Source organism: Podarcis pityusensis (genome assembly GCF_964106645.2).
Source record: "Podarcis pityusensis genome assembly, chromosome: 6".
NCBI lineage: Eukaryota > Metazoa > Chordata > Lepidosauria > Squamata > Lacertidae > Podarcis > Podarcis pityusensis.
This window is the reverse complement of record NC_138030.1, coordinates 31,397,784-31,657,658: the sequence shown is the minus strand read 5'-3', so window position 1 is coordinate 31,657,658 and position 259,875 is coordinate 31,397,784. Positions and strand designations below refer to the sequence as shown.

At 43.0% G+C, this 259,875-nt stretch overlaps 9 protein-coding genes and 1 long non-coding RNA gene across 22 annotated transcripts; 6 read left to right on the top strand and 4 right to left on the bottom strand.

The window, feature by feature from the left end:
• Window positions 1-20,742: 20,742 nt before the first annotated feature.
• On the top strand, window positions 20,743-26,618 carry MYOG (myogenin; the record flags this gene model as incomplete). 2 transcript variants are annotated; one of them, XM_081009638.1, is made up of 4 exons in its annotated part: window positions 20,743-21,297; window positions 22,526-22,645; window positions 24,521-24,602; window positions 25,707-26,618. In XM_081009638.1, 4 exons carry the CDS (start codon window positions 20,743-20,745, stop codon window positions 25,826-25,828), a joined length of 879 nt encoding a protein of 292 aa, XP_080865764.1. In that variant the 3' UTR covers window positions 25,829-26,618. The 2 variants fall into 2 exon arrangements, with proteins under 2 accessions (XP_080865764.1, XP_080865765.1); XM_081009639.1 differs by lacking the exon at window positions 22,526-22,645.
• A 1,405-nt stretch (window positions 26,619-28,023) lies between these two features.
• Window positions 28,024-144,057, bottom strand: PPFIA4 (PTPRF interacting protein alpha 4). Of its 8 annotated transcripts, XM_081010580.1 has the most exons (32): window positions 143,940-144,016; window positions 131,812-131,898; window positions 99,296-100,171; window positions 81,981-82,082; window positions 80,098-80,262; window positions 79,339-79,413; window positions 78,324-78,425; window positions 77,698-77,919; window positions 76,449-76,595; window positions 75,511-75,645; window positions 74,503-74,586; window positions 73,500-73,631; window positions 69,470-69,532; window positions 68,468-68,559; window positions 63,650-63,791; window positions 61,772-61,977; window positions 59,834-60,074; window positions 59,423-59,458; window positions 55,688-55,821; window positions 53,601-53,767; window positions 52,682-52,775; window positions 51,997-52,078; window positions 50,818-51,018; window positions 49,425-49,487; window positions 46,706-46,732; window positions 45,338-45,513; window positions 44,290-44,387; window positions 43,509-43,684; window positions 42,713-42,781; window positions 33,386-33,563; window positions 32,437-32,533; window positions 28,024-29,233 (listed from the first exon to the last, which is right to left on the bottom strand). In XM_081010580.1, the coding sequence occupies exons 3-31, from the start codon at window positions 99,530-99,532 to the stop codon at window positions 32,475-32,477; spliced, it is 3,705 nt and encodes a 1,234-aa protein (XP_080866706.1). In that variant the 5' UTR covers window positions 99,533-100,171; window positions 131,812-131,898; window positions 143,940-144,016; the 3' UTR covers window positions 28,024-29,233; window positions 32,437-32,474. The 8 variants fall into 8 exon arrangements, with proteins under 8 accessions (XP_080866706.1, XP_080866705.1, XP_080866707.1 ...); XM_081010579.1 differs by lacking the exon at window positions 131,812-131,898 and having other exon boundaries at window positions 143,940-144,057; XM_081010581.1 differs by lacking the exons at window positions 32,437-32,533; window positions 131,812-131,898 and having other exon boundaries at window positions 143,940-144,057.
• A 3,541-nt stretch (window positions 144,058-147,598) lies between these two features.
• TMEM183A (transmembrane protein 183A) lies at window positions 147,599-155,869 on the top strand. The gene is given in 9 exon segments (XM_081010605.1): window positions 147,599-147,751; window positions 147,754-147,820; window positions 147,923-148,012; window positions 149,569-149,721; window positions 150,521-150,680; window positions 152,207-152,387; window positions 154,924-154,998; window positions 155,203-155,358; window positions 155,579-155,869. Coding segments are annotated over 9 exon segments (1,101 nt in total). The 5' UTR covers window positions 147,599-147,715; the 3' UTR covers window positions 155,762-155,869.
• Window positions 155,870-158,336: 2,467 nt separating this feature from the next.
• On the top strand, window positions 158,337-161,181 carry LOC308479162 (putative G-protein coupled receptor 139). Its single transcript, XM_081009608.1, has 2 exons — window positions 158,337-158,505; window positions 159,886-161,181. The coding sequence occupies exons 1-2, from the start codon at window positions 158,433-158,435 to the stop codon at window positions 160,809-160,811; spliced, it is 999 nt and encodes a 332-aa protein (XP_080865734.1). The 5' UTR covers window positions 158,337-158,432; the 3' UTR covers window positions 160,812-161,181.
• A 7,201-nt stretch (window positions 161,182-168,382) lies between these two features.
• On the top strand, window positions 168,383-189,960 carry LOC308479755 (alpha-1,6-mannosyl-glycoprotein 4-beta-N-acetylglucosaminyltransferase-like). 5 transcript variants are annotated; one of them, XM_081010603.1, is made up of 6 exons: window positions 168,383-168,469; window positions 176,259-176,691; window positions 177,266-177,300; window positions 178,454-178,633; window positions 182,327-182,474; window positions 186,322-189,960. In XM_081010603.1, exons 4-6 carry the CDS (start codon window positions 178,532-178,534, stop codon window positions 187,464-187,466), a joined length of 1,395 nt encoding a protein of 464 aa, XP_080866729.1. In that variant the 5' UTR covers window positions 168,383-168,469; window positions 176,259-176,691; window positions 177,266-177,300; window positions 178,454-178,531; the 3' UTR covers window positions 187,467-189,960. The 5 variants fall into 5 exon arrangements, with proteins under 5 accessions (XP_080866729.1, XP_080866726.1, XP_080866728.1 ...); XM_081010600.1 differs by lacking the exon at window positions 177,266-177,300; XM_081010602.1 differs by lacking the exon at window positions 177,266-177,300 and having other exon boundaries at window positions 176,259-176,795.
• Window positions 179,553-180,514, bottom strand: LOC308479761. Its single transcript, XR_013987812.1, has 2 exons — window positions 179,736-180,514; window positions 179,553-179,705 (listed from the first exon to the last, which is right to left on the bottom strand). It is a non-coding gene; the product is annotated as an uncharacterized lncRNA (long non-coding RNA).
• Window positions 189,961-190,687: 727 nt separating the features above from the next.
• TIMM17A (translocase of inner mitochondrial membrane 17A) lies at window positions 190,688-199,050 on the bottom strand. The gene is made up of 6 exons (XM_081010611.1): window positions 198,929-199,050; window positions 196,646-196,745; window positions 196,163-196,226; window positions 194,524-194,652; window positions 193,962-194,072; window positions 190,688-191,861 (listed from the first exon to the last, which is right to left on the bottom strand). Exons 1-6 carry the CDS (start codon window positions 198,952-198,954, stop codon window positions 191,791-191,793), a joined length of 501 nt encoding a protein of 166 aa, XP_080866737.1. The 5' UTR covers window positions 198,955-199,050; the 3' UTR covers window positions 190,688-191,790.
• Window positions 199,051-202,719: 3,669 nt separating this feature from the next.
• LMOD1 (leiomodin 1) lies at window positions 202,720-228,643 on the top strand. Its single transcript, XM_081010589.1, has 3 exons — window positions 202,720-203,164; window positions 222,012-223,679; window positions 225,717-228,643. The coding sequence occupies exons 1-3, from the start codon at window positions 202,904-202,906 to the stop codon at window positions 225,741-225,743; spliced, it is 1,956 nt and encodes a 651-aa protein (XP_080866715.1). The 5' UTR covers window positions 202,720-202,903; the 3' UTR covers window positions 225,744-228,643.
• A 2,294-nt stretch (window positions 228,644-230,937) lies between these two features.
• Window positions 230,938-237,514, top strand: LOC308479758 (uncharacterized protein). The gene is made up of 2 exons (XM_081010607.1): window positions 230,938-233,698; window positions 236,780-237,514. Exons 1-2 carry the CDS (start codon window positions 233,251-233,253, stop codon window positions 237,316-237,318), a joined length of 987 nt encoding a protein of 328 aa, XP_080866733.1. The 5' UTR covers window positions 230,938-233,250; the 3' UTR covers window positions 237,319-237,514.
• A 1,496-nt stretch (window positions 237,515-239,010) lies between these two features.
• SHISA4 (shisa family member 4) lies at window positions 239,011-259,496 on the bottom strand. The gene is made up of 5 exons (XM_081010578.1): window positions 259,311-259,496; window positions 245,639-245,810; window positions 243,836-243,969; window positions 242,080-242,259; window positions 239,011-240,872 (listed from the first exon to the last, which is right to left on the bottom strand). Exons 1-5 carry the CDS (start codon window positions 259,366-259,368, stop codon window positions 240,826-240,828), a joined length of 591 nt encoding a protein of 196 aa, XP_080866704.1. The 5' UTR covers window positions 259,369-259,496; the 3' UTR covers window positions 239,011-240,825.
• Between the last annotated feature and the right edge of the window lie 379 nt (window positions 259,497-259,875).

The window sequence follows — 259,875 nt, the reverse complement described above, 5'->3', positions numbered from 1 at the left end:
CCCTGAAAAGCAGGATCTCACCCAGGAAGCAAAATGCACTCATCTTAAGGCAGAATGCAGAGCATCTTGAGATTTTGCCTTGATTTGTTGCCACCAACAAAACTGGCAAGCATTTTTTCTTCAGGCTTTGTCTTGAGAGTAACCCATTTCCAATGCCCCTGCCCTCATCAACCCCTCATTGAAAAGCAGAGATTAGCAGGAGGGCCGTCCGACCTTTTGCAAGGCTATCCTTCCTCGTGACAACCTGGCCCCAAGTACACTTGCTCAAAATAGTACAAGACCTTAGGAACGCAGCCTTAGCTCTTGTCATCTGAGTCAATCATTCCGATTAGATATATTGGAAAATAAGCAATGCAGCTGGGAGGTTTTGCCCTCCTAGAAAGATTAAGGGGGAAGAGGGCAGAAGGGAATGGAAACTTGCCTATTTTTGTCTAAATCCTTACCTTCCGTAGAAGTGGGAGGTCGAGTCAAATTCCCTGAAACAAACTGAGCACAAATTTCCAAATGCAGCCCTAAAATACCACCTTGAGAGTTGTTTCGCTTGCCAAAAATGTCTGTCTCCATCAGCAGTTTCTTCAATGAAACAATTAACCAAATGGATCAGAAGTGACCAGCTGTGTCTTGGGCACTGGGCAAAAGGACCCTGTGGATCATGCAGCCAGTAAACAGGGCCATGAGAAGTGCTGCTTCTAGAACTCCACCTGTGCGGGAGCAAACCTAGGAGTCAACAATCAGGACAGAATATCAACATGTTTCATTGGAATACTTGTCCGTCTCCAAAAGCAAGTAATATGTTAGGAGAGGGAGAGATGGGACTACAGGACCTTGACTCTCCTGTAGCTTGTGGCTCCTCCTCTACCTGAACCTTTTCCATTCCTGCTGGTCATTGCAAGAACTCTGTCATTTAAGAACTAGTGCATGAGTTTGATTCCTCCCCCCCCCCCCCGCACTCCCTCCCAATGCTTTAATGTCATGTCAATTAGATTGTAAACCTAAGGACAGGAATTGTAAGACACTCTTGGGAGCCTTTCTCCAGCTAAAGAACAGGGTAACGATATTTTAAACACACTGTATGTGGTACACCAGCATGGGTTCCTAGGTTGACTTCTTAGGTTAACTATCTTTTCAACTTTTGAAAGTCCAAAACAGGTATATTTGGTCACCTCCAGCTGATCCTGACATGCTCACTTTTTGTCCTGATCCTGAATACCTGAAGAATGCCGAGTGTCATAAGAAAATAAGAACAGCCTGATAGATCAGGTCAAAGGATTATCTAGTACAGCATCACGTTCTCATCCTGGAGGGATGCGGGTGTTGCTGTGATCTAAACCACTGAGCCTCTTGGGCTTGCCAATCAGAAGTTTGGCAGTTCGAATCCCCGTGACAGAGTGAGCTCCTGTTGCTCAGTCCCAGCTCCTGCCAACCTAGCAGTTGGAAAGCACACTAGTGCAAGTAGATAAATAGATAGCACTGCAGCGAGAAGGTAAACAGTGTTTCCATGCGCTCTAGTTTCTGTCATAGTGTTCCGTTGCACCAGAAGTGGTTTAGTCATGCTGGCCACATGACCTAGAAACACCGGCTCCTTCGGTCTGAAAGCAAGATGAGCGCCGCAACCCCATAGTTGCCTTTGATTGGACTTAACCATCCAGGGGTCCTTTACCTTTTACCTTCTCATCCTGGCCTAGCAAAGCCATATGGGAGGCCTGCAAGCTGGACCTGAGTGCACTTTTCCCACTTGCAAAGGTATATTAAAAGGCATACTACCCCCAACAGGGGAGGTAGAACATAGTCATTGATCGCCATCTCCCGCAGGAATTTGTCTAATCCTCTTTTAAAGCCATAGAAATCGGTGGACCATCAGTACAACCTCCACAGTTTAACTATGAACTGTGTGTATAACCAAGAATCTAAACTCAAGCATTCATGACAGTTGGCTATCCAACCTCTGCTTAAAAACCTCCATTGAGGCTGCCATATGTCCAGAATTTCCAAGAAATAGCTGGAACAGTGCAGTTGGAAACAGTGTCCAGGTGGAAATTGTCCGGGAAAATCTGGACATATGGATTTTGGCAAATTTCCTTAAAAATAGCTCTAAAACCTCACTTTACAAAAAGGAAAAAAGAAGAAGAAAACACCTCAACAACATTTGTATCCAGATTTTCACTTTTTGAAATATGACAACCCTAAATGAAGGAGAGTCCACATTTCTCAACGGAGTCTGTTCCACATAGAGGGATAAAAACTGTTCCATATCCACATAAACTTATATACCTCTCTACCATGTCCCCTCTTATTTACCATACCTTTTTTTCTAAATTAAAATGCTCTGAATGCAGTAACCCAGCTGGATGGGTGGGGTATAAATAATACATCATCATCATCGGGGAGATCTTCCAGTCCCTTGATCATTTGTCCAACTCCTCTTTCAGGAGTGGTGTACTCCATTTTCACCACCTGAGGTGAAGTGAAAATGTGCCGCTGTGCAATTGCAGCACTGACAGCTGCTTCTCTGGTGGCAGCAGGCTGGGTGGGAAACCCCCAGGAGCGCTGCCTCTTGCATTTCTGCCCCCCAAGGCAGCTGCCTCACTCATCTCAAGGGCGGGCCGGCTCTGCCATCTTTTGCATCACTTGCTTTTCTTTAATAGGGGATGACAGCGATTTAACCTAGGACTTTGGAGATGGAAATCCTGTCATCTTCCCCTGAACGGAGCTCCCTTCCCCAAGTGAGAATCCTTTCCCTTAAGTATACAAATACTGAATTCTCAGGTTCTGTCTGAACACGATGTGGCTATTGCATGTGACAAAGTGCTGGTGTGATTAGGCTCTGAATTTTTCACAAGAAGTGAATGTGGACAGAGACCGATGATTGCCCTCAATTAATTTCAATAGGCCACTGCTGCCCTCTTGTGAGGACACACAGAATTGTTGTTGTTTAGTCGTTTAGTCGTGTCCGACTCTTCGTGACCCCATGGACCAGAGCACGCCAGGCACTCCTGTCTTCCACAGCCTCCCGCAGTTTGGTCAGACTCATGCTGGTAGCTTCGAGAACACTGTCCCACCATCTCGTCCTCTGTCGTCCCCTTCTCCTTGTTTCCCAACATCAGGGTCTTTTCCAGGGAGTCTTCTCTTGATCAGCCTTCTTAATGGTCCAGCTCTCACTTCCATACATCACTACTGGGAAAACCATGGCTTTAACTATACGGACCTTTGTTGGCATTCACCGAGGTATCCACTGCAATTTTAAGGTCTCATCTTGCAGTAAAATAGGTTTCACGAGTGTGTCTAGTTCAGTGAAGCTATGCAGCACCACTAACTTCCCAAAGTAGCTTGGATCCAGCTTATTCAAGTCAGAACTATGCCTTAATTAAATCTAATTTGTTGCTTCACATCTGGGAGACTGTGTTCTTGTTAGGCCAGAGGTGTAAATACATTTTATAATAATCCTGCCGCTTTGGAAGTGAGAAGAACTATGACTGTTTCACAGTGAAAACGCTGATCGAGCGCCTTCCCAGTGTAGCAAAAGATGTTTATCTGGTAGCAAAGAAATCATAGCTTCCCTGAGTTTAATTTCAGGACCTCAGCCTTGAGAATGCGCACACCCTTCCCTTAATGGTCCATGGGGTCGCGAAGAATCGGACATGACTAAACGACTAAACAACAAAACCTCAGTGAAGATGTTGGACCAGTGGAAAAAATGCAAATTCCATGCTCATCAATGTATCAGATGTGATTGGCCAACCTTTTATTGCCAATTTAAATTGGCCCCTTTTGTAGCATGGGTAATAGACTACAGGCAGAAATCCTGAAGGACACATCAGAGAAATAATAATAATAATAATAATAATAATAATAATAATAATAATTTAGTATATGTACCCCACCCATCTGGCTGGGTTTCCCCAGCCACTCTGGGCGGCTTCCAACAAAGATTAAAAATACATCAGCACCCTTCTTTCTATGCTGGAACTTGTTTAATTTGGAAGTCACTGGTATGCTAATATAACTCATATTAATGTATTTAATATTCCCAAATTTAAATGTGGTCTTTCCCCCCAAGGGTCAGTGACAGTTTTTGTTTATTAGTTCACTCTATGCACAGTGCACAAAAAAATCAAATCACAGAAGCAGAATTCTGGAGGCTACTGCTATCTTAATGGCTACTGTTCTGGGTTACTCAGGCTGCTCAGAAAATAAAATCCGTTTTCCCCCCAGCAATTTGAGACATGTTCTCTTTTGTTTTGGGATACTACTTTAGGAAACTAAGGCAGTTTTAGATGGGCCAATCTTTATTTAAATAACATTTAAAAGTGTGCTATAGTTTAAATTCAATCATTATTGAAGGTAGGTGGACAATTTTGCTCCCAAATATCTCTGGAAATCCCAAATACCTGCTGTAAGCAATGAATAACTGTAATAATTAATAATCATAACTGTCTATTCATACATTTCAGACCCAATCAATTCTGAAGATGTGTTTATTCAGGAGTGTTGTATTCAAAGATATTACCTCAGGTTTTCTTTTATTCATTTTGGAGCTATAGATTTATCAATCAGTCAAAATTAGCTTAGGTATTTCAATCTTCTCCAACCTGGCGCCTTCCAGAAGATATTGGACTTCTGCTCCCATCATCCCTGATCACTGGCTGATTGTAGTCCAAGGACACCTGGAGGACACCAGGTTGAGAAGAAATGAGGAAGAGAAACAGAACAGTTTGGTTTGCAGGAAGTGTGATGTGACTTGTATCTGTAGTTATTATTGTTTGAATTAGGCCCTCTCAGAGCTCCAGAGATACCAAGTCTACTTCCAGCAGCTTTTGAGGTCCCTAGCCATATTTTTAAAAAAATAAAAATGATGATACATGAAAACAAAGCACCAGAACGTAGATAACTGGGATGACTCCTACATGTTGTTCACACTAGAGGGTGCTATGGATTATAAATTGACTGCTTATTTTCTCTACTTCTCTACATCACTGTGTCTGTTGGTACTCGGGTGTAGAATTAGTTCCAAGGGGTTTCTGAGAAAGGCAGAAAGGAAGGAACATCACCTTATACTGCCTACTTGTACCATCACAACTCCTCTGAATAAATGTATGCTAATTTAAAGTTGCTTTGCACTATAGCTATGCTAAAAACGGCATGTGTTAATTCATTCAAATGTCTGCAAATTGATAATTACCCTGCATCACAGGCTAAGCTAAAGAAAGACTCTCAGAGCAAAGAATAGTTTTTAGCAGACAGGGCTCGGACACTACTAGCAAATGACAATTACTATAGGTTCCCAGGCTGACTGTCCAAAATTTCTAAGAGCATCCTTGTGACTGTAGCTGTTTCTTTTTTATTATTTGTGTTTTCCTTCATTTGCAACATATATTAGTCATAAACAGTGATTCATACACACCTGGTTTTTTGTTTTGTTTTTACAATACACCCCCCCAACACACACACACAAGCACCAGATGTCTGTTAAATTACATTAAACTTTTAAGGAATTTCAGTTTTAAACTAATGTACCGTTCTGCAAATCGCCGTGTGTTCTCAGAGGCCTATAGCTGATTGTGGCTGTGTCATGATTTTAGGGAACTTTTTAAAGGTTTGTGATTATAAGCTTTTGATTAGATCAGGGGGAATTCATTTTCTTCCATTCTCTTACTGTTTTAAAGAGGCTTCTGTGACACCTGACATTTTAATTAATAAATAAACCAGCTGCTCTGAGCACAGAAAAGGTAGGGGAGGAGGCATTTAACCCTTACCCACTTTCTGCTTTAGAAAACCTCTCCTACACACAAGCTGTTTTTCTCCACTTAGCAGAAAGTATATATCTTTTCCACTTCAGGTGGCAAGAAACATGAAGGGGGTTTTGAGTTGTAGAAAAACAGTCAGAGGCAAAATTTAATGTTGTTGTTGTTTCACTGATCACGCCAGAAGAGTTCCAGCCTTTTCTAAAGACTGCAGTTCCCTTAAAGTCCTGAGGGGGCTTTGCCATTTTTTCATTGCAAACACACTAAAAAAATGTGCAAGAGAATTTGCAAAACCTCTGTGTTTGAGACGTTAAGCTGGGCACCTGTCATGCCCCCAAAGAGAGATCAAAGGCAAAGAAATGAGGGACAAAGAGAATACTGAAGAGTGACCCACACAGGTTGAAAATGGCACAACCCTTCAAGCTGGCAGGCCAATTATTTGAAAGAAATCTTGCCAAGCGGATAGTGCCCTGACCCTGTGGGATTACATGAGTGTGACCAGGGCCATAACATATGTTAGAATCCAGGTTGGTAGCCTTTTCCTTGGCACTGGCACCACATTCAGCAACCCAACAGCTGAGAATCCTGGCATGACTCAGTGTGTTTACAATGCACCGTGTTGTGTGGGACAGAACCCAACGCATGTCTCACATTCGGCAGCTTAGTTATCATTCCGAAGAGCTGGGCCTGTATGAGGGGAGGGTCAGGGATGCAGCTGCCTCATGAGAAGAAATTGGCTGAATGGGAAAGGAAAGGTAGTGGAGAAAGGAGAAAGACAAGGCTCCTCCTTTCTCCTTTTGGAATCAGCTGGGTTTCAGTGCTCATCTCTGAGGAGCACGCAAGAGACCAAAATGATCAAGGGGCTGAGGCAACTACAGCGGAACCTCAGTTTTCGAACGTAATCCATTCCAGAAGACCATTCGACTTCCGAAACATTCGAAAACAGAGGATCAATGGGCGGTCAGCAAAATCCATTGAAAAAATGGAAAAACACACAGCGGAAGCCATTCGACTTCCGAGGCACGTTCGGAAATGGAAGCAATTACTTGCGGGTTTTCGGCATTTAGGTTCCAAATCGTTCGGCTTTTGAGTCTCTCAAAAACTGAGGTTCCAACATTTGGGTTCCAGCATTTGGGACTTTCTAGGTAAGGGAAAAAGGCAATTAAGCGGTGGATATAATAGAAGTATATAAGATTATACACAGTATGGAGAAAATGAACAGAGAGAAGTTACTCTTCCTCTCTCATAATACTAGAATTCAATGAAGCTGAATGTTGCAAGAGACATTCGGCAGAGACAAAAGGAAACACTTCTTCATCCATCCACAGTAAAACTATGGAACTTGCTATCACAAAATGTAGTGGCAGAGGATTAGACAAAGTCTGCGCTAGGGACACTTCAAAAGACCTGGCCTAAAACACAGGCCTCACAGTATGGCTGCATGGCGTCGTAGGGTGCTGTGGGAAGTGGGGAGCAACTGTGAAGTGATGCGGTCAAATTAAACACGCAGGCACAGGTTTGTGGGCTAAGCACCACCTCTTTAGTGTGTGCAGTAAAGTAAGTGCTAAAAACATAAATTTTGAAGTGGCTTCTAAACTTGGCTTGTTTGATCCTTACAGGCCATTTTCAAGCCCTCCTTCTTTCCTTAGATCATCCCCATTCCTTAGATCATTTCAATGCTCAGACAGCTGTCATTCCTTTGGTTTCTGGTTGCTGCTGCCTATCGCTCAGAATCCGTCTCCTTCAGAGCTCTGCCCCAGAACAGCCACCTGTCTCATCACCCACTGCCTTCTCCAGATGAGAAAGAAATCTGTGTCATCACTGTTTTTCCACATATACAGAAAGAGCCAAACTGTTGGGGGAGGGGGTTTGCACCGGCACAGAAAGTGCAAAAGAATATGGAACCCAACTTAAATAATCATGTAGGCAACAGTTCTGTGAAACTGTTTAGCCTTTGGCCAGTTCCAGTGACAGCAAGCAAAGCAAGTCATTTTAAGAACATAAAATGTGGGCCTATCTGGAGCACATCCACACCATACATTTAAAGCACTATGATACCACTTTAAACAGTCATGGCTTCTCCTCAAAAATTCTGGCATCTGTAGTTTGTTAAGCATGCTGGGAACTGTTAAGGAGGCTCCCAGAGCTACAATTTCCAGAGTGATTGACCAATCAATTTCTCTTCACAGGGAATGCACATCTGATCGACATTTATTGGTTTCACTACATTTCTGGTGTGCCTTTCAGGGCACATTACAGAACTGTTTTCCTAAAACATCAAAACGCAACAATAAAATATAATTTTCATAAGTGAAAGTTTCCTTGTACACCCACAGAAGGCTGATCACATGTGATAAGCTGCAGAGGCTGTTCTTGTGTGCATTCTGGGAGGTGACTACAAGTTTTTACCCTGTCCCATGCTGTGTAACTCCATGTAGATTTTAAACGCTGTCATCTGGGACCAATGGCACCCAGGAAGAGGTAGCTGCTCCAACCGTATTTTGGCAGAGCATCTGTTCCCTTCACTTCAGGCTCCATTGAGGCTTCCCCTTGAACCAGCACAGTTAGAAATATTGTATGTCAGCACAGGGGAAGGGGCCTGTTCCACATTCCGCAAGAGGGGGGCTGAGGGTGGGTGGAGTCAGCCTAGCATCTTGGGGAAGGCTAAGAGCAGCTGCTCCAAAATATGTTACAACTTGTCATTGTCAAAGGAGCAATAATATATGCTAAGTGGGTGGAACGATGAGGGGACCTGGATCTTCAGAAGAAGAGAAGGGTGGTAAATGAAAGCCCAGGTGAGGAGAGGCTGAGTGATTCTTTGAAGACTGGGAGAAGTAGGAAGGGTACAGTCGGTGACCCATTTGATAGACTAAAAGCAATAGGCCTTTCAGTCAGGAAGACAGATGCAATTATTCCAGAGCAGTGGGGGCAATTTTGAAGGGATTTGAGTGGTAAATATACCTTTCAGGGGGGTTTTAACACAAGAAGAAGCTGGGTTTATGCTGCTGCTGCAGGATGTATTTTATTATTATTATTATTATTATTATTATTATTATTAGATTTTATATACCGCCCTATACCCAGGGGTCTCAGGGAGGTTCACAGAATAAAATCAAGATATAAAACCACAAAATACCTAATAAAAATAAAAATAACAACTCAATAGCCCCCCCCCCAACAAAACACATTTTAAAATGGGATAGGATGTAAATCGGATCAACCAAAGGCCTGGTTAAAAAGGAAAGTTTTTGCCTGGTGCTTAAAGGTGTATAATGAAGGCACCAGGCAAACTTTCCTGAGGAGAGCATTCCACAGATGGGGAGCCACTGCAGAGAAGGCCTGTTCTCATGTTGCCATCCTCCGGACCTCTCGAGGAGGAGGCACGTGAAGGAGGGCCTCAGAAGATGATGTAAATTGTCCCCTGCCATGTCCGGGTAGGTTCATATGGAAAGAGGTGGTCCTTGAGGTACTGCAGTCCTGAGCCGTTTTCACCTCATATTACCTCTGAGACTGGAGTCCTTGCCAAGAACAGCCTGTTGGATCAGGCCAACAGCCCATCTAATTCAGCACCCTCTTCTCACAGTGGCCAACCAGAGGCCTGTGGGAAACCGCACAAACACAGCTTTATTGTGGTCCATAGACCCAAAATGCACAGTACAACAATAGGATGTGGGAAACCTGAAAGCGGGACCTGAGCGCAAGAACGCTCTCTGCTCCTGCGGTTTTCAGCCTCTGGTATTCAGAAGCATGGCTGCCTCTGACCACGGAGGGAATGCATTGCCTCCATCATGACTAGTTAGATTTATCCTCCATGAATTTGTCAAACCCCTTTTTAAAAGCCATCCAAGCTAGTGGCCATCACTGCCTCCTGTGTGAGAGAGTCCCACACTGTGTGTTGCAGGAAATCTCAGTCCAGGCCAGGGTTAAAGGTTTGAGGTCCCAGTCTTCGTTTGTATCTGGTCTCATTATAAAGACTTCTGTCAATCCTGGCTCCAGAGGTTATTTAAGACATGACTCTGGCCACAGATGAAATTCACATGTAAATCATTTGGATTGTACTGTATTTAATTAGCAGGGACAGAAAGGAAGAGATTGATGAAAGGTTTGTGGGCCCATTGTATATACTTTTAAGTAGCAGATTGAATCACATTATGCTAGGTTTTGTTTTATGTCAACTTCAATAAGTTTCTGGGCTCAAAGTGCCAAGATTATTATTTGTTTATTTATTAAGGGGGGTGGGGATTACTCAGTTTCTGAGGCCGTCTTGCTGTCCCCTCCTCTGACCGAAGTTCAGCTGATAAAGATGTGGTACTCAGATTTTGAGAAAATCTACAGAGAGATGGTTGGCCTCTGGACACTGAAGACTATATTTGTCCAGGATGCATTTTTAAAGTTAATTCTCTTCCAATTGTTTGTTTGATTTTTGCTCTTCTGCTGTTTTTAGTGTTGCTTTATTTTATTGTCTGACTGAATCTTTGCTTACTTTGTTAGATTTTACGACATCTTAAACTATGCTGAGTCATAGCTGTCAATTTTTCCCTTTTCTTGCGAGGAATCCTATTCGGAATAAGGGAATTTCCCTTAAAAAAAAGGGAAACGTTGAGAGCTATGCCCTGAGTGGGCTGGCTGCAAATGGCTGCATTGCCTCTCTGGGGAATCCGCCCTCCTCCCCTTTCCCAATTAAATTCCATCTCCAGGGCTCAGGTTTCCGGTTTATTAGACTTTGTGTTTTTTATTTGAAGGACATGCTCCCAGTGACTGTTGTCGATGATTAATGAGTCATTATTGATGACATCACAGGGGTCCACCCTGCATCATCACTTGGGCCAACCTTAGATCTCAGGTTTGGTACCTGAAATCTCAGTGTCTGGGATACTCCAGACCTGACAACCCTAATGCTGCTTGTAACTATGATGGAGTGTTGTATGCTGCGGCAGCCAAGGAAATTTAGTGTGAAGTTAAATCTCCCACTGTAATTTAGTGTGAAGTTAAATCTCCCACTGTCTCCTGGTAAGGTGATAACTTGGCATAGAAAGACAGTGTTGCAAATGACGCTAAGGCTTTTGATTTACAGTAGGGAATGAGTGGAACGGAATGGTTCTGCTCTGGAATCGTCCTGAGCTTTCAGCGCCTGGTGGATTCCCAATTCAGTTGAAACCCATGCAGAAATCCAGCTTTCCTAATTTCAGGAAGATGGAACATATGCATTGTCCATTTTTGAAGGTTAGAAATTTAAACAGCAATGAAGCAACTGCACATCTGTGAAATATGATGCAGCAGGGGTAGATTGATAGTATGAAATCCAGTCGTCCCCCCACAAAAAAAACCCAGTTAGAAACAAACAACACAGCAACTGCAAACCCTAGAGCCGGGGGGGGGGGGAGTTCACAGTGGTGGAATGTTGTTACTCTATCACCTTGCAAAATCTCCCTATATATATATATATTTATATGGGAGTTGCCCATAGCAATATTGCACTACTGCGACATTTTGCAAAATGGGAGGGGGGGTTAAAGTGTGTGTTTAAAGTTTTAGCAACTCCAAAAACATTTCCCTCCTAGTTCTACCATAGTGGAAATGCAGAACTTGTCATGAACTGGCAGGGCAATGGGGGGGGGGCGGGGAGGAAGAGGATCCCAGTGAGGGGTGTAGCTGAGACTGGGGCAAACTGGAGATGGGGAAGGGGAGGTTGGGGTAAGAAGTACTCATGGGGTGATGGAGGGCAATGAGGGGATGGGGGTCAGTGCACAGGAACCAGAGCTGCAGGGCCAGAGCCAAAGTGGCTCCTGTCTCCATGAACACAGGCTCTGAGGCAGGCATAGGCAAACTCTGGCCATCCAGATGTTTGAGACTACAGTTCCCATCATCCCTGACCACTGGTCCATCTGGAGGGCAGGAGTTTGCCTAGGCCTGCTCTGAGGCATAGAGAGCAGTGGACAGGCTTCTCCAGGAGGCTGAGGCAGGCAAACGCCCCCAGCCCAGCTCATTAGCTGGCCAGGTGGGGTTCTCTGGGAGAAGGTGTGTGATTCCTCACCTGGAGTAGGCTTAGAACAGGGGAGGTCACATGCCTCATCAAGCCCAAATGCTGCAACCAGCAGGCAAAATATAAAAGGTCAACTACCTCTGTTGATGGACCTCAGCTTGGATGATCCAGAATCTCTGCAGGACTGTGCTTTGGACTTTGACCGTGTGGGTTCACTCTAGACTGGGGATTTAACATACTGACTTGCTGACAGGTAGGCCAGGGGTTCAGGACAGAACTTTTCTTCCTGTGGCATCCTCAAAAAGTTTTCCGGTGGGTTTTTGTTGTGTTTTTTTAAAGTCAGGGCTCATCTCTGCCCTGCAACTCCTTTTCCTCCTTGATTGTGAGCTGCCCCTGCTAAGGGCCTTCCCCCCCGCCCTCCTCCTTTTAACACAAAAATGTCAGCCCATGACGGATTGGAACACGTTCGCCTCTTGCACACACAGTGTTGCCTTTGTGCTGTTACCATCAGTGACCATCCATCATGGTCTAACCTGACAGCCGGCAGCAGAACCCTAATCCCTCAGGCCAGTTTGGAATTACGCGGCCACAGAAGCCACCTCCACACAGCAGCCTCCTCCCAGTGTTGAGGGAGAGCAGAAAGAGCACCAGACCCTGTGCAGCAGCTCAGGAGTTGCAGAGTCAGGAAGCTTTGCTAGTCCCCAGGTTGCACTCAGTGCATTTGCTTTCAGCCCTGCCAAGTGGACAAATGAAGGAGACTGCTACACATAAGGCAGTTCACTTGCACAGGTCTGCACAAGCGTTGGCAGGTTTGTGTGTTGCCATGTGCACATAGGAAGGCAGTTATGAGTGCTGAAGTATGGGATCATGTGACTGCTTGGCTTAAATTGTCTCGGTCACATTGTCCTCAAAGAACAAGAGATTGTTGGTGGCGCTGTGGTCTAAACCACTGAACCTCTTGGGCTTGCTGATCGGAAGGTCGGCAGTTCGAATCCCTGCGACAAGGTGAGCTCCTGTTGCTCTGTCCCACCTCCTGCCAACCTAGCAGTTCAAAAGCACACCAGTGCAAGTAGATAAATAGGTACCACTGCAGCAGGAGGGTAAATGGCATTTCCATGCGCCCTGGCTTCCGTCACAGTGTCCTGTTGTGCCAGAAGCGGTTTAGTCATGCTGGCCACATGACCTGGAAAGCCGTCTATGGACAAACACCGCCCCCCTCGGCCTAAAGTGAGATGAGCGCCACACCTCAGTCACCTTTGACTGGAATTAACCATCCAGGGGCCCTTTACTTTTACCTTTTTACTTGTCATTATCATCATTAATAATAATAATAATAATAATAATAATAATAATAATAATATTTCAGGAAATTTGTACACTGCTTGATTGTTAAAAAAAAATACGTGGTTTATAAAATATGGTTATCACAAAATAAAATTAACAATAATTAAAAACCTTTGAAATGTTAAAATGTCAATAAACAAAATTGTTTTTATCAGGTGCCAAAAAGAGTACCACCTGCCACATATCAATAGGCATGGAGTTCCAAAGTGTGGTGAGAAAGAAAAAATAATGTTCTGTAAAATTTGAAAGCTATCCCTGCTTCTCATTGAGAGAGGTAGGTAGGCAGGCACCATTGGTGGACTGCAAAGTTGCCAGGAGTTGTGCAAGTTCAGAAAGAGTATTTGTTGAAATGAGAGAATGGTGGATGTGTACAAAACCTGGTTTGTTTATTTATAAAGAGAGGAATGCTGTCATTGTGGAGTGCAGGACAAGGTCAATATGACAGAGCAATGGTGGAATAAGAAACAAAATGTGAGGTTTTAGTCACCCCAAGTGCAGGAAACATTGGAGGAAGATTAGCATCCATTTTAAGAAGTTCTGACTTTAAGGATAAGAAACTCAGAAGGCACATGCTGATCAGGACTGGCAACGAGGCGTAGACAGCATGAGCTACTTAGATTTTCTCAAGTACAAATAATTTGCAATTAGCCGTATCCCCAGGGAGGTGTGATGTTACATGACTGATTCAAGATGGTATAGGTAACACTGATTTGTGGCGTAGGGTAATGCAGTCGAGAGCCATGAATGGAAGGGGCAATGATCAAGAAAGGAAAGTTCTGCCTGGAAAATTCAGACAGGCTAATGGCAAGATGCCACGCTGGGACTGCCATCCTATACACACTTATTTAGGATTAAGTCCCATGGAACTCAGTTGAACTTCCTTCTGAATACATAGGATATTTGTCTATCACCCCACCCTTCAGGCCAGCTCAAAATGTGCAAAACTTAGATTTCACAAAAGTTATATAAAGCAATCAAGCAATGAGACAGGATGGTGAGGCAATTAATAGAAACATAGGAAGCTGCCTTATATGGAATCAGAGCTGTGGTCCCTCTAGCTCCATACTGTTTACACAAACTGGCAACAGAAGCTGCATTGCCTTACCCTGACTGGCAGCAATTTTCCCGGGTTTCAGAACAGCTCAATCTCAGGGTTGTGGGTTTGAGCCCCACCTTGGACAAAAAGGTTCCTGCATCGCAGGGTGTTGCACTAGATGACCCTCACGATGCCTTCTAACACTACAAACCTATGATTCTATTACCTGTTTCTCTTTTTTTTATATATAAGATATTTATTAAGATTTTCAAGATATTACAAAATAAAAGTAGAAAAAAGAAAAATACAAAATAAAAATAGTTAAAAACAACTCAATCTTTCCGTTACTTATTTTTCATTAGCTTGTTTCCCGGACCTCCTCACGCCTCCCTTTTTTGTATTCCAGTTCGGTTTGTTGGTTCAGCAAATCCTTCCCCTCTTTGTTTATCCTAATCTTTAATCTTAAAATATTGTAAAAATATGGAACGCTTCACGAATTTGCGTGTCATCCTTGCGCAGGGGCCATGCTAATCTTCTCTGTATCGTTCCAATTTTAGTATATGTGCTGCCGAAGCGAGCACTCTATTACCTGTTTCTCTCCCAGTCCTACCTTGAGATGCTGGGAGTTGATCTGGGACCTTTTACAGGCAAAGCAGATTCTCTGTCACTGAATTAAGGACCTACCAGGGATTATTGGGAATTAAATCCCATTGGACAGTTACCAGGATTAAACTCCACTGGATTTAGTGAGGCTTACTCTGTGTAAACAGTCACCTCACTGAAATTAATGAACATGATTAATTTAGCTCCACCAATGGGTCTACTCTGAGCAAAACTTAGCTGGCTACAAGCCAGTAAGACCCATTCAATGCAATGGGGCTTGTTTCCAAAGAAACATGTATAGGACTGAGCTACAAACTAGCCCTGGCTTCCGCGCTTTTACATATTTATTTATACGAACTATATTTATACCCTGCCATCTCACGCCAAAGCACTAAAAAAAGTGGTTTATGACTAAATAACAGGAGCAATGTTTTTAAAATGAGCTAAAACAATAAAATAGGCACAGGTGCAAAAACATTACTGGGGTGACACGTTGCCAAAAGAGGTCAGATTTGCATATGTATAGAGGCGAATTTAGAAATATCATAATTTAAATAGGAACACAATAAATCTCACCACAGTAGGGAAGAGTGGGGCTAGGGGACCTGTGTGCTTCCTCCATCTGCTGCCCAAGTGCTTGCTGTGGATGGGCAACTTCAAGGCCCTCTTGCACCCCCTTCTTGGGGGTCCTTTATTTATAGATGCTGTGCATGGTTCTAGACAAAAGCTAACGGTGCTGAGATTATGGAGAAAATGGTTGGGGAAGAGGTCCTTAAGGAAATTCACATACCTCACCTCCTGATCCCGTGCAGGTTTAGTCAGACCAAGCCGCACTGTAACCTTTCAAAAAGAAATGTGCATGCACACGAAAGCTCATACCAATAACAAACTTGGCCTCTAAGGTGCTACTGGAAGGATTTTTTTTTTAATTTTAAAATCAGTAGTTAAAGGGGCTGCCATGCAGGAAAAGCTCCTCCCTTGAAACACTGGAGCTGCAGTCAGTCTCAATTTTATATGGTTTTCTAGAGAGCAGATACTGATCCTAAATAACAAGAAAGAACAGGGTCTTAATAGGGAACCTATAGATAACCTTCCATTGGACCTTATGCACAATTTAACATATGCTGTCATACAACCCAATATTTTCATATTCAATTTTGAACCACAAAGTTTTAGCTTCGTTACTAAATTTTCTAAGCAGATTTATCACAATGCACCAAAGGTAAAAATTTCACATCTGTGAAGTAGTCCCACTGAGTATAGCAGAACTGCTTAAGAACGTTGAGTTGAGCGTTCTTCCTGCACAGACTGCGGTGTTTGAGCTGGCTTTTAAAATTTATATTGTCCTTCCAGTGGTTTTTGCATACCTTGTAAAACAGTCTGTCTTGAGATATCAGACAGTGCTGCTTTTTCAACAGACAGAGGATTTCAGTTTGAGGATTGGGTTACAAAGGCCCTAGACAAAAGGTTTGTTCCCGTTCCATGGCTAAACCCTAGTGATTCTTCTGTGTTCTTCAGCCCACTGGGATCCACAATCCACTAAAAGGATGAGAGATAGCAGGGGCAGAGTTTGGTAACTTGGCGCCCTGAGCAAGGACAAAATTGGGGAGGAGGCTAAATATTTCTTAATTTCATAATTCTTTTGGGTAAAGTTGCTTTTTATAGATCTTCTTAGTAGGTACCTATATAAGATAGTAGTATCTTGCACCCCCTTGGTTTGATGCCCACTGTGGGGGAACCACCTGCACCACTGTAAAGCTGGCACCTTGAATGTCAGGGTGGTAGCATAGCATGGTTTACATTGCAGCCATGCCAAAGTAAGAGATTTCTATGCACGCACATCTCCATCCTCAATCCAGGCAAGCAAGAAGCACCATCACAGTTCAAGGACACATTTCAGCCAGGCAAAAGTATTCTAGGAGGATGTGGGACAGAACTAGTGAAAGATGTAGCCTGGGAAGACTCCTGAGAGGCCTGGAGGACTATATTTGACCTACAGATCTGAGGTTCCTCCCCACTGGTTCAGATGACTGTCCAAACCCAGCCTGTGAATTGTGGCAGAAGAAGAGATGACTAGCCAAGATATTTTGCTGCCAAAGGCAAAGGACAAGATCAGGGCTGGATTTAGGTTTGATGAGGCCTTAAGCTACTGAAGGTAATGGGGCCCTTTATATGTCCAGCTGTCCTTTGTCAACAACAAATTGTCGCTTTTTTGTGTTGAATATATGCTACATGGTAATTTATGGACCTAATAGGTATCTAAAGCCATTTGCACATAACAAAATATGTACTTTATCAAAGTAATTGTTGAACTGAAATACAATTAAGAAGAAATATATTAATAGTGAAATTTGGGGGGGCAAGAGAGTGGGGCCCTAAGCTATAGCATGTTTAAAGGTAAAGGGTAAAGGGACCCCTGACCGTTAGGTCCAGTCGTGGATGACTCTGGGGTTGCAGTGCTCATCTCACTTTATTGGCCGAGGGAGCCGGCGTACAGCTTCTGGGTTACGTGGCCAGCATGACTGAGCTGCTTTTGGCGAACCAGAGCAGCGCACGGAAATGCCATTTACCTTCCCGCTAGAGCGGTACCTATTTATCTACTTGCACTTTGACGGGCTTTCAAACTGCTAGGTTGGCAGGAGCTGGGACTGAACAACGGGAACTCACCCCGTCGCAGGGATTCGAACCTCTAACCTTCTGATCGGCAAGCCCAAGGCTCTGTGGTTTAGACCACAGCGCCACCCGCATCCCTTTATACGTAAATCCGGCACTGGCCAAGATGCATCTCTCATAGCTACTTCATAGCTACTGGGACCGCTTCCCCCACCCTACCTCAGGGCAGCAGGCTAGTTTAGAGAGTGTTCAAAGCTCTGTCTGGGTGATATATGCAACTCTGCCCTCCAGTAGAGGTGAGCGGCTGTGTGTGTTCAGTGGAAGAACCATAGCTCAGTGGCGGGGCATCTGCTTTGTGTACAGAAGGTCCCAGGTTCAATCCCCAGCATCTCCAGGTAGGGCCAGAAAATATCTCAGCCTCAAATCCTGGAGGGTTGCTGCCAGTCAGTGTGGTCAGTGTCTTCAAACTCTGGCCTCCAGATGTTTTGGGACTACAATTCCCATCATCCCTGACCACTGGTCCAGCTAGCTAGGGATCATGGGAGTTGTAGGCCAAAAACATCTGGAGGACCGAATTGAGGAAGCCTGGTTAAAAGGTATGTTGCTTTGTTCCTATGAACAATATGAAGGGGGGACTGCTGCCACTCTTCCTCCAACCCTAGGCATCTGCCTCACTCTCCCTTACTACCCAGGCTGGCCCTGAGACGACAGCAAAGGCCAGTGAATTACACACACAAGATGATGATGACTTGTAGGGAAGGCCAAAGCTCCCATATTTGTATAGAAGAGAGAGTTTTGACAGGTTGCCACTATTGTCACCCTGCAGCGCGATGACATGAATAGGTTGCACTTGTTGAAATTCCTTGGTTGAATACAGCCAAAATTTCAAGCGAGGGAGAGGAACGCATTCTCAAACCAAGGATATTTGTGCTTTGTTTAAAATTAAACCTAAGATTCTGGTCTTGTTCGGCAGCTCAGCTATGAACTTCCAAAAGGGGCCCAGACTTATCAGATGAATCATAGGCTGGTTTGATGTCTAACTGTGAAGAGGCAAACTTGAAACATGCGAGCCATCTGCCCAAAGTCCCTCCCCATTGAGCTTGTGGGCTGAGAAATGTGAATAAAATAGAAAGTCCCTCCCTACTGGTAGGGGGATGTTGAAAGGGAAAATATTATCACATTTTTGGCTGACATTCTTTCCATTGACCAGTCCCTTGGCTGGTATTTGGCCTAAGGGAAGGCTGTACCCAGATGTATGAGCAGACAGGAGAGACTCTGACAGTTCACTCCAATGCATGTTGACTCAGACGTTAAGTCCCACAGAGTTCAATGGGACAGACTTCCTAGTAGGCATGCCTAAGCTTGCAGCCACAGACCTTGAAAGTGGCCAATGGAATTATGTGGGGAACAACTGAAAAATAAAAGCTTGCTTGGTATTGTAGTATAGCAGCTAGAATTCTGGGCTTTTGAAAGAGGGCGGAGACTTGGGTTCAAATTCCTGCAAGGCTGTGAAGGTCACTGAGTGGTTTTTGTGCAACCTGTTGCCTTGTAGGCTAAGGGTTATATCCAAAAGTTAAAGTCATTGACTAGTATACTTATTTGCACCAGCGGAACATTCTTGTGCAAGAGAATGCGTAAGCAGTTTGCTGGCAGCTTAATTGCGCAATGGATTGCACTATCATTGCACAACAAGTTTCTGCTAGTGCTAGTGTTGTGTTGGATTCCTCTGTTGTGCCACATAAAAACTCACCTGTTCACTAACCCTTGCACTAGTGCACAAAGATCCCTAATCTACCTCTCACAGGGTAAAATGAGAGAACCACACACATTCTTTCTGAAGCCCAGCTGGCACTGCCATTGACATTATTCCAGCACCAAGGTAATACCATGCTATTGACTTAAGCATTTGGGTGGCATTGACTTCCATTGTATTTGTTCTGCTTATGTTGATTCTTACTGCTGAGGACTGGGATTTAAATTTATAATCTAATCACCATCACAAATATGCAGTATGAATGTTTATGATGGTAAGGTTGTATGTTGTCATTTTATGCATTGTAACTCTCCCTAAGATCATTTCATATAAATAACAGCAATGTCTAGAGTCGTGGAGGCAAGGGAAGGGTCAAATGATGCTGAAACACATAACCCTGTTCCCAGCCACATGAGGCAACCACTTAAGGCCAGTGGCGTAGCGTGGGGGGTGCAGGGGGGGTCGGCCGCACCGGGCGCAACATCGGGGGGGGGCGCTCGCACTCGCAGCTCTCTGCCCCTACCTGGCTCACTCACTCTAGGGGGCGCAAATTACTTGCCTTGCCCCGGGTGCTGACAACCCACGCTACGCCACTGCTTAAGGCATCTCATAAAAACAACAGAAACCAATCACAATGTAGTCAAACAAATGCTAATATGAAATACAAGCTGGCACCAATATAAACCACCAGAATGAAGTATTAGTGCTTTTCCTGCAAACATCTTTACTGCCTACCATGAGGTGATACTGACTCAGGCATACTTCCCCACAGAGCCTATTCTGTCATCTAGCTGCCACTACTGAGGAGGGTCCTCTTCCATATATCTGTTCAGTGAAGCTGAAGTTTCTGGGCCACATCCATGGGCAGCCCCACAGAGAACACAGGACAGGATCCCAACCCTGGTAGTGACAAGGGCGTTAATGACTTCTTGCCTTGGGTTGCTGTTCATCACCTTTTTTCAGTGGACACAGGCACCTCAAGCTTTGACCCAGGTGCCATGATTAGGGTGGCCATCTCTAGAGGCAGAAATTCCATGCCCCTCACAGTTACCTGCGAGACAGAAAACCAACTTCTCCAGAAGTGTTAAGAAAGGGACTTCACCTGTTGACTTTCAGCCTCTCACACCGCTGTGTTAAGGACACATGGTTTCTATTCATAAACAGGTGGTGCAATGCTAATTATGCCACCTGAGCCAAGGCAGAAGCAGAAGTGTTTGGCAGGCAAATGGCTCTTCAGCTCAGGAACAGCTTTGGAGCTGCCTTTGTGCCTGTCCCTGCGTTGCTGCTGTTCAGGAGGGCCAAGAGGCCTTGGGACTGGCAGGGAGCAGTAATTGAAAGCAGCAGATGAGGCAGGAATGCTGTGCAGAGCTGCCAGCTCAGGGAGCCGACTGATCATCAAGATCATTGTAGGAGAGCAAGTGAAAATAAATCCAATGGGGCCGTTGTTTGAGAGGCGGCTGGGCTTCTCTGGAGCACATGCCAGCTCCCCCACCCCCCCACCCCCTTCAGCCACACAGCACTACCCCAACCAACAGACTAATCCCCACAGGGAGAGTACATGAAATCAGATGGACAAGTTTTGATGCGAAGCAGCAGCTTAGGGCAAGCTCAGGTTTCCTGGAGGTTTGCTATATTTATCTCCATGATTTAATGCCCGCACGGGGTTTAAATGCCACCAAGCAGTTGGTGCGAGGAGCCAGAGTTTCACTCCCTGACGCAGGCTCTGCCTTGCCAGACGCTCACCATGGAACTCCTCGAGACCAACCCTTACTTTTTTGCAGACCAGAGGTTTTACGACGGGGAAAACTACCTGAGCCCTCGCTTGCACGGCTACGAGCAGACGGCCTACCAAGAGCGAGCAGCCATGACCCTGTGCCCTGAAGTCAGGGCTGGCTTAGAGGAGAAGGCCTCATCCCTGCCGGACCACAGTCCCGGCCAGTGTCTGCCCTGGGCGTGCAAAGTGTGCAAGAGGAAAAGCGTCTCCATCGACAGGCGCCGGGCTGCCACCCTGAGGGAGAAGCGCCGGCTGAAAAAGGTCAACGAGGCCTTTGAAGCTCTGAAGCGGAGCACTTTATTGAACCCCAACCAGCGGCTTCCCAAGGTGGAGATCTTGCGCAGCGCCATCCAGTACATTGAGCGCTTGCAAGCTCTGCTCAGCACTCTCAATCAGCAGGAGAGGGACCAGCGAGAACTGCGCTACTGCAACTCCAGCACCCAAGCAGTGGTAAGTGCCAGGGGAAGGGTATGAGCGAGCTGTTGCCATCAAGCGTAAGAGCACCCACACCACCGTCCGACTGTAGGAGCCAAATGACTACTCTACTGGTCGCTCTTACCAAATGACTATTTTGGCCCATGGACATAGGAATATAGGAGTTCTACCAAGGCAGATAAATTATCCATTTAGCTCAGTATTGTCTACACTGACAGTCAGCATTTCATGCAGGGGGCATCTCCATCCCTACCGAGAAAACCTGGGGACCTTCTGCATGCAAAGCAGAACTGAACTATGGCCCTTCCACAACAGCACCCAGCAAGATGTTCCTAATTTCTAAGTTGGCAGTGAATGCCAGCTTTTCTAGTTTCAGTCATTGGCTCCTACACCATACCTATCTTGCATAGAATACATATATTTTGAGTTAGCTGTATCTTCGCAGGGAATAGCATGCATCATGTTTCCTAACGTGTTCTCACAAGGGGTTTTTCACCGGAATTCAGTTCCAGCACCTCTCAGCTGGGCACTATTGCCATTATAAAGAGAACAAAGGAGGTGTCCGTGGTGAATTCTGGAACCTTTTTTCCTAGAAAAATCACACTGGTTCTCACCATTTATGCAGCCTAAGGCAACTGTAAAGCCAGCCTGAGAATTGATGCAGAAAAGTCAGCATGGACTGGAGGATTCCCCCCCCCCCCAGTGAATTTATCACAGTGGGGCAAAGTTATTTTAGTATTATGTTGCCATATAACATTGGTTGAGTTATAGCCTTCATGTTCTCAGCATGCAGTGCTAGTGGATAACCTGCAGGAATAATAATAATAATAATAATAATAATAAATTTTATTTATATCCCGCCCTCCCCAGCCGAAGCTGGGCTCAGGGCAGCTAACAACAATCAAAATAATCCAACGTTCTAAAAACATTTCATTATAAAAATTAATTAAAATCAAATTGGTGGCAACCACTAAGCAAAATTCTGTGCAGATTGCCAGAAGAGGGGGTCAGGCTGCGCCCTGACCAAAGGCCTGGTGGAACAGCTCTGTCTTGCAGGCTGCTCTTCGTTGCGTTTCTCCAAAGTGCAGTTGTGGCTACTTTGCTACCTCCCACTTACAATTAAGTACCATTCAGCTATTTAAAAGGCTGCAATAGAACTGTGGTAGTCAAAGCTGGGTTGAATTAAAAAAAAAACAATTTTGAAATATACTTAAAGTGCATTAGATGCTTTTCATACCAACAGGATGTTCCCTTTATTGTCTACATAGAAGATGGGAATAAACAGCAGAACCATGACTGGCACACCCCTTGTAACCAAAGTGACCAGCATACAGGACTTTATTCAACAGATGACAATTCAGAAGCGAGTTCTAGCATATGTGCCAATGAGAAAGTATGGGGGGGGGGAGCTTTGATAGCTGGACACCTGTCAAGTTCAGATAGGTTACTGGGTCTCCGTTTAAAGATGCACAAGGGCATTTGGGTACAAACCTGGACCTACAGTCCAAAGGGGAAGAAGAGGTGCTTAAAAGGTGAACAAATGCTTTAGAAACATTACTGAGTTTCTCTTCTGAAGCTTCCCTGTAGCCGAGGGACTTGCTTAGCTCCACCTTTCAGGGCATCCTTTTCAGGATCTAGATCTTGTTACACATTTTGTTTCATGGTTTTCTTGACATTGACATGTAAACATCAATAATGATGGAATGCACAGGTGGAGAGTATTTTTATAGCTATATTATTTGTAAATGTGATCTTTGCATGAGTTAACACTATTATTCATTTGGAGCTGCACTGTACTTTCCAGGCTGTGACACTTTATGGTTTACATTTTTTATTTTTGCTATGTCTGCACTTAAAAAATAATAATACAGAAATCAGGAAGACAGCTGTTGATAAAAGAAAGAAATGTGTGAAAGCAATTGTTCTTCCTGTCTTCTGAAAGCTGTTTCACACTAGCTGCTGTCTGAAACCAAAACTGTAAACTTCAGGGCTTATACTGATCTTCCCCTTCCATTGTGTTGAGCAGCAACAAGTGTTTTGATGTCTGTTGATCAATTTCAAAAAGGGTTTGGGAGGAACAGCACTAGAGGATTTTTGAGGTATTTTGCAACATCTAACAGTTCTATTTAAAAAGCAGGGTGAAGTCTTCCTTTTTAAATAGGAAACTCCCATTTCCTCTACATTGTCTTTAAGAATAAGAAAACTAGTCTTTTGCATGGTCACTTTTTAGCCCAGGAAATTCCCAGCTGTTAATTAGTTGCAAACAGAGGATAGCTGCACTTCTGTTTACTAGCCCTGAAGGATTCCTTATGTTTCATACCTGGAAAATTTTCCACACATGCAAATGTATCCTCCTTACTGCAACACAAAGAATGTGGTGGCCAGGCATAACTTGATTGTTGTGGGGGATATTTTGTGAAAATCAACAGAACTCCCCCTTTCATATCTGCCTCACTTTGCAAAACTTGCCCTCTGGCTCTGCTGGACTAAATTAAACACTCATCCACGAGCAATAGTTTCCTTTATTTTTAAGGTCAAAGAGCAGCATGGTTACCCCATCTTCTTTCCAGCTACCTTATCATTTCAGGAATCTTTACTTTTTGTAGGCTGCATACTCCCATATAGCACAAAGCCGGCTCTGGAATGCTCATCCAGACTGATTTTTTTTTTAAAAGAGAGAATAATGAACAGCTGCATGCTACCCACCTGCCCCCCCCCCTCAAATCACATGCACACAGCATGGCTGTACACACATTGCCATTGAGTGAGGATAGGTTACTGTACTACTGGCTCAGAATTCAGCTTACAGGAATTCCCCCCCCCCCAACACACATTTATGGCACTTCTGTAATTATGCAGACATAAAGCAAAAAGAACAGTGGGAACATCAGTACCACATGCTATAAACTAAATCATCATCTCTCTCTCTCTCTCTCTCTCTCTCACACACACACACACACACACACACAAAAACAATAAGCTCATGCACAAACCCCAATCTAAATTCCAGGGGGATCCTGCATACAATGCCATTTCACTGCCTTTAGGACTTTGTCAGTATTTTCAATCAGACAGCTGAGAGACCATTCCTGACAAAATAACAAATAAATTCCATACAGGATGCTAAATGGACAAAAATAACTTTTGAGAGTTAGTGAAGGAACAAATGCAAGAGCACATTCCTAATGGAGATCCTTAAATGTAACCAATCCTAACAGCCTCCATCTTCCAATTTCAGGTGACTAGTGACCATGGATCCAGCAGCACCTCATGCAGCCCTGAATGGAGCACCCAGCTAGACTTTAGCACTCATCCTGGAGGTAAGCAGGAAGCCTTGTCCAATGACCAATTCCTCTTTGGAGGTTCCGCCCTGTCATCAGCCAGCACCATCACTCTCAAGAGCTCCTTCCAGGCTTTTCTGCTCTCTCCCCTCCACCTCTCTAGGCATGTTCCTGCTGCCTGCTTCCAAGGTCCTAGAGGCAGGAAAGCCATGCACAGTCATGAAGCTTCTGGGTTTCTAAGCACAGGCATCCCAAAATGTTGGTTGATCATTAAACCATTGTTTTTCCATAAGCAGTTGACATCCAATATAAAAATCCATTGGTCTATCAAGATGTCTCTTTCTCCCTCTGATCTGAATCAGCTTTGATTTTAAAAAATCAGAATTGAGAGACCATTTGATTAGGAAGAGACAAGCTGATGGGCTTGACTCCATTTGTCCCCTGATAGAGCACATATTTTTTTTTTTGAACCTGTCTGTTCCATATTAAAATATGCCATATCATTCTGACAAACTTTCAAAGGTGTCTACCAACAGTTTGATGGGATAAAAAGCTCTGCAAAAGTATCAATACAGTTGTACGGCATTGCTAAAGTGCAACAGGAAATTTAAAAACTAAAGCAATAGCCCAAACCAGAAGTCCCAGGATTCATTTTTGTAACCATGCAGTGGAATGTCATCAAGGGCAGAGGATCTTCCGCACCTTATATTAAAATTAAAAACATTTTAACTTAAAATGCAATTTTTTAATAACCATGTTTAATAACACTGCTTCTTAAATTCCTGCCATTGTACAAATGAAGAGAGTTTCCTCTGTAATTAGAAACCAGAGGAAATTCAAATGAACTGGAACAGAATCCTTTCTTGCAGGTGCAATGGATGCTGAGTTGTACAAAAAATGGGGTTGGTGTGCTTTAGCCTGCAATCGAGTATCATTAAATTTAGTATGAAGGTTGTGGGGTGGAGTAGGGGGGAGAGAACACATCCTTCAGACAGAGAGAGGCATACACAGCACTAAGCTACATTCCACAAATAGTCTGAGCCTTTATTTCCCCCCACCTAGGATTCCCTCTACCCTTGTTCAGCAGCAACCAAATTCTCAGAGAAAGCCACCTGCTTAAGGTCACTCTCTTGTTCTCCGCAGATCATTTGCTGAGTGATGATTCTTCTGAAGACCACAATCTTCACTCGCTGTCTTCGATTGTGGACAGTATTGCTGTGGAGGATGTGGCCGTTGCGTTCCAAGAGGAGAGGGCTCAGAACTGAGGATCCAGACAGTGATGTCCATCTCAGTCTTTCTTTATTCAAAAAAAACCCAAAGTCATTACCCGCAGATTGTAGGGTAGAAGAAACATGATACTAGGACTTTACAATTAAGGGAAGTTTCTCTGCTCTCCTCACTAACACTGGATGATGTTCCAAAGGGGGGAAAGTCCTCCTTCCCAACTAACACTGGATTTATTTTTTTTATTTCCCATGCCAAAGTCATAGACTTTAACCACTGAAGCCACTTATCCAATTCCATACACTTGAAAAGTGGTTCTTTTTTCTTCTGCTTTCCCCCAGTCAGAAGCAAGCTAATGAGAGAGGGGCCTAGTAATTTTCATAGTCTGCTTGCTTTCCAGAAAGGAAGGGTATCACGGCTTTACTGATAAGCTTATGGATCTCATTTCCTCTGGAAATTGGGCTGGAGTTGACTGATCAAAGCATTCTGATATATTACTGGGAACACTAAGTGTGTGAGAAATTACACTCCTGTGTAAAGGAAGGATTCCAGTGTGGCCTTTATTCTTTCTTCCGTTTTTGTAGAAGTTTTGTTTCTTTTGGGGGCCAATGGTCTTTTTTCTAAAGAAATGTGGGTGTGTGCAAGTGTGTATTTTTTTTATTTTACTTTAAAAATACTGTCTGACCAACTTCTTTTGGCAGTCTGCAATTTCCAGGCCCAGAAGCCATATAAAATGCTGCCTCTGAAGTCTTTTCTACTGTGTGAAGTTGCCATTTTTTTGTATTTTTGCTAACTTATTGTGGGATTTCTTTTTTTAAAAAAATAAAGGATTTTTTTGTTTGAATTTCTTTTGAGATTGTGTGGAAGAGTTTTGGTTTCCTATGGAAGTCTTGAATCAAACTAACTGAAATGTATTGGGCAATATAACTTTGTGGTCTTTGCCCCCTTCTTACTATAATTGATGCCTGCCCTCATTCATTCCATCAGAACAAAGCAAAATATGCTGTGTCGTACCAAAGGGGCAGTACACATATATCCCAAGTGTCAGACACCCAGCTAACACCAAGTATTAGCTACTGTCATGGACCCTGTGACAAACTGCTCAAGGTTTACTTTACCTGAACAGACAGCAGGAGGAGAACATAGCCATGGAAATTTCCCTTTTTCCAGCAACCATTCTGAATTTTGTTGTTCCTCTGCATTCATAAAATGGAACTCTCAAGAACTTCCAGGGACATAAAAGCTGATCCCTGCAAAAGGAGGGAAGTCCAGCCACAATTTCCAGTGCTACCTCTTGAAAGAGCATAAATGCTCAAGCATACCCTGGTTCAATGAGAGAAGGTAGTGATTGGATTTTGGGGTGGCTCTGTGCATTCGTCTACCAAAAAATCACCCTCTTTGATCCTATTTCATTTGATACTTTGCCATTCAACCTGTGTTGTAACTGATAATTATCTCATATCTCTGTACTGGATACGATTAGATCCATCAAAACCCAGTGTAAAAAAAAAAACAACAGCAAAATTGCCCACCCTCAAATAAGCCTGTCATTTGTTTCTCTGCATGAATTATAAATTAAAGAGCTATACTGCATCAGATCAAAGGCCCACCTAGTACAGCATTCTCTTTTCCACAGTAGCCAATCTGATGTGCATGGGAGCCCTGTAACTCATACACATTCCTCAAGTAAATCTTTTTTTGAGAGTATCCCTGTATTTAAATGTGCTTCAGCTATTGGATGTCTAGGGGTCAACTGCCCATGTCTGTTATGTGTACTGCTACGGGATCTACATATGTAAGATCAACACAAAGGGTGTGCGCCTTGTGAAATCCCAAAAAAGGAATCGGTGCATCCAAGGCCCCAAAATGTTCTGTGCACACAGGCCCTTGAAACACCCCAAAAGAATAGCATCATTGCATCTTCACTCCCTGGGCTGCCAAGGGACTCCTAGATGACTGGGTCTAAAAGCTTCTGACTGGCATGCCTTATTCAAGTAAGGAGACTACAGGGGAAAGGTGGGTGGCTTTGGGCTTTTCCTTACTTCTCATCCCACCCAGCCATAAGGATGTAAGATGGTACTAAAAGGCTCCATCAAGCCATAGGAAGTGTTCAGTCAACTAGTGGGCCAATTAAGCATCATCATGCCAGATATGGCTTACATGCCACCAGTTACCGCAAACATCGTGCCCAGAGAATCCGTATTAATGCAGAAGAGAATTATGAATCCACTGAGCCTTGCTTTAAAATCAGATTTATTGGAACACACATACACCCATTCCTGACTTTTTTTGCAGGGTTTGGAATCCATGCAGTACCAATAATATGACAAAAGAAAGAGGTTGTTGATATAAAGGGATCACTTACTCTTTAAATTAAAAAAATATTTAATACTGTATTAGGCAAGTCGTACACCAAAAAGACATTGCAACTGTACAGTCTCTTGGATATTGCACTTCCAAACAGCACGGTATGAGTATAGGGCATTCCAGCCACCAAGAAATACCACGTCAGTAATAAGAGGGCCACACTAGGCAAAAGGCAGCATGAGGAGACAAACGGATCCTACCCTAGAAGGAAGAAACAGCTAGGAACCTTTTTGGATCACAGGCTATCTGTAAATGCAAAGAGAAGAAAGGGGAGATTTTCTGTTTGTCTACAGGGAAAGATAAGAGCATTTACTGTTTACCCAACAGAGATCTGAGGACATCACTTGTACTCCCAGGGTCAGATTTCATTTCATACATGACAAAGGGACCTGGAAGACATACAAACTTGTTTGGTAGCTACTCTCTCCTTCCCACCAAGCACCTCCATGCCCTGCTTTCAGCCCTGGCCCTTTCACATCAGAGGAACAATACTGCCCATTGGCAGATGTTCCTTGTTGCCTGTGGCATGGTGGGCAGTCCCAGCAGAAATGCCTGCTGCTGCGTTTGTGGGAGAGTTCAGAGCTGGGTCTCCCATAGTCTCATCACTACCTTTGTCTCCTTAGCGATTGTCTTATGGGGTCCGAGCTGTACGTGGGAACCAGCAGCTACTGCTGCTCTCAGGCATATTGGCAAAATGAAACACAGGCAGATAATGGTGCAGGGACTGCTGCAGACCAGTATTAAGGTGCTTCCATGTCTTACCAGACCTACATCAAGATCACTGCATCACACACAGTGGGGAGAGAGATGTCTGTTCTCTTTCTCAGTGAGAGCATGTCTAAAGCCAAGGGAACGGGGGAGATAAATGGGAAGCCACAGATATAATTGGGGTTTAAGGACACCAAACAGGAGATCAGGGGTTGTGTACAAGCAGGAGGAAGAATCTTCTTTTGGCCATGTGGCCTGAAATGGTTGGCCTGTAGCTTCTGTTCTTTGGAGCCAAGGAGCAGGCACAGTCTGGTCTCTGGCCTAATCTCGGAAAGCAGCCAGTGTATAACCATACAAGTAGTGGGAATGTGCTGCAAAACAAAAGGGTACAAAGTCTACATAAAACATGAAGGATACGATGCTGTGGCAAATCTGCTCTGTGCCTGTGCTCCTCCTACGACTATTTGCTAGGGACCGGGTGAAAGATTAGGCATTCAACAAAGCCCCAACAGAAGCAACAAGGCCCAGTGCTCCAAGCACCTGTTTGCATGGAGCACCTAAGAGGGTCAGAGAAAGGTTGAGAGAATCCGCAGTTTGCACACCCCACCTCTGCCAGGTTAGGAGATCCCACTGAAGCTGCCTTGCTCAAGAATCCTCAGAATCCTGATGCTGGCAAACTGCTGTTCACCAGCCTTTAGCACAGATTTAGAGTCCACACGGATCAGCATAGAAATAGCAGAAGCTAGACACAAGCACAGTCATGGCTGATCCATGGATTTTGACTGTGAGACCCACAATGAACATGGCCAAGTCTGTTCTTGTCACTGGAAGCGTCAGTGCTGATGTTGCCTTGGGGAGAAAGGGATAAACTTTGCTATCTTTATCCAACAGCTGTCCCCTTCATTTCTATAGATGCCTCTCCAGCCCCTATTCAGCACATTCCTCCTTTCTCCTCCTCTTTGTTAGTATGATCCATTAAGATTTTGCCGACACTTCAGTCACCGGAATTTCTTGGTTATTGAGCTTACAGCATGCAACTAGACTAGAAAGTTTCCTACTAGGCAGGAAACAGCTTCTATAATAATCTGAAGGAGAAAGTATCCAAATGGCTCAACTGTAGCAATTTCTCTGCCAGTAAATGGGCCCTGCCTACAAACACCGTAACTATTAAACCAGTCTTGGAGGACAGCTTTATAAAAGGGGAGCAGTTTCATCAAAATGAAGCTTCTGTTGGAATAACAGCTTGATAGTCGGGCTGAATATATTGACCTAAAATTCATATGTAGGCAATTTGTGGCTCTGTAAATAGTGTTGGATTGTTGTTGTTGTTGTTTAGTCGTTTAGTCGTGTCTGACTCTTCGTGACCCCATGGACCAGAGCACGCCAACTCTCATTATCCCTGACCACTTGCCATGTTGGCTGGAGCTGATGGCAATTTGGGTTTAATACTGACAGAGCCACAGGTTGCTTGTCCCTGGTTAGGTAGGTAGGTAGGTGCATCTGCTAGGCAAGATCCAAGATGTTTTGTCATGTACTATCAGTTTCTACCAAATACCGTATTTTTCGCCCTATAGGACGCACCGGCCCATAGGACGCACCTAGATTCTGGGGGGGGGGGGGAATAAAGGGGGAAAAAATATTTTCCCCCCCCCCAGGCGCGGGGCTGGGGCGGGGGAAGCCCGAGCTTCCCCCTCCCCCAGCCCCCAGAACGGGACCCAGAGTGATGCCGAAGCTGCGTGCAGCTTTGGCATCGCTCTGGGAGCTTGCGGGGCTGGAGGAAGGGGAAGCCCTCCGCCAGCCTTCTAACCAAGTCGGGGGACAGCGGGAAAGGCGCGCTGCGCCTCTCCCACTGTCCCCCGAGTTTGCGGGGCTGGCGACGGGGAGGAGCAGGCTTCTGCCCCCCGCCAGCCTTCTAACCAAGTCGGGGGACAGTGGGAAAGGCGCGCTGCGCCTCCCCGCTGTCCCCCGAGCTTGTGGGGCTGGCGGTGGGGCTCTCCTGAAGCCTGGAGAGCGAGAGGGGTCGGTGCGCACCGACCCCTCTTGCTCTCCAGGCTTCAGCGAAAGCCTGCATTCACCCCATAGGACGCACACACATTTCCCCTTGATTTTTGGAGGGGATAAAGTGCGTCCTATAGGGCGAAAAATACGGTATTCATGTTATAATCCTATTCTTCCTTTCTTCCAAGAAACTCAGAATGACATTTTAACTTCACAGTAAACCTGTAAGGCAGATTAGCTTGAGGGAGAGTGACTTCCCCAAAGTCATTCAGAGAGCTTCAGAGCTGAGCACAGAATTACAGACAGGTTTTCCATATCGTAGCCCAACAATATATGGTTCTCTGCTGAATCAAACACATCTAAAAGAAATGTATGAACTCCATTAAAGTTTTAGAAACTGTGCACAATATTTTTTTCAGAAGCTATACCCTCTACCATCAGGAATATCAGCAGTTCTTCGTACAGAACCCGGGTGGCCAACAATTAAGCCAAGAGTGGACTGCACTCAATCAAGTATAATAAGAGAACAGCTACTATGCCAATTAAGTTCTTTCCTGCACTGTGCTATATAGAATTGGGTGATAACCAACTCTGGAAAACTGCTTGTCAATATGTTTTAGACGATTATTCTCTTCCTGAACTGAGCTCTGCACTGACCTTAAATAAGTATCAACTAAGGGACTGGCTCTTCTGGCAGAAAATGTTTGGTTTCTTTTGAGAGACAATAATAGCTTCATAACACACTGAGTGGCCCTCTATGTAATGACTGCTATATATATATATATATATATATACATATATATATATATATATATATATATATATATATTACAAATTGGGAAAAAGGAGTTAGATAAAGTTGCTATAAGTTGTTTTGGTGATTCAGAGGTTTAATCAGAAATCAAGCTAGATCTAAGCTTGTTGGTGTCTCTCTTCTCTTTCTTCATGGATGTTGGCTTATTTTATGGGCTCCATGGATTGTCCACTTGTCTTTGCTTTCTCTTATTTAAATGTTGGATTGCAATATCTCTGAAGAAAAATGTGCCTGTGCCTTATTGCCCTACAAAGAGAGGCCACTGAAGCAGTACTGGATGTTTGGTATGCATTGAGAAATCACCTATAACTCATGCTAGTTATTGCTGTGCTAACAACTGCTCCTGCAAACACCAAGACAGAGATAAAGTGTTGAAGCCCATGCTTGTTGTTGTTGAGACTAGGGTTGTTGAATGAATAAATCTGGCACCCATCAGATATATAACAACTGTGCTGGGTCCTCTGGTCTGACATGGACTAGAGGAAATGGTGAGGCCACTGGGGTGCTGCAGTTCAAACATGGGAATACAGCACAATCTCCTGCGCAACTTCTTTTGTCATGATACTGACTCTCACACATATAGCACAAAAAGCTGAACTGGTGATACAGGAAGCTTCCCTGCAAGTGATTTAAGGCAGACAACAAAAATTGTGTTTAGAAGCCTGAAGACAGAGAAATTGATTTCTGGTTTATTTCATTAGTTTCTGGAAGTTCTCTAGACTACTTAGAATATAGCTGCTCTACCCTAATTTCTACACTTACCTGGGCCCTGGGCCAATGGTCCCATTGGAAACTGAATCTCAGCAGGAATATGTGCGAACTGTGGATGTCTCCAGCCTTTGGGACCCAGATGCACCAACTGCAAACCATTTAGCAACAACACATAAAAAGCATGCAATTAGTGAGATCAGAGCTCTCATGCAAAGCACACCATTAAACTCTTGGTTCCCTGTTGCCTGACTGCCTAGCTTGGCTTATTACAAAGGTCAGGAGCAATTAAAGTCAATTAAGCAAGTTTAGTCAGTTAAAAAGTACTAACTAATGCTTTTTAAAAGGCATGAAAGTGCAGCTGCCTATCATCAGAGGTATACGGCTTCAAAGCTCAGTAAGAAATAAAATTTCAGACCACTGAATGACTAAATAGACAGGAGTCTAAAGCAGCCAAGGGTGCTATTCATGGAGCAGAACTGGAGGGAAAGGAGTTGTTCTATTATGTGAGGGTGTAAATTCACATCAGCTGGACACCACAGAACAACATACCCAATTTGCAAGATCAGATCCTTGAAAGGTCCTTTCTTCCAGACTGATTAGAAACTCATCAAAATATACAAAATAGCTTTCTCATTTATCTTTTCATACCTTCATCTCTGGGCTAAAACAACTAAGCAAATTCCCTGCATGGGATTCAGAAAGGGATAATCTTGGCAAGATCAAATGGGACATCAACTGTTCTCAGAACTTTCTGTGCCTATCTAAACTCTCTGATACCAGCATCAGATGCAGGGAGTTCACAAACCAAAAGTAAGGTCCATATGTAGTCTGGGCAGGCAAACCACGTTAGAAGTCCAATTAGTAGTGACAATCTTATTCAGGAAAACAGAGTGTTGGGCTTCTTATCATCAAAGATCACACACCATGCAGCATCCAAACACTTGGCGATTTGAAACTGTCTTATTCATCTCTCATGAACAAGAGCAAAGCTGGACCTTACCTTCTGGTGGCATTTTTTTCGGTGGTGCTGAAGGAGGTGGAAGGGGCACCAAGGAGGTCACTCGGAACCCTGCTGGGAGCGTCTCTGCTGATCCGCTGAGCATGCTGATGCTGTGAAAGTCTCGGGGGCGGAAGCGCTTTCGCCAGGAGGGAGTTCGCCGAAAAGTCTTGTCATCACCCTGCAAGGAAAGAGAAGATTATACCACATACCAAGCAAAGCAATCAGGTAGGCCTTCCTCAGGGAGAAGTAGTAAGTACTGGCATTTGTGGAAAGGAAAAGACTTGTGCAGGTCTCTTATGCTACAGGAAGATCGGCAAAGTCTGAAAAACATTGACAGAGAACTCATTGAAGGGAGTTGGGCTGGTGCAGACCAGTTAGTTTTCCTGGGTTTGGGGCATGCCTCTGAGGCAACATCTCTCTGAATCTTAGCTAGCAGCACTGGCCACTGTGAGCTCTCCAAGGTACTGACAAGCTGCCTTTTGCTCTGTCCTGCTTTCCTGGCTGGGAACAAGCAGAGTTGACTCTGACTGGATTACCCATTTTGCCATCATCCTGCTCTTTGGCACACAACTGCTATCAGTCAGTACCCTGGCATCAAACTGGCCTCCCCTGAAACTTTAAGACAAGACTCCACAGTGCACATTTTGTTTCCTGCAATTAGTCTGCCACATACTGGTGTATATCTGTTCTTAATTTGCTCGGTGTGCCATGCCAAAACCCATGTTTCTTCTACATTTTGTCCACTGGCTGAATCTTCATTACCAAATAGGCATGTTGATAAAGTAGGTTGTGTGATTGCTTCATTATATATCCACCTCAACTCACATAGACTACACTGATGCAAAGATTTTGAAAGTGGGTTAAAATGTGGTATTGTAATAAATTTGGATTCAGTTGCAAGCTAGGATTTGGATGAAATAATCTATATTTCATGCTGAACACAGCACAAATCAGCTCAATGAAATTGTGTGAATAGGCTTTCAATCTCCTTTTTATGGGGTCAAATAGTACAAAAACCCCAGCATTCAGTGAGAAATCTCTCAAGGATTATATTCTAATTTTCTAACTGAGTCGCATACTTTTCAGAAATTGGCTCTATTTCCCTATGGAAACCATCTAGAAATTTGGCCATCCTACAAAGTGGGATAATGAAGATAACAATATATCAATAGTGTTTTAAACCAGCATTTGTCTTGGTCAAGTGATAATTCTATCTCAGATACAAGGAAACTTAAGCAGAACACAGTTATGGAGAATTAATGAGAAGTCCTTGGGGACTTTATTCTTTCCTTCACTCACTGACACAATACTGAGATGCTGACGGTGATTAACAGAAATGTGAAAGAATTCAAATTTACTTCAATTTGCTTCGAGTAGAAATAAGAGTTGACTTGCCAGAATAACAGAAGATGTTGTTTACTTGAAATGACCAAATCCCTTGTTTACGTACTTTCTAATCCGGTGCCAAAGTTTGTGATTCAGTATCAGTTTTTTAAAAAGTGTTTGCCTTGAGTTTTCTAAAGCCTTGCCTATAACCCCTAGATGTTTCCCTCTTAAAATTTTAAAAATTCATCACAAAAGATGATTTCAGAGTGTGATAACCCAAAGAAGATTGCCCAGTGTCATCATTCCTCATAGCCCCTTATTTTCTTCCTTTTAAAGTTTCTTCATTGTGACCTCTAAAACAAAAATATTGCATATCGCTAAGGGTAAATAGGTTGTTTAAGCACATAGATAGCTGCTGAAGATTCACATTCAGAGGTAAAATTAAAACACCTCATTAAAAGAGATATATTCATTTTTAAGGCAATCAAAGCAATTGGAACGCAGTACACAAAATGGGGGAAAAAATCTAAAAATTTCTTCATCCAATTTTTAAAAAAATGATATTTATTAAAGTTTCAAAGAAAAAATTACATATATAAAAAGGAACAAGAAAAAGAAATAAAAAAGAAAAAAAATACAAAATACAAAATAGAAAACACTTAAAAAAAACAAAAATACATCGTTCTTTCCGTAACTTACATTTCATTTCCTTACTTCCCTGACTTCCTCACACCTCCCTTTTTTGTATTCCAGTTCTATTTAGTTAATTCAGCAATTCCTTTCCCTCTTTGTTTTTATCTTAATCCTTTAACTTAACATATTATAGCTTTAGATTCTCATCTGTTAACAATCCGTTTGTACATATACCTATAGCATTGCTGCTAAGACCACTTAATTTCATTCTGACATCATTCTAACATTCATTAATTTTGCAATATTTCTGTAAATAGTCTTTAAATTTCTTCCAATCTTCTTCCACCGACTCTTCTCCCTGGTCTCAGATTCTGCCAGTCATTTCTGCCTAAAAATCTCTTCATCCTAATGGGATGGGGCCAATAACTGGGCTTTGAATTAGTCCATTTCTAAAATCATTTAGAGCCTAGGAAACAGACTGCTAGCCTCTCTAGACTCCAAGCACATGACACTAGTTCCGTGTTTGCATTGATGGCTCCCAAAATGCATTTTTACAATAGAAGCCAATAATGTTAAGCTGGTGAAATCTTAGCAATCATGACCAATTCACTCACATAAATTGGACAGGTTTCACAGTTCAGCATCTAGAGCTATTCTCTCTGGCCTGTCACTAGCCAGTTTCTGACTGGTGAATACCAATGGTGATGCCACACCTGTGGAATTCTCCCTCTAGAGAGATCAGAGGTGTTCCCATTTTTTTAAGGCACAAGAACATGTTTATTCTAGAAGGCACTCTATTTTTATTGCCTTCTGTTGGTTCTTAAAGCTACTGGGTATTCTTAGTGTTTTATTTGATTTTTAATATTCTATTCCTGTAAGTAGCTTTGGGAAACTTAACCAGAAAAGCCAAGTATATAATAGCTTAAATAAATAAATACAGGCCAGGGTCTTCACAAGTTCAGAGCAAAATTACCATTTCCTTATCATTCTTTATTTGCTGAAAATCAAAGACCTGCCTTTCCCAATACAAGTGTCCTTGAGTATTATGGTCATCAACAGAGGCCCTTCTGCTCTCTGTGAGGAGGGAGTGGACTTTGTCAGTGGCTGAATCCAGGCTCTGACATTCCCTGCCCAGGTAAGTCTGCCTCATTGCTTCTTTGATAGCCTTCCACCGCAGTGTGAAAGCCTTCTTTCTTATATCTTTAGTGGCTTAAATGAAACCTGTTTTACTAATTTCAGTGGTCATTCTTATGGTTTTACCAGCTCATCATTGGCTGCTTTTCTAGTTAATAACAATGCATTCATTCCATGTTTTCATTGTATTTGTAACTTTTTTTACTGCGTGTGTATTCTTATTTTAGTTAGTTGCCTTAGAATAAATGTTTTAAAATTTAAATTCATCTCCAGTTGAAAATACCACGAAATTGGTTGTTATTATGGAATGGACTAGTACTATGAGATGCAATATTACGCGAGATACATTCTCTCCCTCTTCCAAAAGGGAGGAAGTCCCCGTAATGTACTCTCTCTAGCTACTTATTTAAAAACACTTAAAAACTTTAAACCAAACTCTGTATATGGCATTGCCATACTCCCTTCAAAACTTCCATGCTCATTTTTTTTCAGCTGTATTCAAAATGGCAACAGCAGAACAGCTTTCTGGGTGGCTTGACCAAACAAAATGCAATGCCCACTCCTTCACTAAATTATTCCTTTAAATTATGGGTGCTCAGCTTTGAATATGGTAGAACTCATGTTCTACACTTTAAAAAACCTTGAAGTAGATCAGAAGTGGGCAGTCATAGGCCTAATTTCAAAAGCCCTGTGCAAGTGACTTGTTCAGGCCTCTGGAAAGTGTGATCTGTCTCTCCCCAGCAGCCTACTGAGTAGAAAGGGGAGAGAGGAGTGTGTGTCAGAAAAAGAGAAAAAGGGTGGCCTTGTCCACTTTTGGCTCTGGTCTCACTCATCACGGGCTTTAGCCCTGCCCAGAGAGTCAGCATGCAGTCCCCCCAAATTATCCCCATGTGAATGCAGCTTCTGACAGAAAAGAGTTTGCCCATCCCTTAAGTAGATTAATAAATGCCCCTCAAGGTACATAATACATTTCTTCTCCCCAGACAGACAGTTCGGTCAAGAGTTGTGGAGAGAAGCATTAGTGCCTTAGGAAGCCACAAGGTTAGTAACTTGATTTTGAAGACAGATGAGGGACATTTACTGCCTAGGCAGAGTTCTTTATGGATGAGCAGAGTAGTCTGCAGCTCCAGTGCTGCAAAAGAGAGAACTATTCCGTGCCAGCAGAGTCTCCTAGGTATGCCCTTGAGAAGGAAACACAATATAGCACTGTGCTAAGTGGGCTAGAGCAGGGGTTTTATTCCTCCAAAGTAGGACATATACATGCTACTGGATGAGCTCTGTGGGGTGAGAATTGGGGCACAGTGTTACAATGGCTCCAGCGCTATCTACAAGACCAGCATTGGAAGAGTTCTTTTTAGACACCAGGCAGTTATGCTAAGGAGTGCTGCAGGGTACTATTCTAGCTCTAATACTAGAGGATGAGGCAATGTGGAGCATGATGCTATCAGCATGCTGATGATACTCAGCACAGTTTCTTCATTTCAGAATTAGGGGATTCTGTGCCTGAATGCTGCTGTGGGCTAGCTGTGGAAAATAAACTGAATTTGAGTCCCAGAAAGATGAAGGGGCTCTGGGCACGTGGTCCCAGTTTCTGAGAAACTAGTCAGCTGCCTGCTGTAGAGAGGGTTGCACTCTGAAACTACGTAGTCTAATGGGGATCTAAGCTTTGTCACTAGAGGCGTAGGCAGCCTCGGTGCACCTTTTATCAGCTCCAGCTGGTACAACAGCTGTTGCCATTGAGGGACTGGGATAGCTTGACCACAGTTGTCCAGGCACTGGTAATTTCAAGACTGGATGACTGCAATGCACTCTACATGGGGCTTCCTTTGTCCTTGAATTTGGAAGCCACAGTTAGCAAAGAATGTTGCAGCATGATTACTGACAGGAGACCTTATCAGTATATTAGAACACTGGTCAAAGATCTGCATTGGCTGCCAATTTGTTAGCAGAACAAATTCAAGATATTACTGGCAATATATCAAGCTGCCAACAGCTTAGGACCAGTTTGCTTGAAGGATCACCTTACCCCATTTGTGCCCATTTGACCACCCAACTTTTATATGTGCTATATAATGTCTGTTCCACACTTGCGATGAATTAGTCTTTTACTGAGGCAGTACCTAAGCTCTGGAACTGACTGCTTATTAATATCAGGCAAGCAACTTGCTGGTACTGTTTTCAAGACAAGCTAAAAACCTTTTTCTTTAGGAAAGCCTACCCAGTCATGTATTTTCATTATGTGAACTCAGATCTTATTTATATAATTTGATCATTTTATTATGTCTACTTGTTTTTAAAGTCTGCTGATATTTTCAGCAGTTTCTTATGAGTATTTTATACTATTTGATGCAAACCTCTGAGAGATTTATTTAATGTTTAATTGAATGGTGTATAAACCTTGTTGAATATGAACTGATGGGGACCCTGTGATCATGATCTTCATGTGCCACCTCCACCAGAGGTCCAGAGGGTGGCAACACAAAAATAGGCTTTTTCTGTGGTTCTTCATTTGTGGAATGCTTTCCTCATGGAGGTTCACCTGGCACCATCATTATCTACCTTTAAGTACCAGGCAAAACCTCTATAACCCGGCCTTTGGCCTGTAACTATCACTCCACCTCAGATAGTAGAAATTGGGTACATGGAGATCAGAGTATCTGGGGGATTTCTCCCCTCTAGCCCATTCCCATTGTAGCACAGAGGATTGAATGTTGGATGTGATGTGGTCAGACCTGGGTTCAAATTCTAGCTCAGCTACAAAAACCACAGAGTAACTTTGAACCAGTCACACATCCTCTATCTAATCCACTGCAAAGAGATAAAGTGGGATAATTCCCATATATGCTGTCTGAGACACTGGGGGAAGGCTTGTTGGTTTATACACCACCCTTCAGCAATGATGCTCAATGACAAAAATGAGATAAAATGCAAGATCAAAGTGACAGCATACTAAACTAACAATACATTTAAAACCCTGGGATTTTATTTTATTTTAAACTTCCTTCTGGGGCCAAAAAGGTAATGGGTGGAGTTCACCTAACCATGTGCAAGGGGCTTTTCCTCCATACTCCCCCCCCCCCAAATTGGTTCTGGAGGGCAGTCAAGAGAACCTCTGAAACAGCGTGGGAGGGAAGGGGCTATTGTTCCATTTGGCAAACCGAAACACTTGCATAGACAGAAAGTTCGTAATACTGTGATATTGAATTCCTCCCAATTGCAAAATTTGGGCTGGGCTACAAATAGTGCATACAAAGCACATGCTCCTATTCTGGGCTAAAATGTATTAGTTATGCTGTGATAGCCAGATTATTTGATTTCATTTCTGAAGTGGAGATTATGGGTCTCTATACAGTAATTTGCAACATACTTACCAGTACTGAAGCTCACAGAGATCTGTGTGCTTACCTGTATATCACTTAGAAACTTCCTCCATCTCCAAAGATTTGAAGGTACAGAATCCATTGCATCTGATTGACAGAACCTTCCCTATATTGTGGAAAGCTGAACATACCATCCTATGTGTCCTCTCCTCTCCTAGAGAATGTTGCTTCTTACTTTATGATCTGCTTATCATCAGCTGCCCTACCATTAGGCTGCAGCCAACCTCAGGTAGTAGATTGTGCAATTTCATTAAATGGTTGTAAATTTTTGATGATATAGTTTATTATACATTTACCCACTGGAGGAAGTTTGGATTTTCTGCCTTCAAAACCAACACTTTGGTGAAAATAAAAGTGTGCATAGTAATGATGTCTGAAAATGGCACAGTATTTGATTTTGCTTCAGTTACATGAACATTGAATCTGATCTGTACACCAGTTTCCATCACGAGTAACTGTGACAAAATAAAGCTATTGCCTTCCAAAATTGTGGTGTACATGGTGTAAATATTACCTGCACAGAGATTATCTCTCTGTAGAAAAATGTTGCTTTAAAGATTAAGCCACTGGTATTTCTTCACTCTGTAAACAGTGGATAACCCCTTTAGAATGAGTAGATCCTCACAAGGGTTTTTATTTTTGACCTACAATTTGTACATTATGAGTGCTTTAGAAGCATCAAAAATACATACACATTCCTCAGGGCATGTTTTATGGATAGTCTATGTGATAATCTTAGTGTCAAGATGACTCTACATGAGAAAGTAGAATAGCTTGCAAAATCTTATGAGTGTAAATGTTGAAGTGGAATAACAGAACCACTTGAAAAATAACTCCAAAGTACTCCAGAATATTCAGCCCATGCAGGAAGTGGTACACTGTCAGCTGTTGCTACTGTTTTTTATGAGGACTAAGTCACAAAAGGATATATTGCCTAACTCACATAAAGACAACTGAGCGTACCACAGATTTTATCCTAAAGCAGCCGAATGTAGTTATGGATAAGAAGGATGCACCATCAAGAGAAACCAGATAGGTAACCAGTACGTATATATACCAGATTTTTCTTCTTGAACAGAGAATAGAGTTTTCAGCTATGGGGAACCATTTGAATAATTTCTATTTCACTTTGAAATTTTAGGTGGTAATATTCATCATCTAAACAGGTGGTCTTCAACCTTGGGTCCCCAGATGTTTGTATGTTTATCTATAATAGTATTCCTATACAGCCAACATTTCAGTGAGGTAAATGCACATGCAATGCTCAGGTGTGTGCCAGTTCTTTTCACTTCATACATTCCCTTCCTGAAAATGCAACAGATTGCTGGCGAAATCCATACCTTACCCTTGTCCTTGAATAATGCTTCACTTCAGAGTTTCTTCTCATGAATGGATCATTTCATGCATTACACTGAGGAAACCCTCAGGCTTACACTCAACAAGCAGCTGTAATCAACCAAAGTTCCGTAAGAAGTATACACGTGCACTACTTTCCCCATGAAATAGCTAATTTCCGGCCAAAAGTAACTCCTCTTGGTAGAAAAACTGCTGGGGAGAAGATGTTAGGGGAGGGCAAGTAAGTGTTTCGCTCTCCCTCCTGCCTCCCCATGCTGCACTTTAAAACTCCCCATACTGCCCTTTGCTTTAGAAGAATTTGGCATGACCTGTGTTAGGATGCGCTACTGTCACCTACAGCTTTGCGCTAGGATCACTGAGGGAACAGTTAGTGTCTTCTATTGTTGCACTAAGCATTCCAGGAGATACTCCATCCTCCCTCCCATATCCCTCCCTCAACTATGTCTGCAAGATGTGTGTTGATACGATCTTATAATGATTATTTAAAAGGCTCAGCCAGAACTGTCAACTACATCAAGATGTTCCCAGATCCCCAAGTTTAAAGAAACCCTTCAATATATTTCCAGTCCAGTGTTTATAATTTATTGACTGACCAATACAGATAACTTTGGTACACCAAGCAGTGTGACAGTGATTCACAAAGCATACAAAAAGGTTGTACTCCACAGAGCAGTGTGTCTGTGTAAACTCACTTCTGTTACAATAGTACGAGATCATGCTGTTGACAGAGAGAGCAGCTCCTCGCCTCATGGGGTTTGGTTCACAAGAAGTTATGACAAAGGAGGGCTAGGAGGTCCCAGCTGAAGGTAGGAGTGTTTTCAACATCACTGGTCTTCAGAGCTTTGTCCAGAGCAGTATGAAAACAATGATTCCTACTACTTAGGGGAGTAGATTTCAGATAGTCCACAGACTGAGCTTTTGTCTATCAACATACTTACATCATTTTGACTAGTGGGATGGATTTAAAATGTATGCAACCATGTTGCTGCTCAGATTTTAGTTTATAGTCCTATTCAACAGAAAATGGTTTATGGGAAACTAAAATAGGAACATTCATGCGTGGATGGTATTACATTTCCTAAAGGAAAGAAGAGCAGGTTTGTTGGAGCCAATGCACAAGTGAATGGCAAGCAGAATTTCCTTGCAGATTTACAAAAAAAAAAAAAGGAAGCAGCATAGGCTCTACTAACACCAATCCTTTCTCACATAAGAAGTGAGAAGGCAGCCTGGGTTCCAGCTCTTCTCACAGCAGACAATTTCATAACAGGGGATCCTATACCTGTCTGCAAGTTGAAATCTCTCTGGCTTACCAAATGCACTTGCTCTCTTCATGAACAGAATTTCAGCACTTACAATGTTCCTTCACAGAAGATAACTGCACTGCCAGTCCTACTTGCAACACTTCTCTTGCTTCATCAGTTTCTTAGCCAACAGTATGGGCCCAAAATTTCTCAAATTCCCAGCATGTTTTAGTCAGAGGATAGTACTTTGTACTCACATCGTCAAGCCTCCTATCAGTGCCCAAGGCAAGCAGATTGTTGAATTCTCTCTCCATCACTTGTCGTGCCTGCAAAAAACATTAGATAAGCCAACAATAGTTGTCTATCAAAACAAAAACAGCACTAACAGTGCTGCCAAATTTCCAGTCATAGTAAATGAAATATTTCTTGAAAGTTGCTTTCTCTCCATGGAAAGGACTATTGCCTTTATGTCCTGTTTGTAGTCTTCCCAAAGCAGCTGGTTAACCACTGTGGGGAAAAGGATGGTGGACAAGATAGACTTTCTGCCTTGTATGCAGTATGCAGTATGCACTTTGGGGCAAGTCATTCATTTCTCAGCTTCACTAGTTTGCCTTCAGTGAAATAGATGTTGTGCTGCTGAACAATTGTAGGGCCAAACAAGTGGTTGATGTTTGCTACTTCAATTCCAGCTCTGTAACTTAGTTTGTGACCTAGGACAAATCACTTGTCTCCGTCTATTCCAGAAATTTGTTTTTAACAGTGCCCTGACAAATGCCTTTGGGAAGCTTATAAACAGGGAATGAAGACAACAGCACTATGTCATTCTGCCTGGCCAATAAGCTGGGTGACCAGGGTCTTCCATAGGTGAAGTCAGTAGGAACAGTGTTGGGGAGAATCAACCAAATGAGGCACGTAGGGCAAGTAACTTAGCAGGGAAACTTGTAGGCTCCTTATTTTTTGGAGATGCCAGCTGCCACTAATAAAAACACATCCAACTCAGATCTCTTTAAAAAGAAACATATAATGGTCATCCTAAAAACATCAGTTTCCTACCTGAGTATTCTGAGTGGGTATTTGTAACACAAGTGCCAGACTATTATAATCAAAATTTTCATCCAATGCTATGAGGGCTCCATGGACTCCACTCTCAACAATATTGTTTGCATACTCTCTAAGCCCAATAGACTGAATCCAGTGAATTACTTGATCATTGGTCCAAACCAACACATCTAGAAGGAAGTGAAGCCATACATTCAGGACAAAACACAACAATATTTAAGTCCACATAAGTTGGTTAAGAAAAAATAGAAAAAGCACAATGACTGATATATTGTTTAAAATTTGCAATGGAAGCCACAAGATTAAAAACAGGCAGGTTATAGCATTTTCCTAAGCTTGCACCTATCAGTCACATTGCCCAAAGTGTAGCAGTCTCATTTGTTCACATTATCATACACCCAAAACAGAATGGTCAGAGCTCTAGCATTGAAGGAAGAAATCCCAGGAGGACAAAATTAAAATGCAGAACATAGAAGGCTGGTGCCCCAACCACGTAGTAAACATGAGCCAACCAATAAAGAGAAATCCACAGAAAATTATAATGAACAAATGCAGGTACCATCTGACAGAAACAGTTTTTCAGTGGCTGAAAAGCCTCTAGAAGTAATAGAAGTAGAAGAGATGCCAGCTTCCCCTGCAACTGACAAATGTTGAGTTTGTAAAACAGCACTGATGATGCCTCAAGAAGGGGAAAGCAAAATGGCATCAAGAGCTCAGTCTCATTGTCTTGTTCCTTTGAAGCCTGCCACAAGCAGATCTCTTCATTGTTACCTACCTTTGATTTCATGCTGACTTTCCTCCCGCCTCCTCTCCAGCTCTTTTCTATCATAGTTTAGTCTTTTCAGGCACATGATACCATACTGCAGGCTTGTGCTGCAATGATACAATGCAGCACTTACTTCAATGCATTTCAAACCAAAATCTTACTATTTGAAACATCATTTATTATATTTAATTGCAGCAATTATAACACACTGTGAGGAGGTTGCAGCACTTGTGCCATGCCTCTGTGAGTCCTTGAAGGCTCAACCAGTGCTAAACAAGGTCTGTCTCCTCTCCCAGTGGACAGAGATAAAGCACAACTGTTGAGGGAGAGGTGTGGAATTGAGGGGGAAAGGAAGGAAGGAGGAAAAAAGCAGCTGCAGGGGAAGCCCCACAGCATCTGGCCCTATTAAGAGCACAGTCAGGCATAGACAGGCAAAGAAGAGAGTAGCTCCTTCTGTGTGAGTGTTGCAGATTTCCAAAAGCCTGACAGGTTTCAGGAGGGTGGCAACCCCAAATCCTAAGAAATAAAAGGAAGCCTAAGACAGTGCTCCGGACTGTTCAGCAGGGCTAATCCGAACTGTGCCATCTAATTCCACACAAATAAGGCTTGAGAATGCACTGTAACCATCCCAGATCGCTGTATAAACCACACAACCCAAAATGTGTTTCTGTCCTGTCCCCCCCAATTACTTATGCTAACAGGGGAAACTCTTCACATCTATTTCCAAAGGTTTTGTTGCTGTTTTTTAAGTCTGTGGCAAATATGCATAGCACTATATTGTAGTTTCATTGCAAATGATAACCACTGCACTCATCTCCTCTTTTGCTTTAAGTATATTATAACATGCAATTTCTAATACATATAGTAAACACACAAACCAATCTCAACTTCATCAGTGTGCTTCACTCCAAAAGAATAAACTGACTGAAAGACTTTAGGTGAGATACGTTCAGATGGGGACAGGGTGGGAAATGAGCACATTAAACATCTCTTAAATTGGTTGCAAGAAATTCTAGTTTCCTGGGATGAAACAATAACCCTCCAAGAATTTGCTTACCGGTGGAAACTGTCCACCATCTTGAGGTGCACTCGAAGATCTTTCTTAGTCAGATGATCCAGCATTCGTGCATCCACAAGACACTCCATGAAATAGCTGCGATATTGTGGGAGACCCAGACTAGGAAGCCATTCATTCCCTATCCACTCATGATTCATGTCCCCATAAGCCAATGTCTTTGAAAGTAAAAAAAGAATAATGTAAGAGCAGGTCCCTCAGAAGCATTAACAGAATCCTATTGGGAAGTCTCAGAAATGTAATTTAGAATAATTTAATAAAGGTACAGTAATCTCATGTCTTGGATTTATCTTGTTTGTTTACTGATGTCTTGATAATATATATACACTATTGTGTGTGATAATGATTATCACAGAGATGAAAGATTCTCATATTGTTGGTGATACCACATTGGCAAGTTGTTTGGATCAACCAGTGTCCTAAATATTGCATATCTTGAAAACCTTAATCATGAATAAAACATACATAATCTGTGCTCCATTTTCAGCCCCTTGGGCAGAAATATACCACAAAATATAAGGAACAAAGCTGCAAAGTACTGTGCAGGGATCCTTCCTTACAAGCTCATTTGGATGCAGTGGCTTCTGGATCCTGCTATTAAGTCTAAAGACCTAGGGCAGTGGGCTCTATTATACATGCTTCCCACTGAAGCCAGTAAAGATAAGCCGTTCTCACTGAAGGGTTTGGATAAACTGAAGGGTTTGAATCTATCTCTACCCTATATCTACTTTCAGACTTTCCAGTGATTGGGAAGAAACATTTGAAAAGAAAGGAAGCAGTGATGGCCTAGTCATGCATGCCAGAATTTTATTATGTCTGCCTTCTATTGGCAAAATGAGGACACATCTGGTAAGGAAGCAAAAGGCCACAGGGATTCGCTCCCTTTGCATAGGAATTTAGAGGTGTTCCAAATCTGGCTGAGAACAAGGAATACTAAAATTAATGTGGGAAACAGCAATAAATCAATAGAGTAGATCTGTATGGTTTGCAAAACTATAGCTGTAATGGAACTAGGTGAGGGGGTGAGAAATGAGAGCTCTCTTATATTATGGAAACTTTTTTCTGTTTGGAGAAAACTGTATAGCATTAGTAATCAGAAAGTGTAAGCAGGGTTAAGAGCATTCTGCATCTGTCTTCACTGAGAAAAGTCTTCCCATCTTATTGAAACAAAACAAAACAAAACAAAACAAAACAAAACAAAACAAAACAAAACAAAACAAAACAAAAGCAAGGTGATATAATCAGATTGTAAGTGTTATTGCGGAATCAATTTTGATGTGTTCTGACCATTCACATAATTCTGTGTGTCTAAGCACAGTGGAAAAAGGCAAGATAATATACAAGTCTCACCTGTGCCCAACTGCCCTCCTCAGTGTCCTAAATGTAACAATGCAGCATGTCAACAAAACAACAGGCAAAGTAAGTTATCACCATATGGGGGCTGACAATATTTAAGATACAAGCAGAGACTCCTTTATTTTATTTTTATTTACTACATTTACATACCACCTTTTCCTCCAAAAAGCTCAAGGTGCAGTACATGCTTGTTCCCTTTCCATTTTAACCTCACAACTTTGTGAGGTAGGGTACCCTGAGAGAAAGTGACGGATCCAAGGTTAGCCCGGTGGGTGGGGATTTGAACTCTGGTCTCCCAGGTCATAATCCAACACTCCAACCATTACACCACAGTGGTTCTCCAATGAGTGTAAAACAAAATAATCAGGATACTTTCACACACAGACCACACACATGGCACAAGCACAAATATGATTTCACTTTCCAGCTCTCATTCTTCAGCATGCATAACATGAGGGATCTCACTGTAGGCAAAATTTTGAATCTCTCAATAATGAGCAAAAGAGTCATATTATACTACACATGCCACCATAATGTTACATGACTCAAACAGAGAGGCATATTCAAAGCTCAAGAGATAAATAACAGATGCTGCACTAAAGGAAGGAGCAGATGAAACTTCCTGGAGATTGATGGATTGATTGTTTATTAAATTTTTATATCACCATTCACACAGGGCAGTTTACAAAATAAAAACACAAAAATGCACTGCATAGTAACAAAAACATTAACATCCATTCTTAAAAGACTTATTAAAATGGGCAGTGTGAACATAAGCACTGTTAGTAGATGGTTCCCTAAACTGGATGGAGAGGTGGTGGCCTGTTCTTGATGAAGCTACACTCCCTCTAAAATAGTGGGTACGCAGGTCAATGGTACTTCTGGATCCATTGTCACTTGATGCTCAGGTGGCCTCAGTGGCATGGAGTGCCTTCCATCAGCTTTGGCTCCTGGCCCAGCTGCACCCCTGTCTGGGAAGGGATAACCTAACTTCTATTGTCTATGCTCTGGTAACCTCTAGGTTAAATTACTGCAATGCATGTTATGTGAGGCTGCCTTTGAAGAGAGCTCAGAAACTTCATCTGGTACAAATTTCTGCAGCCAGGTTGCTCACCAGGGCAAGAGGGTTTGAGAATGTAATACCAATCCTGGTCTGACTGCACTGACTGCCAATTAGTTTCCTGGTCCAATTCAAAGTGCTAGTTTTGACCTTTAAAAGGCTTGGGACCAAAATACCTTAGGACCACCTCTCTCCATATTAACTGACACCATCCCTGCAATCATCATCTGAGTTCCTCCTTCATGTGCTCCCTTCCACAAGAGGTCTAGAGGGTGGCAGCACAAAAATGGGCCTTTTCTGGGATGGCTCCCCATTTCTGGAATGCTCTCCACAGGGAGGTTGGCCTCACACATTCGTTATATATCTTTAGGTGCCAGACAAAAAATCTCCTTCTCCCAGGCTGACGTGGGTGAACAGTAGCCACAATATGTCAATAGCCACAAATTAATTTGTTTTCCTGATAAATGTATACCTTTCATCTTCTGTTCTCAAGCAGTAAATACAAAAAAGGAAATGATGCTGACATGTACCTGTGAACAACTGCTAGCTACCAATGGCTGTGGTCACCACACAAATAGGTGAATAGCAAGTTGCCAACTACATGAGGCAGATATATGTGCTTCTTGTTAGGCATAACCCACATACATTACACTTGTATCTGCTTAATTAAGAGCAAGAAACGTGCCAGTCACATTACATAAATATTGTCTGGGCAAAGGTACAGCTGCCAGCCACCTTTTATAGATACATCTCAAAAGAGACCCTTTACTGTTATTTATTATTAATCTACAGGATTCATAACCTGCCAAACCAAAAAGGCTCTCAAAGCAACTTTCAAAAATTAGTTCTAAGATGGTCCCTGCCCTCAGGCTCACTATCTAAAAAGACATGACACACAAGAGAAAGGGAATGGGAGGGAAGAAAAATAATCAAGCTTAAGCATATGTTCTTAAAAGTTACAGTTAACTAGAATAAGTCAGTTATCATGCATACTGAGGGGGTTCCTAAATATTGTGGGTCATGTTTACCTGATAGAAAAGAATAATATATTTAGTTATAGCTCACGTTTCCAATGGAGTAAACACCAAAGATGGCTCAAAGATTGTTGAACCCTCAACAATATGAACAACCCTGAACAACAATACATTTTGTATTTTTATCAAAGAAGTGAATCACCTGGCCAAAATTGAACCAACTTCTCATCATGAGTAAAGTACAGTGGTACCTCTGGTTGCGGACACGATCCATTCCAGGGTGCCATTCGCACCCTGAAAAGTCTGCAACCAGAGCAGCACTTCTGCGCATGTGCGAAGCACGATAGAGCGCTTCTGCGCATGCACAAACTATGCAGAATGCTTCTGCGGATGTGCAAACCATGTAGAACGCTTCTGCGCGTGCAGTGAAACCCGGAAGTAAACCCTTCCAGGTTTGCCGCGTTCTTAAGCCGAAAAAACACAACATGAAGTGTTTGCAAGAAGAGGTATGACTGTATGCTGAAATAGGTATACTGTAGTATTAGTCCTGAAAAAGCCTTACATTTTGATTAGATGCAAAATTATTTCCCTGCCTGTTTTTATGAGGATGAGATGGCTGGGATCTCAGACACTGAAGGACAAATTATACAAAGGAAACTATCACACAGAAGAAACTTACCGTTTTGGTTGAAGTTGCCATAGTTTCCATCTCTTCGTGTGTCACCCAAACATTTCCAGATGACTAGGGAGAAAGATGAAATAAATTAATGAGAGGGGAAGGAACAACTGTGATCATGTCAGTAAAGCATTTTAATCTGAAGTTTAATCTTAAATTAAACCATGGCTAATGTATGGGTGAAGATAGTTTTCAGTGGCTGTGGAAATGACAATAATGCTATGAAAAATCACGCTCAATTTACATTAAAGAAAAAGATCCTGATTTTTTTGTACATTAAGTTCAATCAGAAAAATATTTGAGGCTTTTAAAGAACAAGACCTCCTTTCTTCCCAAATGGTAGACATTGTACCAAGCCATCTGAATGAATATGCAGTTCTCTTTAAAATTTTCAACCATATTAGAAGACCTGTAATTGCAGCCCTGTATTTCCTGTGCCTCACTGCCCCACTTACTATTTGCTCTGCCCCATTTCCTTCCGACTCCCCCGCTTCTGCCAAATTCTTGCATTAAGTCACCATGCCCTTTGCTTCTTCAGGAAAAAAAAAGGGGGAAGGCGAGATCTCTCAGCATATGTTAATTAGTCTTTATATTTCTACCTATTGCTACTTCCAACCCAGTAAGCAGGGAACTCAAAGCAAGAATATGATTGAGTTTCTGAGAGAGCCAAGCACTCTTCAAATACAACCAATCCAGCTAGTGCCCTGGGAATAATGTTTGTTTGTTTATTAGATTTTTTTTTATCTGGCCCTTCCTTCCAAAAGGAGCTCAGGGCAACAAACAACAAAATAAAAAAGTCGATTTTAATATTTTTAAACAGAACCTAAAATAATCACAACTAATATTTCAAAGGTTGCCAAAAACAATAAGTTTTAGTATTCTTCAGCCCTCCAAAACCCGGGTGAACAGGAACAGGTTACAGTCACTAATTACAGGGACAAGTCTAGCACACCTAGCCCTAGAACAGCTACAAGCCAGAGATAAGGTTGTTTTGAACTGTCTACTGGCAATGAGAAAACAGGTGGGCAAGGTACAATACCTTTGAGCAATTTTACCTGCCATCTTGACAGAAAGGCTACAGGCTCCCACTACAGCCAGCAAATAAGTATGTTAAGTTAAATGAACCCCTAGTGAAAGCCACTGGCTCTCACAAGGTGAAGTAAGGGCCAAGCCCTCTTCGATCAATTTTACCAGTTACACCTGAGGCACAAGATTTACCAAACGCTGACGACAAAAGTTACCAGAATACAATGTGCTAGCAACAGCCTGCACTACTCTGCCTCTCACTAAAAGGCTTTAGGCTTGGGTTTTATCCCTTTACGTTTGCTGCAGAATGAGCAACTGCAGTTTTCTAGGCCAGTTTGTTAATCTCAAGAATGCAATATGAAGCACTTACTGTCCTTGAAGTAGGTGGAGCTGAAGGGCTTGTTAGTGATACCATTTCCTGAATTGCCAAACGCAGTTTTAATCGGTGAAGAGCATTACTAATGCCAATCTCCCTCTGGATCTCTGTATCCGACAAGGCAGACATGATAGCACCACTCTTTACATTGGCTCTGCAGGCTGCAACATACCAGGCAGGCATGCCTACCCAAAGCTACAACACAGAAGGTCACAGGTGAGCTTATGTTTACATCTCTACTCAGATACTCATCCTTCCCCACAGCAGAATTATTGTTAAACCACTTTGTTAGTCTGAGAGTATTGATAGGGAGCAATAGGAATGATTTCTCACTATTGTGACAGTAGCCTTGGTCCAGTATTGGTAGCTTAATAAACAAAATAGAGAAAGAGGGAAGGGCAGATTTTCTGCAAGAGAAAAAAAAAGTTTTCCATTCCATCTTTCTAATTGTGGCTGCTTTTCCTAGTTCAATACAAACAAAGTGATGAAATTGACTCAAGCAGTTTCTGGTCTAGTCAATTTCACCACTCTAGAGTGAACTTCAGGTGCTTTTTCTGTTTTAATAGACTATACATCTATGCTTTCATGAAACAAATGGACTTTCTATGTCTAGAAAAGATCTACAGCCCTGACTTGTGACACATGGTAGCATTAAATTGTTCACTTGTTTTGAAGAACAAATACAATAAGGCTGCAATCCTATACCAACTTACTTAGGAGCAAGCTCTCATTGGGAATTCTGCATAGACATGTTTAAGAATGCATTGCAAATCTAATTAAAATTTTCTCAGCAACACACCTGCTGAAACTGGCAGAGGCAAATACAACAAATAAATAGATGAATAATTGGGAGGCTGAAGCCATTATTGAAGATAGGAACCAGGCTGCAATTTATCTCCTGGTGGGAAATTAAAAGGCAGCTGCTTTAAATTAACAACACAATACTGTACCATTGATATGCAACTTCAAATAGGTTAGCTAAAAATATATTCTAATTTAGGGACACAATTTTAAAGAAGATGCGAGAATTAATTTCAATGTGTGGTAGAGAGTCTGGTTGTTTGAAAAAACACTAAGTCAAATAATTGAAATAAATGGTAAATAACCTGTCTACAAAGAGCCAAAGTCATCTACTAGATACCATTAATCATCTGAAGCTAGAGGCAGGCTTACCTCCAACCAGGAGACTACAGTTGGGCCATCCCACTGAGCAAAGGGAATGCCCCTTCTTCGAGCATCTTCCAAAAGTTCATGTCTAGAAGGAGAAGCAGTAAGCAGTAATACAACCATTTCCTTACTAGCTAGCTGTGCACTCAACAGTTCACAGCCAGTAATTTATAAACTGATATTAAAAAATTATACTGTTTTCAGTCCTAACAAGTGGTTTATGTTTTTTTAAAAAATCAAGTAGCAAACAATAAAGCTAAAACCTTGAAATAAAAACGAGAAGGAAAACCTCCAGTCATATATTAGACACCATTAGAAACCACGTAGTGTGTGTTCACTGCCCATTTAAATGCCACCTGGAATGGGGCTAGTTTCACCTCCCTTGGGAGAGAATTCCATGAGCTACCATAATAAACCATAGATTTAAAAAGATAAACAATACTCTCTTGCAGAGTGTAGCTGCAAGAAAGTAACTAGAGTCACTTACAGACCAAGTGTGATAGTTCTAATAGGGCTGGCTGGTGCCCCACATAAGAATTTACCCTGGCATACCTCCCAGAATCCTCTGCACCACACAAAGATTCTGTGTTCAATGTACAAAAGGTACATTTTATTTGGCAGCCAAATAAATGTTCTCTGAAGGTAGTATGTTTAACATATCTGAAGGGAATACTAAAGCAGGCGTTCTCACTTTTTTTTGAGCCGTCGGTCTTTTTCTGCTTGAGCTCCTAGTTTGCCAAGACCAAGAGAGTCCTGTATGTTTATCTCTGAATCTGTCAACATAACTGAGAAACACAATAGATAAAGAATTAGATTAGATTGTGACTCACAAGTGCTAGGGCCCCCAAAAACTAAAAATAAGCTAATTTATCTACCCAACAAATATTTTGCATCATTTTCCCAGTTGTTGCATTTCCTTTGCTACCAAGAACTTAACTATGACTTAGTGTTACATGTGAATACAGGCAGTTTCAACTGATCATCAAGCCATCAACTGTATTATCTGCTCTGCATCTCCAGAATCCACTTTGGCTACAAACCTACACACAGTTGTACTGCTAAAATCACGCTGATTTCCATATGCTTTAAGCAGCCCAAATTCAGATAGGCTGCAGTGTTTGCTTTTAGTGCCTTGTATGGATCTCCACAGTTTTTGTGCTACCTGCTCCTCATCCCCACTGATTCCCCTGTCCTTATTTCCTCCCTTATTTGCACTGTGCTACTTACTTACATGGGCACCATATAAAGATGATCCACACCAGTACTAAAGGGAAATTAAATCTGAGTCTTACAATAATTCAGGGAAAAGGTATAACTGGCATAGCGTCCTGATCTTATCACTTAAAATCATGGAATCATAGAATTGTAGAGTTGGAAGGGATGCTGAGAATCATCTAGTCTATGCAATGCAGGAATATGTAGCTATCCCATATGGGGATCAAACCTGCAACCTTGGTGTTATCAGCACTGCACTCTAACCTACTGAGCTATCCAGGCTGACATTTATTTTTCCTTTTTACTAAGGGTGGGTGAGTGAAAAAAGGACCCTATCCAAAATGGTCAGCTGCCCCAGAAACCTTTCTTTAGAACGAGTGAAGAGAGTCAAAGACCTTGCCCAGTAGCGCCTTCTCTGCTGAGCTGGATCAAGCGTCCTTTCTCTTTCTTTCCAAACAAGCGCCCAATAGAAGATTTGATGCCTTTCCTTTTGGAACCTTTGTGCAGAGAATCCTGGCTGCTGTTACTGCTGCTGGGATTACTTGCTTGGTCCTCTAAAAAGCTAAAGGGTGTGAAAGAAACAGCAAGATATTCAGTCTGTCAGCATCTACAATGAAGTAAATGCCATTGCCCTCTTGGAGTCAGTCCCATTTCTTCTTTTTACAAAAAACATCCCTAATACATTTCACAGTGAACTGTTCAATCACTCCCTGTTTAGGAGGACAGCAGTCAGCATCCACATGTGCCAAATGACTGGGGATAAGAAAACGGGAGAAAGACAGAAAATGGAGTTCTGTCTATGGAAGGGTGGTGAACCTCCATGGACCTAATTAAGCCTGACACATGTCCCTATTTGGCCATGAAGCCATTCCCCATGGCCACTTACCCCACACCTGATATTGTATGTGACATCAGGTGTGGGTAGGATGTAGACATGCCTACAAAAGAAGTATCAGAAATTTAAAGTGAGCTCCCAACTGTTCCTCTGCAATCAGGGCTGAACGGCTCTGACAGGGAGCCCTGTTAGGTTGGCTACACTAGAGAGTTCCCTATTGGAAATTCCCTAGCATAACCAAGGGAGGAAACAGTTTTCATTCAAATTGCTTCCTCCAAATATAGCATTTTTTCCTCTGCTTCCTCCAGACGGGGCTTCCAGAATCTGCCGGCTACAGCATCCTCCTCTGAACACTGACAGCTGTCAACCACCAGACATCATTATGTCCAACTGTCAAAGTTGGTCTGCACGGGTATGAGAATTAGGAATCTGGCTCACTAGTTGGATCCAGTCCCCCATCCCTAGTGTAAAGGGATGTGTTATTCTTTCAAATACAGGGAATGATAGTTATCAGAAAGACCCTAGAAATTCCCTATGGACAAGTCTTAGAAAACATCAGTCTTCCATTTCCGAACAACTTTGCCTTCATGGGAAGGAGAGGTACTGTTAGAAAGTTAAGAGGAACAATGAGAAGATAACAGCCAACAGTCTGGAGAAGAGCCAACCTATCACCTGGCAGAGATCCCCACCCTTCTTAGGAATTAAACAGAGACTCTTACTGCCTTAGGGAGTCTCATTGCCTTTGTGACATCCGCAGTCATTAAAACAATCTCCACACACATCTCAAATTCACACCTATTTGCATGCCATGCAATCAAGGAGCAAAGAATGCCATACTTACAGGCCAGAAAGCAAAGGGCCATGAACAAAGTTGTGGGCATATAAGGGTGAGATACATCACTGACCCAACCACTCAACTACAGCTGATGTTATAGCCACATTTTCATGACCATTCCTGTCATTTAATGGACATTTCAGTGATTAGATGTAATGTTCCAATTTGTTGTTGTTTAGCCGTTTAGTCGTGTCCGACTCTTCGTGACCCCATGGACCAGAGCACTCCAGGCACTCCTGTCTTCCACTGCCTCCCACAATTTGGTCAAACCCATGTTGGTAGCTTCGAGAACACTGTCCAACCATCTCGTCCTCTGTCGTCCCCTTCTCCTTGTGCCCTCAATGTTCCAATTATGCCTCATCAATCCTTTACTAGGAGTTTTCTCCACAAAGGAAAGGTCAGATCATCTACAGGACATTCTGAAGAGCTATTGCCATCTATCTTTGAAGGAGCTCAAAGGAATGAAAAGTGCATGCTTGGGTTTCTAACAGCTAGTTGCAGACTGCAGTACACATTTAATTCTGGTACCTTTCTCATCAGAATTGGGACACAAAATCAGCTTTAGACACAGGAAACTTTTGTAGATTTTGATCAAGTACTTTATTCTGCAGGAAACTTTTGTAGATGTTGATCAAGTATGTACTTTATTCTGCAACACCAATGTGACACTCTCCTAACTGAATTGGAAAAGATTTCAGATTACTTTTCCATAACCTCTGATCCACCTGTCAATGTAACTGAACATACAGTACGCTACTGGCTACCTACAGTAGGCGGAGCCCCTCCTCCCCTCTCTTGTCAGCCCCCTATACCTCTTGCCTTCCTCCTGGCTCAGAGCAGGATGTCCAAGCTTCTCCAGCCGCAGTGTCCTGGGTGAGGAAGGAGGAGAAGTCTCACATTTTATGGTGGTTTTATCTTCTCGACTCTCATCTCGACCAGCTGGTGACTGAACAAATAAGGGGAGGTCAGAGTGCAGATCCCTGTCCAAGCACCTCCCTCCCATCTCTATCTCACTCACCATCAGCATAGCTCACCTGCCAGTTCAATTAAAGGAGAAGGTGGAACAGGGTCACATGCATTTTCGGGGGCTGCTGCTCACTGCATGCCCTAATCCAAAGGCCTGGATGACTGAGTGACAATTATCAGTGTCACTTGGAGTGATGTAGCCCTAATGGGAGGGAATGGAGCCCAATAACAGCAGGAAGGAGGAGACAGGTTGCGACCCATCACCATCATAGCAACAAGGAAAGCAGCCTCTGCCTTCCCAAGGCCTATGCTCTAACTTAGAAGCAACACATATACAGAGCTGCTTTTGAGTCTGACCATTCAAACTGCACAGATCTCTGAAGAAGGTAAGTGTTGTCATCATTTAGATGAGCATATTTCCATTTGGTACCATCAGGTCCAAAGTAGCTTCCCACTGTTATAAGGGTCATCCTTGAAGTATCCTTCCATAGTATGTTGTCCACAACTGGGAGCAGGCAATTTACTGCCTAAGCCCAGGAACAATCCTCAATCAGCACTATCCAAAGATTGACAGGAGGGTGAACATGTACCCTGCTTCTGCCTCCTTTGCAACAGCAATTGAAGGGGCAGGCTTAAAGAGCACTGCATGCACTAAGTCAAGGTGAGAGAAAAGTGGTAAACATAAGCTAAGCATGTGCCAAAATAATGTATTGTTCTCACAGACAAGAGCCTCTTACGGTCTCTTATAAATATGACACGATTCTCAGTGTTATGATTATCTTAGGACTTCCATTTCTGTCATGCTGAACTATAAACAGGAAGTCAAGGGAAACTGCTTTGGCTTCCCCAAAGCATTCTCCTTAAAGTAAATAAAATCTGACACTACAAGCAAGATCTAAGCACCCAAACAGAGGAAGTAAACATGCTTCTAGAGACATAAGGCATAGCCACTGGGACAGGAGGTAGGTGGAGAGAATACACGTTACTGTTTAAACAGGAGTCATCTCCAAACTCATTTGCACTGAACAAATCACAGGCAGGCACTGAAGCTGAACACAAAGACAGTTAAAAATGAAGAAGCGGGCGGAAGCATGCAGGGAATGGTAGGGGTATGCTGCTGCACACTACCATAGCCAGCCAGGCTGCAATTATGCTATTCATCATGTAGAGTGGGTTTTGAATGCAAAATTGGTAGGGTTTTGTTTTGGTTTTTTTTTAGAATCCTAAAACTCTGTATGGAGGTAATTTTTCAGAAGCAAAAGGAACACTTCCTTGTGTTAAGGGCACTCATAGATAGAGCCCCAATCCTGCACCAATAGTGGAAAATAATTGGCCAAACTAGATGGGTGTGGAGGGGTCACTATGGGGAAGAGCCACTTTGCCACCATTTAAAAAGGTTAAACAGGGCAAGCACATCCTGCCAAAATAAAATGGGTTTGTAGATTTCTCCCACCAAAACGTTTTTTACTTGATGGAGAATTGGTTCTTTTTTCTTGGTTCTCCATGTTTTAAGCTCTACACAAGGACTGCAACACTGCAGTGAAGAAGTGCTTCCTGAGAAGAATTATTTTTAAAGAACTAAATTCAACACACATTCCCCCACAAGTTCCTTGTCATCAATAATGCCATAGCTACTGTATACTAAGGATTATGAGGTTTAGAATTGGGAGCTTCAGGGTACAAGGCTGGAGACTGGTCCAGTGAAGTTCCATGGGTTGTGCTAAGGCTACAGAGGGAAACAGGGGTGTGCATCAGTCTCTGCCCAGGCATGGCATAGATCAGGCATAGGCAAACTCGGCCCTCCAGATGTTTTGAGACTACAATTCGCATCATCCCTGACCACTGGTCCTGTTAGCTAGGGATGATGGGAGGACTTCTGCCTTTGCTTGAACAAAATAGTATATTCCATTTACTGCACCTCAGGCTTCAATTCTCTTCTTCTTCTTCTCAGACTACTGATGTCTGGGACCCCTGAGCAAGAGAATACATTCTCCAGGTTTAGTTATGGCCACAAACCAGTTCTAGCCTCAACCTGACAATCTCTAATCTAGTGCTTCTGACAGCCATACAACCAGCACAGCAGTTTCAGGGAACTGTCTGAAGTGCCAAATTTAGGTATTGGGGAAATGGCAACAAAGCTTGAATGAAAATGTTTGTATCCACTGTAATTAAAAGATGGCAAGGTTTTCTTCCTTTCTCACTGAAGCTGTTGCCTGTGCACAGCCCAGAGATCACATTTTTAATCTATCATATGTTAACCATTATGTACTTTGAGGAGATGCACAGACTTGAGAAAACTACATTAGCAATGTATGCGTAGCACAGCATAGTGACTTATCATAGATTAAGGTCCTCTTATGCACTTTATTTTTAAAATAAATAATGGCACAGTCATGGTGGGTAGAGTTATGTTTGTCAGTGATGTTACAGACACTGACCAATATGAATCTACAATAATATTTGCATAGCTACACCACTCTATAAACTGCAATATATGTTCCAGCAGAAAAGCACATTCAATAGATCTTGGTTTGAGTGCAGGGTATCTTGGTTAAAGACCACTGGATCCTCAGCAACCAACTCAGTAATAGCAGTGTATTTACTGCTTGACATACAATTATCTATATAGCATTTACATGGAGAACCAAATAGTACCTGTGACTACAGCTACAGGATAAACTTTCATCAGCATCTTGAATGTCTCACCTTAAGCCAACTATAACAACAACATTTTCAGTGTAACTATCTTTTACAGATGAATACAGTTGCTAGGTTGCAATCTAAAAAAATTGATTTTACATTTATCATTAACAGCATTAGCAGAGGGAAACTGTCCTGCAGCCCTGCTTCTGACGATTCCTCCTCTGATCTTCCTGTTGCAGAAGATTGTGATATTCCATTACAGCACACAAAGGAAGAAGGTATACAGAAGACAAAAGTGAAATCAGATTCTCCAGGTTGCAACTTAGGAGCCCTAAGGAAGAATTTAGCCAATTCTCTGATTTTTGTGTGCAAACGTAACATGAAGGCTATCAACATCAACCCTGCTGTGTGGGAATCCCTTGCAGAAGACCACAGTGCCTGGAGACAGGTTATTATGTCATGTAGCCACAGCAGTGGCCAGAAGGAGAATGAGTGCTGTGAGGAGCGCAGAGAGAAGAAACACTATGGTGCATCTGCAGCACAGCAGCAAAACTGGATGCCTTCATCTGCCTCAGCTGCAACAAAATAGGTCTCTCCCACAGCAGGCGCTGTAACTCTTCAATGGTTTGACTTCACCCCCAAAGGCGCATTCCTTCATTGTCTCCTGAGACAGATGCTAACAACATTTTGTGGAAGCAATGAAGGTAGTATAAGCAAGTTAAGAGTCCTACCTAAAACAACACAATATTTTGCAACCTCCACCACTTCTCTTTTCAGCATACAGAGGTTTCCCAGAATAAAGCCAGCTCCACTATGTTAGTGCACTAGACCTGCTTGACAATAGTTATGACAGGGTTAACGAGGGAGCAGAAGGGCAACGAGGTTACAGAAGTGGAACAAGAATACACATAAAAGAGAAAATAAACCAATAGACTCACAAGTAGCTTCCTCCTGTGTTTCCTCAAGTCACTGGGCTGCGAAAAACAAGACACAAGAGTAGAGAAATTAGTTTAAAATAACAGTATGAAGGAGAAAGCAAACTGTTGATGCTGTAAAAGGCCTGCTACAACTTGGACTGAAGAGAACATCAAGAGATTGTGGGCATCAACCAGGACAGACAAGGCCTCCTGAAAACAAACAAAACAGCATATAATTTTGTCATTGAAGTAAATGCCTATGCACGATAAATAGAACCCAAGTGAAAATGCTAAAGACCAGAAGTCCTGCAGTCTGCACAAACGATATTCGGAAGCAACAAGAAAGCAACAAGACAATTCTAAGGAGAGCATATATAATCAAACAGCCGACCTGTCTATCTGCATTATCACCCCTCCTCTTGCCCTGCTTACCAGGGTCATGCTGCATATCCGATCAAGATCCTGAGCTGCGCTGCGAGAGGTGAGCTTGGGAGTAGAGCGCCCACTGACAGGAGGAGATGAGCTAGCCAAGGATAAGGCAGTAAGGGAGGTGGGGATAGATGCTCTTTTGCGTAGCTGTGTTAGATTCAGGGCCTCCATGCTACCACTGGTGACACGGCTCTCCAACTGCTCAGCCCGCAGCTCAGTTGATTCTTTCTCCTCCTGGATCATTCTAAAGGGAAACAGGCATTTCAGCTCCGCTTGCAATGCATTTTAAAACATTTATTTAGACAAACACCACTTGGAATTCTTATCTGCTTACTCGTATTATGCAGAAAAATATAAAGGTATTCAATGGCTCCAACTCAGAACCATGTCACCCAGAGGGCAGCAATCTACCCCACTTCTCCTTAATGTGTTAGTTACCTCCATCTCCCCAAGGGCCTCCTCAAGACTTACTCCATGGTTTATGCATCTACATGACTCAACAAGCTATAGCAGTTATTCAACCTGGGATCCCCAGATGTTGCTGAACTACAACTCCAGTCATCTCCCACCATCTTAGCCAATGGATAGGAATTATGGGAGTTGCAGAAGTGCTTTTTTTCTGAGGGTACTCAAAGATACGCAGCACCTACACCTTTTTTCTGGAAGAAAAACACTGGTTAAAGGTGTGGCACTTACTGTAACAACTTCATACTGAGTACTGTCACCTTTTATCTAGAAGAAAAGTACTGAGCTGCAGTATGACCTTGGGTACCCAAGGCTGAAGAACTCTGAGCTAGAACACAGCTTCTGATATTTCACTGAAGGACTCTATTTCCTAAGAACTGTTTTGCCAGGCTCTCAAGCTCATACTCTGTAAACTTACATATGGATCACATTTGTAATACTTTCAAAATCCATAGGGCTAACAAACTAATATTTTTATTAAAAGTTAAGCTTGGCCTCCCTATGCTCCATAAGCTCCTTTGGCATATTTATTGACAAATGATAAATGCAAGGTAACTTGGGGTAGGATTCACCTAACAAGTTCCATCAGTAGAAGTCCTGCATGAAGACTTCTGTTTGTGCAAGAGAGCTGTCCCCTCCTCTCCTCCCTTAGCACACACCCTGGCTTTTGGAGTGGAGTTGTGAGAACCCCCAGAACAGTGCATGTGGGAAGAGTGGAGGGAGGGCGTGTTCTGTCTGGCAAACATAGCTCAATGTTGAATTCTTCCCTTAAATTAGAAAATTAAAGCAGGAACTAGAAGCCACGCTGTTCCTATTTTATCACTTTGCAGAATCTAGGAAAAGATTTGATGGAAATCACCAAGCTTCCTGCACATTAGTTTCCTCAACCTTAAAAAATAAACAAAAAACTTCACAGTTTCACTTGAAGGCATTAGAATCACAACAAAATGTTTTCTTTGGACTTGCAACTATGATGTTGAGTTTGGGACAGATGGAAGATTACTCATTTTTCTTTAATTAATATAGCAATGTTGAGTTTTCTTAGAGCATGGGAGCACTGAATGAGAATATGCTTCTATTTAGTACTACATTCAAACCAGTGCTGAGACAACATTAGCAACTAATCATGTGCCTTTATGTGGCTAGGTTACTCTGCAGCAACCAAAATTGGTTGTTTCAAGTCTTCATCTCCCTCCCAGGTTCAGCTCTTCCACCCATCTTATTTTGTTAAGGTTTCCAGAGAGAATGCTACAAGGTGTTTCTTCAGGCTTTATGGATTATGCAGACTACTGTATCTTTTTTTAATTTCATCTATATTATGCTTTGAGATCTTCAGAAGGTTGAGATTAGAGATGACTGAAAGCAGTTCACTTTTTCTGAGAGGTAGTCCAAACAAAATTATGTAGATTTTTTTTCAGTCACTGTGAAAATATAGATTCAAGTCAATATCATGAAATAGACTGCTCCATTCCATACCTGATCTCCTCATTGATGGCATCAAGCTGTTCCTGCAGCATCATAGCAAGGGTCTGGGCATCAGAGTGACCGCTTGGAGACAGCATGTCCATGGAACTAAACACAGTCTCCCGATCATCCTCATCAACATCAGAGATCTCTGGGTCACTGTCAAAGGTGTGAGATGTAGCGGCAAGGACCCCACCTGGCTGAGCAAGGTCCCAATCCTGAATACATAAAACCACAAAATAACTCATGCAACCACCACCATGTTAAAACTCCAATAAGAAGGAGCCAAAAGGAAGAATGCCATTTCCCATAGCTGTACTCTGAAATGAAGGACCTTCCATTTATCCTGGGCTATGGGTGATTTCACCTAGCCAACCTTGACAAAACTATGCTGAGACTAGAACTTACGGGAGTTTGGATTTGTTCCTCTGAAAAGCTCCAACTTTTGAAAGGTATAGCAGCATCAGGAGGACTTAAGGAAATTATTTAGTGGATTAAGCAGCCTTCATTGGCATTCACTTGGCTACAATAGAGCAAAGTGTAAATGGAAGGCCAGAGAAATGGCTAAGAGAAACATAGTTTCTTTTGTTTAATGCAGTCTGGGAATGGCTTGCTATAGCGTTGGAGTTGCCATATTTGATACAGGTCAGCAGCATGCCTTTAAATAACTGTGTAGAAAGACGTTCCGTAGGCTTACTAAACCATCTCAAAGTAAGCAAGCAGTACTGGTATGTTGCTTTGTCTGGACCACATATTGTTAAAGAACAAAAACACAATTTATAGTCTGCCAGAACATCATGCAAAACATGGTTTTAAGTGTCAATAAAACATTTTGATATACAGTACACATAACAGTCTACTATTTAAATCTCAGCATAAATATGACAGTTTGCTCCCAAAAGAATAAGCAACTAATTTTTCTACAGTATCCATGTCTCTGCTATTAATTTCATAGTTGCCCATTCTCTAACTGTATTTGTGAGCTCCATACAGAGCTGTAAATTCATTACACTAGAGTAGTCTTCCCATATTTGGTTTACTATTTGATGTAGGACTACAACTCCCATCATCTCTGACCATTGGACATACTGGGCTGGGGTTGAAATTGAACATCTAGAGATCCAAAGTTGAGGAACTTAACACTAGATTCACTAGAGCTTAACAAGAAAATCCTTGTTCCCTATACTCTGCAACTATGGTAATTGGTCCTTTGAACTCTTCCAATAATACACTCACTAACTTGAGTTTCCTGATGGGAAAAAGGCAGATACTACATCTATCCACCCTTGAAACAAACAAACAAAATTCACCAAGGTGTTCACACTTTGACTTTTGCCTGTTTTAAATGGACTGAATTGAGCCACGTCCACTAAAACAAAACTTAAGTGAATTCAAGGTGCATTCAAGCTTGAAAGTGGTCCTTAAAGGGATGATATGCAACACATTCTCTTTCTTCTCAACATGTAGCTACATCTATAGTATTCAAGCAAGTCCTGTGGCTTCTAAGAGTAATTACTGTATAACAATACAAGTATACGCTCCAACTAAGCAGTAAGGCATAAGGCTTCTTTCTTGCCCAGATTTCACAGCATAGCAAAGACCTTTGAAACTTCATCTCACCATCCTCTGCAGAAGCCCATCAAATAAGTACTATCCTGGCCACCATCCAGTGGCCTTTCTACACAACAGGGAGTCTCTTTCCTTCAGAAGGGGTTTAGGTCTGCAGCTGTTACTGCCGAGTGAAAGGCCAAAGCCCCTCGTTTAAAGGCGCAGGACAGCTGCTGCAGCTGCTGCCATCACAAAGATTTTGTGATATGCTCCAAGATACAGGCGTAACTGGAGCTGCCCGCTAAAGATTAGCTGGAGCAAGGCAAACATCAGGAGCTTTACCTTGGAGGGGTCTTCCCGCAGAGTTGTAAATCGGCTCTTTGGTGCCCGGTGAAGACTGGAGGGTGCTCCAAAGGGCTCGGCTGGTGCATGGACAATAGTACTCAGGGGATACCTGAGGTCTGGAGTACTTCCAACAAGCGACCTACAAAAAAAAAAGAGGGGGAGAGGAGAAAAGTCCTAAGTAAATAAAAATAGCATCATTTAGTTTTGTTTAATGGGGATAATATGTAATAAATAGTTTTAATATTTTTTACTTGTCTTTTTAACCACCAGTCTAAAAATAGAGTGTAATTTCAGATACTAACAGTATAACGCAACACACACTGAGAAACACAGTATGCTATCATTGTCTCACAGCCAAAATATTCAACTAATCATAAGTCTGGAAAAACAGGAAGTCCATACAAGGATGAACAGTGAATGTAGTTTTGGATAACTGATATTCAGACAGCAATGTGGGTCCATAGCCAGTACCAGGGAAATCCAAACTGGGTGGGGAACAGGGTACAGTTCTGGTCAACACAGGTCCATCCCTTGGTAAATAAAACACCTTGAATTTAGTTCTACTTTTAAAGAAAACCAGTGACCTTCCCTCAGTAAAATCAGGAAAGCAAGCTATTCGGTAGCGCCCTGATTCCCAAGGGTGAAAAGAACATTCCAGGAGTTCATTTTTTTACAATGCTTTTTACTCTATAACAAAATAATTTAAAGTAGTCACAAGAAGCTTAAAACAAATGCCACAACAGACTTTAAATAGCAATCACTAAGTTGGAGTTAGAGTGCTGCCAATCATCAGTCAAGGAAGGAAACCTCCATTTCCTCCAAATAGATGATGAGTGGTATTCAAGATCTTGCTCCACAATCTCTTCATTGCTGGGAAACACATGTGCAACACCCATTTCAATGTCCCTTCTTGTTGGACAGAGGCCAATATATATAGCTAAACAAGCACTTAAGAGAGTGCAGGATGTGACAATCCAAACTTTGAAGAACTTGACCCTGAATATGAAAGAAGCATTCCGTTGATTAGCAAGTAATAAGCAGCTCATAATTTTCTACTTAAAGTTTAATGCAAGCCCACCAGGTCAATTGAAAGGGTATTAAGTTTCAGTTCTTTAGAAGCAAGCTTTAAATGCAGGGTCTCTTATTAAAGTACATGTGTGTGACAGTGCACACACACACACTTTTGAAATTTAAAATCATACTCAAGTAATATTTTAAATGTTATATGCCAAGCTTATCACATGCCACACCAGGCTCACATACAGGCTACCAAGCCATCTCTCATCACACTGGCTGAGCCTAAGAGCCTCATTTCAGTCTGGAGAGAAGGAGATCAAAGTGAAAGTGACAGCTGAGATCCCCAGTGGGTGCAGTACTTTCCAGCCCTATCATTTGAGCACTCCAGTGTTCCAGGATATTGGGGGGTGAGGGAGAATCCAACACAATTATCTGCCTCTGAAATACAAGGACACATCCTGTAGCAAAAGCTACAGAGCCAGTTTCAGTCCCATCTACCCTTCCATTCACCCTTTGGCTCAAAAAGACTGCTATGGTTTATTTTGCAGCATATCCCTAAACAAGAAGTTATTCTAGATTGCTAAGGTTAATAGCAGAATATGAAAATCATCATTGAAACCCCAGGTATTCAAACAATGGTGTTTGAAGAAGTTAGGGGCCTGTGAGAAACCATGGGGGGGGGAGAGAAATCATTGTAAAATCCCCTCATAGTACAATACATGTAATGTAAGACTGCACACTCCTGTGGCTAAATGAATAATTTACAGAGTGTATGGAACCTGGACACAAAAACGGACCATTAGTAGGAACATATTCAAGAGTAATTGATGTGAGAAGGTGAAAGACAATAGTGTTTCACTTTCCTCCTTCAAACTCCAGTATTTTGTTCTGCTTGGAGAAAGCAGTAAGGGGACATAGTATCCACCTCTGCAAAGCAGGGGAAAGAAAAACGTGCCAGGTGTTCCTTAAACTAGGCATGATTCAGACAAAAGAGGCTGAATTCAATCCATAATGGCTGAACAGTGTAGAGAATTCAGGCTGCAATCCTACACAATATTTACCTGGAAGCAAGCCCCAATTACCTCAGTGGGGCTTACTTCTGAACAGATATGCAAAGGATTAGGCTGTCGGGGATCTGTCAGTAGGCTGTTTGAACAAGCAATGATAAGTGTACATGGAAGGGATATCATCTCTTTTCTGCCAATGAAGAGACTGCCACCAGTGATGGATTAGGAGTGAAGTGACATGATTTCATATTTCATCTTACTTTTCTTCCTTATCTCATAAAAAAGCAGAACATGTTGTTATATATGAACATAACAGCCACATATTCAACTATGTCTGTATGCCTCTTATTACCAGAAACTGTGATCAGACAACACAGCACATTACAGGGCTTGTGGTTTTTCTCTGAAGATTACAGTTTCACAGATTACGGATTACAAGGGTTAGCAAGACTCGGCACGACAGTTCCAATGGCTTTCCTTTACAATACAGCTTCAACTTTCTTTTCTCACCATCATCCCTTTTTTCCTGGCTTGTAAGTCAATTTGCATGAATAGTCATGGTTAAACACAGCACTCGCAGCAGTAATGCTGATTTGATAATTCCACAGTGAAGTTACTTTAAAAATGGGTTACATACATACAGGGTAAATGCGGGCTGAACTGCAACAATGTGTTCACTGTAGCAATCACATGACTGTCAAAGACAACACAAATTCCATTCAGAGCTGCATTATTCCAAATCATACCAATAGTCCATCTAGCCCAATACTACTTTATCTTCAGCATCACAGGAAGAGTTCTCTCAACAGCTTGCTTATTGGAGAATCTTTAATTGGACATGCCAAGGATTGAAGGAGCCATGGGCCACCACAAAAGGTGCAGAGTGTCCACTAAGAGCAGGATTAGCACAATGGCGTAGACAACCTACTAAAGGTTACTGTGTCCACTAAACCTATTAAAGGTTGCAATCAAAAGACAATACCTGAGGATCAATATTTATTTTAGATTACCGTATTTTTCGCTCTATATGACGCACTTTTTCCCCTTCAAAAATGAAGGGGAAATGTGTGTGCGTCCTATGGAGCGAAGACGCCATAGCCCCGCGACCCTCTCCCGGCTGGAGAGGTGACGCGCGGCTATGGCAGGAGCCTCTATAGCCGCGCGTCACCTCTCCAGCCGGGAGAGCACTCGTGGGGCTAAAGCAGCCCCCCGCGACCCTCTCCCGGCTGGAGAGGTGACGCGCGGCTATGGCAGGAGCCTCTCCGCTGCGCCTTTCCGCTGCTCCCTGACCTGCTCTTTGGGGCTGGTGGTGGGCTTCCCCCCGTCAGCCCCAAAGAGCAGGTCGAAAGGAACCTGAAGCCTGGAGAGCGAGAGGGGTCAGTGCACACCGACACCTCTCGCTCTCCAGGCTTCCAAGGTAGCCGTCTGAACGCACCTTAAACGGCACCTTGTTTTAGAGCAGGAAAACAAGAGGGGGAAAGTTCTCCCCCTCTCTGCACAGCGCCTCCTGCCACTTCACTGAAGGGGCGCTGGGCAGAGAGGGGGAGAATTTTTTTTTCTTGTTCTCCCCCCTCTAAAACAAAGTGCGTCCTATTGTCCGGTGCGTCCTATGGTGTGAAAAATACGGTAAATTACAGAGGTTTAAGACAGGTAACATTTAAGACCACAGTGTACTGACTAAATAAACTTTAGCAAGATAATCAGGTACAAAATGAAACACACCAAAGTTCCCTGTTAAAAATACAGGTTTGAATTTCACCCTGTTTTATAAACTGAAGTACTATCAAGATATGAAACATGTAATGTGCGAAGAGAACAGATGCCCATTGGAGAGGTCATTCTTCCTATTTACCAGTGAGGCTCCAAAACAAAAGCAAAACACTGGTAGCTAGAGCACTGCAGGTGCTTGCTGTCTTATCTATTTTACTGGCCTGTTGTGTAATTGCACCCTCTACTGGATCACACAGTGATAGCAAAGAGTCAGATTTTGCTTTCAGATAAATTTTATTAGGCCAGTTTAGCATTTGAAGAGGCAGGAGAGAATGGGAAAGCTTCTTTTGCGTTATTTGCAAGAAGGACTTGCAACAAAACATAGCAGTCTGCAGTGTTCCTGTTCAGATGTCCAGGATCCCCAACAGCATCAGACTTTTAATCTCAGATTGTAGGTTCGAGCCAGATGTCAGGCAAAAGATTCCTGCATTGCAGGCAGTTGTACTAGATACCCTCAGGGTCCCATCCAATTCTACAATTCTATTCTATGAACTGTGCAGCTAAAACCCAGCTGGACCACCAGAAATCAGGCTATGATACAACTGTCAGGTATGCAGAAGACCTATGTTTTAGTTGTCATTAAGATGAAAACAATTTGTGACACAGCCACTTGGGCTCTGGTAGCCCTTCAATTTCAGCAGCATCTATCAAAGTTACAGAGGCCAAAACTAAAATTTTGCCAAGAACATTTTTACAAGTTTCAATAAATGCAGCCCACCTGATTGCACATTCTGCCTCAATGTGAAGAACTCTGGGATGTGAGAAACATCAATGAAAAGTCTGTAGATACAGCAACACAAGCTGAGGCATTGGTTCAGAGAGACAACCCCCCTCCCATCAGTATGTGGGGTCATTGGTTTGTGTTTGTTTTATTTTGTATTTTTCTGTTATGAACTGGCCTGGGATCTTCAGATGAAGGGAGGTATACAAATTTAATAAATGATTAGGATGATGATGATGATAACAACAACAACAAATTGTCACAGAGGTATTTGCCATGAAAAATAAATAATATTCTCACCTTGTATGTACACTGTCAAGAAAAGATCCACTTCTCGTCTTTAACTGGTCAATTTCTAATCTCAATTTGTCAATTTCATCTGACAGCCTTCTCTGTTCACAACAAAATAAGAAATAGTTTCTCTATAGCCAGTACAACTATGGTAACACACACATTTCATACCATCTGTGAAGTCAAAAGTCATGCAGCAATTGTAGATTATCATGCTGAAGGGAAAGCAGGGGAGAATAAGGGGACATAGAGGCAGACAAAAGGGTGTGGGAAAAGCAGGCACTTATTGGTTGTTGGCTGTTACATGCAGCAAGTGAATGCTACTTGGACACTAATTGTATTCCTGTTGTTGCTCAGAGAATGTATTTGGTCATGCTAGTAAACAGTGAGAAATTTATAGCTGTAAACAGAAGTGACCAAAAAGCCAAGGCTTATCCTAAAAATCATTGAATGAAAGCCTCAATACCATAAACAAGAATATCATGCAATATAGTGCAATTTTTGTCCACTTATTAAAGGTAGGGGAGTGAAGTAGTCCTGCTACATCCATACAAAGGGTGGGAGTCAATTAATGCGCCCTGCCAGCAAAGCCTGCACAAGAACTTTGGCAAGGGCAATGGGGTCGGAAAGGTTTCCAGTTAAAATGTTGAGATGACACTAGAGAGGACTCCAAAGGGAGTTATTTGCAGTTTACTTTACTACCTTTTAGCTAAGATCCTATCCCTACTAAAATTCTGCCCAAAATGCAGTGTTTGTGGGCAGAACAGAACCACTTCAGTCCTCTATGAGGACATCCTGCTCACTGGAAATGAACAGAGTTTGATCAGCTTCTCTTCTAAAAGAGGACCCAGCAGGGAAGCAAAAAACTATTTATAGTGATCTATAAAACTATTTATAGTGATCATGATACAACCATTTGACAGTTTCTGATCATGCAATTTCAAGGCAACGAAAATGCACTTAACAAATATATTTGCCACTCCTTCCACAGTTCCCCGGAGTGGCATTTACCTTGTCATGCTGCTGCTCCTCTATTTGTTTTTGGGTATTTTCCAGTTCTTGTAATAATGTGTTCTTAAAAAGCAAAGGTGAGTAATTACAAGAGAGAGAAAGGGTGTTTCAAATTTGATTTAAAATTGGAGCTCTTGGAAAACAAATCCACTTCCCCAAATGATCAAACTTTTTGCGTTAAGGAATATGACAGAAAAATGCACTGGAAAGTGTGTGTTAACACTTTCTTGATGCAATTCATCTAATCTCCCCACAAACAAATCAGACTGAACACTCATTAAGAAACCAACGTGGTCTCATCTCTCCACAAACCAATCAGGCTGAATGCTCATTTAGCAAGGGACCAAAGAGACTATATGGGTCTCTAAGTAAAGCTGTTCAACTGGCTTTCTGGAGAACTCTGAGTATTGAGATTGAAAGCTATATATCAGAACAGACATCTGCATTGTCCAAAAGATAATTGTAGAAGTGATCCCTCCACAAGTGTTCACATAAGCCTCTAGGGAGGCTGCCCAAAATTAACTGCTAATCACTAAAAAGAATGTTAGACATGGATAGGAGCTACCTTGGAGTAAAACTGCCTCTGAAGGCTAAACTAGATGCAATATTTGTCAAGTGGATAGGCAAAGCAAGCAAGGTTTTTCAAAAAATAGAATTGGGGGTGGGGTGAGCCAGATCTGGAGTATGGCATGAACAATTTGCATGCCAAAGTATTGCATGCCAAGTCTATGTGCCAAATTTGATGGCCAGTTTGACCTTAATTCTGAATTCCATCTGATGTGATAATAGATCAGAAATCTGTCTTTTAAAAAATAAACAAACTCCTGTACAGTAATACTGCACATAATACCAGTCTAACCTAAAAATTGTTGTGCATTTCCAAAGGCAGCAATGTGCCAATTTACAAACAAATTAAGCACTTAATATTTTTATTAGCATTAATAAAGGCAAATGGTATTGGGGAACCTTCAAGGCTACTTAGATGTGACAGTGACAAATCTGAGCCAATGAAAGTTCTTTATGCCAAGTTTCTAAACTTGAGACCAGTAGAACAGGAGGGGTTCCCAGATGGTCAAACAATTAGGATTTCAGCCCACAGCATTACTCCCTAAACTCACATAAAATCACCAGTATAAATGAGATAATGGAAGAGGTAATGACCCACTGGTGCCCTAAATTCTGGGCTCATTAGCTACAGAGGAAGAATTTGCTATAAATGGCACTGAGTGCTATCCTTGTTGATAGGAAGAAAAGCTGCCTCCCATAGAGCAGATCCCTACATGGTGGACCTTTTTGCAATTCAGAGAGGAGATGAGCTCAGCCTAATGGTTGTTTTGTGTGTTACCTGACCATACACCTAACTGCTTGTATGGGAGTTTCCTCTGTTCCCTTTTCCATGCTGGGGGGGAGGGGAGAAAGAGAATAAGTGTATTCTTAAAAAAATATGAAGAGGTGTGAGTCAGGTCCAGAGCCGTCTTTCCCCATACAGCTTAGTGGTGCATGGTGCCACGGTGCCGGCCTCTCAGGGGCACCCCAGTCAGTGGGGGAGCTGTGCAGCTTTGCCGGCAGCCTCCCCTTTCCCTTCACGCCCGCCAACTGCGTCCCGTCAACCATATGGCTGGTGGGCGTGCAGCTTGCCTCCCAAGCCTCCGCGGGAGGAGAGCGATCCCTGCAGAGGCTTAGGATGGAAGCTGCGCCCCGCTAACTATATTGCTGGCAGCCGCGCAGCTTCCCTCCCAAGCCTCTGCGGGGATTGCTCTCCCGCAGCGGCATGGGAGAGAGTTGCGCATCCCTCCCATGGCTGGCAATGCGCAGCTTCGCACCCTTCCCCACTATCAATGGTTAATTTGGGGGCGCTAAGCGGATATTTGCACCCCGGCACCGCATCTGCTAAAGACGGCCCTGGTCAGGTCTCTATCATACTGGCAACAAAGCAGAGCTAGAGCTGAAAATGGGTAGGCTTCAAAAATGCATTCCACCCCTGAAAATGTACTGTACTGAAGAAGTCCCTGTCTTTCCCTAGCAGATTTCAGCCAGGCAATTGTGCCTCACTGACTGCTGTTATGGCTCCCTTTTGTGCAATTTGGAACCTGTCACACCCCAAGAGCTAAACAACTCTAGTTACAGAAGAACTGAGACAATTGAAGTTAGCATTCAAAATGCATAGGTGTTCTAATCAGGTCCATGAATTGTAAATGCAGCAAGGAATACTTTCTATAGACCTTGAGGAGAGCTTGTCAAAGTCACTAATGTCTGAATATCCAGCACAACAGTCATTTAAAAAAAACAAACCACCCTTTGAGATGGAATGACTAACACAGGGGTCATCAACCCAGCACCTGCAGGCACCGTAGCATCTGGAAACAATTTTGCTGGTGCTCCTGGACAGGTGCCCCACATTCTGAGCTTTTATTTATTTATTCATTTTTAGGTAAGTATCAACCCCTCCTGGACAGAAAGTTATGGGGCAAAATGTGCAGGTACCCACAAAGTGAACTCTGTGAAATGAGAGTGGTGTTGCTATCTTCTGTATTTTTCTAGTACTGAGAATTGCTCCTTGTTGCTATCAGACAGCAACAGCATCAGCGTATGCGCATATGAAATAAATATTGTGTGAACTCCACAATCAAAACCAATACTACAGAGCTGACTTTCTATGATAAGCATAAGGTTGTCCAGAGTGGCTGTCTCTGTTATGCCCCTCCTCATGGCATCCATTTTGCATTATGCCGCACCACACACAGAAGGCAAGTTTTGTCTGGTGCCCCCAGAACACTCTCAAAATTCTTAATGTGCCTGTGGGTACAAAAAGGTTTGCAGCCCCTGGCCTAACACAATCAGAGCTCAACAGACCAAACGAAGATTATTTTCTTTATGACATTCTTTTTATTACATTTTTGACATGTGCAATGCAGCTGATCATCATTGCACTCTAACTACATGATAATAATTAGAAGAGAATGGAGTGATTGATTCTTACGGAGCTTATTCTCATTGAAGTTGGCCCAGTGAAGATCCAACTTCACACAGTATAGATATTACAATTGCTACACACTAGCAGAAGGAAAAGAAAGTGGTAGGGACACTTAAGACGGTTCAGTTGAGGTATGAGGTAGGAAGTGAATCAATATCTGTGCCATCTAAATTACTAACAAATATTTATAGACCCTTTGCCATTACAGCAGTACTGATCTCAAAAGTACAGGCTAGACTGCCCCTTCAAAACCATGCACATGAGCTAATAATTTGGCACAGTAAAGCAACAAAAACATTTTAAAAATCTTCCCACCCATCCAACCAATTATCCATCCATCCTCAATGAACAATGGCTTTTTGATACCACTACAAATACTTAGATGCCAATACATGAAGATGTAGGTAGCTGAGACTTGATCTCACACAAGAGCATCCTAAAAGCCAAAATTTTGTTCCACATTTATTGCAGCAGCCAGTTAAATTGTACCAACAAATCATTCAAGAAGCCATCAGTGCAATCCTCTATCCCTTAGAATTAGTTAGAATACACTAAGCCCAAAGGAAGATGCAAAGGGACCAGCAGAGCCCAAGGCAGCAAAAGAGGCCTTCTCTGCAAAATCAGTCTGTAAGATCCTCTACTTATGGCTTCCAGTTGCTAAGCCAAGCCAACCCATGGACCCCCTACTTAGGAAATTTTTGTTATCTCTATGCTAGTTTTTGTTACACATGAGTAGTGTCACAGACCCTCTGGATGGGTTATGCGGACCCCTTGGGGTCAGCAACCACCAATTGGGAACCACTGCTCTACTCTATAGGCAAAAGTATTTTGCTAACATTCATTTTAAAAAGAATCTTGGGCCTGACTCAATAGTTGGAATTAATTGATCAATAATAGCTATGATCTCAGTTTCTTTTTAGGATGGCCCCAACATTCCAGTCAAATCCTGACTGTCAGCAAAATTATCTTTTCAATCTTAAACATAGCATGGCAAAAAAGCCAGTTGTGTATGACACCCATAGAGCTAATTTTATGAGGTGTCTAATACATACATACCTTCTCTTCAAGGGCTGCCATCCGTTCTTTCAAATGAAGTTGAAGCCGCTCATTGGACTCACTCAGCAGTCTATCCACAGTATCAGACAGCCGCTTGTTGTGTTCCTCATTCATTTTCTCCCTCTGACGGGCCTGTTTGGGAGTTGAGGGGGGAATCATGATCAACCAAGTAATTCAAAGCAGATTTGCCTTGAAATTGCTGTAAAATTAGCCCTAATCATTGAAGAATCTCCTCCAAAATAACCTTCTTTCTAACAACCTAATGTAGTAAAGTTTTCACAAGCATACTATGTCCACCACGTTGATTGGAAGATTTGAGAATCCACTTTCCAAACTTTTATTAGTTCCACTACATCAGCTTATACCAGTGGGGAGCCCAGTTCCTATGAATATTATTTACACTGCAAATTAAGAAGTGATTTTATATCATTCAGTGGTACAGATTTATTCTTGTGTACAATGACAAAAAAACCTTTCCTTGCAACTATTTTACTATTGTGAAACTGCTTACTGAAATTAGTATTAAAAGTCTTTGAAATGGCAACCCAAAACAAAATAAATGTTTTGTTATTATACATTAAAGGGCTATCAGGAAGGAAGATGAATAGATTTTGGTAGGAGTGAAATTATAAGAAGTCCCATTTTATTTCAGAACTTGGATTGAATTCAGAAGTGCTGACCACCATCTGTGATACAATTGTTCCACTACGCAGAGCGGAATTATAAAGGAGTTTCCTGTGTGCCTGGGTGACACAACTTAACCACGCCATTAAAACTCAGCCTTAAAGAAGCAGGCTGTAACAGCGTGGTCAAAGACTTGCAGCAACCATGTGATGCAACACTTGTGAATAAGACATTGAAATTCTAGTAGCAAATGTAGAAGCTAACTCCAAATCATCTTTCTCCCTCCCACAACAGGATCCTGACCTAAACTGTGGTGCTGTAAATAAGGTGTTAAAAATGATAAAAAGCAGTGCTATATACTCTACAGAAGTCAACCTACCCTTGCTAGTTCTTGGTTCTTCTCCTCCAACTGAGTCTCCAGCTGCCGCAGTCGCTCTTCAATACTGCCATGCCTTTCTTCTGCCTACACAGACCAAGACAGTCTCAAAGGAATGAGCAATTCTTACAAGCTCTGGGAATTAGGATAGGGAGCGGGGATAAGAGATACCTGTTCTTACATAAGAACATACTGACACAGCAATCAGGCAGAGCGCAGTACTACCCAAAAATATAGGAATGTGACCATGGTGGATTTGTTCTCATGAGATATTTGGGTGGGTGTTAAACATAAGCTGAGGGATTCTGGGAAAGGTCTCTCTCAGGCACTAGCACATTAATACACTGGAGATTCTTAATGAGCTCAGCTCTAAAATAACCTTGCATCAAGCTAAGCTTGAGGAAGTGCCATATGGGCCTTCTGAATCTGGCTGTACAAACGTCACAGCAACTTCCTGGTCCATCTCACTCCTCGCAATGCCTATTTCATTAAACAGCTGCACAATTAGTTTAACAGAGATTTGTGCTCCTGTCCCATTTTTTTAATGCCTGTATGAAGGTAGAAATATCTGAGGTAAAAGACTCAGGAATGGTAAATGGACCTCAAACCCTTGTTCCAAGCTTGCCTAGCCCAATGCAGTGCTTGGCTTCTTGGTTGAAAAGAATGCACTTTAGGTCATTCTTGAGAAGCAAGCCCTGCCTTCAGATTCTGGGTGCCTAAAACATACCTATGAAAAATGCAGCATGACCTGCTAGAGCATCATTTAAAAACAAACAAACAAAACCCTCCTTAGGAGAGGTCACCATCCAAAGAGGTGGCTCATGATAGCCAGCTACTGCAGAAGAGACAATACAGAGCAGAAAGGAAAAAGTAATACTTGTAACATGAATTAAAAAGCTCCTCTTTCTTCCACCTTTCTCCTCCATTCCAGGAAAGTTCTAAAATTCTGGAGAAACACTAAACTCTTTCTGTACCCTGGGCTTTGAAGCCAGCTTCTGGCTGTGTACTTACCTTGGTGAGTGCTGCTATCCTTTGGGCCAGCTCAGCTTCCACCTCAGGCAGTGTCTCAGCTTTCCTCATTGTCTGCTGCAGTTTCTGCTCTGCCAGTTCAAGAAGCTCCTGGAGATGTCGTGCTTTCTCCTCACACTGTAGAACAATGCAGAATGGCAGTCATGAAAAAGGGGGTGACCAAACACAGCTTCAGCCACCATCCGTTCCTGGACAGGAATAGTCTGGTTACAGTAGTCCATACTCTAGTAAGTTACTCACAGGCTTACTGTAACAAGTTGTACATGGGGGCTGTCCTTAAAGATGACCAAAGCTTCAACTAGTGCAGAATGTGCTTGCCAGAATGTTAATGGGCATTGACTAAGGGGATGCTATTGCACCAATTCCAAGAGAACAACTTGGGCTGCCTATTTGCTTCTTGCCTCAAATAAATGTGTTGGTTTTAATCTTTAAAACTTTAAAAGGATTGGAAGCTGGGTAGCTTGACTATTTCTTCCTATATAGCTTGCCTGTATCTTAAGATCTTCTTAAAGTACTTTCTACACACAAGTGTGTCAACCAAGCTAAGCCTTTTCCATCATGGCACCCCAACTGTGGCACCCTCAACACAGAGATACAACTGGTGCAAACTTATTGGTGTCAAGTGAAAACGTTTCTGTTTCCCCAGGCATTTTATTTGTGTATTTTGACTGTATTTTATTGTTTTTCATTTCATGGTTGCACTTTTGGTTGTATGACCTTTTTGGCCTTATACTGTACACCATGCTGATACCTACTTGTGGTTGATCAGTGTTAAAATCATCAAAAAATTAAAACTTATATATATAAGTTCAAGAGTGTCAAAGGAGGGTCTTGAAGTACCTATGACTGTAGCCACACATGCCCTTGACTCAGAGGAAGGAAGCTGGCTTTTCGGATGGCATGCCATTAGTGCCTGTTACCTGGCGATGGAGAGACTCTTTATTGGCCAGCTCATTCTCTAGTTTATCATTGAGGTCATGAATAGAGGTGGCTTCTCTTTGGGCTGCCAAATAGCGCTTCTCCAAGGTGGTGATCCTCTCCTCCATGTCTTCTTTCTGTGCCAAAGCCTGGTAGGATGAGCCATGAAGAAAGTCACGAACTTTGTGGTTGTATGGCCCTCATGATGATAGAAAAATATGCCTGAACCACAGCATGAGAAGGGCTTGTTATGCCTATTGAGGTACTACACTGAAGCTCAAAATGCAAACTCTCTCCGCATTAATAAGCTGGCCCCATTTTGAAAGGTTGTATTGGAACCATTTAAGCTGATTCCAAATGAAAGTTGGGCTCACACTTGCCTCCACCACTCTCCAGCCCTGCCCAACAGCCTCATCCATCTTTGCCCCTCAAAACAACCATAACTTGAGGGACAAGACAAGGCAAATGGTGGTGGAGGCTCCCACCACAGTCAAACCTCATGATTGCAAGAAATAATGCTCTATGCACCATTTGCAGCCACAAGGCCTTTCCTGTGTTGTTGAGAACCCTCTCACTGTCATGTCTTTCTCTTCCCCAGGGTTTTTGGCTTGATGAAGTAGAGAGCTGGCAGGGAAGGGAAAGTGGCAGGAAAATGGTAACTGTACTTTTAGAGTACAGTGGTACCTCTGGTTACATACTTAATTCGTTCCGGAGGTCCTTTCTTAACCTGAAACTGTTCTTAACCTGAAACTGTTCTTAACCTGAAGCACCACTTTAGCTAATGGGGCCTCCTGCTGCTGCTGCTGCTGCTGCTGCGCCGCTGCCGCCGCCGCACGATTTCTGTTCTCATCCTGAAGCAAAGTTCTTAACTCGAGGTATTATTTCTGGGTTAGCAGAGTCTGTAACCTGAAGCGTATGTAACCCGAGGTACCACTGTACTCACAGGGAACACCTGAAAAACTGGTGTCCCCACCCCACCCCAAAGTATTCTACTAGAACTCTGAAAGCCCAATTATTTATCTGGGCAAACTGAGAGGAGGCAGGGTTGCAAATCTCTTGTTATGATCAATTTTTTCTTACTTTGACACTGAATAACTAAGCTCACTGCTAGAAACAGCAATAACTTTCTGCAAGCAGATGCTCAGACTATTTTATTTTTGCTACACCTGGAAAAAATAAGATGGCTTTTAAAGTTGCTTCAGAGATTCTCTCGGTAACATAGTTTATGCTGCTGGAACAGAACTCTCTCACCTCTCTTAGGTCCCTCTGGTACTTGCCGCTCATTTCTTCTGATTTGATTAGGTCCCTCCTGGCTGTACTTAGATCTTCTTCTAGCTCAGCAACACTGGCAGCCAAAGCAGCTATTCGTTCTTTAGCTTGCGCTACCTCAAAGTTTTGCTTCTCTAGAAGTTCCTGCAGTTCCACAGTCCGGCTTGCCTCATCATCTGGATGTATAGAGCCATTAGGAAGTCTCTGTGAAAGTCATATAACAAAGAACTATGTTTCCAAGGAATATGAACTACCCAGTCAAGCACAATACCAAACAAATGCCGCTGAGCGACATTTCAATAAATTAGCTCACCAAATGAACTATCAGTTTTTCTTCTTTCTAACAGTATGCAAGAGATGCTAGATTGCTACTGTAACACTGGTCTTTTCTGAAAAGGAGGCATTTTGAGGTAGCTGTAACGTGCCACTGGACATTTATTCAACAGGCCTATTATTGCAGAGTTTAAAAATAGTAAGGGAAGATAAAATTTATCAGTAAGCAAAGGGTTCCCATTTTGTACCTTCGATTGAATGACCCACAGCTGTAAACACATAGTACTTCAATATTATATTAGATACTCTCCACTTCCAAGAAAGATGACTCTCACCTTCCAAAGTAGCTTCTGCCCAGATTCTTTTCCCTCAGTCCTTTTATCATCTTCTCCTACAGGTGCTTCCCTCTGGGAGGGGCCTTGCTGAAGAGCACTTACCTGCAAAATACATTTTAAATATACACTTGTACTTAAGGTTTCCTTAAGTGTGAAAAATAAGAATGCAGAACATGCAGAGAGCTTCTTGTCCACCTTCTATTGTTGCTGTCACTGTTAAGAAGCTGTCATTGCACACGCTTATGAAGGAGAGTTCTGTAAAAGCCAGGATTTTTACTATGCAAAGTGATTCAATAACTTAGTGTGGGAGCATAGGTAACTGGCACTTTAACAGGTAATTTGACTTCTTTTTGTGTAAGACCAGCCTGGAAAGTAAGGGCCCAACCACACAATATTGTAAAAGCATGAATACATTTAATGTGTCCAATTATTGTTTTTCAAGTAGAAGCCGTGAGGTATGAGCTGATCAGGTCTGTGACATGCAGGGGTGTATCCTGTATCTTCCTTTCACCTTTAATTTTGTAACATATTTTTTTCTTTTTGCTACCTAGTCACATTACCGCAATTATTCTGGTTTTTTCTCTCCCTTTGCAATATTCTCTTGACATAAGTTTGCTGCTGCAATGTGTGCTTCTTAGCAACTGGTCCTTCCTCTCCCTTCCTGTACATTTTTTGTTTTTTTCCATTTATGAAACCCCATGTAGCCTGGGTAGCTTTCCACAATTATTTTAATTATCTCTCATAACAATAGCTTCAAGTTTACCTTGGTTGTTACCAAAATTCCTTAGATCAGTATAAAATAGCTTTAGAGGAGTATTTAAAAAGGGATTCTTGTCTAAAGAAAATAAGAGAAATATACAGGAGTTTGTGTCACAAGTCCAACAACTGAAACAAAAATATAAAGATTGCATGTCACATAGTGCTGCAGATACATTTTTTTCTGCAATCAACAGTCTTAGTTTCTTTGATTTAACCTCAGTGAAATCCACAGTACAATCTAAAACCCAATATTTACCTGTTGGTGAGCACTAGAAAGCTGTTCTTCTAGTGTAGCTACTCGTTCCAGTGCTGCCCGTAAGCGCTCTCTCACCTGAAAGGAAAATATATATATTTTCAAAGGCAGAGTTGACACATAGCCCTTAGGGATGCTTCAGGCAGCTTCGTAGCCTACCACCACCACCCCTGCTCCCAACCATCAGGAAATCTAGTTCATAACACAGATAATTCAATTAAGCCACACTCCCCTCATCATGAGAAAGGACACAAAAGAACAGTACATGGCTCCAGAAGCCCGGCATCTCAGCTAGATTTGCAAGCAACAAGAAACACTAGGTATGATGAAGCGGGCTAAAGCCTGGAATCTTGAGTTAACCTGCCAATTAGAATAAACGTAAAAGGATCTCAGCAGAGATCTGCCTGACCTGGAAGAGCTACTACACTAACACCATATAACAATATCACTGGGTGTAGAGCTGAACTGGGGTTGGGAGAGTGGAAGGCCGGAATACTCCTTCAAAGGAGCACTGGCACAGATTCAATCCTGCTAACATATTTCTAGGATACAAAACAGTAATTTTTGGGACCATTCTTCAAAGGGCAAATGATTGGCTCAGGCTGGAAATTACTCATAACCAGAAAGTTGATGAGAGATCTGCAGGATAGCACTGACCAAAAGCAATACTTTGGGCCATTAGAGACCAGGAACTTAAAGGTCGTGGGTTATAAATAGCTGGTTTTGCTGAAGCTATGCTGTCACTTCCCAAAACAGCCTTACCTTCTCATCCAATGCTTTATGATGTTCAAACAAAGATTTCAATGCTTTTAGAACTTCAACTTCACTGGAGACACCAGAAGGAGACTGAGCTTGCCGCTTCACCACAGTCATCCTCAGGGAGCGTTCGTGTCTTGAGACCAGGCACTCCAGGTGCTCTAACAAAAGCTGCAAGGCAAGGAACAGCTCTAGACATTTCTCATTCAAAGTCAATGTGAGGTAAGAAAAGGCTTTATCTGTCCTCTTGTTGATTTCAGAGTATAGCAAAAACAAATATTAGAGTGTAACCCAAAAAAAAGTAGCCAAGTTTTACTAGCAGGCAATTTCTGCCATGAGCATGACTTGAAATAACTTTGCCAGGATCTCTAACAAAAAGCACTCATAAACACATTGCTCAAACAAAACTATGATGACACAAATGACTTTTTTTTTCAGAGCTGAAAGCATTTTGAAAGAGACTCCCTTGTCACTTTTGCCTCAGATAATCAGGTTTTTGTAATAATAATAAAAAACACCCTGTTGTACCACAAGCAAAAGTTGAACCAAAATATGTATGTACACATCATAGGAAGCAATGCATTCTCAAGTCATTTTCATTTCTCTTAAAAACAGCTATCTCCTGCTAACATCAGCAGCAAGCTGCTTTAAACTAAACTAATGATGTACATTCGGAACAAGTGTGATGTATGTCATTAAAGAATATCAGCATACAAAATATGTTACATAGATCACTTTGTTAAGTAACAAAACATTATTTCTGCCAGTGTCCGATGAGTAAGATTCCATGTCTTGGATTACTACAGCTAAATTAATAAATGTTATGTGGTAGATGCATACAATACCTACTGGCTTACAGATAACCAACTTCTTCTTTCAAGAATGTGTGTGTGTGTGTGTGTGTGTGTGTGTGTCTGTATAGGCCAGTAGCACCTTAGAGACCAACTTGGTATAAGCTTTCGAGTGCATGCACACTTTCCCAAGAACAAACTTAGTTGGTCTCTAAAGTGCTACTGGACAATTATATATATATATATATATATATATATATAGTGTCAGACCAACACGGCTACCTACCTGCTTCAAGAATCTAATCAGTGATGTTCACATTTGTTCCAAAAAAAAAAGGTGATGCAGTGAGATGTGGGTTCAGCAGGCAAAAATAGTCGAATATAGCAATCAGCAGGGGCTTTTTGCCAGTCAAGGATTTGCCCTTCCCTTATAATCCCAGACCTAGGGCTATCACAAAACTTGATTTCTGCAGCAGTTCAAGAGCATGCCAGAAAAAGCATCTGAACAGTAAAGGGTGGGTGCTATGCAGAAATGGTCCAGTAACAGGCAAATTCTGGAAGTGTACACAAAGCTATTTCCCTAGAAGGGGCAAGTTTAAATCTGCACACTAGTAATGGGGATGCTGCAGGTTGAGGTTTCTTAGCACACCTGGAGGCTCAGGATTGTTGAGATGTAGGGCAAAGATAGTTGTGACAGAGGACTGAATGGTCTCTGCAGGCATAAACATAAGCTGTACTGGAATAAGAATAAAAAAACAGCAACATTCTATAGAAATTAAATTGGATTTTACAGAGATTATGCTAAACCCTCCCCATTCAATCAAGAATACAAGTCTCCTATCAAACTCTATTCACTGGGTGGGAAATTCCATAAAAAAAGCCTTCTATCCTGTTAAACCTTATTGAGAGGGCAAACTGGATACAACTTGACAACTTGAACTGGCATACCTTGAGCCTAGGTCAAACCAAGTATTTTTATCTATTTGTGTTTGTTTCATAAAATTTATACACAGCTTGATTGTTTTAAAAAATGCTCCCTTTGAAGGTGGAGGGGGTGTTTCTTTCAAACCAGGCAGCCAACTGGGCTTCTCTACTCACCCTTGTATTATTACGCTCTGCTTTCAGTTCAGATATTTCCTCTTCCCTTTCCAACAGCTGCTCTCGGCATGCATTGAGTTCCCTAGTCAGTGTTGCAAATTCCTGCAAAGCAATCACATTTTTACAATCATGCGGAGCCAGGTTTCCTCAGATTCCCCAGCTTTAAGTTAGCTTTTTTATGAAGAAAAAGAAGCATCTGCATGAAAAAACATGGTTGCATCACATGCACCCAAGAGGATCCACTTGTATTACCAAAAATGGGCTGTCACACAAAAGAGGATGAAAGTCATCAAAACAACCATCAGAATTAACAACAACAGAAAAGTATTACAACTTTTCATTCTGGGACTCCTTGGTGGGTTTTTGTGACACTTCAAAGGTAAGCAAAGGTTCTGTTTAGTGAATTACAGTACTTTGAAATACAGTGGTACCTCGGGTTACAAACTTAATTCATTCCGGAGGTCCGTTCTTAACCCAAAACCATTTTTAACCTGAGGCGCGCTTTCGCTAATGGGGCCTCCTGCTGCCACACGATTTCCGTTCTCATCCTGGGGCAAAGTTTGCAACCCGAGGTACTACTTCCAGGTTAGTGGAGTTTGTAACCCGAAGGGTTTGTAACCCAAAGCCTTTGTAACCCAAGGTACCACTGTATAATAAATGATATTCAGACTAATCTGTCACCCAGCCAGCTTATGTATCTGCAAAGCCAATATCAAAACTGCCACCCCAATGCATTCTAATAAGGCAGTACTGGTTCCACCAGAAGTTCTCCCCTGGGTAAGAGATTCTCACCTACTCCCCTTGGTACCAATTAAAGAAAGTAGAAACAGCAGGTAAAGCATTTCATTCCAATCAGTTAAGGCAGTGCAACATGCCAGCAATCAAGTGTATCTTCTGGACAGAAAACAGCTTGAGACTTACATGCCAGCTGCTGCCATATGTGAATCACAGTAGTGCAGATATACAGTTTTTTGTTTTGTTTTTCTCCCACATCCAGCAAAATTCAGAATACCCTCTTTAAAAATAAGCAATGTGGGCATCTACTTTTTTAGCAGTGGAACTCAGACATCATAAAACTAAACACAACAAAGAAATTTGCAGGCACTTCTTACTGTTTCCTTTCAGATTAGCTTTTGCTTCCATTTTGGACTTTTCCTGAAATAATTTCAGCTTCCAAGAGTCGTAAGCTTGGGGGGGTCTTTAGGTAGGGTAAAATAGTTTTAATACAAACTATCTCAGTCATGAAGGTGTTTGTGTAAAGGAGAATTCCTTGTTTATCTTGGCCCTCTAAAGATCTATGCATTCAGCATCAGATAATTTCTTAGTCAATGTTTCTTTATAGATTATTGATACTTCTGATACACACATACTCCATGCAGCATCCCTAAGGAACTGGTGTGGGTCACACACCAATGAGCCTTGCATTAATTAGAACCAATGAAAGGCTAAACCTGTCTCAAAATACCCTAAGACAGGATGAAGTAGGGCAGTGAGGCAGGTTATCACTTGTCTACCACTGTGTTCAATAGATTTTCTTCACTTTTTCTGCTATACCCAATGCCTTGTAGAAATAATTCTAGCAAGTAACAATATCTGAACTATTTAAAACACAAATACTGTTATTTGCCCTGAGCATTTGGTATGAGGCAGGCTACACATCTAAAAAAACGGAAGTAAGTCAAAGTATTGTTGTCTCAGCCAGAGAGCAACGTCAAAGGTGCCCGTCAATGCAATCTTCACAATGAGCCTGAAGTATGTTTCCCACAACAGTATTCAATAACTACTGTTTTGCTTTTTATAACAACAGGGACATACATGGACTCATTTGTTACAGAAGCTGCAGTGATTATGTCTGTGCTAGGGGTGTAGAACCTCCCTGGCAACACAAAGATATGCACAACAAAGCAGGTAGTTAAGGCAGGCGGCTAGGGAAATTAAAATAACAGCAGACACTTCCCAGCCAGCCAGCCCTTCCTCATTGTCCCTTCTCTAAACTGGAGGTCTTACAAAAGTAAATTCCAATTGGTAAATTCTAACAGCTGCAGGGATTACTTCTGAAAGGGCAAGGCTGAACCAAGTAGAGTTCAAAACAGGCAACCAAAATAAGAACTGTGCCGGGAGCCCACCCACCCACTTGATGAAGCATTTGAAATAGCTTGAAGGGAACCGAGTGGGCCTGTCGCTATGTTTCCTGAGCTTCAGAATGCAAACAAGAGAACAGCATTTATGCAGTCATCCTGAATTATCACTGCTTTGTAGTTTGGCATACAAATTAAGATACTGTAGTAGTAGGAGAAAAATTCCTGTGTGCATGTTGATTTTTCACTGAGACACTAGAGGCCTAGCTTGAATACATGCATATTAGATGTGGCAGTCTGTAAAAGGATTCAGACAAGTTAATCGGAAAGGATCCAATAAGCTTCATGTTAATTTTAATATTCCTGACTTTCAAGAGTAGAAATTAGTCTCAGATTTCATCATCTGCATATGCAGAAAATCCAATTCACAACATTCCAGCAGATGTTTAGAGTGACCAAGAAACAGAATCCAGAAAGAAACTATATAAACGAAGGCACTGGGCTAGATACAGGAGCAGACTTGCTTCTCAACGCTGGGTCAGTAGAAGCAGCAGTGGTGTGTGGTCAATGGACTAGGGGGACTAGGCTAAATGTTCTTGGTATATTAGACTATTAAAGCCTAGTGCCTCCTTCCCAAAGTCCAGGAAGCTTCTGCCCAGCTTAGGGAGGGAGGTGTGATTCTCGGATGAGGTGCAGGGCCCTCCAGCCACCTTCTCAAAGCCTGTCCAGCTTTGGGAATGAGGCAGCAGGGCTCCAGCATCCTGTCAGAGGCCTGGTGCTTCCTTTCCAAAGCCCAGGAAGCTTCTGCCCAGATTAAGGAGGAAGGTGTGATGCCCACACATCAGGACATTGACCCCCTGAATCGGCCTCACATACTGGTGCTTCTGGCCCTAACTGTCCCCTATGAAAAGAGTTCACCGCATGCCACTGAGAAGCAGGGTACATTTTCAGCCCCTTCTCCAATGTTATTCATGTGCATTTCTTAAACAAGTGAACTGCTGCCCAAACAGCTTTCATTACATTTCCAGTGGTTTCCCATCAAGGTATTGATAAATAAAACACTGGATTTTGATGGATCTTGATCATTTTCTGATAACTCTGGAGGACTTACTAGCTAACATGGCTGGAAGTTCTGTGAAAGCAGCCTTTCCCAACCTGGTGCCCTCCAGCTGTTGTTGGACTCCAACTCTAAACAGCCCCGGCCAGAGCAACCAATGGTCAGGAATGATATGAATTGTTATCTAGAACAGGCATATCCAACTCCCAAGAGACTGCGATCTACTCCCAGTATAAAAAAACTGACAGTGATCTACCCAGTGTCATTGCCCAGAGTTGCGATCGACCTGTTGTACATGCCTGATCTAGAACATTGGGAAGAAGGCTCCTGTAGTGGATCTTTAAAATCTGGAGTATCTCATGCTGAAGACATGGTTACTCACACACGTCATCTCACTAGCTGGTAGTGATGAGTCAGTTGGGAAGACAATATGAACACAAACGGAGAAAAACCCATGACAAATCTGACCAACCACAAACCTATGTAAAGGTACCTTGCAATGGTGATGGCAATGAACTATACATTCTTTACCACTAACACTTCTGTTCAATGCCATTTAGTAAACTTCACCTTGTAATACTTCAAATATCTGCATCCTAAACCATATACAGCATTAAAGGACTAGCAGGCCTTTGTTCTGATTCTGTAAGGCTCTTCTCATGTCCCTGTAACTGTTTTCCCAATGCCATCTTGAGGAATCCATGGCACAGGAAAAGCTTGCATCCAAGTCTTGACAAATCTAGGAGTAGCAGGTATTTTGAGACATTTTAGAATCCTTTTGAAATGCTAAGTCTCTTTTCTTGATTGCATATAATGGCAACTGCAGAAACATCCCTAGAATAGTTGTTGATGGAGCTAGATCTGTGATGTTATGGATCTAAATTAAAAATGCCCTGTGTTTTGCCAGCTAGCAAATGACTGTGAAATGTCATGGGGGGAAGGGAGAGATTTTAGCTGCATCCTCCATCATTCTCCCCATCCCTTCAACTCAGCTCTATCCTGTCCTCAACACAACCTAGAACTCTTACCAGGACTCTCTTCTTTATGCCCATCCAATACATCCTGGTTCTCATTCTCTTTATCCCCTGCCCTTTTGTTGCATCTCTCTGGCACTCCCACCACCACCCTTGGCTTTCTCCCCTGAACACTACCCCAACTATTCCCTTGAATCCCTTCTCTTCTCCAGCAATGTGTTGGTGCTCTAATCTTCCCTCCCCACTCAAATGCAGTGCTTTACATTTCCTCCCTAGTGACACCACACATACTGTATATAAACCATACTCCTTCCTGCATAACCATATCCTGGTTTCTGTTTCTTTACCCTAAGTGTGATGGAATGTTGCATGCTTGCTTTTAAGATTTAGTCTAACAGACAAACATGTCCCCTAACTGATCAATATCCCATCTTGTATCATCTTAATTTCTGGGAATGTGAAGTCTCCTTGTGAACTGGGAGGGGGAAGAGGAGAAAGAAAGAAAAATGTTTTCACACCTTTTTTCTGAAGTCCAAATTTGGTAAGGATGTATATACAAAGGGATTAAGGCAAGTGACAAATTTTACTTCAAACTCTTTCTCTGGGCCTTGCATGGCAACAGAGAGACTGTGCAACTTGTACAGTGGTGCCTCGCAAGACGAAATTAATCCAGTCCGCGAGTCTCTTCGTCTTGCGGTTTTTTCGTCTTGCGAAGCACGGCTATTAGCGGCTTAGCGGCTATTAACGGCTTAGCGGCTATTAACGGCTTAGCGGCTTTAAGAAAAAGGAAACAAACTCGCAAGACGTTTCATCTTGCGAAGCAAGCCCATAGGGAAATTCGTCTTGTGGAACGACTCAAAAAACGGAAAACTCTTTCGTCTAGCGAGTTTTTCGTCTTGCGAGGCATTCGTCTTGCGGGGCACCACTGTATGTTTAAACCGTCAAAGAGTTGTTCATGAAAAATTTCCTGTAGCCAAAATGAAAATTGCCCTAATCATCAACCCTGTGATCAGACACTAGTGCATGTAGAGCATCTGACTTGTACTTTACTTTTTGGCTAATAACTTTGTTTTTTTAAGTTAAATAAGCATTTCCTTAAATTCAGTTGCATTTATCTTTAGGTTCAAGAGACTGCACCGCCACCTATAGGAATGTTGCTTGCTACTGATTGCCTTCATGCCTGAAAATGAGCTATGTGCTTAAAGTGGTTAAAGCGTTGAATTAGGACCTTAATATGATTTGTCACATGGTGGAATTACTCAAAATATAAAATGTAAGTTACAAAATTTAAAAATTTAGAAGGCGATTTTTAAAATTAATATAATTTTTAAAAATGTATTAATTAATGTTTATAAGAGCTACAACAAAATGCATATCAAACAAAATTAGAGGGAGGGACTCTTACATATTAAATGGGGCTGAAAACATTATTTATACTTTACACCAAACACTTTTCAAGAGCATTGGTTGCACGTTCATTTTTTGTCAAAGTGTGAGTGCGGCCAGTTGCAGTCCTTGGTTCAACGCTTGTTGGAACTTGTGCTCGCCCTACCTAAAGTACATCCTGACTAGATGGGTAAACAAATGATGATGCTGGCCCTGGCAGGTGTAAGGAGGTCACAGTTGCTTCTTCACTTTCATAGTCCACCAACAGCATCTAAGTTAAGCAACGTGTTTTATTGTATTCACAGGTCACATACCCAGTTATCTCAGTCATATCCAGAGATTTTATACCTCCTTCACTGTCAAACTTCTCACTCTCATTGCTAAAGGAGTACACATTGGTCACAATTTCTGTTGGATGAAATGTAGCAATGAAATCCTTGTGTTCCCCTGATCACTTTCACTCTTTCAAAGCGTCTTTCAGGAACATTTCTTCTTTTCTGTACTCCTCATTTGTTGAAAATAAGAACTGGATAGAAGAGATGTTATCTCAGCACCAGTTAAACAGTTCCAGCTGTGTCATAATTTTGCTTGATATGTATTTTGTTGTGCTTCATGAAATAAACTACTAACAATAATTCTTTCAAAGTGTTAATTCTATCATGCAATAGCAAGCTATCACTCAGCTTTGGAACACATTTTTAAAAGAAAAGCCTGACTAGCTTTTCAGACACTTTTTAATTAAATAACTTTATGATGAAATGCCTGAAGCAACTAATATTATGGTTGTGGCCTTGTTTATTCTGTTATATATTTCTTTGAGAAGACCCATTTATCCTAAATAGAACCCAATAAGGCAGACGTGTATTAACAATTTTTTATTTTATTTTTTGTAACGTGATCCCATTGAGATCCCAGGATGAAATTCTGCAGGTAGCTCTTAGAAATATTAAATGATCAGTACTGTACAAGTTTTTTGGAATTTTAAAATCATATTAATTTTTTTCATCACTTTAAAATTTTGTAACTTAAATTTAAATTTTAGAGTGAGTTCATCATATGACATATATTTAGGCTCATGAAGTTCTGAAAGATTCGTTTTTTAGGTCTTGAAATATCTCAATCTTGGGCTAAACTTTTAAGGTTTTTGTGTAGGTCTGGGAAGGCCAAAATTGTCAAATTTCTGAAATTTCAAACCTTCATAACTCAAAAACAGGATGAGATAAAAAATTAAAATTTTAGATTTTAACTTAGATTTGATCATTCAACAAATGTACAAAATATTAAGAAAATTAGATGACATGAGATTTAAAAGTTGGATCACTTGATATGGAATGATCCCACTGAGGAAGAATGTCTCTACAGTATCCTCAGGCAGGATGTTCTAATCGCCTAGCACAGAAACAAGAAAACAAAAAGGCTGCAGCTTTTAGAGATTAACTGGTTTATTATGGCATGAGCTTTCATTCAATTAGATGAAGATTTGGGAGATTTATTCTAATTCTAATGTTAAGCTAAATACTACCTTTCAGTCCTATGCTGCCTAGTCACTTTGGAACCACGTTAGAAGATGGTTGTCTTGTGGACAAGTTTAACAAGTCCTTCATCCTCAAGTTACTGAAATCCCTTATAAGCTTATACTTTTTCCAACAGACATTTTAGATTAGACCTTACCAGACCTTTTCTCTCAACCCTTGGATGGTAAATTGCATAGCCATAAGCTTTCCAGATTAGGCAGGGACACCTATAAATGGATTAGAAAGTGAAACACGGATGCCTAATCTTGGCTCAATTAAGAACTCTTAAAAACTTAAGACTACTGAGAAACGTCAGAAGACACCAAATGTGATTGTTCAAGTATTCGAAAGCAATGAATTTTTGGACGCATTTTATATCAGAGATTTAAAACCTATACTTGCTTCTCGTTTGCTTCCCGGTGTAGCTGAAGGTATCAAGTTTAATTTTAAAGCCCAAGTGGATATGGCACAGGCTACCCTAAGGGGTATCTGTCACACCTCAACTGTTTGAGCAAAAACAAAAGAACTTGTGATTTTAAATGTTAAGAGCATATCAATTATGTAAAGTGATTTTCTTAATATCGGAAAAGCCAAACACAGCAATGACTGAGAATGTGGAACATTTTTTTCAGATACAAGGACAATTCTTCTTTTCCCTACTGATTTGCCTCAGAGTTCAAAGAATGAATTGGGTCCATTTAGGATGTAAGTCACATTTTTGGCATCTAATTGGAATAACTGTTTGTGCCAGGCATAGTGGATCAAAACAGATACAGAAGCAATCAGTGTTATTAACTGCATCACAGATAATAATTAGTCCAGTGTGCACATAGGAGAATTTTAAAGAAGAAAAAAGAATGTCCAAATGAATCAGTATTGGACTTAAGGAACCCATCTCCTGATGGATCAGACCAAAGGCCTATCTAGTCCAGCATTGTGCTTCCCACATTATGCAGCCAGATACTCAGGGGAAGACCACAAGCAGGACATAAGGGCAATAGTTCTTTTCCATGGTTAGTCCCCAGCAACTGGTATTCAGATGTCTGCTGGCTCTGTGAAGGCTGCTTGTAGCCGCTATGACTAGTAGCTTTATTGTAAATGAATTGGTCTAATTCCCTTTTAAAAGATTGGTTTTTCCTACAATCCTACAATCCCACTGTCAGGGGGAAAGCCGCTAGGTCGGGCTAGAAAATGACAAGATGTAAGGTAGACCATTATGCAGTCACCTTTCTGAGAGATATCAGGGGAGAATAAAAATGAGACTGCCAGGTACAATCCATGATGCTAATCACAGCCTAATTCCAAAACTAGTCAAGCATATAGAGCAGGTAAAGAGACTTTATTATTTCTCTTGGGCATATCCAATAGATGCCCAGGGTGGTCACAGGAAAATAAATACAAATACGTTGCAGCAGCAACACTGGTCGTGCTCCTGAAGGAAAATGTATTGTCTGTTCACAGGCTGCCTGAGAGGTATGCATACATAAAGACAGAAATGAAAGGAAGGAGTAGGCAGGTTTGAGGGTGGAAAACAAAATTTCACACATTTTTTGATAGGCGTGAATTTTTAGGTATCAGTCCCACATGCATGCCATGTGTTTTGTCCAGTTCCATGGTGCTACCAATCAAAATTCTAGGAGTCTGGTGACTATAGACTCCCTGGGAATTTCTCAGCCCTCATAGTGTGCTTGGGGAAGTGCCTTTGGGGCTATGGCAATTAGTTCCCAAAAAGGTAAATCACCTATGGTCCACCAGGAAGGAAAAACTTCAGCCCTTTGAAAGTATGACCTTAGTTCGCATGGACCCTTCAAAATAGAGCAAAGAACTAGCCATTTTACCATGATGTACAGTGGGCAGCTCACAAAGTAGCTTCAAACAGCAGGGGAAAACCAACAGGCTATATGTTCATACTTAGGCGTTTCCCACTTCTAAGTTCCAAACCTGCAGGTCTCTGTTGTTCAAGCATGTTACGGTAAACAGATCACTATAAATCAGAAGCTCCCAAAGGTCAACTGCTCTTTTGTTTGTACTCAATGAACTTTTCATATAAGGGTTCAGCTTGGTAGGAAATCTCTGCTCCACGCAACTCTCTAGGAAATATTCTTTGTCTTATCTGTCAGGGGAATCACCTGACAGCACTAACTGTGCCCAATACTCTTTCCCAGTGCTTCTTTTCTGGGGGGACATGGGGGGACACATACCCCTAAACATTTTGTGAATCTAAGTTTGGCCTTATTGAGGAGCAGTATTTCTATATGAATAGGAAAGTGAGAGTACCCCTAAACATTTTTAAAGGGGAAAAAACTGCTCTTTCCCCCTCTACCCCTCAAGACATTTGGAGTAGCCTATGGCACTGATACTCCATTTCTTAACAGAAACAAATATGAACAGAAGTTCATGCCTATAGCCAACACAACTCCTGAAAGAAGTAGAACTAGAAGAAAAGCAGCTGCTTGTGGAGGTTTGGACAGGCCTCAACACTTGCTTTAAGAGCCTGGAGTATTTCCATCTACCAAGAAAAGGTGAAAAGCTATGGTGGGCAGACACTGCAAGGGGTATCCTGCTTACCTGATACATGTACATGCTGAAATTAATGCCATTGGACAGATGGCTGGTTATGGATTTGTTCCCTGTATTCATGCTGGGGAATCATAGCCAGCTTGATCTGTAAATCCATGGCTCTGCCAGGCCGAGGGGAGAACAGCAACTAAATCCAGAGATGAAGGGTAGAGGCAGCCTAAGTTCCATGTCCTGCTGCAGACCCTGGTGCCTGAGGTTCAAACCAGCAGGAAGTTGCTTCTTGCAGAATCTGTCTGTCCGGGAGGAGGAGGAGAACTGGGCACTGGAATAGTGTCAGCGAAGCCCTTGTCAAGAGGAGCCATTTGGAGCTCACGGAAATTCCCCATCTGCTGCCTGTGCTAATCACATCCCTTTTCAAGATCCAGGGGAGGCAGCAGTGCGACTTGGTAAGGGAGGCAAAAATGCTACAAGCAGAAGCTGGGAGCCGGGAGAGCCAGCAGCCTCCCCCAGAGGATCTCACAGATGCACAAAGTCCCTTTGCAATGACCTAGTTTGCTCTGCATTGCTTGCATGTTCCCTATACAGAACGTCGGAGGGAGAGGAATTGAAGCAAGAGCAGAGAGTAAATCCGCATAGCCCCTTAATCCAAGCGGCTGCAGAGCCCGAGAGGCGTAACCCTCCCTTGGCTGACCTGGCATGCTCTCTGCCCAGCTGCTCAACATGGATGAGTGCAGACACCAGAGCTGTGGCTCTCAATCCAAGACGTGGGCACTGAGCATGTGAGGCCACAAAGGGGCGTGTGCCTGAAAATCAGCTACGGCAGAGCCCATTTAGGGCCATGGTACCTTTTGACCAGCTTGGAATTTATTGGATCTGGCTGACCCAACTGGAAATTTGCCAAGGGCAGAAGGTCACTCAGCTCAGTGAGGAAGCAGAAAGACCAAAATGTGTCAAGGCCAGAAGGTGCTCATACTGGGCTTGTAAGCAGCCTGTCTGGCTGAGTGCTTAGCTCTCCCTCCCTTGCCAAGCTCTTGCAGACTGCTGTCGCTGCTCAGCTGAATGTGAAGTACCCTGGGGTTGGTAGTACTATAATGCAAGAAATATTTTAGTTTCTTTCCCCCTTCTAAAAATACAGGTCCTCCCCCTTCTCACTACAAGCCAGAAAGTGAGCTGTCATACCCTTTGCTAGCCTCTGAGGATGCTGCAGGGCCTAGCATCTCAGTTTGGGGTTCATGGTTGACCTGCTAAATAATCACCTCAGAACATGGCTGCCAAGGTTAATCCCAACCCTGGGCTCTCTTCTGTTCTGAGAGATATGCACATGAGACTCAGAGCCTTGGACACACAATATTAGTAACAGCCACTCACACTGTTTTCAAATAATCTTGTCTGCATTTCACTGAAGGTAAACTCAACCATCCCCACTACACACACACACACACACACACACACACACACACACACACGTTCAATCATCTGCATGAAACAAGGAGACAGTGACAACTACATTTAGGATTGGCTTATTATCCTCCTGCCTGGAAGCTGCCAAGTGCTACAGTGTCATGCCTACCAATTTTCTTCAGTAAGAATGCTAAGACCACAGGTAGCCAAACACAATGCTCTCCAGATGTTGATGGACTACAACACTCATCAACCCTCACCACTGGCCATGCTGACTGGGACTGATGGGAATTCTAGTTGAACAACTTCAGGAGGGTATCACATTGTCTGCACTTGCTTTAGACAATAAAAGTCCACGTCAGTTAATGCTGGACTTTGTGCAAAATCTTTGTAATGCTTTAAAACTGCAGCTGTTCCTAGTGGCAAGGAACCTTCACTGCACTCTTTTTGGTGCCTGCTAAAAACATTTTCGTTTAGGCAAACCTATCCAATATGTAAAATGTTGACATGCACTTTAACCTGGCTTTTAAGCATATACCGTAATTGAATTTAATTTTTTTTAATGTTTTAAATAGTTGTTTTTAACTATTTTCTTTACTGATAATTCTTACTGTAAACCACTTGGAGGTTTTATTGCAATCTAGCTGTGAAATAAACAAACATAAATAAACCTAGGTATATGGATTACTTTTGATTCAAGCCAATGTCAAACTTTGGCTTGGATTTTATGCATCCTTTGAGTAAAATTATAATGTGTGTGGGGAAGGGTAGAATACTTACTCACATCTCATTGAGAGACAGATAGTGGTGTGCCCAGAATTCAGGAGCAGCTTAGTACACCATTGTATGACTCAAATACTTGCAAAAAAAATTCCACTTTCTGATTTTGTATGAATGACTTCTAGATTCAGCTCCAGGAGGAGTAACATGGGAAGTAGACCAAATATATCCCCTTTGAAGTCTTCTAAGCACTGAAGTTTAAATAATAAATATATGGGAGACACCCATTATGGTGCCCGGATTTCAACTACCAGCTAATGGGGTAGGCAATGAAAAGGCCATGGCCCCAGAGACCTGCTCTGTGCAAGATCTGCCTCTCTGAGGTGAATTTCACAACCTCCACCTGTTTGACAGAATACAGTCTTCCTCCACTGCCGACAGCGGCAAAGGTGGAGGAGGAGGAGGAAGGAGCAGCCCAAAAGGGCTGCTTTCAGGCTGCTTGTTCCTCCTCCTCCACTGACAGCCACCGACAGCTGCCGACAGGGACCCTCAATCGAGTATAAACTGAGTGGGACTTTGTCAGCATAAAAAATGTGTTCCACCCACAGCATCTTTGGTTGGGTAAGGTATGCCTTTTCCTAGGCTGTTACAGTAAACATCGAAAATTACTGTGCTAGATGATGTAATAGCACAATAGTTACCCATTATTGGAGTATTTCCGCAGCCTAGAAGTCTGCAAGATTTATCATAAAACAAGGTATTAAGGACAGGGCTTTCTGTCTTCTCTTACCTTTTAAGTACCGTGTGAAGCTGGATTGAGCAAACTATTTTCTCTGGCCTCATCCCTCCATGGTCCGGATCATGGGTGCACATGAGCACCCACGCCCACAATTTCCAGCATCTGCGCAGACGTGTTTTCCAGCGTCTTGTCAATGCGATTTGTGGCACTGCACTGTGCCGGTTTAGTGCAATGCGCGGGGACTCGTTGAGCGGGCGGCTTGGTTCAGGGGCAGCTCGTGAACTGGTAAAACAACCCCCGTGGGCTGCTTGTGGCCCATGGGCCTTAGGTTGCCAACCCCTGGTTTAGATAATCTGCTTCCTTTAGGTGTACCTGCAGCTGGCTTGCCACCACCATCTCAATCACCTTGCTCAGGAAAGGAATACTAGAGAGGGGACAGTAATTTTCTAAGACCTCTTGATCCAGGGAGGCCATCTTTAAGACAGAGGCATTAACCACACCATGGAACTCTATTACACATATTTTTCCCTATGACAAATATTGTCATATGTATGTATGTTGTTCCTTTGAAAGAGAACTTGAATGCCTTCTGTCAAGCTTCCAAGTATAAACACTGTATCTTTTCCCTATATAAACTGTCTTCCAAGTGTAAATCTGTATTTAATGCCCTTGATATAATATGAATCAACTGTAAATGGTGTGAGCAAGGAATAAATGTTTGGGTTTGAAAAGAATGCACAAAAGAAGCAATGAATGATGTTGATAAGATACAATGCTCATACTTGGAATTGTGACTGGAGGCATCCAAGTTCTCTTATAAACGAAGAACACACATAGTATGTTATTATGCGTGTACCTAACTTATTAAAACGCATAACAGAATGGAACAGTTTGGGAGAAAATAAACAGGCAAAGGCATGATTAAGCAGTTCCTGCAGCATTGTAAATGAACACCTCCGATTCCACCTGAATCGGGGGGGGGGGGTGGAAGCTAGCATAAATAAAACATTACCCTGGGCACCAGCTATGGGTCTTCCCTAGATTTCAGCACCACCTGCTGGTACTACCACGCCACAACACTGTACCAAACCTGTTCAGCTTCCCCTCAGTTATCAGGGATGGATTTTCATGAGAATAAACACTCTATAGCATCACAGTATTAATGTTAGAGTACCTGTAGAAAAAATGCTAATTATGAATTTGCACAGAATACAATTATTGTGTCAAAAAGGTTTATTAAAACTTTCATGAGTTTAGGTACTTGTGCTAAGGGCACACACAAAGTCCATGCTGGGAAGAGTTTGTAGCACTGCTTTTGACAATCTGTTTATAAACATACTGCAAAAAGATGGTAAATTCTTCATATCCTACAGTGCTATGTGCTAGCTTAGAACTTCACATTTGGCTCTCCCTCACGTAAAAGGTAGTAATACAGGTAACTCGCATCTTACACAAGGGTTATGCTCCTGGTCATTTAGTGTATAAGCAAAATTGTGTAAAGCCAGAGCAACCTCTTGAAACCTCAAAAAACATTGCTGCACTTACCAATGAGGAACAAATGCAGCTCTTAGTTTCCCTCCTCCTCTTCTTTGCTGATTGATGCTTTGGGGGATTAAGTGCGAACAAGAAAAAGTACTTGACTGTGGTTTAGAACCACAAGTGGATTGTGTGGGCTCATCTAATGCTGCTACTGGTAGTTTCTTCATCAGGAACATGGTGATTGGCAACTGCCACTGTTGTTTCTTGGGTTTGTCAGGCATTTCCTTTTATGGTCTCCTAGTGCTGTAATGTCACGGATGATATTGAGGCTGCATTCCATGGAGGCATCAAACTCTGGAATCAGATCATTTGCATGCTTTGTTTCTTGAAAGAGTTTATAAGAAGTTATGCAGCTTCCAGCTTGCTGTCTCATGCTCACCATCCTCATCCTCACATTCTGAACTTGATCTGACCAGTTCCTCAAGCTCTTCAACAGTCAATACCTGTTGGCCTCCAATTAGCTTTTCCCCTAAATATGGTCAACAAAGCTACCACCACCCACTTGCCTGGCCATCTGCACAATGTCCTCAAGCTCAGTGGCAATGCTTGGAAATCCCTCAAAATCATGCACATACATGTTCTGTCTGTATGCATTCACTGTTTCAGCCCTGATTGCATTCACTGTCTGTTTGATGTAGGTGACGCAATGGGCAATATTGAAGGACTTCCAGCATCCATCACATTGATCATCCAAGAGAAGGTGAGCTTCATGTAAGCAACCTTGAAGCAGTGAATCACACCATGATCCAGACGCTCGATGAGGGAAGTCGTATTGGGCACTATGTGCAAAGCAGAGGGGCTTGGGCTACCCAGAAGCAGTATCCACAAGCAGCATCACTTTAAATTCCAGGTGAGACTCTCTCAGTTCCTTCCAGTCCAGAAATTATGGAAAAGTCACCCAGGCCTTTTTGTTGGATTGCCAAACCACAGGAAGGAGACCTGTACAGCAAGCATCTTTAGTTGCATGTGGTATGTTTTTGTAGCCTCTTGTCTGCAGATGAAGTTTCCCCTGTCATTTGGACATTCATGAGGTTGAAGTGGATCTTAAAGCTGTTATGCCAAACTGGGCTGGCTTTCCACAACTGTGGTGGAAGGTTTGAAGTGGTCATAGAGACTGAGAGCCTTTTGCAGCAAGATGCTGCCCTCCACAGGAACACATTTACAGTTCATGTCTTCCAGCAACAGCTTCAATGCCTTCTCCATCTTCACCAAGGCCTTGTCCCACACTTGGCTCCTCACCTTTGCAGTTAGTGGTGTGCTTGCTGCCACAAATCTCCCCACAAATCTCCTTCTCACACACCTTGATGGCACAGGGGCTGGACTTGTTCTGTCCATATTTGCATGCCGCAGCACACATAGGCATGCCATCCTTCAAATAGTCCAGCACAACCACTTTCTCTTCCAGCATGGGAGCCACCCTCTGCTTCTTTGGTTTCTCAGTAGCTGATGACAATGATACCTTGTGTTTGGGGGCTGTTCTGCAGTCTGCAACTCTCTCCAAGTACCTCCTCCACACTCCAACCTACCCCAATGTCTTTCCAAACTCCTCCACAAGTCTCTCTGGCCTCCTCCAATCTCTCTTCAACCTCTTCAACCACCTCCTCCACTCTCTCTCCACACTCCAATTACTCTCTCAACCACTCTCCCAAAGACTGACGGATTGCTGGCCATTTTTTCCTCACTCTGCCTCCCCACCCCTCATGCATTTAATGGTGTTCAGCATAAAGCTGTACTCAAGTACAGTATAATAAGCATAAGATGCAAGTTACCTGTGCTTCATTTAATTAGTTACAGAGTAACCTTCACTACATGTACATACACATCATGCCCCATCCAACAGGTAGCACACTGCTGCATCAAATTCCATGAAAGCTGAGTCAGGAGGGAATCACAGAATTGTAGAGTTGGATCATTTAGTCGAACCCCCTGCAATGCAGGACTATGCAGCTGTCCCAAACAGGGATTGAACCTGCAACCTTGGCATTATCAGCATAACGCTCTAAACAACTGAGCTATACAAGCTGACTTAGGAAGAAATGAGAACCAGAATTAAAAGAACTATGAAGATCAGAGGAAATCTGTTATTGGCACACTACTAGTTAAGGTGTTAGAAATTAATTAGAACAACTCTGGAAATAAAACTGCAAACAATTATGACTGAACAGTTTTTTTCCTTGGAATTTAGCCTGGGGCACTGAGGCAGTCTCTAGTTTTAAATAAATAGCTACAAAAAAGACCAACATTCAGTTGCTAAATGTAGTATTTTACATGTGGCAGCTGGCCAATTCCCCAAGAACCAGATTTTATGTTCCTTACACAAGCTTTCAGAACAGCCTTCCTGGACATGTGAAGAGATTAAGCTCCATCGTAATCAGACATGGGTGCAGTTATGGCCATTTGTGACCTAGGCCTATAATTCCTGAGCCCCACAAATCCTGCTTGGAACTGCCTGCAATCATGATAGATAGACATATGAAGTTATGACTGTATACATAAAGTTACTACAGCATGTATAGCAATGTCTAGTTTTTCTCCAGCAAACGATCAGCTGGAAAAATAGCTGTATTGCTGTATTGAGCACTTCCAAATTGTAAACCTACTCATTCACAGGGAACTGCAACCCCCTCCAGAAGAGGCAACCCACCTGCTCCTAGGCTGACTGGCTCATCCATTATCAGCTCCCATCATATCTTAATTACACTTAAGCTTTTTCTACCTCATCTAGCCCACCACCAACTTCAAACATCAGCTCAGAGAATCCAGACACACCTGGATCCGAGGACAAGGATAAAAAGAGTTAGGCATCACTGATATGTCACCTCTGGTTCCCTTATGTTCTTACCCACAAGTTTCATATGGATGTTACATTTCTTAGAAGGCAGGATTGGACTCTTATTACATCCAACAAGATGAATTTCAGTGGAGCCAACTGGTGGTCTTCTAGCACTATCTCCTAGTCAGAGCAAAACCACTGCAGAGTTGTACCAGTCAGTCCAGAAAGACACTGTTGTCAATGCTATTGAAATATTGCGAACAAGAAAGTATTAACACTGAGAAAGTGATTGCTGCAATTAGAGCTGGAAGGGGCCTCAAAGATCACCTAGTCCAACACCTTGCTAAAGCAGAAAATGCCGTATTATATAGTACCCGCTATAAGCAGCTATGCAGTTAATTTAGAAGGAAATAAGAAAAGGTTTCAAAACTCCATCCCTGGCAAGTGCCTACAGTGATGAGAAACCAATGCATTATGCATTACATTCATGTCCAACTTTAGCCGCATCCTCTCAAATTAGACTAAGAAAGCCATGCCCTCTGTCCTGGCATGCCCATGACTTTTCCTGCTGTTGCCATCTTTTAGTTTCCACAAAATCTGTGTATTTATCTTACCTGAGGTAAAGCAGAGTTCAGTTGCCTCTGCAGCTGGTCTCTCTCATGCACGGTCTCCTGTAGCCGGCCCTGAGTCACAGACAGAGTCTCACGTGTTTCCCGAAGAGTCTCTAGCAGCTTGTCTCTCTCATCAAGCATATTCACCATCAGCTGTTCAAAGTTGGCATCAGAATCAGAGCCCGGCTGTGACCCCAAGGGGTCACTCTCGCTGATGGTAGGCATTACCTCACACATCATGGCAATACTTGGCAAATGCCCCGCGTTACAGTAAGATCAGAGACTGGCAGGGAATTCCTCCTCAGGATGCCTCTTAAGGCTCTATAAACAGTAAGCTAAGGTCACATGGTTACTGTAGCCAACTGCAGGTTGTTGCAACTGTCAAATGCAGGCTGCATGGTAAGGTCCGTAAACCCTCCATTTCTCTTTGCAAACAGCTGAAGTTTACATTACATCTATCAATGTCTGAAAAGGTCATCAGAGCATTTTTAACATCAAATACATCAAGTAATTAAGACCAGCAAGACCCCAGGACTGAAGGGTAATCCTGTGAGGGTTGTTCCAGATAACTCTGGCATATATTCCTGAGACCCCTCCAGTGATGGTCACCAGCCATGGCAGAGCTCTCTGTCATTCAGAAAATAGGATGTCCCCTTTCAACACACATATACACACACATTTGCCGCCTTGAAAGATTCAGAAGTATTAGGAAGTCCATGAAATATTTCATTTTCCTTGATATCGTTAGTAGGAAGTCAGCTTGGACAGATCAGCCAATGGCTTGTGAAGTCTTGAGTGGCATCAGAGCAGACTGATCACTCTCCAAGCAAGGTTATGCCTTTGCCAAATACCTGTCGTACTTCGCTCTTGATCTAGAATCTGTGGAGAAAGAACATTGATTCATTAGAAAAGTGTCCATCTATTGCTTTGCAATTTTTTTCCTCTCAAGAACTTAGATTAGTATATTGCCTTTTTTATTTCCATGAGATAATCCAAAAGAGGGTGTTTTTACAGCAAGCTCTGCACCACAGGTTTCAATTAACTTGTTTACCATCTGTTTCTTGTTACCACCCTTAATTTAGACATGATATTTCTATGTATAGATTCTAGATGCCATGAACCACTTCCCCTCATTTCAATTGTTTTTATCTTGTTTGAGGTTCCATTTCCTCAGCCCATTTTTATAAGGTTGTGTCTTAGAGTTAAGTATCACGTTCACTAGCATCATTCCACCACATTTCCAAAGAAGAATATTGTATACATTATTTCTATTTGCTATCTTAGTTATTGGCCTTTCTGCATGACCAGATAACAGGTACAATAAAAAAGCAGTAATGTTTATTATTTATTGAGCACTTATAGTAAGTAGGTATGATACAAGCTGAATAAAAATACAAGGACCTGCCACAAAGCTTAATTCAAATAAACAGAAAAGAAAAAAAGTGGAGGGGTAAAAATAATAAAGTCAAGATACACTATATCAATTAAAATGTTATTGTAAGAATCAATGAGATGTAGATGATCATGCTTTGATATATAATGCACCGCAGGTACAAGGACTAGCTAATGAATGGACATGAAACTGATTTAAACAAAAGAAAATGTGAAGCTTTTTTTAAAAGGAGAAAGAACCAGAAATATGCAAAAACAGGGAGGACAGAGATAACAATGATAATAGTAACAACAACAACAACAATTTTGTATTTATACCCTGCCATTCTGGGGAAATGAAGGAATAAAGGTATAATAATTTGTTTAAAGCATTTCTATGCCATATTTATGGCTTAATAGAAACTCTATCAGCCAGCTCTACAAAGGAAGGAACTGAGAAAGCATTATTTCACATTCCTGCTAGATGAGTCATAACTATTAGCAATAGGGACCCTCCAGATCATAAGAGAGTGGGCAGATTCATGTTAGGAGACTTTTAGATATCCTCTTCCTAAACTGTATGGGGCTTTAAAGAGAATAACCAGCTCAGAAACACATCAGTAACCAGTGCAGATAACACAACTCAACCATATGCCCCAAACACAGACTCAGGTATGTGGTGCTTCTGCTGTGTGCAGGTGCTCATATACCCACATATGTAGACACACACATGCCTGTGGACTAAGCAGACTTTTGTCCTTTCCAATTCTATGATTTAGTAATTCCTGCGCTAGCAACTTCAGGCACTGTTACACAAGTGCAATGAATTCTTTTAGCATCAAACTAAAATCAGTAACAAGCTAAGAAATCAGTTATCTTTTAAGGGATTATTATCCACACAAAAAGGAAGGGGTTGCAAGGAGAATCTAGCCATAAATTTGATGAAAAATACACTCAAGGGGAAAACTTATCACATTGTTAGAGTCATTCAAGCTGAACACAGTTCTGCTTCTGTTACAAGAAGATAAATGTCAAGCATTTCTGGGAAGAGGCTTTTCAGCACCACTTTGCCCGGAAAGAGGGTACTAGATGCCACCAGCAGAAGACAATATACATTCTCAGAAAGGAAGAAAAAAGTCTGCAATTTATTAGTATGTAAATATAGATTCAAATGCCAAGCTTTACTGAAGAGGATGCTACTGAATGCTAGAGCTGCATGAAGACCCTGATCAGCTCAAGTTATTGTGGTCTTCATATTTGACATAGCAGAATGTTGGAGATAGCACCATCACTGACACAGCATTTTTGTGTCATTTCTTCCAGAGACTAAAGTCAGTATGCTTCAATGACATACTTTTCTGCTGATGGAGAGAAAGTATTGACGAGGAAAGGAAGCAATATTTGTATCTTAGAGAGATTTGTATCTCACTATTATAATGCAAAATCTTTACTCAGGATGATTTACTATCCTTAAAACAATAATCTAACAAACACACACAATACACATAAGAGTATAAAGGAAAGCAGGGACAGGCTCAGCAAATAAACTAGCGCCTGGCAAAACAAAAGTCTTCTGGAATAAAAGTTTCCGCTGCCTGGCAAACAATGGCAAGAGGGGACCTGAATCTGTTCCAGTACCACCAGAGTAGGTTTGGGAGGTTTTTGTGGGGGGTGGGAGTGGGGGTGGGGAGATTGAGGGGAAATTCCACCATGTGAGCAGAAGTTATTCTACAAACACTGTTATTGTGAAGGATACAACCCTTAATTTCACAGAGTATGCTTTCCTGATCATTAGTTATAACAGGAACATTTTCATGAACCATGCTGCCTGCCTCTTAAACCTTGACCGTGTTTCACTCTTGAATGAGCGAGCCATGCCTTAACTACTAAAGCTGGGGTAGCCAACATGGACGCAATGACAAGTTTGATAACTTTCCCTGTTCACAGAAAGCCACACATAAATGGCCTACAATAAGCAAAAAAAACCCCAAAAATAATATGCAGTCATCACCAGTCCACTAATGAATACCCGGATGAACAGGTGGGTTTTATCCAGGCACCAAAATGCCAGTAAAACTGCTGCCAGGCATACCTCTTGAGAAAGGGTGTTCCCAAGTCAGGGTACTACCCCCAATATTCTTGTAACCTCCATGTATATGCCATTCCACCAAGAAGGATGCTGTAAATACAGTATTATTTGTTAGCATGCCTTTCAATCAAATAATTATCAAGGCACCTTAACAATTCAAATGTTTGAAATTTGACACAATGAAGATGGGGTGTTTCACTTATTAAGACAGTGCACATTATTTGTGACAAAAAAGAATGGGGTTATAAGTATTGGTCAACAATATTTTCAGTTTTAACTCTTCCTTGGATACAATGGTTCAGATTCAAGCCATTTCTCCAATGACATGAAATGCATTTCAGCTATGAGCTGTACAATTTGTAACCACAAAGAGGCTGAAATATAGAAACTGATTTCATTTTGTTCTCTTTGCATCACACATTCAGAATAATTATGACAGCAGCAGACCAAGAATGCAAACCTCAAGACTTCTCATCTTGTCCTGGAATAGAAACTAGAGCTAGCTTGCATTCTTGGATGTTTAGGACAGAGCAGACCTCACTTTAACTCCAGAATACCTGGTTAGGAAGTAAAGCAGGTAATTTTCTTCTCTTTTTCCCCTTTTTGTTTACTTGTTTTCACCACACCTCCTAACATTCTGCATCTCTACTGCCCTAGATCCACATAATTGGTCCAACTTTTGATCCCTTTAGACTTTCCGCACTCCCCACGGCAGAAATCTGAAATGCCTAGAAAAATAATAATGGTGAATTCCAACACATACCATTTACTTTTTTTAAGCCATTCACACAATTGCCTGGTTTTCAGTAAGATCTTTATGATACCATTGATTTTAGTGGGTTTGTGCAAATAATAATGATAAAGAAATGAAAGAAATACTTTATTTATACCCTGCCCATCTGGCTGGTTACAGGTAGGTAGCCGTGCTGGTCTGCTGTAGTCGAAACAAAATAAAATAAATAAAATAAAATAAAATAATTCCTTCCAGTTGCACCTTAGAGACCAACTAAGTTAGTTATTGGTATGAGCTTTCGTGTGCATGCACACTTCTTCAGATACTCTAGGTGGCTTCCAATACATACAAAAACATAAAATGTCAAACATTAAAATCTTCCCTATACAGGGCTGCCTTCAGATGTCTTCTAAAAGTCAGATAGTTCTTTATCTCCTTGACATCCAATTAGAGGGTGTTCCACAGGGAGGGAAATACTGTGTAAAGTGCTAGCACCTTCAGAACCTTCAATGTGAATACAGTGGTGCCTCGCAAGACGAAATTAATCCGTTCCGCGAGTCTCTTCGTCTTGCGGTTTTTTCGTCTTGCGAAGCACGGCTATTAGCGGCTTAGCGGCTATTAGTGGCTTAGCGGCTATAAGAAAGAGGAAACAAACTCGCAAGAACTCGCAAGACGTTTCGTCTTGTGACGCAAGCCCACAGGGAAATTCGTCTTGCGGAACGACTCAAAAAACGGAAAACTCTTTCGTTTTGCGTTTTTCGTCTTGCGAGGCATTCGTCTTGCGAGGCACCACTGTATTCTCTCCACCCTAACCTGCAAAATAGGAGAGACTCTAGAAATAATTTCTTCTGTATAAGATACTGAAATGACAGTTAGTGAAAGAAGATCCTTCTCTGGCCAATAATCCTGTACCATAATTTTCTATAGGGGAGAAAGGCCAGCTGAGTTTTTTAAATGTGTAAATCAACAAGTAATCAGCTAGCATATTATGTCCCATCTCTCTGATATAGAGGAGTCACAAGGAAACAGGTTACTGGATCCAATTTTTACCTAGACCCCATGGGAAAGTGTGTGCTCACATGTGAAGATAATTCTACACTGGAGGGTTCTTCTCAGTTGAGCTGTCACTTTTCCTGAAAGTATGAGTAACAGCTCAGGATGATATAAGCAGCAATGGAAAGAGCTGAGGGGCTCAGTTGTACTGCGCCAAAGGAGGAAGCAAAGAAGAGCTCAAACTATTTTACATCCAGATTCAGGTAGGTAGCTGTGTTGTCCAGTAGCACCTTAGGTAAAGGTACCCCTGACCGTTAGGTCCAGTCGTGGACGACTCTGGGGTTGTACGCTCATCTCACTCTATAGGCCGAGGGAGCCGGCATTTGTCCGCAGACAGCTTCCAGGTAAGGTGGCCAGCATGATTACGCCGTTTCTGGCGAACCAGAGCAGTGCACGGAAACGACGTATACCTTCCCTATTTATCTACTTGCACTTGACATGCTTTCGAACATGCACATGAAAGCTTATACCCAGAACAAACTTATTTTATATCCAGCGCACTTTGAATACTTCAGCAAAGCTCACATTCATATGCTCAATTAAAACATAATGCAGTGACACATCAGAAAAAGGAAACTATATCTTTCAGTTGCTTTTTCAGAAAGCCATATGCTTCGAGCAATCTTGTAGAAATACTATTTCCTAAAGAAAACAAAGAGAATAATCATAACAGTTGTTCCATAGCCAAGTAATTCCAAAAATACAGCACTGTATATACCACTGGTGTTATAAATGTTTATTTATATATGCACTTAAAACAACTGACTAGAGTAAAATGTGATACACATGTTGTTTTTTAAGATCAGCTTTCTGCAAATGATAAAAAGGGACTAAAAAAAGACCAATCCTAGCCCCTGCCAGATGGCTGATGGACATGGCAGTGTGGTGCAGCCGCCACCACATCCACAGTTCTGCTGCTCATGCCAGCCAGGGTGGAAGGCCGGGAAACTTATGCCAGCTGTCTTTTGGGCTGGGTGAAATGAGCCCTCTGCCCCATCCTCCACCACAAGTGCAAAAGATTGGGGATTTGAATTGTAGTTCAAGTAAAAAATCTCTCCAGTGATAAAAACAACCACCACTTACTTCCCAAGCTATAGAAATAGGAATAGGAGAAACAGTTTCACCAGACAGCAAAGCATATACTGTTGTCTAATTTAAGGTAGAGTCATTAAGATACAGCATTCTCTGGCAATATTCCAACAACAGGTAAACAAAGCACTTCCCAGTCCCAACTCTGACTTCACTCATTGGCTAAAAACACTGACAGGCAGGAGCTGCCAGTCTGGCTCATTTAACAAAAACAGCACATTATACTTCATTATTTCTTTCTAGAAGGACTAGAAACTTATATTTAGAATATTTATATTTAGAATATAAATATTTAGAATCTAAATATTTATATTTAGAAAAAAAAATTGGGGCACCAATTAAGGCCAACGAAGGAATTGGGTTGGCCATCCCTGTCCTAATTGACAAGCCTCCACAAACTTTAGAATCATAAAGTTGTAGAGTTGGAAGGTACCCCAGGGTCATCTAGTCCAACCCCCTGCAATGCACTTTAATCAGGAAGTAGTACAAATAAAGAGTGGAAGCAATGAAATAAACTGAAATAGCAGAATTCAACAATGGCAATTGATGGTTCAAAGGTTTATGTTCCAAATGTTAACAGTCTCAGTTAACAATGTACAGTCTACAAATACTGGTAACTTTGGGTGGCCATCAGCTATAGGGAGGTCTAATTCTACACATACCTATAAACCCACCACTGGCAATATGGCTCTTATAGGGTTACAATAAATATTTACATTGTGTGTGTCTCTGGTCTAAACAATGCTTCAGCAGTCAAGCTAAACATTTTGTCTCTTTTGACTTGCAAGCCTGAGAAAGTATTCCGTATTGGGGTGAACCAATGAAAAGTGGAAGTACCACTTGGTAATGAGTGAGGGTTAAATATAAAAAATCATTTACAAGCAAGCTTCCAAGCTGAAGACTACGCAGTTTCAAAGAATTATTGATTAAATAATGTCAGAACTATCAAGGACCACTGATAAATGATAGGCTGCTGAAAATCCAAGCTGCTGCTTTTCTGGCTACTCCAGCCAAAGGAAAGATCAATGTTCTAATCAAAACTCAACATTCTACCATGGATTCTGGATAGGAATCCACAAGCAGCAGCTCAGAAACTACAAAGCAAATGCACAGCTTTAAATGGGGGCAAGCCTTCCTTATTTCAGAAACGAGAAGTGGTGCCAGCACTTATTTACCATTCACCTTTCAGACATCAAAGCAGAAGGAGCTCCCAGTGTCATGCAAGTGCCAATATATCAGTGAGTAATTATCAGTATCACTGTGGAAATGGAGCAGCTCTGCAGCTAAAGCAGTCACCGCTTTCTCAACACACAATTCTTCCTCTGCATTACTGAGATCATGACAACAAGTGCTAATTTATTCAGAGTCACCAGCACTGAGCAGCACTGCCGAAGTCTATGCTATAACACACTAAAGCTTTGATGAGACAAATAATTATGCCTTGCTCTTCATCACGCCCCCATGCCTTAGCACCCAAGTCACAGTGGGGAGTGATTTCACCTCTAGATCACAGACAAGAAAACTGTTCTTGAGAAGGAGGGGTCCGGCCGCCCATTCTATTTGGAAAATGAAAAAGCCAGCATTAGTAAGAGCATTTGCCACCAGCTGCCTCTTTCTGTATCAATAGAACACATTGGTCTGCAATGACTGCAACAATTTAGCAGCTACTCAGCCTCAAAATATGAACCTATTTTCCATGGAACTCACAAAATGCCAAAGCAAACCAGAGAAACCAAACAAAGAGCTCAAAATTCAAAAAGCATCATTATAAAAACATGCAGATAATATCTCACTCAAATTCCTGTTCTAAGGCAGGCTATACGTATTGGGTGGCATTCATCTAATGCGCTGTCAATGGTAATTCTGCACAAGAACTTTTGCTTGTGCAATGGGGTTTTACCTTACTCTCCTCACCTTACTCTCCTCCTCCTACACCCCTCTCAGAATTGGCAGGGGGGCAAAGGAGAACCCTGAGAACAGCACATTGGGGAGAGAGGGATCATCTTCCACAATACTCTCACACACAGACAGAACATTTGTCATAACACAGCACTGAATTCCATCTTTTATTTCTAACTTAACCCATCAACCATGCCGTGCCAATTACATGACTTTTTAAACAAGTGCTGGCATATTTTAGCCAGACAGACCAGGACACTGATTTTCAAATAGGCTGAAAAGGCCAAACATAGCCTGTTTTATCAACCACCGAGACTGTCATGAAATTGCACCAGAAATGGTTCACGTGTAACTTTCAGGTATAAGAAAGGTGTCATAGAAAGCGAAAGACACAGAATCTATCTCTACAGGCCTTCCCCAGAACTAAAACAAGTAAAGAAGGGACATGTCCCAGCTGCATTGAAAGACAGGGAAATGTGTCTCTATGCTGTCAATTAACATAAATGTCTATCTAAGTGTGCCAGCAGGCTTCTCAGACTAGAAGGAAAAGCCCTGCCAGCTGGATACTTGCAGTTAGCATGTGACAAAACATCAAGAGGCAAAAATAAGCAGGCACATTGAAATTTTAGAGATGGAGACCTTCAGGAAGGGATTACATGGGCATTCGAGAAGACAATCTGCATGCCTATATACAGGATTTTTTCATTGTAGCAGGCATCCCACTCTATTGTAGATTTTAAAGACAACTCTTTGGCAAAACAGCAGATCCACCCCAACTACATTTTCCTGTGGCTACAAATGGGAACATATGCATATAACTGGGGAAGGGTTTGGAAAGGGGGGAATGTGTGAAAGTCCCTATACAACCCCTCATAATCTGCTTTAAAATGTAGGCAAGCAATGCAAGAAGTTGAGATATCCTGTAATATATATTTCAATCCCCAGCTGTCTTAGAGACACCTCTTTCCACTAGATGCTTCAGCAGTGCTTGCCAGTCCATACTGCTTCTCTCTCCACTAGTACAATATGACCGTAAACTAAAAATCCGAAAACCTAATATTGCAACCAAAGCAAAGCATAGGAATTAAGGAAATTCATGAAAATCAATCCATTTGCACAATTTGCTCCCATTACAGTTCTATACCACCTCCCATGTCAAGTTCGAAGGTGGTGTGTTCAACAGTATTTAAATACATGCCAGTACTTTAAAATACAGGAAGAAAATGCAGTTGAAAAACTAAGGCAGAATTAAAATTATAATACACAAAAATCAAGCACCAGTGAAGATCTGCAAGCAGAAATGTGTTTTTAAAAGGTGCCCAAACATCATTAATGCAGGTGCTCACCTAAACTCAGGGAGAAGGTGGTTCCATACTACAGGCATTGTCACAGAAAAAGCCTTCTTTCTAGTGGCTACAAACCATGCTTCCATAGCCAGCCACACAACCAGGAGCGCCTCATCAGTGGATTGTTTCAATTCTGCAGGCCAAAAGGGAGAGAAACACTCCTTCAAGTATCCTAGGTCCCAAGATATTTAAGGCATGGAACACAAGGAAGATTAAGCACATGGGGACACTGAGGGTGGAGCTTGCAAGTGCGCTGTTGTCCTCATAAACACTTTGAGCATTTGTGTGTACAGGCAAATTGTCAAGAATTGCTGTATTTCTGACCTCTCTGAGGGGAATTCCATCTGTCTGATCATCATCTCCCCTCTGTCCTGATGTGAACACTGACCAGGCAAGGCTAAAGTGGCATGGCTAAAATGCTATAGGAGAGCAAAGCTCTAATGCTGCTTAAGGGTAGCAGTTCTGTCACAATCACAAGCTTTGCTTTACAAAAATGTCCCTCTTCAATGAAAGAGGTCCAATCTTTAAAGGAGGGGAGGATACTCTGGCTAAACTGTGGCTTCTGCAATGACGTCCTGTTCTCACCATGGCCACCAGATGCCTATGGGAGGCCCCAAAGAAGAGCCTAAGCACACCAGCACTCTACCCACTTGTGATTCCCAGCAACTAGCATTCAGAGGTCATGTTCAGTACATGCCCAGCAATACTATATGCATTTTGTTGTCCTCCAGTAGCTTCCAGTGAAAAGTCCCTTATGCATTTATCTTCATCTCTACCCATCACTTTCAAAACCAGTTTCAAAGTCACCTGCCCATAGCAGTGTTTTTTCTTGCCACAAAATAGAATTTAAGAATAAATACTCTCATAAAAGGAACCAAGCTGGGATCATTTGCACGTATGCACAATTTGTTAGTGTTGAGCTTCCTGGATGAAGATTACATAGATTCTGTTCACATGCTTTCCTAGATTTTACTTTTTTATTTCCACTAGAAGATAAGGTCCAATCATTCAAGATTCAAAGCTCCAGGAATTAATCAGACAAGCTTCTGCTTTCCCACCAGTTTAAAAAGCTTGTTAATGGTTACTTTCACTATCCACTTATTTCAGACAAGAAAAGTAGTCAGCACAATAAATAGCAAGGCCGTTTAGATGCAATGTCAGAGAATCAATTAGTATTTCATGGCTAAGCTCATACACTGGCAGGCAATTATGAAATTGCCTCCAAAGCAAGTTCTGACTGGCTCTGACTGAGCTTTAGTCCTCCTGGGCATGCATTTAAAAGAAATCCCACTTGGGGTCTCTTAAACCAACACTAATTAAGTCATATTCAAGTTAACAGCTTCCCTGCTGGCTTACTCAGCTGGGACGTCCTCAATTACAGAGCTTAATTTTGGCCACCAAAGAAGTTGGGAAATAGGAAAATGGGCTGAACATCTGTCTCACCACAGGTCTGAAAACCCAAAGACCCCGGAGGAAGAAAAACAAGTTGCTTACCTTTAACTGGGGTTAAAGGTCATTAGTGCTGCCACATATACAGGATCAGAACATGTGCAGAGCCATCCATGGAACCTTCTAGCACTTTAACTAAGGAGATGGTGCTCCTGCCCACCCACCCTCTTAGGAAAAGCATTTTGACTCTCAGCATCTTGACTTTCATCTTGGGTCTTTGCAGTCTCATGTAAGAGCGCCTAGGGGGCTAAAACACAAGAAGGAATGTACCTATGAGGAAAGTGTATAAAGAACACTGTCAAAGGCAGTGTTTGATCTGGCACACATAACCAAGGACAATAGTGCTTTACGGATGTGAGCAGAATGGACCATCAGTCAGGGTCTATCATTAGACAGAGTGAGACTACCGCTTCAGGCTGCGGATGCTGGAGGATGGGGAGTGGTAGGGAGATGGTGGGAAGACAGAGCTGTGTGGGTCAAACACCCTGCCCTCTGTCAGCCTGTTGTGATGCACATGGAAGTGGGCACCAGCCACAAGGAATGCACAAAGAGCTGAAACTGTCCTCCTGAGCAGGAGTGACAGCTCCCTATCTAGAGCACTGGAACATTCTGGAAAAAGTTTGCACAGGCACATACATACAGATCCCATTTGGGGAGTGATTTCACCTCTAGATCACAGACAAGAAAACTGTTCTTGAGAAGGAGGGGTCCGGCCGCCCATTCTATTTGGAAAATGAAAAAGCCAGCATTAGTAAGAGCATTTGCCACCAGCTGCCTCTTTCTGTATCAATAGAACACATTGGTCTGCAATGACTGCAACAATTTAGCAGCTACTCAGCCTCAAAATATGAACCTATTTTCCATGGAACTCACAAAATGCCAAAGCAAACCAGAGAAACCAAACAAAGAGCTCAAAATTCAAAAAGCATCATTATAAAAACATGCAGATAATATCTCACTCAAATTCCTGTTCTAAGGCAGGCTATACGTATTGGGTGGCATTCATCTAATGCGCTGTCAATGGTAATTCTGCACAAGAACTTTTGCTTGTGCAATGGGGTTTTACCTTACTCTCCTCACCCTACTCTCCTCCTCCTACACCCCTCTCAGAATTGGCAGGGGAGCAAAGGAGAACCCTGAGAACAGCACATTGGGGAGAGAGGGATCATCTTCCACAATACTCTCACACACAGACAGAACATTTGTCATAACACAGCACTGAATTCCATCTTTTATTTCTAACTTAACCCATCAACCATGCAGTGCCAATTACATGACTTTTTAAACAAGTGCTGGCATATTTTAGCCAGACAGACCAGGACACTGATTTTCAAATAGGCTGAAAAGGCCGAACATAGCCTGTTTTATCAACCACCGAGACTGTCATGAAATTGCACCAGAAATGGTTCACGTGTAACTTTCAGGTATAATAAAGGTGTCATAGAAAGCGAAAGACACAGAATGTATCTCTACAGGCCTTCCCCAGAACTAAAACAAGTAAAGAAGGGACATGTCCCAGCTGCATTGAAAGACAGGGAAATGTGTCTCTATGCTGTCAATTAACATAAATGTCTATCTAAGTGTGCCAGCAGGCTTCTCAGACTAGAAGGAAAAGCCCTGCCAGCTGGATACTAGCAGTTAGCATGTGACAAAACATCAAGAGGCAAAAATAAGCAGGCACATTGAAATTTTAGAGATGGAGACCTTCAGGAAGGGATTACATGGGCATTCCAGAAGACAATCTGCATGCCTATATACAGGATTTTTTCATTGTAGCAGGCATCCCACTCTATTGTAGATTTTAAAGACAACTCTTTGGCAAAACAGCAGATCCACCCCAACTACATTTTCCTGTGGCTACAAATGGGAACATATGCATATAACTGGGGAAGGGTTTGGAAAGGGGGGAATGTGTGAAAGTCCCTATACAACCCCTCATAATCTGCTTTAAAATGTAGGCAAGCAATGCAAGAAGTTGAGATATCCCCAGCTGTCTTAGAGACACCTCTTTCCACTAGATGCTTCAGCAGTGCTTGCCAGTCCATACTGCTTCTCTCTCCACTAGTACAATATGACCGTAAACAAAAAATCCAAAAACCTAATATTGCAACCAAAGCAAAGCATAGGAATTAAGGAAATTCATGAAAATCAATCCATTTGCACAATTTGCTCCCATTACAGTTCTATACCACCTCCCATGTCAAGTTCGAAGGTGGTGTGTTCAACAGTATTTAAATACATGCCAGTACTTTAAAATACAGGAAGAAAATGCAGTTGAAAAACTAAGGCAGAATTAAAATTATAATACACAAAAATCAAGCACCAGTGAAGATCTGCAAGCAGAAATGTGTTTTTAAAAGGTGCCCAAACATCATTAATGCAGGTGCTCACCTAAACTCAGGGAGAAGGTGGTTCCATACTACAGGCATTGTCACAGAAAAAGCCTTCTTTCTAGTGGCTACAAACCATGCTTCCATAGCCAGCCACACAACCAGGAGCGCCTCATCAGTGGATTGTTTCAATTCTGCAGGCCAAAAGGGAGAGAAACACTCCTTCAAGTATCCTAGGTCCCAAGATATTTAAGGCATGGAACACAAGGAAGATTAAGCACATGGGGACACTGAGGGTGGAGCTTGCAAGTGCGCTGTTGTCCTCATAAACACTTTGAGCATTTGTGTGTACAGGCAAATTGTCAAGAATTGCTGTATTTCTGACCTCTCTGAGGGGAATTCCATCTGTCTGATCATCATCTCCCCTCTGTCCTGATGTGAACACTGACCAGGCAAGGCTAAAGTGGCATGGCTAAAATGCTATAGGAGAGCAAAGCTCTAATGCTGCTTAAGGGTAGCAGTTCTGTCACAATCACAAGCTTTGCTTTACAAAAATGTCCCTCTTCAATTAAAGAGGTCCAATCTTTAAAGGAGGGGAGGATACTCTGGCTAAACTGTGGCTTCTGCAATGACGTCCTGTTCTCACCATGGCCACCAGATGCCTATGGGAGGCCCCAAAGAAGAGCCTAAGCACACCAGCACTCTACCCACTTGTGATTCCCAGCAACTAGCATTCAGAGGTCATGTTCAGTACATGCCCAGCAATACTATATGCATTTTGTTGTCCTCCAGTAGCTTCCAGTGAAAAGTCCCTTATGCATTTATCTTCATCTCTACCCATCACTTTCAAAACCAGTTTCAAAGTCACCTGCCCATAGCAGTGTTTTTTCTTGCCACAAAATAGAATTTAAGAATAAATACTCTCATAAAAGGAACCAAGCTGGCATCATTTGCACGTATGCACCATTTGTTAGTGTTGAGCTTCCTGGATGAAGATTACATAGATTCTGTTCACATGCTTTCCTAGATTTGACTTTTTTATTTCCACTAGAAGATAAGGTCCAATCATTCAAGATTCAAAGCTCCAGGAATTAATCAGACAAGCTTCTGCTTTCCCACCAGTTTAAAAAGCTTGTTAATGGTTACTTTCACTATCCACTTATTTCAGACAAGAAAAGTAGTCAGCACAATAGCAAGGCCGTTTAGATGCAATGTCAGAGAATCAATTAGTATTTCATGGCTAAGCTCATACACTGGCAGGCAATTATGAAATTGCCTCCAAAGCGAGTTCTGACTGGCTCTGACTGAGCTTTAGTCCTCCTGGGCATGCATTTAAAAGAAATCCCACTTGGGGTCTCTTAAACCAACACTAATTAAGCCATATTCAAGTTAACAGCTTCCCTGCTGGCTTACTCAGCTGGGACGTCCTCAATTACAGAGCTTAATTTTGGCCACCAAAGAAGTTGGGAAATAGGAAAATGGGCTGAACATCTGTCTCACCACAGGTCTGAAAACCCAAAGACCCCGGAGGAAGAAAAACAAGTTGCTTACCTTTAACTGGGGTTAAAGGTCATTAGTGCTGCCACATATACAGGATCAGAACATGTGCAGAGCCATCCATGGAACCTTCTAGCACTTTAACTAAGGAGATGGTGCTCCTGCCCACCCACCCTCTTAGGAAAAGCATTTTGACTCTCAGCATCTTGACTTTCATCTTGGGTCTTTGCAGTCTCATGTAAGAGCGCCTAGGGGGCTAAAACACAAGAAGGAATGTACCTATGAGGAAAGTGTATAAAGAACACTGTCAAAGGCAGTGTTTGATCTGGCACACATAACCAAGGACAATAGTGCTTTACGGATGTGAGCAGAATGGACCATCAGTCAGGGTCTATCATTAGACAGAGTGAGACTACCGCTTCAGGCTGCGGATGCTGGAGGATGGGGAGTGGTAGGGAGATGGTGGGAAGACAGAGCTGTGTGGGTCAAACACCCTGCCCTCTGTCAGCCTGTTGTGATGCACATGGAAGTGGGCACCAGCCACAAGGAATGCACAAAGAGCTGAAACTGTCCTCCTGAGCAGGAGTGACAGCTCCCTATCTAGAGCACTGGAACATTCTGGAAAAAGTTTGCACAGGCACATACATACAGATCCCATTTGTGTGATTAAGAAGAATGCAGGAATCCTAAATATTGCAAATATATTACTTGAATCATTTCAAAATCCAGAACCTTGGCTCCCCCTAGCTCAGGGGTAGGCAACCTTTTTTCTGTTGAGATCTGCATTCCCTGGGGGGTAATCTGTTGGGAGTTGCATACAGACAGTGGGTGGGGCTTAAGCCCAAAGTAGGTAGGGTCACCTTTTCTCTCTGCCACACCCCCCCCCCTTTATTCTCTGTCAACCAAAAGTACTCAACTACAGTTGGGAGATTGAAAGCATTGTCCTTTTTTGCAGCATATGTAATAAAACAAGTCTTTTACAGCATCTCTGAAATTTTATAATGTCATCTCCGGGTCTGTCTGCTGCCCTGGGCTTAGGGTAAAGGGTTTGGTGAGCTCCGTCAATATCACTTTCTGTCAGCTCCATTTCAGGAAACAGACCATTCAGCCATACAAGCAGATCAGTATAGCAATTTATAGCATTATTTTCATCATCAAACTTACCCTAAGGTTGTCTGCAGCAGCATTCCTTCCAAATCCCCCATTTGTCTCTTTATACCTAGCTGTTCCTCTACAAGGTTTCTAATGGTTTCTAAGTCCAAGTTACTTTTCCTGACCCATCAGAGGGAAGAATAGAAGGGCCAGATGGAACCTGCTGTTTTAGGACACTGTGCAAAGGCGGGGTGGGGATCTTTTTTGCCCTGGCACACCAGATGCTTATCTCCTCCCTACCCCTGCAGGCCACCTTCAATAGATAGCTGGGAAACCCCACGTCAATAATCTGGCATCACAATAATTGACATGTGTCAAAGTCCCTTATGCAGCACTTTTTACCGTACTTTCCAAACGTTCAACAACCAGTTAAAAAAATGGCCAATCCAGTGTACAGTTGTAGAACAGCAGCATTAGCAACACTGGTTCTGCAATACAAGGATAAATCTATTTCTTTAAATTCTGGGTCCTTGTTCTATACGATAACAAGCTTTTGTTTCCAGATGTTTTTGTTTCCTCATGTTTGCAAAGAACCCCAAATCATCTTAATGAAGCAAGTGTGAGGAACCTTTGGCCCTCCAGATGTTACTGCAATACAACTCCCATCAGCCCCAGCAATCATGGCCAATGGCCAGGGATGGTGACTGTTGTAGTTCAGCAGTATCTGGAGGATGAAACATTCCCCATACAGTGGAACCTTGGGTTTCATACCGTCCTCCTTATGAACGCTTCAGATAACGAGCTCCACTAACCCGGAAGTAGGTCTCCTGGTAGCAAATTTTGCCCCAGGATGCAAGCAGAAGTCACATGTTGGCAGCACGGCGGCAGCGGGAGTCCCCATTAGCAAAAGCACACCTCAGGTTAAGAATGGTTTCGGGTTAAGAACAGACCTCTAGAACGAATTAAGTTCATAACTGGAGGTACCACTGTACTTGTAATAAAAGGTAAAAAAGCCTAAGAGGCATTGGAGGTATAATGAAACATGATTTCTCATCCCTTGCCAGTATTCATGTGAGTCTGCATTTTAAAAAATAAATACAAATTTCAGGAGCTTATATCAACCAAGTTAATCATGCAGTGTTACATAAACTTGAATTTATTATAATCCAGGTAGCAGCAGTACATATGTCTAGAAGAGAAGGACTGCAGAGGCATGACATCAATGCAGAATTTTGCTCAAGGACTGCAAAACTGAAGCCTTTAGACATTAACACTGCAGCTGAACAAGATGTCTATGGTTATCACAATATTATGAACACAGAGAAAGATTGAATGGTACTCCTCTTATACCAAATTGCCCAGAGGCTACAATGCGCTTTGGGAATTCATGTGCGCCTCAGTCCACCATACATAATGAAATTTCCTGGAACCAATACAGAGTCACAAAGTATTGACTTCTAAAACCCTGTGGGAATGAGTACTACAATCCACATCACTGCTGAACATATTTTTATTTTTTTCAAAATACAGACAGCAAGGCTTAAACTACAATATCAAATCAATGGTATTACTTTTGCTATTCTGTTAAACTTGGCTGCCTGTAAGTTATGAAGACCCTTCAGCACTGTGACTATTTTCATTTACACATGTGAAATTTTGGTTTTATCAACCAAGAATTAAGTTTGGGAAACATCAATAGACAATTATTACTTTTGGGGGTGGAGGAGAAAAACACACAAGCCTCGTTTGCCAATATCGCAACTTTCAACCAGGGAAAGGACAGTAGGTACTAGAAGATTCACATAAGGAAACTGCACCATATGAATATATTTTTTTGTATTACTGCCAGCAGGAGACATGTGCCTACCCCTTGACATCCAAATAATTCCTCCAGAAGGCTCATTCTACATTTATCTGTATATAACATATTATAAGCACTTAACTACCCAAGAGGTTCAATACACACTTAGATAACCCTCACTCTTATCTATTAGATTATAATATTCTTACTTTCCTAGAGGTCATGTTAATTGATCTCCCTGGCATAGAGAGTTTGTTCCAAGATCTGACAAAAAGCCACTATGGAGAGAAAGTTTTACATGGATAAGGCAGGAGCTGCCACTACAGAACCCGAAACTAGTTTGGAAATGCAGGGATAATCTATAGAACATTAACTCCTTGGGACCCAAGTCTCTCCAGTCTGAGTTTTTCTGAGTTGTCTTTAACACAGACCGACAACCTGCCACATTCTTGTCTGCTAAAGGAGGAATGAATGAGTCATAAGATTCTCCTACCTCTGGCCCTTAAGGTTTAGCAGATGTTTGGCTCCCTTAGTAGCACAGAAGTACAGTACTCTGTTCAATTAATTCTGTTCTCGGTAGCACAATATGCTCTTAAGCATAAAAGTGGAACAAAGCCAAATGAGGCTTTGAGTGTTTATTCTTAATGCATTAGGCCATCAAAGGTCCACTTCAAAATCAGAATTTACATTCCTGAGCCAGTCGCGGAGCTTCATGCTCTGGCACCAGGGGACGGAGAAAAGGCATGGGCGGGGCTGGCACGAGTCCCGGGGGCATGGCGCACCACCTGTAGGGGAGTGGTGCACGTCATAGGGGTGTGGCGCACCGCTCGTAGGGGTGTGGCACCCAGCACAGGCAGGGGAGCAGCCGAAATGGCACCCCGCCAGGATCACGCTGCCGGGGGTGGTGCACTCCTCCCGCAAGCCTCTTCCTCCGCCAGTGTCTTGAGCATCATGCAACTACCCTGGGATCCTATGGGAGGAAGGGCAGGATATAAATTTAATAAATAAATCCAAGCACCTGGATAGGTTAGTAACAGCAACAACTGTAGCAGCAAAAGGATTTCTTCCCTATCTGGGAAACGAATTCTATGACTATGACAAGAACCACCTATTTGATTTTTATGTTGTGTATTGTTAATTCTCTTCAGAGACCTACATAACAGATTTTGCTGTTTGCTTCCTAGCAACACAAACTAATTTAGCTGCTACATTCCTAAATGGAGTTAATATTTTTAACATTACGTAAGTGCAGCAGATACATTAAAAGTCAAAAGAGACATAGGATCTTATGTATCTCTTATGTGTCCTGGCCTTTTTTGTCCCATTTTTCTGTAGCCCTTATCTCATCTCTGCCTGCCAAGAGTAACACTTTTTCTCTGATTAAGTGGGCTCTGGTCTACAATTAAGAAGTAACAATAAATCTGTTGTTTTTAAAGGTACAAGAAGATTTATTTCTGCTGTAACAAAAGTGCTTTCTCAAACACGAGCAGAAGCAGATCTAGACATGGTTTGGCTATTTAATAAGTGCATCATCAGTAACAGATGAAAACCAACATATGCAGTGGTCTGGATTGAGAAACATTCTGCACTAAAGAAGATCACAAATGTCACAGCTGCATATTTGAGTTTAAACTAGTTTTCTATAAATACACTCATAAACAACATTTGTTTTCTTCAAGGTATAATACAGACAATCCACACAAAAATGCAGAAATGTTCCAACTGTCAATGTCTTGACACCAAAAAGCAGTGTCAAGCCGTTTGGATCAGTAACAGAGCAAATGCTTTGCATGCAGAAGGTCCCAGATTCAATCCCCTACATCTCTTGTTAGGGCTAGGAGAGAATCCTGTCTGAAATCCTGGAGAGCCTCTACCAGCCAACATAGCCAATACTGAGCTAAACAAACCAATGGTGACTCAGTAGAAGTCCGTTTCATATGTTACTATGTAAGTAGTGTAAACCAGTTAGCTGCCTCAGAGGTAGATAGTGGGGGCAGCAGCAACCCCCAAACCATTCCTTCTGAACCCCCTCTGCACCTCTCCATATACCTCCTTAACTATTCTTCTACCATCAGCTGCAAACCTTTTCCTAATTTTGAAAGCCAATGTAGTATAGTGGTCAGGGTACTGGACTAGGACCTGGGAGACCAGGGTTCAAATCTCCACTCAGGCATGAAGCTAACTGGGCAACCTTGGGCCAGTAACCATTTCTCAACCTAACCTACCATTCAGGGTTGTTGTGAGATACAATTATGACTGGTGAATAAGAAAATAAAAAATTACCACGTCTGTAATATTTATTTTTGGAAAATGAAAAAGAATAGAAGACTAATTAATTTGAACAAAACAACCCTAGTAGTCAGCAAGCAATGCAGTAGTAACAAATAGCAAAGCAAGCTTAAAACTAGTTAAAATAAGAATTTGGTTTTGTACAGTTATCAAATGAACAGGTGGACTTATCTCAAAAGAAATCCTTCAGAACTGACATAAGAATCATTTCTCTGCTCTTTCTGTTATTTGCTAAAATGACAATGCTAATTTCACTCCAAGGAACATAAATAAACTTTTTGAATGTTGGGTTTAAAACTTCCTTACGGTTAATATTTGAAGAAGTAAATTACAGTGGTACCTCGCAAGACGAATGCCTCGCAAGACGGAAAACTCGCAAAACGAAAGGGTTTTTGGTTTTTTGAGTTGCTTCGCAAGACGATTTTCCCTATGGGCTTGCTTCGCGAGACGGAAACGTCTTGCAAGTTTGTTTCCTTTTTCTTAAAACCGTTAATATAGTTGCGACTTGACTTCGAGGAGCAACACATAGCAAGCGGTGTGGTAGCCTTTTTTGAGGTTTTTGAAGACTTTGGTGATTTTTGAAGCTTTTCCAAAACTTTTCCGACACCGTGCTTCGCAAGACGAAAAAACCGCAAGACGAAAATACTCGCGGAATGAATTAATTTCGTCTTGCAAGGCACCACTGTACTGGACTTATAAGGCTCCATTATGTTATGTCTGCAGGGCTCATTAGATGACATTATCTTACAGAGTTTTTCTCATCTTAAGTCTTTTAAGTCCTGTGTTATTTTAAATCCATTTGTGAGAGCATTTCTCACACAGATGTGCTTAACTGTAAATCAAGAGGCTGTTCTCAGATTCTGCCATCTCAGGAACAGCATCTAGAGGTTGAATATCCTCTGACATTTGTTCTCATCACAGGTGTGAAAACTACTCATAAGGATAACTGTTGCCCACCCCTGGAAATAGTTTAATTGTGTAAAATAGTCATTATTCCCACATCTTTAGGCATCCATCCAAAAAGCAAAGCTTACACTGAGATGCCTAAAGTAGTAAAACTAATCTAACATAGCTGAACTCTGGCCTAGCCAACATAATTTTGAGTGGATACCTTCCATTGTTTGGAAGAGGCTGGGAAGGCTAAAAGCACTAAGAGGGGCAAATTGAGCTTTACATGCTGATCAACTTTGGGATCTGGGGCAATGAGAAATAGCAGTAAAGTGGTACCTCGGGTTAATTCGTTCTGGATGTCTGTTCTTAATCTGAAACTGTTCTTAACCTGAAGCACCACTTTAGCTAATGGGGCCTCCTGCTGCCACTGCGCTGCTGCTGCACGATTTCTGTTCTCATCCTGAAGCAAAGTTCTTAACCCGAGGTAATATTTCTGGGTTAGCGGAGTCTGTAAACTGAAGCATATGTAACCTGCAGCGTATGTAACCCGAGGTACCACTGTGCAGTGACATTCTCAGGATTCCCCATTGTAATGTTTGCCAAAGGATAACTCAAAAGCTTGATGACGATCATTAGGTTGAAGTATATATACCATTATCATAAAACAGCAAGATGGAAGGGACAATAGGGCTTGCGTGTCAAGATCCCATAGCCACCCCCTCAACTTTATTGATTACAGAATGTGAGCGGTATTGGCTTAGGCATCGAATGGACCCGACTATATCTGACTCCTGCCCGATGAGCAGGAAGTCCGGCAAGGGTAAACCACCGGAAGGGGGAGCCCTGTCAATGCATACCAACTCGAGCTTCCCCTCGTGTTCCCGTTGGGGTCGTGTCATGGCCCTAGCCCCTGACCCGGGCTTCGGACAAGATCAACACCCCCGGATTCCTTTAACAGAATACCCTTAAGCTTGGAGGGGCAGGTGATGGTCATACCTCCCCTCCCCCACCACAAGGTCATACAATGCCTAACCACAACCCTAACAAAGTTGTGACGATTGCTACGAGGTAGGCAAAAACCAAATGGCCAGTGCCAATTTGCCATGTGGAAAAATTCCTACCAGGCCCCTTAACGGCGACCAACCAAGGTCCATAGCAAGGCCAGTGCCTAAAACCTGCAAAATAGGGAGGGAGGGAGGGCGGGTGATTGAGGAAGTGAGCCAAAGAGGAAGCCCTCCGGCTTGCACCTCAGCTTAAACGGACCCAACCACACACACCCCGGCCAGCGGATTGGCTGGCCGGGCTCTGACATGGCCGGGATCCCCCGGGCAACGGGGGACAAAGTCCCCTGCCCCCAGTGGGGAGTGGGTGGCCACGTGATCCACCGCAACTCCTCCCCACTGAGAAGTGGAGCAGATTTGCATGTCAACACCCTGTAGCCACCCCCTCGTTGGGAAATAACTCACACAAGGAACTATAATGCTTATCTTTTCTAGAACTCATGGAAAGAGAGATGCTCTAAGATATTAGTGCTGGCTACATGCTTACAGATTGTGCTCGTGTAACAAATAAAAATAGAAGGTCAACTCCCAGCACTGTAGCATGCACTTTTATATTCAAAAAGCTCCAATTACACACCAGGTAGCAGTTCTGTTTCCAGTCAGATTCTGCTGATGTAGTTTAACTATTAGATTTCCAGAAATCAGCAGAAGTGCTAATCCTGCCAATTAGCCAATTTCCACCTCACACTCTCAACATCATGCAATTATTGGAGTAGTTAATGAGTAACATGCATTCAGCTTCTAAGGCCATCATCAGCAATGTCCTGAAAGGTTGCTGTGCCAAGAGAGTACTAAATAGAATGACTGGACCTGTTTTAAACTTTACGAATTATTTAGTTTACAATCCTTCATATAAGGCAGCCACACCATGCTAAATGCAAGTGAGCTGAAAAAGGCAAATATGCTTGCTTCAGGGTTAACATACTAGTTTTAGAAGGTAAAGGTATGCATGCCCATGTCCAAACATGTGTTAATATTCAACTAACCACTGGAGGGCAACAAGTATATTTCCCCAGAATTCAAAGCATATATTTTCCAGTAACTGGTCCAACCAGTATCTTCTTTATAAAACTTATTTAAAATAAAAAAGGGGAAATATCCCTAGAAGTCTGAGTGCATTAAGCATGTTCAGAGTGGCAAAAAAATATATCCTTATGCATTTCTAAATCATTTACAGATCACAGAAATAAATATTACTTCAGAAAATTTGAAGTCCTATACTGAATTTCAGAACACATAGCTGCTAGTGTTCTGCTAAAATGGTGTGCATTACAGAGTAGAAGATCTACACTTAAGCTGATCATGCACACAGGAAGTTGTATGAAGAGTCAGATGCTACAAGGTGCTGCTGACTCCACAGAAAGTTCTTCAAGTACGGTACTTCCCATTTATTTTTATTCATATGCAATTAGCGTATGTCCAACATGAGTTCAGAGCAGAGTACATGGGGTTCCAAGTTAGTCTCTAACCAAGGACTAGCTTGGCTTCAATTTACTTAGCTTTAGAAACAGAGCTACACCAGGTGCCATCAGGCTGTGATGTGGAGCTATGAAACCATTTCATTGTATGAATGCAGCATGATTACTCTTAATTATTTAATAGCACTGCTAACAGTATTTTTAGTTTGAATTCTTGTGGCAGGCGATGAATTTGGATTCAAAATTATCTGGATGCAGTATTCACAGACCAGATTGTGATCTTCTGTTACCCACACTGAGGGAACAGATGATGTACAACAGTGGTCTGTTCACATGGAACTGTGCCCAGATTATTGCAGGAAAAAATCCTGTACTATCTGCAGGTCTCCAGAGCCACTATGGTGGATTCAGGCATGCACATTTCCTCACCAGCAGAGGAAAAAGAGACACATATGTTGTTAATGCAAGATAATGTGGCTTCTAAGCCTAGGTGGGGAAACTGTAGTCAATTCTTGCTCCACAGTATTTGCGGAAGGCCACCTGATTAAAATATGTTTAATGAGTAAAAAGCAAATACAAAGGAGCACCGTGATGCTCCATGCCAGAAATACTGTGGAGAATTCTCTATGGTGCCATACAGGTTGCAAATGAGAATTCTGAAAAGAGCTGCTGGGAAGCAGCAGCAGTGGGGGACTGTCTATATTAGAAAAGTACACTGTGTTACTAACACAGATTAGCATTCTCTGTCAAAACATATTTGTTCACACAAATTTTCCTTGAGGACTGGTAACAATAGGGTGTTACAGCTCACTTAAAGTTTTAACAGAACAAGCAATGTATTAACATGCTTTTAATGCCTCAACAAGACACATACTAAGGGGCTGGTTCAGACATAATATTCCTAACTTCATAATCCATGGAAGACAGTTTATGAAGTTTCTAACTTCAACAGGACTGAGAGTCCTGCCACTGTGCACCAGTTTTAAAGCAGATATCCTGTTTCTTTAAAACAAAGTTCCCCACTCTGCATGTAATCCAAAACAAAGGAAGATCTCCAAGTCAACACTAGTGAACAAGGGGAAGAGACCACATGAACAATACTTGTTCCTGGCTTCAAAACCATAGTTTATGGTTTATGAAGCCAGGAACATAACACTTGAACTGTTCTTTTAACACATGCTGGTTTATTAGCATTTTTTAAAATCTACAGTGGTACCTCGGGTTACATACACTTCAGGTTACATACACTTCAGGTTACATACACTTCAGGTTACATACACTTCAGGTTAGAGGCTCCTCTAATCCAGAAATAGTACCTCAGGTTAAGAACTTTGCTTCAGGATGAGAACAGACATCACGTGGCGGCGGCGCGGCAGCAGCAGGAGGCCCCATTAGCTAAAGTGGTGCTTCAGGTTAAGAACAGTTTCAGGTTAAGAACGGACCTCTGGAACGAATTAAGTACTTAACCCGAGGTACCACTGTATATTGTATTATGCCTGTGGCACTAAAGCCTTTGGAACAGTTTGGCTAATGGTGTGAAATATTTGGGAAATTAAAAAGGGAAACTAAGAAAACTGCAGCCTGGCTTTTCAGAGAGAATGCAAAGTTGTCAAACTGATTAGTTTTCAAAGCCACATACAGGGTAAGTTGCATATGGAAAAGAGGTACTGTGTGGGACATAGTTACAGGTAGGTAGCCATGTTGGTCTGCCGTAGTCGAAACAAAATAAAGAAATTCCTTCTAGTAGCACCTTAGAGACCAACTAAGTTTGTTATTGGTATGAGCGGTATCTGAAGAAGTGTTCATGCACACGAAAGCTCATACCAATAACAAACTTAGTTGGTCTCTAAGGTGCTACTGGAAGGAATTTTTTTATTGTGTGGGACATAGTGAGGCTAAAGGACAAGGAGAAAAGTATAGAGTAAGCAACGGCTTGAAGGGCAAACATGAAGGATAGATAGTTGGAGAAGAAGATTTGAGGATGAAGAACGGAGGTGGCAAGGAATCCGTGACACAAACTAATAAAGGAGGAGATTCTGAATAAACTTTAGAAATACTCCATGACCCTCCCTGCAAACAACAGGCACATTTGCTCTGTGGTCACAAGAATCAAAAGCAGAAAGAGCCACATGGAATTTGATCCCATGTCAGAAGACCATTGTGCCTAGCAGCATAAAAATCTACCTGTGCCCCAAAGATGCTTTGGTCAGTGTCATTATCTTCTGTCTCATCAACATCAGTTTATCATGAGTCTAGAATCTTAGAATCCTTTGCCAAGAAAAAAATGAAGTTGTAGTCTCCAAGGCAAGCATCATAGATCAGAACTGCCTCTCTTATTCACTAGATGAGACTCAATAAAGATAATTTGGAACAGTATTTTGTTTTGTTTTCATTAACTTATAGACCAAGATGACAGGTGATAGATCTAAAGTTTAGATTCTGACAAGGAAATTCAGTTGTGGTTTCTGCTGTCACTGCAACCACCTAGCATGGAAGTCCCCCCAAAACCACCAGTCTGAGTCCTCAACACCACCTTCGAGAAGAGCTCTGTAAGCTCGACTGCTGGGCAGTGATGCTGGCAGTAAACCAGCAGAGACTGAATTTCTATAGACCACAGTAACGTCCCCTTCCTCAACCCTCAAGTCTGCCCTGATGCTGCACCATGTACACAGGTGGGAATAGCTGGATAAGACCACCCTGCTCACCCACCCAGGACTCAGTGATACAGAGCAGATCAGCTCTTCATCCACAGTTGGATCATGGATGAGGGATATCTTATTCAGAGCCAACCTGGCATTCAACAGCAGCAGCAGCAGACTTGAAGGTTGGCTGATAAGAAAAAGTACTGATAAAGTACGTCACTTGTTGGGTACCTAGACATTTAACATTGTGTCCCAGGTCCTCTAGCCGAAACCAGTAAACGGTTGGGTGAAAAGAATACCTAAAACTCTACATAAAACTCTAAATTTGTTTTCCCTATGGTGTCTGAAACAAATAATGACATCAGTAAAATGTTTAGCAAATTTAAGTCAAGGCACAAGGGGGAAATGCAGCTTCACATCCCCAATGTTCAGCTGATTATTATTAAATAATAAGATGCTCACTGGCATACAACACCACTTGTTTTGGAACCCTCTATCTCAAAATCACTACTAAAGAATCTGTCCCAATTTTGAAAAATTAACATACCCTACAAGCAATTTGACAGACCAAGGCTTAGCAGTGCAAATGTTGCATTAAGCATTTGTGAACTGTAGATTTCTCTCTAATGTGCATAGCAAGAACAGAACATGTTCTCTCAATGCAGGCAAGTCTTGGAATGAGCAAACAAAAAACCAAAAAGAGTGCTCAACTGGCTCTTCTAGCCAAGACACCAACTAACGGCACACACTCTTGACTGCATGCAAAGACATGGACTTGTGCAGGGCTTGAAATATTCTAGGCATCTGCCCACCAAAATGCTTAACATGATGCTGGAACTCAGAGAGACAAAATATTTCTCCCTACTGAATATATACAATGAATTTCAAAAATCTGGTGGCTGTTAGATTCAAAATTGGCTTTAATCGTTTCTATCAGAAAACAAAAAATAAAAAGAATCATAAAAGTGTGTCAAACCCACACAATGTCCACTGGCGTCTCAGCTCATTTGTACAACCATCTGACTCAAAATAGTAATAATGCTGAAAGTACAGAATCCAGTACTCACAGGCCCAATCCACATGATTGCCACCCCTCAGAATCAAAGTGTGTGTTCAGCCATAATATATACCAGCCCTGTGCATACTGGAGTATGTGCATAGGCCTTTTTCCAACATTATCTTCAATGTGTGGCTATCAGGCATCCCTAGTGGTCAGAGATAGCAGGTACAATCCCACTCCACACTGCATGGGCTCCACACAACTGGAGCTCTCTGTTGATCAGTTCAGCAATATAGAAATAAAAGTCAAGGCTTTGGGGGTAAAGACCTCAGACAGTAAGTAAAATAGTAAGAGAAACTAAAATGAGTTGCTAAGAGTTTACAACCATATCCTCAAATAAAATAGCAAGTTAATTTTCAGATGGCAATAATTTACTATGAATTCTTCAAAACTCCAAAGAGAGTCAGATACTTGTTAAGAAAAGAAACTGCACTCTACTACCATCAGTCTTGCTCCCTCGTCATGCATGCTTGCTCTACCTACCAAAGCTGCTTTGGGGTTGCTGAACAATGTCCAAATGATCTAGCCTTCTAGGCAATCTCTACTGGCTAACAGATTTTATGCTTCTCAGTTTTCAGTGCTGACGTTTTTGACACTAGCTGAAGTCTGAGACACTTCAGAACTTAAACATTCCTTCGTCCATGGTTGCAGATGCATGCTAAGTAGGGATGCAGCCAACATTTACTCTTCAGCAGTTTGAACAACACCCTATCCCCTCATATTCCAGCCAGCTAAATCAGAATACTTGGTTTTAAGAACAACTTAGTCTCCCAGTCAGTCTCGGTGCCAAAGAATCTACCCATTGTCACAGTCATGCGTTTTATTTTTTAATTGAGGAGTACTGGATGGAAAGCATGGCTGAAAAAGCTCTCACTGCTAATTCCAGATACTAATAATAATCCATTACAAAACACCCCTTTATAAGCAAGTGACTACTTTAGCTGCAGATCTTATGTGGATAATTACAGAGAAATATATTCTAAAGATATTGCTTTTTATATTAATGAATGGCATAAGAAAGAAAGCATAGTTCCCCACTTTACTTTAGAAATAATCCTATTGAGGGTATGAAATATTTTGCTGTAATTTCTTTAACTGCCTGAAAAATCCCTAGAGTTGAACAGCTTGGGCAGTGCAAAGTAGGGGTGAGGTGTTTTGTTTTTTAATTAATGCAATGCTATTTATGAATTGTGCTAGAGAAGAAACTGTTATCTGTCAAGGTAAGGGAGCTAACATTCAGGAAAATAACTACAATGAAAAGGTACAATGGCCATGAGTTTTGGCACTGGCTATAACATTGTTTTACTGTTTTTAATGTATGCTGCTCTGACCTCCCCAGGAACAGCAAAATATAAATTATTTTAAATTAAATAAATAATGTGTTTTAAGTTTCAAAACCACTGCTACAAAACACTGGTATAAGGAAGTGTGGAAAGAAGAATATGAGCAGGACTATCTGTCTGCTCATAAACATAATTAGATCATGAAGATTTGCACTTTAGCAACAACTAATTCAGAGCTCGGTGATACTGAGGGCAGCAACTGTTATTAAGCAAAGATAATATCTAGGACTTCAAAGCAATACTTCTGCAATGTAGTATTTCATGGCTGAACTAGCAAAGTTTAGGTACAATGTTATTTGTTGAGCTCTCCTGCCATACATTCTTCAGGGACCTGGACTTACATAACAGTAGCCCCTACTAAGACTATAATTTCACCACCCACTATCCTCGTCTGACAGTATTTCCCACTACCATAATACCATTGCTCTACAATTCACAAAAGCATAGTGTGAAACCTCAAACTGTATTAGATTACAAACGTGGGGATACTGCAACTATTCAACCTTTGTGCAAAGATTATCTAACTATATAAACAATTCCACCAATCCAGTTATGGCCACCTCAAAAGCATATTATTTCCATGGATCGGGAAATACAAAACTAATTCTTGTCAAAAGAATTATCATTATAATTTAGAGAATGCCCCCACAGCTTGGTGGATTAGGGCATATCAAACTATAAATGAATGGGTGAATCCATTTAAATCAAGTGTCCAATTCTAAAAGTCAAGTGTTTCCAGAATAAGCATGCTTAGTACGTAACCTCTTAGTATTAATTTGCAGCTATAGCTTTTATACCACCTAGCAGTGTAATTCAATATATTTCATCATACAACCCACAAACCTTTTGCTCTGCCCATTAATATCCATTCAGAGGTGAGACAGATTTCTGCTTGGCTTTCTGTGTATACAAAAAGAATATATACACATTCTTGACTGGTGCCAGTCATACCTCTTAGGGGAAGATATTCCAAAGCTGGGATATTACAACAGGAAATACTCTCTTGTTTGTGAATACATAGGAAAAGAGTCTCAACTGAAGATCTTACGACCCAGGCAGGCAGGTATGGAAAATAGTGTTTCAGTGTCATGGCGAACAGCATTGTTTCATCAAAGCCAGGCCAGAGTCAACATAATGATCAGAAGACACAGTACTTATGCTCTCCAAACTGAAATAGAACCAGTGAAAAGTTTCAAAGGGGGGGGGGGATCAAGCATAAATACAGCTGCAGAGCAGCACATGTGTGACTCAATGCTTCATTAACACTCCCTTACCAGAAAGAATTAGAATTGAAAGGTGGGAACTGTTCACAAAAGACAGTACTAAAGAAAACACAACACACTGGGGAAATCAAATGGTGACAAAATAATCAGCATAACTATATCATCCCATAAGGGTTGCAATGCAGTGCCAATCTCTTGCTTAAACCACTTAAATGAGGCCAGGATCAAAACCCAGTGGTGACAAGTAAGATCTTCCCAATACTGCAAGACAATTCAAATACAATCAGTTGGGGAAGAACTAATTAAAGCAGTTGGGTGGAGAATTGTGATTGACACAGGAACTGAAACATAGAAATGGGTGCTTTGAGACAATACATTTTATATAGAATATAAGTAATGCCATATATGATCAGCACCATGACCAACTATGAGAGTCCTCAGCCCCAGCTGTTATTTATGAAACATCTAACTTTGTGCTAGGTGCCAAATTCTCACTTGAATGCTGTTATTTCATTATAGAGGAGCACAGAAAAATAATTTTACCTGAGCAGGATGTATAACACATATGCTCTTGAAGATTATATTTAAACAGAGAATCTAGCATACTGAGATTCTCAAGTTCAAATTTTAGAAAAGCCCATTCCTAGCCCTTACAAAATATTAATGGTAGGCTAGAGGTAGAGTTGTTGCAAGGTTAAATACCATAAACTGTTGACAGGGGGCAGCAACAGGGCTTCAGTGTCCTACAAGCTCCTTCCTCATCTCATAAATGTTGGAAACAGAATACGTTATTGAAAATAAGCAGAAAGACATTAAATTCTTTAATTCATTCTGGCCACAGAATTACGCTTGATATAGAATTATGATCTTTTTTCAAAGTAGAGAACGCACACATTTTATTATCAAGAGGAAATATTCAGAACTCAATTATGTGCCAGAGAACAACCTTCTTGCCAATTTACCAGAGCCTCATTTCAATCACATTCTGTGGCAATGAGTGCCATTATACAATTAATTGCATATATTCATGGTTTAGTTAGGTAATTTTAGTCTCTTGACTAAATAGACTCACAAGAGCCTGCTCTTTAGATGAGTTTCTATAATTTCATATACTTCAGGATATGCCAGGCCCAAGGGAGCCTTGGTGTTACTGACATACTACATCTCTAATTTTGCTGAGTGGGGTCCTAGACTTGTACCCCCAGGTCTTGCCTAACAGCATAACTTGTAATAATTTTTTAACACCAACTAATACATGTCAATCCTACACACATTTCCCACTGTTTTCCCACTGTTTTCCCACTGTTTTCAATGGAACATACTAATCACACTTACTTTGAAGTTCCCTTGCCTCAAAAAATGATCTCATAACTACATAATTCTCTTAACTACCATCAGCAGGTTAAACTCTTTTCAATGTATAAAATTTAGTAATATCTATCAGTTCCCTTATCTACTAATTCATCAACAAAGAATTCTCTTTGCTTCATATGCTTGCTAAATAACTGGTGATTTCAAGAGACTCTAATTTATCTTTTAATTTTTTTCTTTAATTTGTATTAAATTCCACTAGTCTACACTGCAACTATGAGATTTTTTAAAATGTTGTTTGTTCTGATTCAATGGTAAAACATGGTTTTCCTGGGGAAAGCACTGAGACAAAAAACTAAAACCAAAAACTGCCTGGACATGGAGCTTTAAAGCTTGGCCCTGTACCTAGAAAGGTAGCATAAAAGGCAGTCCAGACGAGCCCTTGGGTCATGGTACTCCATGCTCTGGTCATTTCCAGACTGGATTATTGCAATGTGGCTACATGGGGCTGCCCTTGAAAACAGCTTTGAAACTTCAACTGATTCAAATTGCAGTGACCAGATTACTGGCTGGGGTTACCTTTAGAACTCGTATAACCCTTGTTCTAAAACAGCTGCACTGGCTGGCAGTTCATTTCAAAGCCCAATTCAAGGTTCTTTGGTTACTGTTTAAAGCCCTGAATTTGTGAGACTGCTTCCTTCTCTACAGACCACCTTGGATGTTAAGATCAGAAGAGAGGGCCCACTTGGTAGTTACCAAACCCTAGATATTTGGAAACGAGGTGGCCCAGAAGAATGCATTCTCTGCGGCAGTCCCTAAATTGAGATGTGTGTGGTCCCTTCACTATACAGCTTTTAGCAAATCTTTACACTGGCCTTTGAAACATGAGATGGTGTTTTCAAAACCCACCCTATTTCTGTGACTGTAATTAATTTTAACTGTTTTTAATACTGAATTTTAAACTGTTGTAACCCACCCTGAGACCTGCTGGTGAAGGGTGGATAATAAATTTAATAATAATAACAACAACAACATGCAATACTTAAAGTTACTTATAGAAGTACCGTATTTTTCACTCTATAAGACGCACCAGACCACAAGACGCACCTAGTTTTTGGAGGAGGAAAACAAGAAAAAAAATATTCTGAATCTCAGAAGCCAGAACAGCAAGAGGGATCGCTGCACAGTGAAAGCAGCCATCCTTTTTGCTGTTCTGGCTTCTGGGATAGCTGCGCAGCCTGCATTCGCTCCATAAGACGCACACACATTTCCCCTTACTTTTTAGGAGGGAAAAAGTGAGTCTTATAGAGCAAAAAATACGGTAAATATACAAAACAACAATTATCTAATATCTAAGAGAAAATAGCAATAAACAAACAAACAGGCCATACATCTTTACTGGCTTAGTGGAAAAGACTACTAAAATAATGATTTCCATACTCATGAAACAAGCAGGAGTGTGTATGTATGATGCAGAGAAGAGTTTTTGCTGCAGGGCAGCAGCCTTGCTACAGAAAAAAATCTTTGCTCACCCTCCTGCTAGTTGCAAACCTGCCAGGAAACACGTTCCATGGTGTTGAGAAGTGGAGCATGTATTCAAAGAAAAGTTTGTTGAAATGCTGTGTGGAAAGGGGGAGAAAGTTTCCTTTATTACTCATTTTAAAATATCCGTATCAGGTATGGGAAGCCTCTGACTATCCAGATGCTGTTAGACTACGACTTTCATCATTCCTGACCGTTGGTCATGATTCCTGGGCTATGGAGTTAGAATCTAACAACATAAAGTGGGCCACAATTTCACCATCTCTGGTATTTTTGAATGCTGATTTGGTACAAAGGCAAACACTAATACAGTAAAGACTGAAGACAAAGATGAAATCTAGTCTGAAGTTTAGGTTCCTAATATGTTAGGCAACTCTAGAAATGTGTACATGTATTCACTGGCCTGAATCCGCAGTACAGGCAATTTCAACACTAGCATAATGTCTCAGTGAAAGCAATGTCTCATTCCTAGAAACATAAGAATGCTTAACATTGGAAACAGGCAGAGAAGGTTCTTAAATACTGCAAAGAACTATTTCATGGTGCAGCAAATTAAACTGCATTCATTTTCTGTGCCTTTGCAACAGATAGAAATAAAATAAACACGCCATTATGGAAAGTCAGTACATGAAAAACCCTGAAATTTCTCCAACCTTAGAATTGCTATGAAAGGAGAACTGCAGCAAGAATTAGATTTATTTAACATTTAACAAATCTGACTTAATTTATTAGGCATGAAGTAAGGATTTATGTGCAGCTCTCTCACTACAGAAAGCTAGCCATCTTCTATTGATTACACATTCAGATTTAGCAACCCAGTTACTATTTTGATTGACTTAGTGATTATTTCATAATCTGATGTAAATATATGGCTTTAAAAACTAGTTTGAAAGAATTATCCTAAAGTCTTGGAAGCCCAACAAGCTGATAGCTACACAGATTATAGTACAGATTAATTCCTCCAAGAAATCTGCCAATATAGAGTGGTATCCAATGCTTCCATTCTGTTAGCATAAGAGACTTGCAGTAGCAGAACAGAACTTGTACTACATGTGCCCTCAAAATCAGCTCCAAAGGGAACCCTCTGGAGAATATTTTGGGTGGAACACAAAGAAAAAAAATGAAATGGAAATATCACTACACCAGCAAATCTCTGCTGGCACTGCTTTAGATACAACCTTCAGCCTTGATTTCAATATACTCCAGCGCTTACCTTCTCAAGAAAGAGATGAGAATTGTCTTCAGACAAGAAAACTATGAGGGGAACCCAGACTAAGTGAACTGAATATCTGCTATTCAAATCAATGGAACAAATCAGTCCTGACATATTTGTCATAGTTCATCTAACTTAGTCTGGATCCAGCCCAATGAATTTAAATTTCAAGGATGCAGACATAAGGCTAGAATCCCTCTCACTTTTCCTTCTTTTTTCTTTATCACCTTAATTCTTTTAACTGAAATCACCTTAACAAAAATAAATATGAGAATCCAAAGTACAGTGGTATCTCGGTCAACAAACTTAATTCGTTCCGGAAGTCTGTTCTTAAACCAAAGCATTCTTAAACCGAGGCGTGCTTTTCCTCCTGCCACCGGTGCCCTTCCACTGTTTGGCTTCCATTTGTCTTCCGGAGTAAAGTTCGTTAACCAGAACACCTACTTCCGGTTTTGCGGAGTTTGTTGCCCGAATAGTTCATTAACAGGACTGTTCATAGACTGAGGTACCACTGTATATTCACTATGAACTTGTTTATTTTACTCGTGGTAGGCAGGCAAGAAAGGAACAGGAGTCCAGTAACATCTGGAGGGCATTATGTTGGCTACCTCTGGCTTAGATACTGCTGTGCCTAAGCCAGAGGTAGCCAACATGGTGCCTTTCTAAGCTTTGCACATGTGATACAAGTCACAGAAACATAAGAAACTGCCTTATAGTGAATCAAACCATGGGTTCATTTAGTACAGTATTGTCTACACCAGAGGTCAGCAAACTTTGTCAGCAGGGGGCCGATCCACTGTCCCTCAGACCTTGTGGGCGGCCGGACTATATTGGGGGGGGGGGGAATGAACAAATTTCTATGCCCCACAAATAACCCAGAGATGCATTTTAAATAAAAGGACACATTCTACTCATGTAAAAACATGCTGATTCCCAGACTGTCTGAGGGCTGGATTTAGAAGTCGATTAGGTCAGATCCAGCCCCGGGCCTTAGTTTGCCTACCCATGTTCTACACTGATAGCAACCCTTCAGGGTTTCAAACACAGGCCTTTCCTAATCCCACCTTGAAATGCCACACATTATGTACTCTTCCACCGAACTATGCCCATCTCATTTTTCAGAAACCAAGTTCTAGTAGTCCCCAATATCTTAAAGAGTACAACCATCCATTTTTTATTTATAAATGTGAATAAGGCAAGGAAATTAACACCCAGAATAGAAAGGGGGACCCATATGGCACAACTCAGGTGGCTGGGTTTCCAAAAAAAGTTTTGCAACCCTATAGAAACCTGAATACTTGTGTAACACACTGTGAGGGCAATATTGCAAGGTACATTTCCCTGCATTTACTAATGGAGAAACATGCTTAGGATCATGTTTTAAGTCATGTTTAACAAAAACTCAAAACTAAATTCTGTTTTTCTTAGTATACATTAATTGAGTGTATGAAATATTTGGATTTTTGGAGCCCAGAATATACAAAACTCTGCCCAAAGAAAGACCTCTACTTCATTCTTTCTCCAATTATTATTTCTAAAGAGCCTCCATTAAATAGTTGCTATCCATAAATCAAACTGAAACAGACTTGCAATCTAAAACAACAGACCCACAAGGCTGAAGAGTGAATTATGACAGCTATCAGTTTGATAGTGGGAAAGCAATGAGTACACTTTTAACAGGCAGCTGGAAGTTAGATTAATCTGTTGGTGTTCTTGCTAAGATTAAGGTGATGCAACTACTCAGAGGTCCTTGGATCTTTAATCGTTTTATCAGTCACTCCATCCCTATGAGCATAAAACTTTTGAGGTGGTCTTTTGGAACTGAGGTGGGAAATAAGGTCCTTGCAGCTGCTCATTCCCTGAATACTGAGCCTAGGATGTTCTTCTCCTTGTTGTGTGCTCTTTATGGAAGACAAAAGGTACAATCTCCCTTCTGTCTAGTGACAATTGCTAGACTGCCCACTCCCCTCATTGGTTTTACCAAGTCCATGTTTAGAATAAAAGTACTGTATGCACTGCCAGAAAAGACAGTCTTTCTTTATTGTTGATATTACAGATGAGTTGTTTTACAAGCAGCTCAACCCATTTGTTTCTTGACTTCAGGAGACCAAGAGCTTGTCTAGAAAGCATATTCTCCTTTGGCTGCAGCAGAAAGCTAGAAGCAGAGGTGAGACACTAAGCCATTGGTTCTCAAAGGGTGTGAAGCATCATGCTGGTGTGGCAGGAGAGGATAGCAAGTGTGGTGAGAAGATTCAAGGACAATCAATATTATATTTTGGGAATGATTCATGTTCTTAGTGGTGCAGCAATGAAACTGCTAGCACATTTGCAAAGCTAAGCAGTCTGATATGGTTTCAAACGTAATGGGGGACCACATGTTGAGTGAGGTTCCTGTATTGAAGGGGATCCTCAGGGTCCTTTCCAACTCTAAGATTCTTAAGTATCTGCATTGTTTTATACTTTCTGGATGCCCCATGATCATATGATAGAGTAGTCATGTTATAAATCACTGCTAGAAGTTGTTTCTTTTTATTTTCCCATGTATTTCGTATCAATAAAATATTCACTGTGGCATGAACAAATTTTTATTCTGAAAGTGTGGCCCAGAAACAAAAGTTTGAGAACCACTGCAGTAAGCACTGCTGGGTAGTGCTACAATCAATTTGTCTCTGCTACCTATGCCAACCCTATTCATCCATTCACACTAGGCTACGGTGATTAACAGGGGCATCACCAATATTTATTTTTTTTTGAGACTGCGCTAGAAGGCCTTCTTTATTTTTTTATTTTTTTATAAAATATTTATTAGGATTTTACAATAAACATAGGTTTTAAAAAATTAAGAAAATTAAACCAAAGATTACACATAAACAGAAAAAGAAAAAAGATAACAAGGATAATACCAATAAAACAAGAACCTAAGATAATACCAAAAAAACAAGGACCTAAAAGAGAAAAAGGAAAATACAAAATACAAAAAAACAGATGGCTAAAAAGGAAAGAGAGGAAAAAGAAAAAGAAAAAATCCATTTTTCAATATCTTTAGGCTCATTTACTTATTTCCTTGACCTCCTCACACCTCCCCTTTTTGTATTCCCATTTACAAAATCCTTTCAGCAAATCCTTACCCTCTTTCATTTATCTTTACTCTATATCTTAACCTATTATAACAATATATTTTCATCCATATAACAATCTATATTTGCATATTCTTATTAACCTTATTACCAAAACCACTTATTTCCATTCCAACATCATTTTAACATTCATTAATTTTACAGTATTTCTGCAAATAGTCTTTAAATTTCTTCCAATCTTTTTCCACCGACTCTTCTCCCTGGTCACGGATTCTGCCAGTCATTTCCGCCAATTCCATATAGTCCATCACCTTCATCTGCCACTCTTCCAGGGTGGGTAAATCTTGTGTCTTCCAATACTTTGCAACAAGTATTCTTGCTGCTGTTGTTGCATACATAGAGTTCTATCCTTCTTTGGCACCAATTGGCCGACTATGCCCAGGAGAAAGGCCTCTGGTTTCTTCAAGAAAGTGTATTTAAATACCTTTTTTAATTCATTATAAATCATCTCCCAGAAAGCCTTAATCCTTGGGCACGTCCACCAAAGGTGAAAGAATGTACCTTCAGTTTCTTTACATTTCCAACATTTATTGTCGGGCAAGTGATAGATTTTTGCAAGCTTGACTGGGGTCATGTACCACCTGTATATCATTTTCATAATATTCTCTCTTAAAGCATTACATGCCGTAAATTTTATACCTGTGGTCCACAACTGTTCCCAGTCAGCAAACATAATGTTATGTCCAACGTCCTGTGCCCATTTAATCATAGCAGATTTAACCGTCTCGTCCTGAGTGTTCCATTTTAACAGCAAGTTATACATTCTTGAAAGTATCTTTGTTTTAGGATCTAACAGTTCTGTTTCCAACTTTGATTTTTCCACCTGGAAGCCAATTTTTTTATCTAAATTATAAGCCTCTCTTATTTGATAATAATGAAGCCAGTCTCGCACTTTATCTTTTAGTTTCTCAAAACTCTGCAATTTCAATTTGTCTCCTTCTTGCTCCAAGATTTCCCAATATTTCGGCCACTTGGCCTCCATATTGAGCTTTTTCAGGGCCTTTGCCTCCATCGGTGACAACCACCTTGGGGTTTTGTTTTCAAGTAAGTCTTTATATCTTGTCCAGACATTAAACAATGCTTTTCTGACAATATGGTTTTTAAATGCTTTATGTGCTTTAACCTTGTCGTACCATAAGTATGCATGCCACCCAAAAACATTATTGAAACCTTCTAGATCCAAAATGTCTGTGTTCTCAAGAAGCAGCCAATCTTTCAGCCAGCAGAATGCTGCTGATTCATAATAAAGTTTAAAGTCTGGCAGGGCAAATCCCCCTCGTTCCTTTGCATCAGTTAATATTTTAAGTTTTATTCTGGGCTTCTTGCCCTGCCAGACAAATCTAGAAATATCTCTCTGCCACCTCTTGAAACAATCCATTTTGTCCAGAATTTGTAGTGATTGAAACAAAAACAGCATTCTTGGCAATACATTCATCTTTATAGCAGCAATTCAACCCAACAAGGAAAGCTTCAAATTTGACCATATTTCTAGATCCTTTTTCACTTCCGACCAACATTTTTCATAATTGTCTTTAAATAAGTTCCCATTTTTAGCTGTCATATTAATCCCCAAATATTTCACCTTCTTAACCACTGTTAAACCTGTCTCATTCTGAAACCTCTCTTTCTCAATCGATGTTAAGTTCTTCTCAAGGACTTTAGTTTTTAACTTGTTCAACTTAAATCCTGCCACATAACCAAATTCTTGGATCAGTTCTAATACTCTTTTAGTACTAGATTCTGGCTCCTGTAAAGTCAGTACTAAATCATCTGCAAAAGCTTTCAATGTGTATTGTTTAATTCCGACCTTTATACCCTTGATCAGATGGTCCCTTCTAATCATATTTAACAAGACCTCCAGGACCGAAATAAAAAGCAATGGAGAAATTGGGCAGCCTTGTCGTGTCCCTTTCTCTATCTTGAATTCCTCTGTCACCACATTGTTAACTATTAGTTTAGTTAGCCTTTTGTTCTGAATAAATTGCACTTATACCATTTTCAAACCCTTGACTGACCCCCATCCCCTGAAGATTTTTCTTCATAAAGCTCCAAGAAATATTGTCAAAGGCTTTCTCGGCATCTACAAAAATTAAAACTGCTTTGGTGTTAATGTCCACTTGCAACTTTTCCAAAATGTTAATTATATTCCTCGTGTTATCAGACAAATGTCTGCCTGGGAGAAAGCCGGCTTGGTCCTTGTGTATCTCTCCCACTAATACTTTTTTTAGCCTTTTGGCCAAAATGTCAGCAAATATTTTGTAATCCACATTTAACAGGGATATGGGTCGGTAGTTCTTAAGTTGTGTCTTTTCAGACTCAGTTTTCGGTATAAGTGTGATATATGCTTCTTTCCACGACTCTGGTGCTTTTTTCCCCTGCAAAATTTCATTGCAAACCTCCTTTAGTGGTTGAATTATCCAATCCTTCAAAGTTCTAGAGTATTTTGAGGTTAAACCGTCCGGCCCTGGAGATTTTCCCAACTGCATGTTCTGAATGGCACCTTCTACCTCCTGTTCCGTAATTTTATAGTTCAGCATTATCTTATTTTCTTGAGAGATTTTTTGTAATCCATTTGTTTTCAAAAATTGGTCTATATCAAACTCTTTCTGAGGCCCTTGTGTATATAACTGTTTAAAATACCTCTGGAAACATTTTCTAATTTCCACTGGATTCTGGATGTTCTTTCCATCCACTTCCAAATTGGCAATGGTATTAAGCTTTTGTCTTTTTTTCATCTGCCAAGCTAGCAATTTCCCACATTTATTAGCCGATTCAAAAGTCCTTTGTCTCATTTGTTTAATTTTCCATTCGATTTCCTGATTCATCATCTTCATATATTGCACTTGATGTAGCTTTATTTCTCTCAGAATCTCTTGTGAATTTGGCTTCACTCTCAGTTTCTTCTCGCCCTCTTTTATTTTTTCCAATTTTTTTTCTTTTTTCTCATTTTGAGCTCTCTTCTTTAATGAATTCTGTTGAATCAGAAACCCCCTCATAACTGCTTTACTTGCGTTCCAGATTACTCTTTTTTCCACGGTAGCATTCAAATTTATCTCAAAATAGTCTCTCAGAGTTTTTTGGGCCTTCTTGATAACCTCTTGATCTCTAAACAAGGTGTCATTCATCCTCCATCTGAAGGAACCGGTTGGTGTTAATTTCATCTCCATTTTCACGGCATTATGGTCGGAGCACGTCTTAGGGCAGATCTCTACTTTTCAAGTCTTAGGTGCCAGTCCTCTAGTTATCCAGATTTGGTCAATTCTTGTCCACGTCTTTTTGGCTTCAGAAAAGAAGGTTCCCTCTCTACCCAAGGGATTCCTAGTTCTCCAAATGTCAATCAAATCCATATTGTCAGTCAATTCAAAAAAAGTTTTTGGTAGTCTACCATCTTTAGTAACTACCTGTCTCTGCGACTTATCCATGTTTGTGGATACCACTCCATTCATATCTCCCATCAAAATAATGTTGTAGTCCATATAGTCCAGCAAAATCTCATGCAACTTCTTATAAAATTCAGATTTCCCCTCATTCGGTGCATATACTCCTACTATCAGAAATTTTTCTCCTTGTGTTTGAATTTCAATTGCTACAAATCTTCATTGGTCATCTTTAAAAACAAATTTCGGTGATAGGCTCTCTTTTGCATAAATGACTACTCCTCGCGTTTTAACCTTGTCCGATGAAATAAACTCTTGGCCCAGTCTCTTATTAATCAATATTTTCCTGTGTAGCCTTATCACATGTGTTTCCTGTAAGCAAATCAAGTCCAATTGTTCCTTTTTCAATAAATAAAAGACTTTCTTCCTTTTCTCCGGGGAATTGAGTCCATGAATGTTCCAGCTTAATAGTTTAAGAGACATGGTGTATTTAATTTATTTTTCCTCCAACTGCTCCCAATAAATCCTCTTGTTCTGACGGTGGTATCACTTTCTCTAACTTGTCCAATCCCGAAGGTGGTGATACTTTGTCTAATGTTCCTGGTCTTAGGGCTCTTGGCTCTTCTTCCACTCCTTTTTGCAGGTCTTCTTCGTGATCTCTCAGAAATTTTTCTTTATCCTCCACTGATCTTATTTTAAACTTTTTACCTTTAAAGGTAAAAGAAAGGCCTTGGGGGAATTCCCACCTGAAGATGGTTCTATTACCTTTCAACAGGGCCACCAAATCTCCGTAGTTAGACCTAAGGTCCAAAAGATGTTTCGGAATATCCTTAAATATCTCCACTCTTGATTCATGTATTTTTAAAGTATTCTGGTAGTGCAGACTCAATATTTTATCTCTCTCTTCTTTTGATCGAAGGGTGATCAAACTGTCTCTCACCCTGTTCTTTCTCCCTCCTCTTCCAAGTCTGAAAGCATTTACTATCTTAAAGTCTTGCTTATCATCCAGTTTCCAGAAGTCTGCAAATTCCTGTGTTAGAAAATCACTTAGGCTGTCTTTCTCAAGTTCAGGTACCGCCCTAATCCTCAGATTGGTCTGCTTTTCCTTCAATTCAATCATAGACAAAAGTGACTGATGGGCCCCAAGCTGTGACTGGTGGTCTCCAAGCTGTTTACATATCGGTATTATCTTTTCCACTGCAGCCACTGCTTTTTCTTTTGCTTCCTCAGCTGTCTTTTGATTTAATGCAGATTCTTGCAGCAATTTTTCAATAGATTCTGTATTTGAGTTTACCTTCTGCCCCAAATTGTTAATGCTTATAGTGTTCTGGTCAATTTTATTTGTCGCTTCAGTAACTTGTTTACTTAATTTATCTAAAGTTTCATAAATTTTACTTAAAACTGAAGTAAATCCTTCTTCCGATGTCATACCTTTTACCCCCGCTTGTGCCGGGTCTTCCCCTTGTGGTACAGGAGGGCCAGATGCAGATGCTCTGCGCTGTTGCAATGCTGCACTGGTCTGTTGGAGTCTAACCTTGCCCGATCTTGTTGTCTTTTCCTCCATAACACTTTGTCTGCGAGTCAAGGTCACTCCCATGATCAGGCTTGTTTTGCAGTGGAAAATTCCCTGGCTGGTTAGAAATGGAAAATTCCCCAGCCAATTGTAACAATTTCAGTGAGCCTCTAGGGGGACACAGTAACAGTCAGTAATAATAACAGTCAGTATCTTCCCAACTCTTCAAAAATCCCCCTACAGCAACGTTAATAACAGTTTCAAGTCCAAAGTATCTCACATGCAGAGTTGGCTATCAAAGAATTACATTGTCCATAAATAGTGCGGCTCTCAAAACGACAGTTCTATTAGTCTTGGCAATCTGTTCCCAAGGATTGAGTGGTGGTCTTATATCCCTTTTTCCTTCTCCTTTTTATTTTTTAACAGGCAGAAAATACTTTCCCTTCTTCCCTCCCCTCTCAATTCAGGGAGGGAGTTCTTTTTATTTGACGTTTGGGTTTGAATCTTTTAGCGCACCTCTCCCGGTCTTAGCTTAAACAGTCTTTGCTTTGATCTATATACAAAACGGAAGGTGGACTTCCTGTTTGCACCTTGCCGCTTCGGTACCAAATTTGACCTTCTTTTTCCTTTAGCATCCAATCTTAAAGCTTGACCTACTCACGGGTTGTTGTTTAATAGCCGAATTGTCACAGGAAAAGAGGTCAGCGCTCTCCGGCAACAGCTGCGCGGCTTCACTCCACGGAAGTAGCGATCCACTCTCAGCACCGCGTCAAACCCCCGTTTCGCTCCGGAGCCCCTCGCAGGGTTCCCTTGCAAATTGGGGGAGCGCTGAAGGTGCCCGCCGAGTCCCACAGTCACAGGCTTCACCTGCCTGTGGTTTTCGAGGGGGTCCCCGCTTCGCCGTAGCGGCCAGACCCGATTTCCGAGGAGCTATTCCCTCAATACTAGAGGGAATCCGCCATTGCCGATGGCGCCGCCTCCGGAAGTCCAAACAGGGGCCTCACCAATAGACCCCACATAGCTTGCAAGTATTAGGTGCATGGATAGAAAGAACACTCCTAGCACTTAAAAAAAGCTTCAGATTAAAGAGCTAGAGTAGGAGGCTGCAACCTTGTCATTTTTATTTTATGTAGGACTGAATTTTATTACTTGATACTAAAAAGCAAGGGGCATAGTTTCATTTAGGCATTCATTTGTGACATCTGAGTGTAGATGAAATCACTTATTTTGTCTAATTCTGTGTGTGTGTGTGTGTGTGTGTGTGTGTATACATACAGTTTAAAAGCAACCATGATGCTTACAGAATGCTCAAGAATGGTTCAGCAGCTGGTGTGTTATGACAGCTGTTTCTCTTGTTCTGTACTATCATGCTCTCCCCTTGTGTTTCTTTCAACCATTTGTCACATCCATCTGTTCCTCCTTATTTCAGGCTTCATTTTAAGATATTCGGGACAAGTACTGGAAAGGGAGGGGCCATTTTGCATATCACCTTTGGAAATTATGGCAATGCTAAGAAGAGAGGGATCCAAGTATTTTGAGTATGCAAATGTTCCATGGTGTAGTGCTCCTATTTCATAGGAATCATATATACAAAAAAAAGCATATCATTCATATTTTAGGAAGGAATACAGCCCTGTGACATGGGCTGGATTTCACAATAGCCTATTATACACCACCCAACAAGCAAATAATAATTATGCAATAGCATGACACCCTAATTGCCAACTGAAAGCAAAGTCGCAGTTTGTAAAACAGTGAATATCAAATGCAGATTTCTATGTGCGCCTCAAATTACAAAACCAAAAGAATCCATCTCTAAGCTAAATACATTGGGTTCTAATAATAATCTTCCAAGTGTTGAATATAACCCCTCCCTGAACCACACAAAAGCAGCTGAAACTGAACACCTTCTAAGAGACACAGGGAAAAGAATTCATACTCCTATTGGTAGAAGCAGGTGCCAAGGTTTAAAAAGAAAATAAACCAGCAGGAGCTTTTTATTCTTTTTTACTTTTCCACAATGAGAGCCACAAGCCACAGCAAACATGGCACTAGGCCCGCACGTCCCCCTTCTCACTCTGTGGGCATCATCAGTATCAATACACTGGACTGTGGCGAACTGGCAAGGCCAGGCTTGGCTACATGAGCACGGTACTCTTTCCCAGCACTTGAAGCGTCGCGGTCCCTGAGTGACCGCCGTCTACGCCCATCACCTTTACCTCCAAAGCTGTGGAAGCGAAGTAGCTTCAGAAGAAGAGAGGCAGGCGATATCTGCTAAGCTCAGAAGACTCCCCCCCCCCCCCAAGGTTTGGAGGGGCTGAGAAAGACCCTCGCTTCGCATTCCCACCCTGCCCGACTCCCAGCATCCCTGGTATGACGCGAGCCCGAGAAGCCAAAGGGACGGTGGCGTCGATGGATGCGCCTCCGCCCGCCACGCTGGGCACCTGCTCGCGGCCTCATTCGCCCCCCGCAGCAGCGGCGGCGGAGCGAATCAGGCGAGGGGGGCTCTCTGACTGACATGCTGCGGCAAGGACGGGCAGGCAGAGGCCTGGAGAGAAAGAGCGGGTGGTCACGCTCGCTTCGCCCGCCCGAGCCGCCTCCACCCCGGCCGAGCCGCAGCGCCTCAGAACGGCGAGGCGAAGATGGTACTGGGCAGCCACGTTTCTCCACCACCGCCGTCGCCTTGCATTCCCGACCACGGCAAAGAGCCCCCTCAGCGAGACAACGGCTCCCTCGCTTCGCCTGCTCCCGCTTCCATCCGGGCCAGTCGCCCTCAGGCGCGCTGAGGTAACCAACCTGAAGGCAGCACCCCGCGCTCTCTTTCTCCCCTCCCCCCCCCCCCATCATCTCGTTCCCCTCAGGAGCAACCGCCACTCACCGGCTTCGGAAAGGAGCTTTCGCGCACCGCAGCCGCTACCACGGCAGCGTCCCTGCTCGCGGAAGGCCCCGCCCCCCATGCCGCCTCACCCTTCTCTGCTCGCGGGAGGCCACGCCCCCGCGCCGGCCTCTTGCCGAGGTGGCCCCGCCCCTTTTTATTCCACTATTATTTCCCAGCGCCGTTTCAATAGGCGCCTCGCTTACCCCGCGCTCTCAGGACCGCTCCTTCTGGCCCCGCCTCTCCGCATGCGGAAAAGGAGAAAGCGGCGCTGGCGGTACGGACTTTTTCTTACGTCCCTTGTCATTTGCTAAACGAGGAGCCTAAACGCCGCTGCCTGGCAAAAGGAGTCGCGTTGATGTCAGAGGGATGGATTTCCTCCAAGCATACTGAGGATCAGAGCATTTGAGTTGAGTGGCTGGCTGGCTTGGAGTCAGAATGGTCCTTGCTCCTTGGAAGTGGGTGCTGATGCTCATGCTCAGCGGGACATAGCAGTACACACCCACCTGCTTGCATTTAACAGCCCGATTCTGTTCGTGTTTGAAGTTCTATTGAGCTCAGTGGGGCTTCCCCACAAGCTAAGTGAGGGAACACAGGTTTAAGGGGCTTGGTTATTGAGTAAAGGCACATAAGATCATGCCGTCCTAATAATGTCCGTTGGAAACAGTGGGAGCTACCTAAAAGCACACAGTAATTAATGGGATGATATGGACGCCTATCTGAGAACCCAATAAATAGCACTGGGGTGCAAGTTGCACAGTACAGTATTGCTGTTCAATTCTGGGAGAAGGTCCTGCACATATCTATATATACACGATCCAAGTAAAAAGATTCAAAAACTCATTTTCCATGTGCTAATCTAAAGGAGAGTCTAGCTAAGGAGCTTATTAGGCTGGAGTATGTACTACTGCTAGGAAATGGGCCTCTTTCCAAGTTTTCTCTATTCTGCCAGAGACATGACTTCTAGCTGTACTTGGGAGAGGAAGGAAGGTTCTGAATTATTAGCCAGTGCCAACTTCCATAAATAAACATTTAATTCATGATGCAGTATGAAATATTGAGATATCCTTTGGCATCAAGGCTAAGCTGGAGCAGAGAAAGGTGAAATAGGAGAGGAAACCAGTTAATGTTAGGCAAAAAAATAATGTCCAAGCTCACAGAAAGTGCCAACACCTGTTTTTAAAAATCTGACATCATGGTCTGAGCGCATCAAAGCACAGTGTATAATACATACACATAAGGTACTGAGGATTAAGTCCCACTGAATTCAATACAGTACTTCAATTTTTTTCCAGCCTTCTGTACTTTCTTCAGTGGCACAAGAACAGCAGTAGGGATGAAGACCTGCAGCTTTAGAGCTGCAACCCACTGTAGCAGACCATAAAGGTAGTCTAGGAGGATGAACACAGTATTTATATTCACTACAAAGTACCTCCTTAATGGTATAGTTTTCATACTCTCTGTAGCTGTTTAAGCTATTGCTAAATCCCTTTACTACCTTTTGAGCTAAAAACCATTACAGTATTTTTAAATTTAAAAAGGAGTTTCTTACAGGCAGCCTAAATCTAATTAGGCCTTAGGATGCACACCAGCATAAAGTAAAGCAGCTTCCTAGCGTCTAAGTTCTGGTATAGATTATATTAAGACATTGGACCACTTAGCTTGCTGCATTCTACATAGCAAATCATCAGTTAAATTTGTATAATTAAATTCCCCATGTGAGATAACTGCTAAACTTTGTCACAATCCTATGCATGTTTACTCAGAAAGTGCATGTTTAGGATTGCAGTCTTAATTTATCTGAAATTAACTTTAAACATGAATGGCTTTAGTCCTCTAACACTGAATATATCATTGTGTACACATTTTGCAGACCATGATTGAACCAAAATGGGCTTTTTCTTAGATCTTTTGAGATTGGCAACACATCTATATTTTAACCAGTTCCTGCAGCTGTGCCTTTAACAGCAGCTTGATCTACAATTAAGCAGGAGACAATGTTAAAAAAAAAATCACTTGCTAATATTTGCAGATCAACAATCTGCAGTTAAGAGAAAGCTAAGCTTTCCCCCCTCCCTTATCTGTTTGCAGCATATTTATGGTCACACACACCCCCAATGTGGTAAATTGCATAAAGAATTCTGCTCTGTTGGTTTCGTTTTTATAGGCTTTCTTAGTCTATATAAATCAAGTTATTTCGTTACTGCATAACAAAAAAAAATCACAGCCTATTGCTCTCTAAATATGTAATTCTTGGCTAAGTTGCTGGAAGTAATGATTTTATCAGCAGGAGCAGCTATAGCTGTTTAGAAGATGGGAGGGGGAACTATAAGTGTTGTGTGAAAGAAGAAATGAGTATTGATTCCTCTCATCTAGAAAAAGCTGATGGTAAGTGAACTAGGCCAATATATCAGAATTTAATGCTTTCAGGTTTATGCTAGAGTGTGATCCTTTGATATTATAATACAAATTCAGTTGGGAAAACTTGGGAGAAAAGATGAGGCGACTGTTTGAGAGAAAAAGTGTAAAAGTTATTAGAACTTGAGTGGGGAAGGTTGAAATAAACTGAAGTACAGTACAATGGCAACTTACATGCATTTAACTTGTGCACATTCAGATTTACGCAGATGGCAAAAAATAAGGTGGACAGGTGTCCGAGGGGGAGGGAACTTTAGCAATCCCACCCACCATTGCACCCAATATGCTTTGATTATATGCAATTTTGGCTTTGGTACAAACCCCAAAGTGTAACCCCCACTTAAGTTGCAGCCTCCTGTAGGTTAATCTGGGTATCACCCATTTTACTACCTAGCATGGGCATAGCTGGGGGCGGATGTTTGCCCCCATGTGTTTTAAGGGTTGTTGTGTGTAAAAAAAGCTACTCTGCTGATCCGTGGGGGTGACCTTGGAGCAGGCATAGGCAAACTCGGCCCTCCAGATGTTTTGAGACTACAATTCCCATCACCCCTGACCACTGGTCCTGCTAGCTAGGGATGACGGGAGTTGTAGTCCCAAAACATCTGGAGGGCCAAGTTTGCCTATGCCTGCCTTGGAGGAACTCTGTTTAACTTTCTGTAGAGTGTAATAAAAAGATGTACATTTCATTATCTTGCCTATCATGCTGCAGAACACTTTAAAAAGTCGCTACTTAGAGGAATCCACGAAGTTTGCAACATTTCTTTCATCAGCGAGTGGTATGAAGTTATTGGATGGAGAAAGCGCCCAGAAGGCAATTCACAATATATTGGCGTTTCATCCTGAAAAAGATCTCTCAACAACTTTGTTAAATGGGGTCGCCTGAGAGTGATTTAAAGCTTAAGCTGAACAGAAATCTGACCGCAGTTCTTCCCGGAAAGTACTATCTATATACGGTGCCGCCCTGTCTCTTTGAAAGGGGTGCATTTGGGACGCAGGGCCGTGGGAAAGCCTTAAAAAGAGGAAGGACCCGTGGTGTTGTTTTCAAGAAGAGATATCTCGTGAAAGCGCATCAGCGGCGACGGCGCCCAACCACTTTCCCGTCGGTGAGAAACGAGGCAACCGCAGCGGGGAGAAGCCGCACTGCCCTGCGCGCCTCAACGAGCCGCCGCGACTTTCGCAGGCTGATGACGTGACGGCTCGGCGTCGCGGCCCGATTGCGTCCGTCTCCCGCGCCGGGGCGCTTCTGGATGTCGCGAGAGTTGCCGGTAACGTCCGTTTACGGGGCCGGCCTCAGCGGGGATGGCTGAGGAGCTGCCTGGAGCCGACGAGCGAGGCTCCACGGCCTGGTTTTCGCCGAGGAAATGGCGCCCCGAGACCGGCCAGTAACCGCGTCCACTTTGCCATGCGTAAACGCGGGGCCCGGAAACGTCTCAAGGCTCGGGCCGGCGACGTCTGCTTGGAGCGCGGTGAGTCGCTGAGGCCCAGTGCTAGTGACCGAGGCGGGGGGGGGGGAGGTGGAGTCGGCCATTATTGTTCCGGATCCTTAAACTCTCGTTTTCTGCCTGTAGTGACCGTAGCCGATTATGCGAATTCGGACCCCTCCGTGGTGAAATCCGGCCGCGTGAAAAAGGCTGTGGCCAACGCGCTGCAGCAGGAAGGTGAGTTCGGGCTTGAATGGCCCACGGAGGGTTTTTTCCCCGACCTGGAGAGTCGTTACAGAAGCTACTTAGAGCATGTTGGCATTAAAAAATTAGCAATCTGTATTTTAGTGTCCAACGCTTTCGGGTGCCCTCTTGCCTTCCTCTACCCCCCCCCCCCAAATCTCGTAAACACTGCAGGATTTAATTAGGTCCCAAGGTATGGTCTAATCATAGCACCTGGGACCACCACATTGCCCACCAGGAGAAGACCTTAAGCAACTATATTAATTGTTTTCATCACTGTAGGCTTGTCAGAGTAGGAGGCTCCATGTATCCTTGATGCATGTATATGTGGGCCTTTAGAACAGAAGAGTGAGCACGTCCCTGTAATCTTTTCATTCTGAAGAAATGGTACGCTCGCTATCAGAAACTTAAAAACGCTGTTATAGGCTAACAAACTATTAGAGCCCTGTAGTCAAATAACCAGATGGTTAGTATAAATCAATAAATAAAAGTCAGCTACTTGCTTTTATCATATCTGCTTTTTGGCCCCGTTACTGCTCTAAATGCACAAACATCTGAAGATGCAAATGACAGAATTTCTATGTGCAGTCTAGATTGAGTAGTCCTATCCCCTCTCATGTCCCGAGTCCACAGTCCTCCAAATCTCCCTTCCCCATTTCACATCTTATGATTTATCTGGAAAATGCTTGATTTGGTTGTGTACTTTCTGCTGTTCAATTACTGTTTATGACTACCTTAATTATGTTTGTAATTATGGATTTTCTTGTTGTAATCTGCCTTGAGCATGGTTTTAACTATGGGAAGGCGGAGTACAAATAAAAACATGTATGTGTGTACACAGCTTCTCCTCTAGGTGTAGGACAAACATATAGCATTGTACCAGTCCCATTTTCTTTTTGGCTTTTCTTATTTCTTCCTCCCCAACTCCATTTTTCAATCATCCATTGACTCAAGTTTCCTGCTTTTCAGACCACTACTCTCTTGCTTGCTTTCTGTAACCAGAATGTGTTATGAGCTAGCCTTCCTAAAACTTCTCTGTATACTAAGCAAACTTTTCTTTGATTCTTCTTGTATCAGTTTCCCTGTCACCTCTGAACTTTTCCCAAGCCCCATTCTCTTACCATATGTTCAGATTTCTCTTACTTAGTCTGTTGCTTGCTGTTCACCCTTCCTTCAGACCCGCTGCCTCTGGACTCCCTGTCTTGGCTTGCCTAATTCCCATTATAGCTTCCCTGCTCTTGACCTTCTCCTGTGTAAAGTTTTAATCAGAGCCAAACCGGTAACTTCCATTCCTTAGGGAATCTGGCCCGTAAACTAACTAGTTTACTTTGAAGCTGAACATTTTGTGCTACCACACTACTTCCAGCAACTGGAAATTTCACCACCAGTGCAGATAGCAAATCATGTTTGGTAAAATAGGCTTCATGTTGTTTTTGAAACTACCAGTTGGCTATTTATTTCTCCTCTAACAGTTGGATTACTAGGATAACATTCAGCATAGGCATTTGCCAGCTCTTGTATCTTAATATGTTTTTTCTTTGTGGTTTTAGCAAAATCACTTTGTGGTTTGGAAGCCTCTTATGTGCCTACTGATGAAGTGTTATCAGTGGCAGAATCTTGTGATAGTTGTGATGAAATGGATTCTAAGGATATCACCAATGATTCAATATTGTCTGGAAAAAAGAAAAGCAAGAGACATAAAGGTAAGAGCTGAGTTGATTTAATCAGTCATTCCCATTTGTCAAATTAATTACTTTGTGTGAGAGAGAGCTATGTAGTTTCTCAAGTTTCTATCCTTATTTGGCATGCAAGCTTCCTTTTTACTACCTCTGTAGCTGGTAAAAACCCTAGCCAACAGCCATTGTAGACATGCTCCAGCCATGAAGCTTCCTGGTTGAACGTGAGTCAGTTAATTGGCTACCTGAAATACGATCTTAGAAGATGAAGTTGTTTGAATGGGCAACTCTTTATATTGCAGCTGACTATGCTGATAGCTTCCTAGCACTTGCTGGGGAGCAAAGACTAACTGCCAGGTTCTTGATTGTAACATACTTGATACTGTACGTTGCCTTGAGACGTGCGTGGAAGACGATTTTTAAAAATTGAGTGTTTTAAAGAAATTCCCCCTACATGTAATCAATCAATCAAAACATTTATACCCTGTCCTGGTGCAAAAGCACCACTTGGGATGGCTTACAAAGTTTAAAACATCAGTAGTATAAAAATGATATTAAACAGTCAACCAAGGAGGTTGGAACAACAATTAAAATCAAGCATAAAAACATTTATTAACCACATATGACAAAAACCTGCCAGAATAAAGTAGCCATTAATAATCAACCAAGAAAAGGGGCAGTGGAGAGGGCCAACTTTACATCATGATGCAAGGTGTTGTAAATCTCACTTTGGAGCCTAGTTCTAGCAAAGCAATGTCCATTTCTTGCTATCCTTGAAGACTTGATAGGATGAGTGTCAGTAACGGGTTTTTTCCCTTTCCTTCAGATGATTCTGATGAGGTGATAGGCAAAGACTATCCCATTGATATTTGGTTGGTGCTGGCTTCCTACATACGTCCAGAAGATACTGTGAATTTTTCTCTTATCTGTAGAAAAGCCTGGATTGTCACTTGTACTGCTGCCTTTTGGACCAGACTTTATAGAAGGTATGACAATTTATAACTGTTTTTTTGTCAGTAGTAATTCATCATACAGGAAGAATGGAGAATTGAACTGTAGGCTAGTTTTGATGCAGGATGTGGTCTGCAGTCCTCCCATGTGCATAACATGGTCAAATTAATGGAATTCTTTTCTTGTGCAGCAGTAGGGAGATATTATATGGCTCACTGGATTTTGACACAAAGCTTTGCATTGGCTTTATGAACGATGGACAAGAGAGCACACCAGTGTCTGCATCACAGGAAAGAGGCATAATTGGCTATATCTCTATGTTGACCAGCTCAGTGTTTTGTGTAGTACTTGTTTTTTTCAGCTTCTGCTAAAGTAACTGTAACTGTAAATATACTAATTGCTGTTAATGTGTCTACACTTGTATTACTGTGTGAGGGAGGATATTATAATATAGGTGAGCAACACTTAGACAGTCTTTATCTCTTCCACTGTATTAGCTATTGTACTGTACTTTTGCTTTTACTTTTGCCTGTTCTTCTCTCAGAGCTGGAGAGAGAGGACGCCTGAATCCCTTTGTCTGTACGTAGTGTATAAATAAATACGTAGATTAGCTCTACAGTGTCTCACGCTTCTTGCTGTGTTAAGCTAGAAGATTAGTGTGCATATATTATTTGATATATGTCGCTGAAGTGTATTGGAGAAGAAAAGAAATGCCTATTCCAGAGCTGCGCATACCAGAAGACACTTGAGTTCAGGGCTGCAGGGGCACCCCCAGGCTGTTTTCCAACAATCTGGTTATCAGATGTATATGATAAGTGGATGAATGAGAATGGGAAAAGGCATAATGACCTGGTACATTCAGCTAGTATTCCTTTTCAGTTTTTTTCTACATTAATCTTACTAACAAGATTTTTCATGTAGGTATGATCAGCATTTTTAGAATGCTGAACTATCTGGTTCTCCACTGTAAACCTGGACTTTGATTATGCATAGGTTGACGAATAGTACAGGAGAAAAATCCATGGTGGCGAACATTTAAAATAAATGTGATGGGGGTGTTATAGGGTGGTATATGACTTTCATACTTGGAGCAGACCAAATAAAATGGTGAACTTTACTAACTTTAGTCCATTGATTTCAGTGGGTCAAATCTTAGTTTGACTTTGTCAGATACCTGCCATTTTTAGTATTTTTTTGGGTTTACCTAAAAGGGCAGGGATGCTGAGGCAGATGGAACCTCCCTTCCCTCACCAACTAAGATACATGAGTGGGCTGCATGCGCTCTTCACATTAGTTTTAGTGAGGGTCATTGCTCTTCCACTTTTTTTATTAGGAGATGTTAAGATGCCTTGTGGAGTTCTCATTCTAATTCCAGTGTTCAAATGAATCTATGCTTGACATTATGTGGAACAGATAGTTGATACTGGATTTGGAGAGGGTGTGGCCAAAAACAGAATGCATCTCAAAAGGGGGAGCAAACTCTGTCTGAGAAACACTGGTTTAAGTAGTCTTTGCATGAAATTTAGTATTTGTCTTACATGAATTTTTGTTTGCATTTTAGGCACTACAACAGAAATGCATCCCTTCCGGTCCGTTTACAGCCAGAGTCAGTGGAAAAGTTGTACTGCCTTCGTGCGTGTGTAATTCGGTCTTTGTACCACATGTACAGACCTTTTGTTTCTCAGGTAGCCAAGAATCCAGCTATCCCAGAAACTACACCAAGCACTCTCAAAAATTCAAAAGTAAGTTTGAAGAAATGTGCTCTTATCCAAGTGGTGTGGTGTTGTATTTCTGTTGAAGCAATGAAATGCATGTGTTTGAGCCCACTTCTCAACTCACATTTTTGGACAGGATTTGTTTTTGCCAGCAGCACATTTGTGCATATTTACTTACTGTTTATTAAAGCCTTGGCTCTGGATTTCTGCAGGCATCTTATTCTATGAGTGCCTGATCTTTGACCTGCCAAAGCAGAAATTAAGATGTTTACTCTTAAAATACAAGATTAACATTTTCCATGTCCATTGGCAATGTGTATGCACAACTAATATCTGTTTCAAAGCAGCTTGTACTCCCTTGTCAAATTTTTCTTTCCTAGGAGGTTGTGAGCTAGCCAGTTCCCAATCTAATGGAAAAGAAGGATTGACATCTTTGATTCTTCATGTTCACATCACAACGGCTTTGGTGTCCACAGCTAATAGTGCAGTCATACTAACAATCTACATCCCGTGTATTTGTAAATTAACTTTATAAAAGGAAATTAAATGTCAAAAATCTGTGTTGCAGTAACAGTTATGGTTTTGCTTAAATTCTGCAAGCGTAGGCATTTGCCATCAATCTTACTTCATTGCACCTTTGCATTATTGAAATGCAAGTTACGCATTTGTGAATATAGCAGTGTGTTTGCGCACTGTGCAGCCACAGAGCCTCTACACTTTGATTTGGGTATTCCTCATTTAGAGTCTCCTCTCTCTTACGGGAGATTGACTGCATTGAGCATGCAAGGCAGAGGAACTTGGACCCTTTGGTTACTGAATCCAGATCTTGTATTTAATTTCCCTTTCTCTTTCCCAGTGTAGCTTCTGTGGGACACTGGAGCCGTTGTGGTGTCAGCAGAAGTTTGCCCTTAAGGACATCCCCACTGTTTGGAGCAGCAGGCCACATGGTACACATCTGAAGGGTAGGGCAGCTGACATGTGGATGACGTCCTCAGCCCCTTAGGAGGTATTCATGTGTTAAACTACTTTCCTCCTTGTAACTCATACCCAAGGCTGCTCAGAGGAGTGGGATAGTTAACAGGGGAGCATGCTTCTGACAAGCTATGAAGAGAGGCAAGTTTGCATGAAAGCTCCTTGCTGCATGCTTCTGAACTTAACTAAAATTTGGCTTGTGCATGTCTCCTTTATGAAGAATGAAGGTTTGATGCTTACAATAGATAGTTACTAGTGTAGGCTCTTATCTATACAATACCTAGGACTAAAGGGAAGAATCGCCCTTGAATAGAAGAGTGTCTCCCTCTTATTGTCTGTAAGAAGAATGAATCAGCAATTGTTGCCTTTGGACTTGGGTCTTTTTCTCTCTTGTTTGGAGGGGATTGTTTAGTAATAATAAAAACTCAGCAGTTTACAAAAGATAAAACAGTAAAGTCAAGAAAAATACAACTCCACTTGAAAACATACACAAGTTAAAATACATAACATATTAAAATTACCTCAACTTTCTAAGCATCTGGATAGGCTTGTACAGTGGTACCCCGGTTTTTGAGGGTCTCGGAAGCCAAACATTTCGGTTTTTGAACACCGAAAACCCGGAAGTAATTGCTTCCATTTTCAAACATGCCTCGTAAGTCGAACGGCTTCCACTGCATTGTTTTTTTCAAATTTCCCCATTGACTTTGCAGCTGCTCTTCGCGCCTTGGTTGTCAAACAGTCTTCCGGAATGTATTACTTTCGACAACCAAGGTACCATTGTATAAACAGGAATGTTTTTAGCAGGCACCAGAAGAGTACAGTGAAGGTACATGATTGATCTCAATGGGCAGGGAATTCCAAAGTGCAGGCTCTGCCACATTGAACAATCAAGTTCTTACAAATGCAGAACAGGTAATATGTGGCACCTGCAGAAGGGTCAATTCTGCCAATCAAAGCAGTCATGGATGCATGTAGGGTTAGGTGATCTTGTAGGTAAACTGGTCCAAAGTTGTTAAGGGCTTTATATACCAATAATAACACCTTGAACCTGGCCCGCTAGCAAATCTGCAATCTGTAGATCTCTGAGCGTTAACATGCTGACAAGTCTTTAGCCCTGTCAGCAATCATTCTGCACCAACTGCACCTTGATAACTGTAAGTGTAGGTGTAAATTGTCCCATGTGGTTATAAACTTATCTATAGAATATATGCCCCTAACCTGAATGCACAACTATGTGCCCTGAAGCTTCAACTAATAATATACCAGTAGTTCATCTTATTGTCACTTTTCTGCTCTTGGTTTCTTTATTTTCAGGTGTTTCAATGTGAGTGCTATGTGCAAATAGCTATATTGCATGACTGGTTTGTGTCATGTTTGACACAGATTTCACATGTAATGTTTGGGGCAGAAGCATGTTTTAAGCTTTTACCAAGTGCTATGCTGCCTCATAGCACTGCAAAAAAATAACAATTTGATTCATGGGCCATGCAAAGTGTATTAATTTGACTATGTACAAACTGCTTTAAAGCAGTTTTGTTGTTGTTGTTGTTGTTGTTGTTTTAAAAAGAAACCTTTCTCTTTTCTGCATCAGTGTCTGCTTTTCTGGTCTAAAAAAGTTGGTCGACAGCCTTCACTGTGGGAATTCAGCTTCAAATTCCAAAGGCAGGTATGAAAGCTAAACAACTTAGCAATTTCATGGATGTTATTTATATACCACAATATAGTAAAATAATAAACATAATATTAAACCACAATTAAAAACAGACATAAAAAGCAGCAATCGAAAATATTTCAGGAATAGTCTGCAGTTATGAAAGTTTATAGATATGGAATCAGTTTCTAGCAAACTAATGGGCATATTTCTTTCAAGAATAAGTCTTTCAAGAATAAGTGTTTGAAACATCTTCAACCACCCATCCGGTACAAAGATGTCCACATGAACCCTGACCAAGACTGCTGTCTGCTGCAGATCACTACTCTTGATTTCATATATATTCCTATAGTCATGGGCATGACAGTTACATTGGTAAGTGTTAGAACTTCTGTACTTTTCAACCATAGCTTCAAAAATATGTCCTGTGCTATCTTTCTACCAGTATTGCTAGAAAAAAAATTTATATTGTGAGGAATTATTTCCTCAAATGATAAAGCTTATTCTTAAAATTTGCACATTCAAATCCTACAGTAAATAGCGTTCATATTTGACAGGTCCAGATCTTAATGTTTCTGATTTATCTTATTTGCAGTTCACGATAAATGTGAGCACCGACATGAGGCATCACAGAGTGAAAATGGTGTTCCACGATTCTCCAGTTTGGAGTGGCAAGAAACACAGATTTGACCATGGAGTGCAAGTTGTAATGGACCCTGTGCACAGTGTGCGCCTTTTTGATTGGTGGCACCCACAATTCCCTTCTTCATACACCTGAAAACTCTCAAGTAGTTTGTCATATGAACTGGAAAAAAATTCAAGAATCCTGGTTATATTTGTAGACTATATACTATATACCATCTCCATAAATGACTAAACTTGATAAGTCAAGTCTCTGTATTTGGTCAGCAATGGGAGGAATATTTTATGATAAGGTTGCATAAGCACTTATGGAAGGCATTTTATGATCGGGGGGGGCGGGGAAGCTTCAGCTAAAACTTGTCTGGTGCCAATGAAAATTATCACCACCTTTATGAGAAAAGCCTATTGTTTCTATATAGAATGACAGTTCAGGTACTAGTGGTATATCCAAGTTAAAGTGATAGTTTCTGGTTATCTCTTTACAGCATACTTGGACTGGTGTGCTCAGTAAGGAAACTACAAGGACTGCAGGGTTATATATCCTCACCAGTCTTGATTACTTCTAGCAGGACTTACTCACTCTATGCCTTGGACATAGATAGTTCACAGACTATCTTTGTAGAACAAAGGTGAAGTAGAACTGAGAGCTGACTTGCTTAAATGTGTGTCTTCAGAAGATACTGGCTGTAGTAGAAAGTTCTCTTTAGCTCGGTCTGCTTGCACATGCTATATAACTACTTCCCTGTGTACTGTACTTCAGGGAACTGTATAATTATCTTAGTCTCAATTTTGCAGTAATTGGAGGAATGCTTACTACCTTGCTAGCTTATTAGGATTTCTTGGAGTAATTGGTCTATAACAAAGTCACTTCTGACTTGGATAATATACTAGCCAAAATACTGGAAAATTCTATAAGCAACTTGCTCATAAGGCTCCATTTTTCTTAGCTATAGAAAGAAGATACATGGTCACCAAAGTGTAGTGTTAGGGTAGACAGTTGGGCAAAACAAGTTTTAACATAATGTCATTGGGTTGTATTCACAGAACATTTTCCCCTTCTCCTCCCCCGGTGCACCAATTAAATATGTTCTGTGGCTTTCCCTAATACTTTGAAGTATATTTTGGTTAGGGAGGGGGAGGGAAAGTCCTGTTGCCCAGGTGGAACTTGGGCTTGCACAGTTACTTAATTTAATACCACCCATTAATTGTAGAAATTATTAAACCTCTGCAAGTCTTGCCTCTTCCTCTTGAGCTATTCAACAGCGCAGGCCGATGAAGAGCCCATTGACAAGATGTGAGGAAGTAAGATAAGACAATAAATATGTAGGAAATCTGCAACTTTTCATCTGGCAAATAGTGTCTCCCCCCTGTCTATTTAGCGCCTTTGCTAAATGCCACTTGAGGGAGACCCTGCCTTTTCATATTCATGGTCATTACACTACACCTGACCCTCACTTCCTACCCATTTAGGTATCAAACAGGTGATGCATAGGAAGGAAAGGGGTCTGTGACTTGCATTAACAAGCCACAAAGTAAAGGATAAAGAATTGAAGCTGGGCATTCAAATGAGATGGCTATTGTCTGGAAGTACTATCTCAGGCTTGGACAATGCAGTAGTTACTTTGCTAACAAATTGAAGGTGGGTTCTATTTGAATAGGAAACAGCTAAGAGCAGCAGATGTATGCAAGTGAAGGAACCAATGGGAAAATCACAGGCTAAGGAAAAGAAAGTGGTGTGGGAGCTAGCTTTAAAGGGAACCTGAATTTGCACTATCCCTCCCACTCGGGTGCAGCTCTTTTCTCCTTATATACACACACACACAGAGCACACTTGGTGGGCATTTTATGTATTCATTCACAGCATTTATAGCCCACTCTTCAGCCAGAAAAACTGCCAGAGTGGCTTACAAGTAAACAGAAATAACATCAATATATAATCCTACTTTGAATACTGTTAAATTCTATTATTATAAAGATCAAATTCAAACTACACATAACATGGTTTGAGGTGAAACTGGTGACTGGCTCAAGAGATTCTTGCAATTGCTGCTTCTCTTCACTGTGGTTTTGACTTCTACAACTCTTGCATTTATTAGATCTTGTATGAGTTTTTGCAACGGCACGGTTTCCTCACATTTCCTTTTCTTGTATTTGATACCCCTATTTCAGTTCTCCTGGGACCTTTTATCTGATTACCACCTTAATAGTGGGAGGCTTTCTGCTTGGTGCGTAGTTCTTCTATATTGCAAAGATCAGTGTGTTTGGCTTTCCAAACAGAAGAACATTTCAGGTGTTGGTGTCAAGTGGCATTTGGCATTTTCTGAGTTAAATTTTTCCTTCCTCGTGAGCCATAAAACTGAAATACAAAAAGCAAATTCTTGTCATATGAAAGGCAATCAAAGTTGCAATAGCAAGAAACATGTTAAAGAGTAAAATCAGAGACAAGTGGGACAAATTTAAAACAAAATAAGGCTAAAATTCAATCATGAACCTAGAGCAGCATCCATCCTTTTTTTTTGCCTGCACTAGAGAATTTACGGATATATCCATTACCTTATTCTACCACTTTAGTTGATCATGTTTAATTTTGTGCTCATAATCTTGTCTCTGTGCATATCCTCTCCTTTCATAACTAACCTGATAATAATTAACCTGAGATTTGTAGGTGCTAAATTAAATTAAGTTACTGATTATTTAAACAGATAGCAATTAGGAAGATAAACACAGGACAGTCCTGCCATAAGGAAATACTGGACTGTCTTTTAACACTAGCAGACAAGACATTTGCCAGAGAACTGGATTTCAGAATGCCGTCAGAACACTGGATGGTAACACTAAATAAAGTGTTCTATCCACTTCTAGCAATAATCGGGATCCCATGTAAGTATGCTGGACGTAAGCAGCAATTAGAAATGTCTTCCAAAATTGGGCTGTCTTCCTGAGCAAGGGATGCAACCACAGAAGCAACAAAGATTTAATGTCTGGTAGAGCAACAGTCAGCGATGCGGGCGGGGGGAGGGGCTTCTCACTGAAAGGGGAGAAGAAAAATACAGTTTTGAATGAGGAGAGAAAAACAGTCCTTAAAGCTGGGTCGTGCTTTAGAAGCTGCTCTCCCTCTTGTGTCCTTGGGATTTCTGACAGCCTGTATAATGTCTGTAAGTGATTCTCATGCAGTTCTTCCATCATCTGACAGCCATTAGAGATGTTTACAAATCAGTATTCCAGCTGAGCCTGCTTTGAGCTTATTTCTCAGTGATCTTCAGCTGACATATGACTTGCAACTGTCTTGAAATTTACTTCAAATGTGTTTACACTGATAGCATTGGAACCATTTAAAAATGAGAGAAACAGTCATAGATGTTTTAGGATGCTGAATGATAATCTAAATAACTCTTCTTCCCAATTTGCAGGGGATAGAACAGGGTAGAATTTAGCTCCTGAAGGACCACCAGTGGCCTGAGAAAAGTCTGTTGACTTTCTCCACAGTTGTAGTGTCAGAACATAAAAAGTGCCTTTCTGCCAATGTACTCACACAAGGTGGTTTGGTATCTTTATTTTAGATACCTTGTGTGAGTACATTGGCAGAAATGCACTTTTATATTCTGACTCTACAACTGGAGAACTTGTTGAAAAGCTTACTCGGTTGGATGCCAAATGCTGGATACAACCCCTTAGCATAGTGCCATGAAAGAGGAAGCTCTATTGGCTTTATTTTTTCTTGGAACCTGATCCTTGGTTGCCAGCTAAGCAATAGTTTACCCAACATGTACGATGGACTTATCTGCAGTAATAATTGCAATGGGGAAGCCAATTGAGTGAGCTGATGGGACAGTGTTTCCAAATATTTGAATTGCTCAGGGAGAAGGAAACAGCAACGGAATGTTTGTAGCTCAACATCTATGAGAGAGGAGAATGTCGTATATTTGGGATCCATACTTCATACAGATTTTGGGGAGGTATGTGGAGAGTAAACGGGCTGCTAAACTGAGACGAGGTCCCTCAGTTGAGGTGAAGAGTAGCTGAAGGAATAAACAGAACAAGCAGATATAAGGGTTAGCGGAGGAAACAGGTCTAGGGAACGGCAGAGTGTAGGGGACACAAGAAGACAAAAGTGTTGTGAAAATACAGGGCCAAGGCACAAAGCAGGTGGGGTCAGGGCTACACTGACGTGTATTAGGCATACGGTTTATTGATTACAGGCTTCCAGGTACGGAATTTGGTCCTGGTTCTTGGGTTACATGGTCTTGTTTTTCATTGCAGCAAATATTATGACATTGTTCATCTTGTGGCGAAAGAACTGTCGTATTGCCCCTTCCAGTCGGTACCACCTCATGGCCATGTCCTTCTCAGACACAGTGGTCCTTGTTCTTTTCGTCCTCCTTGAGATGGTCACAGAACATTTCAGTGAAAGACCATTCTGGTACAGTGACCCCTGGTGTACCCTGCGGGATGTTTTCTGTTATGGTGCAGTCAACACTTCTGTCTGGCTGGTGGTCTCCTTCACCATTGAGCGCTTTATCACTATCAACACCTTCAGGCTAAAGATGAGAATCTGTTCTGCCAGGAACACACTGTATGCTATTGGTGTGATCCATGTCTGCAGCTACATTGTGGCCATCCCCCATTACTGGTCAAACTATTCGGCGGTGGAGAATGCTACAGGACTTTCTATCTGCAAGTATAACCCTAAGCTCTCCAGAACATATGTTGAAGCGCTTGTGTGGTTTCAGACTTCTCTGCTCTATATTATCCCATACACCATCATCTTCACCTTGAACAGCCTCATTCTAAGACAGATAATGCGCCATAACAAGGTGCACTGTCTCTCTCGAGAGGTGTTGCATAGAACCCCGCCTAAAACTCACTTAGGGAAACCAAAAAAGAAGTCCGTTATCCTCCTGGTGACAGTTTCAATGACATTTGCCTATCTCTGTACCACAAGGTTTGTTACCCAAATCATCATCAAGACCTGCTACTATGACATAGAAAGGAAAGATTACTCCAAGACCATAAACATTGTGGCAGATATAGGGACCATGCTGGAAATGACCAACACTGCTGCCAATATGTATCTCTATGCCTGCACCCAATCTGCCTTCCGAAGGGAGCTTATCCGGTATCTGAAGATCATCGTGCATCCCTGGCAAGCAAAAAGAAAAACCCTACCTGTTGTTTTCCAGGCATAGAACAACATACCATCCAACAGAGATGTTCGGATACATCTATTTTGCAGCTGAGTCAGGCCACCTGAGCTCTGCCTTCAGTGCTCTTGCAGGTGGGAAGATGCAACTGGTTCCATGTCCCAATGGCTCACAGCTTCAGCCTACCTGGATGCCTGCTTTTCAGTGACAGCAGCAAAGGCACCCAAATGGATGAGTGTCTCCCATGATTTTGAAAGAATTTGCTGGGCCATTACCAATCCACTGATACATATATTTTCACACTGCCTCCCGTTATTTAAACAGCCTCTGCACATACACACACAAACACCACATGTACCAGCACCGTCTGCTTCATTCGATCACCAACCTCCTACTCTTTCAGGCAGAGAGAAGGGTCTTTATTTGTGAACCGCCCTGAGATCTTTTGATGAATGGCGGTATATACGGTAAATGGAATAAATAATAACAACAACAACAGTACCATTGTTACAGTAAGTGCACTTTTAACATTTGCAGGGGGCGGGGAGTGCTGGTACTGCATACCCTTGCGTACCCCCAGAAAAGAAGCACTGAATAATAATAACTATAATTGTGCATTCTGTGTAGCTGAAGCCCAGCCTAAAATAGCAACAGCCCACTGCCTGAAGTAGCGGAAGCCGATAGCGCCGACTTTGCTTCTTGTAGAGAAATCTGTTTCTTCCTCCCACACACTACTAATAACCCTTACATTTGCTCAGTAATGTGTACCTTTCTGAATATAGCAGAATTCTACTGCTTAGTTCTGCTCTGCCTTGGTGTCAAATTGTGTACGGTAAAACGCTTGTCCAATCTTGTGGTGGGTTGGACATCTGTATCATTTCAGAGCCACAATACAGATCTAAACAGCACAGCCCTGACACTGGAAGCAGAAATCATGGATTAAATGGCCGCCTCTCTGCCCTTGTACTTGATTCCTGTGAGATTTAACACCCACATGCTTTATTAATGCTGAGCAAACATACAGGGAAGCGGGGAGGGAAATATATTTGTACTATCAGTTCCCCATACATTTAATTTCCTGTAAGACTGCCGTTCTTTCCTCTGTTGCCAAGAATATGCTTGCTGGGAAACACGAAGGAAAAGATGGTTATCGGCATTGTGAAAGGAAGGAAGAAGGGGTGTTGCCAGATACTTCAAAGAACCTGGCACAATTTGTAAACAGGGATGCGAACTTAGGCTTTCAGGGAGGGCAGGGGATGGCAGATGCTGGTTCTCATCCTGAACTATGGGACATGAACAGGATTTTCTGCTCCCAGTACGTATGTGGATTGAGACCTCTGCAAATTAAAGTGGTGAGTGGCTCAGTTCTCACTGGCACTGAGCTTTGCAGCATGCCCAGCAGCTCTGTAAGTATTTTAAAATATCTATCAATAAACAACATGTTTTTAAAAGGCAGCAAAAGTTCTGGGACCTGGTGCAAGAGATCTAGAGGCGGGGGGTTTTGGGCAACAACATCCCTGAAGACATGTTCATTGTATGTATATCTTATGCTTGAAACAGCTGCTTTGCTCTTGCACAAAACAGCTGTATCAAAAATACAGCAGGAGTGCGGTGAGAGGGACCACCCACTGAAACATCACCAGACACATGACAAACCATCAACCCGCCCCCAAATGTGCTAAAGGTTTCCCCACCAGCAGCTACTGCAGATGTATCACAGATTATTTTTGCTTAACAGTTTTTCTGTAGTAAATGGAAATCTGAATTAAGAGCACTGTTGCCAGTCAGTTTAAACAACACTTACCTAGATGGACCAGTAACTAGATGGACGAGTGACTAGGCATAAAGCTTACTCTTATGGGTCACTGGTTGTTAACAAGTATACAAAAACCCGAAAGGTCTCTCTCTCTTCATTTGGTACAACCTAGGGTTGGCATACATCCGGAATTTCCTTGACATAGCTGGAATACTGCAGTCGGAAGCAGTGTCCAGGCGGAAATCTCAAAAAATGTCCGGGAAAATCTGGATGCATGGCAACTCACGCTGACAGTGTCATTTTTGGCGATTTCCCTTAAAAATAGCTCAAAAACGGGGGGCAACTAGTGGCACCTTGAAAGATGGCTACTAATAACATCTTGTCCAGCTTGCAAGAGGTAATTAGAGGCTGATATGGGGAGTACATCAGCCTCCCTTCGTCTTTTCAGGGAAGGAAAAGACGCTGCCTCACCTGCTGTTGCCATAAATCATCCCCGAGTTTGGATGAAGGAGGGGGTGAGAGGCACTAGGTGGAAAGCCCTCAGGCAAGCTTGGAGCTCCCTGCCAGCTTCTTTCAGGAGCGAGCCTGGCTGTGATGTTTAAAAAGAAGAAAAGAATTGGACCAATAAATGCACATGCTTCAAGAGAAATCAGGAATGCTTTTATCTGCTAATAAATTTACCACTGAGTGAAGAAGATCGAGACGGAAGGACAAAGAACGAAAGGAACAGAGATAACACCAGAGAACTGCCGACATTTTGGTATGTGGACGGTACGAGGGGGGGGGAGACTTTTTTATTTTATTTTTATGTGAGTACCTGATAACCCTCGCCCTCAAAAAACCGTCTCGACGACTAATTTACAAGTTACAGATGGGTAGTCGTGTTGGTCTGCCATAGTCGAAATAAAAAAATTCCTTCCTGTAGCACCTTAAAGACCAACTAAGTTAGTTCTTGGTATAAGCTTTCGTGTGCATGCACACTTCAGTGTATCTGAAGAAGTGTGCATGCACACGAAAGCTTATACCAAGAACTAACTTAGTTGGTCTTTAAGGTGCTACAGGAAGGAATTTTTTTAATTTACAAGTGGGAGTAAAAATGAACTGTGTGGGAAAAATTATATGTCTGTGAAAGGTTTGGAAACAAGTGAGTCTCTCTCAGTGACGCAGTAAGAAATGCTTCGATGCGTAGGCAGATCTCGGCTGCAAGATGGATGGTCTAGAGAGGAAAAGCCACTTGGATATCAGGCTGGAATCGTAAATCAGAAAGGGCCGTTATCCTCCTGGAAGACTAATTATGAGGCAGCGGGTCTGGAAAGTAAACAAGTGGACATTTAGACTGTATTTCACCGGAATGACAGGTCGGAGTGTCTGCTCGAAAACATGATGGTTGGATTTGTGGACATATGAGAGAGCATTATAAAACTCACACAGAGACAAAATAAGACTGTTCCTTTTAATCCACTTGTGGAGAAAACTCGGAGGTGACAGAAAAGGAAAATGAATAAATGACAAATATGAGAAGATGGAACTGGAAACATCATTGCAGTAAGGAAAGCAGCACGAATTTGGATCTTTGGATTCCTGATGATCGAGGAGCATGGGTACCCCCCCCCCACAAAAAAAATTAATTTGGAAAACATTTGGACTTTATGATGTGTATTGATATAATTTGGACTAATTGGTATGATATGTTTAATTTGGCAAATGGAAACTTAATAAAAATTATTGGGGGGGAAATAGCTCAAAAACTTCTCTCTTTTTTTGCAATTTTACACTTTTGTGCCCGGATTTGCACTGGATATGGCAACCCTAGCACTACCTGTTTTGTTTTGTTTATTTCTTAAATTTATACACCACGTTTTCCTGCAAGGAGCCCAAGGTGGCGTATATGGTTCTCCCCTCCCCACAACAACCCTGTGAGTTAGGTTAGGCTGAGAGACAGTGACTGGCCCAAGGTCACCTAGGGAGCTTCATGGCATATAACAATATAGTTGGGAAGGAACTTAATTTAAAAGAGAGAGAGAGTTTTTCAAAACAACCCATTGCTGGGGGAGGGGGGGGACAATAACCAACAACCACTTGCTTAGCTATCTAGAAAATGCACCAAAATATCTTGCATTCCCTAACATAACTTACTCCTGAAGGTCAGGCCTGTAAATGGAGGAGCCTAGAATGTGCCCCCTGGTCATGACTTTCTCTGGATTAGTGGACAATGTGATGCCTAGTCTTCTTCCTCTTTACCTCGTGCTCATTCATTTTATTCTCCTGACTGCACTGCTAGACAGGCTGGGGAGCTTGAATAATGGATAGGGGTAAGGTCAGCTGTAACCTGATTCAAGGGTGCAGCATTCCTCCAGAGTCTCTTTCCAGCTTTCATCTTATCTGCTCTTATCCCTACTTTCAGGTTAGTCTATTGTCTTTGTGAGTTCTAGTGAAGGAGCAGACTGAGTGCTTGGGGCTGCAACATGATGCTGCCTCTAAACCGTCACTCACTCAAACTGCTCCTGTGATGCATACCAAAACAGCCCTGGAGGCTGGAGAATTCCTGGAGGCTGCCAAACTGCATTTCTTAACATTCCTGGCAGCAACACCCAATAGCCCAGTGGGAAAAATTGAAGTTCAGGAGCTCATCGTGGCAGCCTTCATAGCTGCGCTTCAAAGGTAAGTCCCAAAATGCAAGCATGATCCACTCATGCATGCATGCATGCATATAAATCACAAATAAACAATTTATTATTAATAATAATAATTTATAATTTATATCCCACCCATCTGCCTGGGTTTCCCCAGCCACTCTAGGCGGCTCCCAACAGAATATTAAAACATGATAAAGCATCAAACATTAAAAACTTCCCTAAACAGGGCTGCCTTCAGATGCCTTCTAAAAGTCTGATACAGTAGTTTATTTCCTTGAAATCTGATGGGAGGCTGTTCCACAGGGCAGGCGCCACCACCAAGAAGGCCCTCTTCCTAGTTCCCTCACAGCGAGGGAACCACCAGAAGGCCCTCAGTGCTGGACCTCAGTGTCCGCACTGAACGATGGGGGTGGAGACACTCCTTCAGGTATACTGGGCCGAGGCTGTGTAGGGCTTTAAAGGTCAGCACCAACACTTTGAACTGTGCTCGGAAATCTACTGGGAGCCAATGTAGGTCTTTAGAGACTTGAGACAGCCATGCTGAAATCCATCATTCCATGGTGTTAGAATCAAGTTGGTTAGCATGTGGTGGTGGTGGTAATGCCAAGGTTGCAGACTCGATCCCCATAAGGGACAGTTGTGTGGCATTGCATGGGGTTGGACGAGGGTTCCTTCCAACTCTATGATTCTAAGAAATGGGTCTGCACCTTCACCAAGGCTGAATAATTTTTTTACTAGCAGCGTCCAGCAGGGAGGGGTGCAGTACAAGCACATGGACTAGAGCACTAAATGAGCTCCACCAGTGTATCTGGTCACCATTCCCTCCACCTTGCCCCTCCTGGTAAGCAGCAGAAACTGCTGCAGGGAGACCAGGTGCATGGGCAGGGCTCCACTGGACCAGGCACTGCTTGTTTCTGCAGTTTTTGATAGACCCTACATGAAGCATGCCTGCACATCCTCCGTGAGTTCAGTTTGGCAGTTTGGAGGAGAACTGGAGAATGTTATCCGTGCAAACCAGAAAATTATAATAACTGCTGCATTGCACTGGTGATGAAGCATTTGAGCAGTGCCAGCCCTGTCCATGAGGGGTGAAGCCGTTGCCTCAGGACTGCAGGCTCCAGGTAACTGGGAGAGGTGGCTGATCCATCTGCTGCACATGTCAGCCCCCTCCTCCTCTGCACACACACCACTGCTTCCTCCCTTGAGTATCTGTTGCAGTTGGCAGGTGGTGCACAGCAGAGGAGGAGGAGGTGGCAGCTGTGAGGGGGCATATTTTCCTCCAGCAGCAACAGCTTGTCCTGTATTCCAATCTTACAGGCATCACTGGCAAAATACTGCTCCAGAAGATGGCGCCATTGCTCCTACTATGAAAAATAGAATTCGTCTCACTGAGGGAATTCCCTTCCTCATTTACAACTCTGCATGGAGACGCTCCCTCACATGGCTTTCTATGTCTTTTACTTACCGTATATTGTTGGGCAGGCATGGAGGAGGAGGAGGAGGAGGAGGAGGAGGAGGAGGAGACTGGGTCCTGTGGGACTCAAGGACCCCAAAATTGTTAGCCCGCTCCATCCCCTGTGCCAATCTAATTAAGAGCCAAAGGAAGAAGAGTCTCCAAAGGGAACTGCTGCCCCAAAACCTATTTATTTACATTTATACTTTCTCACCTTTCCTCCAAGGAGCTAATGTGGCACGCAAGGTGTTTTCACACCCCTTTCCCCTCACAACAACCCTGTGAGGTAGGTTAGACTGAGATACAGTGACTGTCCCAAGGTTGCCCAGTGAGCTTTATGGCTGAGTGGAGATTTGAATCTGTGTCTCCTGCACCCACAGCTCCACAAGGGACTGGATCTTCCCTGGGATTCACCCACAGTCGTGCCAGGGTGATTTTGAGAAACAGCTGTCCCCACAAATGCAAGTTGTGGGATACTGTTGGTTACTCCTGGGATCTCTTAAAGATATCGCTCCACTTTTCAGAGAATGCAAGTAGCCATAAAGCAACGAGGTCTGTGTGGAGTTGGGTCTCTGCGTTACTGCTTCTCTCCCACTCGAGTACAGTCGTTTAAAATATATTTCTTATCTGAGATGGTGCTTGCATGGAAGAATGGGGCAATAATCAATCACTTGGGATTGACTTCGTTCTCCGACTGCTTCAGCTAAGTACGTAGCAGCCACTCTGTTAGCTGTGCAATATAGAACCACAACCCATTACTCAATCTTGCTTTGTGGCTGGGGCTGGAAGGAATACTCCTAAGTATTCAGGGTCATTTGAACATCTTTTAAAAACGAGGCAGGTAATATATAGAGTGCATATGTTAAGTGACTGTGCAGCTTAAGTGACTTTTCATACATTCACCAATCTATCCATTTGTCTGTCTGGCTCCAGGCAAGTTTAGTGTATAATCTGAGGTGACATTTGCAAGCTTCTCTTTGCAACCAGCAGGAAGAAAACCCTGTTAAAAAGTCCTTTAGAGTCATACAGGCTTTCAGAAGCACTTGAGACTGGGACAGTTCAAGGCTGCCAACCTAGCCTGCTTAATTGTCTCTGAATATCTTTGGCCTTTCATTCTTGTCTGACGATCATAGGGCGTGTGCATTGTGGTGTTTTTCCAGGAGCTAGTGCTGTAAACTGATCCTTGCAATTTGGTTTTACAGTGACTCTGTTCACATAAAAGTAAGTGCTTCCTCTCAATTGTCCAGGCAACTGGGTCATGTGAAGCAGACAAGGCAGTTTCGTTAGGCAACAGCAGATGGCCAGCTGGAAATGTTTACGGGTAAGCCAGCCTCCTTGATACGTATGAATTGCCTTTCTAATAATGGCTTTGTGTGTGCGTGCATTTTAATAGATTTATATTTTGGTTTTTAAAACCACACAAGTGGGGGACAGTGATCACATTTGATTTCCGAAATATTTGTGAAGATTAAATATGCACTGTTTCAGAAATTAAAGCAAAGATTCCCCTTCTTTCTATTGTTTTGTTGAGTACAGTTAGGGAGACTGGAAATACAAACAACTGTTATCTCAGTGACATTTGACTTTAAACACCCACCTAGTTTAAGGGAAGTTTATTTCAACAAAAGCCGCATGGCCGGAAAGATCTGCGGCACTAACACACTAACACCACAGTCATTGAACAGCGCCACTTGCTCCTGTACTGTAAAAGAAAGGAAGTTCTCAGGCCTGTAATATCACGAAAGGAAGGGGCGGAGGTGAGTCTAAAATAATTCATGTCAGGAAGTTTAATACAGTACACAGCAAGAGATCAGCCCTGCAGGCATTCCAAAACAAGATGCTGACAAGCCCTTTCCAGGTAAGTTACAATTTCATTCAAGAGAAGCAACAAGGACTCATGTGGCACATTAAAGACCAACAAATCTACTATGGCATAATTTGTCAACTGCAGCCCAATTCCTCAGGGTCATGAAGTGTTCTGCTAGGTTCCAGGAGACTAACACAGCTTCCCCCTGGAAACGATTCAACAAAAGGGGATGCAACACAGAAATAAGACTCAACATGCAACTACATCACTTTTGGGGTTTTTTTGAAACCAGTTAAGGTATTTGCCGGTTTACAAAGCAGCACCAGCTGTCACAAGAAGTCTGATTTTTTGCAATGTAGATCAAATGCCACACACACAAAAAGAGAACAAAAAACCTTTAAACCCTGTCTCCGGATCTCTGGCTAGGAAATACATTTTTTATGTCGGTAGGGGGTTTTTTTTCCTGCTAAGTGTATTCTCAGTCATTTAAACTTTTTCAAGGCATATTTCCTGTATTTTTATTGCTGCTGCTGTGTGTGTGTGTGTGTGTGTGTGTGTGTATAAAATATATAATTGTGTTGTGCTTCTAAGTAGTTGTTAACTGCCTCAAGTGGTGTACGGACACCAGAAGGGTGGCACAGAGCTCTTAAACAATATATACAATAATTAAAAAGGTGTGGCAGGCATTGCTGGTTTGCAAAAAGCTCATTTATTCTGTGGCTCTGAATTATGAAGGATGCCTGATTCTGTCAGGAATATGATGAAGTAGATTATTTATTCATCCTGATACCTCCAAACTCCAGTGTGAAAGAGAAGAGTTTAAGCCCAACTGGGTCAATGTTGCTGGTGATGAGCACATGGGATTTAAGCAGGATTTTGCATGATGAGGTGTTGATTTGTCACTGTGCTGCACTTCCTTGATTGTCAAGCCGTTTTAAAAAAACAAGCACATTTGATATCATTTGCTCTTATGTTGTCCCTCGTTCTGACTGTTGTTCTTGCCAATCTCTACATTATGTTCATGGTTTCGTGATGAAAATCGCCTCACTTCTTACCTCCGCTGTGCTTGACTTGACAGCTGCCTCCATTGAAACAAACTTCCCCACCCATGCTTTGTACCTAATTCAATTTACTGAAGGTGCACTCAGTGATATAACCGATAAGAGGGTGCAAATGCATATTTGCAGAAAAGATTTTCCAGGTCTCTGACGCAAATTCACAGCAACCCGTGTGCAGTTTTTGCCATGGCTTGTCAAACAATCCTGAGCCTTCTTTCAGTTTTAACAAATGTTACATTACTCTATGCTATAGACTTGATCTGGTTGGATATATTACGCTGAATAACTGAGCACAGGACATAATAATGGCTTCTTCAACTGCATCAGATGGCTGGATGAACACAATGTGTGGAGGGGGGGTTGCCACCCCTCTCAGCTCCCCTAGGCAGAGTTTGGTGAAGGGTTGGGGGTGGAGCTAGTGAGCAGAGTTGTTTCTGAAGGCACATAAAAAGTAAATGCAGCAGTCTTGGTCCATGTGGGGGGAGCGGAACCATGCATGTAGCCAAGGGGGGGCAGGAGGGCAGCTGCCCCCCGATCAAGTAAAACAATAGAAATACTTAAGTAACTGACCAATCACTTCAGTTCCGCCCCCCCCAACAAAAGTCCTGCCCCCCCCAAAAAATCTTGGCTACGCTCATGAGAGGAACCCTCCAAAACCCACAGTTGACCAGTACCTTTATTAAAGCCAAGCAAACTGTCATGAAATAGTGGTATGTGGAGATGAGGACAAAGGAAAGAAGGAAGGAATGCTTTTCAAAAAAAGCCAACCCACCTCAAATTTCCTGCTTTGTGCATGATGTTGCTTGTTCTGGAGAACTTGAAGACATGCCACCATTTGGGGCATTTTGGTTGGTCCTTATAAAGGTCCTTGCCTATTTGTAGATTTTACAGCTACTTTTAGTGGGTCTGAGGGCACAGCCCAATGAGTTTTGGTGAGCCTAGGAGGAGCACCCACATCTCTAGCATATTTGGGCAGCACTTTGAAGAATCCAGCACAAAAGGTGCATATTTACGATAAATGTACATCTGTTTTTAAACACTGCTATAAAGCGGGGTGGGGAGGGGGACAGCCTTGTCCCTTTCTTTCCTGGCAAATAGCCTCAAGCTGGTTGACAGCAGCCAGGAGGGGGGACAGAGGGGGGGAAGAGCACAAAATACTTACTGTGCCAGTTTTTTGTGGTTGCTTGGCAACTAATTCAGACGTTTGTTTTTCTGTTATATTGCTCACCTTTTGGATTATGTACGTAGGTAATTGGATCTCTTCACCACCACATGCTCCTCATTTATAACTTGACCTTGCTGGTTTTGCTGACGTGACTCACAGGAAAGTCAATTTATGAATAGGCAGCGTTGAGGAAACTTTGAACTACAAGGTTACCCCATGTAGAACAAATAGCCACCAAGCTGGAACAGGTACCTGGGAGATTACTCAGACCTACCCTAATCCTGTAGCAATGTCAAAGAGACAGTGCCAGAAGCTCTGCAGGAAGAGAGAAATAGAATTTTTAAAACCGCCTTCTTGGATTTCCTCACCACCACCTAAGCTTCATACTGTTGCACACCTCCTCCGTCTCTGAGTAGTGCAACATTTCAGGGGTTCCAGACTCAAGGTTTGTGTTGCCCTTTGGGAGGCACAGCAGAAACTGGGGTGTCTTTATGAAACATGGTTTATTTACACATATATATAACCTGAACCTACGAAGGAGGGGTTCACAGCATCAGTAGCCCCAAAAGGTCTTGTTTCTCCCATAGCCACGCCTTGGACTCCAGCAGAAATCTACTGGAAGGGCTGCCTAGTGGCTTCAATGCTAAACAAAGATAAGAGCAGGAGTCTTGAAGCTGTTCATCAATGGTTAACACCTAATGAGCAGACTGAGAAGCCATGGGCAAGTCACTTGCAAGTCACTTGCTCACAGACTTGCAAACCTGCCACTTTTCATTTGTGATATATAGTGTGCATACTCTATTCTTCTGTGGTCTTTCTAGTCTGGACTGGACCTGGTACCATCTGCAAGCCTAGCTGTGCCGTGCCACTGAGCTGCAGCCTTTCCCCAAAGCATTGTAAAAGAAAAAAGACTAATGAGCTATAAAACTAGTCCACGAGAATGGGTTTGATCTAGAAAGCTTTGTTACCTCTGTCCCAAAACAAAACAAATTCTGGTGGAAAGTTGTGCAGCCCTTGGAATTACAAAGAATGCTTGTCAGCTGGAATAGAAATCTCAACCCAGAACAAGAATATGCTTTAGAGCAGATTCCCAGCGTAAGCAGATTGAAAGAATAAATAGAGTTTACTCATTATGCTACAGGGCCCTACTACCGCTCATGACATTTCTGATTCCCTCGCTTTCACTTATTCATCTCCAGAATGGAAGTTGTGACTCACATTCTCAACCAGCCCACATTTGCTTTCCATGCTGCCGCTTCTTCTTTCCGGTGAGATAACAAGAACTGTATTTGTTCCCAAACATTTTGTAAAGGACTCTCTGGAGGCGGGTAGGGAGGGATGCTTCCCTGGAAATGCACCTCGGATAGCAATGAAATTGCACAGAGTATATAAGAAAAGAGCTGCCTTTGGCGCTCAGGAGAGGTGTCAGATCAGAATGCCGGAGGCAGTAGGAGTGCTATGCCTTTGTGGCAGAGGCCCAGGGGCCTCACTCTGCAGAATGCGTAGGAGGGTCCTCAAAACAAGGTACACAGCAGACTGGCTCATCACACTTTGAAGAAAGCGATGTAATGCACATTACCATGGGGGGTGGGTGAAGACCATTTAAGAAAAACAAAACACATTAGCATCTAAAGAGTCTCCTCCTATTATGTCCAGAGTCTACACACACCATTGATTTAAAGCATCCACAAAGAATCCTGGGAATTGTAGTTAAGGATGCTGGGAACTGTAGCTCTGTGAGTGGTGTACTATAGTTCCCAGGATTCTCTGGGATGGGGCTTTAAATACACATCATATATCTAAAGTTCATTTACAGCAGACTCTGTCCCTGACCCCCATTGGCCTAGCCTGAAACCCCCCACCCCACCCCGCTTGCATAAATCAGAGTGGCAGCTGCCCACATGGAACAGAATTAGGCAACCCATTGAAGTAATTTAGGAGGGGATCTAGGAGTGATTTGGAGTTTTAAAATGATTTATTTGTTGCACAATGTTAGTATTTCTATGCTAAATTTCATATACACATATATGCTGTTTTTTTAAACAATACAAGCAGTATTAATTTTGGAAATGCAAGTGTGGGGAGAAGCAGTTTCTTTTTGCTTTAGACCAGCTTATCGTTTGTCTCTCGGTGGAGGATCTCCTTCCCCATATTTTTTGTGGTCTTGAGGGCAGGCCAGGAAAGTAGCAACTGCGGTCTCTTTAAATCGTTGCTTTCGGATGTGCTCCCCCACCTTTTCAACCCTGCTGTGAGCAAAAGGGCTTCCTCCCAGCACGCGCAGAGCATGGCTGCCTCCACAGAGGAGGATGGTAGCAGGAGTCCTGGGGACAGCACAGGCAGGCAGTCAGTGGGTGGCTCAGGCTGGGCTAATCACTCAGGAAGGAGTGGAGTCCGGAGGAAGCAGAAACAGATGCTTGATTGCACAAAAACGGCGAGAGAGGGAGATGGATAAATAAGAGAAAGTGTAAACAAGTGCTGGACAGGTGAATTGAGTCCTATTCACCCACGCATCTGCCGCTATATAAATATTACAAAAAGTGGCCAGCTCCCTTTGTGGTGGTTCCGGTCCTGCTTAGATTGCCGTTTCCAGAGGGGGATTCTCTTCAGCCCTGTGGAGCTTTCAGTGTGGGGTTCCTCAGGCTTTGATTTTATCCCTCATGCTGTTTAACATCAATATGAAACCACAGAGTGAGCTTATCCAGAGTTTTGGAGTATCTGGTCAGCAATATGCTGATGACACACAGCTCTACTTCTCCTTTACATCTGCAAGTGTGGCTAGTGGATGTGCTGGACTGTTGTCTTACCTCAGTAATGGACTGGATGAGAGCCAACAAACTGAAGCTCAGATGATGATGATCATGATTTATATACCGCCCTATACCCAGAGGTCTCAGGGAGGTTCACCTAAAAGGATCACAGTACATAAAATTAAAATAAAAGCAATAACCCAATACAGTGGTACCTCAGGTTACATACACTTCAGGTTACATACGCTTCAGGTTACAGACTCCGCTAACCCAGAAATAGTGCTTCAGGTTAAGAACTTTGCTTCAGGATGAGAACAGAAATCGTGCTCCGGTGGCGCGGCAGCAGGAGGAGGCCCCATTGGCTAAAGTGGTGCTTCAGGTTAAGAACAGTTTCAGGTTAAGAACGGACCTCCAGAACGAATTAAGTACTTAACCCAAGGTACCACTGTAATACTCCCCCCCCCCCCAAAAGAGCCACATCTAAAAGGGTATGGGATGTTGATCAGGTCAACCAAAGGCCTGGTTAAAAAGGAACGTTATTGCCTGGAGCCAAAAGGTGTATAGCGAAGGCACCAGGTGAACTTCTCTGGGGAGAGCATTCCACAGACAGGGAGTCACTGCAGAGAAGGCCCGTTCTTGTGTTGCCACCTTCTGGACCTCTTGAGGAGATGGCACATGAAGGAGTGCCTCAGAAGATGATATCAGGATCCAGGTAGGTTCATATGGAAAGAGGTGGTCCTTGAGGTATTGTGGTCCTGAGCCATTTAAGGCTTTATAGGTCAAAACCAGCAATTTGAATTGGGCCTGGAAACTAAGCCAGTGCAGTTGGACCAGGATCAGTGTAATATGCTCAAACCGTCTTGCTCCTGTGAGCAACCTGGCTGCTGAATTCTGCACCAGCTGAAGTTTTCGAACCATCTTTAGAGGCGGCCCTACATATAACGCATCACAGTTATCTAACTTTGAGGTTTCCAGATAAGACAGAGGCTCTGTTAGTGGGTGGTTCCCTAGACCGCATGGCTGGGAGGTTGCCTGCTCTTGATGGGGTTACACTCCCTCTGAAGGAGTAGCATGGAGGTGCCACTGGATCCATTGCTGTCACTTGAGGTTCAAGTAGCTTTGCTGGCATGGAGTGCCTTCCATCAGCTTCAGCTAGTGGTCCAGCTGTGCCCCCATCTGGACAGGGATAGCCTGTTGTCTACACTCTTGTAACCTCTGTGTTAGATTATTGCAATGTGTTTTACTTGGGGCTACCTCTGAAGTTGGTTCAGAACATGGGCGTAGCCAGGATTTATGGGGAGGGGGCAGAACCAAGCTATCTGCAACTCTATTGGTCAGTTAGTAAAGTATTTATTGATTGATTTGATTTATTGATTGATTTGATCCCTGACAGTTAAGTCCAGTCGCGAATGACTCTGGGGTTGTGGCACTCATCTCGCTTTACAGGCCGAGGGAGCCGGCATTTGTGGCATGTGGCCAGCATGACTGACCTATGAAGCTTTAAATGGCTCGGGACTGCAATATCTCAAGGATTGCCTCTCCCCGTATGAATTTTTCTTTATCCACTTTCTTCATGTCACACATAATTTTATAATATTATATCCTGTCATCTCTTTCTCACCCTTTATATAAAGGTCCCAAATGCTGCAACCTTTGCTCCACTTTGGGATTTTTTTCTACTGGAAATTGGGGGCACAGGTGATCAGTGTCTTTTCATCTTTTCCCTGGAAGAATCTGTCAGTGGTTCAAAAATATGGCTTGAGAGCTATCTGTGTACATTTAAAGCACACCCTCCCTCCCTGGGAGTCCTAGGAAATGTAGCTTACCCCTCACAAAGTTACAAGTCCCAGCATCCTTAACAAGCTACATGTCCCAGAATTATTGGGTGTGTGCACACTTTAAATGTATGGTGTTTACACAGACCTAGTTTGTAACCCATGTTCCTCAATACCTGCTGAATAGGTATGGACAACGCACCTAACAAAATTCCCAGAGATCTGATCGCTCAGCTCAGATCTCACTACCTCATTGCCTTTGGAGTTTTGATAGCTCTTTAAGTGACCTGCAAGCTGCATGTTGCAGAAGGGACCATCTCTCCATTCCTGTTGCAATAACTCACCCACAAGGCAAACCATTCCTATCCTACAGTTATGTCTTCCAAATGTCGGTTTTGTCCATATTTATGGAGGATGGAATTTTATGCCCACTCACCTGGGAGTAAGGACACTTTCAGACAGTTGCTATTTTCTGTTGGGATTCAACTGCAAATTCACGTTGCACAATTGATGTTGATTTGGTGTTCTTGCACAACAAGCCTGCTTTCCCCAGCCACCCAGAATCAGACTATTTGCAAACAGGGAAGCAATGCACAAGGAAGTGTAGGACAGCACTTGCTTGCCACAACTTGCTTGTTTAATATCCCTGCAAATGAATCAGAATGAGTGCTCAATAAACTGGATTGGCCAGAATCTCACACAATTCGGTGGGGCTTACTTCTTCTGAGTAGGTATGCGTAAGACTGTGTTCTTCTAAATACACAAGTGCAGGCTGCAGATGTTTATCCTGCTCTGGGTTTCAGTGTCTTGAGAGTTGCTTTCTCCAATTCTTTCTGTATTTGCTTTCCTTTCTTCAATGTACAACAAAGGCCTTATTGACTGGCTCTGCCTTGGGCCAATGGGGAAGCTTCTGACCACACATCTGTTCACTGATTTGTTATGGATAGTCTCTGCTGAAACTGCCGGGAAGTGGTTAAGCAATAAAAGCTAAGTGGAAAGAGCATTAGCTGTGCTGACTCCGTAGTATAAATAATATATGGAGAGAGCTCTATAGGTGTATAATGTTTCTGAGACAAACATTTGCTTTCTCCGCAGGCATTTCCCCTCGTATTATCTGCCTAAGGCTAGGGCAAAGAGCCACCTGATGAGGAGAAGAGAGCAAATGATGAGAGAATCTTGAAAATATGGGTCCTTGCCAGCTGCCAGTGGAAAGGATGGTTGTGGAAGTCTGGTTGCATCACTCGGCTCTTGGAAGACCATTCTGAATCCTGTGCTTTGCTGGAAAGCACTTGTCCCTCCCTTGGCTAGGATGATGCCTTTCTCTATGGCCAACCTATCTGGGAGACTTTGAAGACTGGGGTCCTTCACAAGACATCACTTCTCAATGGAGCATGACTTTCAGGTTCCTTCTTTTCCTGCTGTCACTTCCAGCCACCTGCTCAGCCACACCCATGAAAGGAACCCACTGGATGAAGAAATAGAGAGGTGCACTCTGCCCTGCTGGGACGGGACAAAGGTCTGTGAAAAGGTAGGCTTAGTAGTGCTTGGGCGGTGCTAGTTTGCATCTCATTTTGGTGCTGAATGGAAACACTAAAGTCTGATTGCCAAATGCACTGAGCAGGAAGTGGCTGGGTAAGAGCAGCACTGATTTTGCTTTTGGGCTGGGAGATCATATTAAAGAAAGGAGAGCTTGCCTTGTGTGGCTGTTGGCTGCACAGGGAATAGTATTGTGGGCAGATGTGCAGCCCAGTCCTGTGCTTTTTTTACTTTGAAGCAGAGTCGTTGAATTCAGTGGGACTTCCTCCCAACTTGAAAGGGGTGTAGAGTTACAATCTTAAACCTCTCTAGCATCACTTTAAAAGGTGAGGTGCAGATATTAGGCCAGTCAGAATTAACTGATATTTTTTGATGTTTTATGGCTGTTTTATTAGTATTTTGTTGACATTATCCTGATATTTTGTACTCTGCCTTGTTACATATTTATAAATGTGCAGATTATTAATTTATAGAAAAAATAAAATAAATGAAAATATTCTACCACATACTTTGTTTGTGGTCTAACCTATTTTGCTTTCATTCCCTTCTGTTTATTTTCTTTACAGGGGGTTTCCCAGTGTCAGCCACATACTAGTTCAAGGTAGATATTTATAAAGAGAGTTGGGTAAAAGAACCTTAAACTTATGTTGTTTCAGGGTTACTATATATGGCAATGTGAAATTCTGCATTTTATCTAATCCATCCACTGCAGTTATTAAGCTTGCAGATGATATCACCATAATGGGTCTAATTACAGGTGGAGATGAATCAGCGTATAGGAAAGAGGTTCAAAAAGTCTCCACATGGTGCCTAGAGAACAACTTGCACCTAAATATCAGCAAGACAAAGGAGATGGTGTTGGACTTTTGGAGGAAGAGAGAGGAACTAGCCCGTTGTATATCAGGGTTGTGTGTGTGGAGAGAGTCTCTTCCTTTAAATTCCTGGGAGTTTACCTTAGTGAAGACCTCACTTGGAAAATCAATACAACCCAGGTGGTTAGGAAGGCCCAACAGAGACTCCATTTCCTCATGGTCTTGCAAAAGAACAATGTCAAACAAAAATTGATGATCTCCTTCTACCGGGCCACAATAGAAAGTGTCCTTTCATACTGTATAACAATGTGGTATGCTGGTTTGACAGCCGCGGACAGAAAGTCCCTACGGAGGGTGGTGAATACAGCACATGCATCATGGGTTGTCCTCAGAGTTCACTAGATGAACTCATCGTGGGAGACCGCTGCCTCAGGAGAGCGAGGAAAATTCTTAGAGACAACTCACACCCTGGCCAGCACTTCTTTAATCTCCTACCTTTGGGCAGGAGATACAGAAGTATAGTCAGCCGCACCAACAGGTTAAAGAACAGTTTGGGCTGTTGGGCTGCTGAATGGAAATAATAATAATAATAGTAATAATAATAAATTTATTTATACCCCGCCCTCCCCAGCCAAGACCGGGCTCAGGGCGGCTAACAACCAATAATAAAAACAAGTTGATTAAAATACAATTTAAAAAAGATTTTAAAAATAAATAAAATAAAATAAAATAAAAATAGTGGTGTAATTCACTTCTGACAAGCACACAGAGCGTGAACAACACTGAGTGTATGGGGGGGGTTGTTTAATTTCACTGCACACAGATGGTGTAGTGACAATAAAGGTTTATTATTATTATTATTATTATTATTATTTATTAGAATAAAATAAAAGAACACAGATCTCAGCCTTTTTACTCAGATCTTCATTACCGCCCCCCCAGGTAACAGTGTGAGGACCCAGGGCCTGTGGAGTTGCCAGCCTTTGGGAAGGAGCCCTCATATCCAGGGTTCCAGTTGCCATGCGGTTCTTCTTAAGGCGTTCACTTGCAGCAGCTATTTCCCTGCTTGTGTTCCTGCTCCTCGTAAGTCTGTCTCCTTGGACTCAAGAGGATTCTGAGACGGTGAGTATAGCATAAACCACATGTTCTGGGCAGAATAAAAGGAAACTGATACCCAATAGGCCTTGCTACTCCCATCCTGTTGTTTTTCTGTTTGGCTAGAAGCCAGGGATTCTGTCGAGACATTTCTGCAAAATATTTTCAGGGAATATAGGGACCTGACTCCCCATCCCCACCCCTGTCTCTTTATGCAGGGGGGTGAGGATCCAGATTCTTAAATTTAACTGTCCTTCATTGGGGAGAGGGGGTCAAAGGTAGCTGTGGACACAGCTACTGAGGCAGAAAAGCCAAAAGGTGCTTCATTGGGGATAAACAATTAATAACTGATGGGATTGAAAATGTTAAGCCTTTGTAATGGTACCCTGAAATCAGATGTAGGGTCTTCTTCCTCTTTTCCTCAGAAGCGGGTATTGCACCCACTCTCTCGCTCGATAGCAGGAGCATGGACTGAAAGTGACAGGCATCAAATCCCCATATATATCTTGGGTTCTGATTCCTCATTATAATCCTTCCAAGTGATTCCTACAAAAATACATTGTGGTGAATCCCCACCCCCTAAGAAACTCTTGTTCAGGCCTGCTTAGACCTCTTGGGACAGGGGGAGGGTTTGAAAGGTAGAAGGGACTCCTACATCCACCTGTGTTATGTAGCTCTAGAGGGCTCATGTTGCAGCAGATGGGCAGTGGGGGAAAGGGAGGCTGCCAACCCTAAACTTCACATTGTATTGCTAAATAGCAGTGGGTGGAGTGTGACTGGCTCTAAAGACTAGGAAAGGCAAAAGGTGTCATTTCCTCCTTTTCTCCCTCCTGAAACATGCCAACATATTGCAGGGAAGGCTTGTACCCAACAACCTCTCCTCCAGCATTCTTTCTCAACTGCAAGCAGCTCGAACAAACCATTCCCTCTGCTACCCATTTTCTTCCCTACCCCTCTGAAAATTAACACCCAACATTATTATGTGTGTCGACTTCCCTTGGTGATTTATGTCATTGATAGGCACACATAATCAGCTGTTCATTACAGATAATGGAGAAACCCGGGGTTTTCCTGTAGCTGTGGCTAGGAAGCAAGTATGCTTACACACAACAACAACAACAACAACAACAACAACAACAGCAACAACAACAACAGGCGTTTATGCTGGCTGCATACACACCATACATTTAAGGCAGGTCCCTCTCTGCAATTCTAGGATTCTACAAACTTATCATTCTGCATTCCTTGTGAGTCCCTTGAGTATGAAGCCCATTTTCCACCTTGGACCTGGGGGCGGGCCCCATACTCACTACCACAGCTTATAAGGCTCCAAGGAGGCCTTGGGGTGGGATGGATGTTTAGTCGGGTGTGGGAATTTGTTTAATTTTGGTGTGTTTGTATCTTTTACTGTTTTTGGTTTTTATTGTTTTGTTGTTGTTGTTGTTGTATAGGTTTTAATTTGATTTTAAGGGGAGGGGTCAGGGCTGCCTGGGAGTGGGTCCCAGCCACCAAAATGGCTGGGGCAGGTTCCACAGGGGGGAAGCACTGGGACAGCCGATCTCAGTGATCACGGGTAGCAGGAGGAGTTACGCTAAGACCAGACCACGTCATTACCGAGGAGGCAGGTTTAGTCGTTGTTTGAGGACTATCCCTGCCTCCAGGTCTGGTCTTGACCGGACGGTTACTGGAATCAGCAAGGGACACCCACACAACCTGAAGGTGCTGCTGTGCAATGCCAGGTCAATGATCCATAAAACCATTGTGATCCATGACTTGATCGTGGATGGAGGACTTGACCTGGCATGTGTAACAGAGACTTGGTTGGATGAAGCAGATGGGCCTGTCCTAGCTGCTGCTTGTCCACCAGGTTTCTCTTACGCACAGCAACCCAGGCCTTGTGGGCGGGGAGGGGGGGTTGCAGTGATTTTTAGGAAGTCATTAGTTTGCACCAGGTGTCCTATTGGGAAGATCCAGTTCTCTGAGTGCATGTTCTGAAGGTTGGGCAATAGGGGCAGTACAGGATTCCTTTTGGTATACCAACCTCCCTGCTGCACCAAGGATTCCCTGCCCGAGCTGCTTCAGGTCATGGCGGATGTTCTCCTGAAGATACCTAGTTTGGTTGTCCTAGGAGATTTTAACATCCATGCTGACATGACCTTACAAGAGGCTGCTAGGGACTTCGTGGAAACATGGCCTCCATGGGGCTGTCCCTGAATTAGTCTGGCCCAACTCATAGCCGCGGACATGCCTTAGACCTGGTGTTCACCTCTATGGATGTTGGTGATCTGACATGAAGTAAAAGCGAAACTAAAGAAGTGCCATGGTTAGATCACTTCCTGGTGCAACTGGATTTCTCCACTACCCTTCCTCTCTGCAGGGAGGTGGAACCGATTCGGATGGTCTGCCCCCGCCACTTAATGGATCCAAATGGTTTCCAGAGAGTGGTAGGGGATGTTTTATCCCATGCTGATGGTCTTGCAGCTGATTCCCTGGTGGCCCGCTGGAATGTGGAGTTAACCAGGGTTATTGACTGTTTGGCTCCGAAGCGCCCTCTCCGATTGCATGGAGCCTGGACAGCCCCATGGTTTGCCACGAATCTGAGGGCAATGAAACAATCGCTGAGACGGCTAGAGCACCAGTGGCTGATAACTCATTCTGAATCTGACCAGAAGGTCCTGTGTGAGTGTCTGGAGGTGGTTGGAGGATGGATGGCAGCTAGCAGATTGAGGTTGAATCCTGACAAGATAGAAATACTGTTTTGGGGGGACAGGAGGCGGGCAGGTGTGGAGGACTCCCTGGTCCTAAATGGGGTAACTGTGCCCCTGAAGGACCAGGTGCGCAGCCTGGGAGTCATTCTGGACTCACAGCTGTCCATGGAGGCGCAGGTCAATTCTGTGTCCAGGGCAGCTGTTTACCAGCTCCATCTGGTACGCAGGCTGAGACCCTATCTGCCCATGGACTGTCTCACCAGAGTGGTGCATGCTTGGACTACTGCAATGTGCTCTATGTGGGGCTACCTTTGAAGGTGACCCGGAAATTACAACTAATCCAGAATGCGGCAGCTAGGCTGGTGACTGGGTGCGGCTGCTGAGACCACATAACTCCAGTCTTGAAAAACCTACATTGGCTCCCAGTACATTTCCAAGCATAAATCAAAGTGTTGGTGCTGACCTTTAAAGCCCTAAATGGCCTCAGTTCAGTATACCTGAAGGAGCGTCTCCACCCCCATTGTTCTACCTGGACACTGAGGTCCAGCGCCGAGGGCCTTCTGGCAGTTCCCTCACTGCGAGAAGCCAAGTTACAGGGAACCAGGTAGAGGGCCTTCTCGGAAGTGGCACCTGCCCTGTGGAACACCCTCCCACCAGATGTCAAAGAGAACAACAATCAGATTTTTAGAAGACATCCGAAGGCAGCCCTGTTTAGGGAAGCTTAATATTTTGTTGGAAACTGCCCAGAGTGGCTGGAGAAGCCCAGCCAGAAGGGCAGGGTATAAATAAATTATTATTATTATTATTATTAGCCATCCCCTTTCTGCTTCCAAACTGATAGGGACTCAGCTACCCCCTATTTTGAGCAGTGATGGTGGTTCTTGGGAGTTGCCAAGAACCTACCTTGCTTGTTGTCCCCGTATCTAGAGATGCGGAGCCCATTGTGTTGGCCCACAGATGTGCTCTGGAACATATACTTTCTTCTAAGTGTTGTTGTCCTGTTTTTCCACAGAGGGAAGTACGACAGTGGGCCCAGGATGTGGGGCTACAGCAATTGCACACTGACTGGAACCAACGTAGCCTCCAAAAGCTAGGGAATGCCACCAACTTCCCAAACATCTCTTATCGCTATCTTGCTGGCATCCCCCCACCCCAGAAAAGTGAGTACAGCACACCTCCCAAAAGGCAGATCAAAATTAGAAGGTGCACAGGAGGCAATGGGTCCATTTTAGAAGTCCATGTTTGCATAGAAGAAATTTGCATTTCAGGCTGTCGCAAGAGAATGTGGACTGTGCACGTACAGATCTGTCACATCAGCACCATGCATTTTATGTATTCTTGTACCACTTTAACAGTCATGGCTCTCACCCAAAGAATCCTGGGAATTGCAGGCCTTTGTGGTCAGTGCCCTTAACAGACTACAGCTCCCAGGAGTCTTTGGAGGAAGTCATGACAGCTAAAATGCTATAAGAGTGCTTTAAATTTACTGTGCGGGTGTGATCAGAGAGAACTGGGAATGTGGGATGCCTTTGTGGGCTCACTACTAGGATCTCATCTTTTGCTAAGCACAGACCTCTGCAGTAGAACCATGTTTCTGCCTTTAATTCTAGGGCAAGGGTCAGCAAACTTTTTCAGCAGGGGGCTGGCCCACTGTCCCTCAGACCTTGTGGGGGGCCAGACTATATTTTGGAAAAAAAATATGAACGAATTCCTATGCCCCACAAATAACCCAGAGATGCATTTTAAATAAAAGTACACATTCTACTCACGTAAAAACACACTGATTCCCGGACCGTCCGCAGGCCGGATTTAGAAGAATTCTAAACTAAGGGCCTTAGTTTGCCTTTGTTGCTGTTTAGTCGTTTAGTCGTGTCCGACTCTTCGTGACCCCATGGACCAGAGCACGCCAGGCACTCCTGTCTTCCACTGCCTCCTGCAGTTTGTTCAGACTCATGCTCTTAGCTTCGATAACACTGTCCAACCATCTCGTCCTCTGCCGTCCCCTTCTCCTTGTGCCCTCCATCTTTCCCAACATCAGGGTCTTTTCCAGGGAGTCTTCTCTTCTCATGAGGTGGCTAAAGTATTGGAGCCTCAGCTGCAGGATCTGTCCTTCCAGTGAGCACTCAGGGCTGATCTCCTTCAGAATGGATAGGTTTGATCTTCTTGCAGTCCATGGGATTCTCTAGAGTCTCCTCCAGCACCATAATTCAAAAGCATCAATTCTCCGGCGATCAGCCTTCTTTATGGTCCAGCTCTCACTTCCATACATCACTACTGGGAAAACCATAGCTTTAACTATACGGACCTTTGTCAGCAAGGTGATGTCTCTGCTTTTTAAGATGCTGTCCAGGTTTGTCATTGCTTTTCTCTCAAGAAGCAGGCGTCTTTTAATTTCGTGACTGCTGTCACCATCTGCAGTGATCATGGAACCCAAGAAAGTAAAATCTCTCACTGCCTCTATTTCTTCTCCTTCTATTTGCCAGGAGGTGATGGGACCAGTAGCCATGATCTTAGTTTTTTTGATGTTGAGCTTAAGACCATATTTTGCGCTCTCCTCTTTCGCCCTCATTAAAAGGTTATTTAATTCCTCCTCACTTTCTCCCATCAAGGTTGTAAATCTGAGACAGAAGAGAGCCCCTTGTGGCTGCTTCCTTCTTTACCTGGACGGGTAAAAGTTGGGTTTTCTGTCCATTTCTGGCCTTACACTGCCACCCAGTGGGGAAATAGAGCTGGAAGCTTACAGTGTACAGGAACGCATAGCTTTCCTCCACTATTGTGCTTGCTATCAGGGAAAGAAGGAAAGGGGCAACTGCCCCTTCTGTCCATTTGCTCATTATCTGTACCTCCAAGGCAACAGGTGAGGATGTGGTTGATGCATCTCATAAGAACAGAAGGCAAGCCTGCTGGATCAGGCCTGTTCCCATCTAGAACATCATCCTGTTCTCACAGTGGCTGACCTGTGGGAAACCTGTAAATTGAACATGGGTGTATCAGCACTCTGCCCACCTGCAATTCACAGCAACTGGTATTCAGAGGCATAGTGCCTCAGACAATGGAAAATCTTCCTTTCCATCCAAAAAACATGTTTTGCTCACTTGCCTTCCTTGTCCACTGTACCCAGGAGGCCACTGGGTTCCTACAGTACCACAGATGTGGGGAAGGAAATGGAGGGAGAGGCAGTGGAAAGGGGTATGAGGCCCTGCAGCTATATCCTCTCCCACTGCCTCGGTGTGGGAGGATCTCGGACTTGCAATGCACCAAAAGTAGTCAGGTGTGCATGGGCACAAACAACACCACCTTCATGTCCTCTTTGTGTGCACACACATTCAAGGCAACCTATGCCCTGCATAGATGCATGATGGTCCCTCACCTACCTTCTCAGAAAATGGAAATGATAGCAGAACAAGCCTAGGCCATCCTCTCAGCCTTATGCTCACCTGTGCTTTGCTGTCACTTCATTTGGGGGTGATTTTTCCTATGTTTTCTGATTTGATGCTGGGACAGGTACAGAAACATTCGTGCTGCTGTACCACAGGTAAAATTCACAGGGGTTTTTTTTTTAAGAGAGCGAAGGAGCATATATATCACATTCTTTTCACTTTTGCTCAGATTGCCCAGATCTTCCAGGCAACCTGGTTTCAAAACTTGTAATTGTCATGTTTCCTAAAACATTCTGATTTTTAAAATCCCATTGGCACTCAACAATGTCGTTGTGAACCCAAGCCACAGACCCCGAGCTAGAGGAAAGCCTATTGGGCTTTGTGAGAAGCAGGAGTTCCAAGAAGAGTCTTAACCACCAGAGTGCAGAGTTCTGACACTATATTGAAGATAAGTATAGGCTTACAGCAAAGCAGCCTGCTGGTTCCCCTTGCCCTGGCTCAAAGCCTTCTGTGGGACAGACTCTACAGCAAGGAGACAGCTTGTCCGCACCCAAGCAAAGCTATATACAGTATTTATACAGCAGGGCAGTCTGTGTCAGCCACCTGACCAAGTTGCAGATACCCAATACTCAAAACATGATAGGTAGTTCTTTTTCTGGGCTCTGTGCCCAACATCCCAGTTCCCACTGGTAAGGGTACCATCAAAGCAAATCAATTAGGATATCAAAGCAAGCATGTGTAAACATATATGAGCTCATAGCCATAGCAACTACCAATTAATTGTAGGCCTATCTTGAGTGCCAAGATGATGCAAGCACAGCTTCCAAAGCAGTTCACCTTTATTACAACACAACCATTTTATGGGTCAAAAGTGCACACTATCACTTTCTTGCTGCTAGTGAATAGGACTTGTGCAACAAACTTGTCTGTGTTAGCCAGGACCTATCTAAATTTGAAATTCTGAAATTAACAGAGGAATCTATCTCCAGGTGAGTTACATAAAAGCCAGTTGAAGATGTAGAGCACAAAGGTTTTGAACTGGGCTGATCCTTTCATACACAAAGATGGTCATTTGTTGGCCTAATCCAGGCGCATGTTGAGCGGGCAGAGTTTGAAATCCAAACTCATAAAGCTAACAGGATGGGAAAAATTATCCCCACAGACATGCAACCCTTTAATGGTCGAGTTTATTTTTAATATACTAAGCTGACATTGAATTCTTCATATATTCCAAGTCCGTTTTGTCAACTTCAGCAAAAAATTATGGTCAGAAATGTCCTGAGATGACATTTTAGCAGAAATTGAATAACTCTGCGTCAAACAGTAACAACACTGTGCTTAGCCTTTTCTATTCTGCAACTCTAAACAGTTTTGCTAAATGTTACTCTGACATTAGCTAGCGATTTTTCCAGAATAAAATCCTGGATTCACAAATGCATGCTTTGAAAGAAGCCTACTTCAGTGAAAAAGCACTTTCATTTGTCTGTCTTGAATTTACTGCCAGCCACTTTGATTTAGCGATGTTCTTGCGGATTTGTGTAGATGCAAGGAACTGTATGCCTGTTATAATCTGCTGCCAGCCTGTCTTGCATTCATGAGGTGTCTCCCCTTTGGCTCCTGATTTCAGAGTTTCTGACTGTGGGGCTGTGTTCTGTCAAGCGGAAGCGAGGGAACTACCTTCTGGAAACCCTGCAGTCTATCTTTCAACAATCAACGCGTGAAGAGCTGAGAGAGATGGTGGTGGTGGTCCACTTAGCTGATTCAGACCAGGAGTGGAATTCTCAAGCACTGGAGAAAATTGCCAAGAGGTTTGCTCCGCAAGTCTTGCTGGGCCGCCTGCTGGTCATCCATGCTCCTTCTGAATACTACCCTCCCTTGGAAGGCCTGAAACAGAATTTCAATGATGCCAAAGACCGTGTGCGATTCAGATCGAAGCAGAATGTGGATTACGCCTACCTCATGAACTTTGCAGCCAACCTCTCCACCTACTTTCTCATGATTGAGGATGACGTACGTTGTTCCAAGTCCTTCTCCACGGCCATCAGGAAGTCTGTGGCATCTCGGGAAGGCTCCCCCTGGGTCACCCTGGAGTTCTCCAAGCTTGGCTACATTGGCAAGCTTTACCACTCCAGCGACCTGCCCCGTCTTGCTCAGTTCCTCCTGCTCTTTTACCAAGAGATGCCCTGCGACTGGCTTTTTGTGCATTTCCGCCTCCTTCTTACCCAGAAGGACGCGATCCGTTTCAAGCCATCCCTATTCCAGCACATTGGCCACTACTCTTCCTTCCAGGGCACCGTAAACAAGCTGAAGGATGAAGACTTTGAAGAGGACCTCTCCACACACCCTGACAACCCCCCTGCAGATATGATTACAGATATTAAGACGTTTGAGAATTACCTTCCCAGCAAGGCTTACAGCAACATGGAAGACTACTTCTGGGGCAAGGACCCCTCTGCTGGGAATTCATTCACAATTGTTTTTAAGCAAGCTACCCAAATCTTCCGCATCCAGATCCTCACAGGCTCCAAACAGCGCCCAGGAGACTATCTCCGGGCGGGGATTGTGGAGTTGGGCACCCAGAAGGGCCGGGGTGGCTTGCGCTGTACTAGCTACACCCCAATTGGACACTTTGAGCATGGAAGCTTTGACAAGCAAGGCCTGGAGGGCAGGACTGCCTCTGCCCCCGAGTGTGTGCGCGTAACAGTGACTACGACTCAGAGTGAATGGCTGATCATAAGCAGCATAAGCATCTGGACGAAGGCTGGTCCCTGAACTGGATGACAATTTTAGTTCAAGCGCTCTCATGACAATCTTGTGATACTAAGAGTGGTAGACTGGTGGGGTTTTAATTTAGCCGAAGCCAGTAATTAAACATCCTACACCAAATCTGTAATTCAACAGAGGGAAGGTTAGCCTCCAAGCACAAAGAAGCACTTGGAACACAGGATGGAACAGAGATTTTTTTTGCCTTAGGAACTTAGATGTTCAGGTGGCTATCAACATGATGGACAGTACTAGAGCTAGAGAACTGGTGGACAGTGTCCTTCCTCCACTCTTTTGCCTCCCTAATGCACAGATGTGATTGCAAAATCACAGCTCACTTCCTTCCCAGGGAGAGTAGCTGTGGGTGGCAGTAAGCCAAGAAAAGTCCTGTGAAGTGGTTTCTCTATTTCATCCTCCAGTTATGTTAACATTTCTATGTGCGGCTACACACTTTTTTAAAAATGGAATGTCAATGGGATCGTGAATATGAAGATGGACACAAGCTAGGCCAATCTGGTGACACAGAGAACTTAAGGAGAGAATAGCACTCTTTGGGTGCAGTTGAAAATACTGCATTATTGGTGAATGCAAAGATTTGTAACTACCATAGCAGCTTATTATGACCAAGAATGCAAACTCTGATGATGATGATGATGATGATAATAATAATAATAGTAAGTCATAATTTATTACTTATACCCCACCCATCTGACTGGGTTGCTGCAGCCATGCTGGGTGGCTTCCAATAGAATATAAAAAACATAATGAAACATCAAGCATCAAAAACTTCCTGAAACAGATGTTACCTTCAGATGTCTTCTGAAAGTCATGTAGTTGTTTATCTCTTTGACATCTGATGGGAGGGCGTTCCACAGGGTGGATGTCACTACCGAGAAAGCCCTCTGCCTGGTTCCCTGTAACCTCACTTCTCTCAGTGAGTGGGAAAACGCTTATGGAGATGGCAGTATTGAGTCAGTAGCTCATGTGCTTCTAGCTTGCACTCTTCATGAAGATTTTAGGAGTGAGGTTCCTACTATCCATACCAGGTCGCTCAACCATTGCTATTGTGTCCGTCCTTCTAGCAGATCAAGACAATCAGGTGACAGCAAAAACTGCCAGGTTTTTACCAGGGGCAATCAGAATAAGATCTATTATTTGATTATTAACGTAAACTTCCAGAATGTATTTTGTATAGTTAAGTTTTTACCTCTATCTTCAGGACATTGTCTTTTACTTTATTTCTACGGCTACTGGCTGATGCAAATAAAGATTATTCTGATTCTGGCATCTGATACAATGTACTAGGGTAAAAAACGTAGCACAGTGACCCCATAAATGACAGTGCAACAAGACAGTAGCAGTGAGTGGTATCGTACTTCTCATCAAAATGACTTGAAGCACATTTTTGCAAAAATTCTGTCTCTAAAGATGTTTCCCCTAAACAGCCATGTTTGTTCACCTGTGTTATCCTTGCTGCATTTGAGATTTCCCATTATTTAGCCAGATAGGCTCTATTGTTCAGTGGGGTAACTAGATTTAACTTTTTTACTTTTATCATATTGTCTGCCTTTTAATTCATCTGCTCAACTAGTGCTCAAAATGCAGTCCTGAACTAAGCCACTACCAGTTTTGATCAACATGGAATAGTATGTCAATGTACCTTAAATCTATGTCATTGTACTGTAAATCTGAGAAACCCCTTCCCACAAAGGACATATGGCACTTCAGTCTCGTATATCTAAAAAAACTCTTGGTGACGAGGAGACTTTCCTTTGGAAGAACGTATGTTAATGGCACAGAAAGACTGCTAGATTTTTAGAATGCATGGGACCTGAAACAAAAAGTTTAAGTATGGAGTGTTCCTGCTCAATGCCAACCAGCCAATCCTGCCCTATTCTAGGGAGCTCCATTCCATCCCCCCTTCCAGATTTCCATTCCCATTCCCCTCAAACATCACTCAGCATTGTGTGGCCTTTGGGCACCATTTTGGAACTCCCTGTACACAAAGTTGCTTGTACTTCTGCACACCCAAAACCTCCTGCTACCTCTCTTGGGCACGAATGGAACCACACCCAGTGATCTTTGCTATTTGTATCTATGATGGTTGAGCAGAGATCAACTCTGGAATGCAAAAGCCCCATCCCTGGGCTAATGGAAGGTCTTTCTGTGTGAAGTAACAACTCAAACAGTTTCACAGAATCATAAAATTGTAGAGTTGGAAGGGACCAGGAGGGTCATCTGATTCAACCCCTGCAATGCAGGAATCTTTTGCCCAATGTGGGGCATGAACCCACAACTCTGACATTAAGAGAATCATGCTCAACCAACTGAGCAAAACAAGGAGGCAGAGAATTAGCAAAGAACCTAAGAGTATTTTGGGGTGCAGTGTGCCTCTCTCTGAGGATCCGATGTGGGACAGTGGACTATGAATGCAGTGGTGCTTGTATCCATCTATGTTCTACTACGTCTATGTTTTTGTGAATAAACCAAATATTCAAAAATGCTGTAAGTATCCAGTGTTCCTTCAGGAGCTTACGCTCACTTAGGGAAGTTGTAATTGGGAGGTATAGTCCAATAATGTATTGAGGACATCATGTTGGCCATTAGTGCTCTAGGCCAAACTCGTGCCACCTGCTTCCATATCAGCCATTTTCTGTGGATTAGCCACACTTTGTTCACTCACTTCTATGAGGCATTAGCATGACATTGTGCTCAAAAACATCCCTCTCCCTTGTTTTCCCTGTTCAGTTTTCTCCAGAGCTCATAAAAGCCAACATTTTCAACACTACAGAACAACTACACGATTTTCTCAGGTGCAGGCAATCCATTGCATAGCTATCCTGTAGGTTTGGGGCTAGTTATGGGCCTATATGGATTGCTCTTGCCTGATCTGTGTCATCTCTTTAGAAATCCGCTCTTATCATTTTTACCATTCCCTTTCCAAAGACTAGTTTATCTGAAAGGCATGTAGACTTATCTGGGACTAGAGTATGACAATATTGCTTGCCCCTCTTGCCATGCCAAAGGGCAGGCTGGTGAGTGAGATCCACACAAGGTTTCCTCCCAATGCTGGAGCTACAAAGTGTGTGATGCCAATTCCCTCCCCAGCCCCCAAATTTGTATCTCTGCACTTGCTGAGAGCCAAAACAAACCTCTAATTGACTTGGCTTCTGAAGCCTTTCACCTTGTACGTTCAAGTTCTTCATTCACATAATTAGGTCAAAGACAAATGACATTTATAAATAACCACATTTAATGGAAAAGCACGGTCAGTAACGAGGAACACTGAACAATGCTGAATGTCTGGAATAGCAGGAGTATTTCAGCTTGTTCAATTTTCCACATTTATAGACACCTGCAAACAGATTTTAATTTAGGCAAAAGTAATCATCATTGATCCAGTTAAGAAGACTGTGGATGTAATATATTATCAATTCATATCTGGATGTGGAAAGTCCATTCAAAGTGTTAAAGAGATATTCAGGCTGTGCAAGTGTTGAATACGTTTTGGGGGTAATAGATTTACTCTGAATACTTCTCTTGTTTGAGAAGTAGACCCTACAACGTGCAAATTACACCATAAAATGATCAACATTCCACTCTTACATTAATATGTGAATTACATACAAGATCTAATTGTAAAGGATGCAAAATGGCCATTCAAACTTGAGTGTCCTGTAGCCCAGGACAACTCTGGAGAAAGCAAACTGAAGTCCTTAGGTACTCTGCAAAGAAATGGTAGAGTTTTTATGAACTATCTTCAGTAGTTCTGCTATGAATATATCCCTTTGAGTGCTTATGTTGGACCACTGTATTAAGAAAAATAATTACCACCTCTCACACCTGTCTGTGCATTAAAGATAGTAAGGAGGAGGAAGAAAATAAATACTCCCTATTCATTTCTGTCCCTAATTCCAATTGTATAGTATAAAACTGAAAGCAGACAGCCTCATTTGCCCTGATACTAGTCCACTCTTGTGGAAGACATCAGATCTTGGGCTAGGCAGCTCTGTTGCATTATGACTGTTCTTTTCCTTAAAATTGGCACCAGTGTGATAAATGCTACACTGTAAAGGCCACAGATTCCTTTCTTTCTGTAATACATTGCTTGATCCTCTTACCACAAGGCTAAATTAGAGAGTTTTTCAAGCACCTCATATCCACTTTGCAATAATAGAACCCTACTATTCATAATTATCTTTTAAATATTGTGAAAAGTACAGAAAACCAAGGTGCACACATCCAACGAAAAGTCTTCAAATAACGTTGCAATTTGCTCATTCATAAAGGATGACAATTTGTTGAACCGCACAAAACAGGAGGATACACAAAATCATTGATACTGCCTATAGTCCCCAAATGGAGAGGGCTGCAACTGAGATGGGTCTTCTGTAAACTGAGGGCCTGCATTTGAAACACAAAACAAACATTAAGTATTCAATGCTCTGCAGCATGTTAACAGTGGGTATGTCTTCAGATCAAGCATTTATAATTTACTCTACAATTGTTTTAAGTACCTACTAGTAGACCAAACATAAACTGCAAACACAGACTGAGAGTAATCTGTTTCATACCCGATGCTGTGCAATAGGAGATTTTGAGTATGAAAAGGGGCATGGATTAGCTCCTCAGCACTGCAAAATAACACTGGAGCTGATGGAAAGGAAGCCAGGCCATAGAGCCCACAAGATATCTAGAGGATCTACGGCACAGGCTCTATGGCTGGAAACAAGAAGGAAGATCAGACAGGGGCAGCAGGATCAAATATGAGTTTAGTGCAGCAATGAAGCAGAGGAAAACGACCCCTAAAACTTCTGAGTGGGAGGGTAAGCAAGCAGAAGATATTTTATGTTGAGCTTGGCTGCTGCACCAGCAGCAGCACGTATGGCAGTAATGGTAGCAATGGGGAACTGGCAGGCCACACAGCAGGAGGGGTACATGCAACTTACTGGTTGCTCACATATGCCCTATCAGCTAATAGTAAGGATCCTGAAGGTGGGAATTACGGTCAGGAGGATATAGTGCAGGAGGTTAGTGGAGAAATAGTGCACTTTCAGCTACAAGCTGTATATTTCAGTGGGAAGTTAAATGCACATGGACATTTGCAAGTTGCCAAGGAAACATTCACAGTCCTGATTGTAGGAGTGCAAATATCCAGAGTGTGGGGTCAGGTGGGATTACTATGAGGAATTATAAAATATGCATCAAGCCATTGTGTCCACAATGAATGCGTTGTGTTGACTGGGTTTAATTCATTGACAAGAATTTCTGATCAAATCCCACAACCCTCTGCATCTCTGGCCATTTCCTCTACTGCCCATTTCTCTTTCTTGACAAGTCACGTACACAGCATACACAGCCCAGTTGCTTTGGCAGGCATGCATCCTGGGCTGTGAAAGATAGTGGGCAGCTTCTTTTGATGTAGCTTTTCTGATATGTTAATCTTATGATGTTAATCTTAGGGCCAGGAAACAGATCTCACCTGAAGGTGATAATGATCGCTGTCTTCCTGGCCACCCTTCTTATCATGTGTATTGCTTGTTTCTGACCTCAGGGGTTGCCAGATGGCACTCCTTTGTAGTTCTGTTCTTTATTTACCCCAGAAGTGCATGCTTAATTAGTGTTTGTAGTTTAACTTTGTCCCCACGTGGGGTTTGTTGAAATGCTCAGAAGAAATCTGATTGGTTCTTATGAACACTCTGTAAAAAGCTCTTTTGTGAATAAAATGACCTGGGCCGGAGATTATTATACACACCCTTCCCAGAGTCTTGCTGGTTCAAGCCTCTGTATGTATTCTTATTAATCAGAGTTCAATCCTTCCTTTACTTTGAGAACGCCTCACTGATGAAGCAGGTAAGACTCAATGAAATCAACTCCCGGGTAAATCTGCATACTTGGACAATTTAGGCTATTCATACATATCTTTCCAAAGCATCTTTGCTGCTTTGGCTAAACAGATCCCATTACTGATTTTCATAGGCACTACACATGGCATTGTGGGCATCTTCCCATCAACTGTAAGCACAACCACTTATCCCACTGTATCCTCATGAAAGCCTAGGATAAAACCTGAAAAGTTTTTCTTTCTGACCATTTCTGTTGATAACCCAAGCTTTAGCGTAAATCATTAAATGTTTAACGGTGTGCATAAAGGCAACCACCTCACTGAGAATTAATCCATATATGGTTCAAGAACCATGGTTCTTAATAGTTGGTTTATATCAGTTTGCATTTCCCAATTCTGTGAAGATCTCAAGATATTAATCTTATGGATTAATCCATAATTCATAAGAAAGCTCATCTTGTCACACTCCTGGTCTCCCAGATTCCTCAATATTATACCATCTTAATTTCCGTAACAAACCATTTGGTTTAAAGATCTTTATATAGTTTAGAATAGCCTTCCCTCAGATAAACAGAATTCAAATGGCTAAACAGCGGAAAGTCTCAAGGAATCATGACTAACATCTTGTGTTGCATCCCAAGCTGTGGTAGGGATCTTACCATTTGGAAACTGTGTAGACGCAAACCTCGTTAATAGAATACCAGCTCCTTCAATTAAAGCCAGAAGAATTCCTCCCATAGCTGCAGACCCAACCATGGCAACTGGCCCATCTGAAAAGAGGTAGAATATGAAAAAGGTTGCTTTTAAAAATATTTTATAATGGTACAGCAGATTATTTCACAAACACTATTGGAAATGTCAGCTATGTGTTATGTGCGCATCTTTGCTAGGAGAATAATTGAGCTAATACAGGAAAGAAATAGCAGTACGGATTGTTTACCAAATAAAAGGCATTCAATGATTCTATTTTTGAGTGAATTTACAACTCAATTTTTTTCCCTCTCAATGCTAAAATTGTCGAAGTTCCTATCTTAGCAATATTGATGCAATCATGTGTTCATTATAAATTCTTACTTTTATAAACAATACAACCCTTACCGCGGAAAGAATGGTCAAGCGCATATGTGCACATAAGACTGTCTAACATTTTTTTAAAGTGACATTAAAATATTTTCAATGAAATATTTCCAATAAACATTCACTCCAAACTGGTGTTCTTACTTCTTGCAGCTAATATAGCTCCGGTTAAGGCACCACTAGTGATGGAATTCCAAGGATCTTCTTTTCCTCTTGCTTTCACCATACTGCAGTCAATCATGGAGAAGAGACCACCCCACACAGCAAAGCTACCTATTTGAAGGGGAAAGATACCTGGGTTCAGAACTGGCGAAAACAGTACTTAACAGCAGTTTCCTTATTTGGGTTTCTGGATAGTAGTTTCATGTTCCCAGCAAAGGAAATGGTTACTGTAGATATTCCACTTCAAGCCCACAACAGAAGCAAAGGCAAATTCATGACAAAATCTGCCAATAATTATTCAGGAAGCTGACAATACACAAATGTCTTCATAAGTATAATTCCTAAAAAGGTAAAGGACCCCTGACTGGGGTTGCGGCGCTCATCTTGCTTTACTGGCCGAGGGAGCCAACGTTTGTCCATAGACATATAGCCAGCATGACTAAGCTGCTTCTGGCGAAACCAGAGCAGAATACAGAAACACTGTTTACCTTCCCGTTGGAGTGGTAGCTATTTATCTACTTGCACTTTGATGTGCTTTCGAACTGCTAGGTTGGCAGGAGCAGGGACCGAACAACAGGAGTTCACCCCGTCGCGGGGATTCGAACTGCCAACCTTCTGACCAGCAAGCCCAAGGCTCAGTGGTTTACACCACAGTGCCACCCGCGTCCCATAATTCCTATCACGTTAACTAAAAATCCCGAAATAACAATAAAGTCTCTCACTATCCAGATTCTCCTTTCCTAACACACTCTATTCACTGCACTCTACAATTGAATCTACTAGCCGCCACCAGTCGTTTCTCATCAACAATTCAAAGCTCTGGAGCTTCTGTGCAAGTCCTCAATCCGCTTAGCAATATTAATAAAACGCAATTAGTATGTTAAAAACCAGGCACTTCAAAACAAAATCAGTTGAAACAAGACAACTGTTTTATTTGGCTGCCTGCCCAGTGGCAGGAGAACAGGAGCAAATGCCTGATGTTGGCTGTGCTTGCACATTGCACTAAACCACAGTTTAGCATGACATGCATGAGTTACACTGAGAAGTTGATTTTTAAAAACAAACAAACATGAGAAAAGGCACCCTGCTCATTTTCAGAAAAGCACCAAGTAGATATTTTGGTCAGGGCCACAATCCCGCACACATCCCTAAAATGTGTGCAGGTGCCACTGATTTCCATAGATTCTACGTACACTTACCTGTGCACATTAGATTCTTTCATTTTAAAATATGGAAGCATAACCCTGAACAAGTCTCATCTGCACTTTTCCAGACCGTACAACAGTACATATTACTAAGTACCTCATAAAGTTGGAGAGAAAGCTATGTAAAGCCCAAGATAGGCTTACAGAGCTAAAACTGGTATTGGATATGAGTTGTGTTAAAAAAAAGGGGGGGGTGTTAAGAGGTAGCAGTGAGGGGAAACATAGAAAGCAGAAAACAACATAGTCCATAAGAAACCAGTTGTATAATTCAACACACGTGTTCTTGGAATAGAAATGTTTCATCATCCCATTCATTTAAGAACAATTATGTACTGAAGGGAAGGGAAGTGAGAACTGTTACCAATATCCCTTTAAAAACAGAACAGAAAAAGAGGTTGTGTAAATAGTGCAATTACCTCCCAACTGTGGTGCTCTGGTTTTAATAGCTGTCAAACTACCCCGCAACCGATAATTTACACCCTGAAACAGATAAAAGAAAGAAATTGGAACAATTTCAATAGTTGAAGCTCTTCACATACTGAATTTAGGATGCATTTAGCCTGAAAACAACACACTTCATATTTTGTTTGCTGCAAGTTGCATGTTTTGCCAGTTTCTTGTTTCTGTATAGCACCTCACAGCAAATAGGGTTTAAAAACAAACGAAAAAGAACTGTTTTTATTTGCACATTGGTTTCATCTTCTGAGCTAAGCTCAAGAGGTTCTAAGCATCTAATTTTCTCTCTCATGAAGGCCCTTCTATGCCTGATTCTGCCACATCCTGAAATAGACCTTGATAGAGTTGTCTCCATTTAAAAAAAATATATGTGCATTAATTTTCACTATCACTAAAAAAAGTATTATCATAAACCTTACCCACAATAAATCATTTTAACTCACCACTGGGGAATTTCTGAATCCTTTGACAGCTTGAAAGATGCCACCGCCAATGGCTCCCATTGTGAAAGCGCCACCGCAGTCGTCCACTATTCTCCAAGGGCTAAATGAAAGAACACATACATTAATGTGCTCAGTCTCGCAAACATCACACCACAGTAAAACTAACAAATGGATCACTTTATTATCTTATAACCTTATTCACTAAACCTAAAAAGATTATTTACCTAAAAGATTGTCTCACCTCTTACATATTCAAGAGATCACTGTGCTCTGCAGGAGAGGGCCTACTGCAGATTACATCTCATCAAGGCATCTGTTCTGTATAATGTCATAATTGGCCATTTCGTGCGGCAGCACCCACCATTTACAATACTTTCCCATTACCTATCAGGCAGGCGCTGTCTCGATTGTCTTTTTGGCACCTACTGAAGACTCTTCTTTTTTCCACAATCCTTTTAAGTGGAGAGTCCGTCCCCCCCCCCCCCCCCGCCGGGTCTGGTATCTGTTTTAAACGTTGATGCTATTATTGCTAATTGCTTTGTTATGTTTCATAGGAAGCTATTCATAAATGGAAATAAATGAAGGACATATGGCATTGTAAAAGTATAACAGCCATTTCCCATTAACTATATACTCAAAATCTCTCCTCCGTATTTTGCCATTGCAGAAAATTATTGGGTCTGGAACACTTAAGCTTTAAACTATACTTCAGAGGTCAACAACCAGTTTGGACTCATCTGTAAACTAGAGAAGCTGCTGCAGGCACCAGACACAACGAAGCAGACACATGTATTATAATGGCTACAATTTCAGGACTATTTTTTTCCAAGAGGGGGGAAACCTGTGGGTGCCAGGGAAGGTCTTTGAAAGTGATGTCTGTCTGCGCACCCTGTGACTCTCCAATTCTCCATCCACTATGGTCCGCCCCCCCCCATTCATTAACACAGGTCAGAACTGATGACTTGCAGAGGTTTCCCTTTTTACATTGCTCCAAGCACTTCAATTGTCCCCCTTCCACTCTCCTACTCTCCCCTCCAATACTAGGCCAAAGGCTGCATGCTCCTCATGAATGATTTACAAATGCAAGCTATCTCTCCACCCCAACCCATGTACACTGGATCTAGCAACCTCATCCATAAAGTGCTGGCAAGGTGTGCGCTGATCCCACTGTTCTGCAGTATTATATTTTTTGGTTGCATAGTCCTCCGATGTGTTTTCAATCTTATAAAGCAAAAGTGTACACTCAGCATCTCTTAAACCAACCCGCTTTTAAGTGTAACCTGAGCTTGCACCATGTTGCTGAAGAATACACATAATGCACTGGTGGTATCAGTCCAGCAATTTCCTACAAAACCTCAGCAAATTGGAAACTTTATGGGTGAAGGATGCATGAGAAACTGGCCGGTATTGTCCCCATGGACCTGCAGAGCACCTTCCCTTATAGCCAGTTAAAAGGTAAAGGGACCCCTGACCATTAGGTCCAGTCGTGACTGACTCTGGGGTTGTGGTGCTCATCTCGCTTTATTGGCCGAGGGAGATGGCATACAGCTTCCGGGTCATGTGGCCAGCATGACTAAGCTGCTTCTGGCAAACCAGAGCAGCGCACGGAAACGCCGTTTACCTTCCCGCCAGAGCGGTACCTATTTATCTACTTGCACTTTGACGTGCTTTCGAACTGCTAGGTGGGCAGGAGCAGGGACCCAGCAACAGGAGCTCACCCAGTCACGGGGATTCGAACCGCCAACCTTCTGATCGGCAAGTCCTAGGCTCTGTGGTTTAACCCACAGCGCCACCCGCGTCCCACCTTATAGCCAGTTATAGCCATGTAAATCCGAGTTGTCACATGGGAGATTAAAAGGGCACTCCGAGGAGCTTCCAATTTAGCAAAAAGACGCCCTCCTTTCTGCAACTGCGTTCCGCCAAAGGACAAAATGGACCTGCCCATTTTGCCTGGGCACAGGGAGCTTCAGCCCATGCCGCGTCTCTGGGATCCTTTGGGATCGGGTACTTCATCCACCCGCAAGGGAGCTGGCCAAGGCAGAAGCAAGGCGCTCCCCGCCGCCCCGGCCAAGAGAGGCTTCCCCAGCCCCTGCAACCGGTCAGGCGGCGGCGGCGGCTGACCCACTGGCGGCTCCCCAAGGTCACTTGCCCGCCGCCGATCCCGAAGAACGGGAGGCTAAGCGGGTCTGCCAGCCCTGCCTGCTAAGGACCAACCCCGCCGCCCCTCCGTCCCGCTCTTCGTCTCTCCCGGGAGAAGCGGGAGGCGGAAATGCGGCTCCTCACCAAGGCTCCCGCGCGTACTCCTCCATCTTGGCTCCCGGCTTCCGTACCTAACGCGCTCGCTCAGCCGGCTGCCGGCATGCGAGTCACGTGGGGCCCCGCGCCTCCGCTTCCCCGCGAGACTCCTCTGAGCATGGCCATTGGTCGTCCGGCTTCCAGGAGCCGAGCCAATAGGAATGAGGAGAAGGGGGGAAAGAGAGCGACACACTGTAGAATGATACGTACTGTTAACATCTGGTGAAGGACGCGGGGGACGGGGACGGTCATGATTCTGGCAAGTGTGGTGTCGCTCACGTTTGTGGTACACCAAGAGAGGAACTTTCTGTACTTTGCAGAGTGGGACACTAGTTCCATTTGAGAGCAAGACTGTCAGTTATGTCTGCGAAAGAGCGTGACTCTACATTTATATCTCTATGTTTACAAACGAGGAGCGCCTCCTGAAGAGACGGCAAAGTGGGGGCGAGAGGCTAACACCGAGGCTATTTTGAAATTTCGCCATAGAACTAGAAATATGATAGATGTGTTCTTCCTTGGTTTCCAACTCGCTTTTCCAAAGCAAAAGACAGACGGTAGAGATGCTGCGGCGGAACAACTCTGAGTCAATGTCGGCAGTTTTTTATGGGGAGTTCATTTCGTGCGCCACTTTAAATATTCAAAAAGCAACAAATGATGTTTTGGCACCGGAAAGACTAACGCATTCCTGGATTACAGCCTATTTCATCAGATGAAGGAAGAGTTATCCTGAGTATCTGACGTCCAAATAAATGGGGGCGGGATAGTGTAGAAAGTGAGGTGGTGCGGGAGGAGGGAGGGAAGGAAGAAAAGCACAAACAGGAGTAATTACGTTGCAATTCACGAAACAGTTGAGTGAAAAAGCAATGTTAAAACAAAGCAAAACAAAAACAAAAATACTTTTAGATCCAAACCAGGTATCCTCAAATGATCATAAAAAGCTGTGGATGGGGTCCAGTGGGTTTCTGTTTTTCAGAAGAAAAAATAAAATTACAATAATAAAAACAAAAATAACAAAAGCCGCCAGCAGATGGGGCACATAGTTTGTAATGCTTCTAGGCTTGTCCACACTGGCATTTAATGAGTGTTTGCAGCTGTTTGCTTTTCCGTTTAATTTGTGTAGCCTACATGACATTATCTCAAGCAACACCAGTGTTGACGCTTTGCTCCTAAAAATTCAGGATTACTCAAAACAGGGATAATCTGATAAGGAGGGGGAAATCAGGCTCTAAACTGTTCTACTATGGATTGCAGGCTATTTGTTTTGGTGCTTTGAGTTGGTGGTTTATGCTACTCCCCTTTCTGTGCCCACTCAATGCTTTCATTTCTTTTCCGGCTTTGCTCATAACTGTCTCCAGTATGCTCCTGATTGGAGGATTTTTATTTTTTATTCCTCCGATTTGCACAAAACCAGAAAACTGCACAAGCAAACCACAAAGTTCTACACCAAAAATATTGAGCAGCAATCTGAAAGTGAGTGCTGAGAATTTACAGTTAATTTCTTTTTCACTGGTCAGGAGCTTAGCCTTTTGATGCCTAAGATTTGCAGAAAACTGGAAAACTGCAAAAGCAAATTCACCAGAAGGGAGAAGTAAGCAGAACTCCATGAGCACTGGATGGGAGAGGCTGAACCAAGAGGTCAGGAACCATAGCTGGCTGCTGCTTTGGACCCAAGGTTGCTGAAACTATGAGAGGAGCAAGGAGAGACACTGGTGGTGTAATTTTGTGTGCCTGCTCCATTGAAGGCTTCAGGTGTAAATTTGAGTAAAATAACCATATTTCTTAAAAACACTAGTCTTGGTGCCTCATTCCAAATGAACACAAACCCTGGTTAAGTGCCAAGACCGCTGGAATTTTGCACCTCTTGGCAGAGATTGAGATGGACTGTAACAACATTTTCCCATTCCTGAAAGGGGACTTTTTCCTTCACTAGAGGTTTTTAAACAGGGGACCTTTACCTGTGATTCTTGCACTGCAGGGCCTTGAGCTAGATGACCCCTGGGGTCTCTTCCCGCTCTACAGTTCTATGATTTTATAATTCCTTTGTAAATCTAAATAACAAATGCAATGAGCCATATTCAACTACCAGGTCCCAAGAGCCTCAGAATGCAGAAACAGATTGGATGGATGATCTGCAGTTGTGATTGGTGTGGGAGGACAGTGGCATTAACCTAACCTCCCATCTCCTGCATCACTGCTTACTGGTAGCGAAAGGGGCCAAGCAGTGCAAGGTCAGTACAATGGAAACACACCAGTGGTTCCAGACTGATTCTACTGGTGTGTCAGCACCGCACCAGTCTTGCCACTGTCTTGCCCCTCTTCCTACTGGTATCCTGCACTGATGCCTGTGACAGGAGGTCAGGTAAGTGCCACTGCCCCACTTCCTTGACCACTACTGCAGATCATCCAAACCATTTCTGTGTTCTGAGGCAGTAGGAGAAGATGCAACTGTCACACCTTCTTCATTGTACACCCTCTCCTCTTGCTTGCTGTAGTAGCAAAGTAGGACTCCAGTTTTGTCCCACAGCAGCAGGCAAAACAGGAAGACAGGCAAAGGAAACTCTGGAGAAATGGGACAGGAAGGGGACCTTTTGCTCTCTAAGAGCTTTTAAATGGGGTATGAGGAACCTGTGGCCATCCAGATGTTGTTGGACTCCAAATTCTATCAACCCCACCCAGCATGGCCACAGGTCAGAGATGATGGGACCTGCAGTCTTAACAAGATCAGGAGGATCACAAGTTCCCTATCCCTGATTTAAAGGCATAGGCACCTTAGGTTAGCTTAAGACCCGGCAACCTGCAGGGTAGAAGAGATGCACCTTTTAATTTGCTCTTCTTCTCACCAGATCAGAAAACCATATCAAAATATGTTTGACAATGTAAATTAAACCATGTGCAAAGGAAGACTGTATTTTCACATGCACATTGTGACAATGAGCTAGAAATATGTAATCTAATATTACAGCCCTAATCTGTGTGCTTGGGTGGGGTATGTGTGTGCTTTGCAGTGCTTTGAAAGTGTGCCATACCATACATAGCACAGAAATGGCTGTCATTTTCTACAGAGGAAACTGCCTTATACTGAATCCATCAGTCCTCCTAGCTTAGCATCCATGGACAGGCAGCAGCTCTCCAGGATTTTAGACCTACCGGTGGGTCCCACCCAGCCCTACCTAGAGATGCCAGATTGAAGGAGGAAATGCTTGCATGCAAAGCAGAGGCTCTTCTACTGAACTATAGACCTCCCCCAATTGTTTGTTTGGTTCATAGAAGCACATTGTGTTGCATAACATTCCAAAGAAAGACCCAGATGCTCATATACTATAAAGAGCAGAGCATGTGTTGTTATTTTTAAAATGGAAACATTTAGTGAAAATGAAAGCCACAAGCATGTCCTGGATCTCCTACATTCTCTTGCAAATTGACTGTTAATTAAAAGGATGCTAAGTGCCAACAATACTTTGTGAATAAATGTGAAGTTGAAGTAGAGGATGTCCTGCAAACAGTTCTGATACTTTTCATGCAGCGTTTGTTTAATCTCTTGTTTTGGGGGTGAGTTTTTTTCTTCTTCTTCTTCTTCTTTTTTACATGTTTTCTTTCCCATTTAAAAAGCTAAATGTGCAGGACTAAATTTGGTCATGCAGCACTTGAAGATTCCCTGGAATGTCCTCAGGTTTCAAACTCCTCTGATAGACACCAGCCCCGCCTCCTGCCGTGTCTGATTGGCCTATCTGAACCAGGCTGCACCGCTTTGACTCTCATTGGCCAACTGTTCTTCAACTGCATATCCATTATACTCAAGGCTGTGGGGAAGTCACAGCTGCTTTCATGTAACATCTCAACACCTCCAAAGTAAGAGAAAGAAGAACCTGGTTTCACTGGACTGTTTCCCCTGAAAGCCTATTAATTTGGCACTTTTCCTTTTCAATATATAGACATACTGTGCTTCATCTGCAAGCTACCAAAATGTCTAGGGTAGCAAGATTCCGAAGTCAAGTCAGTGAGGATCCAGATATTGACAACTTATTGTCTACGCTCTCTGCTGAGGAGATGGAAGAGCTAGAAAAAGAGCTGGATGCCTCTGATACAGATGCAAACATTCCTGTGGGGTTGCGGCAGAGAGACCAAACTGACAAGCAACCAAGTGGCAAATACAATCGAGAGGCAATGCTCAATTATTGTGAGAAGGAGAGCAAGAAAATTCTTCAGAGGGAACAATCAATGGATGTAAGTTGTTGCTCTTACTGAGTGTTGGGAAAGGGAGTATTTGTGCAATTGGGGGGGGGGAGGCAGGAACAGGACTTATGTGTTATGAAAACCACTTAAGGGTCACTAGCAAATCTCACCAGCAAATCAATGAGTCAATAGCTGAGGACTGTCCCTCCTAGAGAATAGTAATGAGCATGGTAAGATGCAGCAGAATTAATACAACCGTCTTTTAAGTGTTAGCTTTTCCAAAAGGGGATAATCAAGAAACCCAGCAGGGAACATCAAGGTGTCAGTGTTTTACTGCTAACTGCTACCTCTATTATTAATATTATTTCATTGTATTAGTTTGTGCTTCACACATAAAGAGTCTCCAAGTGGCTTCAGAATTTTTAAAGCATAACATAAACTCAGCGAGGAAAGAGCAATGCATCACAATAAAAGGCATACAATAAGCTATAAAACAAATCCAATAGAACAGCAGCAAAACATTCAGCAACATACACATGCTGTCAATAGATAGCAATAATCCATCAAATACCTGGGAGAAGGGGTGAGTTTTAACTTGGTGCCAAAAGGATGCTTATGATTGTGTCAGGGGAATCTTGTTGCCTTCCACTCTCACAAATATGTCCCCAAGAGTTATGAAATATACCGTATTTTTCGCTCTATAACACGCACCCGACCATAACACGCACATAGTTTTTAGAGGAGGAAAACAAGAAAAAAATATTCTAAACGAAACAGTGGATGTATGATTTTTGTGGTTCATGCTGTGGCCACAGACATGTGATCTGACAGTGAGTTTAGAGTAGCCCAATGCAAAAATCCTGAGGATCCATGTGGATCCATGCTTTGTAACCACGTTTTTGCACCACTGCGGCCCCAGGCAACAGTGGGTGCGTGATTTTTTTGGTGCAAGATGTAGCCATGGACATGCTATGTGATCTGATGGTGAATTTGGGGTGACCCAGTGCAAAAATCCTGAGGATCCATGTGGATCCGTGCTTTGTAACCACGTTTTAAGTGGGGAGGGAAGGAAAAGCACTCAAGGGACAAGGAGCATGCGTGGGGTGGGTGGAGAAGGATGCTGCTAATAATGAAGAAGAGGGGTATAAGGGGTGAAGGCTCCTCTCCTCTCCCGCTATGCTCCTTTAAAGAAGCAGGCTCTCTGTCCCTCTCTCCTCCCCACTCAGCGGCTCTTCTTCCGCTTTGCTGTTTCAAAGCGAGCCACGGAGGAGGGAAGGGGAACCATGGATCCTCTGCTCACGACTGCAGCAGATCCCCCCCGCCACCCATAGGCATTCGCTCCATAACACGCACAGACATTTCCCCTTACTTTCTAGGAGGAAAAAGGTGAGTGTTATGGTGCAAAAAATACGGTAAGTCACTGTCACAATACAGTATCTTTGTTTCTGCCATTTGGACTCTGCTGCTCTGTGTCCTCCAGCCCAGCAGGGGGCAGGAACATATAAGGGTCAGGAGGCCATTCTGTCTCAGTCCTGACTGGGGTTCCAGGTCTGTTTGCTTCCTGCCACCTTCCTTACTAAAGGCTGTGATACTGACCTTGGGAATCTAGCCTCAATGGTTGTACCAGCTGTGCCTGAGAGCAGAAACTGAGGCAATGGCACACGGGTACTTTCTGGTACTGTGATGGGGTGGAGCATGTTGTGGTGAGGATGACACAAGCACCAAGTTGGCGGGGGTGGGGGTGGCAGGTTCTCATGCATCTGTGCCCACCACTGCCAGCATTGCTACCCCTCCATCCCTACCACTGCTGTGCCTCTTCCTGGTCCTGGCAAATGACAGCATCAACACAGCTGGGTGGGGGCAGTGCAGTTGCAGCGACACTCAATTTCATGCACGCTAAAATGGTAAATAAATGGGATAAAACAGCAAAATGAGAAGGGAAAGCAAGGCCATGGAGATTGACAGCAAGAGGAAGAAATCTGAGAACAGACAGGAAGCCAGGGCAGGAATAAAAACTGGTGTAAAATAAATGATCTACCTTCATTACTGTTGATGTATTTTATAAAATTACATAATATTGAGTGCATAGCAGTAGCCTTTGCAAGCTGCCCAATTCTATATTCTGATAGGATGCCTCCTGCTGCTGCTGCTTTGATGCTGGAATTTGACTTGGGGCAGCATAGGCCAGTGAGCAAGAAAAGCTGGAGAAAGGAGATGTGTTTATTATCAGTGGTGATTTGCTTCACAAAATCAGAGTCATAGTAATGTTGACCACACAACTGAAAAGTTGCAATATTTTGTCTTGGAGGGGTTGCTACCAGTCTGTGCAGGGGTTGTCCATGTTTTTTTTTAAATAATTGCAAAGCAGGCAGAAATTCAACAGGTTAAGTAATTCCCATAATTGAACCTCCATGCTTAGAGAAGCAGGACCTGTTCTATTTCTTTCTGCCATGGAGCTGGAAAAAAGTGGCTTGATCTCTCCCCACTGCACACACACTGATCACTTTTGCAGAACTAAGTGTTCACTACACAAGCGTGTGGTTGTGGGGACTCAGAAGAATTCAGTTACTTGCTAGGGAAGGGGGTGGGAATTGTAAGAGCTTTCAGGGGCATAGGCTTATCTTTAATATTAACATCAGCAGTCCTGCGAAATTCTGTTTGTAATTTGGGACACAATACCGCGTTGAAACATGCTTTTTTCTGTTTAAAAGCAACAATAGAAAAAACTTATGAAATGTAACAGACAGCTTAGAGGGGTTTAATAAAAAAACCATTTTCAGTCACTTGGTCTCTGTTGAATTTGTTTTAAGACAACAGGGAGCAATCCTCCCCGCAGATCTTCAGTGCCCATGATGGATAGGTATTATAGCTTGAAATAATCAACACTGACTGGCAGTGACTGTACAGGCAGGAGTCTTTCCTAGCCGTACCTGGAGAACCCAGGCATTGGTTGCCATCTATCTGTCTCGGGAGACAATAGAGGAGTGTGCCTTTGGAGGTGAAGTCAAACTGTTTGAAGGTTGCAGCGCCTGCTGTGGCTGTAGAGACTGATGGGGGAAAGACATGCTTTGTTGCAGCTGGGGCAGAAGAAGGCATTCTGTTGTGCTGCTGCAGATGCACCATGGCGTTTCTTCTCTCTGCGCTCCATCCAGCAGTCATTCCTCCTAGGCTGGGCTTTTGCACGCAAAGAATGGATGTCCTCTTCCACTGAACTTGGACCCTGTGTTCGTGCATACGAATAAAGTTGGGAATAGTTAATTGATTTTGAGTGTTGAAATATATAAAATGTGTTTTTCTTTGCATTGGCTGTTCTGTTTGGAAACTAAAACATGTGATGTGTATGAAACTAGCACCAAGAAAAATGTGGCTTTTAAAGTGCAGGTTCTGTATTTGTTTGCATTTAGACTGCTAGGCTATTTGGTCCAGCCTAGGGGCTTGGAGCATGTAACTGGGAATGCATGCCTGTTTTTATGCTCCAGGATGAGCTGAACGAAGGCCAGAACAACAACAACACAAGTGTGGTATTTCAATGAACAGTCATTCCTGACAGTTCATTTTTCAGTCTCGCCCTAGATCAACAGGAAGTATTCTGAACTGCAAAGCTGATGAAAACCAATGAGACAAACGGAAAACATAGCAGCTTGTGGATGGGACCTTGCATGGCTTGTGACCCACCAGACTCAATCTAGCCCACCAGCCATCCTTGTCAGCCAGGTGTTTGATAAAACCCCTGTGTGTTTTCAGTCCCAGGAAGCAGCAACAAGTTCATTGAGCCCCTGGGACTGTGGGCTGATTGGCTGTCTTTTGGTGAGTCACAGGCTCTTTCATGAATGCATAGTTCATGCCTCCTTTGTAGCTCTAGTCCTGCAAATAATTATGCAGTGTTTCTCTTTATTTCTTTGGTTTCCCACTAGATAAAGTTTAGCACACTGTGTATGCAGCACAATTCTTTGTAAGCATCCAGTTTAAGGGAATCTGCATAAACAATGAGTTTAACTAGAGCATGCAGGATGATTAAAAAAAAAACCTCCATAATAGGAAGTAGACAGTTGAAGACACTGTTAACCCTTATTATTATTATTATTATTTATGGCTCAGGGTTGACTTCTTGTAAAGAAGCTGGTAAAATGCGGTCTTGACTATGCTACCACTCAGTGGATTTGTAACTGGCTGACTGACCGAACCCAAAGGGTGCTCATCAATGGTTCCTCTTCATCCTGGAGAAGAGTGACTAGTGGGGTGCCACAGGGTTCTGTCTTGGGCCCGGTCTTATTCAACATCTTTATCAACGACTTGGATGATGGACTCAAGGGCATCCTGATCAAATTTGCAGATGACACCAAACTGGAAGGGGTGGCTAACACCCCAGAGGACAGGATCACACTTCAAAACGACCTTGACAGATTAGAGAACTGGGCCAAAACAAACAAGATGAATTTTAACACTTGGGCAAAAAAAATGAGAGGCACAAATACAAGATGGGTGACACCTGGCTTGAGAGCAGTACATGTGAAAAGGATCTAGGAGTCTTGGTTGACCACAAACTTGACATGAGCCAACAGTGTGACGCGGCAGCTAAAAAAGCCAATGCAATTCTGGGTTGCATCAATAGGAGTATAGCATCTAGATCAAGGGAAGTAATAGTGCCACTGTATTCTGCTCTGGTCAGACCTCACCTGGAGTACTGTGTCCAGTTCTGGGCACCACAGTTCAAGAAGGACACTGACAAACTGGAACGTGTCCAGAGGAGGGCAACCAAAATGGTCAAAGGCCTGGAAACGATGCCTTATGAGGAACGGCTAAGGGAGCTCGGCATGTTTAGCCTGGAGAAGAGGAGGTTAAGGGGTGATATGATAGCCATGTTCAAATATATAAAAGGATGTCACATAGAGGAGGGAGAAAGGTTGTTTTCTGCTGCTCCAGAGAAGCGGACACGGAGCAATGGATCCAAACTACAAGAAAGAAGATTCCACCTAAACATTAGGAAGAACTTCCTGACAGTAAGAGCTGTTCGACAGTGGAATTTGCTGCCAAGGAGTGTGGTGGAGTCTCCTTCTTTGGAGGTCTTTAAGCAGAGGCTTGACAACCATATGTCAGGAGTGCTCTGATGGTGTTTCCTGCTTGGCAGGGGGTTGGACTCGATGGCCCTTGTGGTCTCTTCCAACTCTATGATTCTATGATTCTATGACTTGAATGCTATGGAGAAAATCTTTCTTAGAGAGTGTTTCTTTAGCAGAGGAGCTTCATGAACACTGTACTGCCAAGTTGTGTGCTGTGAAGAGTGCACAAGCAGTTCAATCCTATTTAAAGCTTCCATCATTGTAGCCAAACATTTCCTTCCACCCAGTTGCTAAAGCAGCTGTGCCATCCTTTGCCAGGCAAACAGGGCAGGTGGACAGCTCTGTCCCATTTGCCTCTCCTTAAAACTACGCATGACATTAGGAGATCTGTGATGGTAAGAAACTAAGAGGAGCCTGTTGGAGGAGGCAAATAACCCATTTAGTCCAGCATCACGATTCCCACAGTGGCCACCCAGACACCTGTGGGAAACCCATGAGCAGAACCATGCACAAGAGCAGTCTCCCCCACTCCTCCATGGGTTCCAGTATCTGGTATTCAGAAGCATTACTGCCTCTGACCATGAAGGCAGAGCACAGTAATCATTGATAGCCTTAACCTCCACAACTTGTCCAATCTACTTTTAAAGTCATCCAAGTTGGTCGCCATCAGTGCCTCCTGTGGGGGGTGGGTTCCACAGTTTATGCATTGAGTAATGAAGTACTTTCTTTTATCTGCCCTGAATTCTCCAGCGTTCAGCTCCATGGAATGATCAATCTCATGTTTATTTGTTTGTAGTGAAATTCATCATTCAGATTGGGTGTGTGTGTGTGGAAATTTGATCACAGCCACAGCACTCATGATGTCCTGAAAGAACTGTGGAAGGGACTCCCTCGGAAGGTGGTGGACCTTGGAGGATTTTAAGCAGAGATCGGATAGCCATGCATCATGGATTATTTAGTTGAGATCCCTGCGTTGCAGCGGATTGGAGTAGAAGATCCTCAGGGTCCTTTCCAACTCTACAACTCTATAATTTTCCTACAGGCCATTTGTGTGATCACAATCGCACACATACACCCAGCTGCTTTCCCATTGGTCAGTGTCTGTGTGTGCGCGCACACGTGTGCATGCACACACATACACACAGACACACACACACTTGTGCGCAGGGAACTTCCTTACTAGCATCAACTTATGTTGGTGCCAAGATTGTGAGGCTGCTATCAGCCCTCATGATTGGGTTCAAAATGTTTCTTATTCTACCTGCCCACGACCTGGTCAAAAATCAAACACACATAGGACAGAAGAAGAGCCTTTTTAGATCAGATCAAATGTCCATCTGATCCAACATCCTGTTTCTCACAGTGACTAGTCCAGGGATGCAGAACCTGTGGCCCTCCAGATGTTGCTGAACTAACTTCCATCATCCCTGACCATTGGCCATGCTGGCTGAGCCTGATGGAAGTTCAACAACATCTGGAGGGCCACAGGTTTTCCATACTTGGTCAGGTTAGATGCTTCTAGGAACATAAATGCAATAGCCTTCCCCTCGTGTTTTCCTATCTGAATACTGAGGTTCCATTTAGCTATTGTTGCTAATAGCTATTGACAAGACCTACCATGAATTTGCCTCCATGCCTTTTTAAAGCTCCTGAACCACAGAGACGTCTCCCTAGGATCAATGCTGTAGTGTCAATGGTTGGTGCTACCCCAGTGTTGCTTTTGCACATGTGCACCATGATGCCAACATGGGAAGTCATAAGCTTTGATTGTCTGTTGCTTTGAAGCAAGAACATAGGATTGGCTTCAACATTGTTCTGGACTTAAGAGCCAGCTATAGAGAATCAGTTAATGTAAAGCAAGCAGAGTCCAAGGAATAAATACTTACAATATAGTGAAAGTAACAAGGGAGTTAGAAGAGCCAGTGGAAAGGCATTTAAAAAGTGCCAATTGTAGCTACTCTTTGTTTAGTGAATTTTTGTTACTTCAGCTGATCAACCACCCTGCCTGTTTATTGCTCCATGGTTTGTCTTTGATGAAGTCAGTTTCATGTGTAGTCCTACAAAAAGTACTTATTATTTCAGTGAGGTTTTGTTCATAGTAATTATACTGATTAAAATAAGCTGCTCAAGGGGTTAGCTAATGCAGTATAAGAAGGGCTCCTTTCAAAACTTCAACTGTTCAGCAAGTTATTTAAGGTATGACAGCTAAATTTTGCTGAAGCTGAGCCAGATAAATGGAAAATGGAAAATGGAAAGCAATGGCTTTTGAAGTAAGAGAGAAATCTGGGGTTGCATCCAGTGTCAATCCTACTCAAAGCAGACCCATTACACAACTAACTTTGTTCCATTAAATTCACTGGATCTACTCTGAGTAGGACAATCTGTACACATTTTTAAAAAATATATGGCTCAAGGGCGCACCTACCTCTGGTGTTTGGAGTCATCAGGTGCATACAGTGTAAGCTGTCATCCATATGTATCCTGTAGTCTCTTGAGAAATAGTGCTGGTTGGTGCCCTTTCTCTCAAACTTCCATCCAATTTGAAAATGTAAGCCACATTCATTTCTCAGTTCAGCTGAGCTGTGCACATTTGAGGTAGCCATTGTGTATGCACAGATGACAGCTCTCGTGCAGATGACAGCTTTGTGAATAGGAGTTCGGGGTTTTGCGTGCAGGGAAACCAAACGGATAATGTGCATTGGGTGAAAGTGTCCTAACCCCCTCTCCAGTGTGTACAGCGATGGGCAAATGCAACTAGAAACACAGTGAAAGGAAACAATCTCATTGCATTTTAGGCCACTAATGTATACATAGCCTTAGTTGGATACAGCCCCTACTAAGGTCCCCATGTGGACAGCACATATGTGCCTTCATGGTACCTTCAATAATATAACCCTATCTACACAATAAATGTGTACTGAATCATCACATGGAGGATGGGGACAGGATCACACCTGATGCCCCCCACCCCAATATCCTCATATAGATTATCAATGCTAGAGGTCAGTGAAGCATTATTTGTTATTTTTAAAAATGTTCCCTCCTTCCCCCCCCCCAAAAAGGTTTGTTCCTAAGAAATGATATGGTGTGCCTTTGGATCATATGGTTTTGTTCCTTTTTTCTTTGGAGTCCAAGGGTAAGGTTAAATGCCACCAAATAAACTGGTCCTTTGGATTTGTGTTATTGCTCTTAAAAGCCTGGGAACCTCACCTTAAGGTATCCTTTGCCAGAGGACATCTGCAGCCTAGTAAGAAATGAATGCATGTTATGTTTAAAAAAAACAACAAAAACCCTAACCTTACAATATGGCACAATCGGATTTCCAAGTTTTTGCTTTCTAAAATCCATTTAATAACAGTATCTGAAAGAAAGCACATTTCCAAATAGCATACCCAGTTTCACTGGATTTACTTCCATTGTAGTGCAAAGTTCTGCAAAGTGTAGATTTCATGGAATAGTTATTTCATGGACCAAGCTAAAGAAAGGCCCCAGATACACATTTTTAAAATATTGAACGGCATCTTCAAAGAGTTACCAACTTGCTTAATTTGATGTATGTTCTACAGAGCTAAACAGTAGAAGACAAAGAACTTATACTGGTGGTCAAGCTGCCTGGTAAATCTGCCCCTTTAGATCATGTTGCAGTAATAAGATCTTGCCTAGCTGACTCTCTTCTCTTTCCATCCCCGGAGAGAAAGAAAAAATACCCTGTCCAATCCCTTCCTCCTCCTTGGGCTTGTTAGTAATAGGGGGATTAACACTCCTGAAACCCCAGATCCCAGCAGCAGCAGGGCTGAAACCAGGGCCAAATTTCTTATGACATGAAGATCTCTCACAGGCTGAGAAGATCATCATCCGAATGCAGTCTTCCTTGTGCTCCTCTGGTTCTTCCATAAGTAGAGGAGTGACTTTAGCGTTCTCTTGTTTCAACCAAACCCTTTTGAATGGTTGGAACTTTTTAAGTTCTGTTAGTTTGGAATTTTCTCAAGGCTGAAACTAATTCTGGGTCACTTCAATCTAGTCACAGCTGAGATTCTAGTGTCACTATTTGGCATGTTGCTATCATCTCCCCCCACCCTTCGCTCCACCCCAGGTATGCAGAACCTCCCATCTCCCCTGGGTTATACAAGAATAACATCAGCCTTTGTTAATGCTGTGACTTCTGTCATGATCATCTGAGACACTGGACTGTATTTTGAGCAGGGATGAGCAACCTGTGGCCCTCCAGCTGTTTGTTTGCTTGTTTATATATTTATTGTATTCATATCTTGCCTTTCTCCCAAATTGGAGTTCAAGGTGGCTCACAGCATTTTAAAACACCATTATAAAATACATAGTACTATAGTATAAACAAACTAGTTAAAAACAATACAGTGGTACCTTGGTTCTCAAACTTAATCCATTCCGGGAGTCCGTTCGACTCCTGAAACCGTTTGAAAACCAAGGCACAGCTTCCGATTGGCTCCAGGAGCTTCCTGCACTCAATTGGAAGCCCTGTCGGACAGTTGGCTTCTGAAAAACATTCACAAACCAGAACACTTACTTCCGGGTTTGCGGTGTTCGGGAGCTGATTTGTTCAGGAACTAAGCCATTCGAGTGCCAAGATACCACTGTACTTGAAATATATTGAAACACATGTAACATTATAGTTGTTCTATAGTTTGTAATAACATGAAGATCTCTCACACATTGAGATCATCATCCCATTTCTCTTGACTGGCGACCCACAGATTCCCCATCAGTTTTTCTTACCTCATGGAAGTGCAATATGTCAAACCATAGAGCTTTTAGTCCTGTGTCAGTGGTTTGTTCTCCACGGCTGATTAAGTGAATTAATACAATAATGAAACAGATGTAGAAGACCAGAGTGAAGGCTTGGTTGAAGGCCTGCTTAGCAGGTGACAGTGCTCAGGCTGAGACTCAAAGCATCCTTAGAGCTGAGGGATGGTCCATAGAGCTGCCCAGTTCACGGCTACTTCCTTTTCTCTTAGCCCATGCAAATCACCGCCTGTGGCAATGCATTTGCCTGAAGCAAATATTTCCTCATTGATTTGCCAGGAGCGACCCTCCAGTTATGCTGCAATAATCTCTCTCTAAATGCTCTGCTTATAAGTTCCCCAAAGGCATCTTACTAGTGCTGTTGGTGACAGAGTGTGAGATTAAGTGGAGGTTTGATCTGATCCATCAAGGCAGTTCTTTCATATTCAGTTTTGCATGCCAACAATTGACAGGCCTTTGGGTGGTATTTATAATGTGCTTATTACATTTTTATCACACCCTGCAAGGCAGTGCACCTACAAGGAGCCTAGGGCAGCATATACTCTTCCTTCTTGTCCCTGCTTGTATGCTCACAACAAATCTGGAAGGTAGGTTAAGCCGAGATATAATGATGAACCAACAGCAAGTTTCGTGGCTGGAAAGGGATTTGAGCTGACAGCTCCCCCAACCTAGTCCAACATGCTAAGCACCATACCACACGGGAGAAGCAGCACCTTCTGCTTGTGGCAGATGAGTTCATTGCAAACAGAGATGCCCTAGGTGGAGAATAAAGCCACTGCCGCAACTCAGGATAGCCACATGCTTTGCCTCTACCTTCAAGTCACCGAAGTCTGTGTGATAAATGCACACAGGAGCTTCTTAAAGTCCTTAGTTAGCAAATCAAAATCAAACCAGACATGCCGGAAGCAATACCTCACAAAAAGGTACCATGTTGAGTGGTGCTTTATATACACTATTCTTCTGGGTGGACCATGCAACTTGCATGTACTCCACAATCCCATCATTTGCTTGAACTGCCCCATCACAGCATCCTTGCTCCCTTTCCCAACTCTGTGCACGCATGCACAAGGGCCATAGTTTAGTGGTGGAACAACTGCTTTCCATACAGAAGATCCCAGGTCCCATCGCTGGCATCTCCATGTACTGCTGAGACACACTCCTTGTCTGAAACCTGAAGAGACACTGCCAGTTGGTGTTGACAGTCCAGAGCTGATGGACCAATGATCTAACATAGTAGAAACCAGCTTTCTGTGTTCCTCTGTTTGCCTCATGTTTCCACCTCCACACTGGATGTCAGTCTGCAGCCTTTTTTTCTGTGTAGGTATATGAGTTGAAGGGACCCCATATATTATTGTGATGTTTTCAGATGGTGTTTGGTTAACAAGGCAAAATATTGAAGGGCTGAGAGATACTTCACAGTAAGCTGACTAATCTGGAGTTTACGACTTTGCTGCTATCTAAAATATGCACATTTGATCAGACCAGACACCCACAAACCTGCCAGCTGTGCTGGAGATTGCTAACCCAATGTCCATTCCTCCCAAACAGCTTTACCTACTATGCTCCTTTGAGCTGGTGGAGGAACGGGGGTGGTCTTGCATCTGCTTAACCTTGTATGGGAAATACCAATCATTTTCCTGGAATGAGAGAAAAAGACAGAAGCCAGGTCCATGAGGTTCATTTGGAATTTATCAGGGATGGGAAAGTAGCAGGCATTTATGATCTTGGTTCTCTACTGAATCTCAGAAGAGCAAGTTATATTTGGAACTACTTTGACTACATAATAACAGGTCTTCTTTTTCTCTGATGGTTAGGACAACCATAGGTAACCAAGAAGCTGTTTATAAACAACCTAAAATAGAAATGAGCATCTCTATGACTTCTTCATACTCAAAGAGCCAAATGCACACAGCTCAGGAGGCGTCAATTAACCTTATTGGTAGTGAAAGGATTGCTATTATAATTGTGTTTATTCATCACTAACTACATAAAATGTTTCAAAGCCTTTCCGCTGTGGATAAACACCAGCTCTCTCTGCCTGAAGTGAGATGAGCACCGCACTCCACAGTTGACTATGACTGGACTTAATCGTCCAGGGGTCATTTACCTTTACCTTTACCTTTTACCTTACCTAGTTATCAATGAAGTTTAACTCAGAACAGACCCATTAAAATTAAAGCACATTACGTCTGTTACTTCTAGTGGATCTACTACTTCATTTCATAACATCTGCAGAATACAAAACTTAAAACATCAAAAAGATAAAACTCACCCAGCAATGTTACAAAAAGACAAATCTACCCCAACCTACTAAAGGAGGAACATGATAAAATTATTTAGTAAAAGAGCTTATCCTGCAATAAAGGGTGAATTGTGCCATACCCTATTAAAAGACTGGTCCAGACTAGAGTAACATATCATATGATCCCGGTTAAGAACTGAATGCTACAGTAAACAAGAATGTATTTGCCTGGTGTCTAAAAGCTGATGATGATGGTGCTAGGGACATCTCTCTAGAGATGTCCCTCTCACTCCCCAATTTTAGCAAAGCGTCTCTCTAGGAAAGGACCATAACAGCTCTCAGATCTGCAAAGAAAATCAGGCCCAAGAGGTGAACAGGTTGTGTAGCATCTACACCAGAGCTTTCCAAACTGTGTGTCACGACATGTTAGTGCGTTGGCTGCAGTGTGTAGGTGTGTCGCACAAACGCTCCCCGTGCTCCTCCCAGGGCTGGAAAGGGATTAGTTTAATCTCCGGTTTGCTAGTAAAACTGAATTACTGTGTCGCAAAATTATGCATGTGCATCACCGACATGAAAAGTTCGGAAAGCACTGTTCTAATTATTTCCTCTCATAGCAAACTCAGGCGGTGAGTTCCTATTCAGGCATATAGCCCAAACTGGAGAAACAAAAGGAAGATATTTGATTAGAAGCAGGACCTAAACAGCCTTTCTCTGTGGAACCAGTGAACATAAGAATTTACGAAAGTACTTAAGTAATTCTCTAATACTTGTTACAATCCAGGAAAAGAAGCCAAGAGAGGTACCCGAAAGCATATTCTGTTGTGTGTGACCAGGGTCAGAATGAGGAACAGAGTTAACCTCTGTGACATCTCCGGCTGATGCTGGTGTAGCAGCCAATGTCAATTCACCATTCCCAGAATCACACTATGTCCAGCCAGAAAGTCCAAAGACATGAGTCAGCTGGAGCCTGTGAATTGCTTTGTTGGGGGGGGGGGGATAGAAGGACCATAAAAGGAAACTTCTCAACAAAAAAGGACAATTGAGGTTAGTGGTAGCGTATAGGAATCTGGAAGGGGTTTATCAGTTACTTGTCCAATAGGTTGTTGCTTATAGAGCCTACAAACGTGGTCATGCAGTAGGAGAAGAAAGTGTAAGTAATGCTTGCCGAGGCCAAAAATCTTGATTTCTCATATATACTCATGGTGGTGACTGACTGGGAATGAGACCTAGGGGTCATAGTGGCCACCCCAATAAAGATGCCAACCTGGTAAGGCTTCAGAAGTCATGCTTCTGAATCAATGGCTAGCAGCCGCAGTGGCATTGTTCTGCCTTCACTGCTGGAGGCAGTATGCTTGGAGGATATCAGTTGGTGGAAACCACAAGAGGAGAAATTGTCCCTGTGCTTGGCTCCTGCCTGAGGGTTTCCCTATGAGAGCAGGATGCTGGACTGGAGGGGCCATTGGCCTGGCCCAGCAGGGTCTTCTTATGTTCCTAGTGACAGGTGTCTGCCCCAGGTTTTGTTGCTCTGTTAGCTCTTTCACAATATCCATTGTCTGCAAAGTCATTCAGGCAGAGAATGAGCAAGTTACAGTATTTGAATAGGGGTAAACAGCTGGATTCAGAGAGAGCACAAAAACCAGAAAGCGAATTTTGTACCTGACAAAATGATGAAGACATCAAGTTGATCATCCTCAAGTTTGTTTTGGGGCAACAATGTTATTTAGCCATGTTCTTTTTTTCACACCGTCTGAACGGTTCACATTGAAAGGTAATTGAATATCAGTTGACATTTGAGGAACTGTTGACACCTTCAAGTTGAGAGATGCAGTTGGCACTGCATAAGCTGTTGCTAACTGCATAATCTTTCTGCAGCTTGGCACCACCAACTCATCTATGATGGGAGTGCATTAATCTGAATGTGGTAGTTTAGCTGGATGCTGCACAATTGAAATGTTTCTTCATGGAAATAGGCTTTTGGATGTTACGGAGCTAGTTCTGTGGTCAACATTATCCTCAGTCATGTTTCTGAATACATCTCTTCTCAGACAAGAAGAATAAGCTGTACTTTCTTGTTAGCAATGTTCATAAATAGCATTAGAGAGATCCGTTGTGATTGTGAGTAGTCATATAAAATACAGTGGTACCTCAGGTTACATACGCTTCAGGTTACATACGCTTCAGATTACAGATTACGCTAACCCAGAAATAGTGCTTCAGGTTAAGAACTTTGCTTCAGGATGAGAACAGAAATCGTGCTCCGGCGGTGTGGCGGCAGCAGGAGGCCCCATTAGCTAAAGTGGTGCTTCAGGTTAAGAACAGTTTCAGGTTAAGTACGGACCTCCGGAACGAATTAAGTACTTAACCTGAGGTACCACTGTACATAGACCAAGATGAGTTATGGAATTAGTTTTCATGACTTAGATACACTTTGCCTCCTTTGAGTTCTCCTGTAATGAACATCCTCAGATACGGTGTCATGCCCCTTTTCCCAATGTGAAGTGGTGTTTCATTTTCTGCTGTGCCATGTGGTGTGTGACTGGCTTACTTCCTTGGATTATTTAGATTGTTTTACTGAATTATTCCTCACAAATCCTTTTCTTTAGAAAAAAAATATCCTGCAGCCAATGAAGTTTTCCATCTCTATGCTGAGAAAATGCCTGTTGAGTTTTGGTCTTACATCTGTTAAAAGCAAATCTTTTCCTTTGTAAAAGACTTATTCTTATTTGCTCGCCCTTTTTTTAGGGGGGGGGCGGACCTCACATTTTTAATAGCAACTGGAGACTACCACAAAATATTTAACAAAGGAAATAGAATAGAATCTCAAACTGGGAGCAGTCCTAAGCATAGTGCATTAGTGTCAGATTTACACTGGACTGTCCACACATCATTCTGCTTTATTAGTTGTTCTGTGATGCTTTGCCAATGTCACCATATTGTTGCAGTTGAGAGGGACACTCTTGCACCATAATGCAACAAAGAGGGACAACGAACTCACTCTGGAACATTTGTGGTATGAAAAGTTTCAGGGATTCAGCAAGAAGCTATGGTACACATGCACTGACTGGAAACGAAGTAGTATGTCTGCCCAAAAACTTGCAGATGCAAACGGTCTTGAAAGCAGGATCCCGTATAACCACCTCCATACCATCATGAGCACAAATCCTTGTAAGTAAAAAGATGTCCAGAGGGAACAACGAGGAGAGGCAGGACTGAGATTTGGAAATATGCTTCAGAGGTCCAGACTATGGGGAGCCCCCCAAAAAATCAACAATTATAATTTGGATTATAATTTGGTCTTTTTATTTTAATTGGATTATGATTGGATATGTTAATTGGATTTTTTATTGGAAAATTAATAAAAAAGATTTTTTAAAAAAAGATGTCCAGAGGGGCCTTTCTTCTTTGTTTAGAATTGGTGCCTGCCTTGCGTCTGCATTGCAGAGATGGGTGGGATAGATATTATTATTATTAAATACATAATTAGAGGGTTAATGTGGAATACAGAGATGCTTGTCGGGGTGTGTTTATATGTGACAGCATACATTTTTTCCTCGGGTGCTCTTATAAATCCTCTGATTATAGTCCTCTGATAAATGACTAGGCTGGATCGGGTCAGTCAAGGTATGTTCACATTACCATTTACTCCACATCAGCGCATTCCCGCTGCTAATTTTCGCAGCAACCTCCACATGACGATCGGTATCGATCCTGTAGTTCCCTCTGCAAAGGTGTTTTGGCTTGGAGAAGTGGAAGAATCATAGAATCATAGAGTTGGAAGTGACCGTGAGGGCCATCTAGTCCAACCCCCTGCGATGCAGGAATCCCACCCACAGCCATCCCTGGGTGGACTCGAACCACCAGCATTCTGCTTAATAGCTTAATGCACTGACCTATGGTGCCACTGGGTAATAAGTAGCAGGTGATGTGGTAGAGGATGCATGCCTCTTGCTCAAAGGGTTCCACGCAACCCAACACAACTGTGGGCTGCATCTGAGGAAACCATTTTGAGCTCCTCAGTTTCAAATGTTCGCCCTGTGCCTACTTCAGATCCCAGTTGTAAGCCAAGCAACAATGTGGAAAGCCCAATTTAAGACAGGAATGAAGACCAGGAAGGAGATCAGATTCATGCTTTCCAGACATATGTTTAATGTGCACACGCCCATTCCAGAAATAGTAATGCTTTTGGGGGGGAGGAAATCCCTGTGCAGGCACTTCTCAGAGTAAAGGAATCACTGGCAAGATTTGATGCCTGCCATAGTTACCCCTAGGAGTTATTTCCTGTCCCATGTGGGCCGAACTGGTGGCTCCTGGGATTCTGGGTTTCCTGACCTTCAGAATTTTGCCAAGGTCATGTCTTTTCAGGCTACAGCTTAGGCTGTGTACACATTGCCATTTACGTACTCTGGCTCCCACGTGCTCCCACCACTGATGTTTAAAGTCGAGTACCCATGACCTTGGCCACAATCCATATAGTTGTAGTTTCTAGAGGAATGCTCCTAATGGATTGCAGCTTCAATCTGATTTGAAAATGCAAGACATGCTTAACTGCGTTCACACTTGTGCAGACGATGGCTTCCTTGAATAGGAGTGCAGAGGGTGTTGGGGCACATGGAAACAAATAGGGTAATGTACATCAAGTGAAGACCCTCCCTCTCTGGTGTGTACAGCAAGTGCAAATGCAACTTGAAATGCAGCCAGAGGAAACATCCTCACTGCATTTTAAGCCACTTAATATATACACCCTTTATTGGACTGTGTGTACACACACACACACACACACACACACACACACACACTTTTTTTCTTTTTCTTTTTAACTCTGCATCCATTATGCTCCAGCTGCTAGTTTGGGAAGCAATGTACACACAGCGTTAGCCACAATCCTGCATCTATACTATCCTGCATCTATCCTGTCACTCCTTACGAAATGCTGCATTTTTATATGTTCTTCCTCAAACCAGCATCAATCCGAATTGAGAGAAAGAACTACCTAGCTGTGTTTTAAGCTGCGTCCACAGCCTTGATTTAAGGATAATTGCTTGAGGGTTATTGAGGACTGTTTTAGCGTAGTACTGTCTTCCACTGGATGTTTAATGTAAATAATCTTTTCTTCTCTGTGACCAATCTAGATTTGCTGCTAGGGGTTGCATACATACTTACATAGTCGTTGTTACTGACTCTCTGCAAGGCTGAAGAGCAGAGATGTCGCTTAGTAAGTATTGGCTGTTAACAACCCTCGAACCCAAGTGTGCCTTTCACATCCCTTGCCAAACACCTGCCAAGCTCTGCAGCTCAGTTAAGTCACTCTGTTGGTACCTGCTGAATAATACCACTTGCACACAGCCACCCCTGGGCACCAGTCCAGGAGGCTAGCTGCACCAGGGAGAGGACCAAGGAGGGATCATTAGTGCCTCAATGCCCAGATTCCAAACAAGAAGTTCCCAAGTCTCCTTTTCCTTTTAAGGAAACATCTGAGTGGGGCTGCGGAACAATAATTGCCAGCAAGCAGCAGCAATGCTCATTTTAGTATGTTTAGGAGGAACTTGAAGCGCTTTAGTTTGTCAAAACATTTGTGATTAATCGGCGCAAGCAACAGGCTGGTTCTTTTTAAAGAAAGGCCAGGGTCAGAGCATAATAAGTTCGTGCCAATCGCTGCAAGGCATGGTGACTAGGGAGACATTTTGTCCACTCATGGGATGGTATAAGAGGGTAGGTCAGAGGTAGGGCTGCGAGTGAACTGCATAGCCTCCAGCATTTCTCCGATGAAAATAGGGACATCCTTTTCAGCGACGACAACAACAACTGTATTAATTTATACCCCACCCATCTGACTGGGTTGTCCCAGCCACTCTGGGTAGCTTCCAACTTATATAAAAACATAATAAATTACTGTTTAATCTACTGTCAAAGCTACCAATATAGGTTCTTGCCTCTTGTCCCTCTCTGCTTTTTCACTTTGGCATTTTAAAAAAAAAAGGAATTAACCTATTTCCTTTCTTGTCTTTAAATTTAAAAATATTTGTAAAGGCTAGCAAGAGAAAATAGGTTGCCTTTCTGACCCAGCAGCAAACCATGTCTGAGGGTTTGGTCCACTTGTTTGCATTCCAGTCCTGGAAGGGCAGCTCTAGATACTGGACTCAAATGAGTCTCGTAATCTCTTAACTAAATACAGAGATCCTTGCTTTCTCAAAAGGGAGTCTGTTTATGGCCATAATGTAAATAATGTCTTAAGGCAAATTTGTTTTAACTATGTGCTGGGTTGTTGTTTTTCCAGATTTCTTAGACCAAAGTCATATAAAAGATTGCCTTTTCTATGGATGTCCTTTAGCTAGAGGGCATGTTGAAGCTGGATATGCAGATTCTAGAAAGTTTGGGTCCTGGCCATGCCAGAAATGAAATCCGTGTAAGCCAAAGAGATTCAGATGTAGCATTTTGGCTCAGCTGTTTCCATAAGGGACAGCAAGACCTGATGTTTATAGAAATGCTCCTTGAGATCCAAAGGGCAAGTTCATTATGTGGAGGGTTTGGCATGAGCTGATCATGGCTCCACGTCAGAGTCAAATGAGTGTTAATAAGATCTCTTTCTAGTTTTCATTGTACACATTCCTGTCTTAAAATGCATCTAGGTTATTCTTCTTCTCAATTCTAATTAAAGCTGATTTGGGGAGGAAATGGATAGGCTCTCCTTAACCACTGTCATTTTCTCCTATTAAATATGACAAACATAGCCTCCGGGAGCAAACTGCATTTTTGCTGCTTCGTCAGCATGCTATTGTCTCAACAAACATTTCTTTTTGCATTTCTCCCCCTGCTCTAGGAAGAGAAAGCAGCAGAGAGGAAGAAAGATGTGAAGATTGTTGAAGAAAAACGAAAGGAAACCCATGGTAGAGATCTGAAAAGAAACAAATCTTCTGATCTCGGAAAAGAAGGGAAAAAAGAAGAAAATGTCCAGAAAGCTAATCAGAAAGGGAAGGATGAACTGGACACTACTAAGAACACGGGGCCAGTCAATGAAGAGAAGAAGGAGGCAAAGAAATTACCCAAAGACAAATACAAAGCCATCTCAGTGGACAATAATGAAATTAAAGGAAGATGGGAAGAAAAGGGCCTGGCAGCCAAGATCAAAGCAGTTGAGGAAAAAAGGAAAGAAGAAAAGGCAACAGAGCTGAAGAGGGGGACTGAAAAGGACAAAAATACGGGGGATAAAAAAGAACCCGAAAAAACAGGAGCAAAGGGCTCAGCTTTAAAGTCAGGCTTAGACAGAAAGGCAGAAGACAAAAAGGAACCTGAAAAAAATGGAGAAAAAGGTTCTGCTTTAAAGTCAGGCTTAGACAGAAAGGGAGACGATAAAAAGGAATCTGAAAAAACAGGAGAAAAAGGTTCCGCTTTAAAGTCAGGCTTAGACAGGCGGAGAGAAGACAAAAAGAAACCAGAGAGAAATGGAGAGAAAAGTCCAGCTTTAAAGCAAGGATCAAAGGTTGGCAGTGAGGCAAAATCCCCAACAGAAAGCAAAGGAACCTCTGAGGGGAAAACCTCAGTGTCAGGGCAAGAGAAAGGGACAACAGAGGCTCCTGAGAGCAGCCCCTCTAAACTGGCAGACGGCTCTTCCAGCCAGGGCACAGAAGAGGAAGCCACCAGCATCTTTGATGAGCCCTTGGAGAAAGTGAAGAATAACGACCCAGAGATGATAGAGATCAATGTCAATAACTCTGACTGCATCAACAACGAGATCCTGGTGCGTTTTGCCGAGGCCTTGGAATTCAACACCGTCGCCAAGGTCTTTGCCCTGGCCAACACACGGGCAGATGACCATGTTGCTTTTGCCATTGCCATCATGCTGAAGGCCAACAAGACGCTGACCAGCATCAACCTGGATTCCAATCACATCACGGGCAAAGGGATCCTGGCCATCTTCCGTGCTCTGCTGCAGAACAACACTCTGACCGAGCTCCGCTTTCACAACCAGAGGCATATCTGCGGAGGGAAGACGGAGATGGAGATAGCCACACTGCTGAAGGAAAACACCACCCTCCTGAAGCTGGGCTACCACTTTGAGCTGGCAGGGCCCCGGATGACCGTGACCAACCTGCTGAGCCGCAACATGGACAAGCAGCGGCAGAAGCGCCTGCAGGAGCAGAAGCAGGCTCAGGGAAAAGGGGAGAAGAAGGACTTCCTGGAGGTGCCAAAGGCAGGAGGCCTGCCAGCTGCTTCTTCACCTAAGGCCTCTCCGAAGCCATCCCCCAAAACGTCCCCTAAAGTTTCCCCTAAGAAAGCTGGAGCCCCAGAAGCACCACCTCCACCTCCTCTGGCTCCTCCTCTGGCTCCTCTCCTGGCTCCTCCCCTGATCAATGAAAACTTACGGTTGTCACTCTCTCCAGCATCTCAGAGGAAGATGGTAGAGAAAGCTCTTCCTCCACAAGAGAAGAACTCCAGAGACCAGCTTCTGGCAGCCATTCGCTCCACCAATGTCAAACAGCTGAAGAAGGCAAGTAAAGGGCAAATGTGGAAAGCATCCTGGGGTGAAGTCCTTCCTGGGTTCATTGAAGCTACACTCTTAATAATGCCAGCTATCTAGGATTAGTGCTACATACACACACTCCCCCTAGCCCATCCCAATCTCCTGTGTCTGATAAAAGGCATATTTTCCATCACTTGCGTTCTAAAGAAGTACAGAGTGTTGCTGAGGAACTGCCCAAGGAGTACCAAGCCCAGAATGGCTCATTACAGTTAAATAACATGTGCATTTATTTATTAATGGTATTTGTAGGCCACCTTGCTCTCAAAGCAGCTCACAACTTATTATTTTCTTCTGGAAGCTGCCCAGAGTGGCTGGCAAAACCTAGCCAGATGGGCGGGGTATAAATAATAATAATAATACTACTACTACTAATAATAATAATAATTAAAGATAAAGCCATTGAAAACTCAATAACAATTGAACAAGCACAACTGTTGTGCTATGTAAAAATGCTTCTCACAGAGACGAAAAAACACCTTAAAGCTAAAACAGCTTAAAAGGCCTGGGAAAATTAAAAGGTACCAAAATGGCAACAAAATAAAAGGAAAATGAGCTTCTCTGGGGTCTTTGCAAGGATGATAGCGGGATTATCAGGTTCACACTGGGAGCTGATTTCATGGAATAATTTAAAGGAAGGAAGAGGGAAAGAGGTGAGAACTGGAAACAAACATGATCCCCTTTTGATACATGAAACGTTTCTTGCATTGATGTAAAATCCACAAAATATGTACACACATATGACAATTTTGTGACATCTATGCATCTGCTCAGCTTTCCAGTATGTGAACTCAGGGCTAAATAGATACTTTCATACTTCACCATTGTTGCACTACACACTTCATACATTGCTTCCTAGTTCAGATGACACGCCAAACCATGGTAAAGGAAGCTTAATTATACTTTGCCATGTTTGAACACTATTGTTTGCAATTGGCAAAAGAAACAGAATCATAAATTACTGAATTGACAAACTAGACTTTGTGCAAACAAGGGTTGAATTGACAAGCTATAGTTACCATGGTAGTTCTGTCTTCAGAGACTGCTGTGCAGTTGAGATAAGAGTGACATTGTGGATCTTAGGTGCTTAGAGAATGGAAAATGAAAGCAGACAAATACTTCTTAACCATGGTTTGCTATACATTTGGAAGCTCAGACCGTGGTTTGGGATGTTCAGATCAGATCTGGTAGTTTTAACTAAAGAGCAGCTTATAATATCTCTGACCACTAACCAACCAAATCAATAATAATAATAATAATAATAATAATAATAATAATAATAATAATTTATTATTTCTACCCTGCCCATCTGGCTGGGTTTCCCCAGCTACTCTGGGCGGCTTCCAACAGAAGGTTAAAAATACATTAAAACATCAGTCATTAAAAACTTCCCTAAACAGGGCTGCCTTCAGATGTCTTCTAAATGTCATATAGTTGTTTATTTCTTTGACATCTGATGGGAGGGCGTTCCACAGGGCGGGCACAACTACTGAGAAGGCCCTCTGCCTGGTTCCCTGTAACCTGGCTTCTCGCAGTGAGGGAACCACAAGAAGGCCCTCAGTGCTGGACCTCAGTGTCCAGGCTGAACAATGGGGGTGGAGACGCTCCTTCAGGTATACTGGACCGAGGCTGCTTAGGGCTTTAAAGGTCAGCACCAACACTTTCAATTGTGCTCAGAAACATACTGGGAGCATATCCATGGCATATACCTCAGAGACTGTGTTCTTACGTATATGTTGTAAATGCTTGTAGATCCATGCAGGAAAAAACAGAGACAGAAAAGTAAAATGAATGGCCCTTCATATGTGAAGCAAGGTTCGCATAGATGCAATTAACAGGCATATTTTTGTAATGTAAATAGCAGATGTGGTTCACATGGGGAGCAGTACTAGGATTGCAGGTCCGGATGAAAATTGCTCCCCCTTCCTGCAAGCTGCTATTTGCATCACCAATAGCTTCCTTTGGTTTTAGATCTTGCATTAACAAGCACACCTTTTATCTTGGCAGGTGGAGGTTCCCAAGATACTGCAATAGGGAGCGGAATCCAGATTTCCCTGGAAGGATGAGATTGCCAAGGCTGAATCACTATGTTTGTCTCTCAGGTGACTGTTTACACGAGAAGGACTCAGCAGGAGCAGGAAGCTGCCTTGCTCCAGTCCCAAATGAGCAGTGTTCTCTACGGGGTTGAACTGAATTGGATGGAAGGACTGAATGAGCTGCCAAGGAGACGTTGTGTCAGGAAGAAGCAATATTTATTTTTAGAGCTTTTCAACCACGAAACTTTTTTTCCCCATGAGAGGAGAGGTCTGCAGATGCTCAGAGTGTTATGTAGCTGGGTTAATTGTCCAATTCCCCCCCCCCCCCCTTTTCAGAGTTTTGAAAGAAAAGTGGGAAGTATTGAAGAAGCCTATATTTGCAGCATCCCTGTTTATCTTAAGACAGCACGGCAATCACTTGCCACTAGAAATATATACAAGAGTAAACTCACACTGGAGTAGCAGCACAGAAGAAAATTACCAAGCTCATCTTCAGCACAAAATGACTCCAAAATTGTGCGTGTGTGTGCGCACACACAAAGCAGCAGCATGTTCTTGCCATTTGCTGCTAAATCTAACTGGTAGCACCAATGTTACTGTACCTGGAATATTATGAAGCAGAAGGTTGGAGGAGAAATCACTGGGCCAAATCTAATTTCCTAATGTCTCTGTGATCTCAAGGATTCCATTTCTCTGATAGATGATTGTGCAAAGGCTGGCTTTGTTCCCTGAAGAAGCATGAAAAGCATTGCATGTTTCTGAGTTTTGTATGTGTGTGTGTATGTAAATGGCTTCTCACCGTACTGCAATCAAACCTTTAAGCACACGCGTGGGCAATGGCTCTGAAAGGATTACGGACTGTGCTGCCGTGATGGGGGGAGGGGGGGAGCTACATGGTGCTTGAACCTCTGACATAAGCAGCATCTTCCAAATTACTATTGTGATGCCTAATCTTAAGAGGCCTGATAGGAGGGAAGGAGCACATTATGGTTGGCCATGTAATGGAGGTGATGGCAAACACAAGCAGTGGCTGTTATGACACAACAGAAGGGGGGGGGGTTGAAAGCTTGCATTGGGAAACCTTCATTCAGAAGCGTTCATTCAGAATCTCCAGTGCTCAGGGCACACAAGTTCTCATTCATATATTTCTGGCACTTGGGCAGCAGCTGTGTCATGATAGTCAAGATCAGGCTTCCTCAACCTCAGCCCTCCAGATGTTTTTGGCCTACAACTCCCATGATCCCTAGCTAGTAGGACCAGGGGTCAGGGATGATGGGAATTGTAGTCTCAAAACATCTGGAGGGCCGAGGTTGAGGAAGCCTGGTCAAGATGACAGTAACCTAGCAGAGAGTACAGAACTCCTGCTTCACTCCTTTGCTACAGAAACAGCATAAGACTTGTTTTTGGGACCAGAAGGTTTCTGTGCCAATTCAGAACTTTTCAAAATAGTTCAACATCTGCTCATTTGAAGTGAAAGAGGCACTCCCAAGGGAGTAGCATTTGTGGCCTGTTGACCAGTGTCTCCTGAACTATGGTCAACAAGCCATGGCATGTGGGCTGTGAAGATACTATGTCTTCCAACCAACCTATGTGTCAGATTCAGCTTCCGTGTCTTGTCTCTTCTCTTTGCAGGCAAGCGGAGCCCAGCTCATACATTAACTTTGCAGCATGGTGGCTGCCCAATGCTCTCCTGAGGTTGCTTCCCATTATGCACTGGTAACATGTTGGTGTTCTGCATCTCCACAGATAGCCTGGATTGCAGGAGTATTTCCCATGCCAGCAACAGCAGTTCCAGTGGCGGGGCACTGCCAAGGGAGGTGCCCATGTACATAATTCAGACTCCCTGGGTAGTGTGCAGGAACATCCATATGCTGCTGATAGGCATTTGGGTCAACCACATGGAAGCACTTTTGAAGTAGCAAATGTGCCACAAAGAGAATGTATGGAGGGGGCCTGCAAGAAGAAGAGTAACCAATGCCATCATCTTTCTTCCTTACTCCTGCATGGAGTGAGTGATGGATAATAGAGCAGCTGTAGCTGTATACCAGTTCAGCTACAAGGATGTTGCCCAGTTCAGTTCCCTGCAGCTTAACTAGTTTGTGGCTCAGCCTGTACATAAAGAAAGATTATCTATGCATTTGTGTGGCTGTAAGAGTTTAATATATAGACAGATGGATATATATCTTAATAGATGTACTCTCTAAGGAGCAGAGTTTTATTTCTCACACAAACTGCCAAAGCTTGTCTGCACTGAGATGGTGCCAAGTGATGCAGGAGCAAGTGACTGGGAAGTGATTTGCTTACCGGTCTGTTTAAATCAGTTTCCAGATCAGGAAACTCATTCATGGTTCCTCTGCGGTAGGAGAGAAACCAGCAAGATTTCTCACCCAGGAACAGGTAGTATAGAACGCTCTCTCCTGCAAGCTGCACATGTGTTCATCCTTCCATGAAGGACAAGTGGAACTCCTGTTAATGTGTCTATGGAGATCCTCGCAACTCAAAAAGGCTTTCCCTGCCTCTTCTCTTATCCAGCTGAGCATGCAAACTCTGCAGTTAAGGGGTCCTAATAAGTGAGGGTAAAATACAGGAGGGGGTTTATGTAGCACTTGAAAGAGAACTGTTCTTTGTGGGTTTTAGTTTTTTTAAATCAGTCTTTGGAGAGGGAATCTGTGCTTGCTTACTGAAAAAGAAAGTAGTATTGGATTTAGATCTGTAGCACATTTTGGACAAATGTTGGAGAAGGAGAGAGAAATAACAAGAGACAAATCGCTTGAGCAGGTGATCTCGGGTGCAGAAGCTGCTGCAGTTTTCAGTTCCAACTCATGAATGTAAATCTTATTTGAAATATGTACAAAATCACCCACACTTTCATTAATAAAGCTCACAAAATGCTGCTGATGGCGAGTAGTGGAAAATTCTGCGGCTGTGGGCAGTGAATACCTTTAGACTTATGCAAGTACGTGCAGATTTGGACAGCTCTGTAGGTGTGTCAACTGGCATCTGGCATCAGAATCATGTTTCAAACACCCCATGAACTCATTTGTTACTGATACCCACTTGACACATGGGCAACTGAGGTTAAGAAGCAATGGTTTTCTTGCAATTGTAGTCGGTCTGATCACAGAGTCCAGAATTTTCATTTCAGGTCAGGCTCAAAATAGGTGATAAAATAAGTGAAGAATTGGTTCCTTTTCTCTGTTCTTTTTAAGAACTTGCCCGAGCATGTCAGGAACTTGCAGAAATCCACAGCTGGGATGGGACGTTTCTCTTTGTGTACTAACACAAGAAGCCCACCCTGCAGCCTGAGTGTGTTGGGCACTGGGCCAGAGAGGAGCTTCTCCCTCCTGTTGCTGCCAATTCAGAGGGTTGCCTGCCAGCTCTGTGCAGAAGTCAGTCACTGCTGACGAGGGTCTGGCTGACTCCAAAGGCAGCTGAACTGCTCCTCAAGAGTCCAGAGAAATGTCTATATTTGGGCATTTTGCATAGACTAGCCCAAGCAAAACTTCATTCCTTTGCTCTTCCTAATAGTGGGAAGCCTTCCAACTGCCCAGAGCGGCCAAGAAGAGGAGAGAAAACAAGGCTTAGTTCACAAGGACCTCTTCCTTGGTTACCAAGCTACACTCACAGCAGCACTGCGGTCCTCCCTCATCTGGTGCTTCTTCCACCTGTGATTCTCCTGTCATTGCCACCAGGTTCTTTGCCATCAGCACACAGCTGTCCTCAGTCATAAGAGCACCCGGCAGGCTCTGCTATCCTATCACCGATGCCCCTTGACTTCTGTAAGTCAGTGCCACATTGCAAACAGTCCCACAGGTGGCAGATGAAAATAGAAAAGAAGGGCAAGTGATGTGAAAGCAAAGGAGGAGATTTACTTTCATGCTATTGGGTTGCATGACCTGCCTAAAACGACCGGCTGATGAAGTCACAAAGACTTTATTTCCCACCCACCTAGAAAGCAATCCCCCCCCCCCCCGCAAATCCTCAGTATGGGTCTGAATTTCATTGTGTCACACAAATTCTCCCCTGTTTCTCCCACACTGCTACAGTGATATCCAAGACCAAAATGTTGTCTGGTATTGTCCCAGCCAATGAGGTGAAGTTGGAGAAAATGCCACAATATTAGAAACAGATTCAGTGCACACCACCAGCCATATTCTGAGGTATTTCAATAAACATAAAGTGGAAGACTGAGCACTCGGTGGCATGAGGAATTTGCAAGTAAGCCAGGCTTAAACACTCGTATGTGGTGTTCCTGTTTGCAGACCCAGACTTCATTTTTTCATAGTTTCATAAATGAAATCACTTATATTTCTATGATATCAGTGAGTTTACACTGTTTTGCACACAAAACAACCATGAAAAATTGTGGCCAATGTTGAGAAAGGTAGAGGAGGAAAAGAGGGCTGCCTAATTGATTATTTGTGGGGCGGACTTTTTGGTCTGTGCAAGCCAAATAACTTGTGCCACAGCATTTGTGTCTGCAATCTGCACAGAACTTGGGAACTTAATAAATGAAGATGTTTACACTTAAAACAGTTTTACATGAGCATCTATGAGGGAGCCATTCCAGCAGTGACTCAGAGCCAGATAACAATGTCTCGGGGCTACGGGAAACCATAAATGTTAATTGCTTGAGTGGCGTGGTCCCTGAATGGAGCAACTGTAGTCACTTAAAGAGGAATTTCTGTGCTCTTCCCTTCCCTCTAATATTAAAAATGGCATCATCATCATTGTCATCATAATACTTTAAGATACCTTGAGATGAGGACAATTCTCTACCCTTGGTAGTCTCTCACTGTAATGCATAAAATGAGGCTGTTTGGGGTCATAGCACCATCACTTCCCCTTGGCCACTCAGAGCTGTGGAACTTCTGCTTTCCACTGAAAATAATGAAAAATGGATGGCCTGCCTTTCCTCAATAAACACTATGGATTTCTCCATCTAATGCTGGAAAGCATACAAGGGGACTTTAGCACCCTTTGTTATTTATGGCACTGAATTATGCTGTCCCAGGACTACTAGAGGGATTTCCAAAGGATTCGCCATGTTGGTTTGTTGCAGCAGAAACAACAAAGGTACCTTAAAGACAAAAAAATGCAGGGCAAGTGGTCCTCAGTTGTCGGGTATATATACACATGGACAAGGGTTAGGTAGGCGTTAAATAGCAAGTGAATTTTAAAAGTACAGCCTGTGACAATTCAGTTAGATCACAAATGTATGCAAAATGACCCTTCCCAGCAGAAATGACTGGAGATGAACTATCATCTTAGCATTGCTGGGTAATTTAATACTTTAAGTGAGGCAGAAAACCACGATCTCTATTCAGACCCAGAACAGAATTGAATGTTTTGATGATTTAATTTGGAAAAGAGATCCTGTTCTTTGGTTTGATCAGTGACAATCTCTTCTGCCCCTTTTGTGGGCGGATATCTGCAAGTTCCCTGGGATGCAAAATATAGCTTGGAAGTGGGAAGATGGATAAAAAAACAGTAGGAGAAAAGGAGTTATCATTTCCAACACCACTGTCCCAGTCCACACACATGCACAATTTTAAATTTTAAAAAGAATGAGGATTATTGGATCATGGATCTCCTAATGTCTCAGGAGCTCAACATGACAGAACCATGGTCTTCTCATCTCTGATGCCCAATCACTGATTCAAAAAAACCCCACAATGGGCAGAAACCTGCATTCCAGGAAGCTTTCTGTCCTCCCAAGTGCAGCCCCCCCACGTGCATCCAAAATCTGTTTCATAGAATCATAGAGTTGGAAGAGACCACAAGGGTCATCTAGTCCAACCCCCTGAAACGCAGAATATTTTGCCCAACATGGTGCTTGGACCCGTGACCCTCAGATTAAGAGTCTTGCGTTCTACTGACTGAGCTATCCCAATCCTCCAGACCAAATTTTGAGGGCACACCAAGGGCTGCAGGGAGAGGAAAGGAACATGGGCGTAGCCAGGATTTCTGTTAGGGGGGGAAACCTCAAATTCGTATTGATTTTTATCAGTGCAACCCCTTTGACTATGCCCATGGAGAGGAAGGTGAAGTTCAATGGGGCTAGTGCACTGTTTAATCAGTTATCACTTCTTTTCTTTTTTCCAGAATTGATTAAAATGTGCAGGGTTAGCTCTTTCTGAGTGAATATTGTCTGCCAAATTCCAGACAAATAGGTGCATTTGTTTTTCTGCTGGGCACCTTTTAAGTAGGGGGAGGTGTTTGTTTTTTGCAGGGGGCAGTAAAAATGGAATCATCTGTAAAGGGGCCTGCTTTTTATTGGGAAGAGGGCAGAAATAAAAGAAATTCTTGTTCAGCTTCATTTCCACATTCCCCTCCTGGTGAAAGGATCAGTAGAAAGATCAGGGTCCTTAGATCCCACTTTCATTAGAGCACCAGTAGTAGTAACCATTATCACAAGTTGTGGAACACAACACTTAGGGGAAAAACAGAAGTGGCAGGGGCGGAGCAATGGATTTTAATCATGGCTGGACACTGTCTTACTCCAGTGTTAGTTAATCTTGAATAACTATCATCAACCCCGACACTTTGATTTCACCAATCAGCATGCACTGAAAGGATGGAGAAATAGTCTGGGACTTCACTTTCCGTTTGGGTGATGCAACCCTGCCATCAAGTGGTGGGATTCTTGCCTCACATGCTCAAGGGAAAGCACATTGCTATTGGTTGAAGGGCTGTGGTTTTGGTTTTTTTAAAAAAAAAAAATGGTTTGCAGAGGTATTTTGTTTTTAATATTTTGGGATTCAATTAAGGCACAATCCAGGCACAATTAAGGACTTTTAAGTCCCATTAAGCACATGTTTAACTGTGCAAATGATGGGAATTTATTGAACCAAGTGATAGCCCTAATGCACGTAGTGTACGACGAAGGAAATCCTTAATCAACCTGCTCCTGGCTAGAGCTGATGGGAATTGAAGTCCAAAACAGTGGCGGCTGCAGGGCACCAGGTAAGCTAAAGCGGAAGTAAGTTCATCTCCACGCACCAGACAAGCGGGGTTCCCTAGCCAACAAAAGTTTATGTCACAATATATTGATTAGTCTTTATGATGGGATTCTGGGCCTTTTGCTACAAATGTGACGTGCAGGAGGAATTACAATAGGTAGCGCCTTCCACATCACTGCCTCTCCGTGAAAAGCATCACATGTTGAACTTCTGCCCGCCAGGCGGGAGAACTTCTGCCGGGTGGGAGAGAGGGGATTCCACATGGATCAGATTTAGCCGTGCAGGGGGATAGGGCCGGGGTCCAGCTCCTTTAAAGGCGCACAAACACGCGCGCACCGATTCCCACGCCGCCCATCTCCTTTCTCTGCGCCAAGTGCTTCCGCTAGGCGGCGAGAGACGGGCTGGCCCGGCGCAGCCAGCAGCAGACAAAAGGCCCTTGCGCTCTCGCTCTCTTTCCGCGCCACCGCCGCCCGCGCGTTTGTCCCGCCGGCGGCGGAGAGCGATGTGTCTGGGGCGTGCGCGCCGCCGGGCGGAGGCCGCGCCATGGCCGGGCGCCGCGGGCTGCTGAAGCGCAAGCCCAACTTCACGCTGCAGGAGATCGACGTGCTGATGAGCGAGGTGCTCCGCTACGAGCAGCTGCTCTTCGGCGCCGCCACCGTCAACGCCTACGAGAAGCAGAAGATCTGGTGGCGCATCACCCACAAGATCAACGCGGCCGGGCGCAACCAGCGCGACATCGGCGAGGTCAAGAACCGCTGGCGAGGGCTGCGGCGCCGCGCCAACGACAAGATCGCCCGGCACCGCCTCCTGCAGCGCCAGGCGCAGGCCGGGGGGCGACCCCGCCTCGCCCACCTCTCCGGTAGCGGCGGCAGCGGCAGCAGCAGCGAGCCCCACAGCTCACCGGAGCTCGGCCCCGAGCGGGCCTCGCCCGGCGTGCGCCCCTCGGATGCGCCGCCGTCGCCTGCTGCTATGGAGGTTGTGGCTCTTCAGGGTGAGTGTTCACCGCCCACAGCCAAAGGTGGGGGAACCCTCAGGCGCAGGGACCCAATGCGGCCTCTCCATTTGGCCCGCGGGATGCTCTCGTTTAGCACCGCCTCCTCCGTAGGCCCCGCCCCCGCGGACCCTGTCACGCCTTCTCACATGGCTTTCTGGAATGTGTGTCCTTTGGGGTGACAAATACCTTTTGCTTGCCTGAATGGATGTGAGAGTGTGTGATCCGCCCTGTGCACTTAAAAGTGCATGCAGTGCGCTTTTAAAGCACATGGCTTCCCCCCAAAAGAATCCTGGGAACCATAGTTTCCCACTCACAAACCGCACATTCCCAGTACCCTTAACAGACTAGAGTTCTGAGGATTCTTTGGGGACTTTTGTGTGTGTGTGTGTGTGTGTGTGTAGGTGTGTGTAGAACAGTGGCGTAGCGTGGAGGGTGCAGGGGGGGGCCGGCCGCACCGGGCGCAACATCTGGGGGGGGTGCGCTCGCACTCGCAGCTCTCTGCCCCTACCTGGCTCACTCACTCTAGGGGGCGCAAATTACTTGCCTTGCCCCGGGTGCTGACAACCCACGCTACGCCACTGGTGTAGAAACCTCTGGATTACATCTCTAGAATGTAGCTTTCCACTCAAATTAGAAATCCCAGCCATTGGCCCACCCACCACTGACATGCAGCGCCTAGGTTGGCCCACAAAGCTTCCCCACCTCTGAACTAACCAGTCACCCTTTTCATCCACCCAGCAGTGGCACCAGAAAAAACGTTTCTGGGTAGGAGGCACAGAAGGGGCAAAGTATATTTCTAGATGGGCAAGTTGTAACCCACAGGTTAAGATCACTGAAAGAAAATTAACAGCATATATTCATGACAAGAGTCCAGCAATGGGAGTAGGGCTTGTTTGGAGGGTGATTGCCCCCCCTTGCCCCTCTCTGGCGCCACCCATGCAGCAGCCTCATGGAAGTTGAGGCATCGCTCTAGCAGCACTTAGCTCCGTTTGGGCTAGCATACTCACAGCATGCCCGTAAGGTGCATGTATCCAATGCACATTTAAAGCACGTGACTTCCCTCAAAGAATGCTAGGAGCTGCAGTTTAAGGGCACTGTGAATTTTAACTCTGGGAGGGGGAAAACTACAATTCCCAGGAGTCTTGGGGGGGGGCAGGAGCCATGTGCTTTAAATATACAGTGATACCTCGGGTTAAGTACTTAATTCGTTCTGGAGTTCCGTTCTTGACCTGAAACTGTTCCTAACCTGAAGCACCACTTTAGCTAATGGGGCCTCCTGCTGCTGCTGCCGCACCACCAGAGCACATTTTCTGTTCTCATTCTGAAGCAAAGTTCTTAACCCGAGTTACTATTTCTGGGTTAGCGGAGTCTGTAACCTGAAGCGTATGTAACCTGAAGGGTATGTAACCCGAGGTACCACTGTATGGTGTGGAATTGCCCCTGGACAGGTTTAAAACAGGGATGGGGAGCTTCATTGAATTACAGTTCCCATCATCCCTCACCAATGGTGTTGCTGATTGAGGCTGGTAGGAATTGGGCATACAGGCACCTGACCACTGATGTAAAAAGTCAGCTGGGGTGTATTTGTTGGACCAGCAAAACAAGATTTTGGTATAGCTAAGAAACACGAGCATCCACTTAGCGGTGGTATTTCGATAATAGGTTTTCAGTTGCTGAAATTAGAGAAGCAAATATATTTTGCCATGTATCCATTTGTCCAATAAAAATCAATCCAAAATCTCTTTAGTAGTTCCATTATTGCACACCCAACATAAATTTGTTATTGCTGCTTGCAGACACTGTGGGGAGGCGTGTGAAATCAAAGCCCTATCAAAGGGCTAAGCTGCACTGGGAATAACATATTTAAATACCTCTGCTTACACAAAGCCAACCAAACTGGAGGCATGTGGGGAAACAGAACCGTAATTAATTAGAAGTGTGAACTCTGGAAGCCTCATTGCACTTTATATTAGTGTGATGTTGGGCAAAGGCAATTATTTTCCAAACAGAGGCCACATCCACACCCGGATTTAAAGCGGTATCATCCCACTATAAGCAGTCATGGCTTCCCCCAGAGAATCCTGAGAAACATAATTTGTTAAGGGATGCTGAGATTTGTTAAGAGATGCCTATTCCCCTCATAAAATTATAATTCCAATAATACCCTGGGAAGAGGACTTGATTGTTTAGCCACCCTGCCAATTGCAGCACCCTTAACAAACTACACTTCTCAAAATTCTTTGGTGCGCCTAAAGTGGCACCGTAGCACTTGTATGGTACGAATATGGCCAGCATTTGCTTTCATAGCCTGCTCTCTCAGCTTTCTCTTCCTTTGCGCTACCGCTCCCTCTGCCTTGATGTACTTCCTGTTCTTTTGCCCTCTTGGCCTTCAGGCTAGGTTCATTTTTATCAAAATCACTATTTTTAACAGCATGGTTTGGTCTTTGAAGTGCTGACATTGCCATGCATATCACATGACAAGATAGGAAGAAGTTGCATTGATGATACAATGTAGTGGAGAGTGGCATCCTGATAATGCGGAGAGGTATTTCTTCACAGCAACAAAGGATGAGGGAAGTTAGATACAGCAAGACAACAGCCTTTTAGACTGCGGGGGAAAGCATTTCTTCCTATGGCTATGTACACATACTTTTGTCAAACTGTTTTTACAGGTTGTTGACATAGTGGAAAGCTCGTGTTGTTTTTCCAGAGGTAAAAATGGCCCAAGGGCAGGCATACAATTTGAAATCCCTCTTTCAAGCTGCCTTTGACTGCCTGGGAAAAAGAAAAAAACCTATTATATGGCCCAATGGTCTAACGTGGTATAAGGCATCTTCTCATACTCCATCTTGCAGTGCTTATTTTTCTTTTCCACTTTCTTGTCTCCCTGTACCAAAACATTTCTGTATGATGATAGATCCTTTGATATAGGCTCTTGGGACAACTTGAAGTTGGCTTTCTCTCTCTCTCTCTCTTTTTAACTGCATGTTTGGATGTCAGGAAGGGCCTGAAAGGGCTTGTGGTTCTAGCTGGCTGCTACTTTGAGTTAACCTGATCTGTCCTCTCTGCTCTGGGCAGGTGTGAAGGAGGAGCCAGTGAAGGAAGAACCAGTAGATGTGAAGTCAGAGCCATCCCACTCCCTTCCCACTAAGGCCATCCACCAGCGTGGGATCCAGAGGGCTGAGACGCAGCTGCTCAGGAGCTCTGCCCATGCCCCCAGTGATCCTTGTGAGGGCTGGAGGAGAAGCCCCTCAAATTCCTCACAGACTGAGCTCTCAGAGGCCCTGGGTTCGGATTATGGAAGCATCACATTTGACCATGACTCACCACCACCTGGGCACCTAAGCGACTGCAACATAGGAGATATGGTTGCTCCTGAGACTGGGCTGATTCAGGAAGGGCTGTCAGAAAGCCTGAGCCTAGCAGAGAGGCGGATTGTCCAGTCAAATGAACAGCTGGCACAGGAGGTGCGTGCCTTCCGGCAGGAATATGCTGAGAGCCGCAGGGAGACGGCCTCCATCTTGCACAGCATTGCTGAAGCCCTGAGTGGCGTCTGCAGCAGCCTGTCCGAGATCCGGGACCTCTACCTCCGCCAGCAGGTGGTACCCAAGCAATGAGGGATCCACCGGCAGAAGATCCCGAGCAATCTGGATGCAAATGCCCTTTCGCGGAAAGGTGCCAGCTACTCCAGAAGTGACTAATATGAGGAAGAATTTATTCAGCTATTGTGGAGTTACAGGTTGGTTTGTTTTCAGGACAGGTTTTCCTTTGGATTCTCTTTCCATTCCCAGCTCAATAAAACTGTGAAATTGATATCTCTGCTTAAGAATCAGTTACCAAGCAGGGCATGTCTGTGGTATTGATGGACCATCTAGCTAAACAGTAGTTTGTGCACCGCATCACCCTGTTTCTGTCTCCACTGAAAACCCAGAGTCCTTTTTCTAAGGGGGGGAACAACCCTGATTTTTCTACCTCCATTTTACTTACTTGGTCTTATTGCTCCAACTGCCCCTCCACACTGCTCTTTTGTTCCTCTGCCTATCACAATTGTCAGCAGAAGGGGCTTGGTTTGCCCTGCTGAAAATCATCAAGAGCTAAAACTTGTTGTGGAGTCCACTTATGGTTGCCCTGGGGGCAAGAACAGTGGCCACTCCAACAGAATTATTGATTGTTGATCTAGATGGCAATGCTCTAGCATACATACAGTACTTTTAAGCTTATAGCCTCAGGCTGAAGTGGCAGTGGCAGGAATACAGAGATCCAGTTAGATTCCTCTGGCTGGGTAAGATGCCATTCAGAGGCAGAAGAAAGATTTCTCATGACAAAATTTGGTCCAAAATTAAAACATCTGTTAAGTGGTTGTACTTGCAAATGAAGTCAGTTACATGGGGGAAATGTGTGACCATTTGGGAAGGAATGCTTCAGGGAGAGAGAGAGAGAGAGAAAGCTCTGAGGGTCAAGGAGGAGAGCAAACCTGTACAGTGGTACCTCGGGTTAAGAACTTAATTCGTTCTGGAGGTCTGTTCTTAATCTGAAACTGTTCTTAACCTGAGGTACCACTTTAGCTAATGGGGCCTCCCGCTACTGCTGCGCTGCCACCGCACAATTTCTGTTCTCATCCTGAAGCAAAGTTCTTGACCTGAGGTACTATTTCTGGGTTAGCAGAGTCTGTAACCTGAAGTGTCTGTAACCTGAAGCATCTGTAACCCAAGGTACCACTGTACCGCTGTGATGGGGAACATGAGTGCCTTCACTTAATGTTGGACTGTCAACGCCCATCAGCCCAACTGGAGAGACGGATGAGTTGCAGTCCAGTAAGATCCGAAGGTCTACAGGTTTTTCAAACTGTGCTGTAATTAAAACATGGGGCTGCAGTTCAGGGAAACGCTGTAGGGATATTTTTGTACACCAAGAGCACTGTTCCAAATTCAAGCCTGTGTTACCATGGCAACCAGGCTTTAGTTACCTATTTTATACCAGCGGGGCTACTTTGGCCTATATCTCTCCCCCCCCCCCAGCTTGCTTGAGAATTTACACTTTAGAAGTGGGAGAAGCTTACCTTTGCAGCTGTTTGTAAACATTATTACTGATTGTCAGAGTGGCCTGTGAGTGCACACCTCAGTGCAGAATCACACCGACTCACTTTCCTTCCTTTCGCCAACATATTCATATTTTCCCCATATCAAGCTCTTAATCCTTCCAAAAGTGAGAAAACCGCTCTTAAGTGTTGTTGTTCTCCCAGAACCACCTTCAGGTTTATGTACCATCCTGTATGCCTCACAGAGCGGAAGAACACACACGTAAAACAGTTGCTTTATAAGTATTTACAAGTTTAATCCACATTTTAGCCAACGTTTTGTGATGCCAACACTTGTCATTCTGACATATAACATGAGCTCCCGGAAAACAGCAGGGCCATGCCCCCCACACAGTGGGAACAAGGCTTGACCTAGGGTAGGGGTGGGGAACCTGGGGTCCTCCAGATCATCTTTTCCCAGCTTTGGATTCCCAGCGGCTTGGACTACAATTCCCATCATCCCTGACCATTGGCTTTGGCTGATGGGAGTTGTAGTCCAGCAACATTTGGGGACCCAAGGTGGGGGCAGGCTGTTCTAGATGTTGCTAGACTACTGCTTCCATCATCCCTGCCTATTAGCCATGTTAGCTGGTGTTGATGGGAGTCCAGCAGTGGGGGGGGGGACAGGTTATTTATTTAAGCTATTTCTATACTGTCCCATACTTCAAATAAATATTTGCGAGGTTCTCCACCCTAGAGACATTGGTCTGAGCTCTCTCCTGAGCTGTACTCCCAGACAACGTTTTTGGTAGCCCAGCTCCATAAGACAGCAACACACCATGTAAAGTTGTGCTGTGGTCTTGCAGTAAAGGTCACATGCATGGTGCATTTTCCCTCTTGACAATGGGCCCATTGGCCTCATCCGTTCCTAAGAGCCATGAGCTCAAGGGGAACTGCTTCACTGCTGTGACATCAACATTTCCCTTTTTGCACACAATGACCGCTTTTGTACCCTGACTGGTATATTGTGCCTTTGTTCCACACTCTTGCCTTGCTCCCTGTGCCATGATTCTACTCCAGAGAATTAAAATTTAAGAGTCAGCTTCCAACACTCTCCGCTCCAAAAGTTGGCATCAATGCATCAGGAGGGGGACATCACCCTGGACCTTGCATCCTCATCTCCACAGACCGAAGGTTGCTATCGTTTGAGAGGAAGGGCTGGTTTAAGCCTGCAGGAGCAGATTGGTGAGCTGCTCAGCCAAGACAAAGAGCCATGCAGCCAGAATATGGGCAAAGCTGCAGGGAGAACCAATAACATCCTGGGGGAAATGTAAAATAATGGCTACGCTGCAAAGAACCTCATTTAAAGTAGATGCTCTAACCTCCACACACCCCTCAAAGGCCACAGGCAAAGCTGAAGTGGAAAGGGTTTGGGTAAGGGATGCTGGACAAGTACCCAGCTTAGCTGTTTGTAAAAAAGGAGGGGCACTGGGTGAGTAAGTTTAATGGTGTATAACAGCCACATATGATAGCAGACTCCTGGGGTATTTGCGTATCGTATCCTCCCATCCCCCTTTTCCAAAGTTTCAGGACTTCCTTAAGAGACAAAACTTCAACCTGGGGCCATGAACAGCAGGCGTAATGGATCCTTGTGCTTTGTCAGGGAACAGGGTGGACCGAAGTCCTTCTGTGAGATACAGACCATTGCACTTTGCTCTTCGTTGCCACCTTGAGACACCTCTTCCTTTCCCATCGAAGAGGCTCAGCTGCACAGTCGATGGAACAGTCAAGTGACACATGTGGCATTTGTGGCGGTCTTAACACATGCTCTTTCCTGAGCCCAGGTGGAAAGCAAGGAGGACTATCAGCTTCCCCACAGTGACACAGGCAGGAATTGCAAGAATTGGGGGTGGCGGGTGCGCAGGCAAAGACGTAGAGAGTCATGATGCCTCCTACCATGCAGAGCAAAAGGTAACTAGTAGGGACATTGGCAATTGCTGAAGCTTGGGCTGGAATTTCAGTGCAGCGGGAAACCCAATATAGGTTCTGTGGAAACGGCAGACCCAGAGAGAAAGGGCTCCTTTGGATAGTCTCTGCAAGGTCCTCCTCAGGTGCTGGGCTGTGACGGCTGTGGTGGGATGTAGGGTGGGGGAGCTGCAGCAGAAAGAGAGGGGCAATCAGGATGTGGCCAGAGGCACTGAAGGTTAAAGTGAGACTAGCCTCAGAGGGAGGGGTGGATGTGAAAGTCATCACTCAGCAGATGCATATTGCACAGTGCACAAGGATAAGGGAGGTGTTATCCCCCCACATGTCAGGAACAACCAGAAGAAGCTCTCGGGCCACATTCACACCACAGATTTAAAGCACTATGATACCATTTTAAAGAGTCATGGCTTCCCCTAAAGAATACTGGGAGCTGAAGTGTGCTGAGAGTTATGAGAAGACCCAGATTCTGCCTCCAGAGCTACAATTCCCAGAGCTCTCTGTGGAGAGGAATTTATCGTTAAACCACCCAGGTAGCAGTGATGGCTAGTGCGCCCATTGGGACTGGTAAGACAGAAGGCAGAGAGGCCAACAACACATGGAGCCAGAGCCAGGTACAGTCGTACCTTGGAAGTTGAATGGAATCCGTTTCAGAAGTCCGTTTGACTTCCAAAATGTTCGGAAACCAAAGCGTGGCCTCTGATTGGCTGCAGAAAGCTCCTGCAGCCAATCAGAAGCTGCGGAAGCCCCATCGGACATTCGGATTCCTTTGCGGGTTTGCTGCGTTTGGGAGCCAAAACTTTCGAGAACTAAGCTGTTCGAAAACCAAGGTACGACTGCAGAGCCAACTAATTTGAGTTTCCCACCTCCCCATCCTCCTCCCTGCTGAGTTGGCAATGGCTGAAATGCAGCCTACCCTACAGATGTAGGAGTCAATAGCAACCCTGATACTTGGGAGGAGACAGTGCCACCCCCTGGAATGAATGTAAGTTAAGAAGGCAGGCAGAGGCTGGCCAATGTTGGTAGAAGAGTTCACCATTCGCCCTGTTGGACCATCTTCCACTTCCCGGTAGTAACCTCTGTTCTGGAGATGTTGGTCTAGAACAGGGTGGCTAATCTCAGAAACCTGCAGAAGTTTCTGGACCACAATTCCCGTGATCCCTAAGTATTGTCCATGGTAGCTGGGGGAGATGGGAGTTTATGTCTAAGAAAACCTGAAGGTTCCCAACACCAGCCCCCTTCTTTCCCCATTTGGTGGCTGAATGAAATGTAACACTTCAATTCCTAAGGCAGGTGCTCTATACAGAAGGAGAGGATAAGACAAAGCTTTAACTAAGGCCCACTTGTCTTCAAGTCTAATTCCCCCCTCCTTTCTTACCTGCAGGGTTGTAGTATGGTGGCCCAGGTGGATATAGAGGATACTGTGCAGCTGGTGCTGTGGGAGGATAGGAAACAACTGGTGTATAGCCAGGATGATATGGTGCTGGCCCAGCTTTGGGATCCATAGGGTAAGGCCCTGGAGGCTGGGCAGGGTAGCCAGAAAGTGGGATCTCTTGACCTGGGACAAAGGAAACAGACTGTGAGCATATGATGGGCTGATGAGTCTACCAGTCAGGCAAGGAAAACCTGTGGTGCTCTAGATGTGGCTGGACTGCAGCTCCCTTCAACCCTTCACATTTGGCTTGCTGGTTAGTGTCGATAGGAATCCAACATGTGAAGAGCCACAGATTCACCTCCATGCCTCCCCTAACTTGCTTTTCCCCCGCCCCCTAAACTAAACAGCCCCAGAAATTGTAACTTTTCCTCTTAGGGGAGGTGTTCTAGCCTCTGGTCTTTTGGGAGTCTGGTCCTGCAACTTTTTGAGATGTCCTGTATAGTTTCTTAAGTGCACAGATCAGAACTGTGCACTGTATTCTTAGTGTGGTCTCACCATGGATTTGTATTAAGGCATTACGATATCAGCAGGCTTGTTTTCAAACCCTTTCCTAAATTTACTATTATTATTATTATTATTATTATTATTATTAAAGTGGCATACTGAGCCAATGTTTTCATTGAGCTTTCCTGGTCAGTCACATGCCGGCTCAGACCATATCAGTGTAAACATGAATGTAGGATGTTCATCATTTTACACACATTTTGGAGTTATTTGTTTTGGGGGACAAAAGCTGTCCCATTTAATCCCCATAGCTTCATTTGCTGCTGTTTATGCTTTCACATAAGCTTTTCAGGAAATGACCCTGGTGTTCAGAAAGATTGAGGGCACAAGGAGAAGGGGATGAAAGAGGACGAGATGGTTGGACAGTGTTCTCGAAGTTACCAACATGAGTCTGACCAAACTGCAGGAGGCAGTGGAAGACAGGAGTACCTGGCATGCTCTGGTCCATGGGGTCATGAAGAGTCGGACACGACTAAATGACTAAACAACAAGCATGCTTTCACAGTCCACACATGCAAAGAAAAGCACAACTAAGTGCCCCAATCTACGAATGTGTAGGTCTACTCTTGCAGGTCAGTTGTCTTGATAAATATCCTTGCAGAAGAGGCTACATAGCATATTTAACTGGGCAACAAACACAGTATGCTATAGATAGATTAACATCTCCAAGACAGAGAACATCAAGGCCTAAGCCAAATGTTCTGTAAGGTCTGCCTTGCTGGATCTGACCAAAGTTCCATTTACTCTAACACTCTCTGTCTTCCACAGTAGCTAGTCAAATGCCACAGGAAAGATTCCCCATTGGAAAGCACATCTGAACTGCAGAAGTCCCATTGCAAATATGAATGCATTTTATAGAAAATTAGCTGATCCCCAGCAGAAGCCCTCTCTTCGTGTTATATGCTGCATTATGAGACATGAATATATCTTGTTATCCAGAACAGGTTTAAAACCAAAGAAAATTTGATTTGTTTTTGTTTTGCATGACCTTGCACATCCAATTGCTGCCTTAAGAAAAATAAAAATTCTAAAACATTGATATTCTCAGACCTGCAGCTTACGAGAACACTTCCACAAAAGCATATAAACAGTATCTGCACAAGAATTTGCAGATCATGGAGATTCATATCATCTCTAATCCTGAGCTACTTGTGAGAAAGAAGGTCATGGCCCACATCACCAGGACTTCTCCTACCTTGATAGGGTGTCTGAAGGTGATGCCGTCGCTGGTACAAGTAGCAGCAGGAGCACAGGAAGCAGCAGACAATTGTGGCAACAATAGCCACAAAGAGAATCACAGCTGAAGCGATGCCAGCAATGGTTTTGGGGCTATAAGATACAGACAGAGGTGATAAATGAGGTGTGCATACAATAGCATCTGATACCAAACCAGACACCGGAGATTCCAGAAGTAGACTTGATTGAGGTAGAAATAAATGTGTTTTTCTTAATAATAACAGAAGGAAATTGTGTTGTCAATATAGATGAGCTAGGTGACAGATTACTTTTAGTTGTATGTAAAAAACACACCCTCCCTCTACCCCATACCTATAATTACATGATTAAGAATAACAGTTTCATGAATTAGCCTGCATTGAATGTGTGGTCAAATGCTTCCTCTTCTAGTTTTTAGCTACCCTGATTGTGGGTTAAATGGAATAAATAGTTAACTCACCAGGGCATCAACAGGAAACCTTGATAAGCTAACTGGAAACTGATGAGGGCAGAATGGAAACCTACTGGATCCAACAACCTTTGAGGCAGACAATTTTAATATACCGTATGTGTGTAGAGAGACTATAGAAACTATGGCAGGAGTGGAGAACATTTTAGAGTCAAAAGGATGTGATCCTTCCTGGGCACCCTTTGGAGGGAGCAGGGCACATGCCATTGATGGACAGAGGCAGAGACAAAAGTGGGTGGGGTCAGAGGCTAAAAATGGGTGGAGCAACCTTTGTATAGTAGGCTGCACTCCAGCAGCACAAATGTCAGAAGTTGCTCACACAGCTCTCCATCTTCTAGCCAGGCAATCCAGAGGTAATATCAGAATTCAAGGATATGATTGTCTTTAAATAAATTCCCATTTTTTGCTGTCATGTTAATCCCCAGGTTTTCCAACTCTGGAGTAGGAGATCCCATGAGGTTCACCTTCACTAGGGATTGATCTTACCTATAATATCCATGATTTCTAACTGAGGTATGAGCTCTGTACTTTATGCTCAAATCAGTGAGGTGTGTGGATCACAGTGTGTGTATACATACACATGTCTGCAGTAGGGATTTGAAAAGGAAGTGTTTTTCGTTCTGCCCTGTATTCCCAGCATGCAGAACTGTTTCCATTCTGCTGCAGCTCACCTTCTGCCAAAAACAATGTTATTCATCTCGCTGTCCATTGTAGTGAATTTATGTAACTTACATCATTTATGTAATTAATTAAGTAAATTATGCCATTACCTTGTCAATGCATTACTCCACCCCGATCATTTCAATGCAAAGAGATGCAATGCAAATAGGGGGAGGAATGTAATTAACTGTGTATTGTTTGAGGATGGAAAGCAGCAGCAGCAGTAAATAACAATCATGTTCACTGGATGGATGTCTATTTTGGACATGGGGCAAATAAATGAACATTGGCAAATCTCACTCCCATTTCTGTTTTGTCAGAATTTTCCAACATCCCTTAGGGTCCATCTCCATGGTGAAAGCCATTCCCAGCTGCACAGCAGGAATTTTGAGTATAAAAACCACTCAGAGGAAATTATTCCCCTGCCCCCACACAGCCACTATTATGATCTGATCAAATTTGCAACCCCTCCATGGCTGCATATCAGGAACAAAAAGGAGTGGGGGATAATAAGAAGTCTGCTCACTTCTTTCCTCCTCAGCTCCATCTGGTTTAGCCTTTTCAAGTATTGAAGCACAACCTTGACCCTTTCTTCCTTTCTCTCTTTTTCTCCCAGCCCCTCCCTTTCTTGGCACACATCTTGACTGTTCTTACCCAAATGCTATGCAGTGCTTTTGTTGCCGTTCAGTGAGGAGTTTCCTGAGGTCAATGCAGCAGTAACGCTGATAGCAGTCACCGCAGCAGAAGGAGGGAAAGTGGCAGTCGAAGCCGGGATGCCATGAGCCATTTCGGTCCATGTACCACTTGCAGTCCTCATCGGCTGAGACTGTGGGGAGGTTGAATAAGTCATTCATTAGTCTTTACCTGCCTCTGAGCATGTGCAGAGTACATTTCCCTCACAACTTGTCAACTGCAGCCTGTCTGCTTCCCTACCCACATGCTTAAAATAAATGGCAGTGATGCCATATGACAGCACAACTTTATCACTGCTAGCATTCATACCAGAAAATAAAAAACCATCTATTTTCTTTCACCACTGGAATACAGTCCAAGGAGCGCACTAGAATGCAATCCAATAATACAAGATGCAGTCTTCATAATCTAGCTATTCCCTGCTCAAGATCCACTTTTACAAGGATCAGGATATACTGCACATCTTCCTCTAAATGCAGTATAAATTCATACAAATGGAAAAGTTGTATCCCAATTCCATATCACAATTCTCTGTTCTTTCTCTGTGATTGCTTCCAGAGGTGGACAATTTAACAGCACCCAAAACTCTACTGCTCAAAGCAGAACAGCAAATCTGTTTCCAAACTTCTAACACTCTTCAGCCAAGGGGACACTCCGCTTTTCCACAGCCCAAATATTGGAGTGGAGCTATTTTCATTGGGGCCATTATGTGTGAGGGAAGGATTACCGTATTTTTCGCTCTATAACACGCACCAGACCATAACACGCACATAGTTTTTAGAGGAGGAAAACAAGAAAAAAAAATTTCTAAACGAAATAGTGGATATATGATTTTTGTGGTTCATGCTGTGGCCACAGACATGTGATCTGACAGTGAGTTTGGAGTAGCCCAATGCAAAAATCTTGAGGATCCATGCTTTGTAACCACGGAGAAGGGAAGGAAGGGGAACCATGGATCCTCTGCTCACGACTGCAGCATATCCCCCCACCACCCGCAGGCATTCGCTCCATAACACGCGCAGACATTTCCCCTTACTTTCTAGGAGGAAAAAAGTGAGTGTTATGGTGCAAAAAATACGGTAAATACTCCCCATTCACTGCACTGCCAATCATGATTGCCTCTCCAGCATAGAAATGGAGGGGTTAATGTGATAGTGTTTATTCCTAGAGAGATGGAACAGTTGACAGAGAAGAAAACGACTAGGGCAAGCTATGCAGTCCATAACTGGCCAAAATAGCCACCCAGCAGAACATCTACATGTGGGGAAATTATGCAACTATTCTATAGAGCTTTTAAAAGTTGGATTTTAGGACTGCTGGGAGGGAAACAAACCAGAAGCTGAACAGACAGAACATGTAAAGGTAAAGGGACCCCTGACCATTAGGTCCAGTCGTGGCCGACTCTGGGGTTGCGGAGCTCATCTCGCTTTATTGGCCAAGGGAGCTGGTGTACAGCTTCCGGGTCATGTGGCCAGCATGACTAAACTGCTTCTGGTGAACCAGAGCAGCGCACGGAAACGCCGTTTACCTTCCCGCCGGAGTGGTACCTATTTATCTACTTGCACTTTGACGCGCTTTTGAACTGCTAGGTTGGCAGGAGCAGGGACCGAGCAACGGGAGCTCACCCCGTGGAGGGGATTCGAACTGCTGACCTTCTGATCAGCAAGTCCTAGGCTCTGTGGTTTAACCCACAGCACCACCCGTGTCCCTGACAGAACTTGAGAGGGATTTTTTTTCAGTGTGCAGATGCCTTCATATAAAAAAAAAAGTGACTAAAGCAGGCTATTTCACAGTAAATTCCTATCAAAGTAAGAACAGTTGGGTCACACTAAGGGAGACAGCAACACTTTCGAATTCTCTGTGGCTAAAGAATTCCCATAAATAGAAGTGGTGTGTAACATAATAGCTACCATCAAGGGGACTTTAACCAAAAACTTCCATTTGCTCTGAAGGGAGCTAGTAAAGATATAGCAGGCCAAGATAAAATGCACTTGAAAGTTTCCACTGAAGCCCTCTATTTAAATGGACAAGGGAGTATTGACACCCTCTATACATCGGCTGGGACTCCTAAAATAGCTAATGCTTAATCTTCATCCAGTTTCTAATCCAATCAAAGCAACACTGTATCACCTAACAAGTGATCAAGAGTCCTAATGCCAGTAGTGTCCTTTGCAATAAATGTGCTAAACCTCACATGAACTCCTCTCCTTTGTAAACCAGGTAAAGGTAATAGCCTTTATTCCACACTGGAGGGGAGCCCCATCTGATGAAGCATCTTGGGCCCAGTGACAAAGCTTCAAAGTGACAAGTGATGTAGGAAGCTGGGCAAGGAGACCAGGGCAGGCTATTCTCTCCAACCTGCTACTCTCTCTGTAACAAATCCCAAGCTCCAAAACAAATTAGCATAACAAACCATAATATCAGAGATGAAGCAAGGATGTCAGGCCTATTCAGAATGTCAGAAGTATGACTGTCTGCCTGCTGGACAGACATTGTGGGTACTCAGTGCAATGAGCTCCTGGCCACCAGGTAACACGTTTGTTGTTCTAGAGCAGGAATGTCCAACCTGTAGATCGTGATCTACTGGTAGATCACCGGGGTGCTCCAGGTAGATCGCGGGACAATAGGAAGTGATCACTGAGAAACAGCTTTGGCCTCCCCCCCAAAAAAAAAGCTGAACAACCCTTGGCAAATCTCCCCCCATTTAGTTGCCACCTTTGGTAGATCACTGCCAGTTTTTTTATATTGGGAGTAGGATCACAGTCTCTTGGGAGTTGGATATGCCTGTTCTAGAGTAAAGTTCTCCCAATGGGGATATGCAAGAAGCTTTTGGCACACATTCGCCCTCTTCACTTTTTCAAATCCTACTTCAATTCCCTTCTCCTTTTACCTCAGAAGCAGAAACAATTAACCAGACAGCCTCCTATCTCCCTATGTAGATACATGTCCTGAGCAAGAGGAGTAACAGATCACTGGGACCATCCAATAAAGCCAAATGTTGGAAGGACAGACACAGCACATAGTTAAACGGCACACTGTTGAAAGGTGTTGTGATGGCCACCAGTTTGGATGGTTTTAAAAGAAGATAAGACAAATTCATGCAGACAAGCCTATGGCAATGCTCGCTAGCCATTATGGATATCAGAAGGAGTGTGCTTTGGCATACCAGTTGCTGAACATTGCAAGTGGGGGGAAGAGTGCTGTAGACGAGATGGGGCTTTGGCCTGATCCAGCAGGCTCTTCTTTTATTCTTTTCATGGGCTGTATTAACTCATTGTCACTCCTTATCTGCAGTTGAACAAAATGTAGGACAAAACTACTTTTCCTGTTGTCCAGACAACATGGTGCACATGTAGCCATTCTGCTTTTAAAATAAATAGACGAGGGGGCAGGTGCTGAAGTCACATGCATGTCCTTCCTTCTTGGAAATGTAGATGAGCATGCATATATAAAGCCTGTCGCAGGCGAGAAAAATCAGGCACACATAGATCATATTACACCAGACCTGGCCGTGAGTCAGGGCAGCAGGGGAACAGGAAACTGAAACTCCTCCGCTCTTTGAGACATGTAGACTGGGCAGCTGCCATGGTTTTATATTGCCACCTAGAGTATCATGTTTTGGAAGTTCATACTCATGCTCCAAGTCCCCTTCTCTTCCAAATGTAATCTCCACATATGGAACATGATCAGCCGCCTTGGAATGGATGGAAATGATGCATGCCCTGCTCTATACACACAGCGCAGCTTTGATTCATGAAACCTGCCTTATCCAGCCAGGTCCAGCTCCTTACTCAGGAATCCCACCCTCCTGTCATTCTGCCTGTGACCTTTGGGCCATAGCAACTGCCATAAGCTCTCAAATCTTTTAGGAAGCTGTATTGATGCACTAGGTGTATAGAGCATGCAGGGTCTGCTTGTATTTTAGCAGTGAGGAAATTATCTAGTACTTTGGGGCAATGATGGGGCAAATTGGCAAATCCATCCAATTCAAGCTTATTTCAATGCCATCATAATGACCTGCACTTAAACCATAAGTTATTTTAATATATTTTGTTTTCAAACTATGCTGAACTTCTGAAGAAACTGTCATAACCATCTGTCATACACAAGCTATTTTATTTACTTATAATATTTTGTCCTTTCGCCAAGTAGCTCCAAATGATGTGCATGATTCTTACCACCACCACTATATTCTCACAACAATCCTGTGAGACAGGTTAAGTTACAACATCACACATTGAGCTTCATGCCCAAGTGGAGCTCTGAACCAGCCCTTGTCCAAAACACCAGCATTATATTTTTTGACAAATGTTAGTCCATTCAATATCTGCACTTCTAAAAGCAGACCCTCCCCACAATGCAAGCAATTCCCTTACAGAGAAGGTGTATTCTCACCACGCCACAGAATCTAGAAATGTGTTTGTAATCTCTGGCAGTAAATACAAGATTAAGGCAAATCTCAAAAGTAATGATCTGATGATTACTCAATAAGTACTTTTCCCATACAGTGACTTCTGTCTTTGTACTTCTGTCTTGCCAGGCTGTGATGCTTTATGGTTTGCATTTTTTATTCTTTGTTTTCTTCCTTTTTGTTATGTTTGCATTTTTCTCTTTGTAATGAATCAATAAAATATGTATACATTTTAATAAATACAGTGACTTCCCTTTATCTTGAGTGTGCTCAGTGTCCCCCAGTCCATGGAAACTGAGTTTATTATTTACAAACATATTTTGCATTTCTATTATTACTGTTGTTGTTGTTGTCATTGTTGTTATTTTATTACCTGCCCTTCACCCTAAGGCACCCAATTAGCACTACCTTCTCGGTCAACAATAAATGTTAAAATCATTTTAAAAAACCAGAACCCTAAATATTAAACAGAAATAAACCTGCACTACAAAATTAAACAATTACATAAAACCAGGTGCAGCAAAACACATATGAAAACAACAGAATTAAAAATACCAAAAATCTTTAAATAATCTCAAAATGTCTGGGGGGAAATAAAACAAAATAGACAATCATGACCTAGATGCCACGCGAGATTCGAAGGTGTTTCACAATTGGGATGCCATTGCTGAAAAGGTCCTTTCTCTGACAGTCCCCACTGTCCCACCCACAATACAGACTGACTGAGAAACATTAGCTAGAAGTTGCATGGCTTTGTGGGTTAAGAAAGTTGAAAAACAGCCATGAGACCACAGAACTACAGGGCTGACAGACACCTAAAGGTCATAGCCACCTGGTCCCCAAAAAAAGAAATGGAAATATACTGGGTCTCAGGGAAAACAATCTCATCAAGGGCCCATATTTGCTGTGCTCACTCATTGAGCCAAGACTAGCAGCCAGGATAGGCAATATATAAGTTTTGTGGGTTTTTTGTAGGAGGAACAGCTGCACCTCCCCTTTCTCTCTCTCTCTGCAGACCACAGCATCACTCTTTCCCCTGGCACTGGAAGCCCAGAAAAGAGGTGTGCATAGCCACCATTAACACTCTCATATTACTTCTTCTATAGGGTTTGAGGCATGCAGTAGGAATAGTTCTGCGGTGACAGGATGGAGAGGTAGAAGAGCAAGCTAATACAAGCGTAGCCTTCTAACATGTAAGCTATCCATCTGTAGGAAGATTTGGACATCGGAAAGGAATTTCTTCAGTGTCTTCCAACCAGAAATCTGAATCATATACCTCCCTGTCTATTTCAATATGATCTTAGAGACGCTCGTACAACAGACTTGTTTTTGGCTAGATAGTCGATTTACTGAGTTTAATCACTCTTTAGTATTTTGTGCAGAGATATTGCCAAGCATGGAAAAAGCACTCTTGCAACAGAGCTTGAATAATTAACGTTTCTGGCATCAACTCCTTTAGTGCAGTAAAAACATCTCTTCCTTATACAAAACTGGAAAAAAGGAAAAACCACCCTCCTAGTATTATCGGGGTCATAAGCAACACAGATCCAAGACAGAAACAAATGTCTATAGAAAGATAAGTGTAGGTATGGACATTTTTAACAGAAGCATCTAGCCAGATCCACTCAGAAGTTTTTCAGATTAAAAAGGTCTTCACCAACCACCCAAAGACTAAGACAAATCCAATCAACTTGATAAAAAAATCTGCTTCTACAGCTTGCAGATCACAAGTGCACAGAATGTGGGGGTGGGAGTAGGAATCTCAATATGGAAGTTGCCCCATGTTGGCTCTGAAGCAATACTTCACAGTACTGTACCTGGTCATTAAAATGGTACCAAAGATGGTACCATGGACAGCACCACCAAGATGCACAATTGGATGCAAGAAATTCACATTAAACCTAATGCAGTGGTACCTTGAGTTACGAACTTAATTCATTCCAGAGGTCTGTTCTTAACCTGAAACCGTTCTTAACCTGAGGTGCGCTTTTGCTAATGGGGCTTCCCATTGCCGCTGCGCCACGATTTCCGTTCTCATCCTGGGGCAAAGTTCGCAACCCAAGGTACTACATCCGGGTTAGTGGAGTTTGTAACCCCAAGTGTTTGTAACCCGAGGTACCACTGTACTGAGGTAATGAGCAAGGGACTCTGGCAATCATTATATGATTGGCCGATGGATGGATAGATAAATTCAACCTTGTAACATGCAGAAAATAACATATGTTGATAAACCAGAGAGGGGAGCTGAAGGACATCTGGAGGGGGGAGGGGAGGGGGTTATGTTTTGGGGAGGGGGAGGGAAAAATAGGGGGGGATTTAAGGATGATATGTTTTTTGTTAAAATGTTATGTTGAAATTACTAATAAAAAATATTAAAAGAAAAAAAGAAGATAAATTCAACCAAACTCATGACAGTGGCAACCTTCTTAAGGCAATTCAGCACTTGACCTCTTACAAGGCTTCTGCCATGAGCCATGATCTCAAATGTCCTATTTCTGCTCAGTCTCCCCCTTAGAAGCATAGACTGGTAGAGTTGGGAGGAATCACAAGGGTCATCTAGTCCAACTCCCAGCAATGCAGGGATCTCTTGCCCGATGTGGGACTTGAACCACAACACTGAGATTAAAAGTTTCGTACTCTGCCAACAGATATCTGCCTTCTTCCATGCCTCCCCCCATGCTTTATTTTTCCTCCCTTGCTGTCAGGATTTCCCTCCCTTTAAGGGTTCCCAGACTTCATTCTCCCAGCTCCCCCACCCCCAGCAATTTTTCATTCAGCCTTTCACATTTAGCTAGCCACAAAAGAATCCACTCTTGTTATCGTAAGTAGATTCATTTCCCCTACTGTCTCCACCATGGGATTATCTTGTCTTCCTTTGATTAATATTTGTCTGATATACATCTTCATCTGATTATCCTCAATTAAAGCATTTAGCTCTGAAGCCACCAACTCCCTCTCTCCTCCCCCCGCCCACACCAACAGCAAGTGAGTACATCCTTGATCCTCGAAGAAGGTGACAAGGAGCAGCTTAGCTGCAAGAACATAGGCATCATTTAATGACTAGAAGTCTCTTATCTTCCAGATAGTTTTGGACAACACAAAGCACCTGTTTTTCAAGAATTCCAAGTTTTTGTTCTGATTCTTCCTTCTCTTTCAATTCTATTATTTTTTTGGTGTTACTACAGATAATGAGGGGGGAAATAAACGGTTATGAAAACAAAAAGAAACAGAAAAGCCAGACAACCAATCTGTAGAAAGGACTCTATGAATTGCAAGCAGATATGCTGTACAGTATGTACTTTTGTTATCCAAGAAAATATTTTAATAAAAGTAATTTTTGTTATTAAACAGGAAACCCACACAAGCGGCACTGCATTGTACATATAATTCCAGAGGCTGAGTTCTTTAACCAGCTTTTAAATGTATCTGACAGGGAGGGATCTCAAATCTATAACTTATATGCAGTATTCTCAAATAGTTATTTAGCAAGGAAAAGATGGAACAGCTACTTTTGAAATCTGTGGGATAGTGAATAGAAGAAGAATGTTTGCTTTAGAATAAATACAGTTCTAATGAAAGATTACACTGAGCCCACTGAAGGCTCCTGCTTTTGTGTGCTGGTGATAGGGGTGATGTGTTTCTCCTCTGGGGGGGCTGCTTCCTCCTCTGGCCTTTTTATCAGTAAGTAAGCCCCTGTAAGGGACACGGGTGGCGCTGTGGGTTAAACCGCAGAGCCTAGGACTTGCCGATCAGAAGGTCGACGGTTCGAATCCCCACGACGGGGTGAGCTCCCATTGCTCAGTCCCTGCTCCTGCCAACCTAGCAGTTCGAAAGCACGTCAAAGTGCAAGTAGATAAATAGGTACCACTCCGGCGGGAAATTAAATGGCGTTTCTGTGCATTGCTCTGGTTCGCCAGAAGCGGCTTAGTCATGCTGGCCACATGACCTGGAAGCTGTACGCCGGCTCCCTTGGCCAATAAAGCGAAATGAGCTCCGCAACCCCAGAGTCGGCCACGACTGGACCTAATGGTCAGGGATCCCTTTACCTTTAAGCCCCTGCTGCCCAAGCTGCTTTTTTACCCAAGAAAGGAAAGAAAAATAGGTATCACAGATGAAAAAGGAGTCAAGATAGTAATTTTGAACAGTAAAATGGCCATGGTTAAAGAGACTCTTCTACTCTTGATCACAGCTTTCCATGGTTGATTTGATTTTTAAAGGAAGAGGCTATCCCTCCAGATGTTGCTGGACTACAATTCCCATCATTCCTGACAGCCAACTATGGTTGGAGTTGATGGGAGTTGGAGTCCAACAACAACTGGAGGATCATAGGCTCTCCTTCCTGTCTGGCCTACACCCCCACCTGCACACTCTTTTTGCTCTATAAATTAGGTTTTCACCCCCTCCTTTTTTGTGCAATGGGGAGAGCCCCTGGTTTTAAACTGATTGGTCTGTCAACATTATGTGTAGTTTGAGCCTCAGTTACTTAGATTTGTGGCTCACAATTTCTCCTACCACACTGACTTGCTCTTGCCAGAACCTTTCCTTGATTTTTTTTAATTAAAAAAACCATCTCTTTGCAGCTGTATTTTGTGTTGGGAATAGCAGCATAACTTCTGTATGTGTTTTTAATTGTCGCAAATTGAAAACTGCTTTGAAAACTTTTTTTAATCTCAAGTGTGGGGCAGAGACTGTGGGTGGAACTCAATTCAGTGTAACACTAATAAAGGAAACAAGGTTTACTTACACAGTGGGACATTTCCCCCTGCACACCCCCTAAATCTGTTCTGGGATTCCCCCCCCCCAACCCTCCAGAGAAGATATATGGGGCAGAGGGGATAGGAAAGGAGGGAAATCCTACTGCATGAGCAGAGCTCATTCCATGCATGCAATACCTCCATTGAATTCCACCCTATATCTAGATCTAAGGCAGAGTCATCTGACATGCGACAGATCTTAGATTACTCCTCTACTGAACAAAACTACTGCCACAGACCAAACACAACAGACTGTTACAGAGAGAGCCCCTAACACTCCATCTGCCAAAGCACTGGAGAGGTTTTTCTGCCCAATAAGCACTGTAGCTTCAAGAATAAAGGGTTTTTCTGCTCCTCAGTAGGAAAACAGGACTAATAAACATTGGGGTGCAAGAAAAATAAGTTTTCTTCTGTCTCTAGGAACTGTTATGGAAGTAAATAAAGAAGCTGGGTAGAAGTCAGTGTCTGAAATCAGCAGTAAAATTGTGACTTACTAGTAAGTCAGTTTGGTGGTTGGACAGTAAAAAAAAAAAGGTAAAGGACCCCTGGATAGTTAAGTCCAGTCAAAGGCAACTGTGAGGTGCAGTGCTCCTCTCGCTTCAGGCCAAGGGAGCCAGCGTTTGTCCACAGACAGCTTTCCAGGTCATGTGGCCAGTGTGACTAAACCGCTACTGGCGCAACGGAACACAGTGACGGAAACCAGAGCGCACGGAAAAGTCGTTTACCTTTCTGCCACAGAGGTACCTATTTATCTACTTGCACTAGTGTGCCTTCCAACTGCTAGGTTGGTCGAAGCTGGGACAGAGCAACAGGAGCTCACCCCGCCGCACGGATTCAAACCGCTGATCTTCTGATTGGCAAGCCCAAGAGACTCAGTGGTTTAGACCACTGAGTCCAGTGGTTTGGACTAGGACCCAGGAGATCAGGGTTCAAATCTCCATTTATGAGGCTCACTGGGGGACCTTGGGCCAGAGTTGTTGTGAGGTCGAAATGGGGAGGGGGAGAACCATGTATGGCACTCTTAATTCCCTGGAGGAGAGTTGGGATATACCGTAAATGTAACAAACAAGTAATAACTCTAATGGGTATGTTAAGGGATAAGTAATCTATATTAAGTTAATCTGAGACAGCAGTCTGGGACAACACTCTGAGGAGAGACTGTTTTTCAGGATTGAGGAATCAATTCTGTATCTCTCTCTTGTAAATATCATTGCTGGCATTTACTTCGTTAATCACAGGCCCATCGTAGTTAGCAGCACTATTTTGGAAATGGCACCCCGCAAGAGAGACAGAGTTTATAGATTCCATACAGATACTGTTTTCATAAAACATGCAGAAATATATTTGAGGCTCTCTAGTACTTCTTGTTCCATATAGCAATAGTTGTTACCATAGGATAAAAAGTGTAAAAGAAACAACAAGTGCATTCCTGCCAATACAGGCTTTCCATTTGCTTTACATTTAAGGAAAAGCAACTACAAGCAAATTATTGGAGGGGCCTTAGTTCAGTGACAGAGCACACAACTGGTACATAGAAAGCCTCATCAACCCCTGGCACCTCCAGTTAAGGAGAAATACTTCTGCCTTAATACAGCGGAGAGCTGCAGCCCGTCAGAATAGACAGTATTGGGGTCATAGGAGCCAATTCCTAGGGGTCATGGGGGCTTCGGCCCCCACAATAAAATATTTTAGGGGGCCAAGTCCCTGCAAAGTTGATGGGCATTCCCATTCAAATAGTGTGTCTGCATGGCATCATGTGATCAAGAGCCTAGGACTTGCCGATCAGAAGGTCGGCGGTTCGAATCCCTGCGACGGGGTGAGCTCCCGTTGCTCAGTCCCTGCTCCTGCCAACCTAGCAGTTCAAAAGCACATCAAAGTGCAAGTAGATAAATAGGTACAGCTCTGGCAGGAAGGTAAATGGCGTTTCCGTGCGCTGCTCTGGTTCGCCAGAAGCAGCTTAGTCATGCTAGCCACATGACCCGGAAGCTGTACACCAGCTCCCTCGGCCAGTAAAGCGAGATGAGCGCCGCAACCCCAGAGTCATCCGCGACTGGACCTAACGGTCAGGGGTCCCTTTACCTTTACTTTACCTGGGCCCCCACAATATTTTATTCAAGTTGGCACCCCTGGTTGGGGTTGATGGCCCAATGCTCTGAATAAGGCAGCTTCATATGGTCACAGAGGTGCCTAATGTGAAAATGCTCAGCGTTTCAAGCGTACAAAAGTACGCTTAGTATGTTTCACTCCCAGTTCTTCCATAACATCTAACATGTTAGCTTTTCATAAGCTTTCAGGGTGGGAGTGTATTAAAATATGTGGTCCTCCACTTCTACATTCTGAAGTGGTATATTCTTATGTGGTAAGTAGCACTGGGAAGGGCCACAGCTCAGCAGTTCAGAGTCTGATTTGCAAGCAGAAGGCTCCAGGTTCAATCTCTAGCATCTCCAAGTAGGGCTGAGAGCCCCCCCCCCCCAAGTCTGAAACTAGGAGAGTTGCTGCCAGTCAGTGTAGACAATACTGAGCCAGATGAACCAGTGGTCTGACTCAGTATATGGCTGTTTCCTGTGTCATAATTTTTTTCCTGAGTATTTGAATCAGCTCTGCAAACCTCAAACTGCAAAGCAACAATCTGAATAGTCAATTAAAAGAGCATTAGCAATTACACTCTGGCTCTTTCTATAGTATAGTCAGATAACCCCGCTTTTTGGGGAAATAGAAAGGAATTACTGTACTGAGAGAATCAGACAGCAGCATGTTCAGTTGCCAGGGATAAGTTACTGCATGCACTCAAGTCAATGCACAAATCCACATTTCTTTAAAAAAAAGGCATAGCTATTTTTGAAACTCACACTGAATAAGACATTTAATTCTCTTGGTCCCCTCTAATTACAGGTTCAACATCCTTCCTTAGCCACAGACAAAAATTACCCACAAAGAACTCTATGGGGACGTGGCAGGAAATGGAAAAAGGGTTCAGCAGGTAGGCGTTGGTATGTGCCTTTTCAGTGGCTTCCAAGAGGTGCCCAAGATGCAGCAACAGAATGCATGGATTGGTGGCAGTGATCACAATACCTACAAAGTGCAAATACCATTGAAAGTTTTTCCCTGCACAAACGCCACTGAGATAAATACTCACATTCTTGCACAGCTCCCATTCACTTCAATGGAGCACACTCAGAAATTTTCAGTGTTTAGTACGGCAAGTTTCTTATATTTGACTCTTTTCTGGCTCCTAAAACCAATCCATGAATTCTACTTGTTTACTTGGGAAGATTGTATACCACTTAATAAAAAAAAAAGGATTGTAATTCAGTGGTAGAGCATTTGCTGTGTATGAAGACACTGCCTGGTTCAATCCCACACATCTCCAGGTAGGCCTGGGAATATCTGAAGTCCTGGAGATCCACAGTGTGGATGATACTGGGCAAGATGGACCAATGTTCTGGCTTGGTATAATGTAGCTTCTTAATATATCTAAAAGTGGTTTAAGATCCTCTTTTTTTAAATAATAATAATAATGAACATTACTAATTGAGGGAATACATAGTTTTAAGCCAAAACTCTAAGAAGACTTAGTAGATTCCTGTTGGGTTTGTTTCTAGGCAATCCATATGGTCAAGGACCAGTTTGGGCGTGATACTCTCCATAGGGTGTCTGCCTCCATAGGAACAAATCTGGCCTTGCTAGCTAGGGGTGATGGGAGTTGTAGTTCAACAGCATCTGGGGACCCACAGGTTGAGAAATGTTGTGTGTAACCAATTCCAGTTTTAACTACCTGCACTTTCAAAAAGCGCTTCCTCTCTGTCCTGAATCTCCCACCACCCAGCTTCCTATACTCAGAGAGGGGTTAGGAAACTTCTCTCGATCCACTTTCTCGCCACACCATGAGTAATCCATACACACCTCTGGTTAGCTTCAATCTAAGACGTAACTCCCAAGGCAGAAAACCTTGAGAAATATATGGGGTGGGGGCAGCCCTCAATTCACAAGCAAGCAGCAGCAAAGGGCCCACAGGCAGAGCCATCACGCGAGGATCCGCTTCTTCCCAACTAATGGGAGCTGTGTGAGGGGCCCCGGGGCATTTTGCACATGCTCAGAGGCGTGGCTTCTCAAGTTGAAAAAAACAATCTGGGGAACAACTTGCCCCGGGTTCGAATTCCGGGGAAGAAACAGATCTCTCCCCACCCCCTAGCTTTTCCTCCTCCCAGCAGAGGCGCGCCTAGACCCGTGACCCATATTTCCAAGGGGCGCCAGGACAAGGCAGGGCTGTTGGCTCCACAGGTCGGGCCCGAAGCAGGCGCGCCCCCCAGCGCCCCTGTTGTTCTCCTGGGGCGGGAGGAGGAGAAAGGCACCTCGGGCGGGGCAGCGTGTAGCCTTGGGGCGGCCCATCCTCCTGCCCCCCTCCCCACCTCGCCCAGGCCCCCCTTGCCTTCCCTTCCCCTCGCTTCTCTCGCCTCCACCGCCTCACCGGAGGTTGCAGCAGCCAGACTGCAGAGCACCATCGCCGCCAGGCCCCAGGCTCCCATCGCGGCAGCTCCCGACGGCTCAGACCAGCTCGGCGCGCCCCAGGGCGACGCTGCGGGAGAGGGCGGGAGCCGAGAAACTGGATCCGGGGGGCGGGGGGCGGGAGGCGACGCCTCCTCCTCCTCCTCTTCTCCCGGGAAGGGCGGAGAGCCTCACCCCACCCCAGTCCACTAGCGAGCACGACGACCGGCCTCGGGGAGCCAGACGCGGAGGCTGCTCCGCGGTGCTTCCCCTCGGTGCGTCTCCTTGGCGCCGCTGGTGGCGGGGGGCGAGATCGGGGAGGGAAAGGAGGACTAGTCTACTCGGCAGCGAAAGGCTGGAAATCGATGGCGAGAGGTTGGAAACCGGAGGGCTTTTCGAGCCCCACGTTTTGCTAGGGATGCGAGAGAAGAGAGCCGCGGAGGGCGGGAAGGATGCCCCCCCACTGCAGAATTTAGACCTACTGCGATTTTTGCGCGTCGCGCGTTTAGTTGGGCGTTTCGTGGCGACGTGCAATAGCACCATCAAAC

What these genes read in the sequence shown, in the direction of transcription:
- PPFIA4 (XM_081010579.1), bottom strand. Translation starts at nt 99,532, where the DNA reads ATGATGTGTGAGGTAATGCCTACCATCAGCGAGAGTGACCCCTTGGGG. An exon ending in GACCGACGGCTCAAAAAAAA is followed by an intron (nt 52,079 to 52,681) that starts GTGAGAACGCCT and finishes TTCTCCTTCTAG; the next exon opens with ACATGAACTTTTGGAAGATG. An exon ending in CTGATAGGAGGCTTGACGAT is followed by an intron (nt 33,564 to 42,712) that starts GTGAGTACAAAG and finishes CTTTCCTTGCAG; the next exon opens with GGTGATGACAAGACTTTTCG.
- LOC308479758 (XM_081010607.1), top strand. Translation starts at nt 233,251, where the DNA reads ATGGCCGGGCGCCGCGGGCTGCTGAAGCGCAAGCCCAACTTCACGCTG. An exon ending in GGAGGTTGTGGCTCTTCAGG is followed by an intron (nt 233,699 to 236,779) that starts GTGAGTGTTCAC and finishes TGCTCTGGGCAG; the next exon opens with GTGTGAAGGAGGAGCCAGTG.
- LMOD1 (XM_081010589.1), top strand. Translation starts at nt 202,904, where the DNA reads ATGTCTAGGGTAGCAAGATTCCGAAGTCAAGTCAGTGAGGATCCAGAT. An exon ending in AGAGGGAACAATCAATGGAT is followed by an intron (nt 203,165 to 222,011) that starts GTAAGTTGTTGC and finishes CCCCTGCTCTAG; the next exon opens with GAAGAGAAAGCAGCAGAGAG. An exon ending in ATGTCAAACAGCTGAAGAAG is followed by an intron (nt 223,680 to 225,716) that starts GCAAGTAAAGGG and finishes TTATCTTGGCAG; the next exon opens with GTGGAGGTTCCCAAGATACT.
- TIMM17A (XM_081010611.1), bottom strand. Translation starts at nt 198,954, where the DNA reads ATGGAGGAGTACGCGCGGGAGCCTTG. An exon ending in AGCTATATTAGCTGCAAGAA is followed by an intron (nt 194,073 to 194,523) that starts GTAAGAACACCA and finishes ACCTCTTTTCAG; the next exon opens with ATGGGCCAGTTGCCATGGTT. An exon ending in GTCTACACAGTTTCCAAATG is followed by an intron (nt 191,862 to 193,961) that starts GTAAGATCCCTA and finishes TTTCAAATGCAG; the next exon opens with GCCCTCAGTTTACAGAAGAC.
- LOC308479755 (XM_081010600.1), top strand. Translation starts at nt 178,532, where the DNA reads ATGCGGTTCTTCTTAAGGCGTTCACTTGCAGCAGCTATTTCCCTGCTT. An exon ending in CTCAAGAGGATTCTGAGACG is followed by an intron (nt 178,634 to 182,326) that starts GTGAGTATAGCA and finishes GTTTTTCCACAG; the next exon opens with AGGGAAGTACGACAGTGGGC. An exon ending in CATCCCCCCACCCCAGAAAA is followed by an intron (nt 182,475 to 186,321) that starts GTGAGTACAGCA and finishes TCCTGATTTCAG; the next exon opens with AGTTTCTGACTGTGGGGCTG.
- LOC308479162 (XM_081009608.1), top strand. Translation starts at nt 158,433, where the DNA reads ATGCCGTCAGAACACTGGATGGTAACACTAAATAAAGTGTTCTATCCA. An exon ending in AGCAATAATCGGGATCCCAT is followed by an intron (nt 158,506 to 159,885) that starts GTAAGTATGCTG and finishes TTTTCATTGCAG; the next exon opens with CAAATATTATGACATTGTTC.
- SHISA4 (XM_081010578.1), bottom strand. Translation starts at nt 259,368, where the DNA reads ATGGGAGCCTGGGGCCTGGCGGCGATGGTGCTCTGCAGTCTGGCTGCT. An exon ending in TCTGGCTGCTGCAACCTCCG is followed by an intron (nt 245,811 to 259,310) that starts GTGAGGCGGTGG and finishes ACCTCCCCACAG; the next exon opens with TCTCAGCCGATGAGGACTGC. An exon ending in AAGCACTGCATAGCATTTGG is followed by an intron (nt 243,970 to 245,638) that starts GTAAGAACAGTC and finishes TGTATCTTATAG; the next exon opens with CCCCAAAACCATTGCTGGCA.